Source organism: Zosterops lateralis (assembly GCF_965231275.1).
Source record: "Zosterops lateralis genome assembly, chromosome: Z".
Lineage (NCBI taxonomy): Eukaryota > Metazoa > Chordata > Aves > Passeriformes > Zosteropidae > Zosterops > Zosterops lateralis.
Window position 1 is genome coordinate 66,263,860 of NC_139800.1, and position 288,358 is coordinate 66,552,217.

The window sequence follows — 288,358 nt, forward strand, 5'->3', positions numbered from 1 at the left end:
ATGTAAATGTGATTGTCCAGCTGTGCCCTGCACTGGTGCAGTCACCTTAGATATTGTGTGCAGTTTGGGGCACCACAACACAAGAAACGTATTAAACTATTAGAGAATGTCCAAAGGAGGGCAGTGGTGAAGGGCCTTGAGGGGAAGCCATGTGAGAAACAGTTGAGGCAGTTGATCTATTCAGCCTGAAGGAGACTGAGGGGAGACCTCACTGGGGACTGCAATTTCCTCATGAGGGGAAGAGGAGGGGCAGACACTGATCTCTTCTTTTGGGTGACCAGTGACAGGACTGGAGGGAATGGCCTGTCAGGGGAGCTTTAGCTTGGACATCAGGAAAATGTTCTTTCCCCTGAGGGTGTTTGGGCACTGAACAGGTTCCCTGGGGCAGCCGTCACAGTACGAAGTCTGATAGAGCTCAAGAAGCTTTTGGACAATACTCTCATGGTGTGACTCCTGGGAATGGTGCTGTGCAGGGCTTGGAGTTGGACCTCGATGATCCTCATGGGTCCCTTCCAGCTCAGCTTACTCTGTGATTCTGTAATTTGCATCCACAGTAATAAGAAATTCTTTATTGTAGTTACAGTGTATCCATGGATAACCTATGTATACAGATCCAGTGATTTGTGCAAGTCAACAACTGTTATTTGTAAACTCCAAAGATGATAAGGTGTTTTGGTTCAATCCCAGCCAGCAACTAAATACTGCACAGCTGCTGGCTCATTCTCACCCCTGGCAAGACTGGGAGGAGAATCACAAAAAAACATATGGCTTGAGAAAAGAACAGATTAATAGCTGAAATAAAGAAAATCAATAGTAATACAATAGTAGTGAGAGGTGAGAAAGAGAACTAAAACACAAGGGAGACAAGTGATGTACCATAGAGTTGCTCACCACACACTCACTGATGCTCAGTCTGCCCAGGCAGCAATCATTCCCTGCCAGCCAACTCCCCCAGTTTACATACTGGGCATGACATTCTATGGTATGGAATAACCCTTTGGCACACTGGGTTACCTGTCCCAATGCTCCTTCCTAGTTCCTTGCCACAGCTTCTTACTGGCAGAGCGTGAGGCACTGCAAAGGTTTTGATTTAAGATAAGCACTGCTCAGCAACAACAAAAACATCAGTGTGTTATCAGTATTATTCCCACACTGAATCCAAAATACAGCACTAACAGCTGCTGGAAAGAAAATTCTCTCTATTCCAGCTGAAACTAGGACAGCAGGCACCCCTTATTCCATATAATTTCTATAATGCCAGGTCCCACTTCCCAAAACCCCATCACTTTCCTCTCTTTTGGTACATATTCAAAAAGATAATGTTCCCTTAAATTATGGACCATTCCTATAAAAGTCCATTGAGTACACTGAATTCATGACCCTGGGCTCCATCTGTCAGAACCAGTTTTCAGGCAGGAAAGAAGGTGTGTGGTGTTGGACTGTTGCATGTGGAAAGCAGTTCTGAATCCATCATTGCTGGGCTCATGGTTCCATCAAAGTTCATTCTTCATTAATGTGTGATCAAAAGGGAGTTGGGGTCAGAGCCCCAAATCCAGCACAGACAAGTGAAAGCAAACTGTGGCCTGCACTCTGCTTTTGAAATGACTGACAAAAATGCTTCAGTGATACCCACTGTAGTACCACAGGCTGCCTCTGACTCCAGTTCATACTGAACTTCCAGTATGTCTAGTACAGCAGCACTCAGTGATGGTGTTACTTCATTCAGGCAGTAGCCTATTGCTAGTCTCCATTCTTCCTCAAATCTTCACACTGGCCATATGGGACTGATAAAGGGTGAACAGGTCCTGCTGATCCCTTGTTTCCCCAGGCGACAAATCACCTAGTGGATGGGTATCAGGGAATCATCCACATCAGTTGTAGAAGTGATTGGCAGCTGTTGGTCTTTGACCTTCAGCAACTCCACAACAGAAGGGTCCTCTGAGAGACCAGGCAAAGTAGACAGCTGCTTCATTTCCTCTGTCTCCAAGGCAGAACTGAAAGCCCACCGGCTTTGCATCTTTGAAATACCTTCTCCACAAGGGTAACTTGTTATCTTCTGACCAGCCTTCCACATGAGGTGGAGAGAGATGTAGCAGAGCATGTATGCTTCTGACAAAATTGCATCTTTTTGGTAAAAAGTGTCAAGTCTTCTAGAATTAAGCTGGAGGACAGAAATGGATGTCCTGAATAACCAGAAATAATTACATTAAGAAGCTCCCAAACATTGAATACCAGACAAAAAGGGGAAAGTGGTGACTGATTAGGGAAGAATGTGGTTTTAAAGTGATTCAAAAGGAAAATGTATAGGTCGGTCATGTAGTGCCAGTGTTAAAACAGAAATACCTAGTAGAAACATTAGTGTATGGGCAACTTTACAAATGGGAACCCATATTCTGCACTAGTTACAGAGAATTAAAATACGCTGGGATAGTTTTTAATCTGAATTAAGCATTCATTGTTTGAAGGTTTCACATCATCTTTTCTCTCCATTTTTTTTGCCTTCCACTCTCTTTTACTATCATATCAATTTATAACGGTAACTCCAAATCAGTCTCCCCACATCCCCCTTGCAAAGGACTCTTGGGCTCCTTCTCCAGAGGCTGAATTGCTGCCTCCTCCACTAAGGCACTACAGGGTAAATTTGTGTGAATGGCCAAGATACCTGGGAGGTCTTGCATCAATAGCAGCAATTGCCCCATCTCTAAATGAGGGCTGACAACACGAAGAAATGTACAGAACTGCATGGCAACTTTTACACTGTAGGGAGTAAAAGGTCCAAGCTGCACTAGCCCTTGGAACCGACCAAGTGGCATGTCATAAAGAAGCTGAGAGGATCACTAGCATTTTCAGAGAGAATACCTAGTCTTGAGTTAGGAAGGATGCACCAGTTTAGAATTACTCAGAAGGTGTCAGTATTGTCCAAGGTGATGGATTACACAACTTTGTGACCACAGCAAGAGCTCCTGTTGCAAAAGAATTATTTAATCTTCAGTGTAAAAGCTAAATGAATAATCAGGGTTAAACCAGGTCATCATATTTAACATCAAGCATAATGTTACTGTTGTCCTTATCTTGGGCAGGAGGGGAAAAAAAGTAGACCAAAAATTCCCCAGGAATTTAGTGAAATGGCTGCAGTATGACTGAGCAAGAAGATTTTTAATGGACAGCAGTAAAACTCACCAAGCACCTTTTTTTTTTTTTTTTTTCTGTTCTTACTCAAAACCACACAAAATCATTGAGAAATAATGAAATATCATTTACCCTATGCCAGCACAAAATACTCCTCCATGTTAGGCAAAGAAAACACCATCTGTCATCTTTTCAAGTTATAGAATAAAGAACTGACTAAAACATTTTGGGGCATAGTAGCAGCGGGGCTAGATGGTGAGGTGCTGCTACCTTCCTGAAAGCATCTCCACAGGAAGGCGTTTGGGCTGGTACACAAATAGTCACACAGTCCAAGCACAGGCATGCCATGGATAGCTCAACAAACAAGAGACAGGAAGAGTCTTCTGTATGGAGATCCAACGGGGTTTATTGAGGCCACACGCCAAAGGGGTCCAGGGATAAAAGAACAAGAATGAAGGAGGGTCCAGGCTTAAGTATGGGGATAGAGGGGCTGGAGCAGAGCATCAGGGACCACTGATCTGAGAACCCCAGGGTGGTACATAGGTGAGGCAAAGGATAGGAACCAATGGGAAAACAGGGAAAAGAGAACATTCTGGGGAATGTACATACACAGCAAAAAGGGGCTGAACAGCTTATATCAACCAAACAAGCGAATGGAATTACAGAACCTAGGAGATATTATCATGGTGTTGTAAAGCATTGTGGGGGAAGCCTTTTTCCTCACCCTATGCTGTGGGGTATTCCCAGAGCCTACAGTACATACACCTTTCTAGGGCATGACTACTCACCTCTCCCCAGCAGGCTTGTGGGCCTCCACAATGAGTAACCAGTGGCACAGAACCAATACCTCTAGCTCTGGAAAGGGTCTCTGAGCAGCTCCTGGCTGAACAGAACTAGTCAATGAGTAAACCCCGCTCTCCGTAAATCAGCAGTCAAATTCTAGCAAGATCTAATACACACAGATGTTAGCCTGGTTTCACCTAATACACAAATCTTAAGACACCTGAAACATGGCAAGATATATGATCCATTTATCTAGCAGATGTAGATGTAATCTAAATAAATTTCTCTATTTTTTTTTCCCAAGAGTTAGAAGCATTAGTCCATGCAGAGGCACTGGCATATTTTATGTAGGTCTGACTGAGAGGACACAGAACTGCAACAGGGTAAAAGAAAAGCAAAGAATATGGCCCAGGTGTCTGCAATTCCTTCTGCACAACAAATATTTATGTGAAGACGCTTCAATGAAGATTCTGAAGTGAGGAGTCTTCAGTCCAAAAAAAGAGAGACAACTGAATGAGGTCTGTAACAGATGTCAGTAAAGCCCAAGTATATGGAGAGATTGAATGGGGATTAACTGATCACTGTGTTCCAGCACAAGAGCTGGGGAGGGCATCACATAAAAGTAACAGAAGGCAGATAGAAAACAAGCAAAAGGAGGCGGTTTTCCTTGCAGCATATGGCAAATTTTTGTATAGTATTATTTTACAGAGGCTTGAAAAGTGAGTAGGCAATTTCATAGGAGAAAAGTCCATAAGCAGTCTTTGCTTTAATCAAATCCTATTAAAAATATCTATCTGGAAATAATCAAAAGATAAGAGAGTGTCTGTAAGAAAATTAATTTGTGATTAACTTGTTATATTCTTCTAAAGGAAGCTGCCCTTGGCCACTGCAAGAGACATTCTTATGTTTTTTGCAGTGTATTATGAAACTCTGAAAATCATTATGGATGTCTTAAATGCTATTATAAATGTTTTACAGAAGCAGACCATATACTGCTTTAGCAATTTAAGGAACTTAATGCCATAAATGGCAAAATTTCTTTATGGCATGAGTTATCTACTTCTTTTCACTTTCTCCTAAAGATAATAGGAATTTATGCAGAAGGTGAAATAACATTCTATGCAGTCTCCTGTTCTGGTTGCTTAGACTATTTCAAAAAGAATGCAAACATCATTCTTAAACTTCAACATGTTTCTACATGTGTGATTAGATCTAAGGAAGATTCATACTGATGTTGCATTTTTTCATGACTTTCAATCTTGAGCTGAAATCAGTCTCTCAAATATTCTAGATCTGGTCTAACAGTAACTTCTACTTCCTGAAAAAAAAGCCAAAACACAGAAATTCAAAAATATTGTGGAAGATTAGTGAATAAGTAATGATAATTTTTCTTCCATTAAGCAGCACCAGAAAAAAACCCAATAGAAAAACCCCAAAATCGACCTAAAGCCAAAGGAAAAAAACCCAGAACAAATGCCAGAAATAAAATGAGGAAAAAAGAAATAATTGAAGAAAAGGGTCATGGCAGTATAGGAAAAAAAAAAAAAAAGGTTAAAAATTCACTTACCAATATTTCTCAGATATTTCCTGTTAAAATGAACAGCTAAAATTTCATCTACTGGTCTGTGTGAAGTGTTAATTTAATTCTTGAAAGGTGAAATAATGTGAAATAATGTATAGCAGTAAACTCTAGTTCTAGGGATAGTAAACTCAATTTGTTGGGTGCTTTTAAATGCTAAACCCCCTTCCATTTCTCTGTAACTAACTTAAAATGGCATCTGTCATGTTGCCAGACACTTTCTGCAGAAATCAAGAGCTTCAAAACTTCTCTACTGTGACATGGCTGGAGGTGTCTTTAAATGACATATAAAACCAATCCAGGGATGACCAAGATCTCAGAGCCAGAAATGCATGACACGTGCGCAGGTAATCACAGCCTGCTGCTCGGCGGGCACAGGCACACAGAGCACTCACATAAACACAGCACAAACAGCATCATCCTGCTCCCTCCTCTGGCTGAGCAGGACAGCGAGGATGTGGATACAGCAGCTGTCCCTTGAATCCTCCCCAGTTGCTGGCACTGGATGTAGGAGCACCTGAGGTACAGGACCTCTCACACAACACCGAGACAACCACTTTGTGGTCTCATAGACACAGCACTGCCTTTGCCCCAGACCCTGCTACCTCTCCAGCAGCTGGGACTCCTCTGGGCCCCCAGAAGAGAGCTCCTCCCTACACCCAGGGAAGAAAAACAGTTAGGAATTAATGTGATAAGAAGGTAGGTCAGACTCTGCTAACTGGGCATATGGCAAAGGCAGACAAGTGTACTTACTTAAAAACAACCAGCCCTTTCTTGTCATATTATTGCTCTGTTTTCCTCCACTTGTTTCTCCCCAAATCATCTAAATTCCTTTCATTTCCCATCTTTTTTCCCTAAACAGCCCATTATAAATCCTCTGCAATCCTAAAATGCTCTTCCCCTAACACATCCTATACCTCTAAGAAGAAAGCCCTTCAGTTCAAAAGCTGCTCCGAACTTGACTTCTTATTATAATTGGTGTCACAGCTGGGCCATGGGCAGTGGGTCCCTTGGGAGAGTCCTGGAAAGAGCCTGCAACAGGGCACAGTTCCCATCTGGCTTTGGGCTCCTGTGCTTCTCTATGTTGAGATGGGCTTTGATGGGCTGGTGGCTCCTTGGGTGTTCCCAGGCCCTTCTATGAGCCAGTGGCTCCCTGTGCTCCACTGGGGGGTAAAGAAGGGAACATTTTAACATGACAGACATGGCCATGGAAGCCATGGATCTCTTTGAGTCCCTTTCTGTCTGGGGCCTGTCCCAGGTTCTCAAAATACAACTGATTATGTAACCAAAGCTGTCTGCATATCTGGAGAAGGTGTCAGCACAAACCTAACTCTTGCCCCGAGCTACTTGCCCTGTTCACCTCCCTGAGATGCCTGTTTCATTCAGCTGCCAAACAATACAGCTGGAAATAGGGAATGAGATGCTGGAAAGCAGCACCACAGGGAGAGACTTGGTGGTCCTGGGTCAGTGGCAAGTTAAGTCTGAGTCAAGTGCCCTGGATGCCAGGAGGGCAACCCTGTTCTGGGGGACATCAGGCACAGCTGACATCACCAGTGGGGCAAGGGAGGGGATTGTCCTGGTCTGCTCTGGGCTGGGGTGGCCTCACCTTGAGTGCTGGGGGCAGTTTTGGGCACCGCAAAATAACAGAGACATTGAGCTATCATCAGAGGGTGTCCAAAGGAGGCCATGAAGATGGTGAAGGGCCTTAAGAAGAAGCCATATGAGGAGTGGCTAGGCCACTTGGTCTGTTCAGTCTGCTGAAAAGGAGACTGCGAAGAGACCTCATTGGAGTCTGCAGCTTCCCCCTGAGGAGAAATGGAGGGGCAGGCAGTGATCTCTTCTTTGTGGCGCCCAGTGGCTCAGAAACAGGCATCAACAGGACCAGAGGGAGCGGCCTGAAGCTGTGTCAGGGGTATCAGGAAAAGATTCTTCCCCCACTTCAGGGGGAAGATTAATGCTAAAACGAAAATGTCTCAAATTGTTTGGATTTTATTCTGAACTGCTGCTTAAAAAGTTGGTTTAGTAACGTTAAATTTGAAAGTACTAGAAAAGCCACACATGCCTCGGCGGTGACACGTGCCCAGAGAGAGCGGGCACCCGTGGATCGGCAGGAGGAGGAGGAGGTCAGAGAGGCTCTGTCGCTAGGATGACTTACCCCCCCGAGCATCCCCCTTCCAGCAACCCTCCAGGCGGCGGGGGCGGGGAGGCTCCGTCGCTTAGGACCAACTCCTCCACGCGACCCAATGATTCCCCCGGACGGTCGTCCTGTGGGAGGGGCCACACCGTATATAAGGCATTATGAACCGCACGGCAGCGCCCAGCCCCTAGCCTGGAGCCCTGAGTACTACCTCAGCTCGCCGCTGCCCCGCCGCTGCCCGCGCTGCTGCCCCGCCGGTGTCCCGCCCGCTGCTGTCCCGCTGCTGTCCCGCTGCCGCCGCTGCCGCTGCTGCTGCTGCTGCCCCGCCTCGAGGCGCGATGGTCCCAACGCTGGCTCTCTCCGCCCGGCACATGCTGCGATTCTCTCAGCAAGCACAGAGCTTCCATGCGGACAAGCTGTGGGATGAAGGGAAGAGCAGAAGGGGAAAGAGGAGGAACCGGAGGCTGCCCCGATCCAGAAGATGCAGAGGGAAGAAGATGTGTGAAAATCAAAGGAGGAATACAGGACGGTTGTCGTGTTATCCGTGCTTATTGTACTTTGTTAAAATAAAAAAAGAAATATGTAAATTCTTTATCCATTAGTAAGACTTTCCAGAATTCCAAACAGAACCCAACAGGCTTTTGTCATGATCTTGATTAATTTTAACCTAAATAACAAAAGCTAATATCCTCCAGGTACAGATAACGTTGTAAAAGTTTTCCAACTCTAAGTGCCCAGTTATACATTTCAACAAATAAAACTTCTGGTGTTGTTTCCTAGGAAAGTTGTTTTGTTTGTTTTAGATTGTTAGAATTGTTATTGTTTTGTTGTTTTTCCCTTTAAATAAACTATCTTATTTTCTTTGTCATCACTCCACAGCTGTAGTCACAGAAAATTTAAACTGGTTATTACCTTAATCTACTTAACGCCATCAAAAACTTTGTCAGTCACTAGTGGGTGCATAAATGTCCAATGTTACCCCAAAATAAATGACAATAAATAATAAATATTTTCCCAATAAAGTAAATGAGTTTATTTTGTTTAAAATAAATACACCTCTGGCTTGTATTTAAGAAAGTTTTATAGACAACTTTAAAAATTCTCTGATACAGCAAGATGAAGCCACTGAGCTATATGATACTCAGCCACTGGGAAAGATTTATCATTAAAAGAGAATATATGTTCCACACAGAATATATGTATCACATTTATGGTATATCGAGAGTCAATGAATCCACCTACCTCCTCCCACTTTAATCAGAATTAATTGAGAAGCAAACTATGGTGAATTGCTTCTCCCAAGGCTATCAGACAATTTTGTACCATAGAAATACAGCAGAGATATTTTCTATGAAAAACATGCATTAACACAAGTTTATTTTCCTGAACCTCTTAGGCAGAGAAGAGGTCACTCAGGCCTTCTTATGCATCTTGCAATTTAAAATATTGTGCTGTAAAGAATATTGCTCTCTTGACCCAATTTCACCCTCTGATTTCCAGAGCACTGCATAAAAGCTTGTGTCAGAACATCCTTCAAACACATTAGAGCTCCTTTAACTCTGAGTAGTGCTTTATTCAAGTTCCTTCTTGCTGTACACACAGGCAGTTGATGTGACTGAAGCCCCTTAAAAGTTTTGCTGGTATTTGAAACCACAGTCCCTCTCTGACCCCTGTTACTACCCAACCTTTGTGCAACCTTTGTTACTACCCAACAGAATTATATCCTTTTATCAGCCTAACTACCCTCCCCAAATCATAAGCATCTTACTTCTAGCTGGCTGTATGCATGTTTTCCTTGAACTCTAACCTTGTTTTGCCTCTACATAAACCTGGTAATTTGCATACTTTCCTCATCAATTCTCTGCTATCTCTTAGCAGAGTTCCCTAGCCACTAGAGAAGGGTGGGTTGGTGTTTTTTTGGTGTTTTTTTTGTTTGTTTGTTTGTTTGTTTGTTTTTTGTTTTTTTTTTTGGTTTTGTTTTTTTTTTTTGTGCACTTTCAGGACCCCACCCTATGACAAAGGTGTTCTTTGTCCAGGAAATTAATTCTTTCCTAAAAATGTTCTATTAGTCATCTTTGTCTCATCTAAGGCTGCCTCAAGGAGTCCCTCCATATTGAAAAACATCCTGACAGCAACTGCATGCAACGAGTTAAGCTGTATTCTGAATTTCGTTATCCACACTGTTATTCTCCTCACACATCAAACCCTGGAGCACACTGTAAAATAAGAATAATCTGAAAAGACAAAGACATGCCTCTGTAGTACAAAGAACTGTTTTATTTATACCACTAGTTCTCACCAAAGCTAAGAAAACAAGAGGTCATAGGGCTAAAGGAGGCTTTTAAGATAATCAGGTTTAGTCTTCTGCCACTGTCACATGCAAAAAATTCTTTAGGTTTCCTGTCTGTGACTGCAAGCCCCAACCAGAACTATGCTGCCCTGTGTTAGTCTACTTCCCTAATATTCCCAATATTACATTTATAACGAGGATGAGAGATAATCCAAGATACCAAGTCTGTTTTGGACTGGCTGAGAAAATGGAGGTATTTATTATGTCCATATAATTAACTGATTGAGACAGAATGTGTGTTAAAACAATGATGTCACGTTCTGTTCATTAGTCAAAAAGGCTTATTTTGCAACTCCGAATGCCATTTTCTGAAAGGAAATAGCTTAGACATCCAAGATAAATGTATCATACTTCACTGAAAAGTTGCCAAACATACTTCAAGATCTTAAAAGCTCCAAGTTGTTACTCTGGAAGTATTCTAAGTAGCTTCTATTTTGTATGGATGACAAGGAGGGTACTTTTCTAAGAAAAAATGTAATCTAGGAGGATTGTATCCCATAATGTTCTGCCACCACTCAGAAAAAAATAATGAAAAAAACCCCATATCCACCTACTAAATAATTTCTATGAAGTGACTGTGAAGGAGTTATTTCAGAGAATATATGGTACAAAAGGCAATTACTAAGCTTAAGCATTTTCATCATCCCTGGAAATCATAGAGGTCAAAAGAGGTCATGTTTTTCTTGACAGTGACTGTGACTCACACAAAATATTTTGGTGATGATGACAGTTCTATACCTATGTACACTTAAAATGGTAAAAGGGTCAGAAAATTTTGCATGCTCAAATTGACTTACAAAATAATATAAGCAGTGTAGCAGCAAATGTTTCAGGAACATAGTTTTGAGATCTAATGTCAGGACAATACCAAAACAGAGCAATGTGTGGCCACAGGGGTCTTCAGCACATATTTACAGGAAAATGGCACAAAAGCCTACAGTGCTGCCAAGGGCTTGGCAGCATGGTAAATTAAATAATTAAAAGAAAAACCCACAGGAAAAGTGGATCTTGTGTCTGGGTTTTTTTGGATTTCTTTTTGTGCTATGATTTCCTCAAAACTAGAGCAGTTGAAGTAGTGAACAGCTTGAGTGGGAAGAGTGAGACTGGCACACCTCTGCTACTTGTGTAAGACCACTAGGAGTAAATTCATCTTCACTGTTTGTCTGCAGCAACCAGCTCCATAAAACCTGTTGTCTATCTTTGAGTGAAGGGAGAAAAAAGGAAATACAGCAGAGACTAAGACTTTAAAATTGTGGTTGCAGAAATCACAACACACTATATTACTGCAACAATTCCAAAGCTGGAAATCAATGGATAGGTGGCAACAAGTTTTCAGTGCTGCACATTTCTAAAAACCTGCTAAACATTAGCCTCCTAAACAAAAAATGCTGTAGTTAATTATTGCTGTAGGTTCTCCCAGGCAAAGTACAACATCATGGCACCTTAATATGCAATATAGAGCCCTTACTTTGATCCAACATCCACCTTTCAAAGATCTGTAATCTCAACTTTCTATTTTTGTTTTCTCATTGCTGTAATAAAAGATCTGGTTTCCTAAACCTGAATGACATCTTTTGTCTGTGACCTAAGCAATATGTCTTTTCAAAGAACATTTGAAAACTTGTCAGATTTTATGATTGACACAAAGAAGTCACTTTTGGTACTTATGACTTCAAATTGGGAATTTCTCACAATGACTGAGATAATGAGTTAGGTCAAATATATATCCAACAGCCACACCTTGCTGATATTCTGCCTCACAGGAGCACAAGCATGGACAATTCACAGAAAAGACAATGAAATGACTGCTTTAAATGAAAACATTGCTTTAAGGTTGCTGCCTGAGTCTCTCAGGGATCAAAACTGCTTTAGGGACAGCTATGAATTTATCATAAACCAACACTTCAATACCAGAAAACGTGGGATCAGTAGTTCTCACAATTAAGTGTGTCGTATGTAGAAACCAGAAGTTGCCAACATGGTAATTTTTCAGTTACACTCTTTTTCTTTTTATTAGCAGGCCAATTATGTATGGACAGACGAACTGTGACTAGTTAACTTCATGGCAAAGCCACGAACTACTCCTCATTTCCTGTCAGTGATAAAGTTCTGTACAGTGCCTGATGGCAGTGACCCTTGGCCAAGGCACACCATTGCAGAATGGCACCCTCCTTGACCAGCTCAGCAGAAACCCGCTCTGTCATGGGCACATCCCCAGGGCTGCCTCTTGGAGAAGAAAAAGGTGCCCTTGTTAGAAACAGTAAATGACAACAGTAGGGATGGAAAGAGGTAGTAAGTTCTCAAAACAGATGAAACTACAGAAAGCCTGTGGTGGTGGGTTTTTGATAAGTTATCGTGAAGCTATTCTTCCAATGGTTGGTTCCTGTTACCCCCCCGATGGTTTGGTTCTACCCCAGGTTTTCCCCTCCCTCTCTCTGTTGTCCATCACTCCCCAGACCCACCTGCTATCTCATTTACATGATGTCAATCCTTCCTAGTCCCTTCCCTTATTTCCAGAGGTTTCTCTGTCAATCTTAAGCTCCATCTTGGTTTTCCCCTTTTCCACGACACCGCGTTGGTGCACATGACCCTTTCCATGCCCCTTGCCTTCCTGTCAGACTGTGGGTCCCTCCTCACACCGCTCCCCATTGTGTCCCTGATTGGCTGGAAAACTGTACCTTCCCCCTGTTCCCCCCTGTATAAAAATACACTGTAAGTGTGAGATATTTGGCTTTTTCAGTGGCATCGTTTGGGGGAATTAAGCCTCTGAGATGGACTCAAGGGACCCTTTCTCTGTTCTTTGCCTCGACCCATGGCGCAGCACAGTCCACTGCCCTTTGAGAGCAGCCTGGCGCTCTCACCGCTGCCCGAGCCCGAAGTGGTGCCCCGTGTGCCAGGGGAGTCTGAGTTAGCTGGGCTATCTCCAGCACTTATACCAAAAGCCCTTGAGGGTGTCATTGAAGCCTGTCCAAAACAAGTTCAACAAATTTTTTAGAGATAAGCAGTGCTACTTATAAAGCGATTTTGGTGAACAGCTTCCTGGTCCACTATGATGCAATGACTAGAGAGGCCACAGACAAGTATATCCAGGAATTCAGATCAGGCAGGAGGTTAAAACTCTATCATTGGACAGGTCTTTTACTGCACTCAGCTTGCTATAGTCAGGAAAACATTTTAAGTCTCCCTAGACATAATTAGTTACAGTAGACAACATATTCTCTGGTTTGCAATCAGCACCACAGGACTTTTAAGAGTGTTTGTAGGACAACACTATTGAAACAACTGAGAATTACTCGTAAGAGTCCATGTACACCAGTCTTACAGACACTATTGCCATACTGCTACTGTGCACTATTGCTACTTATGCAATACCAACAATGACATTGTGACCACTGCTTTTGAAAAAGGAGCTAAGGTATTTTAGAAGTCGCTCTCTTTAAAATTCCACTGACAGAGTATGGCATAAGGGAAACAGAATCCAGTCATTTGAAGTTCCTTCACAGAAAAAGTTACAGTACTTTTTAAATATCAGATGACACAGGCAGATAAAGCACAGAGATGATTTTAAGGCATTATGCCTTTTACTCTTCAAATCAAGAAAAATCAACTCATCACTTGAATCTCCTACCTGGCTTTGCAGTCTGCTTTGAGAATAATGTGAAGGTAGATTTTTTTTTTTTTTTTTTGCAAAGGCAGAATGAGAGGTTATACTATGTAAGACAGAGAAACCAAGGATTAATCACCGTTCAGGGAAATAATGGTTTTCCTTCCAGATACAAGGAAACTTATATTTTTAATTTAATTTTGTTACATACCATATTACACTGGGAACCAGAACTGAAATAAGCAGGGCTAGCTTTTTTACTTCCTGCCTATACGCAAAAAAACAGACATTTGTCCAGATCCATAAAACAGCAGATAACAGAAAGATGGATTAGCGTAAATCACAGTCAGAAAACATTAATTAAAGAGATACCTAACATATTTTAAAACTTTATAAGACTTAAGCAACACTTTCATAAGGAAAATCTGTCCCCTTCTTGATTGTATTTAGTTTTAGATGTAACTTCATGCTTCATAAAATATTTATTTTGTTTTCCTGCCATCTCGTGGCTTAACCACAAAATGCACTTTAAAAAAAGAGGTACAATTGCTGGTCTGTGAACTGATTGCTTCTGGAATACTATTTGGCCTAAGCTGTGCTCCAGACCATCACCCCCTCTTCCCTAAACAACATTTCAGTTTTCAACAGCATGGACCTGCAGTCCAATGAATTCCTACAACAACTTGATACCATGGAAAGAAATTGTGCCAGCTAGCTCAGGCCTCACCAGAGGGGTGATGGCCCATTCTCTATTCCAGACTGTTCCCTTGACCCAGATCTGCCTAAGCCAGTGAATTCTTACTGCACTCCTGTTTCTTAATTAAATACATTAGTTTGAATAACTATGTGAGAAGTGAGTTGAATTCTAGTCTGGGTCACTCACAAACTGAGACAAACCCTACCAGTGCTACATAAGTGAAACATGCAATATTATTAGTTACACTTCTCACCATCTAGAAAGTTTCATTTGGCAATAATATGTATGAGTGCTAAGAATCCTAATGTAGACTTTCAGATTCTTTGGCATTTACAGGGAATGGTCAAGCTAGCTGATTTAATACAGCTCATGCATGCTGCAAACAAATATGAAATCCTAATGCCATTTCTGTCATGTGGGCCAACTGCAGAAAATAAAGACTGGCTTTCTATCACACTCTGATTAAAAGGCATCACATTGCACATTTACCTGACCCAGCCAAAGTTAAATAAATGGTTGAAGATCAGACATTAAAAATACTAGAGGTTTGCTACAAAGTTTAGAGGCTTTTTTGTTTGTTTTGTTCTTGTTGTGGCTCCTTTTTTAACTGTCTAATGGAAAAACAAAGGTTGTTTGTTTTTGGTTTTTTTGTGCCTGTGACATATTTGTATGAAAAAAAAAAATTGCCCATGCTGGATTTGAAAAAGCCTCCTACCAAAATATAGTATATAGTGGCTCATGTGACAGTTTGTGGGTGAACAATACATGTGCATATTTTTAGTAAGAAACAGCCTCTTAAGATTTCACTGGCTGAATTTTCTAGAAAGTCAGACTCCTCCAGCAGTCATCCTGCCAGTTGAAATGCTATGCTAGTCTGACTGAATACACCAAGAAGGGCTAAAAGGACAACACTTTTGCCAGTCTATGATTAAGCAGGAAATTTTCTGGGCCATTTAATTTCAGGTGAGCCAGTAGAAAGTTTCAAAACAAAATTGTTTTAGTTAAATATCAGTCCTCCTGTGCCACTTGCAGAATGCTCTTTCCAGGATATTCCAAGACTCTGGTTTTCCAGGGCAGGTTTTTCTTTACGTTCAACTTTCAACTGTTCTACCTACATCTCAGTTGCAAACCTGGATACTTGTATTTTATTTTCTTGAGAGAACATAAATTGGGTAGTTAGAAAGGTGGGAAAAAATCTTAGAAATGAGCTGCAGAAGAAAAGTAATTGCAGGATTTCTCACAAGATCCTCATAAAGAAGTTGTTGGCACACCAGCTGGATGACCATATAGTGAGGGAGGTGGTGGTCAGTGGCATGAAGTCTGATTGGAGCAGTGTGACCAGGGGTCAATACTGGGTCTGAACCTCTTTCACACCTTCATTAACGCTCTGGATGATGGGGCATCTGCACCCTCAGCAAATATGCTGATAGCACCAAACTGTGAGGAGGATACACAAGATAGTCGTGTGCTGTCCAGAGGGACCTGGACAAGCTGGAGAAAGGGGCTGACTGGAACCTCATCCAGATGAGGTGATACTCAGATCCCTGCCAACTTCAACCATCCAGTCATGAGTCTGCACTGAAGAATAGCTTTAAAGTGCTACACAGCCCATGTGTTTTGTGCAACACAGAAGGCGTGGGTCTAGATAGCCTGAATTTTACCACACAACTTGATGCCTTTGTGGAGGCCCAGGGACCTGCCACCAGGGCAGCTACACCTCAGCGCTGGAGGGGCCGATGCAAACAGGCAGAAATACCCCTCTAGGTTATGGTGAGAAAAGCCCCCCTCCCACGGGCCTTTGCAGCCCCATGATAATATCTTTTAAGTTCTGTTACATTATTGGTTAGTTAGTTGATGTTACCCCTGTTCATCGTGTATGTACCCTTTCCAGAGTATTCTTCCCTTCCTTAACCCCCACTGGTTTATTTTGCTGCAGTACTCCACCCCTGTTACCTTGTTGATTTCCCCCTGTTCCTATTTACCCCTTGTACTACTTCCCTTTCTTCCCTATTGGCCCTTTACCCTCAGATCAGCCCCTTTTGTCTTGTATATAACCCTGTGCCCTCAGCCCAGCCTGATTCTCATCCCTGATTCTGTCTGAAGCTGTTCTCATCCCTGGAGCCTTTTGCTATTCCTGTTTGTGTTCCTGAATAAACAGTCTTCAGATACTCGAATGAGAACCCGTCCCCTCGCCTTATCTCAGTGCCCTCACAGTCCTGCACTCCAGGCTAGAGATGCGAGTTGCTTTTTAGGACCCTGTGCCAGCACACGTGCAGTAACAGCCTGTGCGAAGGACCCAGACTTGCCAAAGTCTGACCTGCGTGAAGGGCTTTTTACCTTTCACAATTAAAAGCAATTTAAGTTAATGCCTGAAAAAACCCCAAAAACTCAACAATGTTTTGAACTTATTCTCAGTTATGAATATTTTTCACTGCTTGAAATTGCTCAGATCTGCACCAGTGGACAGATTCAAGTTGATTTGCATGCAATGTCCTGGTAACAGTGAGCACAATAACCAGCTAAGGAAAACTAAGCAGTCAGAATAGAGTAATGATAAACACACTGCTCATGATCAAATTAAGCACAGCTCTAGGAATGGATCAATAGGTCAATCAACCAATCATATCACTCTCCTACAGAATAACAAATCTAGAAAAAAACATCCAAATTTATTAGTGATATGTTAAATAGAACTGTACTGTAATAAATCACTGACCAGTCACTATTGAACAGATTTAACTGGTTTAATAAACATCCAATCACTAAAATCCGGGGAGCTAGGAGAGGGGAGTAGCCCTTCTCCTCTTCACTGAGGCAATCCAGGGGGCAGCTGTTTGGCACAGCTGCTCTACAGGACAGATGGTTTGCATAGAAGGCAGGGACAAGGAACAGGGAACGGCCTTCTGTGTGATTTCCAAAGGTGTTTATTCTCCAGAGGGTCAGGGACAGAAAAAAGGCACAGAACTTGGGCTTGCAGAGGCTTATAAGCCGGGGAGGTCTTGGGAGAGGATATAGTTTCCAACCAATAAGGGTTACATGGGAGAGGAACATAAAGTGGGGACTGCAACAAATAGACCAATGAAAGAACACAAGGGGAGGGAACAGTTTAGACTAACCATTATGGCATCAAGGATTGAGGGAACAGTCTGGAAGGAGGGGAAGGGTTAGGGAAGGATTGACAATTCTGTCGGAGCATGAGGGAAGGGCATGTCTAGGGAAGACAGACAACCAGGGCAAAACCAAAAATACAGGGGCAAAGGAACAATCCATTAGGGATGAGGAACGAAGCACCTCAACACCTGGTAACACAGGTCTTGGATTTGATTTTTCATTTCCAAAATTCAGATTTGATTCTGAAGAGCTGTATTAATTTAATTCTAAATGGAGATACTGTATCTCTACATGGTCAAGCCAGCTCAACTGCAAAGAGCAGTCTTGGCAGGACAAAATATGGTGGGTTTTTTAGAGTTCTTTGTGTGACACAAGTTCACATTGTATTTAACTTTGAGAATATCAAATACATTTATTATTAATGACAATCTGCTCAGCTTTAGAATCATATACTTGTCAGGAACATCAAGGATATTTTTTTATCTGGAAAGGGCACTAAATACATTTAAATCTGAGAGAAATAAATTGGTCACAATAACTTTAATGAGGTAACCGTGTACCATTTGCTCTTTTTCCAACAGCTGGAGTTAAGGTTTCATACAGTTAAATACTTTGAGTATTGTTCTGGATTGGAACCAACCTGCTGAGTGTCACATACAGGTGACACATTATGTATTAGTGGTTCTATTCCCTTTGCTACAAAAGCAGGATATAGTCCAATATGTTTGGTAAACTACAGATGTTTTGTTGACTTGCAAGACATTAGGATTAAATGTCTAACAGTTCCTCATGTCTGAATACCAGGCAAGATTGTTACACATTCTACAGAGGAACACCTTCAGTGATCAAAGCCATTGCCAGGCATTGGTAAACTAAAATAGTTAGTCTCCCACTTTTCCAAACAACAAGATTTTGAATCAGGCATTCTAAGACAAGCATTTTTCTTCATGGAGGTGAATGCAGATGTTTCCTGAAAGAAAATTAATTTATCTAGTTATGGTTCCAGTTGGGGGACAGAGGTACTTTGGGCTTTTTGACAGTGTTTGTGGGTCTGACCCATTATGATAATAAAAATTAACCTGTGCAAGGTGTTATGTAACAAGAAGACCAGATGTTCTTTCACAGGAATACTGCATACCTCAGGCATGACACAGCTGTGTGTAATTTGGGAGTGGTTCAGGAGTTACTGTGCAGAGATGGGCCAGACAGACCAGCAGGAAGGAGCAGTAAAAGCTCAGCTGGCGTATTGTTAGCAATATTTAACACTCACGTCCTTACAGTGCTTTTCTCACATAGGCAAAAGCTGCTGGCATTGTAGGTATTGCTGTAACTTGTGAAGGAACTTAACAGAGGAAGCATATTCAGGATCTGTCACGGTCAGTGTTGTTGGAGTATCCTCCCAACCTGCCTAGAGCTGGTTTGACCCTTGTTCTCCTCTCCTACACCTCCCTGTCAATTTACCCTTGTACCTACCCCTTACCCCCACCCATCAAGTGTCAATCCTTCCCTGACCCTACCCCTGAGTCCAGAAGCTTCTGTCCTATTCAATGCTTCATTGGTCAAGTTATAATTGTACTGTCAATTGTATAATTGTGTAATTGGTCCTCCCTGGTTGGTTCAAGTCTTGTCACCCCACACTGAACTCCACCCTGATTCCTTTGTTATTGGCTCCTGACCCCAAAACTCCTCCCTTGCCCCTTCCCCTTAAAAACCACAGCACAACCGCTGTTAGGGGTCCTCGCCCCTGCTCTTGGTTTGAGTTGTACCACCTCCAATAAACTATTCACAGACGTGCAGGCAAGGCCCACTCCATTGCTATAACACGCCAATCCTTTGGTGACTCCTCGGGAACCCCAGGGCTCCGGGGTTAGTGTCATGCCCCGAAAGGGAGCTCACACACCATCAGAGCTCCCATGGCACGCTGTTTTGCCACCAAGAAAGCAGGATGTGACATATGGCCACTGTAAAGAAGCCCTGTTGTCCCCAAATATGTTCTTCCACCTGGTGTGCAGGACGCCATCCACGCACAGATTGGAGATACTGATTTATTTATAGACCTGTGCAGCGATGGGGTCTTAGTGGCAAATCCACAAAGCCAGCACCACAACTACCACAACTTTTTACTATTTATACATATTAGCAAAAATAGGAATTAATGTTCATTGGCTACAAGTTGCATAGTTCTTTTATCAATTAGTAGTCTATCTTTTATAGCTTGAGTCCTTCACTTCTTATGTTAATTAGTCTGCATGCTCAGTCTTTCTTTTCCTTTGGGTTGGTGGTTGCATCTCCTGCTGCCAGAATTACTTTTTACCCAGTCATACCTGATTCAGCACAGTTGCTGAGTTCCTTTGTTAGTCTCTTCCTTTTCTTGGGCATTCTGCCAGATGTCCTTCTGGCATGTAAATTCTGCATCTTTGTGTCCACCATCAATGGTACATCCTTCTTCCAAAGCTTTCCAAACCTCCCCTAGATGTGAGATCATTGAAGCCTGCCAAGCCCTAAACCTTAATAAGGCAATTCTGCTCAAAAGCAGTTTGTTTTTCTGACACCTGGACATAACTTACAGCTTGTTGGCTGCTTTCTGAGATTAAATCTTTCTTGCTCTAATACATTAAAGAATATCCTTTCTTTACTTTTTTTTACATTTGCCAGATTTTGCAGCAGTACTTTCTTCTTCCAGGCTTTGTCAACCTCCCCCTATGTCTGAGCATTGAACCTCCCCTTAAGTCCTGACAGTGAAGCCCTAAACCTTAACAAGGCCATACTACTTAGAAGAAAATGTTCTTTTGAACACCTGGATAAACATGCCATATGATGAGTGAGCAACTGGCTCACAGGTCAGGCACAAAGGGTTACAGTGACTGGGGTGTCATCATGCTGGTGACCTGTGACTAGCAGGGCTCCATCCTCAGCCCTGTGCTCTTCAACATCTTCATAAACATATCTGCACGTAGGAGTGGAAGGCAGACTCAGCAAATATGCAGGTGATACCAGACAGGGAGGAGCTATTGACTCCCTCAAAGGCAGGGAGGCCCTGCAGAGAGACCTCGATGAATCAAAGGGCTGGGCGATCATCAGCTGTGTGGAGCTCAGCAAGGCAAAGTGCCGGACTCTGCACCTGGGATGGGGCAGCCCTGGATGTATGGACAGACCAGGGAACTAGAGGGTGGAGAGCATCACTGTGGAAAGGGACCTGGAGGTCCTGGTCAGTGGTAAGCTGGACATCAGTCAACAGTGGCCTGGCAACCTGGAGGGCCAACCGTGTCCTGGGGGGCATCAAGCTCAGCATCACCAGCTGGGAAAGGGAGGGGATTGTCCCGCTCTGCTTTGGGCTGGGGTGGCCTCACCTCCAGTGCTGGGGGCAGTTTGGGAGACCACAATGTAAAAAAAGATCTAAAGCTACCAGAAGTGTCCAAAGAAAGGACACAGAGATGGTGAAGGGCCTTGAGGTGAAGCCCTATGAGGAGTGGCTGAGGACCCTTGGTCTGTTCAGCCTCCAGGATACTGAGGGGAGACCTCACTGGAGTCTGCAACTTCCTCATTGGAAGGAGAAGATGAGGGGCAGACACTGATCTCTTCTCTGTGGTACCCAATGACAGGACCCAAGAGCGTGGCCAGAAATTGTGTCAGGGGAGTTTTAGGTTGGGTAAAGGTTCTTGCCCCAGAAGGCAGTTGGGCACTGAACAGGTTCCCCCAGGGCAGTGGTCACTGCACCAGCCTGACAGAGTGCAAGAAGCGTTTGGACAACGCCCTCAGGCTTTCTGTGACTCTTGGGCTATCCTGGGCAGGACCAGGAGCTGGGGTGCAAAGATCCTGATGTGTCCCTTTCAATTCAGCTGATTTCTGTGACTCTCTGCAATCAGCAGAGTCACAGCTGTCAGACACGCGTGAAGAGAGCAGCCCTGGCGCTGTCCCAGGGAGGCGGCCCCGCGGTGTCCCCGCGGTGTCCCCGCAGTGCCGGGGCGGTCCCGGCTCCCCGCCCTCACTCACGCCACCCGCCATTCCCAATCCGGGCCGTCGCCCCGCCCCAGGGTAATGACGTCACACCCGCGACATGTCGCAAGGTCGCGTGACGCGAGGGGGCGGTGACCTCCCCGCCCCCGCGCCCGGTGGGCTGCGTCGCCATTGGCCGCGCCGGCAGGACGGTCGCGCTGTGATTGGCTGTGGGCATCGCGCGCTGTGGGGCGGGCCGCGGGTGAGCGGGGTGACGGGGCGGCCGTGAGGGGAGCGCCCCGTCCCGCCTTCCCGGCGGATCCCGGCGGGCTCAGCCCTGCGGGGGCGGCGACTGGCCCCGGCCTGAGCCCTCGACCCTCGGCCTGAGCCCCTGGCAGCCACTAGCCGAACCCGGCTGGGAGATGTGCGTGTGTGCGCGCTTCGATGTCTCCCCCATCCTCCGCTCGGGTTTGGAAGACCCGCGCAGTTGTTGGTATCGCTGACTCCGTGCCTTGTTCCGCTGTGTGTCTGTGTGATTAGGCATCTTCGCGCCGGAGGGAAACAGATGGATCCCCTGCCCAATGCCGCGCCGCTGGCCTCGAAGCTGCGGAACACGCTGGTCCGGTACCACAGCATCGCCGACGGCGAGTGGCGGGTCGCCAAGAAAACCGTGAGTGCTCCGGGAGGCCTCCCGGGTCGTGCTCCGCAGGAGGCTGTGCGCCCCCGGTGCGGCGGAAAGAGCCCGCCGTGCCGTGTCTCACGGCTGAGAAACACTTGGCCGGGCCCTGCAGGGCTTTAGTCAGACAGGCGTGTGAAACTGTGCCTCTAGAACATCTTTAGGATGTGTTTTTCGTGTTCTCGGGAATGACAGAATATTCTGTCATTCCTTCTACCATTTTCAGGGGACTATCTCACGGAAGAATCTTACCAGTGTAGGATGATAGGCTTGATTTACAGCAAAATGTGAAGTACTTAGTATTAATAGTGTTGCAAGAGGCTCACGTGTACTTTCAACAAAGCAGGACACAGCCTGCCGGCCTCTGGAATCTTTTGTCAATAAATAGTTCACGATGCTTCAGTTTCCAAAAGTCTTCCTCTATAAAAATGAGATAATTCTCGAGGCTTCTCCTTATACTGTTTCACTTTTCTGTTGTTCTTTAGAGACTGCACTTTGTCCTAAGTTTTCTTCCATGAAAAGGAATACAGTTCCTGCTTTCTCCAAGCTGTTTGCCATCCTCTTCTTTTGAGCTGTCATAGTTTTTTGAGTTTTTTTCAAGCTAAATAGCCTTTGCTTGTGCATCAGTTCCCGGCTGGGTGAACACTTTTTAGTGCTGTCCTCCACAGAAAGTAGAAGTGTAGCAATTTGGTAGGACTAGTGTGGTAAATTTCTTTGCCTTCTTGTTACAGTGGTTTGAGTAGGGCTTTTATCCTTTCTTCCATCATGAGCAAGCATTGATAAGACAGAGACAAGTGATCCAAATGTAACTTGATTATTTGCAAAACTAACAAATTTGCTGTCTGGAGAGGGAGGAACAGAGCATCCAAGCTTTCACTCTTGCAGTACATCTCTACCACCTCTGCTCTATTAAATGTCCATTCCTGTTTCAGTATTACTCTGTTATATTAAGTACTACTATATTCCTTTAAAAATAACCTGCATCCTTGTGTTTCAAATCCTCAGATTTAATCCCTCCCTTCAGCCTTTCATTTCTCTCTCCTTTCCTTCCTCCCTCCTTTCTTTCCATTTTGGTATTGTGCCATGTAAAAGACTCTCAGGGCTTTACCTTACACAGGGAGATGTGCTGTGCCCCAAAATATCTTAAATGATTCTGCATGTGGTACTCAACAGTACTGTGCTTTAGGGCATTTGCTCCTGTGTGCTTATATATTATTTTTTGGACTCTTATCATGATTTCAAATAAAGTGGTGCCGTATGGTGATCTTTTCAATACCAAAAATTCAGAGATTTTGTACAGAGGTTCTATTTCATAGTTACATAAAAATCAGAAGATACTGGTTTCTCTATTTTCTTTGCCTAACTTTAAAATAAATAGACTACTACTTGCAGGACTCTTCTAGTCTGGCATCTAGGAAGGAAAGGTAATTGAACTTTCTTATCTGCAGCAGCACCTCCTGCATGCTTCTGTGACTTGTGCTACAGGAGTGAACAGCTTTCGTGTTGTCTTCCTGCCTGAGCAGCATCCGGCTGTTGGCTTTCCAGTGGCCTTGCAATTGAAAGGCTTTCCCTGCTAATGTTATTCCATTATTCTGTGTGTTTTCACAGTAAACTGATTTGGCCTGTGTCTGCACAGACTTCTAGCATTTGACTCTGAGAAAGGCAATTTTCAGAGTTTTTAAAGTAATAAAAATTTACAAGTGAAAGCTATCTGAAAATTCTGAAGAAAAGTGTACAGTGGTGCCCAGGTGAACCATGACTAATGATAAAGTTGGCTGCTTCAAGAAAATTGAGGCATTTTCTGGACTTCCTGTAATTGTATGCAAGTGACAGTTAACGTTGCATCTTTATTTTTTTTTATTTTTAGAAAGACGCAACTGTGTGGCGTAAACCATCAGAGGAATTCAGTGGATACCTGTAAGTTTGCCTGCACAAGAGATACATTTTTAACGTTCCAGAGATGTGTTCTGTAGAATTTGGAAATTAAGGCTGTGAATTCTACAGCTGTCAGCTACCCCCAGAGGGGGAGCTAAATGGATTACCTGTTGTGGCTGTATGATTCCTTTCTGGCTTTTCAGTTTGATACTTTAGCATTGCATGGTGTCTAGAGCAACACTGAAGTCTGTGGAACACACCACAGGAATCCTGTTGGCTGAAGTGGGCAGCAGCATCTGCTCAGAAATTATGACCTATAAAGCTCAGAATCCAGCCTGGGTTCAGTAGTCCTGAAGGGTCTATTGGGATACAGCTCAGTCAGTCCTTGGACTCTTGCAGTGACTGTGGGACTTCAAAATACCAGGCGTGGGGTTGTGAGAGGGTTGTGTGGGGTTGTTTGTGTGACATGAAGGCCCTTCCTGTGTGAGTTTCTGCTACTAGGTTCTGTTGGTATCTATAGGTTTAGGTGCAGAAACAGTTACTAGAAAACAGCATGCTGAAGAAACAAAGTCTTGTGAAAAGTCATGTTTTTAAAATTATCTCAAAGACTGACACATCCAACAGGAATTTAAGTCCTGTTGAATCTGCAGGGGCTGATAGCCCCAGACACAAAGAGTTCCACGGGCCCACTGGCACCAGCAGGCTGTGTAGTTAAGCCATTGCCTGGAGTACAGTGACTGCTGTGTGCGGGTGAAGACCCCATGGTTGTTTTTGCACCTGGTGAGCTGGAGGACACACACACACACTTGGAAGAGCTTTCCAGACACCTACCTGGAAGCCACTGACATATTCACCTGGTCCTCCAGTTCAAGTATACAGCTGAGATGGGCTCCATGCAGAGGATTATGACTGAGTATGAGTGAACTGCAGAAGTGAAGAGGTGAATCTGTTGCTTGATTGTTTGCTAGCAATAGGAACATCTTAAGGAAAATAAAGTATTTTGAAAATAATGATTTTAATGGATTCTTCCCCTTCAGGATTTGGAGGTCCAGTAAATCAAGAAAAGAAAATCTCTGGTATCTACTAAAATATCTAATTACATATGGATTTTCTGTAATGTCATGTACCAGATTATTTTATTTGGTAATCATATGCCACTAAAGCAGAATGTAGTTTCTCATTAGGTTGCTTCTACTCCTGTGTTAAGATCTGCTCTAATCACAGAGAAGTAAAGAGCATTAACTCTCTGTGAATAAAGCAGAATGAACCCAGAAACATTTAATATTTGCCAAGACTTAATTAAAACCAAGCAAGGCTAGATGTTGACACAGGAATATTAATAAGTTTTATTTAATGATAAGAGGCAAGGAAAAAGAAATAGAAAAAGGGAGGTATATTTGGGAGGACCTGTGAGAGGCAGGTTAAGTAGTAACATACTCGCCTTCTGTGGGTCCCAATGATGTCTCATTGGGACATCAATCTAGTCTTCTTGATGGTGAGGGTCTCCCATCCAAAAGTATAGAATCCCATGGAATAATGTATGTTTGGGCAGGTGGGAAAGCCCAGGTGCCTCCCCTAAGGGGGACAGGTTTGACAGTATCCCTTGCATGACTTCGGATGTGTTGCATCATTTTGTATCATGTGCAGCTCTGGTGCAGGGTCTGGGGACCCCTTTGGAGGGGTCTTTTGATGGGCCATGACCCCCCCTCTGCAGTCTCTCATGTGGATGTCCCTTAGATGTGACCTTGCGGGGGTGAAGAGGCCCCACAGCTGAGCTGGTGTGCAGAGCAGAGGATGGGCTTCCACTGCCTCTGAGCAGAGGCTTTTTCACCTCACACCCAAAATTCTTCTCCCCCGGCTTGGTGTGAGAGTCTGTTCCTCACAGCAGATAAACCTGGGGCTGTGGCCTCCGCCCTGAAGATGCTGGCCTTAATCCTGTAAAAGTATTTTTCTCCTCCAGCCCAGACCCGAGTCACTTTATCTTGCCTCAAATCAACTTACAGTCCAGGGCCTCATTTAGGAGGCCCATTTAAGGTGCTTCTGTGCAGCTTTTGTTACACAGTTTTACAGTAATAGGCAAAAATCCTTCATAAAACTGTTTGAGCCATAAACCACAGCATTTCAGTCTCTAACATCTTGTTACTTCTGCTTTATGAAAAATGTTTTTCCCATTATTTCCCTGATCTCCTTGTTACTTTAGGTTTACTTATCTCTGGTGAACTCCCTTGCTATCCCAGCAATAGGAGTAAAATAACAAGCTGTTACAGATGTTAAGGAAATAAACAGGATATTTTTCTATCCAGGGAAGGAATTTGCAATTTGTAAAATATTAACTGTATAAAAAAGGACAAATTTTCTCAGAAGAAAATCTCTTATGAGGAAGAATAGATGTTCCTATAGGTCTTTTCCTGTACTGTTTCTCTGATGCAATTGTCCACCAACAATACTTCTGGTACCAAGGTGTTGATAAAAGCGTACTGTTGAAAATTAATGGAATATAAAGCATTTCTTACTAAATGTAAACACGTTTTTCTAGCTACAAAGCTCAAGGAGTGGTGGAAGATGTTACTAACAGAATAGTGGATCATATTCGCCCTGGACCTTACAGGCTAGACTGGGACAGCCTAATGACTTCAATGGACATCATGGAGACATTTGACGAGGTGAAGACTTGTTTAGATTCTTGAGGGAAATCTGTATTGATGACTACATGAATTTAACATTCATTAATTTAACATTCAAGTTGAGCAGAGCGATTCCAACAGATATGAACCTTTTTCAGCCTTCTTTTTTGCATGCACAAGCAGCATTGTGCATACATGCTCTGTATGACCACAGATCCGGCTCTCTGGCAGCACAGTCCTGCTCTGAAGCTGAAGTTCATCTTTCCATTAATGCTAAAAATAAAGGAGTCACAATTCTCTTTTACCTGGGAGCTCTGGTAGAGTCTGATAAAATCCACCTACAGGGGGCTACAGTGTGATACTGTGTATGTCAAAGCCAGTTCATACAGCTTGCTTTCTTCCCTTCCACAACAAACAATAGTAATAGTCCACACATATGGAAGCTGCAACCTCCCCCTCTTCCTGAAGGGCTGACTTGAGTGGCATAGCTTTGTCCTGAGATACAAAGTAGTTCATACTGAGGGTCAGGACTTGATAAAAGAAAGATAGGTTTGAAGCTGGTTACAGAACAGCTTGTAGCCTTCCTTTGGTTAATGCAGACATTCAGTATGAATTCAAAACGCTCATCTGGACACCTGGCTTGATTGTCTTTTGCTCTGTCTCTGAAGGAAGATTTATATGACAAGGTATTTTGTCTGTATAAAGTTTATACAGAGTCTTCTGTATTATAAGAAAGCCTGTTTTGAAGAATTGTTCACATTCAGTTCTATTTTTCACTTAGTGGATTAAAAGTATTTGATATAGTATCTTCAAGAGATTCCTCATGGTCCTTTTAGACTTCCCAAGTGCTCCTTGGTGACTTAAGAGCCACATCACTTTCAGTTCTCAGGCATGCCAGTGTTGTCTAGCTTTAGATCTTTAAACCTTTATGGTGTCAGGTATTCTCTGCTCCCACAGTCCTTATAACTTCCAGCTTTTAGGCTGAGAATGGCACAGCCATTCAGACCTCACTGAATTTGCAGTATAGTTGGCAGAGGCTGTGACCTTCTAGGTTAGCTGCCTGCAATCATTACGTTTCCTTGTATACGTTATACTAAGATACATTTCTTTTCTTGCCCTTATAATTCTGTCACTCAACAAGAACTGCTGTGTGATGCGCTATACGACTGCTGGCCAGCTCTGGAACATTATAGCACCAAGGGAGTTTGTGGATTTCTCTTACACTACAAGCTATGAAGATGGGCTCCTAACATGTGGTAAGCCACCACCTGCCTCTGCTAAATTCTTACTTTGCAACAGTTGCTTGGCTTGAGATTTGATTCAGATTTAGTAGTAGTAGATATTCCAAAAATGGTCTAAGATGGTCTTCAATAAATAAATTCAAAGTGTTTTGACAAATTTAGATGTGTTTTAAATTTTACATATTTAAAGACATATACAAGCTACTGGTTTACTCATGAAACCTTTGTGCCAGGTTTCGCTTATGCCAGCTTGTGAGGCAGGAGTGTTAGAGACAAGTTGAGTCCTCCAGTTCAGGTCTTAAAGCAAACTGGGATGAGTAACAACTTGCTTCTAGTAAATGGGAGGAATGTCCTCTTAACATTTGAATTTTTGCTTATCATGCTCTCTTGTCTGTTGCAGTTTGGATGAACAGCAAATTCCATGCATGAAAATACTTAGAAACCTGTAGTGTGTCTGTCACTACTACTAAATTCCCAACCAGAAGCTTATATATTTCAAATTCACTGCACATTAATTTTTTTTTAATCCTTCTCAAATTAATACCCTTTTTGTTTGTTTTATTTTCCTTTATAGGTATAAGCCTGGACTATGGAGAGGTGAGACCAAACTTTGTCCGTGGATTCAATCACCCTTGCGGCTGGTTCTGCATCCCCCTCAAGGACTCTCCTGGCCACAGTCTTTTGACAGGCTACATCCAGACTGAACTGCGAGGGATGCTCCCGCAGTCTGCAGTGGACACTGCCATGTCTAGTACCCTGGCCAATTTCTACTCTGACCTCAAAAAGGCACTCAAAACGTAGACAAACAGTGACTTAAAAGCCAGTGCATTCCTTGCAATCAGATTATGTTGTTTATCTTAGCATAGGTTACCTACTAAATTGAGGTGAGTAACACTTCCTGAATGACACCCAAACCTTTGTGTTGAGAATCCAAACAACTTTAGGAAATGCTTTTTCATGTGATAATTGGCATACATTCCCAGTGCACAGGTCAGAATGCTTTTTGCTGCTCAGCACTCTGCAGCTTGAATCTCCAAACCCCTAGTTTCCTCAGCAGAAAGCACAAGATGTGTGTCTGGGCTTGAAAAATGCATCTCAGCTCTCTTCAGCAGTTTTGTGAGCCAGGTGCTCAGGATTTTGATGGTGCAGGTTGTTGTACAAGCAGCATCTCATGGAAGATGTAATTTTGTAATATAAATATATATTTATATTTACCTTTTTTATTTTTCTTTTTTGAGTTTGTTCAGCTGTGTCTGTAATTTGTTTTTAAAATTTGCTTTGATTTATGATATGGATATTATATGGCTAGGTTGTTAAATGATATTATTCATAAGAAACCTGTTCATACTTGAGAGTGAAAATAAGTTTTCATTATTGGCATTTCTTCGATGTTGTAACTTATTTACTATTGTATATAACAGTCTCAGTGCATAAAGAAATGCCGTTACAGCTGATCCAAAGCTCATTTAGGTCATCAGGAATCTTTCCATAGGTTTTTTTTGGTGGGCATTTAATCACATAATTGTTAAAATAGGAAACCTGCAGTAGATCTTCAGTGATACCCTGTACTTCTAAGGAGTTTTTTACTTAAATTTGCATGTAATAGTGTGTGGGGGGATTTCATTTGGTTGGATTTTTGGGGGGTTTTTTCTTGCTCCTTTAACTGCAAACCTTGGAATTACAAAAGCAACAGAAAGAGCCACTTATTTGCTTTGGTGTTGCTGTAGCCACAACAGCACAGACTTGCCAGTGTTATGGTGCTGCAAAGTGTTCTGTGGTACTGCCCCTAGATTGATCTTTGCAATAAATTAACATCTTAAAACATGAACAACTGAAGGCCAAAGCTCAAGCTACAGAATTTCTCAGATCTGCTGTAGAGATACAGGGTCTTTTTTTTAAGATGCAAATTTCAAGGATATTCAGCAATCTAGTGATTCTGACAGATACATAACAAGGGCATTTAAAAAATAACTCTCTCCCTGCTAAGAGCACGACTTCTCTTTAAAATCTTTAAAATGTTAAGCTTTTAATGTTGGTATGTGTCATTTGCGCAGGTGACATTGTAGTTATCCACATGCTTTGCCAGTGCTCACAGTGGCAAATTTAACTGTGTAGGAGTTAGGGAAAGTACCTTGGATCTCTAATATTGTGGAGCCAGTTGTATACATACAATCCAGGGACAGGTAACAGACTTTCAGAAGAACAAAAATTCAGATGAACGTCACCTGCAATATTGGCTTTTTTGACACTGCCCACTGTAGCTGACCTCTGAATATCGAGGACTTCCCTTTCTCAGTCAGAGAGGTAGCAAAAACATAATATCAAATATAGTATTTTGGGGCTTTTTGAACCTTCTTCATGTTTTAGGGTATTTAGTACTGTTTCAAACTGTTGAAAACAATGCGTCAAACAGCCTTTGGTGTCTTCCTGGGCAGAAAATATTAACTCCTAGTTAGATTTTGTATATGCTGCCTTTCCCTTTAAACCCGTTGGTTAGTCTTCCCAATTTTTTCTACCTTCCTTGTGTCTGCCAAGGTACTGCAAGCTCATGTGGTGATCATCTACCTCCAAGGACACCAAGGAATTGCTGCCAAAATCCTCCTTTCTAGTACTGGTACGGAGGCAATTACAAAATCTCTGGCAGTGCTGCTCTGTGGGATGAATGATGACATGATTGTAGAGAAAACTCTTTGAAGTGTAGCCTATTTTTTCTTCCCAGTTACAAAGATTACATATGCAGTGAATCTGCATATTCATGTCTTCTCTTTTTAGAGCTGCTGGGACTGACTAATGGAGGGGTTGTGATGGAGATGTACAAAGAGAAAAATACTGCCTCTCTATATAAGAAGTCCAGTGTAAATCTGCACAGAGGCACTTCAGTGCTGGAGAAATGGGTCAGATGGAGCACAAGACACTTACAGGAGGATGTTTGCACAACACCAGGCACTGCAGAAGTTATTGTTCAAAACATTCATTTTAGGAGCTCTGACACATATACATATCTAAATGGCTTTTTCTGCTTTCAGTAAAGACAAGTTGGTGAAGCACAGAGCAGCTGAAAAAAAGTAGAACTTGAGCTAAAATAAGAAAATTGCTAGTGTATTTTTGTATACTGATACTTCTGATAAAAATTTCAGCTATAGTCTGATACAGAACTAGAAGAAAGATGTCCAATTTCAAATGTATTTATTTGAACCTGAAATTTACATTATTTTTATATAGCTATATATGGAGAGGGAAGAAGAACTGTTCTTTAACCAGACTACATCAGAACCAAGAAATCCACAATATCAGAGCCTCTTCTCCCACTGTTGCATTCTTCTTCTCTTGAGTTAATGGACAATCTTGGTGGAGCCAAGAGGTTTAAAACAGGAAAGCAGTGTCAGGGACAAAGTGCAGGAACCCATGTTTTGCTTATGCAGGAGAAACAGGAGACAAAATAAATGCTTTGTATAGATTTCTGTCACTTAGGAATATAGTTATCCAGAAGTGACTTCTGAACAAATTGCCCAAGAATAGCAGAGATATGGTTTTGCTAGACAAATAGCATGTATATAGACACATCAAAATTATTTTTATATGGCTAATATTTTTTTTTTAAAGACTTAGTTTTTAGAGGCTTGGGCAATGTGACACTTCACTCTTTGGCACTTTAATTAGGTGCTTTGTATGTGTGTAGGAAAGGTGACTGAAGATAAGACAGTTTCCATGTTTGAGTTCTTTCCTCATCTAAAATCTCCAGAATCAGGTTTGTAGATGTGCCTGTAGATGTGCAGAAGTTGCAGAGATGGGGTTAAGCTCAGTTTAGAGGCAGTCAAAGTACTCTACCACAGCTGGCTGGGAGGTGGACAAATACTTCAGAGAGATACTCTGTGCACAGGCTGTGATGTCAAATTTGATGAATTTATAAATGTGAAACATGATGAGCTTATAAAACACAGAGCATACAATTCCTCCAGTAATCATAAGTAACCAGAACAGTTTTGGTGTGAACTGGTGGTTCAACCTAGGAGGTTCAGTGCTGTAAAAATAGCCCTAATTCTAGTGAAACCAGTCAACTTGTGCCTGTCTATGGGAAGTCAAAGTCCGTTTTAACAATGCGTTTAATTTACTGTGTTCAGCATTTAAGTGATTGTGTTTGTATTTTGAGTGCAACTGCAGAATAAATTAAAATAATGGATTCCAACAGGCTCGTGATGTAGCTTCTTGGGGAGTTATGCCTGGTGATGTAGTTAATCTTTAGCTGCACGGTGATCTCTAATGATACCAGTTTGTCTCCTTAAATCTGAAATCCATAAAGCCTGCCTTCACTTTAGAAACTTGATTTGGACTGAGGAAAATGCCCAACTGAAATGACCTGAAAGCTGTACAAGTAGGATTTTCTCAAGGCTTCAGTTCTAAAGATGTATATACAAGAGTTTTTTTATGATGACCTCAGGATTATTGCAGAAGAACTTAATTTAATTTTGGCTTAGTATTGTTTACTTTTTTGTATGTTTAAGAAGTGACCGATTAACCATAAACATTAAATTAATCTGAAACACACGAGCATATAGCACCTGGCAGAAGGCATATACATGTATATTAGGTGTATAAAATAAGCTGCAGCATGTATATTGACATGTATTTAATTAGCACCTATAGAAACAAAAAAAATCCCTATATCTTCTCTAGAGCCTTCCCTTGTTTCTCTTGCAAAACTGGCATAAAGGTAGTAGATTTCTGTAGCATTTGACTTCAGTGGAAAGGGTTGCAGCCTTCTGCTGCTGCTGAGAAAAGGAACTATCATCTCTGAGATACAGCACACTCTTGTAGGGCATGTATCATGTCACTTTCTGCAAAGTGTGGTAGGGATTCAGTATAGAGGCCACTTGGGATCTTTGGAAAATCTTTAAGGACATTAATTACTAGAATTGTTAAAAGAAAACATTGGTGTTCAAACCCATTTCCTGGTGAAAGATAATAGAAAGATGGGAGAGATTTCAAACCTACACTAATTATTAGAAAATTATATATCCTGAAGTCCTAAACCACAATTTAAACTTTGTAACATATTCTGCTTTTTCCAGTCCTCGTCGGGCTGTGCTGGTGACTCAGTTTTACAGTTCAGATAGGGACTGCTTATCATGGAGTTAACCTTCCTTGGAACTGTGCCACTCGCAGGGAGACAGCAGACACAGGTGGTAGCAGCACATGGCAGGAGATACCTGTGCATATTTCCTAGCTGACACACAGGATAAGAAATGCAACATCTGCATTAGGCAGCCTCAGATACCAACACATAACCCAGAACTGCCTTCTCCAGAGTTATTTTTCTTTAAAACATTTCTTTCAGTGTTCCAAGATACTAGGACGACCTAATAATCCTCAGAAGTTTTTCTTTGGTACAGGTAACCTAAGTGGAACTCTTAGAAGATCAGTTACTCCCCAAGGTATAATCAGAAACTGACCTTGTTCAAGCCCTCACTGGACCAGTTTGGCCCTGCCCTGGGATGCACAGGGGTAGAAAGCATTTTGTGAGCTCTGTATCTGGGCCTTGCTGGCCTACCTGCCAGGCAGTTTATAACTCTTAAAAAGAAAATTTTTATACGAAGATTCCCTTACTGTTGTCAGCATGTCAGTCTGAGTGTTACCTGCAGTAAATTTTAGGAAGAGGGAAGAGACCCTTCATGCACGTTTTTTTAATGTCAAATGAAAGTACAGAGAATTCACCATGGATGTAGAAATTCTGAATCACTTCCCAAAACCACCTGCATCGCTGGATATTTGAGACAAAGTTTCTGGGATATGTAGAATGTTGAAGGAAACAGGTGCTTGAACTGCTGAGAAAGACATAACTACAAAAGCCCAGGGCTTTTTAAAGAAGAAGACTGCGCCAGGCATCAACAGAAATGTAGAAATTTGGTGGTTATGAGGCAAGATCATTATTTTTAACTCCCTGGCTATCCTATCTCATGAAAAGTTTCTCTGACTTGTTAGGTCTTTGTTATTTCCCATTTCCTTATTGGTCTCAAGCTTACTGTAAAACCAGTGTACTGTTCTGCTGTATCATGAGCTCCATCCCAGCTATTTGATGTGCTATTTTTGACGTCAGCCAAAAGCAAACAACCCTTGAGCTCCAGGGGGAGCTCAAAGCCAGCTCGATACTTGTCCTCTTCTTTCCTTCGGTTTTTTGACTGCCGTTTTCCACTCTGTTATGGAGGCGTGATCAAGATGATTTAATGAAACTGCAGTAAAAATGTATGCCTTGCATTTGTTTGGGAAAAGATTCAGCAACATCAGTGGAAATGCCAAATTAGACTATTTTTTTTTTTTCTGGAGCACTGTTGCCGTGCAAAATGTTCTGTAGAGTTCATAATAATTTATTTCTTACATTGCTCCAGGATGGAGAGATTTTGTAAAATCATCTCCCACAAAAGGGTATGAAGGGACTTTACATTCAAGCAGTTTGCAAGACTGAGGTGGCAAGAATAACAAGATGCACCAGTACCAGGCAAGAGGGAACACCACTGAGGGTGACAAATATGAGAACAGAGCAGAGAAATAAAAAATAAAAAGTCCTGTCAACACATCAGTCTTACAATGTTCTCCATTCAGGTACCATGTGCAGCACAAGTAGTCTACCTTTTCTAAAGGCAGAAAATCCATATTCAAGCAAGAAGAGGTGTGTAAGACCTCTGGGATAAAGGTTTGATTTGCGCTGCTGAAAGAGGAGGATGCTGAATGAAGAAGCACATTAATAACCTTTGGATTAGGTTGCAGAAAACAAATCATTGTGATAGACAAACTGTTAATGGTAATAAAAAGACTTAGGACTTTGTAAAATACTTCCCAGTTGAAGAAGCAGCAGAACTAGAGTGCACAAGAAGGTGGTAATTTCTTCATCGCTGGAAATAATTAACAAAATGGGACACAAGCATCTATCTCACGTAACCCACCCTGGGCCACAGGGGAAGCCTGGCCAGCCCCTATTTCTGTACTCCACCACTAATAACAGATTTAGTTTGTTATTCAGCTGCTAACTTTTGAGAGAGGAGTGGGAAATGCTGTGCCAAGCTGGAATTCAGTCTAGACTTTGCAAAATAAACAGTTAATACCCATGATGACTCGTCTGTATAACGATGACTATTGTTCCTTGCTCTACATTGAGCCTTAGCCGTCAGCAAATAATAGATGTAATCTTTTCTAGATTTACTGGTTTATTTAGCATTAGATCAGTCATGAAAGCCACTTACTAAAAATAGACATCCCAGCATCAAAGCATTTTCTCATGGCTTATCAGCATTCCCATGCAGACACATAAGGAGGTACACTGGTCCCACATACAATACATGGAAATAACAAAATGGTAATTTTTTTCTGGTTCAAATTTCTCTCTGGTTCACTTGCACAGTATCAGGAAAGTTACTACACAAACAGGCTTAATCAGAAGCAAAAGGGTACAGTTAAACAAGCAGACTATAAACTGCTATTTAGTTGCTTACATCTTTGCTAGTAGAAGAAAGCTGTGTTTTCTTCTGACAGTACAGGATTTCTTACACATTAAGCAGTAAAATAAGGAGTCAGGAACAAGGACATGAAGTTATTTTGAGAGTCTGCTATATATATTTACAATATTCTTCACAGTTATTAGTAAGAGTCCAGCCTCCACTGCTCTGAGATCAATGAACTTCTGTAACAGGCTTATAAAATACTTTGTGTTACTAGTCAAAGGCACCATTTCTCTGTCTGTCTTGGAAACATCAGCACATACCCTAACCATCTAGCATACAGTATTCTTCAGTAAGCAAAAGCACACAATTCCTTTCTTATGGTCCTTATCCAGCCAGGAGCCTCCAAGGGCAAGCCAGACATGGGCCCTTCATGTATTGCATTTCTTCAGGTTAAAACCAGTTTTAGCTGATGAGCTCCTTACTCTGAGTGTGGAGCAGCCAGGCAGCCTCTGCTTGGTACACCTTGGTCTGGAAAGGGTGTGGTGGTATAACTCCTGGGGACTAACAAACTTCTTCCCCCAGGCCAGACAGCCTCAATGGCTCTTCCCTCCTGCTCTCTGACAAGCTGAACCAGCCACCACTGCTCTTTTGCAGGAACATCCTGTTCATGGTGCACTTGGCAGTGCAGAATCTTTCCTAAGCAATCTCTTCCAAAGGTCTTCCCTAACCTGAATGGTTCTAGGGCTCACCCTTCACTTCTCCATCTTTCCTTCTCCCTGAGCAACTAACCATTTCAGAGGTAATTTTCTCACAAGCCTTCAACATCATCTATTCCAAAATAAAGCCAAGAAAACCCCCAAAAACAACCAGACCCCAAAACAATGTCCTCTTATGGAACATTAAGTAAAATTTCTGCTATTTAATCAGAAGTGCTAGTGTGACATCTCATGAGGATGTGGTGTGAACAAGGAAGTGTTTCTTGTGCTCAGTAGCACAGAGAAACTGTTTGGGTTAGATCTCAGCAGTTAATAGTTGTAAATGTCTTTGTTTCTAATTACTTTCAGTAAAAAGTATCTTAGTTTGCAATTATTGTCTCCTGCAGGGAGTATAATGGTAATGATTTGAGCAGAGCAAACAAGGCACATGTCATAACACTGAAGGTAGTACACTGATGATGGCACCAGCCTTGGATGCTCTGCAGGGTCCTTGTCATTCCCAAGGAAAATACTTCTCAGGGAGGGCACTGCTGCAGCAGAGTTTAGGAGATATTTCAAAGATTTTTTTGTCTAAATATACATACAGTCCATTTGCTTAGTTTCATGAAATGCTTCTTGACAAATTTCAGTTTTCTGTAAAAGACTAATGCGGGCCCCATAGCAAGCTGAGGGAGAAATGACTGGGGGACATATTAATAGTACAAATACAACTCTGATGTCTTACAAATGAAGAGTAGGGTCAGTGGTGAAGCTTTTCCATCTGAAGGAGGCTGCACTGGACAGATATGTTTGCACTACTTCCATAAACATGGCTGGTGGGATGTCAGGAAAATAACAGAAATCAAGAAACTTGAAACCTTGGAATGTTTTCTCTGGTGTGTTTGTTGTGGGTGGTTATTGTTCAGTTTCATTTGGGGATTTGTGCAGTTGTGCTCATTCATGGCAAATTTCACATTTGTAAGGAACATCATCATGCTTTGGCATCTGAGGGCTGATAGGATAGTGCAGACCCCTATGCACAGTTCTGTGGATGAATAAATATGACTCAGTGGCTCCTAGAACATACTGTCTCTAGAACAGATCTCATGCCATTTGCAGCTGTAAATCAAACCCAATGGTTTGTTCTCAGCTTTCAAGTGACCAAAATAGCTGCTTTGAGTGGTTCAACATAATAATTTCAATCAGAAGAGCCACCCCAGACTCACCCCACATGTATTTTCTTGTTGACAGACTTTCCCTGCAGTACTTACACAGATAAAATGATTGGCAGAGTTTTGTATTACAAAGCAGATCATAATTTACAGTACCAGGCAACAAATGGGACCAAGTGTTTCAAACTGACTTTGCAGTTTTTCGTGCCAACACTGTAAATGTCAGTGCTCCATAAAATATGATTCTAAGTATATCAACTCATATTGTATAAACACTATTAAGAAGGTCACTGATCATAGCACACATGATATTTTTCAGAGTTTCTAAGCCTGACTTGTCTCTTTGGACTGACCTAAACAATGTCTTCCACAGAAGGAAAATGGTGCTGTTGACAAAGGAGCTTCCTGGTGCTGAGGAGCAGAACCTGGCATGGTGCTGTTTTTGTGCTTCTTTGCTCTGAACCTCTCAACCTGGACCTGCAGCAGCCCAGGTGCCTTCATTTCCTTTTCGGAAAATAACCTAAGAAGCTCAATTATCTTCTGTGTCTGTCTGGCATTTGTTGCACACCACTGAGCTATTGCTGTCAGCCAGGTATAGGCTCTTAAGAAAGGAATCTGAAGGCACCAGGAAACAGTATGAGTCTGGGAAATGGAGAGGGAAAGTAGAAATACCTCTCCCTGTGTACTAACTGGCAGTGACAAATCACACCAGAGGTGGTACACAGAGAAATACATGTATACTTGACTGATGAAATCCAGACTCCTTTGGGAGCACAAAAACAGGAGTGAAACCATCTGATGGAACCAAAGGCAACAGCAGATATGTCAGGGCAGAAAAGCTGAAACCTGCCAGGAGTCAGATGGCTCTTTACCCACTGACTGGCAGCTGACAGCTGTCCCTGGATGCCCCTGGGCCAGGAAAAAAACAAGATGAAGCACAAAGGGGAATAATAACAACAAGCCATTTAGCCATCAATGTTAACACTTGTTCTTGAAGACAGAGTTACGAATTGAAAAAAAAAATGTCCCTTTCTTTAAGATTTGCTCTTTATCTTCCTATAGGAGGAGTTCTGTGTTACTTCATAGGGACAAACATGTGCTGTTTAATATACCTTGCCCTGCCTTAAACATCTTCCTGATATACAAATAAAGGATCAGACTGTTCTTAGTCACACGTGCTGTGGACGGAGCATCACTGGCAGAGCCTCTGTACAGTTTGGGGCAGCTCCAACTTATCATGAAATGCTGTGCTTGTGTTATCACTCCTCTTTGACCCCTGTACTGAGCACATGAAAGGAGACACTGAAATAATCTTTCCCCCAGCTGTGTCTTGGAAGGAGACAGAGCTGGGCAAAACTCTGTACTACTGTATTTGTTATCTTTCATACCTTGATATGCATTACTGAATTTCATCCAGCAATGATCTATGCATACTGGACTGTTAATCATTATAGTTTCAGGTCCAGCTGAGTAATGCTGGCAAGGGACAAAAAATGGTTTAAAAGATTGCTGCAACTTCTAATACAGACTTGGCTCTCAAATTGTTCAGCAGTCTCCGCTTCTTATTTGATAAATTTATATATTTATGTGTTCACGTATATATTCAGATTTTAATATATAATTTTACTGCTAAATTCATAATTGGACCACTTCAAGTATTCCACTGTATTCCTGCTTCTGTATTATGCCTATTCCCACAATATTTGAATGCCTTCCAATAATAACTAAATTAATGACTGCATTTATGTTCTCTTTTCCCCTCTGGAGGGGTAGAAGATTATGTAAGTATTTGCTGAATTTTTAGTTATATGCATGTGTATCATCCTATCCTTGTATTAGTTAGAGGATTCATAGTCCAAGGGATGCTCTTCACTGCCCCTCCAGCAATGTTCTGAATTACTCTGGCCAGAAATTTTACTTCCAGATATAAAGAATCTGCAGACTTGCCAGTAAGAATTTATATAACTTCTGGAACTAAGATCATAAAATCACAGAATGGGTAAGGCTGGAAGTGACTATCAGCATGGTCATCTGGTCCAATCTCTCTTTTCAAGCCAGGTTTCCTAAAGCAGATTCCACAGGATTGTGTCCAGGTTCTGGAATATCTTCAGTGAAGGAGATTCCACAGCCTCTCTGGGCAATCTGTCCCTCTGTGTGGATACCTGCACAGCAAACAAGTTCTACTCATGTTCAGGGGGAACATCCTGGACATCAATTTCTGCCTATTTCCTCTTGTCCTATTGCTCAGCATTATGGAGCAGAGCCTGGTCCATCCTCTTGGCACCCTTCTTTCAGGTATTACCATATATTAGTGAGGTCCCCTCTCAGTCACCCTTTCTTAAGACTGAACAGGGCAAGCTCCCTCAGCCTTTCCTCCTAAGAGAACTACTCCTGTCCTGTCATCATCTTTGTAACCCTCTGCAAGTCTTGCTTTAGAGCTCTGTGTCTAGTCTAGGCAAATATTTCACTCCTATTTTTTTCCCTTTTTCCTTCCTTATTTTATTCTTATTCTGCAATTCAGCTCATGGTTTTTGTTCAACAGAACATGGTATTGTGCAGGGGCTTATCAGGGTATTTTATATGAACTTCTTTTTACAAAAGAAGAATGAACTCCTAATTTATGTTCCAGCTGAATTAACTCTGATAGGGAGTAAAAGATATTCTTTGAGCTGTTATTGTTTTATAAAGTACCTTTACGGATGTTCTGCCTGTCTCTTTGTTACCTTTGTATCTTCAGGATTTGTGTGTATCCCTACCACTGGTCTCTAGATTTAACTGTGCATCTTTCTTAGTCAGCCTCTGATATTTTTTGTTACATGCATGCCATGCCTCCATAAGCTATGCATTCAGCAGCAACAAGGTTGGCTCAGCCACACAAAAATGAGTTCTTCTCCAGGAGAAATAGCCTCTGCACAAGCCTGGGGTCAAGGCACTGTGCTGACTCTTGTTTCTGTCATTCTGTAAGCAGGCAATGTGCAGGATGCTGTGCAAGGATCTGGACGGAGTCCTCCACCCCACACTTTCATATGCTGCTCTTAAAACCCCAGAGATGACCCAGCACGTGTGGAGGAGATGAGAGACGTTTATCTAGAAACAAGGGTTTATTTTCCAGAGTCCTGCTGCATTTGCTGCTAGTCAGATATTGCTTTCCTTCTGCTGAGTTGGACTCAAAATGATACTGGGAAACTAACTATCAAAATGATACTGAGAGACTAACTCCCAGTATCATTTTCCCTTTCCCTGCTGCTGGGCAGCAGAAAATGTGGTGTTGTCTTCACTTCTCTCGTGGCTGCCAGCTGTGTGTGTGTTCCATTTGCAGTGTGAGTTGTAGGAGAAGGTGATTAATTTGAAAATGTGGAGGCCTAGCCACAGCCTCCTGCAGCCTAGGAATCCCTGCTGGTCTGAGCCACTTCAAAAAAACTTTTTGGTGGATGCTTTTATCCTGCTCTGCTACCACACAGCTTTTCAGAGCATGTTGCACTATTCACCAAGGCAAAGGGACTGGTGGGCAGTTTTTGTCACTCTATGTGGCCAACAGCCTGCTCATCTGTGGGGACAAAGTCCTTAGCAGGCTTCTTCTGAAGAACCTGCTGTATCAAAAACTTTTGCCTTGATGGTCTTCTGCATTCAGAAGTTTGATCACAGTTTGTCTGCCTCTTTATAGCACGTTTGCACACTGCAAAGTACAAACTTCAGCCAACAAACCAGCACCAGGCTCACATAGTGCAATCTACCGTGTCATCCACAAAATTACAAGCAAATGTGTTTGAAACTACAGGAAATCTGTTCTATTTTGGAAGGAATCTTTCTGAACCCAGGGAAACCCCTGCTGTGGTGCAAAGGCAGGACTTCCTTAGCCATTTAAGAGCCATCTGAACATCATCTTAGCTCTAAAATATTAGACTCCAATTGGCTAGTGCTGCAATCTGCTTTAAAAGGAGAAGTTTTGCTAAGTCCAAATATTTCAAAAAGATTGGAAGGTTTCTCCGTTGTACTTAAGAACCTTGGTAATATGTTAAATATTCTAAAAAATTAAATCTTAGGATTTCAATAAGAAAGGGCACAAGTAACTTTCTACTTAGCTTATAATCACAGATTTGGAAACATCTGGTCCATCTCCAGTAGTATTCAAGTGTGTTCACATTTTTCAGCCACAATAAGACACTGATGTTGCACATCCCAGTCTGCACAACAGCAGATGCGACCGGGATGTGATTTTTTAGACAAAGCCAATGCAAGTAACATTCCTGTCTTCCAGTGCAGGCATACACACAAGTGCTGTCATACATCAAATACATCAGCTTTACTGAGTCACACACTGGTAACCATAAACTCAGCACAGACATACTAATTGCTTAATGTTGAGTATCGCAAAAGAAAACGAAGCAAAATAACAACTGAAGCCCCAGAGCCTTTATACACAAAACTAAGTTGCCTCTGAAGATCATGCTGTCATAGAGAGGTCTCCAGCTGGATGGCATCAGTTCATAATTATGATATGCTGTGGTATAATTTAGCAAAAACCACCACTGGGAATCAGCTGGGACCCCTTTTCAGTTCAACAAACTGTGCGTCAGATGAAGGAACTTATGCTCAAACTCTCACAGATGTGCAGTTACTGCACAGCCAACTCTACTTCTGCAGGTTTGAAGCAATTATTCCAAATGAAGGATGAAATGTTACAGAAACCCAGCCCCTCCCATCAAACTTCCCTACTGAGTGAACTTGGATGACTTCAACACAGTATAAGAGGGTGGAATAAAGTAGCTGAGAACTGCATTTTTCCTGCATTTTACCTCAAAGGAGGTAAGACAGGTAGTAAAATGTGAGACAGGTGGATGTACCTAAGACCTTCTCCAAAGTTATTCATCTTGCTCTACTTGTTTCCAAGAGAAAAATTTGTAGAAGTGTCATGTTGGCTTGCATACAGCTCCTATGCCCCCACCAGATGTTTCAGCTGACGTCAAAGTGTGTTCTTGAAAACTGAATGGATGCATGTACTTTAAATTTCAACCCTTCTTAGTTAGCAAAACTTTTTGTACAAGTTTAAAGAGCTCTAATAAATAAATAAAAACCCTCAAGTATAATAAATTCATTAGCATGCATTTTCACCCCATAAAGACAGGATCTTTAATCCTCCTTTATATATTAATTTAGAGCATATTTTATTTATTAAATATGAATAACATCGTATTATTACCCTTTAATTTCATCAGGAAATGTAGTTACTGAATGTTTTAATAAAGTCTTGTTTTTTTCAGTTGCTGCTGTAGTTTTTCAGGGCAAGTTGTGCAAGGCATAACAACATAAAAACATTAAAGCAAAAGAGGAATGACGATTGTATTAGGATGTTAGGTAACTATAAGTATTAAAAAGTTTAATAAGCACAAATGACATTTTTGTACTTCAGGTTGTTTTGCTATTTTTATAATATATCAGTACAATAGTCACATGCTGTCAAATAGATAACAAACAAGTGTAAGTGGTCATACACACTGATGCACATTAGTTTTTCAGTTCTTATCAATCACATTCAACAAAAATATCAAGATAGCTGAAAAGCCTGACCCTACTTTTGCAAGCCGATTGATGCACACAGCTGCTAACTCAAGACACAGCTCTGGGTGGGTGCAAGATCCGTGCTGGTGGATGACTTTACAGGAGGGGTCCTTTATTAGGAAAATGTGGGCTAATTACAAGTGGAAACTGCTCACTCATGAGGCTAAACTACCCAGGAACCAACTACATTGTACTACTTGCTCCCAGACCTTGCACTGGAGTGTTTCCCCAAAGCAAAATCAGTAAGTTGTGGAAGAGCTTCCTTCAAGCATTTACAACTTACTTAAATGCCAATTATTTCCTTAGGGCCTATAACATATCTTCTAGCTGCAGATTAAAATTTTAACAAATAAATGTAATGGTATGCCAAAAATTTGCAGGTACTCTAATCCTTGTTTAGTCTATGGTTTTGTTTCACTAACACTTTATTGTGGAATGAAATGGCAGACATCTGAGTAATTTTAGTTGCTATTAAAATACTGTATATAAACAGGAAAAGTCAGGATAAGGCATTCTCAATGCAAGCTTGAACAATGTATGTTTTCATGCCCAGTGGAACTACCATTTCAATTTCTTCTCAGAAGTAGTGGAATGTTTTTTGGTTTTTTTGTCTGTTTTTTGTTGGTTTTTTTTGCATGTAAATCCCCAAATACGTTTTCACTTTTACAGATAAAAAAAATGTTTCATACATCAGTTTTAAAAGCATCAATTTGGTATTTCCTTCCATTTTGTCTGCTGAAGGACTATGAACTTGGAAGGAAACAGTTCAAAGAAACTCACAACATAGATAAGACACCTACTGCCATAAAACCAAACAAAATAGCATTTTGTTTCAAATGCCACCTAGGAACACTAGAGAGATGAAGTATACACATTGTGGTAGGTAGTTAATAATCCCCATGTTTTCACCTGCCGGTATTACTGCAAATTACACTGTTTCCATGACATGCCTAATGGAACAGTTGACTATTTTCATAAGCAGTCACATGCACTGAAGGTAGGATCACCAGGCGGGGCCGGCGGCGCCCAAGAGAAGAACCAGAGAGGCCAAGCTTACTAATCCATCTCGCTGGATGACAAGGTAGCTGGTGTATGAAATGACACATCTCTGCCGACGCGAGCGAGGAACATCGACCTAAAGCATTTCTTCTGGAGCCGCCGCTGCCGCCGCTTCCTGAGTGGGTTTCTCCGTGGTCTGGGTGTCGTGGGTGGGGGCCGGGCTGTGGCCGGGCTTGTGGCTGTCATGGGCGCCGTGACCGCTGGCGCTGCCGAGGCGCGTGGAGGCCACCACGGCTTTCACGGCCGCCTGGGAGAGAGAGGAGCAGGCATTAAACATTCCTTAGGGGGCACGACCCGTCAGCACTGTGGACCCAGCACCGCCTCAGTAGGGAATGCGACTGTGGCTGCCTGGGAATGTCACCTTTGGGGCCCAGGAGGATTCAGAAGGCCACCTGGAATATTGGATTGAGGTTTAAAACTGCTGCCTTCACAAAGTTATGAGTTGGGTGACATGAACACAACTTTTTTTTCAGCTATACCTGGTTTTTTTGGTTTTTTTTTAGGGATTACATCCCGTGTCCCGTGCTGAAGCTGGGTGGCAAAAAAGAAAGTCATCACCTTCTGTCATAATAATAACAACAGTATTATCACTGATTATTCCCTGAAAATTTCACGCGGGAATACAATATTTATCACTATTCCACTGTTGCATATTCCAAGCACAATATTCTAGAGCGCATAGACAACTTCCTAAGTATAGACATATAAAAATACACACTGGGAGTAGGCTTTCATATCACATGAAATATCACAAAATTAAGACAAACATGAAGACAGTTATATTAGCCCTTGCCTTGAAGAGTTTTATTGCCTGAAAAAAACAGACACAAAGAGGTGAGGAAAATACATGCCAATTTCTGTGTGTGACAACTCAAGCTATTTTTGCTTAGGCATCAAAGAAGTGGGTTGCAGGAAGAGATGAAGAACATAGCAAGTTTTGTGGATTCTTTGGAGAGGTAATCACACATACACAAAAAGGCTCCCCCTCCAAAAAAAAAAGAAATGACCCCAAACTTCCACAAAGAAATAAAAAGGAAAGAAGGAAGATGTTAATGAAAAAGATAACATAAACATTGTCATCAAAAAAGAATCAGCTACAACAGATTATGAAGAAATACTATAAGGCACAAACCAAAGAAGGTGGCAAGAAATTTTGAGACCTCTTAAAGGAAAAATCACAGACATCCACATTAGTGGTGAGAGGACTTTGGAAAACTGATTACAAAGAGAACAAGCCACTAAATACTATAAAGTGTCTAAAGGCACTTCCAATGTAAATTACTCTCAGAAGCAGTGTTGGATGTTTATGAAACATATTCAACACAGCCTATGAGCAACCAAATCCTGACTGACACCTTTAGAGTTACTCTTTAAAATTTGTCTTTACATAAAGAAAGCCTGCTGATGGACTTTATGTTGGGAAAGAGGAGATAATTGCGTATTATTCTTACTAACAAAACAACAGCCAAAATGTGTACTCACTACTTTGATGTCTGCTTTGGTTTTAGTTTTTTGACCAGGAAGTAATTGTCTATAAATTTACTGGGTTTTTTACAGATATATTTGTGGAAACTTTTTAACTCTACAAGAACTGCTAACTTCAATCAATCCTCTTAATAATTGGAGTTTGGTAATTTAATCTTTAACGGAGAAGCACTGAATAAATAAACTTATAAAAAGTGATAGTTTGTAGTCACAAAAGATTAAATTGATTTAATGTAGAGGTCTAAATAAAATGAGCTTCAAAAAATATCTCTGATGTAAAAACATAACGAAAAACAAAACCAAAATGTTAATATGAATTATATCTACCATCTCTGAGAACTTTGTAAATGACAAAATTAATTTCTTTGCCCTGTAGAGATTTTCTGTTACAGTTTTCTACTGAAAAAAATAGTGAAGCCAAACTTAAGGCTCAGGTTTTTGTGAATTTCTTTTTTCTGTGGAATTTACTAAATCTCTCAGTTAAGTTGCTTTTTACTCTTATTCCCCAGGCCTAGAAGGGCAGCTTCACTGTAGGTATTGCAAATGATTTCTGTGCTGAAGTATCCTTGGAATTATCTCCTGAGCAGATGAAAATCTTTAAAAACTGAAGAATGGATTAGGGGAGAAAAAAGTTTCCTGATACTATGTCAGTCAGACGCCCAGTTGCCTGCTATTTGCATCTAAAGATGTTTCCCTGCTTCTTCCCATGGTAGATATGTAGACTGGATGGTAAAGGAGCATCCTGGGGACATTTTATAAACCTATATATCTGAAATGCTGACTCTAGTTCATACAGAAGGATGGCTTAAACCTCCTGCTTTGTACTGATAGGTTTGAGTAACTCAGGGTGGGTTAAGAATCAAAATATGCTTTAATAGACTAATTTTCTTCTAGTTTTATGGATGCTCATTAATAAATTACCCAGTATGTTGTTCTTTCTGGTCAGTATTCTAAGGATGCATCAGCAATACAGGACAGACTGATGGACAGAAGCAAGAAAGGAAGAAAGGAAGAAAAGATGGAAAGCAAAGACTTTGTGAAAGCCATGTACATCCTTAGCAGTCTTGTGTGTGTAGGTAGAGATTTCAATCAACTTCACACATTTTTATTTGTTTGGCTTCAGTCATTGACTAAATCAGCTTCAAACTTCAGACATCTTAAATAAAAATCTTCCATAATACCATGGAATATTATTCTCAAAAATGTGCAAGGTTTCTGCAAGGCTACTAATTTAATTGCGTGCTTTCATAGCCAAAAACAGAGACTATGAGCAGCGACTTGCCTTAAGTTTACGCCGGGCATTGAATTCTTGAAGTTTCTTTTGTGCGTTGTCCATATGTGCAAAGTTTATTGCCTTCCCTGTGACCCATGGGTGCTGCAAAGCCTGTAGAGTGGTGAGGCGTTTCTTGGGGTCTAAAACAATCAACTTTTTAACCTGCATCACAAATAAGAAATACAAAAGACTGTCAACCTTATTCTTCGTTCAAATTTACCTAATTTTGCATTTGGGGGCTCTGGTCTTGGTTTGGGAAGCATCTTAGGTGAGACATTCTAAGAAACCAACAAGAATTTTCATTTGTGTCTTTGCAAGTATTCAGCTTCTGGCAATTCTTGGTCCTCCATAAATAACATCTGATTAAAACAGCTGCTAAAGGGGAAGAGATCAGAGAAAGAATCAACTGGTTACCAACATATTAAGGATATGTACCAATGCAGTTGACCTGTATCTATCATAGGCTCTTTCATGTCTGAATTGCCACAAAAACCCTAAGAAATTCTCAAAATTTCTGAGCAGTATCTCTACTTCTGGATTTGGACAAGTTTTAAACTGGATTAGAAGGTTTAAATTATGCATATGCAGCTCATGCAGACTTGTACCCCACAGTCCCTGTCAGGTATATCACAAAGGAAATGTTTCTTTCAGCCACTGTAAAACCTCATGTACACATTAAAAAAAGCATTGTACAAGGGTTTCTTTCTTAGCCCACTCTGAAACTAATGCTGTTTACACCATTCCTTCTATCACCAAAGCCAGCAAACCCGGACTTCTACAAACATGAGAGTAGAATATTTTTGAGAAAAAAATATTCACTGCAAACATACCCCTGGGACTGGAAATGGTCCTGCTGGATAAAAAGTGTGTCCAGTCAAGTGACATTCCATGGGTTTTATTGTACCTCTGGACAAGTGGTGTTTTAGAAAAACAAGAAAGGTGAGGATGGAGTAACAAAGTACATAGATGGCTTTGCAGAGCCACACTTACCTAGCTCTCCTGACTGCAGACCCTTTTTAGCAGAGTACAAGTGATGGCACAGGGCTCCAATGCTCCTATGTGCCCAAGGGTGAGGGAAAATTTGCTTAAGGGTTCTCTGAAATCTCCCTACAAAGAGCTTTTAAAGAAAGTTGCTGCCCTGAAGTGCGTGCAGGAGAACAGGCACTGTGGTGAATGCTGGTTGTGTCTCCAAGGAAGACCTTGAGTTAGGCAAATCACTTCAGCTGAACACTGAACTGCCCACAGCATGGGTTTTGAGAGTCATGGTCATCATCACCTACAATTTGCTATGCAACATTCAAACCTGAAAGTTTGAGCTTTACTTTACTAAAACAGTATGAAGCAGTTTGGACAAAAGCTTTACCTGAAGACTGCTGTTTAACTGGAAGTATTTTTTTTTTTTTTTTTTGGAAAAACTTCACATCTCATAAAACAACAAAAAAGTACTTTAAACTTCGATAGTCCTTCCATTTAAAATATCCTGAAGTATTTTCACTAACATCAATGATGTAGTATTTTGGGACATAGTTTGTATAAATATATATGGAACAGAGCACTTGTGTTTTCAGTGCTAGTGAAATAACTGAATTATGCAAGTTATTATTCACAAAGCATACCTATCTTTGCAGATCAGTGTCTCTTGAATCCAAATTACTTTAACTGGTAATAAAAGAATACGGTGCAGATAGCATGCTAGCCCTTGCATTTTCCAAGGAGAATATTTAAAAGTAGTAAAGGAGAATGGAGAATATTTAAAAGTAGTCAATCTTTCCTCACCTACTGGAAAAAAAAAAAACAAAAAACAACTTTGACAGAAAAAGTATGTCAGAAGAAGCTGTGGGAGGAAAATTTAATTCCTTTTTATATTCTTCCCCAAAATTCACGCTTGAAAACTTCACAAAAAAACAGGGCTTGTTTCTACATTCCCCTGAAGGTGTTTGCTCAGAAAAAAGGAATGGTGAAACACTTCAGAGCTGGAAGGAAAGGCAGGCATACATGAACACTGTGACAGCTGCCAACAATCTATTGCTTACTTCACAGAGGAACCTGAATATCTATATTCAGAGTGCATAATTACAGCATTGGACTAACAGGGATATTAACAGCACCATAATCTAGCAAAGACAAGAGGAAACAATTATGAACAATTAATTAACCAATTATTCTGCTCCCACCCCAAAATGGACTCTTTCTCAGTGGCAGAAATACTAAATACTCCAGTCTCATTTTTGCTTTACTTACTAAATCCTTGGCATTCAGAGACACATCATCCCACCAGGGGGACACAAAGTCATATTCACAGCTCAGGATTCTCTTAAACATATACTGATCTCCCCTTTCATCATAAAATGGTTCAAAGCCACAAAGTCTGAAAGGATAAAAAAGAAATTACTTAGTCTTGTGTTGTTAGAAACAGTTCATGGTAGTATTTTTCCCTGCTTTGTGTTCTGTAGATCACTTTGGGAAACCACATCTGGATGAACTCATGAACTCGTAATTCTACAGAGCAGAGAGAAATGTCATTGTAAGTATTCTTAAGCACTGGGAAAGGCTTTTCTAAAAGTAATTTTTCTATTTTCACATGTGTTTATTTGGAACTATTAAAACAGGATCAAAGGGCATTTATCAGAATCCCTGTAACTCTTGCCAGAGGAATAGTAATTAGGTGAGGAAACCCATCTTACACATGAAATTAGAAGATTTTATATATCCAGTTAGGACTGATTTTTAGTCATGTTCATCCGTGCACATTTTTTCATCCGATCAGCCACAATATGTAAGAACCTTTGGTAAGTTTTCATGATCAGCCCTCATCTTTACTTAGGTAACCTACAAATCAGAAGTCTTGTGATCTCACTAATGACTGCATTTATAAATATATTGAATAATAGAGATCCCAGCAGAGATACACACTACTGGCCCCAGGGAAAGCAGACTCATAGATGTGGCTTCCATTTGTATAATGTCCTTTTTTATCGCTTCACTGCATTTTAATCACGCCTGCACATATAATCAGATTTTTTAAAGTGAATTTCCTTTTCAGCCAGTATGTGATCTGAGCTTAACAGAGGAAGTCTATCTGCTCCTCTCCCTCCAGAAAATACAAAAAGCAGTAAGATGATGAGAGGAAAACAACAGCAGAGCATAAAGATTAAGACAGCAACAAATCTAGAAAAGCCTTATATTTTAACTTGTTTTTGTATTTTTAAACACAATGTGCTTACTGTTCTGAAAAAGGAGGTTGAGGTTCATGGAAGAAATGTGGTTTTGGGAGTGGTGCATAGCTGTGGGTGGAACAGCTGCATCACATTCCACTGCTGAAGAGGAGAAACACCTCATTGCAAGCACATTCTATGCACATTATTTTTCCAAGTCTGGAAGAGTTGTATTAAAACACAAGGATCCAGCCTCCAAACCTTGTGCTTCAGTAGGTGGTGGCCAGCCAGATCCCCTCTGCTGCTCCCTCTCCTGTTTGCTGCCTCTCCCATCAACATTTCTGGGCTTGCAGCAGGTCCCTGCTGTCCCTGAGCATGGCCCCTCACTGGCTCAGCCCAAACTGCCTTTTGGATCTGGGTAACGGATGACAGTAAGAACCTGCTTAATCCTTGCTGTGACTCTGCTGGAAGCCTCCTAAGTGAACTCTCTGTTTTCACTGTAATTTACTGCTATCACCTATTGTTTTTCTATTAACAATTACAATAGATATTCTTCTACTTAAAAATCCATTTCAGCAGATAGATTTTATTTTTTTTTTTGCTACATGCCAAAATAGATGAGTAAATCTAGAGATTTCAAATTAGATTAATTAAATCAGTGCAAGACTACTGTGGCTGCTCTTGATTTCATTTTATTTTGAAATAACATTTTATTATTGTGATTCATTTTAAATCAGTACCTACAAATAAAGGAACAGTCAATGTAAACACCTTAAAAATGACTAAAAATGACCAGATGGTGTTTTGTGTCCTTTTAAGTAACTAGGTAAAATAAGAACTTTAATTAAATCCATACAGTTTCAACTACAGGCGACGTCTTTGTATTTGTTGACCACTGTCTGCATCTCACACATGCAGAAGGATTTCTAAGCTGCTTTAGGGATACAAAAGGACTGCTTCTCTTGGCTTTTAAGACTATTCATGTGGCTTCCCTCAAATTATGACAGTTATCACCAATAGGTCTTAATATAATTTGCCTCAGGAAAAACTGTTCTGTCAGAATTATGTGTCAAAGTTTTTCTTTAATCAAATGGTAAGTCTACTTTGATTAATGGTAAGATACAGTTTTATGCAGATCCCCTGTAACGTGGTTGCTAACTCTTACACCCACCCCATTTTGGGGGGGCATACAAGAATGTTTTGGTTTTTTCTGACTCTGTGTAAGTGGGTTTCCTTTACTGCACTATGAGACTGAGACATGCAACACTGTCCTCTGGACTCCAGGGTTAATGACTTAAAATTACTATTTTATATGTACCTTTCTGGTCTCAGTTTCTAATCCATCAGACATTGATCCACAAAGCATTACACACAATAGAAGAGTTTTAAATGTGGAGTACTGTTAAAGCTAAATGGAAGAGACAGGTAGATTTTTGCTTGTCTTGTTCCTGTAGATCAAACTGGATTTTGAGGTGGGAGTAGGACAGGATTAGAAGCAGGAAGAATAGAAGAGGATCTATAGTCATGCAGCCCCATCCAGGACAGGAACTCACACACTTGGTATTTACAAACTTGCAGAGGTTTAGTGTGGCTTGGGAGCATCCCCTGAACAGTTGGAAGGTTTTGAGAGGCTGCATATAGAAAATGTTACTCCAGATATTCAGATAGGAATTGTTTGGAGTTTGGTTGGAGCTTGCTTACAGTTGAAAACAAGTTTTGCTTAAAAAAGGCTCTTAGTTTGAAATGCAACAAATTCATTAAACCTTGAGCAAAAGAGAGGCCATAACTTAAACTAGGTGGCTTTGTAAAGGGACAACAAAAGTCACTTCTCCAGTCTTAGAGACCGCCTGGCTTGCAAATTTCACATCTCTCTGTCATGAGCAGAAATCTTAGAAATGACAAGAAATGAGCACCTGGCAGACAATATCTGCGATGTGATCTTCAACACAAGGTCTGGATCTTAACCCAGACCTTGACACAAAGATACACACATTTAAAAAGCAACAAATAACAGAATGGCAAATAGGAATATTGTAGCATATTATTTACAGGTACCCAGAAGGAGACCTATGAACTATTTGAGACTTATGTACAGAACAAAAGGTGAATGTTTTCTGACATTACCATTTTAGTGTTTATATATCCTTACATGTACTTCTGGTAAAAACTCTAGAGAATATAATTCTTTCTTTGCAAGAGAGGAAAATATTACGCTACTGCACACTGTACTTGCTGGACATAGCAAGTAGTAGAGGAGGGATGATGGCCCACATGCATAAAATCCTCCATGTCTACATGTGTAAAGTCTTGTTTTCTTCCCATAAAAGACACCCCAGAAGTATTGTATATAACTACACAAGCTGTCTTAGCACTGTCATTGCCAAGAGTCTAAGTCTCATATTTATTCTCCCATAAAGAAGAGGGTCAATACATCATATGCTATTTTCCCTTCTCAATAATCTTCCTTTGAAAGATTCAATCAATACAATCAAGTAATTACAATTCTTACCAATTGAATCATGACTAGACACAATAAGACTTAGACACAAATGCCTATTTAAACGCAAACGTTTGGAACTTTTGGTCTATACTTGTTCACATTATTATCATAATTCTGCACAGATCTTGCTGCTGTGCAGGAAGAAGTGTTATATTTATCAAATATTTAAACTGAGTGTTTTGCCCTGCTCCTCTAGGATTTGACTTACTTCAGTAAGGTTAGGAATATAATAATTTAGGTTCAGGATCTTGTCTTTTTCAACGGCACAGCTCATAGTGTCAGGAAATTCTGTGGGTGCTAAAAAGTGAAGCTCTCTGTAGCACTGTCTGCACTTACAGGATGTAGGTGATAATCCCCAAGGACCACATGTCCACCTCAGGGCCATAGGCACATCCCCGTAGTATCTCTGGTGCTGCAGAGGACAGAATACTTGTCAGTAACACAAAAGTTGAGTGAAGAAGTAACAGTAACAAAATCAATTGAAGTCCATGCACAGTCGTGTATTTTATAAAAAGTTAGGACTGCCCATTTAAGCCCTTATGTAGGCAGATGATTCCCTTCACTTAATATAAAACAAGAGAAGTCATGACCAAGCAGTGCCAGAATAAAATGAGAAGTGTACTTTGGTTTCAAATTGTTCTTTATGTTTGTGAAAGGAACGACAGAAAGCTACAGCTGCACTGCAACTACAGTGTGACCAAGGAGGTGGGGCTTTAACTTCAGTATTTTACTTAGTGTTTTTATAAATACATTAACAACAAAAATGTGGCCAATGAAAAGCTCCATCCTTTTCTGGATGCAAACACTGGAACCAAGGATGAGGAACAGGCTGAGGTACTTAATGCCCTCTTTGCCTCAGTCCTCAACAGTAAGGCCTGTTTATCCTCAGGGAACCAGCCCCTGAGATGTCACACAGGGACAGACAGAACAGACCCTGTTCAATCCAGGAGGAGGGAGGCAGTGACCTGCTGAGGCACTTAGGCACTCACAAGTCCATGGGACCAGGTGGGATTCATCCAAGGGTGCTGAGGGGGCTGGCAAAGGAGCTTGCCAAACTGCTCTGCATCACTGATCAGCAGTTCTATCTAATTGGGAAGGTCCCAGATGATTTGGAGGTTGGCTAATGTGATGTCCATCCACAAGAAGGACAGGAAAATGAATGCAGGGAAGTACAGGCCTGTGAGCCAGACCTTGGTGCCAGGGAAGATCATGGAGATCATATTCAATAGGATGACATGGCACATACAGGACAGTAGAGGGGATCAGGCACAGCCAGCAGGGGTTCAGGAATGGCATGTCCTGCCTGACCCACCTGATCTCCTTTCATGAGCAGGTGACCTGCCTAGTGAATGCATGAAAGGCTGTGGATGTTGTCTATGGGGACTCTATTAAAATCTTTGGCACTGTCTCCCATGGTGTTCTCTTGGAAAAACTGGCTGCTTATAGTGTGGACAGTTGTGGTTTCACTGGGTGAAAAACTGTCTGGACATCCGGACCCTGGGATTGGTGGTGAATGGAGTTACATCCAGCTGGTGGCTGGGCACCAGTTGGGTGCCCCAGGGCTCAGTGTTGGGACCAGTCCTGTTTTACGTCTTTATCCTGGTCTGGATGAGGAGATCAAGGGCGGTCTCGGTCAGTTTGCAGATGACACCAAGTAAGATGGGGACTAGGAAAGCTCTACAGAGGAATGTGGACAGGCTGGATCCATGAGACAAGGCCGATGGGATGAAGTTAAATGAGATGTCATTTAACATTTAATGAGATGAGGTATCAGTCCTGCCTTGGGCCACAATAACTCCCTGCAGTGCAACAGGCTGGCGACAGAGTGGCTGGAAAACTGCTCTTTAGGAAAGGACCTGGGTGTGTTGGTTGACTGGCTGAACACCAGCCAGCTGTGCCCAGGTGGTCAAGAAGGCCAAGGGCATCCTGGCCTGTGTCAGCAACAATTGGGCAATGATCATCCCCTGGCCTGTGCTGGGCACTGGTGAGGTCACACCTCAAATATTGCATCCAGTTTGAGGCCCTTTACAACCAGGAGGACCTTGAGGAGCTGGAGCACATCCAGAGAAGGGCAATGAAATTGATATAAGTATAGAGAATATATCCTAAAAGAAGCAGCTGAAGGAGGTGTGAGTGTTCAGCCTGGAGTAAAGGAGGCTCAGGGAGTCTCTGGAATTACCTGGATGGAGGTCATAGTGGAGTGGGGGTTGGCTTCTTCTCCCATGTAACAATGATAGGTCTGGAGAAAATGGCTCAAGCTTCACCAGGGGAGGTTCAGGTTGGACATTAGGAAGGATTTTCTCACAGAAAGGGCAGTTAAGCATTGAAACAGGTTGCCCAGAGAGATGGTGGAGTCATCATCCTTGGAGGTGTTCAAGAAACAACCGGACATGGCCCTTAGTGCCATGGTTCAGTGAGCATGGTGTTCAGTCACAAGTTGGACTTAACAATCTTGGAGGTCTTTTCCAACCCTAATGGTTTTATGAGTCTATTTACTTGGCACTTTATTTAGGCTTTATTTTTGATATTCTGTTTTATTTGGAAGGAAAGACAGGCCATTTCAGGCAGTTGCTTCTGCTGCAGTGAGGAGCAGACAGAAAGACCATGCAGTTTTAGGGGACTCCAGCTCTGCAACAGTAAAGAGGAATCAATGTGTATCCAAGCAGCTTGATAGGCACAGCTTGAGGACCCTGGTCCCACTGGATCTGTGATGCACATGGGATGACTGCCCCATTTCTGGAGCACAGTGGGTTGGCTGTACCTACGAGCATCAATGCAATCTCTTCCCCTTCCCACATTATGCACGACCATGAACAGAAGGGCTTTTAGTATATTTTAAGATTTCCAGAAGTTTGCTTTTGGTGAATGGATTTGTCCAACACATTGCTGTTAGTTTAGATGTTGCCTGTAACAGACTGATTATGAATCACCGCTTTGCATGGGCTTGATTTTTTTGAACTACTCTCAGAAATCACTTTGCTCTTCTTGTTAAGTTCGCTGAAAGCACAACATTGCAGCAAACTAAGTTCTCTGTGACCATCTTGCCTTTCAGTCCTCTGCATCAATCTGCACATCCCAAGGATTGTCAAGTCTTGATGCCAAAGTATTCAGACTCCAGTATGCGTTTTTGTTGCAGTGTCCTTTCTGGAGAAGCTGCTGATAGATGGGTGGGCAGGATGTGGGAGCTGGCAGCCCGGAACCATCAATTATTCATAGTTTAATTTGGCATTTAAACAGTATTTCTGCTGGGTTTCCTCCAATTTTGGAAAGTAATGCTTGAATATTTTCTGGGCACTAGGACTTCTGCACAGTCAGTTAGCTTGAGTTGTAAATCAAGGATTGTGATAGGGACATGACTATTGGCATAAAACTCCTTTCTTCCCTTCTCTGCAGTAATATTCAGCCTCAATCCTTCCCACCAAATTAACATAACTCTGAGGGCTCTTCTATTAGAATAAGCCTTATTCTGTTTTATAGTATATGAAGACGGGCATAAAAAAGGGCTAAGCACTAACTGTGGATGTGTGGCATTGGTAGTATAACTGTCACAAGAGAAGACAACCAGAACATTATTAGCTAATATGTGAAATAAACTTTTGTGAAGCTAACTGGACTGGAATTAGGTGCTGCTCTAAAGGAGACTTGGCATGTGTGTGTGCTTTGCAGACAATGTCATACAAGGTGTTGGACAATGACAATGTCACCTGAATTGTGTTATCAGCTGTTCTACGAGGTAACATAGTGATCTCATGGTCTTCTCCAGTGTCCTCTTTCCTTTGACTCTACAGTTATAAAAGCAAATGTAAGTAACAAAAGAACATACCACAGTACCCTGGAGTTCCACAAATTGTCTTCATGGTCACATGATCTTCCACAATCTTGGAAAGTCCAAAGTCAGCTGTTAAGATGATTTGGGAATATTAGTATTCTTACTCCCTGTAATAATGTAGAGTTTTATGCTGTATATGCAATTAAACAAACATTTATACATTAAATTAATGGTTTTGATATTTCCAGAGATAATCATTGATTTAATGAATCTACCCATGCTGCAATCTGGAAGCAAAATTTGCTGTACAAATGAGTATTCCTGGCTCTTGCTTGACAGAAACGTAGCTTTTATTTTATTCTGGAAACTGCAGAAAGCCAGTACAGTGGGAGGCCAAAGGGCATACAAGCAGAGATCCAGAAATATATTTTAGGTATATATTCAGTTTCCACTCTTTGAGTAATCCAATAAAATTATCATTACTATTTTGGGTTGCTTTTTTAGTCAAGGGTCAGAGTATGTAGTCTCTTCAAGAACAAAATCCCAGCACTATTTTGATAGAAGGCTTCTAGGGACATAAAGATGGTGACAGAAGAAGTACTGATCCTTCTTTCTCCAATGTTTGCATCCTGAATTACTATTCACAGAGCAAGGGCCTTTGTGACGATATACACTGTAATTGTATGACTCCTTTACAAAAGTCAGAAAAATGGAAATGTTCACAACTCTTTTTTTAGAGTTAAAATAATATATATTTTATATTAAAAAAATATAACGAGAATAAACTGAGCTTATTAAAATTCCAGTTTAGGTGATGAAAATCACCTTTGCCTTAAAAGTGCGAAATAAAAGTACTTGATTTTGTTTTGTTAGACCAAATATAAAAGGGAATGTTGTGACTCAAGATCAGGATAAAAATAGGTAACTTGTTCCTAAATGGCTATCCTTCTTGCATTATCATTTATCCAATTAGAAACAGTTTACTTTTATAAACACAGAGGCTCGTTGTAAACTGGATTTCAGTTTAAACAAGGCAATGACCTTACCAGGAAGATGAAGAACCATGGCATTTAGGAAATGCTTCAAAAGCCCTACACACTCTGGATGCCAAACCAAAGCCACTGGTGCTGTGTTAAGTTATCAACTTTAGAGCCTTTCCAGGAAAGATAAGAAATAGGATGAGATATAAATTATGATACCATCACCCTGAGAACCAGGACATTCCTAGAAATTTATACAAAATTACTTGAGGGCAGTTAATGGAAATTTGGCTCCAGAAACCCATGATGAACACCAGCCTGATAAACGTGGGAACACTCACTCCTAATGGAGCAGCAGGTGATATTTTCAAACTCAAAAGGGTTGCACAGATGTTCCTTGTTTCTCAAACAAAAACTAGGCATGCCCAAAATTTTTGAAGGTCATACCCTTTTTTTAAGTGTCTGCCATCTCCAACAGAACTGTCACAATACATTCATGATCAGGAGAGCCTGGTCCCTCCTCACCCCCTCTATGGTGCTAACTACACTTCAGAGAGTTTCCCTGTGCTCTGTCCAAGGACCTCTCCATGTCCCTCAAATCTGCCTTCCAAACAGAAGCCAGCTGTACTCAGTTTGCATTCTACCACTTATCTGCACGCTTTTATTTTTACACCAACGTACTTTTCCTATTAAGGTACTAGTTTAACAGAATAAAACGGGCATAGAAGTGGTGCACAGAACTTTATGCTGTTCTCATGATCCTTCTTGTTCCCAGTGCTTTAATCTCTGCTATGTTCTGCACGATTTTGGCTATAAATTCTCTAAGTAAGCATCGAGTTTTGCATTGGTTTTAAAACCACCGTGTACAGCTGTGCTGCTGAAGTAACATGCTGTTCATTCAGCACTGGCTTCAAATAGGGTGATTGTGAGATGCATATACTCCAAACATCAGTTAGCACATTTACTGATGCAAAGGCATCAGGGAAGCACACATTAAATGTTGCTCACCAATTTTTAATGGTGCATCTGGTGCTGGTGTTGCATAGAGTAGATTTTCTGGCTTCAAGTCTCGATGCACAATCCCATTTGCATGCAGATACTAAAAAAGAGAAAGTCAAAGCATGTAAGTGAGAATGGTCAATCATGAGTTGATGTATTTCTAATTCTTGACAGCAGCAGATAAATATTTGCTCTGTGTGTGACACAGAGTGACTTCACTATTTTTCGGTAGTTCATTTTTCTGCAAACTTGCTCAGTGTAGGATCCTTGGATTTATACTGTAATCTGAATAGGAAAATAAAATTTGGTAAAGCAAAGATAACATCATGTTCATTTTGGAAGAAAAACATCTCAGAAAGTATCCTTAAATTTTAATACAGCAGTAGCTCGTAAAAAGCAATCTAATAGATTATGAGATGCCAAAGTCTGACTCGGAGGAAGGTTGTTTCTGCACACTATAGCATTCTGAGGGATAGGAAAATGGTCATATAACTATTAAACAATTAAGTAGACATATTTGAGTAGAAAAGATGCAGTAAGTGTCCAGGGTAAACTCCAAAATGGTTGGGGTCTCTTGGTACAGACTTCTTACAAGTTTTAAAAACACTCAATTGCAAAGTCCCAAAAATCCATCTGTCTTGCCAAGTACATGCAGTATATGTACATTCACTCACCACCACTGAATTCCTGCTTTGCACTAATGGAAAGAAAAATTTCTAAAACATATGGCTGCCATTTACACTGCTATGGACAGAAATAGAAAAAAAATATAATATACAATATACTGATAGACAAAAAAAAAATAAACTAGTGAGAGAAATTCTGTATTTCTTATTGATAAAATATTCACACAAAACTCTGAAGTCTTAGAAGAGAAATGCTTAAGGGTAGAATCACATTATCTTACTCAAAAGTCTCATGTTCTACATTTTAGTAGCATCTCTCTCAGCTGTGTTTTCACTACCAAAAAAACCCACAGTCTCTGTATAAATTTATGCAGGAAATGACAAATGGTTTGAATATTCACCTAGACAACACTATAGTGTGCACTTGAGTTAGCATCTGAGGTGAATTCTTAACTGTTATCTCACTGGAATTTTAGTTCCTATAAATTGCCAGTGATTAAATAATATTAAGGAGGAATACATTGCTCTGTCCTTGGACACTGTTTTAGTGACACTGTGTGCTTTTCACATGTGTTTTTCTCACAGTGCAGTAAGTGTTCTTTATTGACTTTTTCTGCAATCCTAAAGTCACAGGATTTGTCATGACATGGCTTTTAGAGATCAGCCAAAGACTCTCGCCTCTTCACAGTGAAATTTAAGTGTTTGTTCCAGCTGTTTTCTACAGTGAGATAACTAATCAATTATCCAGGTAAAAACAGCCAACAGCATATGGAAACTGATGGACTGTACACTGCTACATCATTTAATGCAGCCACATCTGCATGGCTGCAAACAACCATGTCCACCCCGCATAAAAATGTATCTTCATCATGCCAGACATAACTGTAGCAAAGGTGCTCCCACAGCATAGTAGTGATGTGTTTGACATGCAGAGGTAATAGTGGCACCGAGGGAGTGGACCAAAAGCCATCACACTGGGGTGGACAGAAAAAGATGTCTGAACTGATTTGTGTTCATGTGCTGCAAATTAGTTTAGCTGCCTCTGTAGGAGTGAGAAGGATCAGACATTTCACGATCACTCAATAGAAAACTGACACTTCCAATTCATCTGCACAAAAAATCCTTGACCAAATTTGTGCAGAGGAATGTTCCAGCCAAGTTTGCAGTCTTTTAGCAGGTCCTTTTTAACACATGCCTATAATCTCAAAAACATTTTGTGCTGTGAGGCTGAAAACATAGAAATCTTCTTCTCTTTCCAGAAACACATTTTTGTGGGAGGGAATTTTGGGAAAAACTTTAGGGTTCAACTTTTCCTCCCTTTTAAGTCATAAAATGCAACTGGCTTGTGGGGCTCCTTCTCAGATGCAGCAAGAACCATAACTGAGAACATCTACTAACCACGCTTGTGCCTCATGACTGACTGACTTTTTAACCAATTTTTGTTGAACTTGGAGTGTGAGCTGTTTTTTTATGTTACAAACTCACAAAACCCCAAGCAGGAAAATTTCCCTTCTCTTCCCTTCATTATCTGCATAAAACTCACGCGTGGGGGTGCCCAACAAATGAAAACTGCCTCAGTAACTTAACCCATGCCTTTCAAAACTGTCACTGCAATAATCTGTTCTCTCTCTCATGTGCCTTCATCACATCACCTGCACCTACTCCCTCTTCACCACACCTCCCCTTATTTTCCCAGCATGTAATCCAGAATTCTTGCCCAGACAAAGTAATTCCTCCAACATCTCTCTGCAGCCCACAGAGGTCCTGCCATGGTCACACCCTAAAATCAGTCTTTCCTGTTCTTTCCTCTCTCTTCTGTTGTTTTTCCTGCTTCCTTCCTATTTGGGCTGGGACAAGACATGCATATGGCCAAGGATGCCTCATGCTGCCAGGTCCTGGGTTTAGCAGACCTACTGTTGGAAGCTTATACTTTCATATGTCAAGTTTTTTGAGTTTTGCCAATAGGGTCAATAGTTTTGTTGTGAACTAGCAGACAAAGGGCAACATGGATTATAAAAACCCCAAAACCAACCCAACAAAAACCTCAATGATTTTATGGATATGGGTACCCCATTCTTCATGGAAGTACCAGCTAGGCTCATAGATCCCCTGAGGGGATGGAGAGCTGGCCGGACATCTGTAAAAGGTATCTGCATCCAAACAGTCTTGTTAATAAATGTCTCTAGCAGATGCAGTGACCTGTCCTCCAGCCTGAGCCACCTGTCACTTACTGAAAGAGTTTCCTGCTCCACAACCCCCTTGCAACACTCCTTTTCAGCATGGCTCCCTTATTTAGTAGATACTTTGAGACTGTTTCCAAATTTTCATCTGTCCCAATAGCTCTGCTCCCCACGCAGCATTAAAGCTCTCGGTATTGACAGGATACTACTTGTTGTTGTATAAATATGAACAGTATTCTGAGCTAAAATACCTTGGCTTAGAAACAAGTTTAGTTAAATTAGCACAATCTACTTTGTATAACACATCTCAATTTATATCTGCTATATTTTGATTGCTCTTGCTTTATTTCTCATCTACCGATTTTTAATAAAAGTTATGTTCCTTTGCATAGTTTCGAAGACTTTCCCAGTTTGTAGTACAGACTTGGGCATTGTGCACTTCCATTATAAGACAGGTAGTCTGTGCTCTACTCCTTACAAGCTATGTCTCTTAATGACTAAGTTATGTGATCAAATGAGAGGATCTGGGCCCAGGTACCATGCCAGAGCTTGCTGTATGAACTTAGGCATTACTGAATTACATAATTTCTTCCCACATAAAAGGTATGGATAAGACTTGGAAAACACTTCATTTCTATGGTTGGATGTAGAGTTTGTAAATGCATAGCACTGCAGAACATTTTAACATAGCACGCACATTAAAATGTGATCATGATGTGGTACTCTGACTGTAGCTAAAATACTCAGTTTTCACTTTCTTCAGGTTTTCAATAGAGAATGCCAGCCAATAAAAAACCACAAAGACTTCTCAGGTAATCTGAGGGGAAAGTTTTGTAACAAAATTGAGTAGCACAGTCTTATTACTCTTTGATAAACTTTGAGGTCAGACTCATCATGACACTAGGCCCTTCTCTGCAGGACTGGCTTAAAATGAAGGCAGCCTCCATCTTGGCCTTTACACCTGGGGTACACAACAGCAATTCATGACTGAACTATTTCCATTACTTTAACTATGACTGCAACAGAAAGATGAATTATTCTTTTTTTTTTTTCTTTCCCTCTAAGCTTTTTTCCCCAAAAAGCTCTCACTTTGCCGCACGAAAGTTTCTTTCGTTCTTTGTTTTTGCTATTTAATAATTCAGGTATCTATCTAACTTGAAAGATTTTATGACAAAAGAACAAATGTAAACTGCTTAAAAGTCAGGCCCTATATCTTTAATTTTATTTATGGTACCCCTTTCACTGAACTGTAGAAAAGTACAATGTAATGAACCTGAATCATGCATTCCTCTCTATGCTCCTTGGCAGCATCAATTACACCTACAACAGTTGTTTGTTCAATTTATTCCTGCACATCTCCGCTATTAGAGACTACAATTTCCCCAAGCAATTTATTACAGGGCTGTGCTTTCCTGACTTTTACAAAGTACTTCCCTGCAATTCACCTGGATTTTGACAAGAGCAGATGAAGCCCACTGCTTTGTTTCCTATATACGGAAGACACGGAAAGTAGATTATCTCCTTCTTTTGCAAGAGCCTTTTGAATACTTCTTACCATGTGCACAATCATTCTTCTCTCTAAGACTGCAGGACATTTGTTTGGTCAGTCTTTTCTAGACTTTTGGTCATTCTTGTTTTCTCCTACAAGAAAGTCTCAACTTGCACTAATGTGTTGAAAATGCAAAAATGCATTCCAGTAGTTATGAGCTGGCAAATGTATGTATTAGTGTGTATTTATGTATCAATAAGTGTATTTGCCTTTTTTTCCAACATATACCACTCCTGTCTACCTTTTGATCCAGTGTAACCTTCAGGTCCTTTCTTCTTTTTTTTCTACTGTCCTTGACTGTACATAGAGAACATTGAATTTTAGCAAAGTTATTTTATTCCTAATCCTACTCTGCAACATACTTGCAGCTTTCTCCAATTTTTGGTGTCCAGAATTTTTGTAAGTCGACCTTCTATTCCATCATATGAGATTACCAACAAAATACACTAAAACAGCAGAGCAGGCAAGACTTCTCTTAAACCTCCACTTTGATCTTCAAATGCACTGATACACATTCTCTCAGTAGAGAAAACTAGTGCTGTCTACAACCAGTAGAGACAACCAGACAATTAGCTTAAAATCACATAACCTTGACAGTATTTTGCTAATTTATTGTAAAACTGTCAGATGACTCAAATACTGAAAACTCTACTTATGTCAAGTAAGTACAGTATCTTCTGCTTCTCCCCCACTAACAATATCTCTTACTGTGCTTGAGAAAAAGTCAGACTGATTTGGCATGGCCTGATCTGGACAAAATCCTGCCTTGTTGGTGACCTCCATGCCTTGTTATTCCCCATGTGCCCCATATTCTTTTCTTCATTATTTACTTCAAACTTTTGTGGGGAGTGAAGTTAATTTCTTATTTGTTCCTCTTGAAGTGAGTACCACATATATCATCTGCTCTGCTGCCCCGCCTCCATCAGAAGCGAATGTTGTCTATTAAATCCATTTTAGACTTTAAAAGCTTGCTCTCTAAAGATTGTACTATGCAGGTCATTGGGTGCAAACAATTTTAAAAATATCTAAATTTGCATACACTCTGAAGCTAATTTTTAGTTAATTTTTTCTTATTCTAGGCTCAACTTTTGCAGCTCAGTCACTGCTGTTAAATGTGCTAGCCGTCTGGGTATACCTGAACATATAATGGAAACTAGCAGAAAAAAAAGAGACAAGAACAGTGCTTCCTTCTTCTAGACATGTTTCAATAGGTCTCCTTCACCTGCAGCTCTTCTTATGAGGATGATAGAGTTTGCTACCCTTGCCTCATGCTAGATGTATTCTCATTTTCTGCCTTGGCCTTTCTGGCTTCAGCCTTTGAATTCCTCAAACCCAGGCATGAAGACCCTGACTTGTTCTCTGCTTCTGCATGTGTCTGTGTTTAACTCCAGGATGGGCTCTTCTTGAGCACTGGCCTTCATTCAAGGACTGATGATGGCAGTTTTCTGTGTGCATTAGCAGTGGGGAGAAGTATGTTGTCTGATGTGGCTGGTGCAGTGGCTTCATTACAGCAATTTCTGTCTAGGATGCGGATAATGTGACAGCCACGACCATGACTACCAGAATCACTCATGTTTTCAAAAGGAAAATTTCCACTGGTTTCATTGCTTGATAGAATATATTTAGGACTTGCATGTTGAATTTTTCACAAAACCAGGACTGCAGGGTTTTGAACCAAAGCTAACAATGGACATCTTCTGCTGTAAGTGCAGTCATTACATGCATAAGGAGTTGAAAACAGGGAGGTTTTTCGCTCCCTTTTCAGGAATGTCTAGACTTGTAATTAAGCTCTGTCTGTAGCCTTCACAAAAGCTGCACAAAAGAGGGTCATTGCATAATGAAAGCTATTGCACAGTAATTTGGTATGATTACAGCCATATACTGTATGAATAGGCATGGTTAATTGATACAGATTTTGCATCAGTTAAGGGGAAGTTTAAAGAAACTTTTAATAAACTAGAAGGATATTGGAAAAAAAAATTCTCCATTTTCTAGGCCTAGGAAGGTGAGTGAGTTCACCTTACACAAGTAGAATGGGAAAGCCAGTCTCCTGTAAGTGGTGTCTAAAATCATCATTCAACAGAGATCTTACAGAGTACAGAGAAACATTCAAAATGCATCACTGAAAATGTACCTGGATCCCACATTCCAAGTTGGTGTAGACTTCGTAAAACAAGGCACATGCGGCTTGGGGGAATTGAGAGATATCTAAAATGTTATAGTTAGTGAGCATTTCTGCAAAGTTACAATCCTACACATGTATTAGCCAATTTGCACTTCACAAGTCCAACAGCTGCACAGAAATTACAGATTGGTAAGAGGATATGGTAGGTACCTGGAGCTACTGTAGGCTTATCCTAGAGGAAACCAGGCAGTTCTTCTGCATCTCAGAATTCCACATTTTTGAAACTTTCCAGGCATATAAGCTACACAGATGTCAGAGTGACAAGTGCAAAGGAAAGTGGGGACACATAATAATTTGTTTTTGAAACAGTGCTGTCACCACTGAAATCCATGTAAAATTCCTTTACTTCAAATTTGTCTGACTTTATTTAAAATATGTATAGTAATATGACAGCTTGTTCCTGTGCTTCCATTTATCCCTTAGGCAGCACATAACTTTAAATGCAGAACAGGACCTGAAATCCTATATGCTTTGGCTTTGGAAATTGGATCGTTTTATTTGTGCTGATTCTGGAAAAGTGCATTTATCTGTTGCTTATATGGAAAAAATATTATTAAGGGTTAATTTTTTTTTCTCTACAATATAGAACACAAGAATGGAAATGATTTTGAATATATAGGGGTTGTTTTAAGAGGTCTTGCAGAAGTATGTTAGAATTCCTGCTTAAGGAGCTTTTAAAAAAAAAGAAACCAAATAAAAAAACACCATTAATGGTAATGCCAGAACCCAGCTCCACAGGCATGCACAAGGCTTCAGTAATAAAAGTGTGTGAGACCAGGTTATATTTATATACACATCCTTATCTCCCCTTTGCTGCCATTCCTTTACAGTAGTCACATTGTTTTTAGGTGTTCACTCATTGTTTGAATGAACAGAGAACCACTTTATAGCCATAGAAGACAAAACCAATATCAATTTATTTTGTAGACTTATTATTTCAGCAAGTTTTGGAATTCAGCATCTGAATAACAACAAAACAGACTTAGAAAAGCCACAAATAATGAAAGCTCCTCCAAACATCTTGCAGAAATCTGACTCTTTGCACTTGTCTTGCTTTTACTCGTTGCTCTGGGAAATATGATTATGCCATTATGTTTGCTACTTGAGAAACCAACTTCCAAGTATTTTCATAAAATGTCAATTAACCTAGTCAGATTAATTGAACTGAACATTGTTTTAGTGGAACAAAGAATATCTGCCTTTGTACTTAGCATAAGTATGCATTAACACAGCTAATTTGATTTATAATTTCAGATAATAAATCTTTGTATTATGAAAAAGAATGAAGAAATGCATCAGCATAGATGAATAAATCTAAATCTCATTATTTTCTTTGCTGATCTATGATGTTCAGAGTTATGAGATAGATCAGAAAGGAGGTTTTAAATTATGCAATTGGGTTATATAAAGTTTCAACTGTATTCCCCACAGTTAGTTTTCTTTTACATTTGGAAGCATTTTTATCTTTTTGAGTGTTCCAGCTTTTAGGAGAATGAAGCAGCCTTAAGGATGATGACACTCCACCAGGTGTGGTGAAAGTAAATCACGTACAGTAATTTCTGTACAATCTGACATATGTAGGAGATGGTAACACACACAATTCCCACACAATTCCCAAACGAGTGTGCTTTGTGCAGAGAGCTGTCTGCAGTGACATGAAATTCTCCTCCTTAACTGTAAGTAGGCCACAGCATCAGAGTAGCTAGAAGAGCTTTGATATAGTGGATCTTTTCTTAAATCCATCCAGAACAGCCACCCACTTGCAGACTATCTGAATTCAGAGAAGAATTAACATACATTTACCATGTTGCTCATGCTACTACTCTGCTTAATTTTGTTGTTGTTGTTGGTGGTGGTTGGTTGGTTTTGGGGTTTTTATTGTTTGGTTAGAATGTTGATGTTTTGGCACTTTTCGAGATTTTTTTTTGTTCTGCATGTGTGGGGCACAGAAGACAAAGATGATGCATCTACTCCTGCAATTGTCCAGACCCCTCATGCAGGGAAATTTTCCCACTGCACTGTCCACACAGACTGGGCACCTTTTCCAGTTGCATATGGAAAAGGTGACAAATATATTTTGTTTTGGGAAAACTCAGTAATTTATGGTGAAATTCAAAAGAATCATTGTCATAGATGCAGGGTAATGCCACAAAATTGGAGTGGACAGAGCTTACTGAACAGGTGTGACTTGATCTGTCAGTACTGCTGAGGTGGAGTACACTCCTCTGTGAGGTGCAAAAAAAGCCCAGGAGAGATAAACTACCCCAAAACCACCACCCTTCTTAAAGCAAAAGCCAAAACCTAGCAGTGGAGTTCTTCCTTGGTAAAAGCACTCATTTCCTCTACAGTTCTGTTCAACTCACAGAACCTCTCTGCTCAACCTACTTCACTTAGCAAAGCTCTTAAAACAAACCCTTGCAATGTGCTGAGGTTTTATGGTTTGTACAGAGGTCAGAAGACAAAAAGCATCTCAATCATATTACATTCTACTACTTTGTTATACTCACTGTCTTCACCATCTTTTACTTTACTGACCACAGGCACACTCTAAACAAAGAAACAAATCACTAATAGGCAGGAGTTTTTAATTAACCTCAAGGCATGAAAAATATTTAAATTGCATTAGAGATGTAATTACTTTAAGACCAACCTACAAAAAAACAATTTCAAAAGCTTTCTAAATACACTAATGTATCTTTGCAAAGTAATGCAACTACAGCAAATTTGAAAGGAAGCAGGGAGGAATTTTAGCCAATGTCATAAATCTACAGAAAGGCTTTTATCAAACTGCTATCCCTATATAGAGCACAAAATTCAGCCAGATGACTGCAAGTCTAGCAAATTTTAAAATTAACTAGATTCTCTATTCTGAGCAGGTTACTGAAAAGCAAATACTGTTTTTGCAAGCCAGTAATGTCTTTGGTTTTGCCATTGGGAATTTGAAAAGATAAAAATGAAAACCAATCTAGAATAGGTCTAAAGATGTTGTCAATGATATCTGGTGCTAGCTCAGGTCCCAGTAACTTTCGTCATCAGAGAGATATTTAACTAATGGAAAACTATTTCAGGCAGCATTAGGTTTCACTGACCACAGGGATTCACTAGCCACAGCTCTCAGATACCTGTAACAGGGCTGTATTACAATGCCCTAATTAGCCACAGGTGCACATCTGCTCATTCTGCACCAACATATTTTATTTTTCTTGCAAGAAATTGCTCTTTTGTATTCTAATAAAGCACTAAATTTCATTTTGATTAATTTGTCTCCTTTTTTTAAGAGGGATATTTCATAAAGTAATTTAGCTCTTAAATGGGTAATTTACAGTCTTTATTATGTGCTCTTGAACAAGCAGATTTCATTCTGCCTGTACTGTACACTACAAAATTAAGCCATGTCATGAAGTGCTCCCGAGTGCCAATACTCAATTTCTACACTGTTCAAATGTTTAGAAAAGTCCTAATTAGCACCGATCAAAACAACGCCCTGTTTCTCCAGCAAAAGGGCATTCCCATCAAGCAATTTGAATCTGGCCTTTTTTTTAAAAGGTTGGGACAATTTAATGGTATAGGTACTGTCTGTAACAAGCCAGCTGGCACTGCTGACAATGAATGAGTGTTTTGGTAGGGTCAGACTGTAAATTGTTTCATAGGTGAGATTTCAGGTTAATAAACCAAGGAGGATGAAACTTCTCTTGTCCATCCATGAAACTCTCATTGCAAGCTACGCATTTTTAATGCATCATTTTATCTATGGGATGTTTATAATCCTGCATTTGAATTCTTCTTTATGCATAAACAACACACAGCTGTTGTTTTGCGTTAATTATACTGCTTTTTTTGAATGGTCAAGTTTGGCCTACATTGGCATCACTTGTTAAGCCTAATATCGACCACACATTTAAGCTGCATAAATCATATTATTAAAAAAAAAAAAAAAAAACCAATCTTTTTAAACTTCTGTTACAGACTTTTTTACAAAATGTAGTTTGAAAACAGCTTAGCCCTCAAAAAGCATGGAAGAGTCTCTACTTATTCATTTGCTACATGTGATCCCTCAGCCCATGCAATACAAAAGCCAACCTCAGTCTTCTAGAAGCCATTACATGAAACCACAGGGGTGGGGTGGCAAACTTAGACTGATCTCAGCCTCACAGAAGTGTGACACATGCACTCTCCTATTCTGAAATCAGGAAGGAAAACGAAATATCATTTCTGTCTGCAGCACGGAACCTCAGGCATCTCCTTGCTCGAGGAGGCTTGCAGGCTAGACCTGCCAACCATCTCCAACTTTCATATTTTTGCAACACAAAATTTATGCTTAAAATGAGAAAAGAAGTCTGTTATGCTTTATCATGGTTATCGGTGACTGAGAGACAGGGACATTCTGAGTTCTGATCAGAAGCCAAATTTATTGAACATACAAAGTGTTTATATAGGGTTTTTCTTGTATGGCACTTATATAAGGTTCTATTTTTGGTAACCATTTCTCATTGGTTATACATTCTTTAAGACATCAGTTACTTGGTAATCATTACTAAGCTTCACAACATGTTTCTTGGTCATTTCTACCCCAGGGATCAGTTATCCGTGTCTGCCTTTCCCACTGTTTCTGCTCAATCAGGCCTAAGGTATCAGGCTCCTTTATCAGTTCCATTGTACTCTCTGTTTTATTCCCCATACTTCTCCCTTCCTGTTCAATTAAAAATACACTCTTAAGTGACTTGTCTATGAAGTTTTTCACACATTGCAGAGCCTGCTGAGCTTGTAAAGTAAGTTGTCTAGGTGATAAAAGGTCTCAGTCTCCTTTTAGTAGTTCAAACAAAGGACTTAGCTCTGCATCTGAAATCCCTGACAGGGACTGCATCCAGTTAATTGCTCCCAGAAGTTTTTGCGCATCATATAAAGTGCGAAAATTTGTCTGAATTTTCAGAGCTTGGGGGAAATTGAATGGATTCCAATGTGCCACTCCAAATACCTCCAGGGAGGGTGTTTTTGTACCTTTTGAGGAGCTATGCAAAGCCTTGCCTGATTTACAGCTTTAATGACAAGGCCTAAGGCTTTCTCCACGACTTCCTGTTGTTGAGCTGCTACAACAATATCTTCCATATAATGGTACAAAAGAACATTGGGCATTTGGTGAGGAGCAGGATTGAAGACCTTAGCAACACACCACTGGCAGAGTGCAGAGGAGTTTTTCATACCCTGAGGTGAGACAACCCAGTGATACTGCTGCAAGGGCACCTGCATGTTTGTGCTAGGAACTGAAAAGGAAAATTTGGGAGCATCATCAGGATGTAAAGGAATATGAAAATTGTATTCCCAATGCAAATAAGCCAACCTTTCCCAAACTACAACTTCCAGAGCTGTGACAAACTCGTATAATACAAGTGATTTCCAGGGTGAATAGTGATAAAATATGTCTGAGAACCTGCTGTCACCTCCAGCATCTGCCTCAGGATCCGTGGTCAGAAAAGAGGAGCCTGGGGTGCAAAGCATCTCAGGTGTTTGTCTTACAAACCACTGGTAATCTTCAGTTAGGACTTAGAGCTAGAAAAAGGATCAGCCACACATGACAAGTGGCAAATAATCTCATTAAATCAGTGTAAACGTTTCTGTTATCTTCAAAGAAACCAGAGTGTGTGTGTTAGTTTAGTGTTTTGCACTGCACTACCACCATAATTCAAACATTCCTATACCCTTGATCAGCAGACAGTCACTGCTGTGGCTCTCAAAGAAGGTTGAGATCTTCTGGTTCAAAACTGTGGAATTAAATGTAATAACCAACACTCAGTCACATGTTATCACTGTGCTCTGAGGGCTGGAGATAGGGTGGCAGTATGCTTTTCTTTCTGTATTTTATTCTATGTTTGTGGTTTTGTATCAAGTACAAGAGACTTAAAGATTAGCATTAAAATTATTCCCACACTTAAAGGACACAACAGGATAATTAATAATCTCATCCACACATTCTTGCTGTCCACAGATTTTTATTGATTAACCTAGCAATCAGTATAAGAGATAAAATATGTTTATTGTTTTAGAGTAACTTTCAAATTGAGAGGATGATTGCATTAAAAATTTGTGTATAGAAAGTCTTTTCTCAAAATATCAGTAAATAAATCTAAAACATGTAATGAAAAACAGGAATGCCAGCTGGGATGAAAAACTTTTTATCTCACACATCTCAATCTAAATATAAATCCATATAAACAGGAAAAAGCTATTTTGACCTCATTCAAGTAAACAGCTAAATTCCTATTAATCAGGATGAGAAAACAACCTGACTGAAAACTTGTGAAGAGATGACTGAAAATTATATCCCTTCTTAACACCCTGGCTTTCATCATATCAATGTTTATAATGCCATCATTTATGTTTTTTTGTTTTTAAATAACGGAAGTTTCTGGCTTGTTATAACCTTGTTTATAAATGTGAAATATTATGAAGAAACACAAAAGTAAAAATTCAAAGCCTTTCACAGTTTTGCATGGTATAATTGTGTAAGAGGAACCCGAGCCTCCTCAGCCTTTGCAGGCTGTAGTTGAACAATTTCATTAAACTAAAAAGTGCTAAGAGAAGATAAATCAATGCTAATTTTAACATTTTCAGAACATGGGGTGCCACTCTGTGACAGCTATAGCTGGTCTGTAGCTGCACAAATAATTTGGCCATGATTGACACTTACTTGATGAGCCTAGCTCATTAGGGAACTGAACAAGTCCCAGGTATAAACGTGATTGGCTGAATTCAACATCACACAGGGGACCCCAGGTTCAATCCCTTTGAACAAAGGATGCCCCCACATCATTGGCCAGTGAGATGGGCGGAGTTGAGACCCTTACCCAATCAGGTGTTTAAGAGCAGGAAACCCAAAGCCCCTATAAAAAGGGGTGCTCCACAAGACAATCCAGCTGTTGCTGCCTGAGCTTTGGTGTGTGCATGTCAGTGACACCACTCCTATCCCAGAACGTCCTCTCATCAAACCACACCTGGACTAGGCTTAATGGCAAATGTGAGTATAAACACCAGTGCTGGAGAAAACAACAGCCTGCCTTTGCACTGTTTACAGGGGGAAAAAAAAAATCGTCCTCTCCAGAAGTTCTGATCAGTGGACTTCATGCAACAATCACAGATGTGAATATGTTTTGATTTCAGTGAAATAACTAACACTACCTCAGGTGTCTTATTGGTCTTGCTGAGGGTTGCACTGACAGAAATAGAGATCAGTAGGAGAAATGCAAAGTAGATAGGAGCACAAAGCAAGCACTTGATGTTGAGAAACCTGTTCTGAAAAATGAGGGACCAATGTATGAGTGGAGAGGTTGTTGTTTGATGAGACAATGCCAAATTTGCCCTGTTCAGCCATGCGAAGTAGAGGTTTCAAGGTGGATTCATCCTCTACAAGTACATAACAATAAACACCAGGCAGGATGGAAGGAACAGGCTCAAACTAAGGTATTCAACATTTTTAGGTAAGATATGAGAAAAAGGCTCCTCACCATGAAAATTACAAATATTCAGAGCAACCTTCCAGCAGATGAGTGTGTGGGTCAAGCCATGAACTGCTTCTAAGGTGCTGTTCAGCACAAGTACAAAGACTACATGCTGTGGTGTTTTTTTTCTTTCCCTTTTACACTAAAAGGTGCTGGGTTTGTGTGGCAAGGTTTTGGAAACAAGGGGGCTATAGGGGTGGCTTCTGTGACAAGTTACCAAAAGCTTCCTCCCAGTCCAATGGAACCAATTCCAGCTGGCTCCAAGACATACCCAAGGCTGACCATCAGCAACAGGGGCAGAAACTCTGGGATAATGTATCTAAGAAGGGGAAAATTTTCCCTCACCACAGTTACAGCAGTTCAAGGAGAAGTGAGAATATTTTCTCGTTATCACACTGTGATTTAATTGGTAATAAATTGAACTGATTTCCTGAAGTTGAGTCTGCTTTGCCTGTGATGGAAGTTTCTGTGTGATCTCTTCCTGGCCTTATCTTGACTCATGACCTTTTTGTTGTTTTTTCCTCCCCTGCCCATCTGAGGAAGGGAGGGATAGAGCAGCTTAGGTGGACATCTGTCATCCAGCCAGGCTCAAGCCCCACATAGTGCTTTTTGAATGGTTATTAGCTGCAGAAGCCACCACTTTTCTGGTGGCATCTGTGTGTTGTGCTAATTAGCAGAAATAGGATTTGATACATAGGCAATCTGACTCCATGCATCAAATCCTATTTCTTGGGTAAGAGCTGGCTGCAAGCACTTGTGCAGCTGGGCTGAAGCAGGACACAAGCTGAAAGTAAAAAGGCCAAAAGAGAAACAATGAACCAGGAGTTTCATTGTTATTTCATTGATGAACTGGAAATGACAAATACATCCCTAAGTCTTGATCTCAACTCAGTGCTTGCCAGGGTGAGCATCACACTGAGAGTGATCCCTGCTCAGCCAAAGCCAAAGTCCCAGAACACAAACTATTGCAAACAAATGAGGGGAGATGACTTTTCTGCCTGCTCAGTGATGCACTGGAAGAAGTTTAGATGAGGAATGTCTTCTGTCAGGTAAGAAAAACTCAAGCTAACATGTCAAAGGGGAATGATTTAATAGGCTGCTTAGCTCCAGTTCAAGGGATAATGTGGTGCAGAGAGATCTTGTAGCTCTGAAATAGTGATGGAAAGGAAAGGCATTGCTGAAAATTACATCTTTCAATCTTTGAGGCTCAGATAAAATTGGCAAACATATGTTTCACTGAGACTTTTGTCAAACACCAAAGATAGCACTGCAGACTATGAGGCTGAGCTTCTACACAGTTGCCTGTGATGAGGTCTCCTGTTTATGTGCATTCTTTTGCTTAGGTTTTTAATGTTTACTCATGTTGATTTTTAGATAATTATCATCCTTCAACTTAGCCCACATAATCCTGCTAATAGATTGCCTATAACCCATCTTTGCTTCTGTTGCTGCTCTTTTTTTTTTTTTTTTTTCTTTTTTCAAACTAGTTTCAAAGTACCTTATATTTTTTCTCTCTCCAGTCTTCATTCCACAGGGCTAAACAGTCAAACTACTGGTATCTTCATGCTCATTTCAAGGTCTGTCCCTCTTTTCTATTATCATCAAAACATGCTTTGTTTTAGCCTTTTGTCCTCCTTCTGCTTAAGTCTCTCACACCCCCTTGCACTGCTTCTCTTATCCAGATACTCCAAGATGTGTTTTAAGTACCAGCCTTTATCCACATTTATGCATCTTCCAGCATCCTGGCAGCATGTCCTGTAGTACACACAGCTCTGCTGTTTTCCTCACACAGCAAATAGAACCAGTTTCATAAGACCACCCTGGAGATGACCACATTCAGTGTTGGCAGGTCCACAGTAATCTGTAAGATGAAAACTTCCCTCAGCAGTTAGTAATCATTCCTGCTGCTGAACACCTATATAGAGTTGTTAAGTTCACAGGTGAGGAAGTTACCAGCTGGAAATGCAAGAGGAAGATAGACACTTAGGTGTATATATACACCACAAGATGCCCTATCAATACATCCTAGATGCACAGGGTGAACCCTTGGAGTGATGCCATTTTTGCAACAGACAAATGCAGGCCTCCAATGCCACAGGGGAGATATTGTCATGGAGAGAGGTGCTGCTGCACAAGACTGGCTTGGACCAGGTGCAAAAACAGGCTGGTGATGCTACCATACACTGTAACATTTAAGTTAAATAGTGAGACTTTTCTGGACTGAAAAACAAGCAGGGAATTTTGGAGAACATGAAAATTCTTATTTTGCAAAGGAAGATTAATAAGTGAGATGCAATATTTTACATATATAAGATGATACATGTAAAGAAAGATAAGGTCTATCTGAGTGATCAGGAGAATTTGTTTAATTTTGAATTATTTTACCTTGAGCATAGGTGCCTGAAATATGAGACTCAAGTTTTCCCAGACCAGTTTGCAATTAGGTTCAAACCTACCAATAAGAAATGTATTAAGCTGAAGTCCATGTTCTTATGAGCAGAGATTAAACATATGGCTTTATTTGGCTTATCAATAGTTGTAGGCTGTGAGAGGAAACAAATGCTGTTTGTCATAACAAGAATGGACAAGATGGAAAGAGGAATGACAACTCAGAGCTGTTCCTTAAACACTGAGATCAAAAGAGGTTTCCAACAGGAATGCAGTAGCAAATCATGGTCTCATGATCATGGCTCTCTGAGAAGATATATCTACAATGGCAACACCAAAAACCCTAGGACTTATGGAGACAATGGAAAAAGGTTGAATTTCAGATTCGAGCACCCTTCCAAGGGTCCAAAAGTGAGCATACCTGTGAAGTCAGGAATGCTTTTTCCAAACTGTGGAGTTAAGAGAACGAAATTTAATGGCTGTGTTTACTCCACTGGCTTCAGTGCAGCATTTATGATCTCCATGGATGGAGGATTTAATCACAGTAAAATCTGTACTTTTATATATAGTTATACCTATATATACCTATACATACCAATACATACCTATTTTTCAGTACAGTATGCATTTTCTTTTCACTGCTAAGTCAGTGAACAAAAGCTTTGGGACTTCAGCTGCCGCAGCCATCATTCAGCTTTTTTGAATTTGCAGAGATGACAGTAACTGTTTAGACAAATATTATTATAAAAAGTCACAACAGTTTCATACAAAGCAATGTTGTTTCCAAGCAAGGAAACAGTAACTCTCAAGCACATCATCAAACATATGATTTAGCAGGAATAGATCAAAAATATTATGAAAACTTATGAAAATGCCAACATTTTCCGCCATAAAAAATGAATTTACTGCACCTACCTCTTTGACAAACCTAATTATCTTAACTGTCACTGTGCTTAAGCTATCTCATCCCAGGTTTTGGAAGATTTTATCACAGAATTTTAACAGTATGCATGTGAATTATAAGCAAAACCTGGTATTTTTCACACAAAAAGATTACCACAGAGCCTACTGAGAGGCAACATTGTTACAGACTATCACATTACATGGATGACTGTATGCATACCAAATGTACACCAGCACATTGTACAAGAAGTGAACCAAACCAGGCACATTTTCTTTAGAAGAAAGCAAGTGCATTTAACCTGTAAGACTCTGGTGCAAAATTAAGAATCTGCATTTCAGTAACATCACTTCCATGTGGAACTGCTCTTTTGTACCTGCACATCAATCCTTACTAAACTTGAGGCACAACATCCTTCACTAGGATTTTAAGGCCCAGTTTGGTGAGCTGTGACCATCCTGGAAGGAGGCAGCAGGCAGCTGGCTACCCACCACCTGGCTGGGGCAGAGGTATGAAAGCAAAGGGAAAGGTCATGCAATAATAAATACTGTGACTGCCAGGAAAGTGTTACCTTATAGCTGCTTTCTGCTGGAATGCCTGTTATTTAAAAAGCTCTAAAAAAGAGAAGTAATAGGATTTCAGCTGAGGTTTTATTTGCTTTGATATTGCTGGTGAAAGGGCATATAAGTTTGTAGTTCCCTATTCAGAGCATATTCCTTCCCTTTGCCTAGCCTCCGTTAAAATAAGACAGATTAATTCTGGAGGCATGATTACTCAATGTGATCTAAACATGCAAAAATGAGTTAATAAAATCCCTAGAAAAAAGTGTGGGTTTTTTGGGACAGTTCTACCTGCTTCAGTCAAAGCCTAGCAGTGCATAACACTTGAGGCTATACATACCACATCTTTGAATATACTTCTCTGTAGTGAACATTTAAATATGTGAGTCTGTGACATCTCAATTCTTTCCTTCAGTCAAGCCACTTCTTTTCAAGAGAAAAGCCAAAAATTCTGAACCCTAAGAACCTAAAAAAACAATTACTAAAAAGAGACATTGATTTTGGCAACCAAGAAAACTGTATTTTTGTAAATGGCTGAAGGCCACTATTTATTTTTCCCAGCCACACCTGAAGGCACCATTTCCTTTGCTTTGAGAACTCCTTCTTCTCAAGGCAAATCCTGGATAAAAAAACCTGCTGTTGCAATGGTGGCTGAAGGCAGAAATACACAGTTTTCTCTTCTCATTTTCCATCAATCAACAAGGCACAACTGAGGCCCCAAGCAACCCTCTCTGCCCCAAGCTAGGCAGCACACATGGCTGCTGCTTCCAGTGCCTGGACCCTCCTTCTGGAGGGGGCTAAGCTAGCCCAGTCAGACCCAGAAGATGGCACTGGGATGCTGTAAAGCACATGCTTCGCGACACCTCATCTTTGCAACAAGGGTGTGCAAACTGTTTTTGTAAACTGGTGTATTTTCCAGTCTCAGAAAGTGTAACTCAGCACAGTCTCAGCTTTTTTTACCCAGATTTGGTGCTGGGTTTATTCCAGTGTGTCCATGTTACATCTCACGGTACACCATTTTTCCAACAGTCTTCTCCTCTTTATGTTGAAATCAGGTAAGGAAGCTTAATAAAAGCCAAATAAACAATGTTTTATATATTTATTTCTAAAATTCTATTTTAGTTGGGTGCATTTATTTTACATGCAGAATGCTTTGGTCTGAGCAGACTTGTTAGAAATACAAACCACAGCTGCACTGCTAAATTGCATTGAAGGGTTTTCTAAGTTAATTAAAACCTAAGTTCTTTACTTTCAAAGTAAGTGTTGATTCCTCAAGAACAGAACAAGCCCGCAAGAGTTATCAACAATATCTGCAGATAAGTTCATCTACACAGATGAACAACAGTATCTGCAGATAATTTGAACTGAATACACTACATATTAGAATGAGCACTCACCTATTGTTTGTTAGCCATGTTTCCCGCTTAGACACCTCCAAAATTAACACAAAATGCAGAGGAAACACAGAAAAGGAAGATTTATGACAGATCACAAGGATGAATGTCCATGCCAAATTCAAAATGACTTTCCAAATGGTTGATATACAATGTGCTTCTGAGTGGAAATGCAATGGCACTCAGAAATACCTTTCTGCCTAAGTGTAGTGCCTATCATGTTTACCACTTTGTTTAAAGAAACTGACTCTTTAAAACTTCTATGGCATGAACTGGACACTTAAATGATTCTCAGGAGTGAGACTCTCCATTCAAAGCAAATATCAATAGGGCCAGAAGTCAACCAGGGATTGAACCTCCTTAAACTGAATAAAACCTATGCGAATCAGTAAAGAAAGGCAAAAATATTTCACTTTACAAAACATAACCTTCCCCCTAAGTTAGGAAGGATGTAAACTATATTTTCCTGGCACAGGTATTAAGAAAAGAGGATTTCAGAACTGTCTTACCACATTCTCTGTCATTCTCTGGTCACTGTACATTACTAAATCATTACTTAGAGGAATCAGCTGCTCATAATGATAAGGTCCCATATGTCCATACCATTACAGAAACAGCAGTCCTTTAATCTAATTATCATGAAATGTTATGTACTATTATCTCTATGGCAAAATACTGCACAAATCTTACTTGAAAATGTCACTCTTTTGTATTTGAAAGACATTTTACACATTTAGGTTTGAAATTCAGAGTAAATCAAAATGGATAGCAGATGAAGAAATTACAGCATGCCAGATGCTACAGCTTATTCGCAAATCTCATGTGACCAGTTGCTGTGCAAATAGAAATAACCTTAGGCGCCTATGCTTGCAGTGGAAGGGAAGGACTACAAGCATAAAGCTATACTCAATTTTGTTTCAGCAGAAAATGTTGCATCCAGGGAGGGGCTCAGAGCTGGATTCTTGACCTCCCAACACCACAGACTTGTTTCTATGCTGGGCATTGTGAGGAAGGGACCAGACTTAAGAACTGGAGAGGATTTGTGGCCTCCCACCCTTCATTCTTTTGCATTTATTGATCAACCCAAAAGCATGGATGCATCTGTCACTAGACAGAATTACAGAAGGAATGGCTCAAGAGATCCCTGTGGTCTCTGACACCCCCAAAAGCATAGTGAAAGAATTCTATCTCCTTGTCCCTTAGGGAAACAACCTCCTTCCCTACATGCAATTTAGAGCTCTGAATACTGACAAAATACAAACTACTTTTTCTAATCAGGAAAAACTGTGGACCCCTCTGAGCGCTGCAATGGTAACAAACCAAGATTATGCTGCAGCAGCAGAACGAGTTAAGAAGGCTAGTGCTGAACATGTCTGCAGCCTCTGCTGGAAGGGACACACACCACACTGGGTACACAGTACTTTTCATTCAACATTTTTGATGAGTAAGGTCTTGTGGGGTCTTAAGGGTCTTATGTTTGAAGGGTCTTTTCATCACTTCTGGCTGCAGATGAGAATTTTTAAAGGGGCTGTGTCAGAGATCATTTTAGAGGGTCCTTAAGGAAGGGCTGATGAAAGGGTTTGTTGTTGTGGTAACCAGCGAGCGGTCCAAAGGGGAAGCCTAATGACCAACCTTATTTTTCTGGTGTCATACCTTCTTATGTCCAAAGTTGCATGAAAGCATTTCAGCCAAAGGCCCTTGTAAAGCTTACAACACATTGGACACAGTTCTGAAACAAAACTCAGCCCTCCAAGGTAGATTGTTAGCGTTGGAAAACAATAGTCTAGTGGATTACTTCTTTTCTTTTGGTTAGCTGTGCCTTACCATATATCTTAGGTTGCAATGCAAGATGTAACCAAAAGTATGTATTATATTACCATCTGGGGCAGTTCTTTCTCTCTTCCCTGACCCATTCCTCCTAACTCCTCATAACTATCTTCTGTTAATGCGCCAGCTGTTGAAACCAGGTGGGGCAGCGTTCTTTATCTCTTCCATGACCCATCCTCCCTCCAGGGGGATATTTTCTTTAATGGACCATTGAATCTCACTGCATGACTGATAAAATTATATCATCCCATTGGGAGATGCTCCATCCAGAGGGAGGAGCCAAGTATTCCTACCTGGATAAAAATCTGACATTTAGAACACTACAGCCTGTTTCCACTGGATTCACAGAGGAAGACTGGATGCATTTACACTACCACTGGACCTTCAGAGGGAAACTACACCCTTCTACAGGGTCATCTCTGCTCCAACAGAACCACATCTGTCACTCCAGGAAGACTGCAGGCATGATTTAATTAGACTGCTACCAACACCCTGACCAACAAGGTGTCAGGTTGTATTCTAACTCTGTCAGTGGTTTGGGTTTTTTTGTACTACTGCATTATTATTTTAATTTTCCTAGTAAAGAACTGTTATTCCTATTCCCATATCTTTGCATGAGAGCTCTTTAACTTCAAAACTATAATAATTTGGAGGGAGGAGGTTTATATTTCCCATTTCAAGAGAGGCTCTTGCCTTCCTTAGCAGACACCTGTCTTTCCAAACCAAGACACCATATTAAATAATTTAATCATCTTTGCCTAGATGACAGACATCAGCTCTATGATTTTAAGCATATCAATCAAATTGAAAACTGGCAGAAAACTATGAACTGGTCCATGACTTTTCATTATTTAGATACATTGGTCTGTATTTCATGGAGAAAGCAAACAATTCTAAGAAACAATAAAGAGAAAAAGGTCATGGAAAATAAAGTCCAGGAAGAACAGTAAATAAAATCGTAATATAGTAAGGGATGAATAATTTATTCTCAAAGAGCCACATGCCCTTTATAACATCATATTGATTCCATCAAACCCGCAGAGTGAAATTCAGCATTTCATGAAACTTTGCTTTCAACACATTAAATGCTTTCTGGGGAAGAGAGTGTCATCTGAGTTGCAGCTCTAAATCCAGCCAACTCTGGCATTTGTTTTTTGGGGAATCTGGCACAGGCTGGAGCATGGGAAGCTGTGCAGCCCAGGACTATCTCTTGTGCATCTATGTGGTAATAGGGACATGGGAGTAGAGGCCACCCTGCCAATGCCAGGCTCTCCTCATCACCTCCAAAGCCTCCAAAGTGTGATGTGAGCCACAGAGCACAGCTGCACCATGGAACAGTCCCAATGTGTGATCTTGAACTCAGATTACTAGGTTATCTGCAACAGACCTCAAAAAACCCTGCAAAATAGAGGTGCTTTGCTGATTATTTCAATTTCTATTTACCAAACAGTTCTCTTGCAGCAATGTTAACCCAACTATATTTCTCTTCTGCTTATCTTATCCAATACTGTGGAAAGTATCTTTATAATGTTATTTAAACAGTCATTTCTTCATTATCACTGAGATACAACTATAAAAATCTTTTGTGCATTCCTGAAACACTTGCTCAAAGATCTGCTAAGACATAACTGCTTCTATCTGCTGCTTGCTTAGCAGAGATGGAGAAAATGCAGCAAGTGTGGAAGGGGAGAAGGTCTGTACCTGACTAAATAGGGGATTCTTCACAGACCCTTACTTTGAAATTAGGCTTAGGAAAGTGGCAGCTGGAACACTTCCACTGATAACACTAGTGACAACCCAGCACAGGAGCCATCCTGCAGTGTCACGTGGAAACAACTGCAAAAACATGTAGGGCTGGAAATCGTTATTTTATATTCAAGTGACATACCGGATCTTATCCTTACTGCAAATTTCAGTGACCACACAGGTATTTAAAAGCAAAGTATATAATATTTTTTCTTTGAGTTGGTTTCTCTATATGTTGCCAGATTTTTCTTCACACTATCTGATTAGAGAATTTAAAGCTTACTAGAGTGTCCTGGGTTGCAGTGTAGGATGTACACAAAGTATTTATTCTATCACCATCTTCATGAACTGTTGAAACCAAGTGGGGCAGTGCTCTAGTGTTGGGCTGTCTTCTGCTAATGGCCCATCAATGCCTTGCCCATGAGTCACAGGTAACTCCCTCCAGGGGTTATCTCTGTTTAATGGGCCATCAAGGACCCACTTCACACTCATCATCCCAATGTGAGATGCTCTGCCCAGGGGGAGGAGCCAAGCATTCTCACCTGGATATCAGCTGGGATTTGGGACAGTACAAGCAGCCCTTACCTACTGGATTCCCAGAGGACCAGAGCTACCAGACCTTTTTCTACAGGATCACTGCTTCAAGGAAGAGCACCTCATCTGGACTGTTTCCACCATCCTGCTCAGGTTGTATTCTGACTCTGTCAGTGATCCTTTGTGTTATTGCATTTATTTTATTTTATTTTTACCTTTTTACCTTTCTTCTTATTAAATTATATTTCTGATTTGGAGCCTCTCACTTGTTTTGCTTTTCAAACCATGACATAGAGACTGAAGCTTCAAATTTTATTTGTGGATTTATCAATTTAATTTTTGACAGGTTTGCCCTTCTAGACAGCCATATCTTCAAAATTATTGCAAGGATTTATGCATTCACAGATAACAAGATGAATCCTTCAAAATAATGAGATAACTTCTGATTTGTTAAGAGTATTTTGTCAGAAACTATGTTGTTCTTATTAAAAAAACCTGGCTTAGGTTCATCTGTTTGATTTACCAATAGGCATGTATACAGCAGTATATTTAATTTACAAAATAAATATACCAAATCTGGTATAGAGTAAATGGCACTACCCTACTGCACCATTTGAAGGAGGGAAGTAATGGAAAGCACTCAGGATGAAGGGGAACTACCCCTCCATCAGTCCCTGCACAGGAAGCAAAGATACTGACAGACCCTGGCTTGTGCACTCCTGTACTAGCATCTGCACTGGCAGGAGCAGGGCAGGAACCTCCCTCTGTTCCTGCACATGGTGGTGGGAGCCCTGTAAACCTGAAGAAGAAGCAGCCACTGAGAGGTGGAAGGCGACCCTGTCTGAGGAGAAGGTGGCTTTGCACCAAGCAATTCTCATTTCTCTCTAGGCAGGGAACTGAGGCACCCCGTGGTACCTCGTCTGCTGGCAGCAGTAAATCACCACTTGCTTGCTTGTTGATCCTACCTACTTTGGATTTCCAATGAGGAACAAAATCAGAGGGAGGGTCTAAGGAGCAAAAACTAGGGTTAAGATGAATAAAATACAGGAGGTAAACCCTGGTTGCAGAGATCTCCTCTTCAGGACATCTGCTGCATTGTTTTTGTCTTCTAACCTTTCTTTCTTTTAGGAAGAAGATGTAGGGAGTCAGTCCACTCTCTCCAACTAATAATTTTTCAGACTATGGAATAATTTCAATATATTTTACAAGAAACTAACATGTTACCAACCATCTCTCTCACTAGGTGGAAAAAATTAAGCAGCCAGCAGAAGAGATCTTTTTAGTTCCGTCATCAAGGAAAATGCTGCGAGACAAGATGCTCATTCTGTATACATCTGAATGTTCATGTGGTGCACAGACTAAAGACACTTTAATGAAGCACCCTCTCACAACTCAGGAAGAAAGAACTCTTATTTATGAGAGACATGGAGCTATCAAATTTATCTTTTCTGAGTTTGTTCAATTATTCATCCTTCCAGACAGCCACAAGCACAAACTTATTCCAGGGTGGTTGTATTTGCACAGAAAGCCATGTTGAATTTTTTGTTGGCAACGATGTTCCATACCAAAATGACGTTCCAAGTTCCTTATAAAACGAATCCATCATTGTGTCACACAGAAAGATATAAGAATCCCAGTGAAGCAGGCACAGTCAGATGCAAAGAAAAAGACCAATTTGCAGCCCTGATAATTTATTATACCAGGCTCTACAGTTGTTAGATTTTGCTCACTAAAATATAACTCAGAATTATCATATTTTATTGCCATAAATTATGATAATAATTACAAAATATGGTAATATTTTATAGACAGGAAACCACAACAGTTAAACAAAGCAACTTTAAAATGCAAAAAATAAAAGATTCATATGCTTACTTCCTGACAGACAGCATGCTGAATTTCTCCTGTTGCTGCTCATCAGATGGAGTTGGCTGAACAGAGTATTTGGGAAAGCACATTTCAATAATGAAATATACTGTTTGTTACACTCTAGGTGCTGCCCATCCTTACTATCACATAATAACTTATGTCAGAAGATACAACAAAATCCTCACATCCAGCACTGTTCACCAAACAGTCAAATTTGTCAATGTCCAAAAATCAAACTATCATTGACTGTGTGTATCATTTGGGCACTCTCTAATATAGCTCCTGAAAAAGGCCCTGATCATCCACTACCTGAACCAAGGAGACACCCTCTTTCTTATAAATACCTTATCTCATTATTTCTAGCTCATGAAGTAAAATCATACGCTCAAACCTAATTAAGTGGTAAGTATGGGGTGGTGCTTGTTGCTGAAACCATTGGCTTCAATGTGCACCTCTGCCAGGGTTTGGTTCTTTCAACATGGAAGTCTGTGTAAAGCTCAATTGAAAAGAAGGAGTGTATGAAATAAAGTCTAGACAATCCCTGGATTTGTTGATAGAAACAATAGAAGTGGAGGAAAAAGGTTTCAGAAAGCATTCTTCACATGCCAGCAAGTAAGTGTGACAACGTTATGTAAACCACTCACTCAGAGACATAAAAATCATCAGTAAACAGTAAATGAAAAAGGAGAAAACCAGATTCCTTACAAGTTCCAAAGTATCCACAGTTGCTGACATTTCAAGGGATCAGTTTGGGAACTTGAGAGATTAAATGAGGAGTCTTGATTCACTTATACTATCAGGGCCACAGAAATGGAGCCACCGAACTGAAACGATGACTGATACATTTTTACATAGCTATTTAAGAGGGCTCAGTATCAGTCAATCAGTTGTTAGGGACAACTCCTTGGCATGTCAGTAATCTCCCCTAAAGAGGGCAGAAATTCTCTTACCATTTTTTCAAATCATGGCATGTGCATTCATTCCCATGTTAAGTTCCTATACTATCTAATGAAAAAAATGCAATTTTCCAAACAGTTGTTTTGCTGAGAGGCTATCGTCTTAGTCAGTCTAGTAGTATGAAATTGGAGATGCAAAATTGCATAAGGCTGTAATAATACTACTGAGTAATTTTTTGGCAATTGTCTTTCTTTTTACAGGTTCCCTTGCAATTTACTCCTGAAATCAATGTCTCTTTATTCCTTACCATCATTACTGATGCACGAACAGCAAGACACAAGGAGACAAGCCTGTCCTTGCTTAGTCCTATAGGCACAGTTGGCTGAGGAAACAAAAAACCACAGTCCTGGACATCTGGATAAAAGGGTTTCCTTACGTTTTAGTAAATCTTTTTGGGGATAAAGCAGTCACTTCTACAAAGGTGCTTCTATTTTAATGTAACATTTAACCAGATGCCTTTCAGTCCTTGGTGAAATACTGCAATGTGTGTCCACACCACTATCACTTAATCAAGGCTGCACAGTTTGCATGAAGGGGAGCAGTTACTGGTGGCACTCCTGCAGTGTCAGTTAACAATTCTCCTCTATCTTTTCATGCAGAACTGAGTGGCTATCTACTTTGGTATTTCCTTTAGGATAATTCCTGATACCTCCTCGGTCTTTATCAATTTTTCTTGACTCTTTCTGTAGCATCCAGCTGCTAATCTTTTACGGTTTCTACACAGTATATGAGGATCTCAGGATACTTGAGGAGGTTCAAGTCTGTCTCAGAAGCCTTCAGAGGCCTGTCAAGCTCATATAACAACATGTACTTTTTGGAGATGCAGAGTGTACAGTATGTCCAATAGGAAAAGGTACTTGAGTGCCCTATCCTTGCATTACAGTTTGCAATATGCATGCAATAAAAATTATTTTAATAAAAGGATTATTAGCAGTTTAAGGTCTAAGATAAATGCAGTCTTTCTACTTCGCTTGTGCTTATTAATTGCTAATGTTGTGCTGGCTAACATACAGAAGAGCAATGTTTGGCTGTCTAAAGACAAGACTCAGACTCTCACAGAGCTGGTTTCCTATGCTATTCCCCTTCTAAAGGAGATGGCCAGGCCATCACCAAACAATGCCTCAAGAATCAGTGAATCAGGCAGACAGACCCAGCCTTCAGATGGGGTCAGCACCCTCTTCACACAGTATTTTCAACAATTCATCTTATAAATGAAGGTGCAGGAAAATTGTCCATCTCCCTGAGATGAATTGGGAAAAGGTCAAATCCTTGAGTCCCCAGTCAGTTCTTAGACAACAATTTCCCTGCAAATGTCTGTCTATTGGACTAAGTACCAGCTACTGACTCAAACACAGCATCATTTGGCATTGTATTTGTGTTGTGCTGAGAGCTAAAACAAGTGCTAATTAGTCACTTTCATTGTTAGTTCCAAATATTTTCCAAAGTTAATACTGTAGTGATGTGTTTCCAAAACAAGAGAAGGACAGCTTACTTAGATGAAAGCATAATATCTAACAGTAACAATTAGGCAAATATGACCCTGACTTCTTGCTGCACTGGACATTAACTGTAATACAGTAAATCTGCTTGCTCCATTTCCTCATTAGTGATAATAGGAAATACAATACCCTCATTTCCTCATTGCTGATGGCAGCATTGCTGGGCTTTTTCGACTGTAACTCTTCTTCAATGTGTGTGCTGCAAGAGGAACCTTATACTCAGCTGAAAACAGATCTCAAAAAATGTTTTTGAAAAAATAATTCTGAAGAAAGGTACTGATAAATCAGGTTAGTGTAATAATAAATCCCACTTTGTTACCCTCCCCACAATTAAAGTATATCAATAACAATAAAAAATAGTTTAAATCTGTTTACAACAAACATGAAAAGCAATCAAATGTAAACTTGCAAAATTATGAACCTACTCATTAAGGATGCCTTCACCCTCTAAGCCCGTGTATGGAACCATTATTGAACATGGCTTCAGAGACATTCGAAACACAAATGCATTTCTCTCCCAGGCAGGGGCAGCACTTAAATTGATTTCTTACATAACTTGACAGTTTACCTACTTGCTTATTTGTTCTTAACAGCAGTGTGACAGAACAGCCTCCCAGGGCACTGATGAAGCCCCTGTTAAAATGTTGTCACCAAATGGAAGAAAAAGCCAAGACAATTTCCCAGTTTCAACGGAGTCATCTCTGTACATGATGTGTTAAAACACCCATCTCCAAGAGGATTCACCTTCCAGCCTCACAAACAAATCTTGAAGAAAGAATCATTTGTGCCTAGACTAGATCAAATACAAATTATTTTTTATTTCATAAAAATCCAACAACAAAGCCATAGGATGGATAGATGTTGTTATTTCTTACTAGAAATCATTAAGTAGTATTCCATGCCTATATCAATGCAGTTCAGGTAAGAATGAATGTAAGTGACCTGCAAAACACATCCTGATATCAATCCAACCATCAGTCCTTGCCTGCCTTCACTGTATTATGAGATACATTGCAAGGAAACAATACATTCTCCCTTTATTTCATTCCTCCTCCATGTCTGACACTCTGCCTTGACATACAGGGTTTATTGTGCATGTGAGGCATTTTTTTATTATGAAAGTTCATTTTAGAAATATTACTAGAACCTCTATATTCTGCAGTCTAATACAACCACTACTAAAGTAGTGTTTACACTATTTCAAGAGGCTACAAGTCTGTAAAAAGGGGAATGGTAAAAGGGGACCACACTCTTAGGAAATATAGTACAACATCATAATCCTTAGCAAATTCCTTGTCTTACAGTATCAAGCATTGGTCTTTAGCAACAGCCACATTGAATCTGGCCTAAACTTGCAAGCTTCTGAAAGTCCACTTTCAATCAAACACACAGAAAACTTTACAGAAGGGTTTTACATTTCCACTTCTTTCCCCATCAGAACAGCAGGGATTGGTGGATAGTCTTAGGTCAGAACAGCGGCTGTTTCTTAACTTCCTCCTTATGGATAAAAACTTATGCCAGGAGAAGACTCAGAAAGCTACTCTTTACTGCCAGAGGGAGGATGGAAAACACTCATCATCAATGGATTCATCCAGTGAATGGGAAAAAATCTGAAGGTACTTCTTCTATTGAAACGAAAATCCTTTGCAAAATCTTCTAAAGGGAAGTTGTCAATGTTCTTCAATATCTTCAAGCAAGCATAAGATTTTTCTTCCTACATAGAGTATTCCCAGATTTTGCTAGAAATTTATTTCCCAAATTTTAGACAAGTCCTTATCCTGTGTTGTAATACTTAGGAATCCCTGCCATTCTCTTCTGTGCATTTTGACTTCATTTTCTACAGAACTGAGCTCCAGGTTTCTTTCCAATTCTTATCCTTTTTTATGGTGTGCCTTTTTAGGCTTTGCTAAGTATGTATTGGTAATATCACACATTTCTCTTTTTCAAAATTTCAGAAACCTGTGCTAATTACACCTCGATTAAGTTCACCTTGTAGCTGGTGGTTAAAACTGAAATACATTTGTTGTCTCTATCTCCAGCAAGAACTAATTCAGTGACTGCATCAAAAAGAAACCTCTACACTTGTACACTTTTCTTTGAATGCCAAACTCCTCAAATATCTAAATCAATTCTCTTGATTCTCATCCTGTCTTTGGAAGTCTGACTACCTCATTTGGCCTAAGCTCTAATTGTCAGACACACCAATGCCTCAGAGTTTGTAAATGTGCTTGCAAGCTGCATATTCATAAGTAGGTTCCTACCTACTAACACACAGTTCATTACTGGACAGATCAAAGTTCTCTGAAATGAATAGAAGCCTCTAATCTAGATTTTATCTCTCAAACCTGCAAGTTGCTTCAGTGCCCTCAGGCTTTGCTACCATATCTGACAGTTCAGCATGCTCCTTGTGAATTTAAGATGACAAGGAACTGAACAGAAGTGCAGATCTATAATGAAGCTTGAAGCAAAAAAAAAAAATTAAATTAAAAAATAGAAACCGAGGGAGCCCCACATATAACTTTAGGAAAATGTTCCTATCTAGACAAGATAATGGGCAGTCTAAGAAAACAAATTATTGTAAAATTTGATGGGAAATTAATTTAGAGACCAATGGATGAGTTCAAAAGTACATATAGTGTGCACGCTAGTAGCTACCCTAAATACAAAAACCTAAGCTATTACACTAAATTTCAAATTTTAATATAATAAAAAGACTAATTTAACCCCTGAGCAGCAAGTCATCCCTTTGACACTAATGCAAAACAGGTAAGAAGGAACAACATTTATTTTTAGTGACAAATATAAGATTTTAAAAGTGCACATTAAAAAATCAGTGTAATATTATAAAGTTTGACCAGCTAAAAAAAAGATACGTGTTCTTCTCTTTAAAAAGAGTGCAATGTTCCTTTTGTGACCAATCTTTCAAGGACTACTTGGATACCAAAACATCAATAACTCATTCTGCAAGAAAGCAAGTGAAGATCTCACCTCAGAACATCTGCATGCAGGAATTCATTCATTACAAAAAAATGAGAAAATCTGCTACTAGAATGAGTATGCAAGAAGACCACAGGGAATGCAACTCATTCCCTGAGAGGAGAGAAATGACAATAGTGTGCCAAGAAATACTGCCCTCAAATGCCTCCTCTTTAGGCATGAAACTCATTCATGGAATCATGGGATTCCCTCTCATCTCCCTGTGCTGTCAGATAGCAACAAAACCTCTCTACCTGCTTTGAGCTGCACAGCAGAAGAGCTAAAGGGATGAACATTGGTTTGAACTAGTCTTGTACTTATGACTTAAGCTATGTCACAGCTTGAAGAACAATGTAAAAACAATGGAAAAGACAAAAATGCAGAAGAGAGGAAAAAACCATAATGTGTTCCCACTAAGGACAAATACAGTCACTGGCTGGGAACTCCAGATCAGATGCAAACAGCAGAAAGGAAAATCATGAAAAAAGGCAAAATGAATGTGGAGGTCTACAAAATAGTACTGGTTTTGTTATTTTCTCTGATCTTGGGATGACAGATGTCTGATATATTTATGATGGTTTGTGACATGAAGATTCAGATTAATCTTCTGTGTGCTACTGTGGTTGCTTGATTAATTCTTGGTAAGCCAGTTAGAGCTGGGCTTACAGGTATTCAGGTATTACAAAAAACAGACAGACTTAGAAGCTTTTTCAATTAGTCTGTTATGTCCATTTGCACTGACAATTTCAAAGGGAATTAAATAAAAAAGGCTTATGTGCTTTTAAAATTCCACTCCTCATTAAATTCTTTAGAAGTGTCTCATAAAAACCTTCGCTCTATGAAGACATACTATTTCCTCAAGTTAATGATCCACTGCAAGGACAGATCCATGACTACAGCAACAGCCCTGAACAGCGGCCTTATAAAACATTCAGTTCAAGAGAGATCAGCAAAAGGAAGGGTGGATGCTGGTTTTTCAAAGAGCAATTTATAAAAATCACATGGGTCAAAAAGCCTATGTGGTGCCAGAAGGGTATTCACTGGCATTGCCTATTGTACAAACAGTACAAGTATTTGGTTTTAAGAAGGATCTATGGATAGATTTCCTTTTATTTTGAAAAGCTTATTCTGCTGCAGCAGCATTTTCCAGTTTCTAACAATAACTTGTCTCCTGCTCACAAACACTGTCCTATCAACTTCATAGCCCCAATCTATCAGAGTACTTCAGCAGGGCTACAAAGATCCCAAGCTGGGAACTGCCACTTCCACAGCTTTTCCAGCTTTGGCCTAGATGTTCAGTGTCAGCTGTAAGAGCAGAAGTCAACACAGTTCATCCTAGTTAGGGATCTAGTACAACAAACCATAGAATCCTAATTATTTCTTATATAAAAATCAGCTTTTCAATTTTCATACATCACTGTTCTGTTGATTTCAGCCAAGCTATTACAACTCATAGAAGCTCAAAGTTTTTCTCTTGTTTCTGGCTTTAAAATAAAGAGCTTAAACACCCTCTGAAATACATTTCAGCAGAACTTATTAATAATTTTTTTTGTAAAAGAATGTTAAATAATGTAGAACACTCTTAACTGGGGCACTTCAACTGAAAGAAAAAATTAGTAATAAAATAATAATCTGAGCCAATTTAAAAAGTTTATATAAATGCATTATGATGTGCTGTAAAATAGATAGTTTAGATTTCTTTGGATGTGAGTGACACAGTAGACATCAGATCATTCAGAAGGGACCATGAAGTGAACATGCATGGTCCAGCAGTAGGCACAGTTAGTGTTGTAAACACCAGTTCTCACACCTTATTTAGTGTGAACAGGCTCACAAATAATACCCAATAGGGACTTTCCACATTTAGGTCCTTTGTTATCATCCCAGGTAAACATGCCCAGATTGCCCTGCTCCTTCTGATGAACAGAATTACGGCTGTAACCAATAATATCCTCATTTCTAGATACCTTCTGCAGGGGCCAGTCATCACCACCCGTCCTTTTTGGAGGACAGCTCCTCTGACACTGAATCTCCATGGATGGCTTGTACAGAACCTGCCTCACCACAAACATCCTTCAAATGAGCCCTGCAGGCTGACCTCTCTTTTCCCTTGTCCAACACGTCCCCTTGCTTCTGTACTGGAAGTGAACAGAACTAACACATACCCTGGACATCAGACAAATTAATTTCCTAAGTATTCCCCCAGCATCTGATTGCTGGTATTTGGTGTGAAATCAGATGAAGAGCTACAAGTGGCTAAGCACAGAAAATGTACAGAAATACTGTATGTAGACACTAGAAGGCTTCCACAAGAATCTGTACACCTTTCTCTAAGTGACAGGATGTGAAACTGTATAAAAAATTCCAATGTTTGAAAAACACAAAACATATAGAGGAAAAAAATATATTAGAAACTGTACAAGCTACTGACAACATTTATTATTCTGCTCTCTCTCAACAGTACTGTCATTCTGATTGAAGTGCAATTCTTCAAAGTGTCACTGATTACCTTAAAAATTATCAATATGGAATTAATTGTCAGAGGAAACTTGTGCACACTGCCTCTTTCACACACAAGTATTTACTGAACCATTGTGGATGCCAGATCAGGTGCTGAGCATGACATGCCAGATAATACTCACAGACACGGCCTCCAGGATTTGTTTGACAGCATCAGCAGCATCTCGTTCACTGTAGTACCCCTTTTCCACAATCCTACAGAAAAAAGCAACACAATTAAGCATTGAGGTGAATAAACAGTGAAGGTAGATGCTTCTTTTCAAAAATGAGATAGCAAGTAATCAATTTTAAATATGACCAGGACAGTGGAGTGTCCCGAAGAGACTAGAAAACAATCCATTTGCAATTTAAGTTACCTTTGATTTCCAGTTAAATGAAAGACAGGAGGTAAAATATCAACTGGATAAGATGCTCATAATATAGTTACACATTCAGTCCAAAGTTTTTGAAACTATCTGACACTCAAGAAATCTGAATTACTGAAAGACAAAACTATTCAACATTTAAGAACTGATTTTTAACTTTTATATTTAACTTAATCCCCTCCTCTCCAGTTAGTTAGATAGATAGTAAGATATAAAACTAAACCACTATGCTATGTGCACATAGATCTGAATTATGCAAGAGAAAAGGCTTTAAAGGTGTAAAAGTTTACTACTTTCAAATTGTCCCTCAAGTGTGATGGGCTGAACTACTGCCTTTTTCCCTTCATCAGTAGAAAACTATTTGCAAAGAAACACAGCTTTTTTACAACTAAAGCTGTTTTTTCTTTCAGAAGTTACTATTTCTTACAGAGTCAGCAGAAGACATAGATTTGCACAATGACATACAAGCACTTAATAAAAGAAGGACCTATAATTAAGATATCCTAATACTCTATTTAAGACACTGAACAGTCTTTGCACTAATGTTTCAACTGATCATAGTATTTATGAACTACAATAATTCTCCCTCAGAGAATGACCTTAAAGGTCAGATTTTTGATCTGAAGTCTTGATATTTTTACTGTATTAATTTTTCAAAGTCTAAGAAAACAGAGGCAGATGTTGTCTAGAAACAGAACCTGCTTACAAGACATTTTATAATTTGATGTTCTGCAAGCAGACAACTCAGTTTTGTAAAACAATATCCTAAAATCCCCTTGAAGCAGTAGAGGAGCCTTTAATGTCTGAAGTCACTGCAAAGACCTTCTGCCCCAAGGTCCATAAAAAGGCTCTGCTGGTGGCAAGAAGGCTATCCTTCTTTCTCCCCACTGCTCCTGTTTTGCAAGAACTTCTTATTACTTCCTTTTACTGAAATAACAGATTTATGTTGAGTTACCATCAATGCAGCTCCTCACAACTTCACAAAACTGACAGGAAAGGTGTGACTAATGTATATATGAAAAGCATTACTTTATACTCATTAGAGGATCAAATGATTAGAAGTAAGAAACAATGCCAAGATAACACTCCACCAGAAACAGAGGCAACAAGCATGGTGCTGTGGAAAGCAGTCTACATAGGGATATTCCCAGTAAGCTGCAATTACTTTACACTCATTGTGTTCACAGAGAACTTAGTCTATTCATGTGGCAGCAAGTAATCCCTCTCAAGCAGCTCTTCTATTTCATCTTTATGTCTTTGATGCGTAATTGCTTGGGATTATTTCGACAGGGTTGCTTGGTTTGGGTTCTTTGAGTTTTTTGACAACCCTTTAGCTGTCATGCCATGTGCACTGCTTTAACTCCTTTGCTTTTTTTTGTGCCTTCAGCCCCTTCTCTTGTTTTGGTCATCTGTTTACAACATGAGGGAGAGCTTTACTGGAACTTATCACCCTAACGGGAAAACAAAGCAAATCTCACTCCTGGAGACATTTTATTAGGCTTTTAGCCTGAAGTATAGGAAAGAGGTTACAAAACCCTAAAAATTACACAATAAAATGCTACATTTTGCTTGAAGGCTGGGTTACACCTTAGCCATTTCAGGGTGAATTATCCTCTTCTGTTGGATTACATAGTGAGACCTGAGCCCCAGCGATACTCTTACTTAGTTATTCATTCCCCCAAATACACTGGCTTTACTTCGTCCTCCTTTTTAATTCAAATGAAGTATTTAGTTTCAGCCAGATGTACCTGTCTGTAGTATCCACCCTGCCCCACGGCACTGAGTCCACCAGGTGCAGGATAACCTTGTGCACCTGACCTCAGAAATGTGCAAGGCAGACTCTAAGGCTTAAAGAGTATTGATAATACTCTGATTTTTCAACATACCTGAGACTATGATCAGAGAAATATGAACTAATGCAGTTACAATTCAATTTACATTTCTCCCTTAATTGAAAAAAATTCTCCTTTTTCAGGGTGGTCACTCAGTCTTTGTTCTATCTTTCTGAAACACATAAACCAGGGAAATGAAAAAAAACCCCAAACCCACAAGACCCTTAAGGCAGCCTATGGGTATATTTTCCTCTACTCAACAAAATCAAAGAAAAGAGGAGCTTCTTGTAAATGTCCAGCCAATACTAATTACCTGACCACTGGAAAAAAGGGAAGAATCAAGGAGAAACACTCAAGACTGCTCTCTTAATCTCAAGATGAGTCCACACTAACTTAGACAATATATGCTGGTAAGGATAGCATGCTGCTCTCATTATTTATATTAAACACATAGCAGAAGAAACACAGATCTTGTAGATGAAACTTTGTAATTTACACTTTAAAATAAATAAATGTAATGAAATATGAATATGGGCCCATGTTTCTGGAGAGAAATTAAAAAACCCCAACAAAACTGTAGAAATATTGTGCAATGCACTGGACCCATCTGCTAATGCTACATATGTGACTAACATGCACTGGCAAGCCAATAACAGATTATGTCATATAGAGTAAACTCTCCAGTTTTGCAGAAGTCTAGAATTCAGACTTATTGAGAATAGAAAACTTAACTCTTAATCAATAATCTAGCAAATAGAAGGCCTAGTATTCTGTGACTGAAATAAATGAAAAGAGATGTATCCCTTTCTAAAGATGAATATTTATTTCTAAGAGTGCTTTAGCACTAAAACCTGGCTATTAGGCAGTAAGGAGGTGTATTGAAAGAAGATTTTCCTGTAGTTTAGGTCATATAGTAATGCTGGGGGATCATTTGCATATTTATTTTTTTGCATCCTCCCTGTGATGGGGAGTTTACAAGACAAATGGTAGGTGTGCCAGCAAGGCTCCTACCTGAGACCAAGCAGTATTCTTTAAAAGCATTTTTCAAATTCAGCCTGCACATTAACAATGACTCATTGCTCTTTTTTCTATAATAGGGAGAAAACTTGCAGGAATATCTTATTTCACTGTTATTGAAGCAAACCCCAGCTATTTATATCTAGTTTACAGGATGATCTTTGACAAAAGCATGGGTGAAGGACGATTAAGCCTTTGCTGAGAGGATAGAAAGATAGGAACAGCAGCAATAAGGAACTAATTAAATATTCTCTTTGATATGCAAATGGATGAGCAAGGTAGGCCAAGAGAGTGCTGGAGAGAAAAACTGTGAGGATGACAGCAGGGAATCCAGAACTGTTTGAAACCAGAAAAAAAGCTTGGAAAAACACTTAATTTGGTGCTGCAAGCATCCAGGAAATTTAAGATGCAACTTCAAAATGAAGACATTCTAGACCGAGCAAAAATGCAATGCGATTTGTGTAGGATCCCTTTTTCATGGTTATGCATACACATTTATTGAAATATCCTGATCCAATTGTTTACACTTCTATGTGTCAAGACACACATTTAGCAGAATATCTACTAGATGGACAGCAAGCCAGAGCTCTCCTAAAGCACCACCTGACTCAATCTTGTCTTTCCAAGCACATGCCATCATGTTTGAGACAAATCTGCCCCCTTCTATATAGAGGAGCAAGGAAATACTTCCCAAGCCCCTACTCACTGCCCTCTCCCAGTGCCAGCAGAGATGGAGATACCCTTTGGGAGCAGCCTCAGTCCCATGGTGCTGAGACACACCCCTGCCTGCCTGCAGGGCTCAGGCACCCTGCAGAAATCTGTGTTATCATGCTCCCTCAGCTGCTGCTGCTGCCCAGAGGTAGAAGAGCCTTGCCACGTAATGGGGCTATAACAGATTCAGCAGTGAGCAAAACCACCCTTAGCATTACACTGCCCAGAAAACATGTGGAAATGGCATAATATGTTTCTGGGGATACATGCTCTCCTACAGTTGATATTTTGGCAGCTTCCATCACCAAACACATACATGTGTTCAGCTGTTTCCTAACTTCCAGTAATCCTTGCCAGATTCCAACTGGCCTTTCCAGTGTTCCTGTTCCTTGTGAGCACTCGAAGTTTTCTTGCAGTATAAATTCTTTAGTTTTGCAGGTGGTTTTCGGTGCAGCCTCTGTACTGCAGAATTGCAGCTCTTGCTACTTTTTAAATAATATTTCCATGTTGCATGTCTTCATCAGTCTACATCTGCAGATGCATAACTCTTACCAGCAGTCACTGCACCCCTGCAGCCTCCAGTGTAATTTGGAAAGACCATGTAATGGATTTTACTCCTTTTGGGGCTTTCTTCCTGCTATTATGCTTTAATTCACTGTATTTGTGTAAAGCCATGGAAAGCAGTGGGCCATCTCAATAAGTGGAGGAAGGTGGTGACCTGCTCTGCAGAAGTTTTATTACTGGTAGAGGAAAAAAAGATGAGTACAGTCCAGCTAAGCTAAACACATGGAACCTGAAAATCAATGAAGAAAGAGATGGGGAATCCCAATGCATCATTTTAGAATCAATTTTCAGAGGAGTAATAAAATTATATTCATATACAATTTCACACTTGACTAGAACACGTTTCTGGGCATTAACAACAAGCACATCAGACAAGTGAAAATAATCAGTCTCCTACAAGAACAAACAAGTGAACATTTCATCAGAGAAGGCAAGGACTAGGGTTTGGGGTTTGATTTTTCAAAGAGTTACAAAACAGGAGCCCAGATCTTTCCAAGTCCAGCAAGAGAAACAGAGCTTGCACAGCTGCACTGGTAGAAAAAGAAATCAAAACCAGCCAGGAACCTGCTTTGAGCAAGGAGAGGACTCATCCAATGCCAGAGAATGCTAGAGTGGGCTAGTCACTGATAGCACACACCTCTTTGTGCAAGGTTGGCAGCGCCTTAAATTCCCAGCCAGCATTTGCTGCTGCTGTTACAGTGACACCTCTCAGCTAAGAGTACAGAAGGGTGAACATCCTTCCATCCTCCACAAAACCACTCTGAGCCTCTCACTGTGGCAATGCCTGAAACTTTCAGTTGAGACCACTGACCCTGAGAGCAAAGCCTCTCTTTTATCTTTCATTGCTACTGAAATCAGTACCAGTACAATGAATATTCCTGTATTTCTAAATTCAATGTGTACTCTAAATTCAATGTGTACTCTAAATTCAATGCTGATCAAGAAAATTTGAAATCTTACCACTTTAACAAACTTACTTTTTCCTCCCCCATGCTTTACATGCATTAGTTCTTCTATTCTTATCTTTTCTTCCCTGCTTCCCTCCCACGTGGGCCACTCTACCCATCCTCCAGTCTTGCCTGAAATGTGAGCAGGTAAAGTCTGTTGCTTTCCTGCCTTCACTCATATTAGCAAATGCACTTAGTCTAAACAGTTACTCTAAAATTTGCAATATTTAGCCATCATTTAATGTTGCTGCTATAAATACTATTTCTCCACAATCTGAAGTTGGTAGCATTTGAGTATTAGCTGAATTTAGAAACATATCGTGTGGCTTGCAAAGTCCTGCAAAATCAACATGGCCATGTAAGACAGTAAAATTATTATACTTTATCAGTGCCCTACATTGTTATGCTTTCTTTAAGCACTGTCTGTATTTACTATGCAGACCATTCTTTATAACTATTGTGACATTAAAAAAAAAAAAAATCACTCTTTTTAGGGTCATTTTCATTCTGCCTCTAGCTGGCTTTTACCTGAAACCTTTGCACCACATCTTAGCTGTGGACAGTGTCATGCTATTTCATGTACAGGCAAGACACTGGCCAAGATACATAGAAGTTCTGTTCCAATGCCAGTATGTGCTACCAATTTTAAAACTCTTTAGTTCTATATAATAAATGTTAATTTATCTGAAATGCTTTGGTTGTCATGGAGATTTTTTCTGAAGCTACTCACTTAATTCTTATGCAAATTTTTGTATTCAATTAAAATGAAATTAGAAGACTTCTACAAGCTAAAGTGAGACTAAAAACTAGCAGAAACAGGAAAAGAAAATGACATCGCTCTATTCAATAGCAAAACGGTTTCCACAAGGGACACTTTCTCAATGAATGATTCACAGATCTATTGGTTCTTGTCTGTATTGTGATTGCAATTCCTGCTTTCTCTGATGCATCTGCTTAGTTAAAAAAAAGTTTCCCACATAAATAAGTATGCATTTTCCATACTACAGAATTGAAGGATAATAAATATTTTTAAAAGTAGCTCTGATTCAGAATCTCCCTTATTCCTCAACCATTTTCATATTCCAGAGCAGGCTAGCTGTAAATCACTCTGTAGAGTCCCTTGAATAGCTTACACGTAAGACTACAGAGGTATTTAAGAAACAAAAGCCAAAACCATGGATGCCCAAGGATAGTGGAAAGATCCTACCTGAGTTCATGTGACCCACCTGCCCACTCCACCCCTCCATACCAAGCCAGTGCAGTTCTAGCTGCCCTGACTTTTTAACTTCCTAGCAAGAGTGAACAACTGACCATCAAATGCTGGAAATGGGCACAGCTTGCATAACTCAGATTGCACTTATATTCCTCTATGTCACAATTTCCAAAAGCATTCACATTATCATTATTTGATTCAGGATTATTTCAGGTTCATCTCTTCCAGACCTTTTTTTGTGGCCTTGGCACCTCTTACAGTGCATACGTCTGTGACACAATCCTTACGACGTGACTAAAGGTTAACATTGAACTGAGAAATACATTACCTAAAATATATTTGCTTTCCAGGCTTTCATTAAAAAAAAAATCTCATTAATTATCATCTAGGAAAAGCATTTCAGTATTCTGAATATTTAGGAAAACTGTACTTCCTGAAACATTCTGACTTCACTTTACACTCTTGTCATGATGAACATAGCAAAAAAGCAATTAAATCCAAAATGTACAAAGCATGCATGTCCTAAGTGACTTTATAATTTCAGGAGAGGTGTTGAATCAATGCACAGAAGACACATCATTAGCACTTGGGTCAGTTACAGAATTTCTGTATGTACATATATATGTAGAGTACAGTTATATAGGCTGTAGGTATATATATTTCAACAGCTGTCAAAACCTCTCTGCATTTCAATAAAAGAAATTAAAATTTGTTAATAATTAAAGAATTGGGCTAAGTTTTAATCAACCTTCTAATTAATTTAACAGGGTAATTTTGTCTAGTTTGTCTGCCATACAGACTACGTATATCTATATTACAATGCTGAGGCTGTGGTAGAAAACTGAGAATACATCTGTCAGAGGAGCTATAATCACAAGAACCTGTTGTATTATATCTAATATAATAATATCTAATAAACTAAAGAGCTTCACAGGCACTGATGTGTACAATTTACAAAAGGTTTTCCCATTTCCCAGAGTGACAGAAAATTAGGCACTGATCACTAAAAAAAAAAATATGTAAAGGCACTATAACAACTCCGTATGAGAATGAACTACCAAATTACATTGCAAAGACTACAAATGAGCATTAATGCACATTTTTATTCTGAAATTACATGGCTTTATCAGTATGGAAGCTAAATTCAAGAAAAACCAAATGAGCCACTAAGATATCAAAGAGCACTTTTATCAGAGCTCTTCCAACTTCAGAGAACAGGCAGAGTTGGTGCAGTCAAGTCACCAACCTCTTTTTATTTTTGCTGGTCCTGAGTGTGGGATCTGTAACATGGTTTCATGAAGCAGCACATCCAAAGGACTTCTCTGATCCCTCTTCAGAAGATAGACAGATTGCCATGACATAATGAGACCAGGGCACAAAAGCAAACAGAAGGTGCTATTCTGATACTACCTCCCAGTTTAGTGACTGTTTCCTTGACTATTTTTGATGTCCCTGAGGAATTTTTAATTTCCAAAAGCACGAAAAAAAAGGTGTTCCTAAAGCCTGGGAAAGCTTCACTATATTTTGTGCTTAAGAAGCCATCATTCCCACACCTCTTAAAAAGGCAAGTTCTTTAGAACAATTAATATTTTGTTAATGTATACTATATAAAAGAAGAGAATATGAGTTTGAACCTAGAGTTCAGAGGAAATTACATGAAATTTGAAATGGAAGTGAGTCAAGAGACTATCAGCTGTAAACGCTATTTTTAGACATTGTTTGGTGCACTTAATAATAAGATGAAAGAAGAAACAGAAGATCCTGTGGTCAAGATGCCAAAGTGAAAACAAGAAGAATGTATGGATTGACATTTTTATCTGAAGTGGAAAAAAGAAAAACTATTCTTAGCAATCCGTAGGTATTCTGACTAAAAAGAAGTTAAAGTAAAGTTGAATTTTTTTGGTGAAATTAATATTTGAAAAGGAGATATACTGGTGATTCAGCTGAAAGACAAGAGATATGAATAAAATTTGAATTGAAAAAAACAACTTCAACAAAAGGTAGCCCATAAAAGACAAGATATCAGATTGTGCTTTGGGGCTCACCATTGCTAGAACACTCGGAGTCATATCAGAAGATTGTCCCTTGGGGCTCTGTCAAAACAGTGCCAGTTTAAATGCACTTCAGCCATGCCTGTCTGTTTTAAACATGCAGAAGTGAAAGAGGAGGGCCAAGCAAATGTCAGAAGTGTGTCTCAGCACCAGGCTGGAGATGCAGCACCCATAAAGAATTTTAATACCAGTTAATTTAGACCTGCTGCATTTTTCTCTCTGTCCTGGTAAATTCCTCCACTGGTCTGCCACTCTCTTTGTCATTCTTTGCCACAAGCTCTTGGTCACTCCTCACTTGCTGGATTGGCAAAAATCATCATGTACATTGGCAATAAATATTCTAATTTACACAAACTTCTCCAGTTTCGAGTAGTTATATTTATTGCATTTGGACTGGTATGTAGGGTCTACATACAATGATCTATAATGTGATTTATAAAGTCTGAGAAACAGTTTTCTTTCTAAAAATACAGACAATATCAATCTGATTTGAGCTGTGTTAACTCAGGTGTCAAACTGATACATTAATTTGAATTTATCTCCCTTTAGGTAATACAATTGAAAAATTGTCATCATGAGAGTTCATTTTAGCAATAATGTGGATGATTTGACATTAATGTTAAATATGGTGAAGGAAGTGAATAATTTTATTATCCAGAACTTTTAGTTAGAATGGCATGAAACCAGAAGTTTATCAACAATAGGATTCTAGAAGACTAATTGGATGTTGGGTACTTATAAAATCATCCTCATGATGAGAGGGATGTTTACACGGAAGAACTTACTCTGCTGCAGCTCAAATACTATTCAGAAGAAGAATGGACATCTGGGAAGGGAGAAAACTGAAGCAATAAAACAGTTGATATAAAAACTAGCTGCATATTACAAGATGTAGGAGTAACAGCAATGAAGAAGTTTGCAACCAGGAGAGCAGGACAGCTTGTGTAACAGGCCCAGTTGTGTCATCTGCTGATAGCTAATTAGAAAAAGGGATAAGAGTAACTCCTCCAGAGAACAAAAGTTGCTTTGCTGTCTCTGTATGGGTGGTGGTTTATAAATAAGGCACATAAGGTATTCCAAACCCTGGAGGTGGGTTTGGCCACGCTAGGGTCCTGCTTGCCCACACAGGGTCTCACCTTGAGGACAACCATGGGGTGGATCTCAAGACCTGGTCACACCTCTTCCTCCACATGTGACACAGCTCCTCTGGTCAAGAGGAGACATTTCAGGGTCATTATCTTTCTCCTGTGATGGGAATTATACAAGTACAGAAAAAAGGTATGCACAGGGTCTCTCTGTCGTCTCCTTCATGCATGATAAAAAGATGTAAGGACTGAAAAGATTAAACATGAGATGGGAATCTGCTCTAAGGCAGAAAGCTAAATTTATCCTCCCTAAAACTCAGAGGGCAGTCATTGTGCAGCACAATACAAGTGCTAATCCTTTGGCCCAGCTTAAAAAAGGGAGACAGCAAATGTTTAATTGGAGTCGCTAGTGCAAAACATCTTGGCTGAATATTTCTGTTTAATTATTTTTAGTTCATTAATTATTTAGTTTATTTTAGTTGAAGAGTGAAGTAATACTCCTATTCATAGCTTAGAAGCTGAAAATAATTTAATATGGTTTCTTGTTTGTTTGTTGGGGTTTTTTCCAAATTACAGAGGTCTGTATTGACAAAGCTTCCAGTTCTGTTGTACATGGAGCAAAAGAGGATACAGAGTTCAGATCTCCAAAGTATTGGTGCTCATCTATAGCATCACAAGGGGACCCTGCAATTCTACTGAGTGACTTGGCTTCTAGTCAGAATGCAAGACAGCAGGTCCTAGCTGTCCAAACTATTGGATCAAGCATCTAATCTTTTTGAAAAGATCAGTCTCTGACAGTTCAAATCTCATAGTCACTACTGAGTATAGATTATATTTTGAAACTGTCAAAATATTAAATCCTTAATATTTAAGGATTTAATATTTAATCATCAAATAATGTAATTCCCTATCTTGGATCCTACGAAGTCTTTTCTCTTCAGTTCTTCTACCACACAGATGGTTGCTGCTCAGGAATCAATTGTTTCACTGCATCATTTGTGTTTTGCCTTCGCAAAATCTCATCAAAGACTCCTGTAGAGTATCCAGCCCTCCTGAAAATGGCCTAATCTGAAACCCAGTGGATATATAAAGGGCAACATGAAAGATAAGGCATTCTGACCAAGGCCCTCTCCAGCTCAGGACTGGGCCCTCACTGGTTCTTCAACTTGCAGCATGTCTCTTCTCATTCCTTTGGCTGAGTACTGAGAGAGTAATCACCTTTCTTCTGTTGAATTTAGGATGTTACAGGAGCAGTTGTTCAGAAATAGTTCTTGTCAAGGTTGAAGGTATGACCGTGGCATAAAAAAAAAAGCTTTTGTTTTTTCAAGTGAAAGATACTTTCAGACTGAATATTTGACACCTATTTTTGTAATATTCCTCTATGATAGTAAACTTTAATTACAGAACACAGAAAATCAAATAACTTGTCCTTATGTGAGCTGGAAATCACTAACTCCAGTAAGTTAATTTACTCAAGCCAGTATCAAAGTTTTTTCTTATCATCTCTTGCTCTCAAAAACCCAAATCTTTACCAATAATATATCATCTCAACACTATTACAGAATCATCTCAGTTTATGCGTATGCACTTACTCCAGAAGCATGTGCAGCTGCATGAGCAAAACCTTCAGAATCAACAGCTGTCTTGAAGAACCTTTGTAGCAAAACCAGATGTTTTGTAAACACAGTGAATACCAAAAGAGAATTTCATTGTTGTTTGTCTGCTTACAAAATTTTTATTTGACATAACACTATCATCCTGGCAGGCTGATTGCCACCTATTATGTTTTATGATGACCTGTCAATGAGATTTTGACAGTTTTTCCCATCTTTTGTTGGCTGTAACACACTCAATATTATGTGCCTGTTGAACACCTTTCTTCAACACTTACTGGCTAATTCCTCCATTTTCAACTCAGTTTTTTTCCCCCAAAAGTCTCTTGATAATTACATTTCCAAAGGCACTTTTAAGCTATTTGCTGCAGATATTTATTCATGTGAATAAATCATATGCTGGTAAAATAATTCCAGTAATTACTAATACAGGGTTTACACACAGAGAAGAAATTTGAATGCTAACATCCTTGGGGAAGGAAGGTACTGGGAAAGGTGTGTACAGGTAACTTACCTGTCAAATAGTTCTCCACCAGTGACCAGTTCCAGAACAAGACTGATTTCTGTAGGAGTCTCAAATATCTCCTTCAGTTTTATCTGGTAAAAGGTAACAAAAAGTATTTCTTTTGCTTATTTGTCTTCTTCTGAGCACATCTAAAGGTCAACAGTAGAACACAGACCACAGTTGGGAAGGTTACCTTGTCTTCTCCCAATTTTTTTGCTAGCTTTTTTTATTTTTTTTTTTTTTTTTGTACTCTTTCGGTTATTCTCATGCCTCAGTAACCTCTGTGAAATATGGGAGTTTAAGAGGCTGTCTGCCAGTCTCTCAGAGAAACCAAAAAGTAGGACCTTTCCTACCCTCCCAGGACTGAAAACACCAACTCCTACTTTCATTTGCAGAACTTCTTTCACACAATTTCTCACTCTGTAAGAGTGTTTTATCTTTAAATGGAAGTATAACTCAACAGATGTTCATGCCCACAAAGAGAATCCAGAGCTTTAATCCAGATCTGTACAGGTGAACCACAGCAGTCTTCTCTCACAAACAGTATTAAAAAGCAAGGAAATAAATGTGGAATGAAAGAACGTGGCTAAACTTACAATGTTGGGATGGGAGAGGCGAAGAAGAACTCCAATTTCAGTGCGGACAATTTTCTTGTCTACCTGGTTAAAAGTGAGGAGGCAAAAGAAAAAAATTATTTCCATGTTCAGCATAGAAACTTCTGGATGAATCACAGGATGCTATGTATGAATAGCACTTCTAGATCTCCCAGAAGAGTAGGGTAATGTGAGACACACAAATCAAACATACTGTAAAGAGAAATTTTCCATTAACACAAGGTGGATACTGTAACAGAGAAATGTCCACATCCAGCGAAATTATTACAAATATACATGTGAGTCACACAAGAAGTACAATACAGATAAGGTATCTGAAAAAGGCGGGAAAATATCCATTTTTACTCAAGTTCTGACTTTGTCTATTGCTACTTCTGTTTGTTGAATTTATGGTAAGATAGCTTTTCTTTTGACACACAGTTCAACAGCTGTGCTGGAAAAGGTTTTTGCATGTAGGATGTGCTCATCAAAGCAGTGTAACTTACTGCTTAGAACAAAAAAATGATGCAAAGGTCAAATACCTCCAGTCACAGAGTATAAGGTTTAACTTAAATTTCCTCCAATTATCTGTGACAGAATGATCTATTAATTCAAATTATTGGTTAAATTTCTGAGAAGAATACCCCTTCCCTTTTCAAACTGCACTCTTCAACAATCCAGGCACAATTTATGTTCTTGGGGGACATCAGTCATTTCTCACAAGAAATACAGAGATAAGGAGTTATTTCATTCAGGAAAGAAAATTGCAGCTCTCCTGGAACTAGAATGCTTAAGCAAGCAAGAATGGGAAATGTTTGTAAGCAAATTATGAATCCTTTTATGTTTCTAAGGCAATTTGATACACTTATGAGGAAATTTCCTGGCTTGCAAATATTCTCCCAAAGCCTAGAGAACTCCTACACTGATGAATCAGGGGGTTCGGAAATGAATGAGAGTCAACAAGTCACTGTGTGGTTCAACACTGATGACATACAAGACATTTTGAAAGGGACTTGTGCTGGTTATTTTGGGTTTTGGTTTTTGTTTTGGTTTGGTTTGGTTTTTTTAGTGGAGTTTTTTATCAATGGCAAGTTTTAGTTTTGGTTTTTTACATCAGATGGGAAATGAATGCTAGTCATAAGATATAAACCTTTAAAGGGGACATAAAATTACCTTCAAATTCTTAGTGAAGAATACACATGGGAGTTTTTTATCACCTAAAAGAAGAGAGCTACTTCTCAGTAATTTATTTTTTTCTAGCATCAACAAAATCCAAGTATCCATTACATTCAGAACTAACAGATAGGCAGAATTTGATTCTCCCCTTGTGTCAATCAGGGACGATTTCAGCTTAGTAATACTGCAGTGCTCTGACAGTGGTGTAAATGAGTAGAGAACTAGAGCCCTCAGGGCTTTCTTAAAACCTACTGACATTCAATCTCTTCTAATGGCTCTGCCAGGAAGCAAAATGAAGCAAGAAAAACCAACTTTAGACAAATTCAGTGCATGTAAGAAGGAGGAAAAATCAAACATTGAAGAGGAATGACATATTCCATTATTTGAACATCTAATTGAAGGTAAAGGATATAGCCAATAACAAAAATCTTCATAGATAAATATTTGCTCTGGGATCAAACCCAGGACCCTTTAAGCTTATGACCAATGCATGTTTTATAAATATTTTTGCTTTCTACTCGAAATGCAACTAACAAATGCTTTTTCTTGCTACATAAACACTGAGCAGCAGGTTTGAAAACAGGATGCTGTGAACTTTTCCTAAACTGCTGCTAGCACCAGCCTGTGGTCTTGTTCAGTTTTAACATCTCCTTGGCATATTTTGGGTTAGTGAGTGCAAACATGGAGCAAAGGCCTCCAAAGTTTAGTGTTGGGCAGCAAAGGGCTTTTGATGATTCACACAGTAATACACATTGTGACTGTTTTCACACACTTTGCACCTCAGTCAGGATCAGAAAAAATAATGTACAATTGTGCATGGACAGTGACATTCCCAGGAGAGCAGTTTAGACTGAAAAATTTACCTTATCCAAAAGTACTGCTATAGACTGAACAACCCACAGTTTGTTTCCTACAGTTTTGAAAATGTCTGGGCACCAAGTACACGTGGGAGCAAGCAAAGAAAAGGTTGCCCAAAACCTAAAGATGACTTATTTTGGCACTGAGTAGTTGCAAGTGAGGAACTACAGAGGCCTCCTCTCACCTTGTAGGTAGCAAGTAATTAAGTGAAAGCAGGGACTAAGACTCAGTTTTAGGTTCTTGGTTCCACAGACATTTACTCTCAGGCTGAGAGTGAGGTGAGTTCCTCTGTGATCAAGTTTGTGACCTGACACACAACAGTAGACTTTCACATGTTCTCAGATGATGGTATGAGAAAAAGATACCTCAAAATTCAAGATGATAAGATGCAATGGCAAACATGCTGCAAAGAAACACTTAGGAGTGTTACACATTTATATGTAATGGCTATTTGGATAGATTTTACTACAGAATGGGCAGGCATAGGTGATACGAATTTTTGATAGTAAAAACAGGGACATATTTAGTCATGACATTTCATTACAGACAACCTGTTTTATCACTTGTATTATCTTAATTTCTCCTATGCTAAGTACAGATAGAGGTATGTGAACACTTACCTTCTTTCAGCTCCTACCAAAAAAAAAGATACTTACTTATATTAGGGCCAAACTTGGCCTATTTTTAGTTTGGGCAGGAATATCAGCAATTCAACTACTTATATTAAATTTTCCTATCATCATCCTATCAAATAATTTCCTGACAAAAATTATTTGCTAAGATGAGAGTCAGGCATCTCACTCTAGAGTGTATGTTGCTATAGTAACAATTTCTAAAACTCGGATAATTAAATCAAAATATGCCATTTACCACTAATGTTTGGGCAAATTAAATATGTTAGGCTAGATCAAATACAGTGGTCTAATTTGTGTGTATGTAGTAACTGATCAAAACGAGGTTGCAAAACTCTTTACTTTGTCTCTTCCTCTTTGGATGCAATTTACATAGGCAGTACAGTGCTTGAAAACTATCTCAGCTTTCCTTTAATTAGCATTAATCACAGGACCATTAGTGAGCTATGTGTGAGTATATTACAGTCAAGAATAATGGGATCAGCAGAACCAGTTCTGTTTGTGAAATGAAAAAACAATCAAACGTTAACTTTGAGAGCCTTCACAGTTCCACTAGTTTAGCAATTATCCTTCTATCCTTTATTCTTTGCTTTTAATCTATGCTAAATGGACTAGAGTATGCTTTTGGTCAAATATTTCATCAGTATAATTTGATTTCTACTTAAATGATTACTCTGTATGAAAAACATTACTTCTGGGCCAAGTCGTGTAAATATCTGGTCAGGTGATTTAAACACTGGTGCAATTTCACTGAGCTGTATTTTCTGAATTTGAAAACTTTAAATTGCAAGTAACCCAGAGGCATTTGCTGTGATAGGCCTGCAGAGCAACAGCCTGCTGAGGAACACCCATGCCAATTAGAGAAGTAATTTGACAGGTAAAGCCAAAACAGTTATTTGTCATCCTTTCACTGCTGGCTCTGGGCTTGAAGACTTCCCTGTCATAGGCCAAAAAAGTCCCAAACAAAGTTGTTAGATAGCCTGTGATTATTAAAACCCACAACACATACATGATTCCACAGCTTACCTCTGGAAGCACATGGAATGCTGAAAGGCAGCAAATCTGCAAGAACTTCTTTGTAGGTGCTACACAGCCACTGCCTGGTGCTGTGGCTTCCAGTGCTCCTCAGTAAACTCTAGCAAGCAAACCAGGAGCTGTGACTGTACCACAGATAAGCACCTGCATTCTGGCTTTAATCTAACTAGAAAAAGTACCTGCAGCAGCAAAGATCTAAAAGCCTGAACCTGGGAGCAAGAGGCAATCTAGGAATGCTGCTCCCTTAATTTATAATAAAGCATTTACTTTAAAAGGGTGATCATTCCTGGATTATTCCTAGTAATTGCCTCTCCAGTTATTTCACTTCAGTAGAATTAGGTATTTATCTCTTTTATAGATATGTCTGCAATTACCCTGTCTTTGAAACTTAATACTGGTCATGCAGAAAAGGAGTAGTAGATTTATATTCAGTGTATTTCTTATTTTTGAATTCCAGATTATTTTGACAAGAGAAAGGAATGGAAAATTCCTTAATGAAAGCTGAGATTCTTCCATGTTTCATGTCCCAAGATGGTGAGATGGAGTAATACTAAAAGCCATTGAGATGTAAAAGTGTTGTTTCTGTGTGAATTAAATGAAACAAGATAAAATTAATCACTGCTTTACACAGATTAATCCAGCTGCTGCTTTGCAATACAGAGCCACCCTAAAAACAGGTGGCCAATGGATGTTCTCTGTACCCTCAAACTTAGTAGAGAGCAACAGGAAGAGCACATTCCTCATCCTGCAAGTTCAACCTCTGCTGTTCTCCTTTCCCTGGGCACTGTGGAGGCAAAAGGGTGCATTTGCTCAGGTGTGACCACTGTGCACAGATGACAACACTGTGCCCAGGCAATGGGTATGAAGAAACCAATGCAAAATATTTCTTGAGAAGCTTCACAGCAGTGCCCACCTCGGAGAGCCTGTTCACACCAGCTCTGCACAGCTCCTTAATTAATATCCCACTTCTTGACTCACATGAACACCTCTAATGTGAGCAATAAACTCTTTATTGAACCAGCAAGTCAGGCTCTCACTATGTGCTTCTCTGCACTTAGAGGGATAATGGTGCAAGGCACTATTAACTTGACACCACAATATTAAAAGTGCTTCCAAGAAACAAAGTTTTGTTTGTTCATACAGTAACTGCTCTGAAGCCTAAACTTTTCTGTATTTTATAGCATCAATTGCTAAATGCCATTTGTAATTTTGCCATTATTTTGCCTTCTCACAGTTAAGCTGAAATATTAAAACCTGTGCAGACATAGACTACACACAAGCAGAGCTGTCAGCTCCCTCACAGTCTAAAAGGTCTGTTCCCAATGGTCACAACTAAACACAGGAGTGATGGGTTACCCAGGCTCTCTTGAGAGGTTTGAAGAAAAAAAGAAATAGGCTTGAATTTAAAGACTGAATTTAAATAAATCTTCACAAGAAGAAGGTTCAAAGAAGATATTTTCTATGCAGTTTAAGGTCTTGCTTTTCAATTTTAGAATGTTCTGAATGACAGGAATTCCAGTTTCTGCCCAGTTTATACATAGAATATTTTCTCACTAAGTCTTTCAGTCAAGACTTCAAGGAACACTTTAAAGAAGACTTCTGAATGTGTTTTTACATCTTTATAAAGATGGATACTACTGGAATCATCTGATCTCATCTATGTATCAATGCAAGACACTGATGTCAGTCTTCAGCATAAGTGGTAAAGAATCACAGAGGTTACAAAAAGTGGTATGAGAGAAAAATCCCAGAACAAATGAAAATAGAGACTTATATGAAACTCAGCCCACTTCTCTGAATTACTCTGATATAATTGAGTAATCAGTATGGCAGTGGACAGGAGGTAAAGCAGGATTTTAAAAAGCTGACCCTTCTGAATGAAAGGATACATCATTGTTCCAACTAGGACATTTATTTAACAGCTGCTTCAGATGATTTGATTCATTGAATGACCTTTTTTGAATGAAAATAACAGTTTCTCAAGTAAAGAATTCCTCCTAGTTTTAGTTGCTGTTTTTGGTGGGACACTGCTTGACCTTCTTAGCAAGGTCTGCAGCTCTCTATTGTGTGGGAACAACCTTTCAACTCCTAATGGACTAATATTATTTTAAAAACCAAACTGTTTGAAATAATCTTTTTTGTATTTTAAGCTGGCCAGACTATTCTGGCTCTATGTGCACTCAAACTTAACATGGGCTCCTCCCTGCAGAGCACAATAAAGAACTCAGTAAAACACAACAGCAACTGCACAGCCCTGCAGTATCTTCCCTAAACTCAGCCTGGAGTTCTCACTGTGCAGGTGTGCTGGTTAGGCTAGAATAGGGTTTATTTTCTTCACAGTGGCTAGCATAGGGCTTTGACTGGTGCTAGAAACAGTGTGGGTAATTCAGGGATGTTTTCATTATTGCTGAGCAGGGCTTGCACTGAGCCAAGGCCTTTTCTGCCTCTCATTCCAACACAGCAGGGAGCAGGCTAGGGGTGCACAAGGAATTGTGAGGGGAGACAGGTAACTCCAGAAGACCAAAGTGACAATCTAGACCATTTGACATCATGCTCAGGACATAAAGGTGGAGGACAAGAAGGAAAGGAGTGGGGGGATAATTCAGAGTCCTCCCAAGTTCTGTGGGATGGAGTCTTGTTTTCCTGGAGATGGCTGACCAAGCAACACAGTGAATAACTTTCTTACTTTGCTTTGCTTATGTGCATAGCTTTTGCTTTGCCTGTTTAACTGTCTACCTCAACCCACAAGTCTTCTCACTTTTACTCTTCTGATTTTCTCCTTATCCTGCTTGGGATGAGAGAGTGAGCAGCTCCATGGGGCTTAGTAGCCAGCTGGGGTTAAACAACAACAGCAGATTACTGAGGATTTTTATTTTTACCCTACAAAGTAATTTTGTATTATTAATGAAAAAATAACAAGTTATTCATTACTGGAGTAATTATTTTCTGCACGCACATCCATGCTTTCAGTCTGCAACTGTAGCCCTTCAAGTGATGCATATTCCTCAGACTGAACACTGCATGAGAATACTGTTGATTACATCAATGTGTCTGCATTTGTCTTGTCAGGTGATTAAAAGTTGGCTGTTGGCTGCAAATGCCTGAGTTTGTAGAAGCTGAAAGACACTTACCTATCAGCATGGGATAGGGCTGTTTATCTGTTAAGAGTAAATCATTCCATCAAAGAATCAACACTACTATTTCTGAAGAAAAGCACAGTACATTTGCAGGGAAACCATCAGATGGATACAGAAAATTCATGTGACCCTATAAACTTCAGCACAGCAAACCACACCCTGACATATCAGATTAACAGGCCCTGTATCTTAAAATACATGGTTTCAGTAGTAAAAGTGACCAGATTCAGGAAAGTTTCCCCAAAGACACACAGTCCACTGTGAATAGGTTCAGTTACTCACCCAGTTTAACTTGGTGGCATCACCACAGGGTGAATGGATGGGTTCAAAGCCACTTATAGCTTGTACAACACTGGTCATGTGCAACAACGTATTTTATGTAAGAGTACAAAACAAGTTATATGTTCATTAGAATTAGCCTCATTATAGGCTATGGTCTAACTATATGACTAATTTGGTTGTTTTTTCTTTCCCTGTCTCATTAATACACAGATTTTTGCAAATATGCTGGATAATTGTTGAGCAGTTTATGCAAACAAATGTAAGCCTATTAGGTATTCATTAATTGCTCACTTCAGCTATTCACTATTTATAGTGTGTTACTGCCATTGTTACTGTTCCCAAAGCTGGGTGGAGGAGGACACTATTAAGATGCAAGAACAATGTGTAAATCAATGGTAAGCAAAACAGATGCATTTATAGTTCTATTTATTAATTTGCACTTGCCATCTTCTTGTATATTCTCACTTTTCACCTATAACTTGCAAATTCAAACATTTTCTCTGTTCTCAGTGAAAATTAATTAATCCAGCTTTTATTGTCAATGATGCATCCAGTATTAAATATCTTTGCTTCACATCCACACCACCCCTCTGAATAAACAAATCACCACATAAAAATTAGAAATAGAGAGCTGCTAGTGATAGGACGTTTCCTGTCATAATGTACAATATTTTATCTTAGAATCACTCAGAATTCTCAGGAGCCTTGAGCTGCATGATAAAGATCTGGAATACATTATATCTGCTTATATCATTAGCCAGGTGCCATGATTGCTGCAAATTAAGAAATTTCACATGAATAATAGCTGGTGGACCCATTCTTTTCTCAATTCAACTTGTATGAGTTCAGTGTCACCCAGTGAAGGTTTGGTGCATCAAGGCTACCATTAATATTATAATCTCAATCACAGATATCACATAATTCCACATGATCAATGAATCAATTTTGCCTGGGCGGGACCTAATTTTCTTCATAGTAACCTGTATGGGGCTACATGCTGCATCACTCCATTTACAAGCAGTTACACAGATGAGATGTAGGGAAGGCTCAGTTGGGGTGATGATGCTCAAATGAGGTTGTTTTATGCAAAATATTTCAGGTGGGATATAAGCATGATAATGTCAGGTGCCACTTAAGTCATGCACATTTCCTCTTCTGAACCATGCTGAACCTCTCAGCCTGCTGCTCAAATGACCCCTAGGAGACTTGCAAAGTCAATTCTTCTGGTAGGTCAGCCCCAAACACTCATAACAATTTCTGTGTTGCTTGATAGTATCCAGAACCTGTAATTCTACGCTTACAGGACTCATACACAGGGACCCCCAAACTGCTTCAGATTTACAGGTTATATGCCTTATAATCTGAATAACTAAAAAACTCCCAAAAAAACAGTGGAGGCTGAAAGGAAAACAGAGGAGGAACCCCTTGCAGAAGATTTTCAGGGACTGAAAATGAGAAATATTTTATATAATTGGAAATGATATAGAGAAGCATGTAGAAATGGTGAGATGGTAAAGAAAGCTAGGCAGACGTGAAAGCAAGCCTTTGTAACTAATTTAGAGAGCTTGCTTTTTAGATTAGAAACTGTGAGCTGAGATTCTCTTGTCAGCACTACATGTCAACAAATAACACTATAATTCACAGGACTACTTTTGTTCCTACATCTCTCCAATCACAACGGAGGATCTCCCAGCTACATTAATGGCAGCATGTTAACTTGCCTCCTCTGCCAGGAACTATGAGTTGTGCTGGGAAAAAAAAGGATTGAGCAGGCTGAGAGCAGAATGAATGTGCAGTGACTTCCCTCCCCAACAGGTCACCTCAACCCATGAATTCAGTGCACAAAGAGCTACAGGATTCCTTTCATATTTAATCCTGTGTTCCTTGATGCTTTGTACAATTTGAGAGTAAATGGAGGAGATGTTGAAAAGGAACAATTGTAAGCTATATGAACCTGAATGAGAACAGGTGAATATTTGAATTTCAGGAGATTTTATGTCTCCCTTTATGGCCAGTGAAGTCACATGCAGATTCAGCAAATCACACAATACCTGACCTAAAACCTAACTCTGGTGTGATTTGGGTGCAATTTTTGTATTTAAAAAAGAAAAACAAACAAACAAACAAACAAACAAACAAAACAAAAAACAAAAAACAAAAAACAAAAAAAAAAAAAAAAAAAAAAAAAAAAAAAAAAAAAAAAAAAAAAAAAAAAAAAAAAAAAAACCCCCAGAACTGCAGTCCCTGAAGACCCTATAGGTGTGGAGATGAGAAGACAGATTTTACCTGTGAAGTAAAGAATGCAGGGGGTAGTGGTTGATGTGCTATGAACTGTGGTACCAACTGCTTGGATACAAATACTTTACAGCTCTAGCTCCTGTGGTCCTCATCCATAAAACATGGAAATGCTAATGTGTGTTCTCACTGTGGTGTTGCAGCTGTAACAGTAATGGCCCAAAAAGAATGATTTCAGAATAACTGAAATCAATTATGATGGTGAAATGAATAATTTTCCTAGACTTCTGATTAACAGATTTATGGCTTCTTATTTCTGGGAATTAGGGCTTTCATCTTGAGGAATTATGACTTTTCCCACAAATTCTTGAAAGCCATATAATGGAGCTACTTTTATTTGTATTTTCCTATATTTTTACATTCAAACCCTATATTCTTTTGACTTTGCATTTTCTTGTATTTTTTCATTCAAATCCTATATCTACTATATCTATAGTAGATATATCCTATATCTACTGTGTTTACTACTCAGTCCAGAAACCTACAATAATTATCATGCTATTTCCTCTTTTAGGCTATTATTTTATCACTTTACAAAGAGATGAAACTTATATGAGTGTTATGTATTTTGCAGACAAAAATATAAATTTCTGCAGGTTGATATTAGTGAAGAGTGCTGATTAGAAGCCCTCACAAGTCAGCACATCATATAATAGTTGCAATTCTAGCAAAAATTTGAAATCAGAATTGTCTCCAACAAATTGTAAAAGAAAGTGACTTGGATATCACAGGACTGAGATACAAAATAATCATCCTATTAATGCTATTTCTTGTTACTTATGGAAATGCTTCCAGATATTTTTAACTTTATCTGCTGAAGATATGCCCAGATGGAGTTCGAAACATTTGCTTGTTAAATATATGCAAAGTGTAATGTAATAGCTTGTTGGAAATGAACACTAGTATTTGAAGACTGCGTAAAATGAAGGGGGAAGAATAACAGTGGAAGCGGCATGTGTTTTTTACATTTGTACAAAAACAAGTTTATTAATCATTTTTTATGTATTCAGAGTTTGGGTTTAGCTGATATATTGTTGGTTGGGGGGAATGGTTCTTTTGGGGTTGTTTTGTTTGGGGCTTTTCCATAAGAAAACCGTTTTTTAGTACTTGATTAGAGAGCAAGTTTGGTTTGACAAAAACTTGTCACGAACCTCACTCACACACACTAGTGCTGCAGCTGCCAACCGTCACAACGTTTGGCTTAGAAATTTGTATTGAATCTTAATTCTGCTCTTGAGAGATTCTCTGGTCAGGTGAGGTATTGCAAGGAAATAAACCAGACAGAAGTGCTGCCTTCCTGATCTCTCAAAGAAGCATCTGTAACAGAGCCCTCAGACTGTGCTGCTTTTACAGCTGTGATGTTAATTTCCACCTTTGCTTTTCCATTCCTCCCTACATGTCGTTGATCTTTCTCTTAAAAGACATAAATAAATGAAGACCACCTCAACCAAAGAGCATATATTTTATCTGGAAATAAGCCAGTTTGTCAAGTAAGAACATGCTGATTACAGAATTCTTGGTAAAATAAATCCTCTCTTCCACATATCTCAGTTAGATTTGCCTCTCTGAGCAGATACAAAGAACTCATCTTCAGAATAAAAAGCACAGGATGACACAATTTAAGTCATAAAATGTTCATGATTTATTTCAACACCTGAACTATAAGCACTGGAGAAAGCCCTACCATTTCTTATCTTCTGCCCTCTTCATATTTTAGTGTGTACAGACAGCTTTCCTTTAGTTCATTACTCTATAGCTTAGAATCTCTCTTCCCCCAAAAGAATAGCTGTAACACCTGTGATGATGGCATCACACCATACACATTGAAAAACAAAAACTCCCTAAAATACAGAGGAGGAAATTTCTTCAACAGGCTGTAAATAATGAAAGGTTTCCAAAGAGAAGGGGTATAATCTCAGGATAGCCTAATATTTACCTCTGCACCACTATTCAGAAATGCCATCCCTTTGGAGGGTTGTGTGGCATTAAATACTACAGCCTCACAGAGCAAGAGTTTCTGGTCCTACTCCTCATCTTGTCCCTCAATATAGATATGTGCACCCCAGGCACAGAGCTCCTCCAGGCTTGCTCAAAACCACAGAGAAGATAAATCACTGCAACAGGAAAGGAGCAAAATGTGAGTGGATAGGTTGGTGGAAGAATACCTGTGGCTGAGATAATTTCACAAAGATTAAGCAATTCAAAGCTTAATATGCCTAATTTTTGGGACCTGCGTTTTTTGACTGAATTTATCACTTAGAGGATATTATCACTCAGAACTACTTGTTCAACAGTGCAGTAGGTTGAGTTTCCTTGCACAGCATAACAAAGACTTGAGCTTTGTATTTTTTTCTTTTTATTAGATGATCTTTGTATTTCTGAAAAATGTGCTGTAAGGACCAGAAATGACTGTTTCTTCATACCTATAAATTAGGTAAGGAAGAAAGAAATATAATATGTACTGTCAATTCTTAAAATCTTAAACCAAACTTCTGACTTGCTCAGGAATAACACAGCAATTCAATCCAAATGGTAACAGAAAAAATTTTATTCTATATTAAGTGATTTTTACACAATGCCTGCACTACACAATATAATACAATACAATGTACTGCAGGTTTTAAATAACTTCATGCACATAGGGCAGGCTTTTGTAATGACAGAAAGATTTTTTTTCCCTTTTCTAAAAATTGTCCTAACACAACCATTTTTTGTTGCTTGTTTCTTTGCAAGGACTAAAACATCTAACAAATTTACTTTTCAGTTAAATTTCCACTTTCATCTGAGTTCATATCTCCTCAAAATATCTACTGGTAAGTTAGTGCAGAAAATAAATATTTTTGTTCTCTCTTATTTTGTAAAGAATTTAAGCAAATTGAATTTCTTTGTTCTTCTTTAAATACTATGCATTTGATGGACTTCTACTCAAAAGCCATTTCTTTTGGATTGTAGTGAATCAGAAAATGAAAGCCAGACTTCTCTCACATGAGGGAAAGCTGAAAATAAGCAGTGGAAAACTCAAAGTTTTACTGCCTTATTTCTTTATTCAAAGTCATTTTGACCGGACTTTTTTTTTGTCCCTCAGTAATAACATAAGAGTGTGAACTGCATAGGTATTGAGATGATGACATGGATGAAAATGAGAAAGCCAGGAAAAATAACATGTAGTACTGCAGGTGGAGTAGCAATTAAGTGCTAGTTAGGAAATTACTGTTTCCCTTTAATTACAAAGCTGTGGCCTCTGTGGTGTGCATGTGTATGTGTGTTTATGTAAAGAAATAACTGAAGAGAATGTGTGAGTAGTTGACAAAAATAGTGCTATTTACTGTGTACTGATGTACAGTGATGTGCAGCTGACTGTTTTCATGTAGGGTTAAATGTGACACAATTCTTTCTCTTTTTTTGAAAGATCTGAAAAAAATCAGAACATTACACATTAATACAATATGAGGGGAAAAATTACCTTAAATAAACATAGGAATGTGAATATATACACACACATATTTCTAATCTGAAAAAAAAAAGGACACTGCCTTAGCATGTCATACAAACTGGTGTATTATATCAGACTTGCTTTTTTGTCTGCTACTGCACCAATGTTACTGCACCAGTGGAGTTGGATAGATTAAATATAGATATAGATAAATATAGATAGATATAGCTATACAAATATAGATATATACACATAGATGTGTGTGTGTGTATATATATATACACATTAATATATAAAATTTATAGAGAAACAGGCATATGGAGGCAGGAGGCACTTAAAATATAAATCATGTAAGACCACGCGGCCATAAATAGAAGGTTTATTTTATAGCTACAAACATCCATAATTTTCTCCTGAAGTCAATAAAGGAACAATTTACTAATTCTGATTATGCTAACTGTGATACACAAGTCTCTACCCATTCCTCCCCTACCCCCTCCATGCTGACACTTGTCTTTCTAATCAGTTGGGAAGCCTCAACCAAAAGCAGTGTTCCTTCAAGAGACAAGACCAAACATTTGCATGAGCCTTTTGATAACCAATTAATACCACCAATTCACTGCAACAGAAAATGAAAAACCCAGCTAGCAATGTTCCCTGTAGCATTGGGAATATATAGGGTTTTAAACATATATTATATTAATACATAATCTTCTAGGGTGTGTATATATGTGTTTGTATATGTGTGTCTTTAAAGCATACATGCCTAGATACATATATCACAGAATCACTTGGGTTGAAAAGACCTCCAGGATGCTGATGATTGATCCTTTGACCAATTGCCACCTTGTCAAAGAGATAGGAGCACTGAGTGCCACATTGTCATTTCTTCAATACAGCTCCAGGGATGGTGCTTCCACCATACTCCTGGGCAGCCCATTCCAACAACTAATCACTCTTCTGCGAAGAAATTCCTCCCAGTGTCCAACTGGAACCTCCCCAGCTGCAGTTTGAGGCCATTTACTTTCACCCTGTCCTTTGTTACCTGGGAGAAGAGGATGACCTTCATCCCACTACAACCACCATTCAGTCAATTATAAAGAGCAATAAGGTCACCTAACTCTCTTTTTCTCCAGGCTAAATGCACCCAGACTCCTCACCTCCTCCTCAAAGGACTTACTCTCCTTCCCCAGCTCGGTTCCCTTCTCTGACACTTCAATGTCTCTCTTGCCATGAGGGAACCAGAACTGGACAGAGGATCTGAGATACAGCCCCACCAGTGCCAGGACAGAGGGATGGTCACTGTCCTGGTCCTGCTGCCACACTACTGCTCATTCCAACCAGATGTCATAGGCCTTCTTGGCCACCTGGAGCACAACTGGTTCATGTTCAGCTGCTGCTGACCATCACCCCCAGGTCCTTTTCCACCAGGCAGCTCCCCAGACACTTTTCTCCTAGCCTGTAGCACTGCAGGGGGTTATTGTGACTCAAGAGCAGGACCTGGCACTTGGCCTTGTTGAACCTCAAACAAGTGGTCTTGGCCTATCAATCCAGCCTGTCCAGATCCCTCTGCAGAGCCTTCCTGCCCTCCAGCAGATCAACACTAATCTAACTTAGTCTCATCCATGACCTTATGGGGGGTGCAATAGATGTACTCATCCAGATCTTAAATGAAGATATTAAACAAAACTGGGTCCAACACTGATCCTGGAGGGACACCATCAGTGACCAGAGGCCAGTTGGATCCAGCACTGTTCAAACACCAGGCCATCCAAACAGTTTTTAACCCAGCCAAGAGTGCACCTGCCCAAGGCATGGGCTTCTGGCTTTTCTAGGAGAGTGCTGTGGGAGACAGTGCCAAGGGCTTTGCTGAAGCTGAGGTAGACACATCCACAGCCTTTCATGCATTCACTAGGCAGGTCACCTGCTCATGAAAGGAGAACAGGTGGGTCAGGCAGGACATGCCATTCCTGAACCCCTGCTGGCTGTGCCTGATCCCCTCTACTGTCCTGTATGTGCCATGTCATCCTATTGAAGATGATCTCCATGATCTCCCCTGGCACCAAGGTCTGGCTCACAGGCCTCTACTTCCCTGCATTCATGTTCCTGCCCTTCTTGTGGATGGACATCACATTAGCCAACCTCCAAATCATCTGGGACCTTCCCAATTAGATAGAACTGCTGATCAGTGATGCAGAGCAGCTTGGCAAGCTCCTTTGCCAGCCCCCTCAGCACCCTTGGATGAATCCCACCTGGTCCCATGGACTTGTGAGTGTCTAAGTGCCTCAGCAGGTCACTGCCTCCCTCCTCCTGGATTGCACAGGGTCTGTTCTGTCTGTCCCTGTGTGACATCTCAGGGGCTGGTTCCCTGAGGATAAACAGGCCTTACTGTTGAGGACTGAGGCAAAGAGGGCATTAAGTACCTCAGCCTGTTCCTCATCCTTGGTTCCAGTGTTTGCATCCAAAAAAGGAAGGAGCTTTTCATTGCCCCGTTTTTGTTGTTGATATATTTATATAAACACTTTCCATTATCTTTCACAGCAGTGGCCAGATTGAGTTCCAGGTGAGCTTTCACATTTGTCATTTTCTCTCTACATGACCCGCAACATCCTTGTACTCTTCCTGAGTTGCCTGTCCCTTCTTCCCAGTCTGTGTGTGTTTACATATATATATATAGATATATCTCCACACACACATACATATATACATATACATACATATATGTGTGTGTGTCTACATGTATATGTGCAAACATGAATGCAATTTAGACTTTTTAGATATGCCTCATAGACCATTATAATCTCCTTCAGACCCTAACTCCAGATATGCAACTCCAATTATCCACGAAGTAAGCCTATAACCTTTACATTTGGTCATTCTCCTTTCTGATCCACCAACATATGGTATCTTTGTCCACAAATTGTCTAACTTATTTGTACAATTGGGTTAATCCCAGCCCAACTATTTCCAGAGTATGTATTGCTTGAAAGCTGTTGCTCTGTTTCAGATCTGAGAAAAAATTAATAGGCCTGAATGTTGTCTGATTTTTGATATCAACCAGTCTGCAAGAAGAATGCTCCTTCATATATAATTATTTTAATAAAACTGCTGCAGAAGTATTATTTCAGCATCACAAACTGTGTGGGGAAGGATGCCCACACATAAAAAAGAAGGAAATCAAAATGAAAATTCTCCAAACCATCTCTATACTTGTATATCTCATTGATGGAGACAGACAGGGTCTAATATTTCATAATACTTAAGGGCTCTTAGGGGACAGCACCTATCAGTTAGAACCTAGAAATATTAACAAGGCTATCCTTCAAAACATTGCTGAGAAGAAAATCAAATAAATATTACCTCATTTTTATGGATGAAAAAGTTGAAACCAAAAGAAATACTGGGAATACGCCAGGACCCAGGCTACAGACAACTCAGCTCAGAACCCTATTCTCCTTTCAGCAGAGCATGTTGCTTTATTGCAATGGCGGCTCCAAAATTACTTCAGTTGCAATAGTTAGCATTTGGTAGACCTATGATGTAGGCAGGCACTTGGTGTCTTAGTTTAGAAACCATGTAACAGAGCCCATCTGTTCTCATCACTATTTTTAAAGCAACTTGTTCAGACTCAGGTAGGAAAGTTAAAACGGAGGTGGATCTAATTTCTTGGAAGGCATTCACATACCCAGATTCTGAGATAACCTCCAGGCTGCTTAGCTTCCTCAAAATACACCAAAAGGTAGAAAAGCAGATGAGAGACTTCATATTAAAAATACTACATATATATGCTTACTTCCTTAGAGTACTGCATTCTTCCAGTATGATCCACATGCTATATGCTTTTTGCAGCAACAACCATTCCAGAATGACTGGTTGTAAATATCACATAATTTTCAAGTCTCAGTTTAAGAGCAGTAAGAATAGTTTTTGTAAAGTGTATCCTAAAGATACTTCACTTTTCTGTAGCACTGAGTCAAGGAGAGGTAAAATGCATAGTGAATAGCAAACAATCTCATATTTGCAATTTCAAGTGTAAAAGTTCATCACAGTACTCTGCTCATTTGATGACTTTTCCTGAAGTGCTATGTGATCTGCTTTTGCTTCTTTCTTGCTTCATAAAATAGATTTCCCCCCACAGAAATTACATGGTTCCTATTTTTATACTTACTACCTGTATGGAATTTAAGAGACCTGCTAAACATAGAAAATGAGCATGCAATACATTTCAGTTATGCTCAGGAACTTCTCACAAAGGTTGGATAGGGAATCACAGCCAGCATTTTTGCATGCTTATTCATCTAACCCATAGATGTTGGGTTTTAAACTTTGGTTTTTTTGGTAGCTCTTAAGAACTACTACAATTTTTATTTCTTCTACACTATTGGAGTGTGCATCTCCTGCCAATTCAAAATTAATTTTTCTCAGGGCATCTTTAACCCTTCTGACAGCTATACTTTAGTAGTTCTAGAAGTTAAAGTTCTAACTTGCCTCTTAGCTTCCTAACTTGGACATTAAGACACTCCAGGTGTAAGAAGTAGAGGTGTTCTTTGAACTGAATTTTATTCACCATAAGTGTAATTAAAGGATTTGAAACTACTCCTAAACTTGGGCTGAATTTGACAAAACTAAAATCAACAGGAAATGGAAGCATTCTGCTTCAATAATTTTGAAGCAGAAAACACATTTTTCCTCCTCCCTTTGGAATTTCAGAAAATTTGTATTACTGGTTAAGAATTATTAAACCTCTCAACTGAAATATAGTATTATGAACACTTTATTTTATTTTAGTCACACAGAAAGGTCTATATAAATATGTTTTGTTCTGTTACTCTTCAATGGTTTAACTAGCAATAAAAAACCCCTAAATCACAGATGAAACCACCCACACCCCCAGGCCCCCTCAGAAATTAGCATATAATCTACTGCTATTTTATTAAACAAGACGGTAAAAACGTATTAATTGCAGAACCTTCTAGAAACTCAAACCCCTATACAAGCATGTATTCTCAGAATTGGATGACAGGCCTTGCCCAAAATTTTATTTGCTCTTAAATGAGAACGCATTAATCATACAAAATGAAAAATTACTCATTCCATTTAAATGAAAAGAACACAGCTATTTTATTTCTTGCAGCCTGTTCCTAGCGGACTACTTCAATCCTAAAGCATCATATGTTCTTACCTAAGCTGTTCCCATGGGACAAAAGTAATCATTTCTAATGCTTTACTTCAAATTACAGCACTTCAGTGATCTTAACTCAGAAATCTGGAGCTGCCCATTCAGCCACCAGCCTCCTAATCACACATCACTTGTTATCGCTTCCAGAGCAATCTGGACCACCCTATCCCTGTCCCTCACCCTGTTTTTACAGACCTCTTCCTCAGAGAGTCAGTCTTGTTCAGAGCAGCAGACTACTTCCATTCAGTCAGTCAGTTTGAATGGAAGAATCAGGATTATTTGCTCCTTTGTCATCTTCCTTCCATGTCCTCCCATTCCTTAAATTCCCAAGAAGGGAATTATCTACCAAAACCAATCCCAGGCTCTTCTTTTCCTCCCATCCCTTTTCCTCCACTATTGAACCGCCATCTTTTCTTCTAATTGTTTTCAAAAAGCCAATAGGACACTTAAGCTGATCAGCATTTTAGTACATGACTTGGCCCACACATGGTTATTTTTATACTGAGATACTCAGAGCAAAGGTCAGACGTCCTGCTGTAGGAGCACTCTAGCCAGGATAGTTCAGTCCTTGTGATAATAATTACATCTCCAAATTGAACAGACACAAGCAGTGCCACATCCTTAAAGCATTGTCTCCCATGTTCTCATTTATACAGAAAAGCTCACTTGCTTAAGAGGATTATTTGTTTATATAGCAAAACATCCCAAAGTGCATCAATTACAGCAGGAACGACTCAGCTCTGTGAACAGCTTAACCACACTGCTAATATAACCAAAGCTACATTAAGCCAAGCTACTCCTGATGTGAAAACAACTTACTATACAACTATAGTCTTTTCCTTCACTGCCATTAAAAAAAAAAAAAATCAAACCTATGCTTGTTAGTCAACCAAAGTCTAAACTAACTAGTTTCAGACACAAATGAATAGATTCAGAATAATTGCATAATTGTGACAATTGTAAACATGAATTAATTTCCATGAAGGCAAGAAATCAAAAGGCAGAGAAATACTTTTTAAGAATTATAATTCTTCCAAGTGCATTTCCGAATGAGAATTATAGGACAGTATATTCCTAAAACATTATGGGAATCACTGGCTGTCTCAGTTTGAAAAGGCAGATGTCTGCTAAGGAAGGCAGGAGCCTCCCTTGGAATGGGAAATGCAAACTTCCTCCCTCCAAATTATTATGGTTTTGAAATTAAGGGGCTCTTAGGCAAAGATATGGGAATAGGAGTAACAGTTCTTTACTAGGAAAATGAAAATGTAGTAGTACAAAAAAACCCAAAAACCAACCAACAAAAAAAACCCCAAACAAAATATTGACAGAGTCAGAACACAACCTGACACCCTGTTGGTCCAATAGCAGTATAATTAAATGGTGGCTGCAGTCCTCCTGCAGTGACAGATGTGGTTCTGTTGAAGCAACAATTCTGTAGAAGGGTGCAGTTTTCCTCTGAAGGTCCAGTGGTGGGGAGATGGGTCTGGTCTTCCCCTGGGAATCCAGGGTGCCTCTGGTATTCTAAATCTCAGATTGTATCCAGGCAGGAATGCTTGGCTCCTCCCACAGGAGGAGGAGCATCTCACAGTGGGATGATGTAATTTTATCAGTCATGCAGTGAGACTCAATGGCCCATTAACAGAAGGTATCTCCCTGGGCAGAGGATGGGTCATGGAAGAGATAAAGAACACTACCTCACCTGGTTTTAACAGCTGGTAATAGAATACATACTTTTGGTTACATCTTGCATTGCAACCCAAGACATAGCATAATGAACTGATGACACCTCAAAAATTCTCTGCCTTCTAAAGGAACAGCAGACCCTAAGGTGCCCCAATGCACATGCTCTGCTTCTTTCAGTGAACCAGATGCAAACTGAAAAGCAGCACACACAACTGAACCTTTGTTCCAGTTTAAACCTTGTTTTACGGTAAAAGATGACAAATTATTTCCAACATTTTGCTCATGTGAAACCCACCCATTACATCTTGCACTGAGACCACCAGTGAAGTCACCATTTGGACATGTTCATGCCTACCCAACCATCCTTATGTTTTTACATGTGAACATTCTGAACATTATGGAATAATCAATGTTCTAACAACGGAATAAACTGAATCAAAACCATTCATCAAGCAATCTCATAGCTTGCTTTCTCTCAGACTTATCTTCCCATCCTAGGAATGTGAACTGCTTTATCCCATGCCCCATATAGTCTTTCAGCCTGAAGTATCTGTTCATAACTTGCCTTTCCTCTCTTAATCTCTCTTCTTGCTTTCCACCATCTATTTTTCAGAACACATAAAAATAGCTGTAGTGTAAGTGTAATATATGTGGAGCTCTAAAAATAAATTTTCATCTCAACTGGTTCTCTAGCAATTTTGTAGTGGTAAAAAAGACTCTACAAAATGTTTAATTTTACTTGAGTTTGAGTTGGTGTTACCATCAGTTTCTAAAAAAAGATTAATTGTGTCATGGCTTTTTTTGAGCAAAAACAATGTATTAAATCAAAGAAAAAAACACTGAATATTTAAATTATTCAAGGTGTCCTTTTTGCTTTTTTATTTTCAGAGAAAGAAAACCACATATTTTTTCTAAAAGTTTTTGCCAAATCCAAGTGTATACAAATACCAGCTGAAGGTAGAAGCCCGATTTGTGGGGATAAGGCATTCCCACTACAGTACTGTTACCTCTAACAGCTGTTTTAATGATGAGGACCAAAGCTCACTCATGGAAAATATAAATTTAGCAGCTTATAATCCTAAATCTAGCACATTTTCCCCATATGAATAAACTGCACCAAAAAAAAAAAAAAAAAAAAAAAAAAAAAAAAAAAATTAAAAAAAAAAAAAAAGGAAAAAAAGAAAAAAAAAAAAAAAAGAAAAAAAAAAAGCCCAGAGAAAATCCCAAACATATTCCAAAGCAAAGTGAACGAAACAAAAATGACTTACTGTCTTCTTCAACATTTTGACGGCGTAAGGTTTCTGGGTCCCTTTCTGCCTGCATCTGTAGACAATGGATGTAGCCCCACTAAATTTAAAATAATAAAAAAAAAAAAAGAAAAAAAAAAAAAAAAAAAAAAAGAAAAAAAAAGGAAGAATAGTTGGGTTGTACATACAACTCTTCATATCTGTCAATAAACAGAGTTGCCTATATTTCTACTCCTCTCAGTTTGGGGAAAACTATCTCATTTTCCCCCACAGATGCAATAAACCCTAGCCCCCCGCCAAACCCAAGAACTGTCAAAAACTCTCTGTGTTAACCAGTGAGCTTCAGCCAACAGAAGTTGCACGAGTTTAATATCCTGCTTGGTGACACCTTGTCTGTCTCATGGCAATTCCTGGATGTCTCCTTTGATAATCAAGTGAACACATCTTGTCTTTGTTAAGGCAACACATTTGCAACACGGTTGGGTATTTTTCTAATTAATTAATTGTTGATGACAGCAATGGTGAGATAAAAAATTTTTGCACTGCTCTTTGCCCAGACAAATTTAGCACTGTGGGAATACAGCTAGAACTGACAGCCCTGCTCAGCTCATGACAGAAGTGGACACGTTGGCTTTGGTAGGCCCAGAAGAAAGAAGCAGAGATAACAAGTGTGCTTGGGTGTACTTTGGCATGCAAGTCCCTACCTGTCTGTGCAGGTCTCTGCTAGCTTATGTTAAGCAACGTTATTAAGAAACATAGATATGGTTGCTATGGTTGTTATTGCTTAAGCAAGGAGTTATTTTTACCTACAACTGAAAACGTATAAATACTGAGCTCTGGAATCAATAAAATGGCTTCATGCATCAAACCATGGAGTCCACATCTCTTTATCAATCACCATCAGGCACCAAATGGAGGAAGCAGCACCTCAGGTTAATTCAGTGGAAACTGGTGGGACTTGTTCACAGCAAAAGTGGACTGGGCTTATGTCTTCTGTTTGCCTTCAAGGTAGTTACTTGAATGTGTAAAGTCTGAGCATTCCTAACATAAAATTATGTCTCTGCTGGATGGCAAGCACTTCTCTGAGTGGGTAGTTGGGCTAGATGGTCTCCAGAGGGGGGTTCAACTTGCTGTGCTTTAAATGTTACATTCAGATACCTTTGTATTCTACCCAAAATGGATGCACCAAAGCCCGTCACTGAACTTAAGGCATCCTTGGAAGCTTCCTGCCCTCAGATCCACTCCAAGACTCAGCACTTCTAAGTAGCTGCATATTTTTAAGGTAGAGGGGACTGCAGTTATCATCTATGACTTCCTGAACAACCATTGCAGAACTGCACACAGCAGCTCTGCAGTGAGTGAATTCTCATGCATACCAGATGCCAAATTGCACTGCAGATCCTTCTGACCCAAGAGAAACCCATCTCAGTATGTCTAGGGGAGACAACCAGAAGCTACACAATGACAGGAGCAGCTGAGCAGCTTTTTTATTAAATAGCAGAATGGCATAGCCATGCTTGACTATAGGAAGCTGTGGTGCAAGGTTCATTTTGTAGGTGCTGTACAAAACTGCCATGGGTGTCCGGCACTTCCCCCTCCTCAGCATGGGCCAGACAGGTGCCAGACAAGGCTCTGAATAGGCACATCCCTATTTTCATAAGTACGTGAGTGAGCACAGGAACTGGCATTTGATTGAGAAGATACACTTCAGAAAGACTACTTCATAAGGAAAGGTCACCTGTGGCAAGGGTTATGCAGCTCAGTCATCTGTGGGCTTCTCTGTACCACATATAAATTAATCTTCACTTCATCTCAAATGCTAAAACTATTTGTCTCTCTTTAAAATACATTGATAAACGTGTGGGAGTATTGAGAGCTTCAGTGACTCCCAGAATCATTACATGAATTTAATTAGCTCTCCTCTCCTTGGCCAAGTCTCCAAAGATTCTATTTAGCAAGAAGAAAAAACATACCACATAAAAAACCCCCTCACGTCTTTTGAATACAAGAAAAGCTGTTGAAAGATAGAATTCTAAGAACGTGTAATAAGGTTTATATCTCCAGTATTTCACTGCAGGATTGCAATGGGGAAGGCAGTGCATAAACTGCAAATCATTCCTGTACCCTGCTTCACTCACAGAGAGTGCAATATAAACATTAAACTCACTAGATTACATAAATACTTACAAACTAGGCAGCAAACTTTCTAGAAATTATTGTATTTGGGTGAGGGCAGAATTAGATAAGCTATCCAGCTGACGATCCAAATAAACAGATGATCATTCCTGAGCAAATTTCATGGTGTTCACTGCTGCTGTGGCAATGGAGGGCAGTCTCTGTCTCTCAGTAAACCTAGTGTCAGTATTTGCACTGGTTTGCAACATGGTGCTGCAAAGTCTTTAATGTAAATAAGAGCCTAGCCACTAGAACATCCCAGATTATTTAACTGGCTTAGCAATGAGATGGACCAGCAAGGATAGATAGCATCACTGTTATTTAACAGTTCATTTGACTGTACCCAAACCTGGAAGACAGGCAGCATAATGCCTGAAAAAGGTGTAAGACAGCCCAGAGAAAGAATCCAGCTCAGCGGTTTGGCATCAGGCTCATTAGTCAATATCCAAAACACGAACTTTTGAAATGATTCTCAATTGTAGTTTTCTGCATATCCCTGGAGTTCTAATTTGGTGTAAAAATGGTAACAAGGTATTGCAAGACTTGGGAACCTTTTGAAAGATTTTGCTTTTGGTTTACATGGCTATGCCCAGCTCTGACAGACATGCTCCCACCAGCCAGGAGAGAAAACACCTAATATTAGCTAACAACCAACACTGCTTTCCTCTTCCATGCCAGAAACCAGTACAGGAAATCAGGAACTGGCTGGCAACCTGCTTACACCTTACACCATCCCTAGTGCTAAACATGGCAAAGAGCTATTATTATGGACCTGATTTTTTTTTTTTTTTTTTTTTTTTTTTTTTTTTTTTTTTCCTGGTAATGGGATATCTTTGCTTTTTCACAGTTAAAAAAAAATGCAGGGAGTGTGGTGGGGGGAGGGGGGGCATGGTACGAGTAGAAATCAGCCTATGGATCTTAATGTAAATGTGCAAACAGAACTGCCTCATGTAAATCACAGTGGTTTGCTTTGCTTCTTATTTTGGCTTCCTGCTGGAGCTTGCTGCTGAAGCTTTCTGCTGAATCAGCACATCCAGCTTTCCTAGGACTGTGTGACTTGGAAGGTCACCAGCTGGAGCAATTCAGGTTTTCATCACCAAAGAGCAGTAGGAAGATTCAGCTCCAAGGCTCTCATGTGAAGCTGAAACACTCAGAGAGCTGCTAATTGTGACCTCTTGCCCCTACCCTAAGTTTTTGCAACATCAAACCTTGACTGCCATGATACGGTCTCAGAACCTCCTCTTGAATTTGCATCAACTGAAAACTTCATTGATACATTTGAATACACAAATATACAGAAACCAGGAATCCTTGTGGCAACATGCCACTTCCCTCCATGGCCAGACATGTAAACCACCAGCCTCTCAATGTCCCATTCTCTGCAAGGGATGTTTCACTTTGTCTGAATGATAAGTATAAGTAGTCCTATAGAAAGAGATCACCAATACTCAATGGTTAAGGCAGTTACTTGATAAGCAGCAGACAACAAGATTCAAGAGAATATTTAATCCTACCCTACTAACATTTTAAATGGGAGAAATTGAGAGGGCCCTGAGCCCAAACAGCTGATAATCACTTGCAGAATTGCATTGCAGTGTATGACTGACAAGTGACCCATTACCAATTCAGGCTAGAAACCAGAAAACCTGTCTCCCATATTCCACAAAATTACTTACTATATTGTGTTTGCCTATTTAGAATTGATTCTGTCAGCTTTTTCCTCTTTGTATTTAGTGAATATATACAAACATATATATCTTTTCATATATATATATACATATTTATAAGAGATATTTATTACATATATTTGCGCATGTAAATGTGAATTTATTTATTTATTTCCAATTAAAATTAGGTTTAAAGAAGCATCTAGCTGCTGGGGATTTTCATCTTTGCCTGGAAACAGTTTACCTGAATTCAAAACATAAATTATTTGAAGATGACTGGAACAAGAAAAATAGGAAAAAAAAAAGAAAAAAAAAAGGCATATTATTGAAAATATTACCATTCTCCTTCCCTGACATAGGTGTTTCAATCTGGAAAGCTGCCTAATGATTCTATTAAAGATTTACTTTTCAAAGCCCAGGTATAACTGTGATCATGCTAAAGAAGAAAAGCCACAAGAACAACAAGAGATCATTTTACTGTGAAGATGCCAAATGCTTTGCTACAAAAATATGTTTCTATATACACATATGTGTTGAACTTAGAAAAAACCTGAAAATAATGTATACATTAACTACTCTGTCATAATGAACAACAAAAACACTCACGTTTCTGATGCCACCTACAAAGAAGACAATGACAACACATAAGAAAGCTCATGATGTCTTATGCATAGAATGTATCACAGCTGAGGCACACACAACCCAGTATTAGCACAGAAATAGTTTTCCTGAAGTACAAATATTTAAGTGACACAATAAATTCACTCACCCATCAGTGAAGCAACGTAAGTATGTACCACTAAATACATCAAAACAGACTAAAATTCAATAACTGACTTCTGCATGTGTGTTGTCTAACACACAAATTTGAAAAATGCTTTTAAAATACTTAAAATGTGCAAAGCCTTCTGCCCCCTCCTCACCCACCTCTCAATGTACAATTGGTTGAGCATTCTAGGTTATTTTTCTTATCATTATTCTCAGGTGTTACTAAGTTTCCAATCATTTCAGAAGGACTGTTTTAAAGGTTGGGCAGTAGCACCACAGTGCCCTGCCTGTGCTAAGGACTCCAGACTGTATGACTGAGAGAAAAGGCATGGCCACAACTTCAAATATATGCAGTCAAAAATAGTGGTGTCAGCACAGATGGAAGGAAGGCAGGGATGCCCAGGAGGGGCATTAAGGAGGTGGAAGTGATCAACAGAATTTGCACACAAAGGAGAAAATGGAATTTGCAGGATTCTGCAGTGAAGCCTGGCAGAGAGAGAAAATACAAAGAAAAGACAGAATTTGACCCAGTTTGGAAAAAGCATTTCTTCCCTTAAACCCGCAAAAAGCTTCTGCCTCTGAAACAGGAAAGGCAACCAAAATGAAATGCGGCCATATGTTTATTTGGCCACAGATAGGTAGTAAAAGTAAATTCCTCAAGCTGCAGCTTTTAAAATAAAATAACACTGAAGGAAATTTGGTCTTTTCAAAAGTAGGTCAGCATGCCCACTCATGCCTACTCATCCTGGTTTTTTATATTGCCTTTGAATCAACTCATTACAAATACAGTCCTCAATGTAATCTCCTGTAAATTTAATTTGGATTAAATTCCTTAAGTTCTGAATTGATTTTTTAAAAATAAATTAGTTTGTGCTTTGTGCAGTCAAACAATAATTACACAATCAAGTTTGTCCAATAAAAACAGGTGAAAGAATGATCGGTCCCAAGAAAACTGTACCTGGTACAAAGCCATGGAAATCTGTGCTGCCAAAACTGTAGTAAGAGACCAAAGTCCATTACAGGTTTCCACAAAGAATACTGATTTCTTTGTACAGTTTACAGAAGTATAAAGTTAAAGCACATTTATTTGCTTTTTCTTAGATATACACTAAAAGGTCAAAAATGAATTTATAGAAATGAAATTACTATTCCTAGACTTCAAAATTAAGCATCCTGTTTGAAGCTAAAAGACTGGACAGAATAAAAAATAAAAAATAAATTAAAAAAAAAAAAAAAAAAAAAAAAAAAAAAAAAAAAAAAAAAAAACAAAAACAAAAAAAAAAAAAAAAACACCAAGAACGAGAGAGAGAAAATCTATTAACAGTAAGAGGATTTAAAATTAGTTTAAAAGTGCATATTCCATGGCATTAATAATATTGCCTTCACTTTAAAAAGTACATACATGTAAATTTGGAAATTCTCACAACTTGTATTTCATGTAGAAGTATTATACAAACTCTTTCTACAGTAATCTGACAAACAATTCTTTAATTTTTCAAATCTAATCTCAAAGCTTCTTCTAAATATCAGTACCTATATTTACAGGGCTTGCAGGCAATTGCAAGCAACTGCAGCCCTCTCTTTCCCCTCATTATTTCATGACTTGCATATAGAATGGAAAATTTCACAAAACATATATATAATTTAGGAGCAGCAAAAAGCCTTGGATTCCCACATTCTATCAGGAATGAAACAAATCTTTAAAGAAGGCAAGGTTAATGGAAAAAATGTACATGGTTCTGAAAACGAAATCTAATTCCATTGCATTCCAGGGTCTGGACAGTCTGATTTTTAGAATGAAAACATCCATGCATTTTCAGGGTTTTGGGTTTGTTTTTTTATTTTACTTTTAGCTGCTGACTAGATTTTCTAATATTTGAGGTGAAAGGACTTTTTAGAAATGGTTCAGGCTGGCCTGCAAAGGCAATGCAATAGTCTACCAAGGTATTTTTTATACTCAGCCTTCCCTGCATTCAGCGGATAAAAGGAGCCTTACAAAAGCACAACAAAAGACACACACCATTAAAAAAACCCCAAAACTGTAATCAAACTAGTGCTTGCCAATATTCTTGAACCTGTAACTGCCACAGATAACAATTTGTATAACTGTAATTCTTTAGACATGGGGTAGGTTGGCTGGTGAAACACTAATTAAAATGCAGCAGTTCGAGCCACTCCTGCTGTGGTGGCTGGACCAGCAGCTGGTAATTCCTGCTGGGACTGCAGCAACATATTCCTAACTTGCTTCCAATGGGGCTCCTCCCCCCACTATTGCAGGAAATTTATAGAAAAAGACCTCTATCCCACAGAGAGGCTAAACACACTGTTACACTTGGCACTAGTGTCTTTTTAAACCACAGGAATTCAGTTAGGAGTCACATTACTGCTTTCTTTCATATCCATATTAACATTAGATAATTTCCCCGACATCAAATGCTACTTTTTAAATTTCAGTTTAGCTGAAAATTGGGGACAAGAAAGAGACCATCAGCACTGAGTCCAGCTTCCCTGCCTTTCATTGAGTGGAAATAGCTGACCCAAACATACTAAAAGAGCATGAATCATTATCTCTAGCGTTAATTTGAAAGCATGGAAGCAAAACTCAAACTACACTTAATTCCAGAGGTTGCTGCTGTACTGTGTGTACATTGCTACCTTGGAGTAACCAAACTTTCTGAAATTTAGGCTCTTCAACAAAACTTCAGATATGATTGCTGAAATGCATATATGAGGTAAAGATTAGAGCACTTCCTACAGCACTATGTTAGAAAAATGTACAGGAAATACATTCACCATTTCTTCTTTTTCCTTTAGCCCCTCTAATATGTTGGGTCGGACCGCACACTGGAATAGCTGTATCTCTAAAGCAGCATGGGAATTCTCAGTAGGAAACCAAATTTCTTTCCTACCAAGTCAGAAAAAACATGTCACAAACTTGGCTGAAACTGAAGTTATAATAGTAGGGAGCTGACTTTTCAACATGAAGTTCCTGCAGTCCAACAGACGCAGAAACCAATCTTCAATATTTTATTTAGAAATTAGTTTTCCTTGAGAAATGCTCTTCTCTTTTCAGGGACTGGAGAGTCATGGGAGACTTAGCTACCCATGTTTAAGCAATTCAGTGAAATGAGAACAAAGAAAAGAAGGTAGAAGAGTGGACCACGAGAAACCATGCATGTTTTTGTCCTTGGTACTGAACTTTGGACACGGTGGGGCAAATTTTTCAACACATGTGCTTACACTGCATGTGCAAGATGCAGACCCAGATCTTTAGACTGGCAGCCTCAAGCATTTTCTCAAAACCACAGATGCTGTGCACAGGTATAGCCTGACTGGCCCTTCCTAAGTCCCACACAAAGCCTGACAACTGAAACTATCCAGTGAACTCACCCCTCCTGAGAATACATATGCCTTATTTAAAGCACCATTTCAACTCCCATCTCGTAAGTAGCACTTTGCCCCCACCCTCCTCTTAAAAGATACTAATGAAGAATAAAGATTATTTATTTAAAGTTAATGAAGAATGCATGTGAGGAGAAAAGAGTCCTGAGAGTAAAAACTGTAAAACCTTCTGTGTTGCAAACCCTTCCTTCCTGGGCCCTTCCTGCGCAGAATTACCTACCTGGCTTTTTTTCCTGATAACATATTCCTTCATCAGGCAGAGAGATTCTTTACCAATTAATAACATGGGCAAAACTTACTTGGCTTGGTGAAGTTAATTTTAATTATTGCAAATAACAACTGAGTGGAAACTGGAAAGAAAAGTCTTACATCAGAACATATTTTAATCATATATTCAGGCTTCGATGGGAATGCTGTGCCTTTCTGGTATAATTATTTATGTGACTTTTACTTTACACTGTTGTGTACAGCACAGGTGTAAGAACACTAATGCTGCACAAAGCATTGTGTGACAGAAGAGATGGTCTCTCTATCCACTAGAACCCCCAGAAACATGGATAAAGCAGGCAGTGTGTGGGTGGGTTTAGCCCATGTGCTCTGAAGACAGAAGGTCAAATGGGATATCCCAAATGTGTCTCAGGGAAAGAGAAATACCAACAACAAAGCCACTACCACCAAAAAAAACCCGACCAACCAAAGCCCCTCATAGCCTGTGCATTCAGTTCCAGAAGTTCTGTATTTTGGCTGGTGAACAGTACTTCTGCTCATTTGTTTTTCCTGCTGTGTTGCTGCTCTTTCTGGTTTTGGTGCTTTATAACTGTAAGTCTGAGCTTACAGTTTGCAGCTCTGACTGACTTCCCCATATTCCCTCCTGAAAAGCATTATATATTTGGCAATTTAGTGTGGTCACATCTTCTCCAGAACTTCCTGTAATATAAAGACAGAAGTTTTGGCATCCACAGCTAAATGAAGCCCCCAGCCCTTTCTGTATCAAATACAACATCAATTTCCAAACCTGAAGCTCTTTCTTGCCTGCATCAGCTGTCACCTGGAGCAATAAACTATATAAAAACCCCCATTTGTTCTAGGAAAGACTTGCTGTGTCTCAGTCCAGTGGACTCCACCAAGTCCCTACTCACATGCCCATAGTCAGTCTGAGTGACTGGAGCTGAAAACTATGATATTGCTCCCAGAAGTTTCCTTCTTCAGCACTCTGTGATGAACACTGCAACTCACCAGTGACATCAGCACTTTGACTCAAATATTCTCACACCTGCTGTAACTGGGCATTTAACATTCTATTAACATTTTAGAGACTCAGCTTTCCCCACACAATGTTTTCTTTGGTACTATTCCCTATTAATTAAAGAACTTAACTTTTTTATTCTTTTGCCTTCCTTACCCAGCACATTTTCAAAGCATGTTCTTTGGTAAATTTAATCAATAATACAACTTCAGCTTCCTCCTTTCTGCTTTTCCTGAAATTCCAATTTTCACCATTCTATCATTTGGCAGCTCCCAGTGCAGCTAAACCTATGAAAACTTCATAAGGATGTTAAGAAGCCCTTTTCAATAACCATGATCACAGACCGTCCTGCTGATTAATCACACACATCTGCAGGCAAGTGCACGTACACTGAATTGTTTTCATGAAAGTGTCACCACTACTCAATGCTTGAAATAAATGAAATTATTGCTTTCGAGGAGAAGATTCTAGAACTTCTAGTCCATTAACATCTTTTATCTTTTCTTTAGGTTCTCTACACCAGTCACTGACCAAGCCAGTATTTAACTGGTGATGCTAGAAAAAGGCTGCAGTTTCCATTTTTAAAGGACTGAGGCTTTTTAGCTGTCAGAGCTGCTCTGTAATCCAGAAGAATGAATCTCATCTAATCTGTGTCAGTCTTTATTCCTCTGCATAAAGAACTCAGCACAGTGGTGTATTAGATGTTTGGAAAGAAATTACTTCTTTCATGTACTCCCCATCATACTGAAACTTCAAGCACAGCATTCTCCAATGACATACCTTAAGGTTGTCATTTTCAAACTCCACTGGAATGTAAAATAGAATTGCAGTTAGGCAATATTTGTGAGATAGTCTGTACAGGATTTACAGATTCACATTTTTAAAACATGTTTTTTAAAAGGTTCTGTGTGTGTACCTTCAGAGTGACTTTTAAAAAAAGCATGCAGTCGATTATGCCCATGCACCCATTCATGTTCTTGTAAAATCTAAGTGGGTGACAGCCATGCAGATCAGCTGTCCATGCCAGCAAGTGGCTGTTGTGTGCCCTGCACAGCAGAAGTCCCCTGCAGGCACAGCTCCAGCATCAACATCAGCCACAGCCTGGGAAAAGGGTTGTGGTGCACCAGCAGCAAGGAAGGTTTGGATATGGAACTTCAAAGGTCTTCTGTTGTCAGACCAGCAGGTTCTTCTGTGTTCCTCAACACCACTTTGTGTGCCCACATCTCTCTTTGTGTCCTCTGGAACCACCTTTGTGTCCCTGCACTCTCCTTTCTGTCCTCACACATCACTTTTTGTCCCTGAACACCCCTTTGTGTCCCTGCACACTACTCTGTGTCCCTGGAAACTGCTCTGTGTCCCTGCACACCCCTCTGTGCCCCTGCACATTATTTTGTGTTTCTGCAAAACCCTCTGTGTCTCTGCATATCTCTGTGTCCCTGCACATCCCTCTGTGCCCTGCAGACTGAGTGTCATATTGACATGCAGAACATTCTCCTCTGAATAAGAACCAAGCTGTGTATATCATGTACTTCTGCCACCCCTTCCCACAATTTCCTTTCTCGATATTTGGAGAGGAAATACCCTTAATGAGATTCATGTGAAGTCCAACTCTGCAAATTTAGCTTCACAGGTGTCAAAATGCTGCTTCTGGGCTTAAATCTGATTTGGGGAAATTTATCCAAAATCAAGGAATTCTTTTTTGAAGAGTTAATTGAAGATGCACAAGACTCATAGTGAGCAATACACCATCCCTCTAGATGCTTAGTTTTGCTTTAACAATATTTTATGTCCTGGTATCTAGTTAATGTTTTTATCTGGCAAAATGTATGGCACAAAGTTTTAGCCTATATCAATGCCATAAAGAATTTTAGTAATTTTGGGCTCTCTAAAGCTTTGGTTCTAAAAATAAGGTCAAAATATAATATAATTTTAAATTATTTGACACATCCTGAAAAAAAATTTTTTTGATGTTCACTATATTGCTGAGAAGTTTATCCATATTTTTATCCAGAAGAAATGTTTCCTTATTCCTCCATCTGAACCTTTGAAAATAAAAGTTTTTTCCCCCGCTGACTTAACAAACCTATTGGCAATGGCAGTTTGTGAATTCTGTTAGGAAACAAATGCTTTTGAAGAAACAACACTAATGCTTGTTAAACTTTGAATACACTCACAAGCTTGAGAAACCATTGCAAGCACATGGGTAACAGCAATCTGTGCAGGACTATGTCCTGTCCTGACAAAAAAACAAGTAGTTATGTCTGACAAAATACCAATCATTGTGGCTAAACAGTCCTTGCCCTTTAGAGAGAGCTTTTTGTATTGCATTTTCTATAAGTGCTCAAGGATCCAAATTTTTTGTGCATGATGCGGACTGTAGCCTCAATCCCACTCTGTCCCTTTCCTCCTGCAGCTTTCTGTTTTTTCCATTCACCCACTGGAGCTATCAGCAGTTCTGTAACTTCTTACTCACGCTCCATGTTGCTCTTCCCTTAGCACTTCTGCATTTTGAGAAGGTTGTGCACTATTTCAGCAACTCTCACCGTCCTGTTTGGGGTCAATTAACAAATCAGGTAGGCAGAACAAAAACTAAAATACCTCATATTCAAAATATTACAGAGTTAGACTGTAAAATATTACAACCTTAAACAGTCTACCTTTTCCCTGGTTATGTAAACAATGTGGTTCAGACAGATAGAAGCTGCACTATAAACTGACTCAGGCACAGAATGTATTTAGCTGTAGGAAGCAAGAACAATGAAAATAACCTCAGGAAGATTTGAGGGACTGCATAAACAGTCATGTGGTTTGATTTTAATCACAGGACACTGGAACATGAACAACATACATGCTTTGGTGCTAAGGAGGGTTTAAACCCACTTCCCTCATCTTTCTTCCCCTGCTGAACACATATTGTAAGAAGAAAACAAATAAAGAGATAATATGTCTAACAGCTCACCACAATGAAAACAGTAACACTGACAAAACCTCGAGGTTTTTGTTTTCCTAGGGAATGACATTATGCAAATGAAAACAGTAAACATAACAATCTGAAGGGCTTTTAAGATGTTTTTCTAGTACTTATAGGGAAGTTTTCAATACAAGCACTACTCTTGCAAACCATTTTCCCAGTGAAGGATAAGTTTAGCACTCTTTAGAGTTTGACAGACAGCCTCAAATGCACTCAGCTGGTGCTTGAGACACTTAGAAAACCTCTGTATCTCCTTGCAAAGACAGAAGAAAGTTGAGGTAGGACATAAAGAGTGTAGAGTGGCTTTCAACTATGGATGTCTAATCTAGGTCTGAAGAAGAGTTTAGGTCAGAAGTGGGATGTGGTGATGTCATGTAGTTGTATTTGTGGACAATGACTGCACAAGGTAGAAAAATATGTCAGTTAAAGAACAAAGCACACTCAAAGCAACTTAAAGAACCAGAGCTGCCATTCCAGGGTACAGAAAAACTGTGTAACACCTGTATAGCTGCATCTATCTATGATTCAGATATATAAGCAATAAATTAACTCCAAAGAAGGTGGTACTGAGATGTTTCCACCTGTTATATATTCCTGTTCTTACATGACGTTAATTATAGGCATTACAAGCCACTTAGATGCTTTAGGTCATATATTTCAAATTAATGGCTTCATTTCTCCATATTCTTATTTTTGAGGAGACTCTTCAAAGCCACCATCAGTCCCCTCAGGAAAGAAAACCTGTTACCTGAATAACACACTGCTATCATGCACTTACTGGATTTACCCTTATGGCTGCAATTAGCTAATTAGAGTGCTTTTTTTACATCCCTTTTCTTTGGTAAGCCTTTCTATAGCTGCATAAATGCAAAATTTATCTACAGGGCAAATTTGCCAGCAACAAAGAAGTAGGACTGGGTCCTAATTGCAGGGTGCTGAAGTGTAATGTCTGTGAAGAGGAGTAATTAAAAGTCTTAAATTTCTGCCTCCATTTCTCTAAAAGTAAAAAGCAAAATACACCTTCCTTTGGCACCATCATTTTTCTAACACAAAATTACTACGGCCTTGAAAAACACCTCCCCCCCACACAGAAAAAACCCTACACAAGCTGCCACCCTCCCACCAACCAACCAACCAACAACAAAGAAAATCTGGAAGAGGGAAGTGAAAAAGAAATGAGATATGTACTTCATATACCTCTTAGGTTTTACCAAAGGGCAAAGACGATAGACCTCACAAATATCTTTGCTAAGACCTCAGTTTAGTGTGGGAGTCGTTTTGCAGTGTAGAGCTACAATAGCAGAAAATTAAGTACATTTCTTGAATTATCGCCCCAGGGCAAAACCTCTCCATTTTGAAATAGAGGGTTTGCATTTTGTGTCAGGGATCTTATTACATGAGAAACTGACTTCCAAGTGTGGCATTAGTCTTCCATTTTTGTTCTCTCTGGGGAAGTCAAATTAAGACAGAGTTCTTAAGAAGTGGTGTATTTGCCTTCTCGAAAGGTAGACTCTAGGTATTTAAACATACACATGCTGCAACTCCAGTGAGAATTTCTAATTTCTGACATAGTCCATCTGCTAATCTTTCAGCAGGGTGGGCCTGGCTACAGGCAGAGAAATCAGAAACTGCTGCTGTTGCTGCAGAGATGCTGAGAAGGCCTGGCCATATGGTGAGCTCTGGAGAGAGAGGGAGAGAGAGAGAAAATTCTTAAAAAGGTCACCCTGACTCTAAAGACCCACGTTGTTCTGGTTGATTCATCTGGGTCGTGAAACAGCTCCCAGGTGTAGTCATAAGGTAAGTCTCAAGAGGTAGGAGAACAGGACAAATATTATGAAGTTACAGTCAGCAAATACTTCCATATGTCATAATTCCAAACAACATTCTTATTATTTACTGCAAATCCTCCCTCTCCTCTCAAAATAAAGAAAGGAAACAGGACAGATGGAGTTAGGATATTTCTAGTGTGTTTATCAGCAGGAAAACTGATGTACATTTACAAATATCCCTCTTGCCAGCCACATAAGGGAAGACAAACTGTATTATTTGTACTAAGTCAGACAATATCCTTTTGCTGATCTGACACCATATTGCCCCTGCTTGGGAACCCACTCTGGATCCACTGAGTGGATCCCACCCAGTGACTCACTGCCCACAAATTCAAATGGGTTCCCTCCACTGCACAGTAGCACAGTCAAGAGCAGAGAACTCAACCATGAGCTCCAAACACTGTCAGGAGCTGAATCCATTCTTCACAGCAGCATGGAGCGCAAAACATCTCATTAACACACAAGGACTGAACTTAGTACTTTAAAATCTAGGTGTGTGATTTTTAGCCATAGATTTTTCAATCCTGCATTTACAAAGATCAGTGCAATCATTGCTATTATCAGACTACACAGGAACAAAAATACTATTGTGGGGCACAAGAGAGTGAGGGAACTGTGCAACATTCCTGGTCAAAGTGCATTTTTGCCCTTATTTCATTTGAACTTTTAAATACTGAACTATTCCCCCCAAATGGTAATCTAAAGAAAACCTCCCATTGTTTAGTGATAGTGTTTTTCTTCCATCACATAGTTTGTAGAAATCTGCTTGATTTCCCAGATGTTGGTATTTACTGCAGCCTTCTGCCTCCTAGAAAGCATACATGACCTTCTGATAGACAATGTCTCTCTTTACAGAAGTTAGAATCTAGCATTGCAATACTTAATAGCTTATTTCTCAACCCCTGGTAATTTTTTTATGCCACAGTATTAAAGTTTTTTGAAAACTGCAGAACATATAATGCATAAAAGAATGCTCTGCATTAAGTTTATAATCAGTTGTATTATTTCTTGGGAAGGTAAACCAGAATTATCAGCCATGTCACATCTTTTACTTGTATTTGCCCAGTATTCAAAATTCAGAGGAATAAACTCCCAAACCTAGGCGACCTACAGGAAGAGAGGGCATGGCACAGTGATGCTGAAGTGCCCTCTGATGAACAGAGTATCCCTGAGACCGTAGGAAAAATGAAAAACTGAAAAATGAAAACAGAGGATTCCCAATTCAAATCTGAAGATATATTTGCTGTACCATCATAAAGATAAATGTTAAGAGTAATCAATCTTTGAAAAAGATGCTAAAGCTATTCAGGACTTAAATGAGGTCCCGGTTTGTACTTCAGACTATGATTTCATCATATATTTGATACATTTTATATGCAGTTACATAAAATTAAAAGTAATTACAGAAGTTATCCTGGATTAGTACACCATGGCATAATGCATGTGTTACTCAAATGTATTCATTCACCGCAGTCATACTACAATGATGCAGGCAGCAAAAGTAATTCCCAGTTATGAGACTTATGGGGTCATTTGTTGATTTCTGTGAAATAACACAGATTTTGTGAGATAGAACCCAGAAGACTTAATAATTCTAATTTTTTTTCCTAATTCATTTTTTAAAGCAAATTATAATTGGAAAATACTCTGATTTCCAATGTCTCAACAAATGGGCTTAGCTTCCTCCTGAAATTAGCAATTATTGCAAACCTACTGCTTAACATAGTTTAGTAACTATTTATAAAACATAAAATCAGCAAACTTCTCATTTATCATACCACACAATAAAGCATCCTGTTTTCATCTTCATTCCCCTTCTCTCACCAAAGAGCCCATGAAATTTTGTAAGCACACCAATTATTTTTTCCTAATGGAGGAACACTGCATGCACTGATACTTTCTAGTCATCAGGAAGATCTAGTGCCAGTATTGTTCACAAAATGAAGAGGTAGATTGTTTTCTCCCAGTTTGTGCAAATAACCTCCCTGACTATAATTTAAAGATGTGAAATTATTTTCCAGAGTTTCAAATCTACTCCTATCAACTGCAATGGTAGAAAGTCAGAGTTTCATAGTTTGTCCATCAGAGTGGATTTTATTTGCAAAGAGTTAACAGTAATTGCCTATAAAGAGAGATTTAAGGGTAATTATTTGGCTGCCTGGTTTATAGCACTGTAGTTTGATAATAAAACACACTGACCATGATAAATGAAAGTCCCTTGCCTCTAGTAAAGTAAAAGAAATGAGGACATTACTTTAAAAAAAAAAAAAAAAAAAAAAAAGAATCCTGGCTTTGTAATTTAATTAGTCCCTGATCAGAAAGATGTATCCCATTAGTCTGAGACAGGAGTGCTGCCCCAAGAAGCATCCTCCAAAGAGAGGGGAGAGTTCATGTGAGAAGCGTGGTCTGCTCCCAGTGCAGGGAAGAGGAGGGGGCACCATAGCAGGGACCAGTCACAGCCCCAGGGAGGTGGAAGGCACAGAATCAGTTTTTCAACCTGGGACTTTCTTGGACTTACTGAAACTTCAGTATTATATGGACCACTTGTAAACAGAATGACTTAAGTTAAAGGAACTGCAGAAAATACAGTTATTTACTACATGGTTGCCTATAGCAGGCTCAAGTCTTTCAGCATTTTCCTTTTTCTTTTTTCTGGGTTTGGGGTTGCTTTTGAACATTTGTTTTAGAGGTTTGTTGTGGTGAATTTTTTTTTTTGTTTGTTTGTTTTTGGGGGCTTTTTGGGTGGTTTTTGTTTGCTTTTGTTTTTGTTTTTTTAATCTATCCTCAAAACCTTATATTTGTAAGGGCTATTAATAATGAACATGCAAGGTTATTTTTGTACTATACAGTACTAGAAATGGGCAGAAGACAGCAGTAAGGTGAAATTACTCCCATTCTCAAACAGTGCAGCAGGGCTACACAACTCTATAATGAAAACTGCTGCTCTGGTTGTGTTTCATAAATTTATGCATGAGTTAAAAAAAAACCCTTGCAGTTATTTCAAGTAATCTTCATATAATAAAGTGAACACCATACTTCACACAGTAATTGTTAGTGGTGTAACATTATTTCAGCCATGATACTCTAAAAGGGCAAATTGCATGAGGAGGTAATATGTTATTAAATATATTGACACTGTGGAAAAAGCAGACATCTTTTAGTTCTGTCTTCAGATACTACTTCAGTAACATGAGTTGATTATATGGTGAAAATGCCTAAGATCTTCTTGTAGAGATCATTTCACTGAGCACTAGAAAATGTTTACCAAATGGCAACATTTCCAAAATTGTCTGTCCTACTGATTTTTTAAAATTTATACCTCTGTAGCATATGTTAATCTTACAAAGAACTAGTTCTTCATCTTAGTGTTGAGTTAAAGTGATTGAAGAGGTTACAAAAATCAGGAAGAATTTGGCCGAAGCACATAAGATGTCAGCAACCAGTACAATGTATTCTAACAGAACAGTTAAAACCTCCACAAGCATCAACAGAATAGCCTAAACCCAAGCTTGGCTCTTTTCAGATAGATTTTGTTCCCTTGGCCATTCTCAGGTGTAACCAAGGAATTATTTCTTTTCAGAGAGGAAAAAAAGTGTAAAAACTCCAATGTCAGCTAAGGGAGTTTGGAAAGATGTGATAGTTAAGACCAGGACCTGACACATTAAGTTTTAAACACCTCTGGCTAATTTTAGCTCTGCACAGTATTTACATCAGCTTTTGGTACAACACAGGACTTTGAGTAATCCTTCCTTATTAGCAGACTCATCAGATGTCTCATTGGCACAGCCTTGCTCTACTTTGGCTTTACCTCCCCATTTGTCTGACAGTTTGTGATGCGAAAGGCAGTGCTGAACAGTTCTGAACCATCAACTTGCTTGTCTGACTCAATACAATTCTTTTCTTTCCATCTGTACAGAAACAGTGAGCAAAACTGATATAATCAAATGTCAGTGTGTGCCTCTCTGATAATTATATGAATTCCCTTTGCAGGTAACAGAGAGCAATTGGCAGTTTTGGAACACGGCTCATTCCATCCTAAGGGCATTTTGAACAGGTTGGGTATAACATGACCTGAAAGGGTTTTAACTCTGAGCACCGATGAAGCTTTTTATAGGTACCTATAAAAGTAACTGTCTTTGATAAGGGGAAATTGCTCCCACTCTTTCTAAGTACAGCAGCCCATAGAGAAATGAGTTTTTGAATGCAGGTCATGGCAACCTCTTCTCAAGACTCTCAAGAGCAGCAAAAAAACATCACCATGATACCCATCTCTCATGATCCAGAGCCCTTCCAATGTCTTGGTCAGTGAACAGCATTTGATATTCTCTTGATTTAGTCAAAACTAAACGGATCTCTCAATCCTCTGCCTCCCCATGTTCCCCCAAACCAGTCCACACTAACACGTGTGATGAAACCATTCTGAGAAAGCAGCTATGCTGTGTCATGGGGGCATGCACGAAGTTCCCCACAGCACACCATCACTTGAAGCAGGAGAAAGAGCACAGGAAAGAAAAACCTTTGGGAGAAATAGAAAAGCCATCTTAGAGGGAGAAGTGGAGAAGGACATGTACATATGTATCTATATTTATCTAGATATCTGGAGATGAGATAGGCAGATATGGCGAGACACTGAGGGAGGCTGAGGAGGGATGGATGCTGAAGTGAGAAGACAGGCACAAGAAGATAAGGTGGTGAGAAAAGGAGGTGGTGGGAGTGTGCAGAGTGGGTCAGGAGACATGCCAAGTGAAGAGCTGCATAGTTAAGAAAAGGAGTGAGAAAAACTAATTCAGAACAGAAGCAGCACCAAATAGAAAATACCCAGGTAGGCCCATAGTTTCAGAGTCTGGGGACACAGAGAATGCAACGACAAAAAAACCCCAAAAAAATACAGTGGAGAACAAGAGCAAGAGGAAACTTCAAGTTTGAGGAGAACAACTGTACTGCTTTTCAAGCCAGGCAATGAGTAATGGTACAGAGAAGCATAAAATGGAGTGAAGAATATGTAATAGCTCAGGTCTTTATTTTTTTCTTCTTTAACACCTTAATTTAATCATGAGTATCTTAGAGAAGATGCAACACTTGCTGAACATAATTAAATGTGATACCAATTTTTTAAGGCTCAATGCAGCATCAAAAGTGGCATGAAACACAGCTCTGTAGAGTTGCTACACCTAATGTCATTTCAAATATTACACATTCAGGAATTGAGAGCAAAAAGAAATTTAACTGTGGCAACCTGCATCAAGCTGCAGTATCAAGCCTCATGCTTGCATGTGGGCATAACTCATGCCTCACTAAAATACAGTCTAAAAAGGCCTGTGCCCTTTCTGCACACCTTGTGTAACTGAGCAGTCTGTGCTCTGACAGATGCTACTGAGACTGATTTATAGTATTCAAATTTCAACTCTGAGAAACAACCATCTCTAAAGATTGTCTGTCTGTCTGTTCTTCATATGAAAGTAAACTCATTCTGTAAACTGAAAAACCCCCAGCTTTTAAAGAAAAATACATAAATTAACCATATAAATCCACCTTTAATAGGCTGCCAATAATCTTCCCCCTCAAGCTCACCTTCTCTTGTAAAAGCACTGAAATTCCTTTATGCTCCTATGCGTAAATGTGAGAAAAAATATAAACCATTTTTACTTGATCTTTTACTATTACAATAGATTAAGTAGGCACATTTTGCCTTCTTGCAATGTCTTTACCTTCCTACCGCTGTTCTGTAAATGTGAGGTTATTTAAGTCAACCATATAATGTAGTTTGAAGTGCTCCTGCAGCATATCATTTCAATAAGTATGTAACTGCTTCTATTATTGCTGCTATTGATCAGCTACAGTTTTTCTGCCATGGAAATGAAAGAATACATCTTACAGCAGCTATCAGTCACTCATGGGATGACAGGATCTATTAGCCCTAGGCAAATCCTATGTGCACACAATGGGCTTTACAGGCAACAGAGGGGAAAAAGCCATATACTCTTCAAATCTTATTACTTTAAGGAAAAACAAACCAACAAACAACTACTGAAGAGTGCTGGGAACATCTTATCCACAGATCAGTGACAGGGAAAGTACACTGTAACTTCTACCACTGGATTTGAAAAGAGCTATCTGTGCCAGTTTGTTCATCCCTCTTATTCTGTGGGTTATGCAAAATTGCAAGCTTCTATTAAATGTACTTTCTTTTTTTAAGGTTGTCATTTCAAGAAGTTCATTATGTAAGGGACCAGTGGCTACAGCAAGAGTGTCACAGCTGATTTCGAAAAAGCCAGCATCTGCCCCTAACACTGACATGAAAAACAGTACTTTCTAAAAAGGAAGAAAAAAAACCCCTAGACATTCCAGAAAAGCAATGTGAAAAATACTTTTTAAAAACCCACAAAGGTGCTGTGTAAGTTTAGAACCACAAAGAGTCAAAACATTGATATATTCTCTTTCCAGTTAATTCATTAATGCAGTGTGATGACAAGTATGGTCTTTATAGAAAAAATATGTCTATTTGTATTGTTTTCCCTTACAATTGTGTTTCCAAGGACATCACCTTTGTGGGAAAGGGGTATGACCCAATTTCCTTTCTGACAAACAATCTACTTCTTTTTTTTTCACTCTAGTTATCCCACAAGTGTTTCAAGACAAAGCTCTTTCTACTTCAGCAACCCACCCTTTTCCCCAAGCTAGACATGGACAAAAATACTAGAATTCTTTAAACTACTTGCAATTTCACCAGGTATTTATGAATCAACTAATACATGCTATCACTATTGTTTGGGGGTTTATACTCTGCTTTTGCCAGCCACGTAATTATTTTCTGTAACTGAATTCACAGACTCAAATCAAGTCCTCAGTCCTTTCCATATACCACTTGAAGGCAAAAAGCACTGTATTTTTTAGCAACCTTCTCTTTTCTAAGCCACTTTCTCTTAGATAAAAATATACTTTCAACAAGTTTTTGTTGTTACATTGATGTGTGAGAAAGGCTACAGAAAATATTTTGGTACAGGGAACACTTTTTCTTCTTACCAAATTCCTCAAGATAACCATGGCAATGCATGTTCCTTCCCTCAGTAAATCATCAGGACTGAAGAGGTTAAGCTGTCAGCCAAAACTACACCAGCTACCATTTCAGAAAGTTTCTTTTATAACAGTTCTCTTATATTTGAGAGCAGAAGCAAACCAGACTATCAGAAAGCACATTTTAAATTAATGTTGCTCACCACTAATTAGGTGACTGATTAGTTTCTGCAACCTTTTATCTGCCATGTTCTAAATTTTGTGCATGACAGATATGGGGTCTAGGTGAAAATTCCAGCAGGAACATAACTTTTGTGTGTTGGCAGAACACCACAAAAATTTGGATAGATGAACTCCCCAGTCTCACACCACATTTCTGCTTCAGTCAAGAAACTGCAAAACAATTGGAAAATGTATCTGAAATGGTAAGAAATAAATTAACAAGTTTATGACTTGTGGCATGTATTTTCCATTTTTCTCTTCACTGTGCTGACTGAGAGGAGAAAAATGAGAATCTGGCACTTGGCTCTACATTTCTACATGAAATCCAAGCATATGTTTCTGATAATTTTTCAGTCACAAGGATCCTGAGACTCCAAAATAAATAACTTTATTTTAATCATGTTGAGGGGATAACAAAAATGAACACCCTTCCAATGCAGCATTAACATTCCAGGACAGTATCTACTGTTATGTTGGTTTTTTTGGTTTTTGCTTTTTTTTTTTTTTTTTTTTTTTTTTTTTTTTTAAAGTATCCAAAGTCCTCTCATCTTTCACTGTACTGTATTTAATTTATTATGACAATTTCTTGTTCATGTCATCAAGCAGTCATGAAACAAAGGGTTAATTCTTTAATTCAGTCGATTATAAGAATCATTAACTTTGTTTCAAACATAAATCCATAAAATAGTAGAATGGATCCTTATTTAGATTGCTTACACTTCTTATGACTGGGACAAGTTTCTAACTGTGCAGCAATTCATAAGATGATGCCTGAGTTCTGCTGTGTTTTCAGGCAAAAGCCAAATATTTCTTTTGTTTATATATATGCTGCAATACTCAAAACTTTTTTCTAGGTCAATAACAAAGGAAATTAAATTTTTTGACATCGGTAGAAAGCTGCCATTTATTTTCAGGCTCTCTTCCTTTTAATAGTGCTATCTAACAAAGAAGAAAAACATGTCTTTTGTTGCCTAAAGTCTGTGCCTTGCAGTAATTTTCATTCACTGGAAATACAGCACACCTTCAACTTTGTTAGGCTCAGTCATTTCAGTAACACCTCTTTTTTGCACCTATATTTTGCAGTATTTTCATAATGACTATTTACTATTAGCACTTGAAAGTTTGATTCAAATTATTTATGTAGGCTTTGTTAATTCCATGTATGTCATCAAAAGGAGTTTATCATCCAACGTTTCAAACATAAAGTTTCAAGATTTTTTATTGATATGCTACACAGAACTTGCTGTCTATGTTTTTGTAGTTCGGAAATTCAAAACATTTCTCCAAGTACTTTTTCCAGCAACAAAACAGAAGCAACAGAAGTTCTTGTTTGGTTGGTTTGGTTTTGTTTCGATGAAGACTTTCTTTATTATTTTTCTTCATTTTGCCTCACAGCAGGAGACACCTGCCCAGAAACTATTTTAATCAGCCTGTTCCTGAAGGACTGCACTCCATGGAAAAGGACCAACACTGAAACAGTCAGTAAAGAATTGCAGCCCACGGGAATAACCCACGTTGGAGAAGGCTGGGAAGGACAGTCTCCCGGGGTATGGGCCCCATCTCAGAACAGGGGAAGAGCATCAGGAGGGAGAAGCACCAGGGACAAAGTGCTGTGAATTGACTGTAGTCCTTCAAGTTGAGTCTTGTAAGGTGTGTGTGTGTGTGTGAAAAGCAGTTTTAGACTTGCTCTCATTTCTCCCCATCCGAGTCTGATACTAATTGGCATTAATTAAAATCAATTTCCCCAAGATCATCTTGTTTTGCCTGTGATGGTAAATGGTAAGAAATCTCCCTGTCCCTATCCTGACCCAAACCTTTTCACTGTGTGGTAAAGCACCTTGATGGGGATGCGTCCCTCAGCCAAGCTCAATTAACCCCATCAGGCAGATTCAATCACCAGAGAAACCAGGTCATGATAAAGCTTTCAGCAGAAACAAATGCTATGAAATACTAAGCCCATTTTAAAACATAACATGAATGACATGAAAGTGCTATAAAATCAAGATTGAAACAAAAAGGGTGGACTTAAGAGATACAGGGATGAGAGAAAGAATGCTGGACTGACACAGGATCTGTTCTTTCCTAATTTTTTTTAAATGTAGTTTATATCTACATTAGGTGACAGCTTTTATAGGAAAGATTAAGCTTCAGGTTTGGAAATTGATCTTGTATTTGATGCTGAAAGGGCTGGGAGCTTCATTTAGCTCTGGAAGCCAAAACTTCTGTCTTTATATCCAGGAAGTTCTGGAGAAGATGTGACCACACTAAATTGCCAAATACATAAATGCTTTTCAGGAGGGAATGTGGGGAAGTCAGTCAGAGCTGCAAACTGTAAGCTCAGACTTGTTAACCTTCATAGCTCTAGAAATGAGAGTCCCTGCTGACATTAACACTTCTAAAGATGGAGCTGGAAGAAAGAGACTTTCCTTTAATTTGGAGGGGGAAGGGGAAGGGGAAGGGAAATTTGGATTGTGGGTGATAAAATGCTATTGGCTAAGAAGAATACTGAACTCACTGTTAAGAGGCACTATGAAATTGTAGTGCCATGTCACATCTTATTTTGAAACAAAGAAATATTCAAGACTAGGTTAAATGAAGCAAGATTCCCATATTCACATTAATAAACCCTAGCCATAAAAGACAGAACGAGCTCAAATGTCTACTTGTTATTGTTTTGCTAACTGGTAGGGTTGTTTCTCTGTTCCTCCATGGGGCCACTCATTTCAGATTAAATCTTCCAATAGAATTCCTACTTTATTTCCCATGAGTTTTTCAGCATGCAGCACATAGTGTGCACCACTAAAGGAAAGCTGTGGCTACACAAGGCTTTTGTTTGGGCAAAACATCTTGAATTTATAAATATGTGTGGCACAACCATCTGTAACAAAACAAGCAGCAACAAACACATTTTCTTGCCATAACGTATCCCCAAAACAAGTTATAAACTTATTCCCTGAATCAGTAATAACTAATGATTAACAACATTTGACCCTCGTTTTTCTGCCATAAAGATATGAACTTTTAAATATGCTAGCTTGTTGTTTTGTCATTTATCATTCAAGATAAATTTTACATTTTAAATTTATCTTGCCCAAGAAAACTAACTGCTATTTCACAGGACTATATAGAGGATTCTGATTCAGTCAAGTGTTCAGTAGATTAGTTTAACTGCAGTGAAACAGTTTCAAATATGAGTGAGAAATAAACACTATAAAAACATAAAAACTCAAACTAACAATAACAATAATTCCGGGGAAGATACAAAGCCTAACAAGGCTTTGGAGGGTGGTTAGGAGGAAGAACCAGGCATCTTGGGCTGCATTAGGGAAGCACTGCCAGCAAGACAAGAACATATGTATGGTTGCACATCAGTCACCAATGATAGTATACGGAAAATATAGAATAACTGATTTCTGAGACACTAGAGGCTTTTGTGTTCTTTCATCACTATCATCCAAGTTCACATCACTATTCCACAAGTTCATACACTCATGTAGTTTTAAAGGTTCTACTCTGAAAATGCAGATTTTTTTCTGACTTCTTCTCATGTGATGACATACAACAATGTGTAACAGAAAGTTAGTACATATTTTAGCAATCAGAGAGATTCAGCTTAGGAACCATGCAAGGCACAGAAAACATGGTCCCGGTCAGGATTAAAATGTTATTAACTCACTGTTTAGGTTCAAGTTTACCAATTGTCAACCTACACTTCATCAGATCACATATCTGTGATATAGTATTTACAAAAAGAAGAGCTGCATCTATAGATAAACTTGATAGTTCTATACAGCAGAAAGCAAGTCAATATATTAACTCATGGGGTTAATTATCATAAAGGTTGAAAAGGTTGAAAAGTTCTAAACAGCAATATTTTACAAGTACCTAAACTGCCATGAAAAAACAATCAGCAAAAGCCAAAAGTGTGAAAAATCATCACAGTAAAAATAAAATCTTAAAATATAACTTTATTCATAAAATGTGATTTTTTTTTTTTAAAGTACATCATCAGGTAGTCACAAAAATAAGAATGGCAAGGGTATGGCACTTCCCACCACTAGGATGTGGTGTAACTAAACTTTCTCTCAAGACTATTTGATTCAGTGAGAATGTTTGAGAAGGAAGAGATTTGACAATGGACTGCTTAATTTCTGAATAACCTATTTTAACTATGAAAACACAGAAATAGTAATAAACAATGCCAACTAAAACCACTGAGGAAATTAACAAATCAGATATACTTTGGCTTTTAATACAAGCCAGTAACATGCCTCAGATTTTCTTTCAGCCTTATGCAAATACAAAAGGGCTGGCATTAGAAGTAGTCACATCAACTTTGCAGCTGGTAAGTTACAGAAGAGAGATTAGAAGAAAATATATAGATACCCTAAAATGGAAAGAATGTAAACTATTTGAATGCATAGAAGGGTATTAAGTGAAAATGACACTGCAAGATGTCAGTGTGACTGAATAAAATAAGCTTTCCAGGAAGGTGCAAATACCAGATGTGTCAGATATAAAGTATACTTGAAAAAGAACAGGAGTTACCTCAATTTCAGAGTCATACATTAAGTCAACACAGGAATGGCCATGTTTTCCCCACAATATAAATGGAAGAAATACAAATTATGATCATAACAATGAAGTTCATTTCCTCTCTTGACAGCTGTCCTAGCTTGTCAATAAAAGTTGTTGCTTAGTTTACAATACAGATACTCAGATCACAAAGCTTCTGCCACATAAATGCTGTAAACAACTGTTTTAGAATAACATTAAAAACTTTGAAGATTAAATTTCTCTGTCAACACTCCGCAATTTTTCTCTCTGCATCTTCTGCATATGCAAAAGCAAGAAGCATTTATTCTTTATTCTATGGGTACTTGAAGTATTTCACACTTCTAGGATGATTTTCCCCCTTTTACTGCTAGCAAAAGGCAAAATGAGACATAGTTCAATGTACAAAACTGTATTTCTTAAGAGAAGGTGCTTTTAATTTTGCAGTATCCAGTGTATTTGATCTGGAAATCATAACTGACTTCTCTGCTGCCAGAGGAAACTGAACATTTGCACATTAGCAAAGTTTGAAATCAGGTAAGCATCAGAGAAAGCATCAGAGAAGATTTATTCCAGTGAGTGTCCTGAAAATGTTAGCTCTTAGTGATAATGAGGAGAGGTAAGGAAATCCAGTGGGACAAAAAAGAGCTCCAAAGCCATTCTCACACTGCTGCCATTTGTGTGAGAACGCCCTGTTACAATTCGCTTACCATTAAGAATAACATGTGAAAAATTTGTCCCTAGCTTCAAGCCCACTCAAGCTGACCTTGGATTTAAGATGCAAGATGGTGTGTGAAGTTGGAAGGAAGAATGACACAGCTGATAAACCATTCTGGAACTCTGCTTCTCAGCTGGTGTCCTGTCCCCCCTTTCAGATTTCTTTGTCTAAACAAGCTGCAATTTCGAAATGAACTTCAGGGATGGTAGATTCAGTCCTCCCTTTGACATCACATCAGAAATTTCTTTTCTGTCATTTTATTTCAGATACAAAACCACCAGAGCAACTGATTACATGCCAAACAAGAAGTCTGGCATCACAAGACAATCAGAAGAAGAAGCTGACAGACTTCTAGGTAAGACTGTGCAACAAAGGTTCTTAAAAGTGAAAACAAACCAGCAAAACAAGGCAGAAAAGAAGGGTAACATGACCACCTATTTGACTGTAAAATAACATTCTGTACAGAAATAAGAAAGGCAAAACTACATTGTCAAGTTCAAAGAAATATGCCAAGAGAAGAGAAGAATGTGTGACTAGACAGAGACTCATACATAAAAACCCAAACAAAAACCTGAAACAAAATGACCACCTCCCACTCCCGCCTTCAGAAAAGTTTAAAAGTTACATAGAACACAGACCTGATGTGATCAGGAAAGGAGTAATGGATAAAACCTGGAAATGTTATTAGAATTATTAGTTATTTTAGCATACACAGAGGGAACTCCAGAACAACTGGCGTTATTTATACCACAAGCACCTGCATCTTTTCTAAGTAGTTACAAACTCTTGTTTCCATAGAAAGCAAAACCACTCAATTTGTACATTTGCATGTTCTGTTGCAAGTGAAAATGTTAAATCATTTCCCATTGGAGAAGTATGTGGTACTGTGGAAAGTATATATTCCAACAGAATATAAACTGAAGGCTGAAGGCTGCAAAAGTGGCTATCAAAAAATAATGTTGACTACCAACTTAATAATGTGTGAGAATTTCAGAGCAGGCATGGGAAAATGCAGAAGACTGTTAGAGGAGGTTCTTCCAAAATATATAGACTTGTCATTTCCATCAAGCACATTCGGATGCAATGCAATGGGACTTCTGCAAATGCAGCACACCATGCAGAAACTTGAGTTTTAAAATCAGTTTTCTCAGGCTGAGAGGGTGAAGACACCAGTAAAAATAATTTCTGTTCTGTTGAAGGAAAAAAGGATTGCTTATCATTGGCATAATTGTCACTAATATTGCAAAGGGATAAAGAAATCAGCCTGTGATTTACAAATGGAGCAGGTCAGCATATAGAACTTCAAATGTTTCTGAAAGGCTGAAAGGGGAAAAATGGCCTAGATATACTATTTTGCTATTTAACTTGGACAAAGTGTAGAAAAACGGTTCTTTCACTTAAAACTAAAAGCAAGAACAAAGCCAGACACTGAGTTTTCTTCTTTGCTCCTACTCCTTATAACCTCCAATTCCAACCAAATTTTTCTGCCACAACTAGCCACACAGTTCATAGCTTAAATGATCATAGAAGCAATTCTGCAATAAGTCTGATCAAAAGAATGCTTAAATACAATTAAAGCCAATTATACAGAAGTTTGACAAAGTTCTCACAGTCTCTTGAACTCTTCCGCGCAGCAGTGCCATCCTTACAAGGAAAATAAAACGTGGCAATCTTTATGTTCTCAGCTTCTCTGCTAGAAACACCAGTCCCTTTCTCTTTCTCGTCTAGCAACACCTGTGACTTTTCTTGTGCTCCAGTGTAAGGGTTCCACGCCTTCCACACCCTGCTCTGGGCTGCCCTGTCCCGGCTCCCAGCGCTCAGCACCATGGCCAGCGCCACGGCTGATGGGGAGTGACGTCCAGCCCGAAACATCCAACAGAAACCACTTATCTCTGCCCTCTCTTTTCCTAGGTGGTAGGTCACACACACTAGTTGTAACATATGGCTGCCCTGATGCTGTTTCAAAGCTGCTGTTATTCAATGACACTGAATAGCATTGAATGGGGAAAAAAAAAGTTCAAGGTAAATGTATGCAACAAGGAAAGGGTTTTATAATTTCACTGTAATGGTGGGAAAAAGACAAGCATCAGTAAACGACCTGTGTGTTGTGGTGTTGGGATGATGTGATTTTGGCTTTGGATAGGAAGTCTGTTTGTTGATAAAAGTGAAGTTTGTGAGGACTGTGTGAGGAACATGAACTTCAATGAAAATTCTGGTTTACTCTGGCAATAATAGTAAGTTTTTTTAAAAATGATGCTTCAGACAAGCAACTACTGACCTGGATTGTACAGAGCTGTCACTCACTATCTCTGTTTCTCCAGTTTATGTCTAAATTTCATTATGCTCCAAACAGTGCCCTTGGGAAAAGCATCTCAGGAGTTCAGAACAAATTTGTTAAAGATATGCTATATAAATGTATATACAGTGTTATATAAACACACAATGCTGTAGAAATAAGAGTGACTAATCTCACACTTTGCTTCAAATAAAATTTTCTGACATGTCTTTTTATGTAGGGGAGCCTCACTTCTAAAAATGATAAAACTAGCTTTTTTTTTTTTACCTAGCTTGAATTAGGAATTAGGAAAGCCTCATCAACACATCTTACTCACTCTCCTTTTAATATAAAGAAACACATAGGCAAACTCAGCAGATAAATTTGATTCCATATCCAAATTTGGTGGAATTATAAGGTTTCAGAATGACAGGTATGTAAACGCTGCTGTGTTTCACATCACACATTTTCTAGACCTCTACTGCTACTCCGCCTCCACCCCTCCTCCATGCAGCTTTCTGCCAGTTACTGAGAGAAAACACATCTGCAGATACTCTGACTTTTAAATTTTCCTGCCTATTTAAAGATCTTGCATTTGAGTTCATAAATCATTGAAATTATCTTTCCCCTTAGAAAAAAATAATAATGCAGAAAAGCAAACAGTTAAATTTCATATCAGCAGAATCACAAGCTAAAAAGCTCCAGATGACACTGGATATTTAAAAGATATCCATGCAAAATTAAAAATAACTGACTTCTGGAATAAACTATGCTCTAGGTTACTTGAAAGTACCTTATCCATAGCAAAGGCCTGGGATCTACAAACTTCCCTGCCTGATCCTATAACTACATTAGCAACTTCAGTGGTACCATGATCTGCAGGAATTGTGCACAAGTCACCTGAGCTGCATTTGCCCTCAGTAAAATGCAAATATTTGTACTGCAGTATACCATTGGGAAAGGCAGGCCTAATTCACTTCATTTCATCAACTGTTACAGCACCTTATAGACTAAAATTAAGTACACAACACCAGACAACTGTGGCCACGTATCCTCCAAAGTTCCATTTTACTCAACACATCCAGGCGCTGATGTTGGACATTTTGTTTCTTCTATGGACTCGGAGAGAGTGTGGCAGATTTCTACACATCTCCTCTGCAATGCAAGAGTGAACAGAAGGGAGAGTGAGCTCATACTGTTTTATTTGAATATCCTCTGCTGAACTGTTTTCTGTGACCATGACCTATTACAGCTTTTAAACACATCCTTTATTTTAACTGTAAGAATTATATCACTGTCTTCAGTTTTCAAGCTCTCTTCAGCATTCACAAGTTCAGTCTTCAGTTAAGACTGAAGAATCACTACTGTTGGCCAAGTACTATTAGAAGGAGTAGGAAAAAATAAATTCTCTTTTATAAAAATCAGAGATTTAATCCAGGACTTAAAGTACAAAAAGATCTTTTATCTGTCTATACAACGCTATTCACAGTATTGCTCTTCAGAGCAGAACCACATATTTTTGTTCTCTTTTTCTTGAAAGTTTCTATTTTTATACTATCCTGCTATCAAGGAAGCCTTTCACTCTTAAAAGTAAGCTTATTTTGTCATTTAAATCCCTGAATCTCCCTAATTTCACAAAATCACAGAATAGTTAAGGTTGAAAGGGATCTCTGGATATCATTTTGTCCAACTCCCTACCAAGATATAGTGACCTGGAAGAGGTGACACAGGAATGGCCCCAGCTGGTTTTGAATGTCTTCAGAGGGGGAGACCCACACTCTCCCTGGGCAGCTCTTCCAGTGCTCAGCCTTCCTCAATGGGAAGAAGTTCTTCCTCAAGTTGAGATGGAACTTCTTGTGTTCTCGTTTATGGCCATTGCTCCTTGTTCTGTCACTGAGCACGACTGAAGGGATTCTGGCACCATCCTCCTGGCACCTGCCTTGGAGGTATTTATTTGTATTAGTGAGATCCCCTCTCGGTCTTCTCCAGAGTAAATAGGCCCAGCTTCCACCTCTCCCCATCAGAGAGATGTTCCAATCCCTTCATTGCCCTCCTCTGTCCTCTGCTGGACCCACTCCAAGACCCCCATGTCTGTTGCACCAGGGAATCCAGAAATGGATACACCACTGCAGATGTGCCTCACTAGGGCCAAGAAGTGGAGCAGGATCACCTCCCTGACCTGCTGGCCACACTCTTCCTGATACATCCCAGGATTCCAATGTCTCCTGACCCCCAGGGTTGGTGGTGAACCTGTCACCCACCAGCACCTCAATATCCTTCCCAGAAGAGCTTCTCTCCGGTGGATCAGCTGCAGCCTGTGGTACTGAGGGTTATCCCTCCCCAGGTGCAGGATCCTACACTTGCCCTTGATCAGTTTCATTAGGTTTCTCTCTGCCTAATTCTTCAGCCTGTCAATGTCCCACTGAATGGCAGTGCAGCCTTCAGGTATAATTCAAGTGTAATTTCCTCAAGTAATTTTTTCAAGAAGAGCAAGCCAATTGCTTGGTTCACAACAAGCCAGTTATTTTCACAACTAGGATCAATCTGAAAAATTTTCTTTTTGTTGCAAATTTAGTGCAGGTAAGTACACTTATATAAACTTCTAATAAATAAAATAGGTTTTAAAGGAAAACAGAAAAAAAAAGATTGAAATACAGAAGTATTTTTGAGTCTGCTCCAAAGCTTAATTCCATGAGTGTCCATATAACAGAAAAAGAAAGGGAAGAGATGCACTTTCTACAATGTTTTTTCTTGGTATCACTGTAACATGCAGAGCCTTGGAGTGCTATGATCCATCCCTTTTAAGCTTAAGTACAAAATTTCTTTGAAAGTAAAATTGGACAACTTGGACAGCATGAACGTGAATGGCCTCAGGCTGTAAGCATATTCCTAATTAATCTTTTGCCATCTGGGGGTTATTCTTCTCCATGCATTTTTAGAACCTCCGTCAGCATTTCAAGAATTGTGAAGAAAGAATCAGCTGAGGACACCTACAATCTAACTAAAAATATGTTCAGTGTAACAGGTCAAAGAAAGAAATCTATTCTGAGAGCAGACATTTGACTTTCGCTACATCACATATTTGCTGTCTGTACTTTCTCAAGCGTTTCTATTTGTCCTTTCCTGTACTTTAATATTAAAAGACTATATGTCTCCTTCTCACAGTTAAAATCATCTGTCTGCTCTTCATGCCAACAGACTGGACAGATACTTGGTGACTACTCTCAAGTTTTTGTTTATAATCTGAATGAATGAGCTCTTTCATTTCACTATCTATTCTCTTGAAATGTTAAAAATATGCATCTCATCTTGATGCTATACTTTTATAAAACTATATGAATAGCCTAATCTGTTGTTATAAACACGCCTCTGTGTTTTTCACTGCACATTATACCTTTCTCTTTACTTCATGCATGTGAAATCTCCGTCATAACAATGGCCAGCACAGATCAGATAATAGGGAAGAGAAGAAGGCAACTTCTTCAGCTAGTCATTGGTGCCATTATTTACTTTTTTGCATTCCTAAGTAAAGAAGTTCGTTTCTTGAGTAAAATGACAAAAACCTATACAGTTTGACGTATACTACCTCACAAGACACCATACCAGTTTATGAAACTGCAACTTAAAATAAACAATAAGTTTACTCTATTTGAGGTCACAGTTTAAAAACAGATTTAGACAGTTGTTCGGATCTACACAATACAACTAAAAATGAAGTTTATATTATGAGCCACTCAGCAGTTATGTCTGAAAGTAAAAGTTGGTATCAAGGAAGGGTTCAGCAATTTTTGTAAAACACCAATGGTACAGTTGTGTTTCATACTAAATGTGTGAATTTGGCTGTAGTAACATGAGATCTCCTATGGAGCTGAACTGAGGTGCCTACGTAAAAAAGACTCCCAAATCTTGAAATTGACAAATTTTTAACGATATAAATGGCAAGCTGAACCATTTTTTTGAAAGATCAGAAGTACAAACAAAAGCACTAGCAGTTTTATAAGGATCAAAAAATGTAGTACTCAGAAACATCAGGCAAAATATAACATTTTAATGTAACTAGTGCTACAACTACTCAGATTTTGAGGGTTTTGGATTTTCTTCCCAAGTGTTTTGTTGCTATTAGATGTTGATACTAGCACCATTTCACCCTTGGGTTTTCTTGCCTTTCACAGATGAAACAAGCACAGCTGGTTATATGAATTATTAAGAATTTACGACATCTCACAGGACATGGAATTCTTCCTGTGAAGTGAAAAATACTAAGTCTGTACTACTCAATGAATTATTTTCTTAGCAACCACATAAACATATTACCTCTCTGCATCTCCCCATTCACAGAAGGAATACTACTGCACTCAGTACCTCATGGAAAAGAAACTTAGGCTGTTAAGTCTGAAAAAACCTGACAGCATGCTCTCTGCAAAAAATACAATGTGTTTGACTTTCTCACATTTGAATACACATAATCTAAGTTTCTTTTTAGGGAAACTAGTTCCCTGGATAAATTTGGAGAACTCATATGAATGAATGTAGGTATACAAGATACTTAGAATAATTAATAACAGACGACTTAGGAAAGTGGAAAATCTCCACATTTGTGGATGGTGTATTCTGCCATTTATGAGTAAATACATCCAAAAAGTGTCCATTTCTTATGTCCGAAAAAACCTCAAAGTAACTCTTCACTAGACATCCCATGTAACTACAAATGTACAATCCAATGTAACTAACAATGACTACATTTACCTAAATACCTAATATTTACTCTCTTTGCAGTTGACAGCTCTGTTTGGAAGGCAAATTTATAGAAAATCAACTTTCTAGCTTCAGAGGGAAGATACTGATTGGTATATCACTAAATTGAAGCCTTTTCAATGTTCCATGGGAATGGCTTTATTTCTGTTCCTCAGTGTCTCTTGAAAATAATAAATATGAGTGATGTCAAATATAATTCAGTACAAAAACTTTGGCAGCTATGCATATGTGCTATATGACTTAAATACTATTGCATGCAATGTTTAAGACGTGAATGCTGTACAAGAGGTTAAAGATATGGCTTCAATGAAGAGCAATGCAAATGAATAAAATAAAAAAGAAAGCAACACAGAAAAAACAGAACTGTTTTCTATAACCTACATTTGTTCAGTGCTGAATATTAATGGTTTTGAAAAATCACAGGAAACAGTTATGTAGCTATAGGGCACAGGGTGTAATAGATAAGTAACTGAGTATTGTATTTGCAGTTTTGAAATCAAACTCAGAACAGGAGTCTGGATCAAAGAGAGGCAGGTTTAAGGCAAGGGCACCTTGGAAAGCACACAGAAAACACAGCAACAAGCAGCAGTGCAAACTAACTCAATGCAAGTCAGGGAGAGATAAGTATAATAAAAGATCAACGCAGCAAACTGGACTTTTCCCTCAAACACAATGAGGAAAAAGCAGAATAGAAAAAAAACCCAATCAAAACAACAAAGAAACAGATACCCCACCTCACCAAAACAAAACTGGTCATGTCACTAATGACAATTGTAAAAGAAAACAAAGGCTTGTATAGGACATCTCTGAAAAACAAGGGCAAGCATTAAAGCTCAAAGGCCAGGGAGAGTTACAAGAAAGACCAGGAGTATTGTTAACCAGCTTTTTGGTCCAGAGGTGAAAAAAACCCATCATAAAATCTCTGCAAAGCTCAAGTTTAATCCTTGTCTTCCACTAAAGGGTCAGATTTTTTCAGGTGAGCAGAAGAATCATAACATCTTTGTAACAGCTTAACACTGGGGAGAGATAAATTACACCATCAAAATTACTCACCTTCATTAGCTTTATCTCAGAATATTAAAAGCATGATCTGAAGATATTTCAAAGCCACAAGTGGCTGTTTTTTAACTCAGGGGAAATGAGTGAGAAACTATTAGATGACTGAGAAAATTGTGAGAAAGCCAAACTGCCACTCCCTCTAAAAGAAAAAATGAGCACTGGTGCAATACTGGGGGCAAAAAAAAAAAATCACCAACATTAGGGAAAGTATTTGTCAGCATCAGAGAATAAGAAGATGACTGGCAAGAAATTTTCATTTTTCAAGAGAAATTCATTATCAAACATATCTTTTTTTCTCCACTGTAATAGGCCTCATTATGAGCAGAGGTAGCAGATGCCAAACACTTTCACCCCATGCAGCTTATGAAATTGTCTCACATAGCCTTCATAGAAATAATACAGGGAGACAGTCTAGGACAATACACCATAGGGTCAGTGAAACACTGGGTAAACACATTGAAATAATAGTTATAAATTATCTGAGAGTTAAAAATAGTTGCAATTTGTTCAAATGGACAGATGTGTCAACAGCCCTGTGTCTGCTACTGTGTTTGATGCAGCTTGGTGTTTTCATTATTATCGTAAGAGGTCATTAATAAACAGGCCATGATTGCTTTAGCAAGTCAAAAATAAGTGAGATTTTTCAATACAGATACTCCAAATGTGTGAATGTATGACTGAGACCACACAAGAATTAAAACAGATCTGGACAATTTAAAGAACTAATCAGGAAGACCCCTCCCCAACTAATTTTGAAGAGACAAATACCTCCCTCAGGGAAGATAACTTTCCAGATTAAGTTAATTCATACAATAAAGCCTCTCTATATTCTCATGCTCTATTCAACATGGAAATGAATCTTGGTAAGTCTGCAGACAGCTGAACACATCTTCTCTTATTCCATACAAATATATATATACATATAAAATTTACCTTTGTCTCAACAGTTTTCCTGCAAAATACTGATGCATTTGATGCTATATGCTAGGGTACTTTGAGTTAGCCCTGGCACTCTGGAGTGCTCTCAATTACTTTCCATCTTTTAGAAACTGTATTTTTTTAGTCTTTCCAGGATAGATCAATGGGCTTTTGCTGCTTTTCATGCAAGCATTTGGTAAGGGTAGAAAAGAAGACTGCTGGACATAGTTTCATAATGCTGTCCAAAATTCATTCTGAAAAGAAAATTCAAGACTCCAATATAAACTAAAAAGAAAGTCTTTCCTCCCTAAAGATGAAGAGACAGGTTGTTTGTATTTTCAAAGAATAGAGCTTAGCCATGGTCACAGCACAAGCTTTTGTAAAAAGAGACTGGTGAGCAAGGGGAGTCACAGCACAGAAGAATTTAACACACTAGCAAAAATCATGGTCCTTAATTATATGCAAGAAAGTATGGCTTCAAGCAGTCAGTCATGACCTCCATTTGATGAAATCCAAATGCTTTTTCTTCTGCAAAACCCCTGCCTCCAAACAGACCTGTATGCATGTCTGCTGACACAGTTTATTATTTTGGCTTTTGCTCATAAGTACCTATAAATTGATGTTGGCATCTGCTAGAAAATATTGCAAAAGTGCTAAGGGACAATGTCATAAAGATCTGAGTATATGCAAACACCACCTTAGAGACAGCAATCGCACAAAGGAAGTACCCTGTGGAAACATCTGGAACTACTTCCAATATTGGAACACAACTTCTAGGAAGAAATCAAAATAATAGCATAAAAAGCAGCAGAGAGAAATGAACTACACGTTTCAGAACTACCTTTAAAAATCTTGCAGTTTTTTGAACAAAACCTATATGAGCATTGTCTCACACTGAAAGCTACCTTAAGATGGCAAGGTAGCCCAATCTTATGGGTCTGAAGTACTACAGGAAAGATAACCACATCTAAATACAACATGAAATGGTTCTTTAACCCACAGGAGTTTAAACAATAACTTAAATAATAACATTAACAATCGCATGAACCACTCTTTACATATTAGGCTTTTAATATTTTATCACAGAGCATGCCCATATGCATTTGCAGTTTCCCTCAAAAGGAATTATTCAGGTCAATGTAATTACAAATTACAATTAATGTATTACCAAGAAAAATCCCCAAACCTGCTATTCTTCAGCATAACAGATTTGACTGCCAGCATTCCACCTGAAGCTGCTGATTTTATGTCAAGATGGATAGCCATTGCTTTTAAATCCCCCGATTTACTCAAGGGCCTTAAAAAAGTCCCAGCCTTGGCTGATCAACCTAATTACTTGTTGTGAAAACTAAGTAGACAGACATACACAGGAAGTTGGTGTCTCTTAATGCATGTGTTGCATATGAAGCTCTCAGGCATCCTGCAGTCAGATCTGCACTTCAGCATGGTGCTGACAGAGGAAATAAGAGTCTCTCTCTTTGCCAGCCTATGCAAAACATCAGTAGACCTCAGAAACTCTCCACTGAGTAACTCATTAAAAGTCACATGGTGAAGCAGAGGAACATTTCATCCTTGGCACTACTGAAATTTTAGATCTGTAACCACTTCAGTCTCGGTAAAACTAAAATAATCAAAACTCAGAAGTGCCTTTCAGAATATTAATTTAAAAAATGAGTTTGCAATAGTATATGTACCACTTGTAATGGTATATTCTCATATCCAGCCCATTCATTTCCAAGAGGTGAGGCACAGCATCATCCTGGATACAGTTCCAAGTGGAAGAGACACCCATCACGTCTCTTTTGGTTGTGAGTGCAGACTGCATGATGGGGCCAGAACTGCTGCAAGGACACAGAAAGCACCTCTGAAAAGAGGCAGAAACACCTCCTACTGAGAGCCCTGTTTCCTCAGCCATCCAGGGCTCCTGAGCCCATAGCTGAAGGGAACAGACACAGAAGCACATCCAAAAACCAAAGGTGCCTGACAAATCTCCAAACACCTCTCAAAACCATCGTCTGGGCTTCCCACATAACTCACTTGGTGTTGAATAGCAGAAACAAACAACATTCCCCTAAAGGAAATGTGCTAAGTAGAAGGAAGAGAATGATAGGACCACTACACAGGAAGAATCATCACCATTTTTGAGGCATTCACCATCACATAAGCACGCAGATGGTACAACAAAGTTCTTACTGGCAGAAGTGGTGAGCAAAGGATTTATTGCAGAGTAGCAGGCAGATGCAGTCTGTTTTCCAAGTACTCTCGGTTCCACTTAAGTATCTGCATTTAACAAGAACAATTGTGCCTACCCAAGCAATCACATGAATGAAGATAGCTTTCAAACTAACAACTCCTTTCTCACCATCAGTCAGCGAAGTAAAAAGCCCAGGCTACAGACAGTTTTTAAAGCTGAATTTATGGAATTTTAGGGAAATTTATGTTATATGAAATTGTATTTTCCATTATTTTTGCTGTGTACTAAGATTTGCTCATGCTATTATGGGCAAAATTTCTTAAATGTTAACAAAAAAATATGTTCTACAGTGAAAAGTTCCCTTTTGTCAAATCAGGTTTTATATTATATATATTTTAGATGGAAGACAAATCAGCTTTGTTTCATAATGATTGTAACGACAGTTTAATTTTAAAAGCACTCTGTAGGGCAATGAAAGAACACTGACCTATCTGCAGCTTTTCAGACTTGAACATCAGAAAATACTGGTTTCAGTAGTAGATTTGGCTCGTAATTGGAAATGGGGAAAGACGGGGTGGTGCCTGTGTAAAATCAGTGAACAACCATCCCATTAGTCATCCCAGTCATATCAGAGTCTAATCCTATGAAACCCAGAGGCAAAAGTCTTGATGGCCAACTGATAATTTTCATACTTCATTTTATCTTTCAAGGTATTTTATACTACTTCAGTAGAGAGTCTGGCACCTGAGAATTTTATGAAAGAAAGGTATGCTCAAAGCACGTATTTTGTATTGGAGTTTGAATAGAAATCATTGCCAGGATGACACATCTTAATCTCAACATGGCAAGGCAAATTCCCATGGGACTCCCAGTTCAAGGCAGAGCCCTAAAAGAAGTCTGACACTCCACAATAAATCAACAGTTTCTGAGCATCATAATGCTCATTTCATTTTCCAGTCTTCAATTTTTTGAGGCCAGTTCATTTGAGATTAATAACTCTTCTTTTGGAGTCCATGAAAATATTAATTCTTGAATGACTGAGGGATCAGGTTAAACTTTGTTACTTCCCAGAACTAGAAAGTTCTAACACAAATCAAAGCTGCGGAAAAGGCCAAATCAGGGATAACAGCCTTCTCCATTTTATTTGAAAAACCTAAAAGCAAGGAAGAATATTCTCACTTGGCTTTCCTCTTTCCACTACTCACAGAAGCACAGCGTGGCAACAGAGGAAGAAAGGAGCATTTTTATCCTGTGTCATGCTATCAGAAGGGTGACCCCCAGATGCACAAAAAGAGAGTTTAGCTGGAGAAAAAGAGAAATTGACAAGCAACCTGTACCTACAACTAGGCATGTGGGACCCACAATGGATGGCAGCTGTTGGCAGAAGTTTGACCATCTGAGAATAAGAGCTATGGACCCAGCATGAAGGAGGGGGCAGATTCAAAGCATCTCTTCTGAGCACCTCTGTGGGAAATGACACCATCAGTTGGGGTGCTGACAATGCCTCAGAAATTTCTGATGCTTGGAGCATCTCAGGTGTGGGGAAGCACAGAAGAGAAAGGCTACCCTGCACAACTGCTGGAGCGTAACACACTTTCAGACTCCTTCACCTGATAAGGTGCAGAAGAAACCTCTGCAGCCACTGTGCCCCTGTGGCCAAGAGCACTTGCACCACACAAGATGAGTTACCTTGGGGCACCCAGACTCCTGAGCTGGAATACAGAGATAATAAGCAGAATGAATTCCCCAGAATCCAAGGGGAAATGGTCAGCAATACACTGTTTCAAAGACATTGAGAGACGATCCTTGAGGTCATGGTTTGGCGGTGTTGCAGCTTTAGGTTTATGGTTGGATCGCATGACCTTAAGGTTTTTTCCCACCCTAAATAATTCCATTATTTGACCCAGGCATTTTATCATCTCTACTGGGCCCCAAGAACTATTATGACCAACAGCTTCCAACCATCTTTAGAGAGATTTTTTTACATAACTTCAGACTGCTGTGTTGACCATCATTGATAGAAGATGGAACAAACACTTGCAAAAAAAAAAAAAAAAAAAGGTTTACAATAGGTTTCTAAATACCTACCACTCATTTCATCTCCATCAGTGCACTCTCTTTTGGTGGTTCCCATTCACCTGACCTCAAAAGTAATCACAAAAGTCACTATACGTTAAAAGCTTATGCCTTACCTTCTCATCCATCTGAGGTTGCACCTATACATGTGTGCACACATGAATTCATGGCAGCTACATGAACTATAGAGCATTCACAACAGCATCTGATTACTTCAGGGACAATGATAAACATAATTTGTTTTAGTCAATTGTTTTACATCCCAGCAGTTAAACAAAATGGAGTTTTTCTACAACAAAACTGATGCTGTAATGTAAGGTCACAGATGAATGCAGAGGCAATGGAAGCTGACAGAAAGGACGAAACAGCCAAGGAGCCATCAAGCCATCATTCAGATTCTTGATTAGTAGATATTGAAACACCCTTATATAGCTTTGTCAAGCTAAATGGCAGTCATTTAGGCACATATTTCATGTCCAGTAAGGACAATATATTTTCCAGGCTATTCCAGCCACATGTATTTCTCTTACAAGCTATTTTTAAAAAAAAAAAGTTACATAAATAACTTCCAGAACCACTGAAAAACAGTAATTTGATGCAAGACTTGTAATATTCATTCACAATTTCTATATCAAAAACTGTGCTATAACGGAAAATAAATTTTCTCTATCTGCCTATTAGTCTGGAATTCAACTTCTATCCCCCAACTTCCCAAAATGATCTGTCCCTTGCATAGTTCATCAAAAAGAAAAATGAACTGATTTGGCACTGCATGGGGATTTAAAATAATTTAACAAAATTTTTCCTTATCTTTAGTAATGCACATTTCTCATTTGCTGGACTTAAAGGGGCTAACACCATATGGACAGAAATAAAAAATGGTTAAAAAATGTGAAGACCTTCACCTTACCCAATCTTTACTAAGGCACAGCAAAAGTAAGGTGTAGGATGAAACCTTGCAGGGATGAAGAGCAGCTTCTGCAGCTTCACTCTTCCCTAAGATCTACTGTTAATGGGCTTTTGCACCAAATGACAGGAGAGTAGCATCTTACCTGTTTTTCATCAAATGGAAAACATTCTGTGTTGAAGGTGATCTCTTCAGCACAGAATGGCCATAATACACTGAGAAGTGATCGCAACATCATTATACAATTTTAATTCTGTAAAGATTTTGTGTCTACTGAACAGCCTGTGATAAATCTGACATTTCCCAATGCTAGAATCTTTCTTTACTCAGAACACAGATGGAAAAAATAAAAGTCTTCAAAGCTCACACACACACAGAGAGTGAAGAGGCGAAAAACATTATGGGAAAAACATAAAATTACCAATAGCACATTATGGGTGTGAGACCCAGTTAATTTATTAACTTGAACTCATAGATGAAATAGCTTAAATTAAAGTGATATCTAAGCTTTTGTACAACATTGACTTAGCCTTTTCAGACTGAAAGAAAACAAATGTGACAATTTTTAAAATATTTATCAGCGGAATTGAAGGACTGTACTATTGCTCTGTATTGCTGAAGTCATTTAAAGCTCTAAGAATATGAACCGTGGATATATATGGATACAGACATGAGCCTGAGGAAGAGTTAATGTCGCCTCTGTAAAGAGAAGCTATGTGTCAAAACCACAGAACTTTTTTGAAAGATTCAGCAAGCATTTGAATATAAAGTAGGTTTGATTGATTTTTATACTTGGGTTTTCAGAAGTTACTTGACAAGATCCCTCAAAACAGGTGCCTGAAGAAACCATAGAAGGCACTGATGAATTAGTAGTTGTTTAAGAGGGAGAAAACAGGGAAGGAATAAAAGTTTAGTTTTCACAGTGCAGAGAGGTCAGTAAGTCTAACTGACTAGAGCTGGTGTCTGCTACCCAAGGAGCTAAGATGAGAAATGAGGTGAAAATAGCTAGTTGAGATTTTTTTTAAATAATCCAATTTCTCCATAATAAGTTTATGCCCAGCTGCAACAGGTGTGTACTGACATTCAGTTATGGGGTATTAAATAGCAGAGAAAATTCCCTGTAAATAAATACTAAATTATAAATATTGAACACAATCCTTATTTCTTACATTAAACAATGTAATTGACCTATTATCACAAAAAAAACACATCTTGAAATATATACAAAAATTACAGAAATCAAGCCTTTGAGTAGAAGAAAAAAAAAGGCAACCCAAAACCCAACAACTGTTAAGAGGTAGTAAGTATTAGCCCATATATAATTTCACTGGGTGAGTGTCTCCCCTGGTTTATCTCCATCTATTCAAAGCTTTGCTGGACACACTGCTGGGAAAACTTCTGTAACTAACTTTTTTAAGCAGGGAGGTTGGACTGGATGATCTTAATTCTCTGCCAATTCCATTAGTTCTGTGATTCTTTGTTACCTCTCAAGCACTGCATGGAAAATTGACATCACTATTCTATTATGAGGAACAGAGTTGAAGGTTCAGATTTAGCTTCAGATGACCACTTCATTTTAAATTGTATTGCAAACATATATGTATGTTTGTATTAGTCAGTAGATTCTGAAATGGCTGAAAGTTCTGGAAACAAATATTGAGTGTTTCCAAACAGATGTCTCCATAAGCAAAACCAAAATACACATTCATGGTATCATTAGAGTGGATTCTTTCTGGAAGAAAAAATTGTTTCCTTTAAACACTAAAACACACATACCCAGTGTACATGCCCATCTCTGAGACCAACAACTCCATTTAGGTGTATTTTCCACTAGCCAGGCATTAAGGATGCAGTAGAGTACATTGGCCCCCAAAGACCTTTTGATTTCAATTTGAAATAAGTATGTGCCTAGGAGAATTTGGTGGAGAATTAGGTGCCTTTGGTGGTGTCAACAGATCAATACTGAACTTACTGCTACCAACAAGAGGACACTGAAAATCAATGCAATTATTCTGAAGATAACTGAGAAGAACTCTCCTGAGTCATCGAGACAGCTCCTGGTAACATGGGCAACCATGTCGTACAGTCTCTTCCCCAAAATTATCACATACCGATTTTAGGCACAATCCTCGTCTGTCTTGCTCATATTTAAAAGGCTATTACAGAAGTACAGATGGTCACAGACTTTCTTCTAAATTACAATTTTTATTGTAATCATGGTCAAGGTAGTTCTCTTTTCCCTTGAATGCACAAGGTGTCCTTAAATTTAAGTGAATTAGTCTAACTCATAGATGTGGTCCTGTGCTGAAGAACTACTATAACCAACCATCTGGGAGTAAAGAAACCAAATTCCTCCACAGTATATTTTCAGATAAAAGAGATTCTACATAACACATATGAAGGCAAGTATTTTACATCAATGTTCCCATCACTTTTCACAACTGCAACTTTCATGCTGGATGGATAAAAAATTAGGACCTATCAGGTCCCAGATAACTCACAGACTCACATAATTTTCAAATGCCATGTAAAAACATTCTTTTTTGTTTGACAGACTTACTGGAGATGAGTCCTTCCACATTCAGGACTCAATAAATTTACACACACTTAATCCACATTTCAAAAAAAGGAGAAGGAATATAACTATCTGCATATTAAAGCCTGATCTACTAAAACATCAAGATTTCTGTCAACTTCCTGACTAGCACATTAATTATATTATTTGGCACCTATCACAAGAAGACAGGTGTAGAATGATCAATTTTGCAGCTTCTGAAGTTATGCCTATTACATACATGGAGATTATTTCTTCTTCTTTGCGTAAAGATGACTGAGAGTGCATTTAAGCGCTTCCTCTCTCTAGAGAAAGCACTGGGAGCTGGGGTGAGGGAAGGTGAGAATAGACTCCCTCAGCTAAAGGAGCTAGGAATCACCAAAGGAATAAAAAAGAAGAGATTCATCCTTGATATGGGTAGCACTGCAAGAATTCTGATTTGTTTCAGTTTCAGTTGGAGTGGAATAATGGTATAGAGGGGAACAATTTTATTAGACATTTGCTTTTAGGATTTTTTTTCTCAGTCTCACAAAAAATTACCTTTGCATTTAACCTTCATCAAAACTTGCCAGAAACACAGTGCACACTACTTCAGTTTTTCGCTCTTATCTGACATGCATGTTTGAGCACTATGTCTTTGGCTGGTTCCACATCCTATTTAATATTTGAATTATCTCCTTTGGAATAAACTTTGGAGAATGCTGAATTAGTTTGCTGATGATAAAGGTGGGGAGGCATTGGCAGTGCATCAGAGAGCTATAATACCAGAAAGAAAAGGTGTAGGATCAAGAGAAAAAGGATAAAATTTAGCTGCATTAACTGCCCAGTCACAAAGTACAGACAAATAACAAGAACTCCACTATAAAATCTCACCAGTTGCAAACACAAAAGGAAAATGGAAAACATACAGTTCAGGCAACAACCAACCAGACAGCTGTAAGCCACCAAGACAGCAGCTGTAAAAAAGGCAAATGTGACCCCATTCAATAATGTTTATTGTTCTTATTAGAAAAGTCTGAGAATTTTGTAACTGGAGGCAGTAGACAAACACAGCTTCTGAAACCTCCATATGTTCCAGCAGGGAAATAAATCATATGGAAGCTGCACCACTTTTCGTATGGCTTGTAGAACACAGTCCAATCAAAGACAGAAGACAAAAACACAAGAGGGACCTGAATCCGAACTTCCACAAGGCACCATCACACAGGATATTAACTCACTTCATACTTGCAATCTGGTTACTCTGAGTGAAGAATGTCTTTAATGAACACAAAATATAAAATGCAAAAAGGTTTGTAAATTTTAATTCAAAGTTGTTGAATAATTCTATGGTGTGAAACCATCCCTTATCCACAATGCGTAAGTACTTCAATTACTCATTCTAACTCAAAAAGAACAAAGAGAAATGCCAAAATATTGAAATTTATCATGGGATGAAAATTCCAGAGTTCTCAAATATGACAATTAACTATTGCAAAGAAAAGAATATGTGCATAAAACAAGCTTTAACAGGTATGGCTCTAAAGAATTACATATGGTCTTCTAATGGCCACATGCCATTGTGGATGACTAACACATCTTGCTAATCATTATTATTCTATCTTAGCTATGACTAGAGCAAAACACAGTAAAAGGGTATTACTAGGTATTCAACATAGTTAAGACACGTGGTTCATAAGAAACACCAGGACAAATTACCTGAACAGGTTATCTGGCTATTTATTATGTTAATTCACAAATAGCAACATAATCAGTTCACGAGATAGAGACTGACAAGAGAAAAAAAGTAAGATTCGGAGGGCTATTTATGTGAAGAATAAATTTCCCCAGTCATAATTTGGACAGTCATTTCTAATAGAAATTTATCTAATATGATTTTTTTCATCAAAAATGACAGTTCATTTTGTCTAAAGTCATGCAGGAAAAGAATGTGAAGAGGTCAAAATATTTTCGTTTTTTCTTCTACTACGTAAGTGTAGCATAAACAATAAAAATAGCCTAGTATGGATCAAACCATTTGAAATCACTGTACACTAACATGAGCTAATGTACTTTAACAAGACAACCTGAATATTCAAATGGTCAAAATGACACCATTGTGCTGAGGAGAAGGTGATCAAGATTTTTTTTCTCATTTGAAATTAATGATTCTCTGAAAAGAAAAAAATGTTCTCTGTATCTACTGCCAATCAAATTGATTCTATGAACAACTTTTATAGTAATGAATAAAACTGCCTTTTTCACTCAATTTTATTCCTGCTCTGCCTATTTTTGAATAGTTATAATACAAATTATGAAGAGAGATGGGATTTGAATTTAAAGTAAAAAAATAATTTATGCATATATTTATTATAGAGATAATACAGAGATGGAGATGGGTTTCACCCCTACAGGTGTCAGAGGAAAAAAACATGCTGATAAATTTTAGGGTCTCTTTCATTGGAGATTTTCCATTACATATTAACTCTGTTTGGAACTGATTACTGATCTTACTTAGAATTTATCAGTTGCTAATTTTAACTACTAAACTCTGTTCATGTTTACAGTTAGTTAAGATATCCTTGAATTAAAATGTTGTGAAGGGAGAATAAGATACAATTAATTTACCAGTCTTCCTCCCCCCTGCACCAAAGAAAATCAATTTATTATTGCCTTTTCAGTGTCATACATGCTGCCACACTATTAACAGTTACTTGTTGTTCTAGTAGCATTTTTAAGACTAGAATTTGCCTTCCCCTTTCAACTCAATCCTCTGCCAGTTAGCTAGCAGACTAGTGAACAATGTGCTGCACAAGCATTTGTAGCTCCCATCGAAAAGGCTGCAAAGAATCCCCAGAATACAAAAGGTGAGAGGGAGAAAATGCCCACCTTTATTAGGTTTCTTCTTCTGATCACTTGGACCCTGAAGTCATTAAGCAATGTCATTAGTCATTTCCTTAAGCGGTCAGCAGTATCTACACCATAAAGTATTGCTTCCCATTACAAAATCAGCTTTCAACCCTTTCATTTTTAACTTTACTAGTCAGCCAGAAAATCATGAGGGTTTGAAGAGAATGTAGAGAGAAGGATCACTTGCTGCACCCACAGCATCAGGCAGGGCTTGGGGACATCTATTGAAGCAGTCAGGTAAAAACATTCATGTACATGTGTCCTACAGCTTCCTGAGCATAGATTATGATAATGATGTTGGAGTTCTCAGCATGTCTTGCATTCAGTTTTAACAAATCATTATTGCACAACACAGGAAGCTGACAAACACATTCTCCATCAGGAAGACAAAAACCCAAATGTCTGTAAAGCATTGGACATCAGATGAGAGCCGTGGTTCATTACTCTAGAAGATATGTCAATAGGTTAAAAAAAAAATTTAAAAAATATGCACTCATCCATGGCAGATTCTCTCAGGGCCTTTTAAGTCTTACCAAAACATCAATTTTCTCTCCGAAAGTCTAAAATTATGAAATACCACGACATTAATATAAAATAAACAAAATGTGTCAGAAGCGTTGAATTTTTTTGTTCCAACGCATGCTCTTAAAATACTCTTGTTGATCCACAACATTAGGCTGGTGCAGGACACCTAATAAGTCAGAAAACAGCAAACAATGCCTTGTCTAGAGAGAATCTGAAAGAGATATGTCCTCAAGTTTGAATGAAAATCAAACAACTAATCACCAAAAAACATTATAGCTAAAGATCTCATTAACAAGTGAAAACTTGGCACAATTTATGGCCAGCCTTCCACAGAAGGGTACAGAAGTCCAATCATTTCAACATGGTATGCTTAATTTTTTTTCAGCTAAGTACAAAATAAAATCACATGTGACATTCTTTGGCACTGTCAGTGTGACTCTGTTAACAAGGACTATTTAGAGAAAATCAATATGAACATTATTTCAGAAGTACTTGAAGATAATATCAGTTGCAGCTGATCTGGTTGACTGTCCCTTCCAGCCACCTCAGTACAAAAAGATAAAAGCAAGACATTTGTTGAAAATTTTTATTTGTATTCCATTCTGCTGAAGTCTATGGTGCAAATATTAAAGAAATCACACTAAATTGAGTATATTAAGATGCAGTATCAGTGTCCAAAGCCAGTGAAACTGGTAGACATGGATATGCTTTAAAGATCAAAAGACTGAAAATAAGTAAACATACTGGTCTGTTCATAATCATCTCAATTGAGAAGAATATGAATATTTGCGAGAAGTAAAACTTACAACAGGGAAAGGTATGGAGGGAAACACATACATGACCCTGTTTTAGAATTGATAGCTATTCCTTAAATCCAAGCAAGCTGGTTTTGGTTTTTCTTCACAAAGCCTGGAGACAAGCCAGAGGAGAGAAGTTTCTGGTGAGGAAGGTCTTGGGGAAAAGGACTGTGAAGATGACATCAGTTCTGAGATAAAGTTAGAGCCCTGGCATCTTATCTGCAGCATATGGACGCTCACAGCAAGGTATGCATTGGAACACAGATGATACATTTGTTGAAGGGCATATAATTTAGTATTTTGTTTTTAAGGCTGTGAATTATGACTCTTGGACTTGCTTTTATGTTATCCTACCAGAGTATATAGAAAGTAAACTGTCTGTTTTATAATTATTTTTGTTCCTCAAGAGGGCTCCCACCTCCTTCTCTTTTACATTTTATGCTTCTTTATCTGTAGCACAGATAACCCCATAAATTAAAGGAGGTAAACTTATAATCAACAGCACTATGGGAAAAAAAATGGGGGACAAAACAGAGAGCACAATGGAGCTTAATAATATCCTCCTAGCCTTGGTGGGATAAAGGCCCTGGGATAAGTGACCACAGATATGAGAAGAACTAGGAAAGTACAGCATAAGCAGAAATCAAGGTTTTTGAAACCATGCAGTTTGGTAAGGCTGCCAAGTAATGCAAACAATAGGGTGATTCTGTAACTAGTGAGAAATTCTTGCTTAAGGATGTGACTGTTTAGAGCTGCAACAGTATATAAGACTGAACTGAGAGGAAAATACATTACTTTGACCCCTCCCTTTTTGCTTGGACTTCAATGGCTTCAATTCCAACTTCTTTTTGCTTAGGCCTTTGATTTCTTTTTGCTTAGGCTTCTTGCTTGGACTATTATTTGCACCCCTCATTGAAGTCCCATCTCTCAGCGGCACAGCAATTGGTGCTCCTGTGCAAGGAAGCTAATATCCACCTGAGCTGTGTGGCAGCCAGCAACCCCCAGAACTGAAGTGCTGCTGAAAGCAGCAGCATTGGGCCCAACACAATCCCTCTGGAGGATCAGGTGAGCCAGGGAAAGGAAACATGGGTCAGAGAACATCTTCCCAGCAGAAAGACGTTCTTCTGCTTATGCTTGAGCAGCTTAAGAAACATAGCAAGTCCTTGCCCTCTCATGACTTAAAACTTGTACTGAAGTAGGCAGCTGCTGAGGGAAAAAAATGCCACTCCGTCTACTATCTTTACAAAAGACTTGTGGGACAGTACATGTGTTAAACTATGGGACTGTGGCATGAAGGGGAATAAGGCAGCAGCTGAGGGGCTTCCCTCTTGGAGGATGATTTATAAGAATATAAGATGATATATAAGAAGGGAAAAACAAGAACAGTCTCAAGCTGTGGGTAAGGATCAGGTATGACCGGCAGACCCACCAAAGGCTATAAATCCTTTCCTGCAGCCATCCACTCCTCCTCCCCCACTGGAGGCGAAAGAAGGATACTGGGCACTGTGATTTGCTGCTGGCCACTGCCCCAGGAATGAGGAAGAGGGGGAAGATGAAGAAGACCCCTTTGATCTTGGTCCCACAGACTCTGATGATCAGCCAGATCTGTTTCCCCCAGACCCACAAGAGAACTGGGTTTGTTTAAAAAGAGAAAACCTTACTTGTGGGAGACTTGGAAATGGCTGATAAGATTGTAGCTCCTGTCATATATCAGGTAGTCATATATCCTGTCATATATCAGTAGTAGTCAGTGTAATCCTCACTGGGCTAAGCTGTCTTTTCAGGAGGGAAGCTGAGCTGGAGCGCAGGATGGCGATGCGCTCAGACACAAATGCCCCAGCCGACACAACAGCCACTGCAGGAGATGCCACAGCAGGGTCACTGCAAGTCTTCACCCAGCAACTCATGGCAGCGCCAGACTAGACCTGGCAACCTCGACACAGTAATGTTACTTGACTCTTCTGTGCATTTACTCCCTACAGGAATTTTTGGACTACCAGCTCACCAGAAAATGCTCTGTTAATAGGGAGACATTGTGGATAGCACAAGATCACAGAAGAATTGTTCAGGTTTACTTCAACAAAGCTGGCTCACTTTGTTGCACTTTAAACAAAATAAGGGCGAGGAATGACTATTTTTGAAAATTTCCTTATTGAGCTTTTCAGACAATTCAGGAAAATAAAACTTCTTTGATCTGAGTGACTGAAGAGGTTAGTTAGCCCCTTCTAGCAAGAACCTGAACTTCCACAAATGGGGCATAGGCTACCAAAAACTGTGGAGTATTTTTTCACTGACCACCACACATAACTGGTGCTCTTTTTAAATGTGGCTATTTACTATGTGAACAAGCATTTAAACATCTTTTGCTGGAAGAATTCTGCCTATGAAACTCTGTCCATTTTAATTCCTTCCACAACAGTGTGCACACTTGGACACACAAAAAAAGACATAGGAGAATGAACACATAATAGGTTTCTGATGCCACAGAACTTCAGTAAATTTAGCTGCTCTCCACCCAAAATCACACAGGCTTATTCCACAATCACTCTCTGTCAACTGCTCTTGAAAATACTTATTTGATTTCAGATTTTCTCTCTCAGCAAGACTTGGACTTTGATAATCCTGGTAGGTCCCTTCTAATTCAAGATATTCTATGATTCTCCCTGCAATATGCTAAAATAATGACTTTATTACATTTTAACTCTTGCAGTCTAATACAATGTTTTTCAAGCATGACAATTCTTGTATTAACATGAATTATATGAGTATCACTCCTAAAACCAATCTGTGAAAAAAACTTTTTCAGTATTCTTAAGAGTGCTTACTTCAAGAGCTATTCATTTCCTCCACTAGAAATATAATTTTTCAAATTAGAAAACACTATCTAAACCAGTGACATAAATGCATTGTGGCTGACAGAAAAAAAAATTTGAAAGTCAAGAAAAAACTATTCTCTATCATAATTTTCATTATTAATAGCTCTTTTTTAAAGTATGAGAAAGCTGTTAAATTTACACAGAATTGATCACCTATTTATTTCAGATATTATTTACAGAATGGTAAATTTTCTTTTATTGCTTTTTCAACACAGTTTTTACTTCTGAATCAACCAGACAAAACTGAACCAGGCAAAACTGAGAAAAAAACAATCACTTCCTGCACTGAAGTAAAGAATTTCAGTTGTCAAAGCCTGGGCTATTCACCACAAGTTCTGGTTTCTGGTACCAAGTGAGAAACTTCACCCTGCCCACTCCATCTCCTATCTTTCTACCTCAAAGCAAGGTCCAACCACAACATTACCAAATGAGGCCTCAGACCCACCTCTTCAACAACCTTCTGTATGGGCAGGAACTGCCTGAGGGAAAATGCTTCCTGCTTGTCTGAAGGTTCAAGGGTAACAAGCAAGTTACAGTCTGTGGAAAAGGCAAATCTACACTGGCAGTTTCTGCTCAAAGGTAATTCTCATCATGATTCCTAAAAGGATCCACACTCTCACATTCAGATAGCTAGCACCATGTGGTGTCTGTCAGTTGCATGCCTGCATCACTTTGGGAAATCCTCAGGTCCACTAAAAAAAAAAAAAAATCACAAGCAAGTGAGCAAAAGTGTTATTGAAGGAGGGACAGACCTACTTTAAATGCACCCTAAAGCATACTGCGCAAGTGATTTTCAAAATAAGCAGGGCAAAGAGGATGCAAAACAAATTACTCTTGAGGTGAACAGAAAATAGAACCTTTTCTTAATGAAGGGATGGCGGGTAAAATAATTGGCATGTTTTCAAAGCAAAAACTGTTTGAACTTCAAAGCATCAGGTGCAAAACCAATCCATTTCTATAAAATAATCCTTTTATCAGCTTGACAAAGAAGTTTTAGGTTTGTTAAGTTAAATCATCTAACAAAGAAGCTGATTTCATCTACTACTGCCATCACAAAAGTAGAGGTTAGGATGACAGTTTTCATAAACAGGATTGACAGAGTAAGAAGTCATTCTGCACACTGAAATCTTGAGTTCAAACTGTACATTCGATTTCAACTTTGCCTGCGCTAAGGGACATAAACCACCTATGATTCAGCTCACAGTGTCAGTCCAAGCTAAGTTGCCAAGTATTGAGAGCCTTCCAGACTCAGTCTTCAGAAAGATCATACAACTGAAAGACTGCCCATGAAGGAAAAGGTAATCTTTGAAAAAAAGAAAGCCTAAAGGATTTGATTGGAAATACTTTCATCTGTTTTTGACCATTTGACAGATTTGCAATCTGCCTACAATAGTAATATTGTAGTTTCAACTCAGACACTTATGTAGTTAGTTATAGGCAAAGATGGTGTCTGTCAAATAAAGTTCCAACAATGAAAATTTCTATTTTTTGTAATATTGCTGAGTATCAAAAAAATTATTACTGAATTTATTCTTCACTCAAATACCATAGTTAGACCAACCCTGAACTCAGAAACTCTGTACCGAAAGATACTGCAAGGGTTATATAAGGCTAACAAAAGGTTTTAGCCCTTAAGGAAATATAAGTTTAGAGTACAATATTTTCAACATCTTCTTCCAGAGCAGTGTGGAAAATAAGCTTTTAGATTAAATACACTCGGAACAAAATTCAAAACTCTATATCAACAATTGCAACCTGTAAAACAAAAACATTTTGTAAAACAAACCACAAAATTTCACATTTACAGTATTTTGAGCTCCATTTATACACAAAAACCCTTGTAAAAATTGACTGAGCAGAAGGTGAACTAATCAAAGCCTCAGTGGAACATAAAAATAGAATAAAATAATAAGAATAAAGGCCTATTTAATGCAGAGTACGAACAGTGGCCAAACACAGATGCCTCAAGAATGCAAGAATAGAGCAAATGCCTATCAACACTCTCAGAGAATACCCTCAAAACTCTCAACAACTTAGAGTTAAATAGTTAGTATCTTCATGTTTAATCAGTCTTAGTGGATTTCCTGCATGTAAACTTGCCTAGTTGCCCATTAAATCCATGTAACCCTTTAGCATCCACAGTATCCAGTGGCCAGGACTTCCAGTACACTGCACTGAAGTGGCCTTACCTCCTGTTGCTGATTTTTGACTAGCTACCCCATTTTTTTAACAGATACGTCAAAGAGCTTGCATGAAAAAAACAGCCAATGAGCACCTCTAGTGAGATGCTCCATCCATGCCATATGCGCCTCCAGACATAACCTCACTACAGGTTTTACTAGGGACAGAAGAAAATGAAGTGGTTTCTTAATGGTTTCTCGTCCACACCCATTTTATTTATCTAAACTAAATGTCATCTGTCATTTAAATGCCCCAACAGTAGAGTAAGGTCTTTCTGTAATTCTTCACAGGCAACACAACCTTTAAATCCCTGACAATTTACAAAGACCAGCAAGTATTTCTGTTCAGCCCCTTTATCTATGAACATGTTGAGCAGCACGGACATGTGAACTGATCCCTGTGGAACTCCACTGTTTAAAAACAACTGCTGACTCCCACCTAAGCTTATAAGCATTTATCCTTCTTCCTAAAAGGATCGTCTCCCTCTTCCTCCAGGAGTCCTTAGGTAGTTATGTAAGCAAGAGTTATAGAGTAAGACATCTTCAGGATATATCAGACATACTTTGCACAAGGAGCACTCCTTCCAAAGGGAAACTCCCATATTTGGGCACAGCTGTCCAAATGCAGGTCTTTGGAGTCTGCCAAGAGACATCTTTCAATCCCTGTATTTGCTAAGGATAATTTAGGATGTTTTCCATTGGTTATTTCAGTATATTACTTTATTTACTGCATCTAAAGGGATCACATAGCAGCCTCACCTGACATATTTTCCCCACCACTAACCTAACTAAATGATGAACAGTTTTGTTTCTTGTAGACATACTCAAAACCATATCCAAAACTAGAAGTTTGGAGACAGGGTTACCAAGAGAAAACCATACACTTTTATATTACACTTCAAGGGAGCCAAGAGGGATTGTTGGATCTTCCTGACCGATTTGCCAAGATAGACCTACCACAGTGGTTCTGAGACAACCATCAGCACTCTGGATGCTGGTTCTGAAAATATCTCAAAGCTGGCCTAAGGACCAAGATCTCATTGCCATACCCATCAGAGAAATTTTGTCTCAAAATATGTATCCCTCCAAGTCCTTCTTTCCCTTCTCTACCTCTTAATCTTTGATTAAGATGGTTGTTTTCTCCTGCATTGTTTTTGCTTTTGTTTCAAATCTTACTTCCTAGCTCTACCCACGAGCAGTGCAGACCTAATGGCTCACATCTCTACATTACTTGGGTGTGCTTATCTTCCATATTCAAACCATTTGTTGGTGTTTCAGCATTTTTCTCACCTTGCAAGGTAGAAAAATCCATTGCATATCATCTTTAATACTTTTACAGGCATTAACTCTTCCTACCAAAAACTGGAGATTTCACACGTTAAAAACTCTTCCTTATGCAATAAACCCAAGATGTATCACCATCACAGATTACACTTCAGCAAAGCCTACAGCCACTATCACAAACAGTAGGAGGATTCTAGACAGACCTCAGAGAAGAGTACCAATCCAGGTAACAGGGATTGTTACCTGGATTGTGTACCTCAACTGCTGTAATTCACCAGCATTCTGTTTTGTTTCCTTTTTTTTTTTTTTTTTTTTTTTTTTTGTCAACTCTAGACACAAAACCAACACAGCAATATTTCCTGCTCAATACTTTTATGCTTCTGCACAAAAGGGGTACAGTGAAGTCAAGTATAAATGTGATAAGAATACATAAAACGATACTTATTTAAATCTGGTTAAGAACAGTAGCAATAGTGGGGGGGGGGGAAAGTAGCAGGAGATGCACAAGACCTAGGCAGAAAGCCAAGAATTATACTACATTGCATTTCTGTCACCTTTCCTGCCCCTATCAGTTACGATGCAGGAAGCACAGGTATGCTTTGTAGCAATAACTTTCATTGCAGGTTTTTTTCTGAAAAAAGCATTCTGCCGAGGCAACCATGTCATTATCCACAAATTTCCCACATTTATTCAGGAGTTTTAATACTCTGTCATTGGCAAAACTAACAATTGCTATTTGCTACCGACTGACTTACACATTTAAGTGATGTACTATGAACCCTTAAAAGAACCCTGTAATTGTCCACTTTTTTTCTTTGCAATATTATGAACTAACAAATGCATTAGGAGGGCAAAAATTGCACGTCAGATACAGCGTTTTACACCCGACTCCAGTTTTAAAGAACATGAAGACATGAGACCTTTAAGTTTCTGGGCAGGACCATCACCAAGGCAGTAGTGCAAAATTAATGAATGAAGATGCAGCAGCTCCCTCTCCTACCCTGCACCCCGATGGGCAGGACCCTGCCTGCAGAGGCCTATCCAGGGAATCCTGTCTCGGGTGGGAGTTTTGTCAGGGCAGGGTTCCGGCAACTGAGAGAACCAGGGGGTCTGGTGTGGAGGGATGCCCTGGATGAGGTGGCGTTTCGGTGTGTCCCGAAGTGATGCCCACCCTGACAGCGCACGGGTCCCTGGCTAAAACCCGCCCGCTCGGGCCAGCGTCCGCCCAGCGGAGAGATGCCACCTCCTGAAAACCATTCCCTTCGCCCGGGGATTTCTCGCCTTGGCTCCCCGGGAGCTGAGGTTTTTTCCTCTAAAAGCCTGCCCCTCGTGAAAGCCGCCCGCTCTCCCGCCGCCGCTCACGCACACCAAAGTTTTGCCGCTCTGGCCAAAATAGCGGCGTGGGCAGGGACACAGGGATACAGGGGCACAGGGATACAGGGGCACAGGGACACGGGGACACAGGGACACCCAGCCCCGCCCGCCCACCCGGCCCTCACCGTCCCAGCTCGGACTCCAGCTCGAAGTAGTGAGCCAGGGTGTCCTTGTTGGAGCCATCGATCCAGTAGTCGGGCGCGGCGGAGCCTGGGTGGCTGGCGGCCGAGGAGCCGGAGGAGGAGGATGATGAGGAGGACGAGGAGGAAGAGGGCATGGTGACTTTCAGCATGCCGGGACGCTGCCGGGGGCTGTCCTCTCCTCCCCTCCCCTCCGCGCCGGCGGCGGAACGCACGGCGATGAGGCGGCGGCTACACCTCGCCTCCCTCCCTCTTTCTCTCCTTCCTTACTTATTTCCTTCCCTCCCTCGCTTTCCCCTCCCTCTCCCCTCCTCCTCCTTCCCCCCCTGCGCCGCTGGCGAGGCGGTGGCGGGTCTCCAGCCCGGCGGGGCGGGGCGGGGCCGGGGGATCCACCTCCATCGCCCCCCGCCCCGCTCCCTCCGCCCGCTCCGTCCCCGCCGAGCCCGGCGCCGGCTCCGCGCCCGCAGCCAGAGACCCCCGGGGCCGGCCCGGGGCGGAGGGAGCGCGGCGAGTTCCGCGGGAGCGGGACACGGGCCGGGGGGGGACAGAGAACCGCGCGGGAGGAGAACCCGCATCCCCATCGCGGGCGGGGCGGGCGGGATGCGCACCCGGAGCCGAGTGGGCGCCGGCCTGCCGTGCCGCAGCGCTTTGCCGGCTCCCGAGCGGGAGTTCAGGAATTCTGCCGTGGATTTGGCGAGGAGGGTGTGGGGGCTGAGGCTGAACAAGGCAAACAGCAGTGGGAAAGAAAGAGACTGACAAATTCTCGAACATTACTATAAAAATCCCCAAAACGCATCTTCCCTTCCCACCAGAGAACTAAAAGAAGCCATAGAGAAATAAAATTGCTGTGCTGCAATGCCACTCTTTTAACAGGTTATGAAATCTGCAGGTTATAAAATGGATACGAATTATACTGAAGCATGCTACATCCCCAACTGCAAAACCCTTAGCCAGAAACATCTATAGAAGGGTCGTTCCTGTTGGTGTAGTGGCAAAATAAAACAGCAGCAGTTGTGTGTGCCTCGCATGCATAGTGTGCCAGATCAATCCCACTCACATCTCTGTGCTGCTACACCCACTCACACTGCCATGCCAGCACAGGCAGGAGGTAAAATGGACCATGTGCAAACCTGTGCAGCAGAAGGGACAAAGTATTGTCCTCCAATTTTCAACCACAATTCACCGGCCTGTTTTTTAAGCATCGTATTTCTTGCCCAAATAAAGCACAGTATCCTGTTCAGCATTGTGCTAATTCAGGTGTATTGATGTTTTCCAAAATTATTTGTTTCCCCTCATAAACAAGTCTGTCTCTTACTGTTCTTTAAGTTCCCTACTGTAACCAGGCGGGAGATCTTAATTCTGAACCTCTTAATTTCTCAAAGATCTTAAGAAAGAAATGCTTCTCTCTGAGTAAGCAGATAATAGAAGTATTTCCTAAATTAATCGTTGTTAGTAGTGGGAAAGGATAAGAAAAAAAAAATGAGATAGATAAAAGAGAGATAAAACCTTTTTGCCTCAAGTTTACTTATTGCCATTAAAAAATTAAAATGGAGATTCCCACTGCAATTTGAGATTTTAAAATTTTCAAATCCGTATTTAAAAGTCAGGAAAAAGTAACCCAAAGTCCTGATTAGAAAACCAAATTCCATCCAATACAGTTGGAAAGCAACTCCAAATTTCCTTTGAGATGAACATCATGCCTAGAGCACCCACAGTTACAGGGCTGAGATCAGCAGGCAGGCAACCTTTTCACTGCTGCTCATGCCCTCTTTCAACCACCCAGGTCGCTGTTTCTCTGCTGGTGCTTGCAGAACTTTTCTTCATAAGTCTTTGCTGATAGATGACATTTTTTCATCTTATTTGTTAACAGCATCTTCTGGGAGAAGAAATGGTCACTGATGAAGACAATCACACGCACAAAATGGCAAATCAGCGCACTTAGAAGACTGTGGTTTTCCACATCATATTTTTAGTCAAATATCTAACATATTCTGCAAGCCACAGGGCACATATAATTCTGTTCTGGTGGGGTTTTTGAAGAAATTACTTTAGTAGCACTATATTTATCGAGGTACCTGCAGTCAGGTTCCTATCTCTAACAATCTGGATGTAGTTATCATGAGTTTTCAGCTACTCCTTGCTAAATGACATAGCACCAGTGCATTTCCTTTTATGATTTTTTTTTTAAACTGGGGTATCTCTAGAAAAGGCATTTTACTTTCCTTGAAACTCTGACTCAAAAAGGAGCTGCATTGCAGCATGCTGACAACCTTGCACTTGAAAAGTGACTGGACATTGTTGTTCAGAAGATCCACATCCTGCAAAAATTAGGATCATGATGTCCAAATGTGTCCGTGTGGAATTAAAGGAACTCTTCAGGTTGCACATTGTATCTAACCAGCAGAAAAATGCCTCTCAGTCTCATTGAGACCAAAAACAGTGTTTGAAATGTGCAGTGCTCCAACTCAGGTCTATGTTAACCATGTGAAGATTCGCACCAACTTTATTGGACATGAAACTAAAACATAAAAAAATCTTTATTTATCAATTTGTGACACACTATGTACAAAATTTTATTACGAAGATATAAAGATCATAATTTTCCTGCCAACAAACTCAGGTTACAAGCTCAAACAAAAAAGACAGGTCAAGGAGGAAGCAATTTATATGAACAAAACATACATTCAAGAGATGTCCAGTCTTCTGCCTCTCTCCTGTCACTCATAAATTTAAACTCCAAAGCTGGAATGTTATCTGGTGTCTTGGTGGAGGTGTTGGATCAGTAATCTTTCTGCACTCCTGCTTGCTGTGGCTCTGTTTTGTGCTCTTGTCCTATGTACACACATCACTGCATCAGGTATAAGCAGAACATATTTTAGAAGGCTAAATTGAAAAGTAAATTGAAAGGATAGGAACTTTTTAAACTTGGCTTCTGAAATTTTCATACAATTCTAGCAGTTAGGCCTTGTGTAGGAAGTCAAGAAAAAACAAATTCTGCCCTGAGTTTTGAATAAGCAGTTTCCAGTTTGTGGGCATCATTTGAAAGAAGACTATTAGTCCCCTCAAACTTATGTCAGTATTTCTTCCTGGCAAACTGCAGCAGCTTCTTACTGAAGATACCATGTGTCCACACCTATTTTAGTAAAGGTAGTGTTATCTATGAAAAGCAAATTGTCAGATATAGTCCACATTAAGGAATATTTCTCTCAAAATGGTTTTCGTGTACTAGAGCTTCCTTCTTTACAAAGATGATCCACTATGGATTCCACATTTCCACCTGTGCTAGACCAGATGCTTATCTGCTGTAATTGTAATGCAGATTAGGTCTTCTGACACAGAAGTTGCTCAAATTGTGTCACATACCAGTCAAAGAAGTGCAGATCAGGATAAATCCCCAAAAGTTTCACTTCCCTTCCCTGTCATTGATTTTCCCTGCTGAACACAAAGCCTTGCATTACATTTTATTTTCTGCAACATCTTTCATCTCCCACTCAACTTCCAGTACCTCTGGATCACTATGTAAGCTTCCATGGATGTCTGTTGGGAATGCTAAAAACTTCTGCCAATTTCTTTGTTTTTATTTACGTATAGGAAGCGTTATTACTTGTATTGAACAAGTTCATCACAGCCTCTTAATTTATTATCCTCTTTCATTCTGTTTTATGTGTAAATCTAAGTCTACTTGAAGATTTATAGAGCTGCTGGGTAAAGATGGGCTCTTGCATCAGCTGTGTTTGTGAAGAGTTTAAATCAGGTGAGAATGAATGCAGTGATGGGAGAGGTCAGCAAACTAGTGATGTTGGGGAGGAGATGTCTTTATGCAAGAAAACAAAGAGGAGGAACAGACTGACCCTTTGTAGAGTGATAATAGAGGTGAAGGACAGTAACAACGTGCCCTTTACCTCAAACCTTACTCACAGGTTTTAAGTCAAGACTTTTTTTTTTTTCCACCAGTGACTGGGAAAAGCAGACTTATAAATGGGGATAAAAGAAGTGATTGCCTGAGGATAAACTGTTAGAAAACAGTGTGATTCATCCATCTCTGAACCACATCATGTGGGCTGAAGGTATCAATAGGGTCATTTTATAGTCATTGTGGGAAGACACACAGAACAGTTATTCTTGCACTATAGTCACTTATCTTTCCTGTCCCTCTTAAAGTGATTCAATAAATCATTTGATTTCTAGAATGTTAGAGGATACTTGAAGCATTCCCTTTCATTTTGCAGGATCAAACAGTATTGGTTCACAAGAAATATAGATAAAGCTGGTCCACAAGTCTATGAGTCATTAAGCCCAAATAAACCACCCCTTTGAGGACAAGCTTTACGAATCAGAAGTTGTCTAGTAAGACCCCCCAGAAGTTACACATAGCTCATCCTGAGTTAAGCTCACTTAGCTGTTGCTGGCTCTCTAATCCTTGCTCAAACAAAGTCCAGCTGGAGGTCCTCTGCCATTATTACCAGCTCAAGAAATTTCTCAGGGATATAGTGGTTCCTTGTTTCTAAGGCAGAACTTTCTCTTCCCCCTCAGATGCTATTATGTAATTTAAATATGTAGTTTAAACTCCCTCCATCACGTGGGAAAAGAACACCCTCCTCACACCACTCCCTGCACCCCCCAAAAAGGTAACCCATGAAGTGAACTCTAAAGTGTACAAGTAAGAATACAAACTTTGTGCCGGGTTTAAGGTGATGTCAGACTTACAACACTTTCAACAGAAAGTTGAAAACACATTTTAGGAAAACAAATATAAAGAATCCTAGTCATGGGCAAGCACTCTTAAAATAAAAGTTGACAATGTTAGTATTGTTTCCTTCACTCTCAAGAAAGAAAAGAAAATTTCATCCCTGCTTTGGTATTTGAAAAAAGAAATCTGCATACAGGAAATTATATGAAGAGGAAGACAAAGTTAGCGGTGTCTGAGAAATGGTCATTTATGTGAAGAGAATTCACTTTCCCAGGGTAAGCCGGAGTCCAACCTGAACGCAGTGGTAAATGGGTCATTTTGGGGGAAGGTTAGAGGGAGATTTAAGCATTAGCAGCCTGTGTGGATTTGCAATTAATTGAAGAAATAACACCCCCCCATAATTAAAACACCTTTTTCGTATTTCCTAAAATGTATGTTTTGGCCACTGCAAAAGAAAACATTAAGGAATCATGTGAAAGGGAACAACTGCTACTCACTTCATTTTAAAAGTTAGTCAGTGGTTGTGCATGTCCCTTTGTTGATTTGTGAGCAAAACCCTAAAAAATCAGCAGGTCCCTCTGTGTTATATTGCCCAGGAGAGAGAGGCAGTCTAAACTGTTTGCTTGGTTTTCCCATATGAATACATGCAGATTCAGCAATGCAAGATTTCTTACTACAGGTGTAAAGCTAACTCTCCATTGCCAGCACCTCAATATCTTATCTAGCAGTAAAATGAGTTCTGACTAAAATGAGTAGCTGATCCATTACTAGTAACTTAATAGCCACATTTAAAATCAAAGAGAATTCAAGGTCTATCCCAACTGCTGTTCCAAAAGGCAGCTAAGTTACTAGCTAGACCAGCTAGTAATCTTGCCTTTCCAGTTGTCTGATTCTGTGAACTCCCCTTACCCTAAACAAAATAAATCAACCCCTGCGGTGTTGTGAAAAACAATTAAAGCCATCAGTTCTGACTGCTGCAATCCATTATGGAACAGACCTTCTTTGTTTCACTCCTTTGCCTCATATTTGAGTGGCTATGAATTGAGAGGGCTGTTAACTATAGTGTAGTTGTGACTGGGTTTCTTGCGATTTGAGTGCCAGTGACAACAGTGGGAAATACAAACAGTTTGTACCCAGGGCATGGTACAGAAGAGAAAAAATAGCTATCCTAATTTACTTATGATTTCTGATCTAATTGCTTCCAGTTCTGCAAATTCAGGAAAATTGCAGCTTTTATGAGACAGGAAATGGCTGTAGTTTGTTGATATTGTTTTTGATTAAGCATCCAGATATGGTCTTGTTCAATTGCAATCTAATCTGTTTGAGCACCCTGGCTGATATTGATGATAACAAGCTTGCCAGGTTAGCTGAAGAGGTTCTAGAAAAGATCTAACTCTGGAAAAAAAAAAAGTCCAGATATTACAACAACATCCAATTCAAAAGTAAAGGCTAACTATTAAGTTTTGTGTTTAGGTCCAGTACTAGACTGCACCTTTGGTCTCCATGAGGGCAATCATTTCAAGATACAGACCTGATGGTTTTGTTGAGGGATCTCAAAATGAGACAGCAGCCATGGGGAAATGTTTATCCAGAAATTCCAAAGGAGCTTGAAAATGCCTGCAGTTGAGTATTTCAGAGAATAATTACTCCATTTACTCCCCTCTAGACTGAATGCCTATCATTTGGGGTTTTTATTCTTTTACAGGGCCCTTGAGTCTTTGGATTCATATGGCCCTACCACTAGTAACAATATTTCTCTGATGACCACAGACATAGCAGAAGGGCATCTGTGCCCCAGGAAGTAATATTTATAAGCTTATCTGTGGACAAATGTAGGAAAACACAAATTCAAACCCACTTTGTCTCACCTAAATGTGGTGCCTATTTCAGGCCTGCATGAATTTGCCTCCACTCAGACATAAAGCTCTTACCTAACAGCTTCACTCTTCAACAGTTCATGTATAAAAGTCCTGGAGCTCCAATTTTCCTCACTGTGCTCAACTTTCTCCATGTGACTCCTGGATTTTTCCATTTTGATTCTCGAAAATTCACTGCACCTAATCTAACTTTGAAGGACAAGAAGAGTTTACTGTCAGGTAAAAGGAAGCCTTTCAGCAGCTGTTCTGCTCTCTGATAAGCATCCACATAAAGATTTTTACTCTGTATTTATTACAGTTCAAAAGTAGTTACTGTAATGGAAGGGTGTACACAGGGATATCTTACACTAAGCTACTGCTGAAATGCAAGGTCCTACCAATTATTCAGCAATTCAATATCATTAAACTCACTGATAGAAGTGCAGGCATATGTACATATAGCATAGATAATTTCTGCAGTTTTTGTAAAATCTCAGAAACATTGGAAATACCTAATAAATTCATCAATGACTCAAGATCATATGAGATTATCTTTTCATACAAGATATAAAACATCTTGTAAAACAAAAAAATCTGAATCCCTCCAAGGCAAAACAGAAGTTAGTATTTCCAAGTCACAGCACTGCAATTTCTTCTCTACACAATATACATATATATTCAAACACATTACACCAATAAAATTGTGCATTTTCAAGCACAAGATATGAGTTTTATTTGCACTTTAAGAAAATCAGTTGCAGTTCACTTTGTTTAAATTCTTGCTTGGCTAAATTTTTAAAATACGTATACTCATTAAGTACCGTGTATTGGGAATTAACAATGACGATCACATTTGCAGACTGAACAAATGTATTATTTTATATATACTAATTATTTTATATATACTAATCCTTTCAACTACTGTTTTCCAACTAAAACTGAACAAGATTAGATGAAAAATATAAGGCACTCAGGTAGAATTCCCAGTAAAGTGAGTTGGATACCATATGTAGAGATGACATTTGAGTGTCTCTCCCTGAGTGTTCCATTGTGACCTCAGCCAGTGTGGTGGGTTGGTCCTGGCTGGTGCCTATCCAAGCTGCTCTATCACCATCTTCCTCAGCTGGGCAGGGGAAAGAAAATACAAGCAAAAACTCTTGAGGTGAGACAAGGGCAGGGAGAGGTCACTCAGCAGTTCCCATCACAGGAAAAATAGATTCAACTTAAAGCACCTTCCCTCCACCTTCTCCCTTCTTAATTTTACCCCATATTTCTTTATCTCCTCCCCAGCAGTGCTGCGGGAGGGTGAGAAGTGGGGGCTGTGGTCAGTTCATGACATGTCTCTGCCACTCCTCCCTCCTCAGGGGGAGGACTCCCCACACTCCCTGCTCCAGCATGGGATCCATTCACATGTGAGAGTCCTTCATGAACTTCTCCAACATGAGTCCTTTCCATGGACTGCAGTTCTTCACCAACTGCTCCAGTCTGAATCTCTTTCTTGGAGTGCAATCCTTCAGAAATTCACTGCCCCTGTGTAGGGCCCCCAGGAGGTCATGAAAGCCTGCCAGGAGCTTGCTATAGCACAGACTTCCCATGGAATCACAGCCTCTTTTGGGCACATCCACCTGCTCCAGTGTGAGGTCTCCATGGGCTGCAGGTGGGTCTCTGATCCACCATGGATGTCCATGGGCTGCAAGGGCTCACCATGGGCTGTACCACGGGGCTGCAGGGGAATCTGCTTCTGTGCCTGGAGCAGCTCCTGCCCCTCCTTCCCCACTGACAGTGGTCCCTGTAGGGCTGTTTATCTCACATATCCTTGCTCCTCTCCTTGGACTCCTGTCTTTGTTGTGCAGGGTTGTTTTTTTTTTCTCTGTTCTTAACAATGCTGCCCCAGAGGTGTTACTTCTCACTCAGCCAGCAGCAAGTCTGTCTTTGAACAGGGTGGAATTGATTCCATCCCCTTCCTCTCCACCAAAAACCTGCCAAGAAAACTCAATTCAGTAAATCTGAAGGAAAGCAAAATGTAGAACAGTTTCATTGCTTTTGTAAACAATTCCTCTTGTTTATTTCTCACACAGTAGTTTGGTACTGTAAATACTCTTTACCATTGTTTAGAGCCCTGATTTATGAAGTGTTCCTAAAACACAACATCTGACTCATATAAATCACTTTGCAAAGACTCATAAATTCTTCTTGTTGCTAGTAAAAGCTTACATGTTTAAGGATATCCTGATTTTTTTAAGTAGTATTACATATCTATTTTTAAAAAATCTGAACAGAAATGAAATCAATGAAGTATTGAACGTGGATTTCAGTGAAAAATTCCTCACTAAATCAAATCCTATGATCATAACTCAGTATAGTGTTCAAATGGGTCTGTCAATTTTTTGCTTATATTCAAAATATATTTGAAAAATTCTACCCTGCATTGGACCAGTCTTCACAGTAAAGCTAACTTCACTAAGAGGATATAAATAATCTTTCAGCCTTCAGAAGAGTAAATGACAAAATGAAAAAACAAGTATTATTTGAATGCTGGTATACCTTGCTGAACAAGGTATAGGTAAAAAAACAAGTATAATTTGAATGCTGATCTGCAGATAATTACTGTAGATGTACAGAAAGGTTTTTGCACTTGAAGAAAATACTTCCTGCTTCCATAGAACTCTTGCGTAGGAAGGCAACAGTGAAATCACTAATCAGTATATGGAAACAAACAAACTAAAACATTAAGCACTCTTCAAGCTATTCTTGCTGTATGTTCCTCACACCTTCTGTCTCTTAGATAGAGGCTTTTGACTTTTTTTTTTTTTTTTTTTTTGGTCAGTTAAAGGTTGAACAATTATTTGAAAAATTATTTTAAAAATAGATCAGAAATAAACGTTGGTTTACATTTATGCAGTGTCAATGATCTCTAGGCCTATTAGCAACTGGAAGTGAAAGAAATATCTGGTCAGACACCTTGTAGAAAGTTTGTCAACAGTTCCTCTTCAGGGCCAACAGTTTGACTCTGATTTGGGAAATGATGAGGTTTTTACACCAACAGATGAAAGTGCTATGTCTGGCTGTTAGCCAGCTAATCCTGCCTTCTTCTACACAAAGATTTCCAGAAAATAATCACACAAGATGCTTCCATTTTACTTGCCTCTTTCATATTTCCCTAGAATTTTTAGCAGATACTGGTACAAAATGTCAGCAGTTACATAGTAAGCATCTTAACTCACACGAGGAAGGAAATGTGAGCTATCAAAGTGAACTGAGGAATGGCAGAGCTCCTTATGTTTCTCTGACTGCATTTGGAAAGAACCTTCTATCTGAAATGAGAGAAAACAAGAAAGAGTCTCTTTGCTCCTAACTGGAATGAAGACTTACTTTGTGTGTTTCATCTTTGGCTCTGCAGGATACTCCCTGGTTGGTGGGCCAAAACCTACACTAACTTATTATCAGTATTTTTGGATCTTGCAGTAAAAGGCAAATGACTTATTTCAAGTAAACAAAATACTTCATCAGACTCAGTTTGAGTTAACTTTTTCAATAGCCCAAATTGAGTTTAAAAAAGTTCTTTTTCAATATAACTTTTAAAACAATAAAAAGCAGTTTTTAAGTACAATATTTAACTTCAAAAGTACCTGTAGAAAATATTTGATTTCTTCCAGTTTTGGGGGTTCTTTAATACAAAACTATTTACTGACCCTAGCTCTGAGTACACTGGGTTCTATTGAGCTTTTCTTTTTTTTTTCTTTTGAGAAGGTAGCCCCCAGTTCTATGACAGAGAAGCAGCAGCAGCACAGGCAACAACAAAAACAAACAAACAAACAAACAAACAAACAGGCCACGCAAACAAAGAGAAAAAAAAACCCAAACAAAACCAAAATCCCAAACTCCTTAGCTGCTAAGAATATAAAGCCTAAAAGACAGGAAAGTGAAGAACCATCTGTTTGGTATATTTACCTTGGCTATGGTTTTTCACATTTTTCATAGTTTAACATAAAAAAACACACCATGCTTTTGCACTCGAAGCCATTTCTTGGGCAATTCTTTGCTGCTGGGGTATCAGCAGGAAAACCATTTAGCAGGTCATGACAAGAGAGACCAAGAAAGCCTGCATCAGCCATTGCAACATTCAAATAAGTGGAAATAATAAAAAGCAGGAGTGTAAGTGCTCTGAAGGTGTGAAGATTTTCCAGAAGTGATGACATCAATTTAGCACCTTGTGCTAATCACAGAATAGTCATGAGAAAAGCTGAGTGAAGCGAATGCTGTAGCATTGAAGCCTTAAGTGTTAGCTTTCATATTTTTTCAGATTCTGTACTGCTTTAATGTATACTCTGAATTTCATATTTAGTGTTATTAAGTTCTCTTCACAGCTTAGTTAGACAAAACAATCTTTTTCCAGCCCGAGAACCAAGGACAACTGTTACAGCCTCAGGCCCAAAAAGTATAAACAATGGCAAATTGAAGAGAGCAAAACAGGAAGGTGGAACTTCATAACCTGAAGCTGTAACTGAACAGTTAACCCCAATATGTAAATGGCCCAAAACTTATGAAAGTGTGAAAACTCGTGACTCATTGTCCATCTTGCATCCATCTTGGGCAGAGCCCCAGCTAAGCTCTTGTGCTGCCCAAGGTGTATCCTTTCAAGGCCTTCTAATAAATACCTATTTTATTCCTTTAACTCTATCTAGTTTCTGTTCCAAGTCAGTCCCTCTAGGCATCAGCATCACCATAAATACCAAATCCCCAAATATTATTTTTCTCTTTCAGCTATTAAGTAGGAGACTGATAAAATACTCTGGAAACTACATGGGTCATGTATATCTCTACTCTGTTACTCTGCCCCTAAAACTGTACAGTATTTTCGAGCCAAACTTTGAAGTTACTAGAGAAAGGCCTGAGTTCCTCTGACCCCAACGAGGGCCACTGCTCTCAGAAAGCAACATTTAAGTTGTATATTTCTCCTTATACTAAACTTCAGCAGTCTCACCTGTGACTGATGCTCTACCAGAGGAAAAACAGTTTCCTGGTTAAAAAATTTGTAAATAAAAGCAAGACAGAAGTTCAAGGTTTGGCCATATCTACAATTTTCAGGCACAGTAACTGCTAGTATAACTATTCCAAATAACTTCTGCCTGTATCCTTATGTATTGTGTGCAATTTTTTCATCAAAATAATTTCTTCAGTACCCTGCATGCATTTTGACTAACCACATGACATGGAATAGGGGTTCTAGAAAAATAACAAAATTAAGTTAACTTGGAGGCCACATGAGTCATCCTGTTGTTAGAGGAGAAAACCAGGCAAATAAAATACTGAAATTCAGGGTACCTTGATTTTACAACAATTCACTCTATACAGGATGCTTTTCTCAAATCTCAAACTTCGGTCTAAGCTACCAAACTCAGAAATTTTATAAGAGAGGCCTTGTGATGTGTGCGAAATATTTAAGACAAACAATGAAACCAGGTCTGATGAAAAACACATCACTGAGACAGGTAAGATTGTCTTTATTCTATATATAACTGGTATGTATAACTGTCAATAAGCAAATTTCAGATAAGGTTTTTAAATGCATGTTGCATTTAATATCAGCTTCTTTTAAAGAATCTAATCTTCCTGCTGTTTCAGTTTGGATTAGTGAATCACCAGTGACTTGATCAAGAAACAATATTTCTGTAGAACAACATGCTGGTGTACACACCTACAATGACACACTTCTGCAGAATTCTAATATTGTTATTAGATTTTGATAAACCCAAATAATTTCAAAAATTTCAAATAATTTCAAAATTCCAAACTTTTTTCTCAATTAAAAAAATGAACCAAAACACCAAGGCCAGCTCTTGATTTAAGACCACTTAAGGGAGTGCTTTTATTCTAGAAATCAACTCTCCACAACATATGTATACAGGATACAGGTTATACCACTGATACTAAACTAGTGATCGATTTTTCAGAGAAAAATCCTTCTCTTTTTCTCCCACTGAACCAGAGAATCACTCCTGCAGCAACAGCATAAATTTTCTACTAAAATGATGAATCTAGAAATAGACTGCCAAAGGCTACAAATGAGAAAAGCAGAATGAAGGTATGACAGCCAGACTAGCAACACAGAACAGAGACAAAGAGCTTTAAACAGCTTTAAACATGCAATATTCAACATATTCCTGTGACAAATTAGAGGCAGGCAAGCAGGAGGCTGAATGCATGGTCCCACTCACATCAGTGGGATTGGTTGCCATGGACTTATGCCAAAGTGACATGTGTAGATGGTGTACACATAGGCCATGCACAGACTCATAAACACAGGCACATGTGACCAGCTCTTGTAAACAGGCTTATCTGCTTTCAGCCTGGCCAGGGCAGCACAGGAGGCTGTGCTGATCTGCTCAAACAACAAGAATTCGTTTCTGGTGAATTTGGACCGTGACCCATTATATGGGACTCTGGGAGTGCACCCTGGGCTGTCAGAGCCCCTCCCTTGAGGTCACAGATAATTTTGTCACGAACTGTTCTTCCCATAAATGTGTCTTTAGAGTCTTTAGTGCAGGAGCAGGCAATCAGGTACTTCAGTTCCTCCTGGCTGATTACAGCTGTCTAATCAGCAGGTACCACACCAAGAATAGGGCAAGTTCTCCTCTTTTCAGCTCCAGCTCACATTGCATCCCCATCCTGAAAAAGAAGATCTTATTCTAGATCTAAGCATCTTTATTCAGCAAGGCATAAAGGATGGGTTTCAATTCATGTCATAGATTTTACTGGAAATTAAGCCCACATGTACATCTTGCTGAACTAAATAAAAGTCTAAGTGGATTGGTGAATAAAAGCTTAAATTTTGAAGAAACAGCCTTAGTTCCATGCCACTGGACCATCTGAACTTTCCTGCCAATTCCTAAAAAATGCAGATTGTTTAAAATTGCAACTACACAAACTGCAAAATTTTCTTTTAGACTACAGAAAGTGCCATCCCCAGCCAGCAGACTCTACCATCTTTTCCTAGGTTGAAAGAAATGGCAAAGGATCAGATATGTAAATATTTTTTTAAAAATCCCCAGAGCCAAGAAAAGAAGGCCCTCTGCCTAAGTAATCTGTAGGTACTACCATTTTCTGCCACTATCATGTTTGCATACTGAATTATTTAAAAATGCTGATTTTAAACTGAAAGCACTGTCAACCATTAAACAGGATTGCAACAGCAAGAGCTCATACAAATTTCAAAGAAGAAAGACTCCAAGGACTGGCTCTGCAACTTACAGTATGTTTGCTAGAGACATGTTCCTACTGACAAGAATTAATTATGTCATAGTAGTTTAATGTATTAAAATGCATCTATGAACTATCAGCATAGTTCACACCCTTGGAAGTACAGGGAGGTTTGATTTTTCCATGAAAAGAATAACCAGGTGGCAAATAAAAAGCTGCTTCTGAGGCTGAATCATCTCTATTTCTATTGAAAATAAGGATCCCTGTGCAACAATACCTAATTTAGTGTGGTGTATCCAGAACATGCTGACTAAATTTTAATTTAGGAGGCTACTGCCCTGCAGAATAAATAGGTACAAATTGGAAATCGGCTGGGGAGGCACAAGAAACAGACCATTACAAGTGTGGAAAGCAACTAATGCTGCCAGAGAGAACTTTTCTGGTGGAAGATGGAGAAGCTGTGTATGGACACAGGTGCTGAGACTGCTGTGATGATTCATAGGATAGGAGGGAAATATTAACCAGGGACCTCATTTGTGAAACCAAACAGACACTATGACAGACCAAATTTAAACCTCGTGGGCGTTGGTGGCTCCAGACAACTTCCAGTGGCTCAAAATATGTTTCCCATGCCAGTCTCCCCCACTTGCTCTCTAAGTTCTTACAATATAACCAAAACTTTTATAACCACAATGCAAACTAGGAGATGAAAGCAGAAGGATACTAAGGAATATATGTGTTGTGGTTTGAAATCAAAACGAGTGAGAGGCTCCAAGTCAGAGATACAATTTAATAGGAAGAAAGATAAAAAGGTAAAAATAAAATAAATGCAATAACACAAAGGACCACTGGCAGAGTCAGAATACAACCTGAGCAGGATGGTGGAAGCAGTCCAGGTGAGGAGCTCTTCCTGAAGCAGTGATCCTGTAGAAAGGTCTGGGAGCTCTAGTCCTCTGAGAATCCAGTAGGTAAGGGCTGCTTGCCCTGTCCCAAATCCCTGATTATATCCAGGTGAGAATGCTTGGCTCCTCCCCCTGGGCAGAGCATCTCACAATGGGATGATGAGCTGTGAAGCAGGTCCTTGATGGCCCATTAAACAGAGATAACTCCTGGAGGGAGTTACCTGTGAGTCATGGGCAAAGTGTTGATGGGCCATTAGCAGAAGACAGCCCAACACTAGAGCACTGCCCCACTTGGTTTCAACAGTTCATGAAGATGGTGATAGAATAAATACTTTGTGTACATCCCACACTACAACCCAGGACAATATGTGAGTTACAAAATTATACTCTAGTGGCATCTCATTTTCTCATTAAATGGTAGGTCAACATTATCTGTTGCTTTCTGGCAGCATAAGGAGAATATCACCAGTGAGATGCTATCAACATGTGCTTTCCCTGCCCCCCATTCCTCCATCCAGAATCTCATGATTAAATTATCACATATGTTTTATCATAAAAATATGGAAATCTTCAGTGAATTTACATTTTTGCATCTCAAGCCTTCTTAACGTCCTGAAAAACTGTTGCACTCACAGTTAGTGCTCACATCATTGCTATTACCATGCTCATGCTCTTTCTGTAACAGCATTAGCTACCATGGAATTTTATTCCCAGCAGGCATCAAATAATTTACCATGTGAAAAAAAAAAAAAAAAAAAATTAAGACCATGAGATAGCCAAATTGCTGAAAATGTTTCCTAGCCTAAAGAAGATAAAGGCAGAGGACAGTGTGAGTTAACACAACTGCATATCTTCGCTGTCTTGCAGCTGGTGAAGTCTCTTCATTTGAAGATACAAAGTAAAATCTTAAAAGTGATGCTTCTCCTTCAAAACTATCCTGGACAGATTTAAATCTGTAAACACATAACAAGAATTAGCTAACATAATGCAGACAGCATATAGAGCATTTGTGGTTTAAAAAAGAGGAAAAGATAGTATTTTGAATGCAAAAATGAAGAAAAAAATCAATATTTGTTTTATAAATCTGAAGAGCCTTCAGTTGCTGAAGTGTGCTGACCTCTCCTCCCTCTGCTATCTCCTATTGTAATGAATGCATTCCATATCAGAGATGAAACCTGTTGTCCAGGTCAACTTCCACTAAAGCCTACAGATTTTCTCTCCCTTCCTTCCTTCCTTCCTTCCTTCCTTCCTTCCTTCCTTCCTTCCTTCCTTCCTTCCTTCCTTCCTTCCTTCCTTCCTTCCTTCCTTCCTTCCTTCCTTCCTTCCTTCCTTCCTTCCTTCCTTCCTTCCTTCCTTCCTTCCTTCCTTCCTTCCTTCCTTCCTTCCTTCCTTCCTTCCTTCCTTCCTTCCTTCCTTCCTTCCTTCCTTCCTTCCTTCCTTCCTGCCTGCCTTCCTGCCTGCCTTCCTGCCTGCCTTCCTGCCTGCCTTCCTGCCTGCCTTCCTGCCTGCCTTCCTGCCTTCCTGCCTTCCTGCCTTCCTTCCTGCCTTCCTGCCTTCCTGCCTTCCTTCCTGCCTTCCTTCCTTCCTTCCTGCCTCCCTCCCTCCCTTCCTTCCTGCCTGCCTGCCTGCCTCCCTCCCTCTCTTCCTGCCTCCCTCCCTCCCTCCCTCCCTCCCTTCCTCTCTTCCTCTCTTCCTCTCTTCCTCTCTTCCTCTCTTCCTCTCTTCCTCAGACAGTATCTCAGCAATGGTGAATTCATTAGCTTTTACAAAGAAATCCAATTCTTCACATAGCTAGAAAGTGTAATAAAAATATCATTATTAAAACGTGTTGATGCTTACCACAGAGGAAGGATGTCTGGACATTTTCAAGATTAAGTAATTACTCCTAAACAGACTCGACCAAAATGCAGGAATTTTGCCCATGAGGCTTTTCTGGGCTGGAGGTAGTAAAGTTAAGGACAGTGCAGAGGGATAGAGTGCTGCAAGCATTCAAAAACTTGTTTTTTCAAGTCATCACCAAACATCAAAAATACTGTTTCTGCCTTTGAATCCATTCAGAGTCCATGACCACACTCATCACACACCTCACTCAGCACAAGGATGAAAGTGCCCAGTTCAATAGAAGGGGCTGACCACCAACACATTGTTACACCTTTGTAGAATTTCAGCATTCTTTAAAGTTCTTCCCACATGCATGGGATAGATGGCAGTCTTTTAACCATCTGCCATCAGAAGATTATTTCCCTGTCCATAATTCAGAAGGCCAAACACAGAAATTGTTCAGGAATCTCAGTATGACTAAACTTGACACTTATGATCAAGAGCTGCCAATATAAATTTGCAACAAACCGTATTCTTGTCTGGTTTGAGTCAGGTCCTGTGATGTTTCCACCAGTTCCTGTAACAGACATTGCTGGGGAATATTTTTTTCACTCTAACACACTTGATCTTCAACAATCTAGGTTACTGGGAAAAGAATGAGCCTTGGAAGGCATCCAAAGTACTCAATCATTCTGACAGTTATGGAAGTCCAGCTGCTGGAAAGGTTTTGCAAGAGCTAAATGTAACTGTTCTAACAAGACGTATAGGCATGGTATGACACTCTAGCACAGAACATGCCACAACCTTTATGTGCTTAAGTATTACTTGCATATCGAGAAAGATATTTCCTTCTAGTCTACCACTCTGTTCTGCTCATTAAAAAAAAAAAAAAAAAAAAAAAAAAAATTTCTTGAATTCCTGGTAACACTGACACACTGAGCACTGATTCATTGATGAAGGAACTCAGGAATACATTACAGTTTTATTTAAGGCACTGAAAGATGGTGACAGATCTGAGAAAAGAACTGACATCTTTCTGTTCTAGTTTTGCATGGAACACAAAAAAACTCTGCTTTTCCACAACCCCGGTATTAACTGCAAGTTTTGCCTTTTTTCAACTTTGTGCCTTCTTGTTGTCAGGAAAATCCACAAACACCATAGGTGTTAAAAATGGGCGGAGATAATATTTTTCTCCTTAAAATGCCTTTATTAATCAGCTCTTACAAGGGTAGCTCAAGGGGCCAGCAGCCGGGTTCGCCCTTGAGGAGGAGGGTCTTGGTCAGCTTTGCAGCCGGAAGTTCCTGCAGAGCTGGAGAACTCTTTCCTCGCTGGGGGTCTCCAAGGAGTTCTGATTTCCATTGGGTTGCCTTGGGGTCTTGCCTTTTTTTTGGGTATTTTTAGGTTACAGCGAGTTACAAAAAATTGTCTATTAATACTCTAGGGTATACACGGTTTAGTACTGTCTTTTGTGGGTCTAAATCTTACATGGATTTATTTTTATAGGGGTTCTTTGGTGTTAAAAAGAGTCCCAGAGTGCACTGGGATTCTTAATTTACATGTACTACAGGGTCGCCCCAGGGGGGTTATTTCACAATCAGCGCTGCAGCAGCCTCATGGCAGGAGCGGGTCGGGGTTTGGCAGCAGCGAGATGGCCACACTACATGGGGAGCGGGCGCCTCGGGGGTCTCGCGGTTTTGATGGGGGGGGTGTGTGTATGCTTTTGGCTGCTCCGCGGCAGGAGCAGTGTGGGAGCGGGATGGCCGTGGGGGGAGCACGGGGGCGGGACGTTCTGGCCGTGCTGCAGCGTGGGAGCCTGGAGCAGCAGCGGGCCACCCCCATCGGCCGTGCCATGCCGGAACGGTGGCGGGAGCCCGCAGTGGCGGTGAGCAGGGGTTGGGGCCGGGGCAGCCTGCTCCAGTGTCTGTGGGGGGTTGCAGGCTCTTCCGACGGTGGGTTGCCCGCTCCGGCGTCGGGGGGGGGGGCTGCGGGTGGCCTCCAGCGATCAAGCAGCCCCCCCCCCCCCCACTGCCCCCACCCAAGGGGACCACAGAGGTGGCTCCTTACTGTTATATTACAATTCAAAATTATTAATATTTAAAATATTAATACACTTATTACATAACAATCAAGGGTTTCAACTCTTCAAATCTCCAACATATATTTAAAAGCTTTCTAATTTTCACTCCTTTCAACAGGTTTATGTCCAAAACGGAGACAGAGGAGTCCTTCAACTTTATTTGAATAAAGGGAGAGAGTCCACTGGGGCACACACTCTGCAGAGTTTTCTCTCCTGGCGTTTTGAAGGGTGCATTCTCCTTTTATCCTAAACTCCCGGCCACATGTTTCTCACTTCCTTTCCCCACTGGCTAAGGCACTGGGAAGGTACAGCCTGCCTGAACCGTCTACCCCATATTCCCCCTTGAACCTCCTGTTTTACCCCAAAGTCCTGAAGTTCAGGCTTGTGCAGACCCCTGTCTCTCCCAGGAGCCAAGCTGGGCCCGGTAACAAACCTACTGCCCAAAGTTAGTAGACACATGAAGACCTATTTGCAAGTCGTTAATACCCACACCTTCACCCATCCAATTATTTGTAAAAACATTAGCACACATCTTTCCTTTCATTGTGATCCTCCTCCTGTATTTGTCCTTACAGAAGTGGAACTGATCATGGGAATTAGAAAGACTTCAGGCAGCTCAAGCCACTAAACAAATAAATAGGTAAGATGAGCAGCCCAAACTCACTCAGACACTGAGAACAAGTACTCTTAATGGGAACAAATACGGGCAAAAATACTCTGTAATTTCCATTAGCTTTGGGTCAGCACAGAATGTAGCAAAACAAATGTCACATATAATTTATCAGTGCCTTGCATTCGCTTTACAGTACTTGAACATTAACATTGAATATGCTTTTTAAAGTTTATACAGAGCCTCAGAGAAGTTACAGAGTCTGCAAACAATGCAAGAGATCCCATTAAATTACATAAACATTTAAATGTGTGCGCAAAATAGAGAACGCAATAAACTACTCATATTCTCATCAAATTTTTTGCCTCTTTAAGTGTTACACACATGCTTTTGCAACAGAGATGCTCTGCAATGACCACCTCACCAGCTGCCAGTTTACCCTATACAATGAGGAGGAGGGAGGGAAAGAATGCTTTGGTCATTACATCATAAATGAGGCTGTTCATTTAATGCTAATGGCTCCATATATTGAAAAGAACCTGCAAAAGCAGTTTCTGCATTTCAGAGGGTCAGCACAACCTGAAGACCTATCCTCTTGTGCCCAGATCTCATCCAAAGCTCTGTTTAACATAAAATTTCCAGAGGAAAACAGTGTTATTTTGAAAAGGTTTCCCTGCAATGAAAAGGGATTGAGATTTTGGAGTCTGACAATGAAGGGCGTATTACTGACAAAAGGGTGACATACTCTGAATAAGCTTTTGTTTTTAATCCAGAAGCGGAAATTGTTAGTTCATGTAGTACCTGAAAACAACAATTTAAGTTAGTTACCTTTGCTTTGCTATTTTGTGAATTTTATGTTTGTTTGCTTGTTTGTGGGTTTTGTTTTGTTTTGCTTGGTTTTTTTAAGATATTCTTAAAAACTAGGATACGATTCCAGGAGGTTTGCCTGTGTTTTCTTCCCAGATTAATAGTTAGCTTGCTAACTAAGAGGATGATGGAGCCAGCAACTTACTCTCTGATGTGTGCAGTTATCCCAAGCTGCCTACAACTCAAGAAATAACCTTCAAGAAAGAACCTTCATGGTTCTCCATGAAAGCATTCAAAACATAAAGTAATTGTAAATATTTTTAATTTCATGAAAAAGATTACCTACACTGTTCAGTGTTTATACTGTTCAGTGTTTATATATGCATATCTACTTTGGATAGGTAGAAAATTTTCCTTTCCTATATGAGGTCATCTTTTCAATTGTTTCTGTTTTAATTTTACCCATACTGAAGAACTAGAAAATCAAAAGGAGGGGGCAAGGGAGGAGGGAACCCGGTTCGATAAGGAATAATTGTGAGGAGGTGGAGAAGATGGGTTGAGTCATTTGCAATTCCTGGGTAAAATGCTTGAGCAGCAATCTTCACAAAAATACAGTTGCTCACACTATGGAAACTAAAAGATAGTTTTATCCCTAGTCCAGCTTACAATGAATGCAGAAATCATTAATTTTATTACTCTTTTTCTTACAGTTCCAGTTTTCTCAAGACAGGACCAATTCTGAGTGGTAACTCTTGGAGCTAAGAGTTGGAATTCCTCTGTACTATTTCTGGTCATTCTGCTGACTTGCTAGAGGACAGTCAGCAACAATGGCTGTATCAAGACTGCGTGATGAGAAAAGCAAGAGATAGTGAGCTAGCACCAAGTTTTTTAGGCCTGGAAACCATGTCTGGGAACTGAATCTCTGGGTAACACTCCCAATGACAATAAATGACAATAGAGATATTTCTACATGGCTTTATGCTAGATGGTCTATATTCCTACAAGCCACAGAGTTCTACAACACTTACCTATTCATGGTTTGCTGTCCAGTTAAATTTATCCAAGTCAAGCACTTTCCATCTTTGAATCTCACACTAAGGAAGTGGAAATTATTACCAACATCATAAAATGAGTGGGTGCTGCTTAGATTGAGAATTAACTCCTCAGAAACTGGTTGCCAACAAAACAAAAATGGAAAAAGAAGCACCTGCCTTTCAAGTCAGTCTCTAATAGGAATAGAAACAGTTTGTAACAAAGGATAATTGTTACAGTTTGAATCCTAGAATGGAAATTAAAAAGATAAATGGAACAAGTAAGATTTTTCCTTTATCTTAGTACAATCTGAGTAACAATCCTGTCATTTTAGTAAGACACCCTCCCTTTTAGTCAAAGGAGAAAAGCATAACTAAACAATGCAAAGAAAGAATCTTGCTTAGAACTATGGAACACAGACAAAGAAATGCTGAATTGACCAGATGTATCCACAGTATTTGATTCACCTCTTCAAATTTCTGTAGATGATATATGGAAGCAGTGGGGTGAATACTGCAAGGACAATTGCACATAAACTGAGAGAAGATTGACAAATACAGTCGGCAACTTAATCAATTAATGCTAGTAAACTGCTTTACTGCTTTTGGGGTATAAGAGTCATAGTTAAGAGGAAATCTGAGTGTCTTTTGACTGATTGGAAAAGGAGGAAAGTTACATAATTCTCTTAATCATGATACTTTCAATTTTATTGTATTTAAAATAATTTTAAATGATTTTCATTTGTCTGCTGCCTTTTCAAATATGTGTTTTCAGTATCTAGTGAGGTTAGTATTTGTGGGAGGTGAAGTCTGTGGCAAGGTAGACTAATTACAATAGAACAACAGAGGCTAGAATATAATTTGAAACTACCAGTTGTCCTTTTCTGTTTAAAGACAGTGAATTATTTTGTTTAATGTTCTCAAGGCACATAAAAAGAGTTACTGAGCTTTTCCAAATGTAGTTTTCAATCATGATTAAGTAAAATTCAAAAACTTATTTAGCAATCTCGTCTTTGTAGGTTTTACAAAAGTCCCATTTAAAGCTTTTACCCCAGTCTCTTTCCTAAAATAACATACTATTTTATTGTGGAAAGACAGTAGAAAGTTAATTTATGTCCTATTATAAAAAATACTTTTCCTGTTATTACAGCAGGCTGTCTTGTAGCATAGGAGCCTGTTTCTTGTCACTGACTAGAGATTCACTGTAGATATCTCTAATCAACAGGAATCTGTCATTTTAATTGACAGTTCACTTAGGACTGACAGTTATTAAAAGCAGACAGCTAAAACAGCTTAATGGTTACCTAGACCACAGCATCTCTTTTAGAACTGTAACCAGTATTTTAAAAAGTATTTAAATCAGAATAACAAACAAATCTGGAGTAGCACATCAAGCTGAACTTCAGGGAGGCTACTGTAACCATTCTTTTACTGATGGAACACACTGAGATGGCAAGAATACTCTACCATTATGGTTTGGGTTTGATTTCTTCTCCAGCATCAGCTTTCAGCTTAAAATTGACACTCCACTCCTGGGCAGGAGCCCACAGCTCTCGATAGATCAAATAAAATGGGTTTAGATTCATCTTATTATTGGAACATCTTCATCTGATGCCTCAGTCAGTACATTATGTCTCTGTTTAGGCTGTCCAGTCCTATCAAGGAGCTCATGGTCCATGTTGAAGTTGAGTAACAACCCACAGGGCCAACTCCTGCTAATCCCAGAGCTCTGTCTTTCTTAGTCCAGAGACTTAAGTGGAGTTGGGGTCATAAGGGCGGGTTATGTAAAGATTAATGGTCATGTCTGTAATGATCCTTGGCTCCAGAATGACAAATAAGATGATAAATAAGCTGAGGAATGAGTATGTTCTATGGTTCTGCTTGAAAAAAATATACCATATTTTCAAAGCCTTTCCTAAGAGCATGAAAGGAAAAGGCATTCAATGAAGAACAGCACCTCCTCAGTTATGTCAAAATAGTCTACTTACATATGTATGATATAAACAAGAGTTATTCTTTAAATACCAGGTACTGGGTTCAGTTAAAAAACATTCCCATATGCATGAAGCAGAGAATCTAACATGGTATGCCTTCATTAGCACATAATGTTTTCAGTATCATTATCCCTTAGTATTAAAATTTACGTCACTATTTCACTCCTAGTATTTTACTGATTTTTTTTCCTTTCATTTTGACAATTTCAGTACTTTATTTCTTTACAAAGTAGATTATTATATAGTTATAAATTAGGTTTAAAAATTGCCCAAGCCCACAGAAACAGATATTTTCATGAAAAAATAATTTGTACCTTAACCTTCTGTTTAGAAAGACAAATCTGTTCAGGTCTTGACAACTCCTAGAAACATTCAGTATATCTCATTAATTGGATTCTGTTGAGAAAAAATCAGTACACTTTTCACATAGTTTTATCAAGTTAGTTCTTTGCCAACATATTTTCATTTTTCCAGTACATAATTTCTTTCTGTTGCCCTTTAAGGTCTCAGCACTGGCAATCACAATAGACAGACTTGAATCCAAATTAATATAGGAAACCAAGTCCGTTCTCAGAAAGGCAGAATTCCACATTTGGGCCCTCTGTTTATACAGAAATCATTCTGTTTGGTCCTGCAAAGAAGGCCAGGATTGCAACTTGCATGTGATATCCTCAATGTTTAATGTTAGCCAGCTGGGACCACTTTTGGACCCTGCGACTCTTGTCTAAGCAGAAGGCCCTTAGGAATAATCTAAAGCATAAAAATCTTGTAGTCAATTCACTGTAAGGGCAAAGAGTGTTTCTATAGCACAGCCACAATGGTCCCACAGCTAAGCAGGGAAGAGAAGATATGTGAATATTTGTCTTTACTCATTATGGGCTTTCAGCAATCAGAACCTTGCTTCCCTGCAGGAACACTGCTATTACTTCATTATCTACAAGTCCTCTTGTGTAAAATGATGCTGTGTTTTTCTCCTCCAAGCAGTTTTTGTTGCTGTTGTTGTAGCTCCTGTGATATTCAGGCATTTTTTCATTAATTATCGAGAGAGATACTGCAATGAGAGCAGCATCTCTTAAGAGGACTTTCTCTCCTGGGTCAAGTATCACTGTACTGGTGCCCCTTCTCTTCCTGAGGACAGACAACCTTTCCTACTTCTGATTGCACAGATGCTTTAAATCACTTCATGCATTTTCCTGACTGAAAAATGAGATTTAATTGCAGTAAGCACCCAGCTCCTGAAGATACATCACAGTCTGTTTCTTGTACAATTTGCTTTCTCCAAGCCCAAGCACCAGAGTCTTGTTCCAGAAATACATTTCTAGGCACCACCTTCATGCTAAGAAAACTGCACTTTGCACCTCTTTCTCAGCTGGCTATGTGGTTTTGCAGTCTCTTTTAACAGTGTTTCTTGGACCTCCCACCATTCCCAGAGTAAGCGCCTTGTATCCCAGGAAGAGTCTTTGCTCAAGCATAAATTGTGTTACCAAATGGTTATGAAATAGTCAGGCTGAAGAAGCTATTGTAAAAAGAAGAAAGATCTATAGCTGCAGCAGGAGACATGATCCAGTGGTGATACACAAAATTGAAACCTCCATGGGTAAAAGGCAAGAACTTGTAAAACAGCCAAGTGTGTTGTGGCACACATCAATTTTAGAATAATTTTTTATCAGCCATTCACTTGAAATACTCTCAAGTCGTTTGCCAGTCTAATTCTTCTATGCCTCAGTGCAAATCTCTTGAATGCCATTAGCATTATTCAACATTCTGCATCTAATTTATTGAGCTTCTTTGCTATGGGATATTAAACAAAATAATCATTCATTAGGCATAATTAGAACGTGACTAAATTAATTTCTGCAATGCTGATTATAACAGATAACTGCAAAAGAAATTCACACCTCTGTGCTGCAGAACCAATATGATGCTTAAGTCAGCTTGCAGTATAAAAGGTGCATGGTACATAGACTGCCATGAACAAGCACCATAATTTGCAAAATGTTAACTGAAAGCATGCCTGTTGACTTTCAGAGTAGCAATTTAGAGTGTTTCATAATAGACTATGATAATGTAATCACAGACTGCTGTAATTGCACTAAATTTTGTAATTAAATTCATGGCTCTTCCTTTGTGCACCCAACCAGCCATTTCATCCTAGAAGGCAAACACCTTGGGCAAGCATGAATTGCCCTCATGACTCTCTGCTGGTTATTCATCATAATCTTTCCCTTTGTGTGCTAGAGATGGATTCCAAAAGCACATGCAGCACATGCTCCATGATTGTTCTGGAGAATGTGGGAACTTTGATGAACCCGCATCCTCCACCTCTGTGAAAACTGGGCTCAACGGCCTCAACCCAGTTGTCAGGGACCTGCTCGATGCCAGTGCTGTGACAGGCAGTGGTAGGCAATGCTGTCACATTGTCCCGTGCAGCCCCATGGTTATAAGGTGACTTCAGAGCTCTGCATTCTGAAGTTTCAAACCCCTTTCTCCTCCATTGCTGGCAACTCTCTCAGAGAGGATGCTGGTACAGACTGAAAACGGAAGCAGGCTTTGCCTGTGGAGACTGAAGAAAAAAAAGTATCAAGTATTTCTGCCCTTTCCATATGCACAAGTGGGTTGTCATCCTCACCCACCAACACAAAGAGAGCTGCAGGGATTTCTGTACAGATGGTGCTGTTTACTCTAGCACCATGAATAAACCAACTCAATTAAGCACTGATGTAAGCACTGCTGAAATAGCTTACATTTGTCTTGATTCTGTTGAAATGTAATTCTTCAAAGAGAACTGGGCAGTCATCCCTCACCCTTTCATCAACCCAAAGCAGTGGGCAAACACAAAGGTTAATCACAAATGTGAAGAAAAAACAGCTGCACAACCCTGTGTGATCAAACATGATGTTCAACAAAATACATAACCTGACACACTCTGAAAACACATTTACCTGGGCTTTAACCTTTGCTCCACAGGACAGGAAAGGACATGTTGCATTACAACAGGCTAGTGACTTTTCAGTTCCCACCATGCCAAACAGATGGAACACTTCCAGAGCAGCAGGAATATCACTGGTTGTAAGAAAAGAATGTCATGGATATGTTTTTCAGTGAGCTATACTTACAAAATCCTTCTGAGGCATGTGAATCCGAACAACCCTCAAAAAGTGTTTGGAGTGCTAATAGATGGGATGAGTTGCTAAATTCATGTCAATTCATGTCTCATTCTGAGACCAGCATTGGGCAACTTGAGCAACAGCAAGTTATAGATCTTCAGTTGTATATCTGTAAGGCAAGTATTAGCTTGGCTACAGGCTAACAAAAAAGGGTGAAGGAATCCTCTAAACTTAAGTATGGAGTTTCTTTTTATTTCCATAGTCTTTGCAAAAATAGGAACTGAGTGAGGATTCCACAGGTATTTTATTCTACCTTATTCTGACTTATTCTATGGGTGATTTCAGGTAACTGCAAAACACCAAGGTGGTCTGATCCTTCAGGGTGACGATCCTTAAAACACTCGTAATCTAACAATCATAGAGCCAATGTATCTTTTAGCACACTGGATAGTCAGGGAAGTAGTATGTAATTCCACTTAGCCACATAAACTGTTTCACAAACTAGCAGTGCACACATCAGTGGAGGAAAGTAATTTTTCAGAGACTGCTACTAAACAGCAAAGCTCTGTGATGTGCAACAAGCATCAGAGAGCTCATTTAATCCTTTTGGGGAAGGCATAATCATAGAGTAGAACACATAACAACCAGGGTAGGAATATCTTAGTTATTTTATCTTTTATTTTGCTTTCCTGAACTCACCACTGCTTCACAAAAAGAAAAGCACAGAGGGTTAAGGACATTTAATAACAGCATTTTGGTCTCCTCTAACACATATTGCATATCAAAAAATAAAGGATGCCAGTCTTTGCATCAAATAAGACACTGATTGGATTCCTCATCTCTAAAATGGTAAATTGTTTTTATTAAAAGATAATTTTTTAATAAAACAAATAGTTCTTACGATACAAATGATCATGTGCTGAGAAGATTAACATACAATACTTGGGGAACATCAGCTGATGGCAACAGACAACCTGGCAAACTACTTATGTAACAGTGACCCTTAAACAATGCCAAAGTCCTTCAACACAGCCCATTAATAGAGTTCAAATATAACAAATACCCTGCCTTTTCTAATTCACAGAATGCAAATGAGTATCTTCCAGTTTCCTTACTCTAGGACTACAACACTTGCAGTATAACAATTTGCACAGATGTGAGATCTTTCTAATATTTTTCTTGAAGTAAGTTAAATTTGAAATGTACAAAATGTTGGAGCGCTTCAAGTCAGAGGTCTACACTGGCTACTGAACATTGTAGCCAATGTAAAGATTGGTATCCTTTTAATCTCTCTTCATGTATGCATGCATCTTCTCATAACACCTCTATTTTTACTTGAATGAAAAAGTAAAATAAAGACTTTTAAGATTGAAGGCTTCTTAGAGTTCAGAGAAGAGCAAAGTTCACTGTGCAGCATCTGAATCCACTCAGTAGCAAATTCAGGTGGCAAGGTCCAACTATCAGGCTTAGAGTCAAAACAACCATGAGTACCAAATCTGTTTGGAAAAAAGAGAGTAAAAAAAAAAAAAAATAATAAAAAAAAAAATACTGGAAGTACAGAGACCTAACTTGACAGGACTGCAGTGTGCAGGAGTTGCTAAGAGCAGCAGCTGCACTCAGGAACCAAAAGAGCTGAGAAAATCATGGTGAAAAGGAAGCGTAGGAACAGAGGCAGGCACAGGCTTGAGAAGAAGCTGGAAGGAATGCTGTGACACACAATAACATGGAGAATTTTAACAGCAAGCTGCTGCTCAGAGCTAGCTTAAGATGGGCTTGGCATTGTGTAAGAATGGCAAAATCCCCAGTAGCTGCCCTGCTTGGAAGAATACCTAGAATTAATGACTATACCCCTTCATCCATGTAGAATTTTTTTCCATATCCTATTGCACATGCCATTACAAAAGCACCATGCTGAAGTGAGTTCTTGTGGGCAAGCCCAAATTATCAAATCCAGTTTTCATGTGTGTTACCACTTGTAATCAACAATTTTTGACTAATATCACAAAAAAGTGTTCCTGACATCTCAGGTGAAGGAGTAATATAGGAAATGGCAGATGAAATACCTACTTTCATGCATTAGCAGGAGGAAAATATTTTATTTTCTGAAAAAGTTTTTTATTAATGGCAAGCTGTTCATCATTTTGATGATAATAACTTGATGATGGTCGTTCTGATGGGGTAAAAAGGTATAAAAGACCAAGAACACTAAGCAGTCAGAACTACTGGTGGAAGACTCTACAGCTCTAATAAGAGTAAAACACCCCTGAAATAGCAGTGATGAGAAGAAATGTTGAGAAAAACACATAAGAATAAAGGTGAGATCTCACTTACATCTACATACTATATTCTGAAGTTATTGAAGTGTTCCAGGTGGACTTCAAACATGTATGTGTATGATATAAGAGACTGCATTAAACACATTTAATGAGGTCATACAGACTGTAAACATCATGTCAACTGTGCTCTACATACATTATTTGCAAAAATTACTCTGATGTTTGTGTTTTAAGAATACAGCCTGTTTGGCAGAGGTTTTATGATTACATGAAGCAGACCGTGAAAACAGAAGGGGAAAAAAAACTCCCTACTCTACAATCCTTAAAGGTTTTGTAGACAAATCTTGTGCATACAGATGTAAATATCTGTGCCCAGAAAGGGTAATTGGATGTCAGTGAAAAAGCAGACATGTGCACTCAGCAAAAGTATGTCCTTCATGATTAGAAACCCTTTCACCACTGCTCTAAAGAAAAGTCTGTGAAACATGAAGACTAGAGCACAACTGATATTGCTCACATTCAAGGAGGGGCACACATTAGAAGATAGCAGGTCTGGAGGATATAAACAGGAATACATTATTCCCGTTAATTAAATTGTAGGCTCCATTACTACAGGATGTTTGTGAAGGATAAATGGGTTCTAAAAGAGATTAGATGAACTCACAGAGAACAAAAGGTCTGTCACAGAACATTAAACACAACTGTCAGGCTACAGCTGGGTCACAGAGTATCTAATTGCTGTCTGCTGAAAGGTGCTGTGATATGGTTGAGAAAGGATCACTTTATACACAACCAGGCTGCTATACTACATCTCTTCCTTCCTCCAGCTGGAGACAGAATAATGGGCTTGAAAGACCCTTCCTCTGATCCAAGATGAAAACTCTTTGTCTACTCTTCCTTCTTCCACTGAGGCAGGTCTGCAAATACTGCCTTATTAATCTTTGACCATTTTGTCTTTATTCAGAAAATTATTCTGTAAGATCCTCTAAAGAAGTTACAGTAACACCTGCAAGCCGAGAAGTTCACTATATATTACACTGACATTTAAGGGATTTTGGACAATTTCAATCAATCCAATAAATTAGGAACAATGGGTTGTCAAGAATCCTATCACCAGAAACAAATAATTCTGTAGTACAAAGGATTTTCTTAAATCTCAGTAGCTAACTCTGTAAGAAACCTTGTGTGTATGTGACAGCTTTAGACTCAAGGACAGTAGATTCAGACTGGATATAAACATGAAATTCCTCCCTGTGACAATGGTGAGACAGTGACAGGTTACCAAGAAAAGCTGTGGATGTCCCATCCCTGAAGTATCCAGTCAGGTTGGTGGGGCGCTGAGCAACCTGGTCTAGTGAAAGGTGTTCCTGCCAACCCAAGCCCTTCTACTGTTGTGTGATTCTATATTTGCAGATAATTTGCTCCAATCACATGACTAAAGGGGGTTCTACAATGTTATGACATTTAAAAAAACCCAGCTGACCTAGCTATTGCTTCAATTTTCTGTCAAGTGCAATTAATCACCTTTCAAGTTTACTAATTGTAATTGCATATATTTGTATTAGTTACGCTGTTGCTCTGTGTACATAGCTTGAGCATGTGAAATAGAGCAAAGGCCTTGTTCAGGAGATTCTTCAAATGGCGAAGTTCAAGACAATTTCACTCATGAGGTCACAAACAATGCCCAAACCTTATGGTTTGAAACCTAAATATGAAATTGTAAAAAAACCCTGATTTAATTAAAAATTCCTCAAAACAACTTTTTTTTTGCCAGCCATCTTTCCTCCTTAAGAAAAGAAACAATTTTCATATGAAAATGGGCCTTCCAAAAGTCTGTTTTTGTTTGTTTAGTTTTGTGCTTGGGTTTTTAGAGTTTTTTTTGAAGTTCATCCATTTTTAGTGCAGCTGGAAATCTTTGCATTCAGGTGTCTGCAAAAGTGAGAAGATAACTGATTTTTACAAACATCATAAGAAAAGTCCTCTAATTGCAGAGGAGCACATTTTTTAGATTAATTTACTTTGAAATAACGTTAATAAAGTGTTAACAATTCAGACATTTTTGTTTTATTTTTACATCAATAATGACTTTATTAAGAAAAATACAGGTTTTGGTTTCCTGTATGGAAGTTACATTCACCCTTCTTTTTTTTTTTTCCTCACATGCAATTTTTTCATTGTGAACTACATTTTATGTAGCCATAGAACGAGAGAGTCATTGAATGGCTTCGGTTAGAAAGAACTTTAAAGATTATCCCCCATAGGCAGTGGCACTTTCCACAAGGTCAGGGTGCTCAGAGCCTTGAATCCAAATGTCTGTGCATTGACAGCACAGACCAACACAACAAACACCTTAGCTGCATGCAGTAGTTTTTTCTCCAACTGAAGTGAACAAAAATAGGCAGTTATGCATGTTCTAAAAACTCTGCCAGTATGTTGATGTACAAAATACAGCACCAGAAGAACTGGAACAGGATGGTGGAATCACCATCCCTGAAAAATCAGGGATTTCATTCAAAAAAATGAATAGTCTGGCACTTAGTGATATGGCTTAGTGGACAGGGTGGTATCCAGCAGAAGGTTGGACTTGATGTCTTGGAGGTGTTTTCCAACCTTAATGATTCTACGATTCCAAGACCCAGTATGATTTTTGGAATCCAGTATTTTTGGTAATAAATTGTACTGTTATGCTGAGGGAAATCTTACACAGACAAAACCCTGAAATATTTTACAGCAAAGCACTTTTCATGTATGTTAAAACACACAGACTTTGATTGAAGAGAGCCCGCAAATGAATCCAAGTTTCTTCAAGTTGCACCGACAATTTGGATAATTCTTCCAAGAGTTTTGGCTCCAATGAGAGAATCTTAATATGCAACTGAAAATGAAAACAAGCAGTTAGTCAAACAACTACAGACAAAAAATTTTAAATACTGTTTTTCCCAGTCAATTCCAATACTTTGCTTTCAGAAAATGTTCAGAAATTTCTTCTATTTAATACTGCTTCCCCTTTGCTAGTTTTTACAAGACATTTTTCATGCACTAGATGGGATAAGGCAGCAATATGTCCTAAATCTGCTATATTTTTACTTGATCATCTTCTGGCAAGGCTGCTGAATCTTATTCTCATCACATATTTCCCTAGAGAGTTAAATTTCTCCACTTTTTGACCTGCATCATAAATTCCTCTGTAGGCTAGAAAGGCCAGACAGATGTGCTAAGGTCAATCAGGATTATTATTTTAATTATCCATGTTGCACACATCAAGGAGAATGATGCCAGCACACACTACAGTGATAGAGATGGATGAGGTCTCCTTATGCGACGAACGGCAACCTTGTTAAAGCAGAAGGAAGATAAACCTTCTGATCTTCCAGCAATTATTACTGCTTAATGGAGGAATATTTATTTTCCAAGCTGCAATTTAAATCAAGGAGCCTTGATATTGAGCTTTAGTCTGAAAAGCAGTAGGTTCACTCTGGATATTAGACAAAATTCTTTACTGTGAATGTGGTGAGGCACTGGAACAGGTTACCCAGAGAAGCTGTGGATGCCCTGGTATTACATGTATATGAATGTTTATAACAATGTTTTCCAAGTAAACCATTATTAATTGTTTTCACAGGATTTCATAAATCAGAGTATTTTAAGCACTTGTACATCAGAAGGGTTTCAACCTTCTGCAGAACCACAGTGTCTCTAAGAGTAACTGTTACTGTGCTCCAGTAAAGTGACTGACACACACCCTGGAATCATTTCATTGCTCTGTGATACTCAACAGATAACACAAGAAAGGCAGCCCACTGACATGGAAAGTAGATCAGGCTTGCAATGTCTAGTGATAAATCCATCAAAATGTCTCATTTACTTCCCAACCATGGTGTATTAAATTCTTTGCTTATTTAAGACATAGCATAACTTAGTTTAACAATTAACAACCACTAAGAAGTTAAGCATGTTACAAAAAAAAAAATAAAATCAATTCTAAGTAAGGAATACTAGAACAAAACCTGTCTGGCAGGGGCCACTTCACAACATCTTTTGCTTTGCAAGTTTTTCTCAACTGTCACCAAAGGAGTTACCAAATCACCCAATACATTCAAATTAAACATTTTAAAACCATCTCAAAATCCCTCCAGACAGTTTGAGCAGACATTTTATACCTTTTTACTGCATAATCACCATTTTAAATAGGACTAACATAAATTTTGTAAGAAAATTATTACCTTTAAAAATAGTGCCAGGTATGCCTGAGCGAGTTCAAAGTTGTACTTCTTGTTCAGCATCACCCCAATCATCCTCAGAAAGCTCAGCATCACCTCCACTGAGCCACCACCTTCAGGGGCCAAACCTCGTAGTTCTAACTCAATATTAGATGGCCCTAAACTTTTTAGTAAGTCAAGTGGAGCTTTATCTGTGTGAGAACATTGAGGACACATTATCAGTAACATCTGCAAAACAGAATGATCCTTCATAGGACAGACTCATTCTAAAATTCTTAAGCAGTAACTATGAATTTCAAGCTTTTACTGTTTCCTTACTTTTTGTTTTCAACAAAAATGTCTCTGTCTTTAATTTACTGTCCCATCAAATACTAGAAGTACAGTTGCATCTTATTGGTAATTGAAAAATACAAGTAACATTTTGATATTTGTTTCACTTTTTCCCCTCTTCTATCTTTTAAGTTAAACAAAATTTCTAATTAACCACATAACATTGTCATTTCACATCTCTTGGCAGAAATAACATACTTGAGATTCTGAATCATTAACTGTGAATGTACTCTGAAAGACAGCACTACTTTTGCTAGGTATCTTTACTCTACTTGACATTAAGCAAAACTAGAGATCTTTTGGTGCATTTAACCCAATTGTTACTTTTGTTAATTGAATGCCTTATGGTGGAGGGTGTTAGGGGAAAATCTTCTCCATGGTAGAAATACATGCCATTTACAAACTTTCTTCCTCTTCATAATTGTTCCTTCTTAGGATTTCTACCATCCTACCTGATGACCTATGAGGATTGCATCCATTTGCTTTACAAATGAAGCAGCAAAAATATGTTTGGCTGCAAATGCAACTGATAGTTTTAACATTTTTGAAATGTATCTGATTAATATTTCTTTTGCTAAGAAGACCAATTTCATGGTAGCTAATGGTATTAGGAATTGGTTAATGTTCCTCAGGTGGTACAAATCAGAATTTTATTCTTACAAAAATCTTTTGCTAGTTTTAAATACAACTGATTTCAACAGCACTAACCAGATGCATTAAATATCTTTTTTTATGACATTAAATAAACAAAGTATGGAACATGTTGTGAAGTTGATACACACACACAACATGGAAAAGGTTGCAGCTCAATCTGTGTTCCACAGTCCTGACCGGAGATGTGAAACCCTGTTTCCATCCCTGCAGTAAACCAGGATGGTTTCCAGCAGGACTCTCTTAATTTGCATGGTCCAGTCACCTTTAGAAGAGATGGCTGTAATCTAGCAAGCAAAGGGCCACGTTCCCCATCAGCAGCTTGCCCAGCCAGGATCATGGGGCTCCCAGGATTGTGGCTGTGGCACAGACCCTGGAGCACACCTGCCTTACAGAAGGGGTGGCCTGAGGCAGCTCCACATGTCCATTACCACAATGTATCAGACTGCACTTGCTCCCTGGTACAGCCAGCCTACACAAGATTTTTAAACATTCACCTCTTCTGAGTGGCTCTGAGGCACTTTAATAGAACACTGTCAATCAAAATACTAAAATTAAGGCATAAAAACATACCCTGTTTGTGACAGATAGTAAAGTTCTGCACACAAAATGTTTTAAGCGCACTTGAGTAAGCTGGTCATCTCAAGAGAATTTAAGGAAAAGAATTCCCAACAGAACTACTTTGTGGACAAGCTACTGTCCATTACATTTCCAAGTCAGCTATATTAGCAATCATTTCAAAAAATATGATTTTCAGTGATTCTGTAGCATCACAAGATAAACGTGAAAAACAGCTGGTCCATTCCCCAGGTCATTCAAGTAATCAAATTTCAAAACAAATTGAATGTTCAAAGAAATCCAACACCTTATTTTTGTACAATTTATTTCTTCTTAAGCTTTAAATTATAGGTCAATGAATTAACACTAAGTTCACTGAATGTCTGGTGAAGTAGCTCTTGAAAGGAGAACTTGCTAGACATATTATGCTTTTCACGTTTCAGTGAATCAATCACCAGACTATTCTTTATCAAATCAATCCCTTTCCTCTTTCCTTCCTTTCCATAGAAATAATACATAGGACCTTTTCTGGATGATATCAACACAGTTTTCAAAAAAGTTTAATATCTCAGGAACACAACCTTCCTTCTCCATAAGGGTTTTTGTGGGATATGGGATTATATTTATTAAAGCTATTAATGGTTATATTCACCAGAAGGCCCTGTAGAGGAGGGACAGGTGCAGGCTCTGGATGGCTGGAAGCAGCTGAGCTGGGGGGTGAGAGGCAGTGCTGAGGAGGAACACGTGGACAGCACGTGAGTGGGAAGGTGACAGGGTGACAGAATGTGTGGACAGCAGCACTGCAGTTGAGCAGCCAATGGGTGCTCTTCTGATAAGTTCTGGTTCTGTCAGTGGGAACTACTAGTATAAAAGGGGGATGATTTCTACAATAACAAGATCTCCTTTGGATGCGTAAGGGGATGCATGTCTCTTTGTTCCCCATTGCTACAAATGGCTGGCCCGAATCGAGACCTACAAAGGTGGGGCAATATGGGAGGTGGAATATCCCTGGAACAAAGGAAGAGCTTGGATCAAGTACGGCAGCTCTTACATCAGGAGACTATTAATATTGTTGATGTGAAACTGATGAGCAGCGTGCTAGACTGGGTGTTCAATCACATTAAAGATTTTCCCTTTAATGGCCCTCTTCAAGTAGAAGCCAGGCAAACGGTAGGGGAGAGACTATTTGATATCACCAGAAATGGCAATGCTGAGGCTTGTGAGCATCTTGCCACATGGGGGATGATAATGGTGGCCATTAAAGAAAGCTGTGTCGAAGTCAGCCAGCCATATTGCAGCTTCAGAAGCTAATTCCTCTGAGCCCTGAGCACCACCAAAACCTGTATCTGACCCTGAGATTAGCCCACGCTTTGCAGAATTGCCTTACTCCAATGAAAATCCCTCTGCGATTGGTCCCTTTGGCACAAAATTCCCACACCACAAGCAAGTGGTGGACACGCTTCTTGTCCAAAACAGCAGCATTATAATCCAGCATTGGTGAAAAAGCAAGAAAACTGTGATAAAGGAAGGCAACCTAGCAGTTGCCAGTTGATGCACTGAGCCAGTGTTCAACTTACAGAGAACTGTACTACAATCACAGCCCAGGGCCCTCTTGTGCTTCAGTACCAATGGATCTTTGTTCTAGTCTGGCTATCTGTGCGCATGATGTAATTTTCTCTGTCTTTTATACTGTACTATCTATATTTTTTCCACATCTGTTACAATTCTGACATTAGAAATCACATACGCATCAAAATAAAAGCAGCATCAACCTTTTTAGTGAAATATTTTGTTAACTTACATTCATTGGTGCTCAGGGCTTCTTCAAGATGAATGTAGAAATCAGATTTCTGCGCCAGCACCCCAAGGTTTACCACCTTTGACTAGATCACAAAAGCATAACAGTGTGTCCATGAATATGCAAACACATTTTTACAACTCAATTACATTATTTTTCTACTGAGAGAATAAGACTGAGAAATAAAGCAATTATGTAGTGAGTTAAAACTGGTACTTTAAAGTCTAGTGATTTAACACAACACTAAAAAGCATTTGAGAGTTCTTTTAAAATACACTACATGTAAACACAATTACATTGATTCTTGTTTTTACCTGTGTATCATCTTCCTCCTCTGGTGGAATGAATCGGGGTATAAGACCAGGAAGTGTTGGGATGAAGAAAGGTGCTGACTTTGGAACTTTTGGTGGCTCTTTTGGTTTATTTTTTTTCTGTTAATTAGATATTTGAATTAAAACCATTATCATCATAGTAAGAGCATGTGGGAATATTTTGTTTGTCAAGAGTTTCATTTTTTAAATACTGTGAAAACTCTAAAGACTAACTGAAAAGCATATACACAATTAAAATCTTCTACCACTAATTATGAAGCTACTATTCAGCAGAAAAACAGCCCCTCTCCCAAATCCTGGGAACTCTGAAAAACACCACATAGACTTCTACTGCAAAATCTTAAAAAATACCTGAAAAGCAGGATCAAGTTTCATGAACAGGTAATGCATTTCATAGAAATAGGCAAATATATGGATGTATGCTATTTTCTGCACAGTTTCAGTACCTTGATAATATCAAGGTTGAGGAGATTTTTCCACCTTGATTCCGGTAACAAGGAAAGGGTCACCAGCTGTTCTCCCAGTTGCTCAGGTGAGACATATTCTATCATTTCATCACATGGCTCTTCATCTCCTGACACATCCATATCTTGCAGAAACAGATATCTTTTATGAACATTCATACTCCAAATTAATTTCTTAAAAAATCAACCGCAACACTTTTGTTTATTTTTCAGTTTTTGAATAACAAATGCCTATTAGTTACAGGCATAAGTGCTAACATAACATAGAGCTGAAAATCTACAGAAACAACCTGTATTAGCCTTATGAAATACTAAATGATTTTAAAATATTATAGCTAAGATGCAGAATTTAATAACCAAAATTTTAAAGACTGATAAGATCTCTATTTTAACTGAAGTTATATAAAAGCAGTTTACGGAGTTACTAAAGAAAACAAAATTTTGGCAATAATTCATTGTTCTAACTCTATAAATACGGACACAGTAATTTTAATTCTACGTTATAAAGCTGTGAAGTCCTTGCATCATATTCACTACCTCATCACAACCTCTTCATAGGTATGACTGAAGGGGCAAATAAAAATGAAGAAGATCTCAGTATTAAAGCACAACATCCCATAAGAAAAGTTAAAATGTCAGTCACTCGATTTTCTCTTGATTTCCTGTGTGGTTGTGACCAAACATGTCTACTTTCCTTTCTTTTTGTAAAATATTACTTGGCTAATACAATGAATTTAATAGACAAGCCTGAAATAAGAAAGGAATACAACCATTAAGAGCCCTTAGCCTCTAAACAGGAACTTTACATTTGCTGAAGACACAAGGTGGGTTAAAGCTTTCAGCCAGAATCAGGAGAAAAACATTTAGGGTTCTCAGAAAAATTCCCATCTCCCTAATTTAAGTATGTAAAGCAAGTATGTGCTTGCTAAAGCAGCCACCATCATCATGATGTTCTAGTGGCCAACAGCTAGGTGTGCTTCTTCTCCAAATGGAAATACAAATGCAGGCTCTCCAAACTTGGGCAGACAAGGTCTCCATCTAGAGGACTTCTGAAGCACAATCACGTCTATTAATTTAGCAAAAAAATCCACTTAGGCCTTTATTTCACTGGGCATAGGCACATGCCAGGTCAGCTGAACCCAATTCTCCTGCCAACAAAGCAACTGTATGGCATACAAGCTGGGGAACAAACTGCAAGGGAAAAACAAGATACACTTTAGCCTGAGGATTACCTTGCATAGGGCAGGTGCTGGGGAGTGTCACCAAAGATGGTTCATAATCTGCAGGAAGGGGCCGTAATGACACAAGTGAATACAAAGAACGGTTTGACCTGAAAAATTAAGACAGGCATTTTAAAAGCCATCTGCAGATGAATGGGAACAAGTACTTCAGACATAATTTATACCACAGCATAATACTGCTGCAGCATGGCAATTCACCAGGCTCTATTCAAGATTAGCTCTCTTCATCTACCAGGTATGCAGGAAATGAAGTGAGGCAATAGACCCACCTGAACATCAGAAATATAAATGTTACGTTCAAGTATTATTTCCAAGAACATAATAATAATAGGCTGTAGACCTCAATGTTCTTCTTGAAGTGAGGGGCTCAGAACTAAACACAGAATTTGAAGTGTGACCTCATCAGTGTCCAGGACAGGGGCAATAACTGCCCTGGTTCTAATGGCCAAAAAACCCCAACTTACCTGTGCCAGTGTTCCACCACCCTCACAGTTTCTTTCCAATGTGTATTCTAAACCTATCTTCTTCAGTTTGAAGCCATTCCCCCTTTTCTTGTCACTCTGGGCCTTTATCCAAAGCCCCTTCCCAGCCCTCCTGGAGCCTCTTTAGGCACTGGAAGGGGCTCTAAGGTCTCCCTGGAGCCTTCTGCAGACTGAATACATTATGCAAACCTAAATGATTCATCCTGCTTTCACAGGAATTTAAGTTAATACTCTTAGCAAATTTTCTTCAGGTTTGAAACATGAAAACAAATAATCTGGCAAATTGCTTCTTTTGTCAATATACACTAAGGCTAGGTAAAAACATCTGTTGTGATTCACAAGGAAGCATTCTTACTTAACCACAGGAAGACCTAACGACTGAACACTCCTCAGGCAAAACTACAGCCAACACATATAACCTGAAATAATCTGTCAACTGAATGGGAAAAAGACCCAAGCAATTTTAACAGTGTGTTACTTCAGTACTAGACCTGAAGAGTCATTTGCTTTAAAGCTGTATCTGGAGGAAACTGAACTAAACCACATTTTACTTCCACACTCACTTATAACTAATAAAGGGAAAAAATCACAACTTTCGTACACTGCTCAGAAGTCTCAGATTACACTGTACAGCAAGACAAGAAAAGCACTTCAGAAAGAAGCACTATTTGAACAAAGACATTTCAAAGTGATGGGGAAAATGGACAAATGTCCTAACAGGAATTCTTAAGAGTAAGAAACATTTCGAAAAAAGAGATAATTTAAACTATCTGAATAAGTAATAACTGTGGAAATTTCATGACTTACGAATCAGAGCAATACAGAACACTTGTCCTAATTAGAATCAGAGAACACAAAACACTGGAGATGACAGTCACAGGGCAATTTTCTATTTGCAATAAAGGTGATTAAAAGAACTCTGCCCCATCCTAAATTCTGCGTGTAGAAACAGATTACATACTCACCACAAATAAATTCCAAGATCATCCACATGTGCTGAAGCCAGAAAATCTCCTGTAGGTGACATAGTAAGGCTCACAGCTGCAGAGTCTACCAAAAAACAATCTATGAGACTGTGGAGAAAAAGACACAACAGAGGAATTATCAGCAAGATAAACTTGTTTTATCGGCACACATTTGAATTACAGCTGATTGCAAACAGGCCACTAGAAGTATGGACACAAACCAGGGTAGCGGAAATATCCAAATCTATTATATAAACACAGCAAGTGAACAGCACTGTGCAACAAATCCCCCCTGTCTCTACAAAATGCTCTAAAGCTGGATAAAGCTGGCACCTCCTTAGATATCCACACCCTGGAGAATATGTGATGAAACATTCAACTCCCAATGCCTAACACAAACCTTTTACTGGCCATAAATTCTGTATTTCCAGTCAGCCCTGGTTGCTCAGACAGACAGTTCCCTCTCTCGGCATACTTCATATACATTTGGTTAATGCTAGCACCTAATGTTTCTAAAAGAAAATACAAATTGTACAATATGTATTCAGCCTGATAAACCATTCCTTGACCATTTATTTCATGATTGCAGAAAACTGAAAAAATACCATGTAAAAACAAAGCTAAAATGCAACTATTCTAACAACATAATAACGTAATATTATGCAACTATTTTAACAATGAGACATTTAAGTTATGTATGATGCACTCCCTAGCAGACTCAAGCCCACGCTGACAGCATTGCTTGTCACTTGCTGAAATACAAATTTCAGTTACTTCCAATTTTAAATAAAACTTGAATTTGAAAAGTAGTTCACAAAGAGAAACAAAAAGAACAAATGAAGTGTGTGAATACTTTGGTCTTGTTACAGCTCTACAGCCCTGTTCTTTTCGCTAATCACAGAAAAAATATTGATGTAACATAGCAGTTTGAAATGTAAAATCTTGTATTTTCTTAGATAGAACAGAGAGAATTCCTGTGATGGTTTGAGAGAACATGTCAAAAATAAAAGACTTTTTCCTGAATGGAGTGTTTTACTCTCTATGCATGTTCTTAGACACATGTTGCGAATCTCAGGTAAGAGAAAAATCATTCATCACTTGCAATATAAAATATATTAACACTAAACCCATAAATCCCATATATAATATCAGACACATTTTGCAAACAGTGCATAATGATGAGAAATTTACCCTCAATACTTTTTCTTAGTTTCAAATCCATCTTTTTATGACAATCCTTACTTGAGACTGAGAAAGTCTGTTCAATAAATCAACCACAAAGAACTCCAAGACAGATTTTAACAAGAAATTAAGCTTTTCTACTTTCTGAACTTAAATCATGATTAAAATTACCAGCTTGGGGGAAGGAGGGATAAATTTACTACAGGAAATAAAACACTTTTAATTTTTACACTAAAAGCTAAATTAATCCTGCCTTGGGGCTGAAGGCATCTACCTTTATGCTTCCTGCCTATGGAAATGACAGGAAATGGACTGACAATGGAAAGTACAATGTTGAGCTCACATTTAAGAGGTCTCTTATGCTGTTTTTCCTCAAGTGCTCCATCCAAACTATGAACAGTCAGCGCATACCTCTGATTCCTCAATTTGTCTGTGCAAGCTGCACAGCAGAAAGAAACATCTGCATAATGCCAGGACTCCTGCTTGTAACTTTCTTTATACAAATTTGTAACTTTTTTCCCAGTTTTAAAAAAAGCCCTGCGTTAAAAACACGCACTAGGAAGACCTGCATTACATTATATAAGGACAGTTAAGCACCAGTCCCAAGGAAAAACAGATGTCCAGTTAATAGATACCACCATTATAGATAGATACAGACCATTTATTAAAGTCAGTTGGTAATTTTTGTAATGATGGATTCTAGAAACATGTTTTCAATCTTTTTATAAGAACAATATCAAAGCTGACACTTTAGAACACACAGTTCATGAGATGTTTTTTCTATTTATGAGCCACAAAGATAAAGCAAACATGAGGCCTTTAATTAAAAGCTGTTCCCCCTTTACAATACATTCCTCTGCCTATATTTATGGGAAAACCTTGCCTTTCCACACTGGAAGAATAATTTAACTGAATTACATTTAAAACCAGGGTTTGTAATTTACCTGCCTAGATTTCAGCTGGACCCAAATTGCAGAGATAAGAGACAAAATATTTAACTTTTTACATGTAAAAGAGAACTACTGTCAGACTGCTTTTAAAAACATTATTAATAGATTCTTACCGCAAAGTATTGTGTTACTGAAGAAATGAAAACTAGAAGAAACTGATATTAATTAATGCTGCAATTTTTTGTATGCATATTACTTTGCAAGGGAAAGAGTGTTAGAAAACGAAGACCAGAGTGCTAATTTCCTCCCCATTTATACCAGAAAGAAGACACTTAGTGCCCATTTTGTCCTATTTTAGACTAGTGGCTGTCATCATGAAAGAACAAGCCAATTGTTTGTTGAGATGCAATGCACTTCTGGTAGCAAAATGAGAACTTTCACAGTATACAAAATTTTTACCATACCATGTCAACAAAAATAATCAACCCAAATGAAACCTTTCAGTTGCAGGCATAACCAGCAGAGCTGCACACTGCACAACACTACCTTAGAGTACCAAAAAAAAGCCAAACAAAAAACCCCAAACCAAACCACACACACAAAAAACAAAAACAAACAAAAAAACCCCACCAAACCAAACCAAAAAAACCCACCAAAAAAACCAAACCAAAAAAACCCCTATCTGATGTGCTGCTGAAAGAATGCACTGGCAGAACGCAAAGTTACTTCTCAACTTGTTTTTTTCCTGGGCTCCTGAACTTCTTGTGTGTACTTGCCTACTTCTCAGCCAAACTTTATTCTGGGAGAAGACTACTCAGAGTAGATCACAAGAGAGTATTTTTAGCAGTTGCCAGTACAAACAAATTAAAAATGTAACTGATGTAAAGCCATATTGTGTTGTTAAAATGAATGTAAGTGAAAACAGGCTTCTCTTTACAAAACCAGCTGGAGTACTGGATCCAACTCTGGGGCCCCCAGCACAAGACACACATCAAGTCAGAGCAGCTCCAGGAAAATGAGTCAAGGCCTAGAACACATTTCCTATGAGGAAAATGAGAGAGCTGTGGGGTTCTGCACCCTGGAGAATAGAAGGCTCTGAGGGAGACAACCTTGTCACCTTTCAATAGTTAAAGGGAGCTTACAAGAAAGATTGAGAGAGGCTCTTTAACAGGGCCTATGCTGACAGGACAAGGGGCAGCAGGTTTAAACTGAAAGGCTGTGGGTTTAGATAGGATGTAGGGTAGAATTTTTTATGAGGAGAGTGGTGAGCACTGGAATAGGTTGCATAAACAAGTAGTGCATGGCCCAGCCCTGGAGGTGCTCAAGGCCAAGCTCGGGCTCTGAGTAACCTGAACTAGTGAAAAAAGTTCCTTTCCACATCAAGAGAGTTGGACTAGGTCTTTGCTTCCAACTCCAATCACTCTGTGATCCTATGAACACTTCAGCATACCACAGTGCAATTCACTTTAAGCAATCTTTCCCTTTAGATTATAGTGCTGTTTCCAGACTAAGAACAAATTCACACTTATTCACACTACATGGAAATTCCAGGTGTCATCAACAGATCTTCAGACAGTGTTATTCTGTAGACCCAGAAAATCATACCCATTGCTAGCACTGGACACAATTAAAATAGTGGGCAAAGTTGTTATAGCATGTGCAACTTTGAATATCACATCTGGTGACAGATAAACAAGCCAGAAGGCTTTCTGCCATTTATCAAGACAGGGGATTATTTCTTCTGCTGTATGTTTTCAAACTGACTCACCATCCAGAGGGAAGGTCCCAAGTCTTAATGGAACAGTCCATTGACGAAGTTATCAGCCAACGACCATCAGGACTGAAAGTCTAAAATAAAATAGTCAATTTAATTGCACAACCAATAAGCCAGTCCCCACAGGAGGCCCTGCCAAGATTAGACTGCTCCCGAAAATCCGGGTGAAATGGTATAGCCATAAACCAAAACCGACAATACGCTCCTGAAAGTGAGGAAAGAACAAAACCAGAAGCTTTTTAAGAACAGGTTCAAACATAAAACACAGGACAGATCTCGCTGTTTGTCAAAGCACTTCAGGACTCACTTTTATGTTCATGGTGGAAACCTGTTTCTAAGCATGAAGGTGAATAAGTCAAGTAAATACTTTTTTAGTAGCATTCATAAATAAATCTGAAGCTAAAAACTATTTCAATGAGCACTACAATGAACTATTACATAAGATGTAAATAAGGAATCATTAATGTGCTGCATAATCTCAGATCTGTTTTCAGCTTGCTCATCTTTTCTATAGACACAGCTGAAACTTCTGCACAATTTTGCTCCTCAACATGGTTTTCATTATTCCCAGTGCTTTGTTTTGTTTGACCCCCCAATTCAGCTTGTTGCAAAGTAATAGTTAAATCAAAAAGCACATTAAAAAGTAGATGGCAATTTGAACACTACATTTCCAAGCTAATATAGCTAGAAGTGCTGTGGAGCTGAACCACAGCTTTACTGTTCACAGGTGAACATAATACTCAACAATTTAACACATGCAGAGAATTCCACCATCTGCAAAATCTGTTAGGTATCTGTGTATGTCACCTGTTACAGAAAATGAGTTAACAATTACCATATCATTAATCCGTCCATGGTGTCCTGAGAATGTCCTGACAATCTTCCTGGTTTCTATATCCAAAACACTAATAGTGAAGTCGTCAAAGGCAATTCCCAGAATCCCACTGCCAAGAAACATCAACACACATGATAGGGAATACTCAAGAGATGAAAAATAAAAATATTCTGACATTGCTCCAAATATCTTTTATACTAAAAATAACAAGTGTTACATTCCTTCAGTTTAATAAAATGTCTTGTCATCCTCTGTCTACTAGTCAGTTGTATTTCAAAGCATTAGAAATATAAATTCTAATATATTCTAATTAAGAATACTGGTTGCCTTTCTAGATAAGTATGTTCACCAACCAATATATACATGAAATAACTTCAGTTTCTTACCTGTCTCTATGAAGCAGAATTCCACTTGGAGAAGAAGGAAGTTCAGTGGAATAAACCAGATCTTTCATTTTGAATTTCCAAATTTTAATTAATCCTTCACTTCCAGCTGTTATTACCAGCTGGTTCAATCCATCCACTGCTACCCCTCTAATGGCCCCTTCATGCGCTGCAAATCAAGAGAAAAGAGAGTATTATTCCAGAATTTAAACCTAGCACAGAAATCAGTTGAATGCCAAACACTATTTTGTTTATCTTTGCCTGACTACAATGAATGATCAGCAAGCATATGACAATTTCAAAGCCATTTGACAAGATGCTCCAGCTTTCTAAGTTTTTATCTCTACAGAAACCAAGCTGATTTCAAGTGAACACCTAGAATACAAGAAAGAAGTGCAATTGAAGCTGAGTGTTAGCTTTTACTGCTGCTTTCAGTTTGTGGAACGTTTTGTGATTGTGAGATTTGAGGAACTTCTTGAATCACTTAAGGAATGCCTCCAAGAGGACCTACCACTCCACACAAAATTTACAGCCTCAGCTCAGGCACCAAGTCTGGGAGTTTTCCAAAGTCACTTCACACTGCAGTGTAAAGACAAGACATAGCTTCTCTGGTTTTGGATCAATTTTATTTCTTAATCTATACCTGAAGCCACTGGCCAGTAAGCAAAATTAGAAAATTCATCCCACTATCAACCAATGATTTTATAAAGAGACCACTTCATGTTTGCTGAGCTGGACGGCTTTTAGAAATCCAGTAAGTCTTAAAGGCTCATCAGAACTCTTTCGTTGCTTCTACAACAAAAAATTCAGACCATGAGTGCCAAAAAAACATGCATGAGTGTACATGATGTAAAATATACATGTGTGTAACTTTAAAAAGAAATGTCAGAGCACTGTCACATTGCATCCTAAATTTGCATCTGGGTAATTAAAAATAACACCATATGCAAAGAACTGGACTTTTTTAGGACTTCAATTTTCCACTCATGTGAAACATTGTTTAATTTCTAAGCAGGGGGCACAAAATTGATGGGAAAATTTATCTAAGAGATAGAACTCCATAAAACAAGAAGCTAAGTACTAGAAATGTGACTATCTCAAAAAGAGCGGAGGCCAGAGCATCTAATTTCAGTGCTAACCATTGTGGTAACTGACAATTTTGTGCTAAATAAAACCAAGGATATGCTAACATCAGAACTGTTAAAATTATCATGGATCCTGTCCTTCAAGTCAGGTTTCTGAATTGCAAGATAGAATGGTGCAGCGTAATTAGAAAAGTTGAAATACATCCTAAATTCAACTCCTCAGAACCTACATTAAATTTTCATCATGACAGAACATCGGGTGATTGGTGTTTTGTTAAGCACCAGTATTTTGGAAGTTTGGGTCTCTTACCTGTTTCTTTGCCATAACGCCCTCTGTGAATGCCGGACTGCATGTTATACACATCTACCTGTCCAGTTGACATCCCAATTACACAAAAGTTACCACACGAGGTAATGTCAACTGCCTTTCAAGGAAATAAATTAAAAAAAAAAATTAATCAACAAAATAAAGCACCTATGGAAACCATTCTTTAGGTGTCTACCAATTAGCAAAGTTGTTAGAAGCTACACAGCATATTGGGAATACAAAATACTAACAAGTTCCTTCAGGAAACCTGCATGGAACAAACAAATTACATCTCAAGAAGGCAGAGGGAGAAGCTCTTTAGATGAGCAAATAGTCAACATGTAATAAATATGGCAATGCATAGTTATGAAAGATAATGAATCCTAGCTTAGTGGCATTCATCAGAAGCCATAGGTAATAATACCAGTACTGTAAATTAAACAATAAAGATATCCACAAGTTCAGTCCCTAAGACAAAGTGTAAACATAGCAACTGCATGCCTCTTTCAATGCCCATGTTATCAATACCCTCTTGAATTAGGGAAAGGCCACACCAAACTTAAATAGGAAGAAACAAAGAAACAGTGGTCTAGATGCCTTTGGAAAGATATGGTTCAAAAATTCAAGCAGTCAAAAGAAAACTGTGTATTTACAATTTAATTTATCTAACACCTAACTACTAAGCATAATGTCAAAAAATCATGTACCATGAGACACAGGAGTTGCATGAACCTCTAGCAAATGAGGTGTGCCACAGTAATTCCTCCTTTAAAAAGCTGGTAAACATCAGCAAACATTTGTATCTCCATCACTGTGTGTTTGACACAGTGTCATTGTGTCCAGCTCATGTTGTAAAGTATTTTTGAGGTAATATCCCTCTTGCAATTTGGAAATACACTTCCCTGTACTGCCAAAAAAAGCACAGTCTTCAGCAATCTGCATTCTCAGAATAAGTTAATCATCACAGGCATACAGACAACTCTACATTGCTGTAAAAAGACTAAAGTTAAACACCAACCACCTCTCTGAGCCAGAAAGTTAGTGCACTTAACCTGAATGTTTAGGGAAAAGGAAAAATTTTTCACAAGACCATAAGCATTACAAACCAACTCACTGGATACACTGAGCTGCCAGAAAGCACTCTGCAAGCAACTAAAACACATCTAGACTGTGCTTTTTCTTTCTATGCATTATTTCTGTACCAACAGGAATCAAAATAGCATTCAGTGTGAACCTGAAGAAATCTTCCCCTAAATACACTTACTGTTGCATATATGTCAACAGGTTTGTGTTTGCTGAATTCTTCTGGCTTCAGTTTGTGAGCTCCCATGGAGGTTTTCTGATAGTTCCAGGTTGTACAGGTTATATACCCTTGATGGCAGGCAACAATACCATCCCAGTCACTCTGATGTGCCACTTCTGCAAGGTAACATAGAGTCCTTTTATAAACAGTAATTCTAAAGTCAAACTTAAGCTCCCCCGATATTTTAAAGTACCTTTAGACAGAACAGCTCATTCTTGTTGCACACTGGAAGGGCTACCACTCAAAAACTGCTGGGCAAACAGCTGTGTGTATGTAGCGTAACTAAAATGTTAACAACAAAGCCTCAAGCATTGTTTTATATGTTATGCTTTGTATCTTTGCATATTTTAGCTTCTGCACATTTCAATGTAAATGCATATTTCAATGTAAATGTTTTTAGTTAGTTTGAATGGTTTAGATTGCCCAATCTGTATGTATTTCCAGCTGAGTGTCTTTAACTTTTTCTTCAGCTGTTGAAGCAGCAGAAGACACCAGATAAAGTCAGGTCTAAGAGCTAAATCTGCTTTACATAGCAAAACACTTCTTTGGCATTTCCAGGAAAATTGCTTATCAAAAGCTCAGTATCCAAACTTTGTAGTCAAATATTATATATGGGGATCTAAATAATGAGCAAGTTTGATTTTTTTCTGGAAATTTAAAAAAAGTGAGAGCTTGAAACTGCGTATTTCTAGAACTTCAAAGATTAAAACAAGATACAAACTGCTTCACTTAACCAAACAAAGAGAAAAAAGAAACAACTCTAAAATGTACTAAAATAAATGTTTTATGTCTTCAAATTCAGGCAGCTCTAATATTCTTTTTAAGATTAAGTGATTTTGAATATATGATTTAAAAATATACACAAGTACTTGTAACAAGTGTTTACAGACAGTCTGTATCACAGAAGTCAAATGATTCCACAGATTGTAAATCCAGATCTTTCAACATGGCAAACAATAAATCATCCTCAGAAGAGAAAATAGCTACACTTTTGACAAAACAGATTTCAAATTTGAAGAGGAGGTCATTAAATTAAAGAAGCAAATTTCGATGAAGCAAAGATAATTGTAATTCTACTTAAAGAAGACAGATTCATTATTTGCATAGTGAATTACAAATGAATGGATTACTTGAAATTCAGCTTTAAAAAGTGACTCATAAGCATATTGAGGACTCAAAATCCACTCTAACTGTAACTAAGATTTCCTCAGCTGAGAAAGATCTTCATCCTCCACGCAGCTGATGGTTCTCCAGGCTGAAATAATATGTACATCTGTAGATTTTGGCTCCTGTGCAGATTTTCAAGCCAAGAGCCAGATAAGGACATTATAATACAAAATGCTCTTTTTGAAATATTGGAACAGTTTACCAAGTCAAATACAATTTTAAACTGTCACTCAGTAGCTCATGAAAGGCCACGGAATAATCTAGATACGACATGTGCTTCCAAATCAATTGTGTTTTGAAGGTTAAAAAATGAAATGAATACATTTAGATAATGTAACCACATTCAGTCTGTAACCTATGTGAAAGACCACTTACCTGAAGCAAAGGATGTAATTGGTGGAAGTGCCATCGTATCCAGCTTAAGGCCTTTCTTTTTTGATTTCTTTTTATTAATTGAACCTTAAAAATAGACATTAATGGTCTCAGTCTCATTGTCAGAACTGAGAGTAATGGTTTAAAAAGAACTGCAAACAAAATGCAAAGTGCCTTTGAAATTTAGAAACATATGGCTTAAATAAACACATCACTGTTCCCTAGGTTTGTAGAGATAAGAACACTAATAGAGTTTCTGGAAAAAAACATGTAATGCTGAGCAAATCACCAGCCTTTTACATTCACAGCTGTGAACTCACTACTCAATCTACTTGTTCCAAGACCCTGTGTAGAAATCCTGAGGCAGAGGTTTCCCCCATCCCACCTAAAAACATGGTCCTATGGACATGACTATGTAAAGCAACAAACAGCATCCAGCCCTTTCAAAAACCAAAGAATCTTGAATTTCAAATTTATGTCCAAATTAATTTTTATGCATCTATTCAAACAGGTCCAAATACATATATAACAACATAGACAGATACTTAAAACTAAGAATTATTTTAGTCTTTCTGATCCTTGCTCTCCCAAATAAAAGTGTTCCTTAACCATGGCATGATATGCAAGATGTGTTTAAGTCAAACTCTAGACGAAATCAAAGGAAATCAAGACAAGAAAGATGAATTGGTTAATAATTTAATCCATTGAACAAAATGGAAATAGGGTGAAAAGATGCAATTACATATGCTGCAATGTCAGCTACTTTTTAAAATGATTTTATGTAAAAATGATTTTACAAAACATTATTTTATACATATTATTTTACAAAAATCATGCACAGCGTTTCATGCAGTGAAGTAACATACACTGCTATGATCAGAAATCACTTTTTTAAAGTGCAAACAAATTGGAGAGTACACTCACTGCAGGAAGGACCGAGTTTGCAAAATAACTGAGGTGATTAGCTTTTATAGAGCCATTTAAGTGAAAATAAGGCCTGTCAAATGTTCACATAAATGCTTTCTGTGACTTCTTTTCACTTGTGTTTGTACTTTGACTGAAACACTTACCACGTCCTAAGCTTTTATTGAACTTTTCATGAACTGTGGAAAAAGACTGCAATGTTCCATCTTGACCTAAGAAAGTATTAGCACAGAGCAGTGAAGAGCAAAAATCAACTTACTCATAAGCTATTTGAGTAAGAAAAATAAAAAATAAACATAAGCAACTTAAACCACCATAATAAGGTAGTCACTAAAAATTCTAGTCCAAGAATAAATACAGATACACTCTAAGTAACAGAATTAACGGAGCCTAATTTTCCATGGACTATATCCCATTCCTACAACTCTGCCTCACACATGATCAGAATGACCCCTGTTCACAGACATCTTTTGCATGTTTAATTCCTCTGATTCTGTAATGTCCGTAATATTTATGAAATTTCATTAAGTTAATTTGAGGAGATGCTTTTTCTAAGGAAACCAGTACCCCATGAAAGGCAACCCTAATTCATTTCTGCTGCACGAAGTTTTACCACTGTTTCAGAAAGGAGTGTAGAGAGTTAATCTCTCTACACTGCAGATGCATCAGATATGAAACGTTAAGACCCTTTTCCTTGTAAAGGTTGCCTCTGTGCCCTCTCCACTGCAAAAGCAAATGTGAAAATTTGTGAAGCAATACTTGATTGATACTGTGGTTTGTCTGGTGTGAGCTGAAATATGGACAATAACTCAATCCATGAATGCAAGTCCCTAGCTGGATGACCAACTAGCCAAGAGATTTTAGTACAGGTATGTAATGTTTTCAAAAGTAGCCCACACAGACAATTAATTACTTAAGGGTAATTAGAGACTAGGTGGTGAATCTCTATTATCCCATCACCTAAGTGGTCTGGGGTAGTGCTGTGATCTAGCACTTGCCCTTCCTAAGGGGTCTTTTTAAATATGCTAGTTTCTAAGCAAGGGTAGTCACTTACACATTTTAATACTTTTAGATTAATAGCTCAGTAAAAAGCAACCCTGAAAATATGTATTACAGATAGAATTAAGCTGTAATAAATTACAAAGTTTGATCAAAGTTTTTGTAATCAAAGCCACAAAGCTTGATTAAACTAGTAGAAAAAGTAGGTACTAAAAATTAGTTACTAAATGCATTATGCTGCTTATTTTCCCCCTGCCACAAACAAATTTCCTGAGTTGTTACAGGTTTCATTCTGATCAGTTAATACTTGCTCAGAAGATAATAAAACCATTTTTATTCATCAAATACATAAATATGGATCATAAGAGCAGCTCCTTTGCTATTCTGCTTTCAAATACTCTTCAGCTTACTACCTGATACGTTTGTTACTCTAGGGAAACTATTTTCCTACTAGAGTAGGAGAACTCTAGTGAAACACTTTGTTACAGTAACAAATTACACTGTTTATGTTAACTACTTACTATGTTTCATGAATATATTATACAATACTTGAAATATACATAATCTAGTGTATTAACAAAACAAAGACACTTAGCTCTGTATGTTTTATTTATCACAGCAAGAAATCAAACTGAAAAAGAATGGAGATTCATACCTGCACTAAGGATTTGCTTTCCATCTTGCCCATGATATCTGATTCTTGTTGGCGGTGCACTATGTCCCATTCGGCTTCTCAATACACGACCTGTACCACCAGGTCCATCAAAAATCCAAACCTGCACCCCAAAATAAGCAGAAAATCCAGGCTGATAAACACTGCCATGTCAGTCAGCAGCCTCTTGTCAGCAGAACATGTTTATCTGGGAGCTGGTGCAGCCAACTTCACACACTGGCTTTCAGCCTTAACCCTAAAACTTTGGAAGTTTCCATCACATCACCTGATTTGTTTCTTGCTCTCTCCAAACCTAGTGGCATGAGAGGACATGCAGCACAAGGCACTTCTGTCAACAGCAACATCTTATGATCAAAAACATTATCAAAATGGATCAAGATTTAAAGAGAATACTGGGATATAAAGAGTGGTTCTGGAAAAGTGGATCTAAATCTTTGCTCTTCAATGGTACTACAAAGCAGTAAGTCAAGAAGGAATGACAACACAGCAGCAAATCTTTGAACCATAGTCCGCTACAGTCCAACTGAGACCAGCAACTTGAGTTTTGTTTTAGGGAGCAGCAACTTTAGAATTGTTTTTAGAGAGCAGAAGCAATTGTAACTCACCCGTAGAGCATTATCAGCACCATTAGTAATAAGAAGTGGCTCTCCAGGGACAAATGTCATGCCAGCTATTGCTGTGGAATGGGCATCTTGCATCTGACACATCAGTTTCTTCTCTTCTAGATCCCACAAAGCAATGTGTCCAACTGGGCTACCTGCTGCCATTACTGGGTGTCCATCTAAAATTTCAAATGGTTTGCTTATTGACATTCAGCTCATCCCTACTGACTTGCCACATCTTAAAAAAATTATGCTAGAAAAGTCTATAATCACAAGGAAAAAGAAATCTCAAGCTGATGCTAGAAATATAGGTTTTAACAGAAATATTGTAGTATGTCAATCAGAAAAGAAACAAAACTCACTGATAATAAAACCAGGAGTTTTTCATATCAGGTAACAATAAAATCTCTAAATCCAGCAATCAGAGCTAGAGGTTTTGCTTGAAAGCACAATAGATATTGGTACAAAAAGGCTCTCTTCCTACTTCTCACAAGTCTTTCCTCAGTTTTCTTCACTAGCATTCTCCCTCAACAGGGTCTGCACCCAATCTATATTCTATTAAGATTTGCAAGATTATTCAAATGAGAGATTAGATTCAGGATCAACAGCTCTGTAGGCAGGATCAACATTAAAGTAACTAGCTTTAATAATCAGGACATGTTTGTTAGAATATAAGTTAAGATTCCCCCATAACATTCATTCAGTATTCACCCAACTATTAACATTCTAAGATTGTTTGAGGGGGAAAGACACTGCTGAGAAGTAGGTTTGGACACTAAAGCAAGATGTACTGATTACAATACCTCTGCCAACTGTCTACTGTTTTAACTCTTGGCACGTTGTAAACAAACTTTTATTTTCAAGTATGCTTCCTTGTGCACTAAGAACACAAGAAAATGCTGTAAAAACAGCTAGCATGATGAAAATGTATGATAACCCTTACTTATTGCTACCTTTTCTAGATCACCTTCAGCTTTGAAAACTAAAACTCTCAGCACAAATTTGATTCTGAAATGTTTTATTACAAACTATTTTCCTCTGTCCCACTTAGTGTTAGTGCTTTCACACATACTTCCACTAAAAAACACTAGGACTTACCTGTACGAAAAGATATTGCTGTGATGGGACCCCAGTCCTGCTGGAATTTCATCAGAGTTTCATCATATTTAATATTATGTACAATAATATGACCAGATACAAGGCCAACAGCAATAACATCCACTGCTGGAGCCTGCAAGAAATGAAAAAGAAACTGTTTCCAGGAGCTGGGACTCCTTCAAAAAACAGATCACTTGAAGTGTCCAGCAGCTCTGGAAGACCATTATATACCCTGCCACACTCCTCCACTTATTCACAAGTTTTATCCTGGACAACTGCTGGCCATTTTCACAGCTGTCATCAATGGTACCAGTAAGTTTTACCCTACTTTTATATCGAAAAAAAAAAAAAATATAGCAAATACCACAACAAAATCTTTTACTGAATCAATAGAATCTACATTTTATCAAACTCCAAAGCAAAACGGATTTGGCAAAAAACTACCAGTGTAACGAAACTTCATGATACACATGCATCTTAAAAACTCTGTGAGCTCATGACATCATTCAGTGAAAACTATAGATGTGATGAACACAAAACAGGCAAGATGCTAAATGCAACAGAACTAGGCATAGAGGAAAAGCAGATAATAAACCTCTAGTTATGAGAGGGTTACTGCAATTACCTGAGAGAATACATCTTTACTGCTGTAAGTTTAAACAATATTTTGCCTGCTGTTCTTGACCACTTACATACAAAAACAAAAAATAACAAAAAATACTTACTTGTTCAAGAGTTGTGACTGCTGAGCCCCATCCTGGAAATGAGTGCAAGAGTTTGCTGTAAAAAAATATAAAAAATCCATAAATCAATTAACCCTTGGGGATTTTCCATGACACAATGGTTGCTTTTTATGTACTTAAACAAAAAAGTCTATCTGTTTTAGCTTTCTGTTCTTGTAAGTCAGATAAAAGGAAACAAAAGCCTGTGATACAAAGAAGTAAGGTTAAAACATAAAACTTACGGCTAAGTTTTATTGAAAAGGCTAGTGTTGTGCATTAATACCACGATGGTGACATAACTACATGCCATGAACATACGAAACAAAAGAAATATCAGCGATATCATGGCAAACTGAGTTAGGAGAATGAAACACTGATTTATGCAAGCTGACTTAAAACATGTTTGCAGTATGAACATTAACACGCAGCAAAACTCACTTACCTGTAACTTTCATGATTTAAAAAAGCAGCTACTCATGGCAGGAATGAAATACTGACATTATGGATGATGATCTACTGGGACATGCTCAGAGACAACTGCATGTCTACACATCTCTTACCTAAGGCTCAAATACTAGTAATCATCTCCTGCCCACCTGCCAGCACTTCCTTGGACCCACAACAACCAAAAAAGTCAAGCCTGGAAGATGGGATGCAGGAGGCCTGAACATGCTTTTACTATTATTTCAATAGCTTTCATGGGAAAGCTATGTGATTCCGAGAAATTAAAAAAAAAAAAAAAAAAAAAAAAAAAAAAAAAAAAAAATTCCTGAACAATCTCTGACATTTTTCAAGGAGAGTAAACAACACGCAACCTGAAAGGCATCAGCATTCAGGGAGCAGCAACATTCTTTATTCCTGGAAATACACCAACTGAAAACCTGTGCCAATACTCAGTATCAATTATCAAAAATCTTACTTTGATCTTATATTCCATAGTTGCAAAGTTCCTTGTTCACTCCCAAGGAGAATTTTATTCAGATAGGTGCTGGGGTGCAGAAGTGCAGAAACTGCAAAAGTAGCTTTATCAAAATCTATTTGAAGATATTCTTCTGCAAAAACAGTAAGAAACAGTGTTACTGTGGCTACATCAACAAATGTGCAGGTTTGTTGCAAATGTAAACTTGCATTTACTGTAACTGTACATTACTTTGCAAATGTAAAACCGGGTAGATGTTTAACTCTTCAAACCCTGCGACTGGTGTTCCTTACATTAAAGGATTAACTAATGTGTTATAGAAGACGCTAAACTTCTTTACCTTGTAACATCTGTTCGTTTGAAGGCGTATTTTTCCCAATCAGTCTATCCACTACAACAATACTGGATATACCATAGCGATTTTTATCTTTCTGAGGGATTCCTGCTCCCGCCTGTGTAAAACACCTCATCTGATTAGCATGTCTTTTGTTTGTTACAGCGATTCTAAATCTCTCAAGCCCGGTTAAAGACACTTTTGATAACAAGCATGCAGAGAATAACACTGGTCACGCTAATGAATGCTTTCTAAAGAAAAATGTTTGGGGCACTGGAGAACAATTTCACAAAGCACTTGACAATGGCCTGAAACAATGCTGATGCAAACAAAAAGATTATTCATCAGAATTCAGTCGGACCCAGTCTGGTAAATATCAAAGAATTACAGGAATTCAGAAATAATGCCAAAGATGCTCTACCACAGCCTTTACAAGAAAATGAAACACTAAAATGTAATTTTCATATAACCATTCTCTTTTACATCTACACAGAATCCTACTGGGCCTCTGCATATGATATGGTATCCATTTATGAAGCATTACTGCAGGATTAGGGCTTCAGATCACCTGAACTAAGTAGCACAATTATTTATGAATTTTCTTTTTTAAGAATAAACTACTTCTGAACATGTGCATTTAAAAAAAAACCCTTCTTAAATTACTGAATGTCCAACAGTGCTATGCTATATAGCAGCAATTAAAAAAAATCTCACCTTCTGACTGTATATTCCAAACAATAAGAACATTATCAACATCTACAGAGATGACATGATCACCAAAAGGCTGTAGAAGGTGTATCTTTGCCTTATGGCCTTCATAGGTATGAACCACCTATAATTTCAAAATAGAAATGCTTTCAATAAGCTGTTAATGTAGAATATCATGTTAACATAATACTAAAGGACAGCTAACAGATGCCAGCAACAAGTTTAAATAAAATTCATGTAAAGGCCACACAACAAAAATGCAAGACATAATTGATATTTAAAACTATTTGCAAAAAACATGTTACCTAAGTATTTTTAATTATTTATTTTCGATTAATTTAGCTTACATGAATTGATGATTTTAAAAAAATCTTTAAATAGCTACCTTATTACTGCAATTGATATGCAAAACACAGTTCAGCATTATGGAATTTGCTCTTACATTCTCTCAGTTTAAGCTTTTTACTCCTTATTCTACAGTTTGTTTCCCTAAAACCAAAAGTACCAAACAGCTACAGAAATAGGCATTTGTAGAAAATTAACTGCCTTGATACCACAAACACTATACAACTGCTTTGTACTACTGAGTAATAGGTAAGTTACCTCTTTGTTCCTGGCAAAAGCATGAAGAATATTGTCGTATGAAGCAAATATCAACATGCGATCTGCTGCCAAGCATGTGATGTCTTCTGGCAAAGTATTACCTGTTCATCAAACAAAAGAAAAGTTAAACAAGTTTCAGGCTGCTAGCAAGAGAAAAAGCATCATAGTGTATTTCTTTTGCATGGTGACCCACGAAGAAAGTCCTCTGGCTGAATATTAAATTGAATTTTAGAGAAATGTATGCACACATTTCAGAAGATTATTACTACAGAAATATTACTACAGAACATTACACCAGTAACAATATGATAAGTAACATAAGATTGGTAGATCACAAGGTTGTTCCTTTGAAAAACACTTAACAATAAATAAGACAGTCAGTTTTGTGAGGCCTGGAAACACAGATGATAAATCAAAGTCTCAGCATTAAGCAATGCCTATTAGGTTAAGTTATTCTGCAGACCTGGGAGTTCGTGACTCACTCCTGTACCTATCTCCTGATCACACTGAGAATTTAATGTTCTAAGAATACATCTTATTCCTTACCTCATGGTATGAACCTCTGGTTCAGAAAGAATATCTAATACTAGGAAATTTACTTTATTAGCCCCAAAACTAAAAGAGTCTAAGTTCCCAAATGGTAGAAAAATGAAAAAAAAAAACCCCAGAACTACAGGGAACAATACTCTCAATCCAAGGCAATATAAAAATGTAAATTACAGCACTTTACACTTCTGCATAGAAACACCAGCTCAAAAATCACTGTGGGAGTGTACCTATGATACAAACTAGCATGGTCACACAGCAGCCTTTCCCACGAAGGTGCTTTGTACTGTGAATTACTAGCAGACACAAAGAAAACTGCACCCTCTGCTGCACTGCAGCACAATTTCAAAGGAGGAACTAAAATAAGAACATAAAAGAAGGTTGCACTCTATGAGCTTCATTTGTTTGAACATATCTTCCCACAGCACCAAGCCCAAGAGAGAGGTTTACAACCAGGTTACAGACACCTGGTACCCAACAGGAGGTGTATGCAAGGCTGCTTAGGCTAAGATAGTTCCAGGCAGACCCAAATTAAAAAGTTCAGAGCATCAACCACACAACATCAACAAACCAACAGCACTGTAAAAAGAGAGACATAGCATTCATTTTTTTCAATCACAATTTTGTATGTCAACTCTCGATTTCTCATAAAGTTCAGATGATCAGATGTAAGATGTAGCCCACTGTAGAACAGAATATGCAATGTTTTTATGATTTTGCAAGATGAAAACAAAGTTAATGTGTTCACAGCTTTAAAAATGCATAGCTGATATTCTGAATCTAGTCCTGATTGTGTGACATTTATTTTCAAGTTTACAGATGCTCTGTTAATAAAAAATATTTTATATATGACACCTCTGTAAAAATTTTGTGGTACACAGAAGTAGAGCCTGCACTTTTCAAGACAGAGTGCATCCCTTTGAATCATCCAAGTGTCAAGTAAAAGGGACCTTTGGAAATCAACTGATTCAACATCCCATCAGCTCTTCACAAAGTTTATCACCAGTACTAGACTAGGTTAGCTGCAGCTGTGCCCAGCTGAGTCTTGAAAACTTCGGAGGAAGGAGTCCTGCTCAAGGTCTACACTGTACCAAGTTACCTCTGAGGGCCATTTTTCCTATCCTCCACTGTGACTCTCTCAAGCTGCAATCTGTGGGTGTTACCCCTTGCTGCTCTGTCTAGCATTACCACCACCAGGACAAATCCAGCCCTGCCATCCTTGCCCTTCCTAGCACTAAGCAGATCCAGTTACTCCAGTGTCTCTTTCCATACTGCTTGCTGAAGGCCCTGACACTGTCCTGCTTCTCAGCATGCCTCCTGCAGGAGAAAGGAGAGCTGTGGAAGGGATGGAACCATACCAACAGGGTGCTGCAGTCCAGGCATGGCCTCACCAGTGTGAGGTGTAGGAGAAGAACAGTTTTGCCTGATCTGCTGGATGCATTCCCAATGAGCTCAATACACAGCCTGCCTTCCTCCCAAGTTAGTGTGCTGCTGGTCCACATTCAGCCTGGCAGCAGCACAGCCCCAGCACCTTTCCAGCAGGGTGCTGAAGCCAGTCGGTTCCCAGCTTGCTCTGTCCCAGGTGCAGCAGGGTTCTGCACTCATCCTCACTGAACTTGGAAAGGCTCCTCTTGTTCCAGGCTCTAGTTTTGCAACAGCTCCCTGGTCTCTTCTGGGTGTCAGCTGCTACTCCTCCTAAAACAGCATCTTCTGCAAGTTTATCCCAGGAGTGCACGTTGCCTCAGCACCCAGGCTGCTGGTGATGGTGCTGAAGACTGTGGGCCCTGCTGCTGACACCCAGAGTGCTTTGTCACCAAAGGCCAAATAAATCAAAGGTCAAGCCACCAATTCATATTTTTTGTATCCACCAGTACAACTAACTCTTAACACTCCCTGAAAGCATCCGCATCTATTTTCTTAATGTAATTATTTTCCTCCTATAACAGTCCTCTAATAATCAAAAGAACAACAACAAAAAAGGGATCTGAAATTAATTCAATAAATTAATAACTGAGCTTTATTCACTGTGCAATCCTTATGGCTTAGAGGTGATTTTAGAAGAATGAGATGGCAAGAACAGAAGGTTCTTCAAAAGATATGTCTCTAAGAAAACTAAATTTCAGCTTCAACAGCAGTCTTATTTCCAAACTGGTATTTTAGATTCCTGAGGCTCCTTTTAATATATTTCAGTGTAAATATTAGCAAGTACAATTTATTTTCTTGTTTTTGACTTGAAAATGAATGTCAGACAGGCAGATGTCAGACATGTTTTAAAAAAACCCCAACAAAATAAAAAGAATGAACAATTTGTGAATACTTACTCACAGCAACAATACCAAGCTTCTTCACCTGCAATGAAAATGTTAAAAAGGCATCTTTAATGATTGGTTGCAATGAATATGGTATAAACAGAGATTAAAAATTCCAGGAATTAACCTAGATTAAGCAATGAATTTGATATCTCACAAACCAGAAAAATTATTCATTCTAGTTTAGAGCACTGTCTACTGAAAAACACACAGACAGCAGGTCAGAGAGAACGGGACAATGACAAAAGACTCATCAACAGTAAGTAGTGCTTCCTGATGTATTCTACCCTGATGTACAGGGAACTAAGGACATGCTAAGACACCCTGAGGAGCTTGGATACCTTAGTTTCCACATCATCTGTGCTTCTACCTTGTTTTCACTACAACCACACTGTATTCTAATTTTATCTCTGTTCACAGAGGATTTTCTTTAGTTGCAAACATCTATGCATCTCTGCCCGGTGATGATCACCACTCTGCTTCAGAGGCCGTGCAGACTGACAGGAGCCAACGCTAAAAGGCGCCAGGGAAGCACAGGAAGATCCCTGATGTCTGCACTCTGGTGTTCACTGCACTCAGCTCAATTTCGTGTGCTGTTTCTTATAGAGTGAAAGTGCTTTTGAGGCATTGATTTAGAAGAATTAAAGACTGTAGTCAAAATAGACAGTGCAGAGATAATGTAGCTAGGACTTCCCTTTTGTTAACAGAAGCCAGACTGAAGGAACTGATAAATCATGGAAGGAACTGATAAATCAGGGAACCTGTCAAACTAGGCTTTTGCATCCTGAATAATCAATAGACCCCATGAACACAATACAATCATAAATCAAACAGTCCTGGGAAAAACAGGATTTAGCTGTCACGAACACTAAAGGTTAAAAAGTCAAGGGAGGAAGACCCATCTTACTTCATCATTTTGGGACCCCACCCTATAAAAAAGGACCACCGACCCATTTCAAAGAACAAACTACGCATGCTTGGTGGCTTTTTGGGCTAATTACCATACGAAGCGGGGAATGGGAGGTACCAGAGTCATGAATATGCATTTGTAGCTTGTGTATTCAATACTCCTGTACATAAAAGGCCCTGTGATGATCTGTAAATTGCGCGTGTGTTTCTGGGAGCTATCCCGCACGCTGCCCGGCGTCGTAATAAACATACACTTTCTAACTTTAAACTGTTAGAGAGTCTTTGTCCGTCATAGTTGGATATTGGTATTAGATCAATATCCATAGTTTTTTAATAAATCACTTTGACTGAGCCCGGGGAAGTCACGGAGCCTCTTTTGAGGCATTCCAAACCCACCCAGGCACGTTCCTCTCTAGGAACCTGCTCCAGGTGACCCTGACTTGGCAGGGGGGTTGGTCTGGGTGATCTCCAGAGGCTCCTTCCAACCTTAAGAGGTTTTTGACTCCACACTGCAAAAAACGAGTCCTTATCCCCGGCTTTCATCTTGCTCATCCGTCTTCACACGGGAGCTTTAATAAATTCTGAATGCCTCTAAACCGCAGCCCTCAAAAGCCGCCCAGAGCGGGTGAGCTTTGGTTCATCTTGTAACGAAGGAAAAGCTTCAGCACCCGGGCGCTCCCGACGGATGGGCCGTGCCGTACGGGATAGCGCTGCCCACACGGCTGGACAAGCCCATTCCCGGCCGGCAGCCTCCCACTTTCCCTTCTCCTTCCCCCCGGGGTCCCTGCACACGCTCCCGCACCGTGCGGCCGGGGCGGACGGGGGAGGAGGAGGGAAGGAAGAGGCGGATCTCCCCGCACGGCCCCGGCCTCCCCACGGCCGGTGGGAGCGGGGGAGGAGGCCGGGAAAAAGGAGCGGGGACCAGCACGCCGCTTACTCACATTGTAGGTGTGGACGCTGCGCCCGACGGCGAGGGCCAGGTAGAACTCGCGGTGGCGGCCGTGGTAGCGCAGAACGTGCGGGACGTGCCCGCTGAAGCGGCCGAGCACCCGGAACGCGGCGAAAAGCCCCGCGCCCTCCCGCGCCATCTCTCCGCACGTGTCCCGGTCCGTGTCCGTGTCCACATCCGCCCTCTCGCAGGAAGCGCCGGCCCGCTTCCGCCGCCCCGCCGTGCGCCGCCGAAACCGGCCCGGCCCGCCCCGCTCCGCTGTGCGCCGCCGAAACCGGCCCGGCCCGCCCCGCGCCCTCCCCGCCCGCCGCGCAGCGAGAGCCTCGGCCGCAAACACTCCACACAGCCGCGGCTGCTGCGCGGATATTTTCCTTTTATTCTTAGTTGGTTTTATTTTTTGTATCCCCGTTTATTCTTCGTTTCGTTATCCCCTTTGCCCTCACAAAGCACCAGGCCCGGTTGCGGTGGCCCCTCCACAGAGGAGAGCCCACCTCTCGTGGGATGCCCGCCTTGGGGGCCTCTGAACGCCCCCAGGTGTCTGTTTTGATTTTTTTTTTTTTTTTTTTTTTTTTTTTTTTTTTTTTTTTTTTTTGTGGTGGTGGTAGTGTTGGTTTTGTATGTGGATTTGGGCGGTTTTTTAAATAAATTATGGATATTAAAAAAGAAAAAAAACAACAACCAAACCCCCTGGCAGGACGGCTCCGTTGCCATGGCTGCACGGCGGGCAGTGCAAGTGCAGTCCGGCGGAGGAGGCACAATGAAAACCCGCGCCCCCGCCGGGCCGCCTATCTCAGATTGTTGTAGCTCCTCCACACGGCCATCAGCTCCCGGGCTCTGCTGCTGTCGCAGGGGGCCGGGCGGGTCCCGGCGCTGTCCCCGGGGCCGTGTCCCGGCGCTGTCCCGGTGTCCCGCCGGGGCACGCAGAGCCCGGGGCAGTGGCGCTGCAGGACGGCCCGGGTGAGGCCCCACAGCTCCGGGCGCTCCCCGCAGCCCCAGGCCCGCTCCAGGAGGCATTCCAGCAGCCGCCCCGCTCTCTCCGCCTGCCTGGCGTCCTGCGAGCACACAGCTGGTCATCACCTGAGCTCCTTTTCCCTTCAGCGCCTCTCCGCGCATCCTTAAAGACAGGCTGCCCATCCACCACCTCCCGCTCCTCATCCTTGCCCCCTTCTCCCCGCTTTCCCTTCTTTTCCTGCCTTCCCCTCTCCCTCATTCCCTCATTTTCCTACCCCTCCTCTCTTCTCCCCTCCTCCCCTCCTCCTCCATACTTTCCCCCCATTCCCTCATATCCTTTCTCCCCTCCTTGCCTCCTCTCCCCCTCTTCCTTTTTTTTTTTTTTTTTTTTTTTTTTCCCTGGAGCGGGAATGCCCCCTAGCCGCCGGGAAGTGCACGGACCGGTGCGAACCTCGGAGCGCTGCTCGCCCGCCGGCGGCTCGGGGGGTGCGTCCTCGCAGGTGTGAAAATCCAGTCGTAGCTCCTGGAGGGAAACAACAGGGGGTGGGTGGTTAAAGCCACGTCCCACGGGGTCGCCTTCGCCGGCTGCCGGCCAGCCCCGGGCCCCCCGCCATGGGCATCCCTCCTCCTGCCTCGGTGGGGCGGCTGCCGGCGGCCGTGCGGGGCAGCCGTGCTGGGATAGCCGAGCTGGGATAGCCGGGCGGCTCCGGGCTGTGTGCGATGCCCGAGCCCCCGGCAGGGCTGCCTGACCCGAAAACACGCCGCCTGGTCTTTGCGCTAAGGGCCGGCTGCACGTGTGAACCCTCCGCGGAGCTTCTAAACCGTTTATCACCTTTGCAACCGTGACACCGTCTTCAGGGTCGGTCAGGCATTATACAAGCGACTGTCAGTCCTACGGGTCTGCAAGGCGCTGGGTAGGGTCGGGTAGAGCTCTGGCAGCGGCCGCCCGGGCTCCTGCTCTCCTTCCCTGCCAGTCCCAGCTTCAGCGAAGCGCATTTTAGGAAGGTCGCCGGAGGAGAGCTGGACATAACTTCAAGGTCCTGTTTCACAGGTACCGGTTTACTAAACTAGCCAACTCCCGTCTTGCTAACCGAGATTTTCAGAAAGGAGCTGCCGGCGGTCAAGAGTAAAAAAGGTGAAGGCAGTGCCGTCCCGACAGTTTCCCTCCGATGCCACCAGAGAAAGCACCAACCTCTTGTGTAAAGGTTTTGTCTGCATCCAAAACGTTTAGCAGATCCTCTTGTATCTTGCCGTGGTTACAGAGGCTGAAATTGTAGGTGGATCCCCACGGTAAGAAGGTGATCTGAAGAAAGATGATGAAGCTACAAAGGACTGTGTAAGAAAAAGCCAAAGGTTAATTATCCTGCACCGCTAAGTGACCCGACAAGGCACAGAAGACAGCTGAAGAGAGGGATGCCCGTGCTTCAGAAGCACTGGGGAAACTGGTTGGTTACCGTTGAAATTATCCATGGTGTCTTTACACGTAGTTTTTCTCCTCCCGGGCTTCAGATCATTGCTGCCTTCATATATGTACCTGTACGCCTACGGAAATAAAGGTTTCCAATTCCATAACCGGGGCTCATTTGGACGTGTCTTGCACCTCTTTCCAGAACTGTAAATAATTATTACTCAGCCATGAAGTTGTGTCACTGATTCGAAAATAAAACTGGGATAACGAATAATAATCAAAAGCATCGTCCAAAGCCCAACTAAAACAACAGAAACACAAAAACTTGCAACAGACAATCTTACTTGAAACAAGTGTGAGTAGCCCTCCCCATAAGCACGTGGGGTGCAACTTCAGCGGGAACTGTTGTAGTAAAACCCGATTTTCTCTTAAAAACCTGGCACCTGCAGAGAGTCTGCCCGGGGGTGGGCGTGCATACCCTCCACACTGAGGGTGCAACACCTTCAGTGCAACTTTTTAACAAGCTAGCGCGGAAGGGAGTAGGGCATAGCCTTCGTTTCTCCATCCCCGTCTACAATTGCGGGTTTTTCCTCTCGAAGGTGAAGGTTTAATCTTACAAACCCCTTTCTCCGGGGATGCCCCTTGGCTTGCTGAAGCTGCGGGGAGCGCCTGCTCGGCCGTGGGGACAGCCTAGCTCAGGGGACAGTCGGGCACGGGGTACCGGGATGCTCAGGACGACAGGGGCTGCCCCGGGCACGGGGTGTCGGTGTGAGGGGGACTTTGGCGGTCAATCTGCCCCGGGTGCTGCAGCCCGGGGTGCCCGGGGTGCCGGGCACGGCCCCGCTCCCTCCCTCGCTCCCCGGAGCCTTTCTCCGGCCTCTGCCAGTTCGGCACCAGCTCTCCCCTGGTCCTACTGCAGTGTTTCACGGAAAGTGCCCTAGGAGCCTCCGCGGAAGCCCCGGCCGGGGGCGTGCTCGTTTTCGGGGAACGCTCCCTGCGGCGTGAGTCATGAGGGAAACCCTGGAATGCTGCCGCGGGACTGCGCGCCTCCCTGGCCCGCTGGGCCGGGGACCAGGCACAGCAAATTAGTCATCAGTGGGTGCCTGTCCGCTTGAGTGGGTTGCCGCCCTGCTCTCCTCTTGGATCGCTCCCTTTTCTCTGTTTCTTCTCGCCCTGCACCTCGCAGCCCAGCCAGGAGCTGGCTCTGGCTCCTCCCGGGCATCCCGAGCCGGGAGCTGCCTCCCAAACTCCCGGGCTCTGTTTCAAAGCGCGGTCCTGTGACTCCGTGAATACGTGCGTGTGTCTGGTGCTGCGTGTGTATACATCGAATTCTAGTCACAACTGACGTTTCAAAAGAGATGTCTTAATAGCTGTTGCATTAGTGGAGATGCATCTGCAGAGCACCTGCAAAGATGCAGCCGAGCTCGGGTGGCCCTCGAGAGCACTTGAGAGGGTGTTTACCTGCATTGCTCTCACGGCGTTGCCAAACACATTCCAGTTTCCTAAAGAATGTCTTGTTCTCATATTCTAAAAGGGGTTTTCTTAGCTTGCAAAGACATGCACTTTAGTCTTTCTCCAAAATTTTTCTTGTTTGAAGTTGCTAATGGGCTTCATGGAAGTTAAGTTGATAAAAATATGAATCTGTTAAATAGCTTTGTGTTTCTCTGCATAATTGGACGCGCACCATAGCACGAAGGTCACCTTAAGTAAGTTTTATTGTACACCTCAGAACCAGCATCATAACCAATGAAAAGCCTATTTGTGTCATGAATTCAGCCTAATATTAATTTAATGTCCAGGAACATGTTATCTTTTACTTTTCATTGTTCATTTGTCTTTACTGAGCAGCATGCAAACCCCTGTGAACAGCTAAATAAAAGCGTTTATTTGCCCCTACCAAACAGGACATAGTAAACTTGTGTGTGGATAAAGGGAACAAGTATGTTTTAATGCAAATGGTAATGGGTTGAAATTATTTTCCATCACTGGTAGTATGCAGATGCTTTTGTTTCTGAAGCTGTGTCTCCAAAGATAGAACAAAGTTGCAAAAGACACTGGCAATATACTCAGATTTGCAAATGAAAAAAATGTGATTTGTAAAGGGAGCAGAAATACATGTAGCTGTAAAAGACAATTTGGCATTGAGAACATGCTTGTAAGTAAGTTTAAATTAAAGTCTGTTAGGAAAAAGGGAATTAGCTTCTTCTTTAACCACTTTTTTTTGTGTGTGTGTGTGTGGAAAATTTCTGTAAATAAAGAAATAGTATCTCTCAAAAACTTTGCTAATCTCTTCGTTTGCATGCAGCACTAAACTCCAAAATGTCAAATTATGATGAATATGTGTTAAATTTGTTTTCTATTTTAAATTCTTCAGAGAGAAAATTCTATTACTGACATATGTACCAGAGATGCAGAAGAGGCAAAAGAGGACTTTAGAAAAATCTGTTCAGTTTTATTACTATAACAATTCAAACCTTTTACTTGCTTCAGCTAACAGTACTGCAGCCTCACTTCTGACAGCAGTTTTTGACCAGAGCAACTGGCCAAATTCAAGAGTTTTGGAAGTAGTTTCCGTTTAGAAAAATAAATGTCAAGAGGCATTTTTCTGATGGATCTGATTTTTCTGATGATTTTCTGATGGATCTTTATACTTACAATACACCTACTTTCCTCCTTAATCCCTGTTTCCTAGTTGAATTGAAGACCTCACATATGTGGTGGTGCTTGAGCAATGGGAAGATGGGATTGAGAAATAGCTGTTACTATTTTGCTGGTCGAGATGGTATCTGTGGGTGGGACTGCTGCAACCACTCATCAGGAGAAGGAGAAGAAGAAAGACTACACGAAGTCATTGACTTTGATAGACATTTCTAATCAATATTATTGTATTTATGGTATAATAATTTATTATTTTGGCTTGTATTTGCTAGCCAGTTCCGACTCTTACATCTTGTAGCTGGAAGGTAAACCTTATGCTTCTTTTCTTTTTCATAAACATAAGTAATAAATTCTTTCCTAAAACCTCTCACCTCTAAATGCCATTATATCCAGGGTGCCTAACGTGTTTATACTTTGGATATATAGAATTTGCAAATTTTTAAAATTCGGCACCCAACCAGCTAATCAAGAAATGCCCTGCCTTTTGCAGCTTGGGGCTTTGAATGCCACCATCAAGAAACCTCAGCAAACATGAAAATTATGTCAGAGATAACTTTCATGCACACATCATGGGGACAAAAGCTCAACGGCCTCACATTTTTTCATATGTTTTTGTTAAAAGAAATTTATTTCAGAAAATGACGCAAATCTTTTTCCTTTGAAGCATAATGATTTCCAACACAACGGAAATACAAAGTGGTGCCCATAAATTTTTTCCACATTCCTATACTATGCTTGGAATCTGCTCCTGGTTACAGACACACAAGAGTTGCTGGCTCTCCCTTAGGAGCTTACCTTCTTGAACATAAGCTGCAGGTAAATGCTGGTGATGACCTCCACATGCCACTTGGAAAAGGTGTGTATATCCCCATCAGGAGCCCCTGAGGGTAGCTGGTGGCTGGCAATGAATGAAACAATACTAAGAGAGTCTAGTAGCTCTTGCCTTTGCTTTTTCTCAGCTTCCACCTGAGATCAAAAGACATGTTGGCAAAACACAGGAGTATGTCCACATTACTGGATAAAAACCTAAACATTTTTTATCTAATATTGTCATGGTACATGATGGTAATTTTTGGGTAGCAGCTGTCTAGACCATCAGTAGATCTGCAGGACTTGGACATGTGAGTCCTAAGGTGAAACACAGAATACCTTTCTCACAATCCTCCTCATGCTGGTGGCTTCTACATGGCCACATAAGAACCCCCTAAGTTTGAACATTCAAGTTGTGTAAGTACCACAACATAAACTGCTGACACACACTCTCTTGTAAAAGCTTCATAGTCACATTTTTTTCAGTACTATTTGTTTCTAGCGTTAACTTTCTGTCTCTTTAGGAAATTGAGCACTCATCCAGAAGAGAAGTTTCAGCACTGGAGTCAGACCGATGACAACCTTGTTCTGGCTGTGCCCTTAGCTGAGATCCTTTCTAACCAGACTGACCAATCATGACAGTGGGGAGCTGTTATTCCATCTGCAGATCAGTTGCTAGAAGGCATAAAATGCATATTACCAAGGTGTGACAGGGATTTATTGCCAGAAGAAGCCTTCAAAGACTCATCACTCTTGTGGTTAATATTAGGGCCCTTGAGGGATTGAAGTCTGTGAGTTAAACAGAATTGTCTCTGCTGTCCTACCCACTGCAGTTCCCTGTTCTCTTGTCATCTTCATTTTATCTGTCCAAGCATCTTCTGCCACCACATCTCCAGTGTCTGAGTCTTTTACCTTTCTATTCTTATCCAGTCTGAGTAATTTTCCAAGTCCATTATTAAATAATTATTTTTAAACTATTACCTTTCTTGGACAGAGAAGAGTTTATCTGCCTTCAAACTCCTCCCTTGCATTTTCCACTCCTCATCTTTTGAAATCCCATGAGAAATTATTGAAAGAAATATTAGTTGCATCTATTCTGGTTCACAAATCCTGAAGTATCAGAACAGTAACCATGTCATGGTTCCAGGTATTCTTGGCTCATCTGAGCTAAGGCTGTTCAGATATTTTAGTCTTGTGTGATCATAACTTATTAACATGTTTAACTTTCTTTGAATTGTGCCTTGCATTTCCTGAGTTAATGAATATGCATTACAATAGTGCTGCCATTATTTGTATCCTTATTTTCAGTAGTACTCCAATAAAACTCAATGAAATACCATTCTTCTCCCTCAAATTTAATATACTTACACTGAAACTTATTGTTCTATGATTTGAAATGTAGAAATTGAAAGGAGCCTATGGAAGTTCTTTGATCATGTCCATTGTGTAAAATCTGAACAAAAGGAAGCCATCACTTCAGACTTTAAACAACTCTCAACATACTGCTGAAGTATAATGAACTTTGCATTAGAATTGGGTATCCACTGACTGTCATTGTAACTGGATATGCCTGACTGTATAAGAAATACCTTTTAAACCACTAAAGCAGGGTGAGGAAGCTCAACACAATAATTTTTCCTTCAGATCCTTTCTTTGAAGTCACCACATTTAACAAGGGAGGTCAAAAATCTTCCAGCTGGAAAAGATGAGGAAAAACCAGTTTCCTACATTTGAAATATTTCCCCAAATATGTGGGGTTTGTCTCATCCAAGAATTATTTCAGTGGAAATCCACTTGCACGATTTATGTGTTTTGTCAAGGGAGATACCCTGAGGCACTTACTCAGTAAGGTGAATTAAAAACTCTGAATTCTTGAGAAAGTCAATCTCCATGTTATTGAAAGGAGTGAAACTGAAAGGACATCCTTAACTTATCAACCACAGGATGCACCACTTCTGGAGAAGTGGAAGAATGATATCTATTTACAACTGGAGATGTCAACTGCTTAGTAACATTTCATTTTTCTGATAAGAAACTGGTAATTTTAAAAAATCAACAATTAGCCTGTCTCTTCTCTGTTTTGTCTTCTTAGCACTTTATTGCTTATTTTGACTTTGAGCAATGATGACTTTATAAAATGCTTTTGAATATTTCAGTTGCACACTGTTTAAAGAAATATGATTAGACTAATGCTGCTATGACTTTGACATTATCAATGTAATGAAAGGGTAGTGAAAAGCAAAAGATAAATTTGTATTTTTTTCTCACAAGTGTTAGCAAAATAATACATTATTTAATTGTCATGTGGCTGAATGAAAATATTAGATCTAAATCAAATGTTACCAATACTGAGATACCACATTTGCTAAGGAAAGAACCCAACCTTAATATTACAACTTGCTACCAAAGAGTTTCTTACCTTACCGTTTCTAGTTGAAGCTCAGTGTTGACAAACTTGTGCCTTTGTGCTGTTTCAGTAAAAATTTGAAGTGACAATACTAGACAATACTAGACAATACTAGAAAGATTAGATAAAAATGGGATTAAGGTGTTGTATTTCAGGGGTTGGAGAAACAATCAGAATTAAGCTTCTTCAAAATCACCAGATCCATTTAATCTCATCCAACTAAAATATACTTTATAATTGTTAAAGGAATATGGCAGTTAGCTGTGTTCTCTCTCTCTCTACTTTCAAAAAGAGCAATATCTTCTGCGTGTAAATAATGCTGAATTATATTTTGCCAAGAAAGTCTGCCAAGTAGACTAAGACATAGATGTAGTACAGCCCCAGGGAAAGCAAAAGGAATTTCCTGGTAACTAGAACAAAGAGGATGTCCAACTCTCACTGTACTCCTGATTTAAAGTATATTCACTCAGAACTGCAGTTCTCAATGCTGCTCCTCAGCTGTTGCATATCCCAGCAAGTCACTCCTTACAGGAAGCCCTCTACAGACTTGTCTTTTTAATAACATATCAACTAATTATAGCATCAAAGAATGGCTTGACTTGAAAGAGACTTTAAAGATCATCTGTTTTCAAACTCCCTGTCATGGACAGAGACACCTTCCACCAGACCAGGATGCTCCAAGCCCCATCCAGTTTGGCTTTGAACACTTCCAGGGATGCGGCATTCACAACTCCTCTGGGCAACCTCTGCCAGGGCCTCACTACTGTCACAGTAAAGAATTTCTTCCTAATATCTTATCTAAACCTACCTTCTTTCAATTTGAAGATATTCCCCCTTGAACCATCACTCAATGCTCTTGTAAAAAGTTCCTCTCCATCCTTCTTGCAAAGTTCCTTCAGGGACTGAAAGGCCACAATTAGATCACCTCAAAGACTTCTTTTCTCCAGGCTGAACAATCCCCATTCTCTCAGCCTTTCCTCATAGCAGAGGTGCTCCGTCCCTCTGATCACCTCGGTGTCCCTCCTCTGGCCTCTCCCCAACAGCTCCATGTCCCTGCAGTGCTGGGAGCCCAGGGCTGGAGGCAGCTCTGCAGGTGGGGTCTCACCAGAGCGGGGCAGAGGGGCAGAATCCCCTCCCTCCCCTGCTGCCCACGGGGCTTTGGATGCAGCCCAGGACACACTTGGCTTTCTGGGCTGGCAGTGCCCATGGCTGGCTCATGTCCAGCTCTCAGCCCCAGCACCCCCAAGTCCTTCTGGGCAGGGCTGCTCTGGCTCTGTCCATGCCCAGCCTGGGCTGGCACTGGGGGCTGCCCCGGCCCAGGTGCAGCACCAGCACTTGGCCTTGTTAAACCTCATGGGATTCCCATGGGCCACTGCTCATGTTTCTTCTGGATGACATCCTGTCCTTCAGGAGTGTCAGTTGCATTCTTCAGCTTGGTGTTATCTCCAGATTTGCTGAATGCACTCAATCCTTCAATCTGTGTCATTAGTGAAGATACTAAATAGCACCAGTCCCAAAAAGGGTATTTGAGGGACCCATCTCATAGTCTTGGATTTGCATCATTGCAAATGGGCCATGGTCTCAAGATAAGGGAAGGGGAAGGCTAAAGGCCAGAGAAGCCACAGCACATGGCAGCCCTCTACACATCACTGCTTTGATTGACCCTAGTTGTCAGTCCGAGACAATTGTACGAATATTTGCCTTGAAAGCACTGCAGTTGACTCTTTGTTATTGCATTCGTGGCTTCCTTGCTTGCCAGCCCAACAGCACAGACAGGCAGGCTGCCTGTCCTGCACGTGGAGAGGAAAGCAGCCTGTCCAAAGGAACTGCTTCTTTTGGAGGGGAGGCAGCAGCTCCTTGGCATCAGTTCTGGTGGGACTGGAGGCTGGGAATAGAGATTTTGTATTCTGCCAGAACTGCCCTCCATCCTGCTGGCAATTTTTTCACTAGCTGACCTGATGTGTGCTTCAAGATAAAACTCCAAAAGCCACTGGGTTACCCCACTGGATAAGGTAAACTGCAGAACGAGTAAAGCTAACAAAATTGGAATTCAGGTAAAATGTGCATATCTATTTAACTTTATTCACATATTATACTATAACTGTTCTGAATTTCAAGTCCTTTCCAAGCTCTGAGTACACACCACATGTATCCCTGTATAGTCCCTGCCTGCTGGCCCTGAGCTACATCTTGTGCCACAACCTGGCTGCAGGCAGCCACCTGCTCTCTCAGCCCTTCTCCCACTCCTGCTTGCTCTCTCCAGAAGTCTACTTCTAGATAACCCAAATGCTGCCCAGTTCTCTCTCTTTAACTTTCTTCTTGCATGTTCATGCCTAGCATATCTACTAGCAGCAGCAAGTCTGGGTAAAGGGCAGAAAAGTAGGGAGTGCTGTGTCTTTTGCACGTATTCCCAGCAGGAAGCACCAGTCTAGACCTGCTGCTGATGTTGGTTTGTTGCAGCCATAGTTTGACTGGAGCAAAACATTTTCCAGATCTGTGTGATGAGGAAATGTAGCATGTAGTAGAGGCATCAACACAGAGTGTGAACTCAAGACAAGTTTAATTTAGCAGAGAATTGAGCTCAGGGAATGAAGAGCTCAGTTTTGTGCAAAGTCTTTATAGCTGCAAGGTGGACATGTCTGATATTCAAAGTGAAGTAAATGGGGTGGAGAAGAAAATGAGACTTTGGATTTAGATAAGCAGTGCTAGGGAGGATGCTCTCCACTACAGAGAGGCAGAAACCTTATCCCTGGGGGCCCACATGAAGCACATGGCAGGAGCCACATGCCAGCATGGTGCTGACTGGCTGCACACAGCCTGACAGGTGGCCATATAACAAAAACATACCAATGAGTAAACCTACATCCTCTGATGTCACAGCAAGACACTCAAAAATTTAGCAGAAGAGGGGGAGGTCATAGGGAGGGGAAATGAAAATCATGGGGATTTTTAATGTGTTCTTCTCCTTGGCACAGAAGATGTGGGATGCCTTATTGGAAATTGTCCTTGGATAGTAAGGTCATGACCTGCAGGGGATTTAAAACCAAATATTTGTTCAGCTGCAGCTGCTCTGTATCCACTCAAAGGCAGTAGTGACTTAGAGGAAACAGGGAGCCAATCCCTGCTGCAAATGAAAGTGGGGTCTAGTAGGTTAAACTGAGCAGGGAGACAACAGCCTAGATGACCAGGTTCAAATGAGGCTGTGACTGGGAAATGCCTTCTTACTCACTCAAGTGTGTCTCCCTTTAATATCTCTTGATGAAAATTCTGAGCAGCTGGAGGTAACTCACTTTTGGCATTATGACTGTTTGTATGTTGGAAACTAATGTCTTAATCATACCTTTGAGGACTGTTGCACAAAAAATTAAAAGCCCTCTGGCACTGACTTTTATGTAAAACCATATATTTCAGTGGCCTATGAATTGAGAGGTTGCTAATCCATTTCCTGGCTTTTTGGGTCTTGATTCACTGAGAGTGATAAAAATAAAAGTTGTTGCTTCCAGCATTGTTTTAAGATGGCCACACTCTGACTTTCTAATTGTGGCAAGAAGATAGAAAAGCAGCAGAGCCATGATTTGTGAAACAGAGACCCTGCTGCCTAAGACTCCACATTAGCACGTTCTTCACATATGGTGTGCCAGTTTTCAGTATATGCCACACAAGCATTCACACAAAAATAGCTTGATTAAAGATTGACTGAGAACAGGTCGTTTGCTTTTTCAGTTCAAAATACAATTTTGGATGGTGTTTGTTTGTTGTGGCGTTTGTTTTTGTTTCTGTGGTTTTTTTTTTTTTTTTTTTTTTTTTTTTAAATAAGAGAACCTGGTAAAAATGAGAAATAAAAAAGGAAAAAATGAATTTTAAAAAAAAAGAAAGAAAAATCACAGAAACCTAAATTAAATTCACAATGGTCCTATTGTATTTTACATACACATGCGTGGCTTAAAATAGAGAAGTACTGAAAAAATTGGCAGAAATATTTGTGAAAATGGTCTTCAGAAAAATTAATGCTAAGTTTAGCATCATGTTATGTATGGTGAAATAACTGAAATTCATAAATGGAAGTACAGTACATAAATTAAATAAAATTACTTAAAAGCAAGAGAAATTAGAAATGTTAACAAATATTGTTCAGAAAATAACATATTTTGCTGGGAAGAATAGACTGCAGAATATAAATATAAGTACCCAATGATATATATAAGTTTGAGAAAAAACCCAAACAACTGGGATATATAAAGGAGTTTAGATGTAGCAACCTTTTCAGATGAATATGTCTTTCAAAAGGTTAAAATTTCTTTGAAAGACAAACCATCATTATCTGTGAGTATTTTCTAATTTATCAGTTTACTGGTTTTTATCTTTGTACTGGAGCTGAACAGTATATAGAATCATCATAGAATTATGGAACGGCCTGGGTTAGAAGAGACCTTAAAGATCATTTAGCTACCCCACTGCCATGGGCAGGGGCACATTTCACTAGCCCACGTTGCTCAGAGCTCCATCTAATTCCTCTTTGGATGAAAATATTTAGATGTTCATTGCCAAGAAATGTTTAAAGCAGATTTTTTGCATATTGAAATTCAATGCTTGTCATTTATATAGTAACAATTTCCTGAGTTGTTTCTCTTAGGAGAAGAAACACAGGTGGCATGAAAGATTTACTCCTTTTTTGCAGTTCTAGCTAGTTCCAAGGAATGCATGTGCAATATCTTTTGCCTGAGGCTATGAAAAGGTGGTGTGGAATGAAGGAAAGAAATGCTTGTGCCAGTGCTCTTATCGCATAATGGGGGTCAGAGTATAAGCCTAGTTTTCATTTGTTTCAGAACTTCCTTTTTTTCTCTTGAATCTCACAGAAAGGTGCTGAAGTAGATCTCCTTCTGATTTTGCACGAAAAATCAGCTCTGTGGTAGAAATTACTATGTATTATTTGAAATTTCATAGAATTATAGAAGCATTTGGTTGAAAAAGACCCTTAAGAACATTGAATCCAACCATAATAGTATCTAGTCCACCACTACACCGTGTCTCTATGTGCCACATCTGCCTGTCTTTTAAATACCTCTAGGGATGGTGATTGTACCATCTCCCTGGGAAGCCTGTTCCAATGCCTGATGACCCTTTCCATGAAGGAGTTTTCCTTCATCTCCAATTTAAACCTCCCTTGGTGTAACTTGAGATAATTTCCTCTCATCCTGTCACTTGTTACCTGGGAAAGGAGTCTGACCCCATCTGGATACAGGTTTGTTACCCCAGGCTTATCTCTATTGAGCATATTTTACTCCCCTTCCCCCTTCAAATCTCATTTAGAGCCGTTGCAATGAACCTGTTTAACTGCAACAGTTCTTTTTCCACTTAAGACAGGTGTACTCCATCTGCTGCCAGCAGGTCTGGTGTAATGTAGCCCAACCCACGGTAAAAAACCCTGAAATTGTGCTTGTGGCACCAGTAATGGATACAGGCATTGATCTGCTGGGTCTTCATGTTTCTTTCCTCATCATTTCCTCTAACTGGAAAGATGGAAGGGAACAGTGCTTGCACTCCTGATCCCTTAACCAGTCATTGCCAGTCAAGTCCTGGAACCTCTCTTGATTGCCCTTGGACTTCTTATTGTAACTTGTCACTGCCTGCACAGAAAATCAATAGTAATTATCCAATTATCCAATTATGGGTAATTATCCAAGGGCTGTGCCTGTTTACAGTGGTTAAAAATCTCCTTTGGTCTCTTCAAAGGACTCCTTAAGAGGCTATACCTTTCTGACAGAGCAAGTATTTGTTTGGTTTTGGCAAATGCTTTGTTAAATCTAATAGAACTTGACAAAACCACTCTAAGTGTATGCAGATTATTTTTAGACACTGAACACTAATTATTGTATCTGAAAAGATAGATAATTACACTATTTTTTTTGTGTATAACTGACCACAGTTATACAGTTTTAGTTTTAGTATTTAGTTTATCTAAATATTTTAGATAAACTGGGTAGGATGAAAAAATACTTTCCAGGACATATCATTACTTTGATTTTAGAAGTAAATGCAGTCAACAGAAGGTAAAATTTCTCAACCTTCCTATGGCTTTTAATTTTGAAGAAAAAAGTGTGTGCCTGAGAGACCACTGGCCTGAATGCATCTATTTGGGGCAGAAAGCACACAGAGAAAACTTTCATTCTCCCATTCTTACATTGGAACAGATATACAAATACATCATGCCAAACTCTAGAAATAAACAAGAAGTTTAAAAAGTCTAGACATTGCCTTTTACCCCTTTCCAGATATGGTTACTTTTATGAGAAATGAGATTATAAGTATCATAATTCTTGCATCTGAAGAAGATAGCTCACCTGTGAGTTTGGGAAGTCCATGACAAAATGTTGCTTCAAGCAGTTTTTCAAAGTAATTGAGATGAGAAGTTGGAACCTCGGCATCTAATGGACATATTCTGCATTCTATGTGTTGGGTTAACAGTTTCTGAAGAAGGCTTGTATTTTCTTTCTTGAAAGGATCAAATCTAATGGAGAATTAATCTACTTCAGTGAAGAGGACTTAATTACATTTTTACAGATAACTCCAGATAAGGTTTTCAGGACATTTTTACTTTGTAGTTGCACAGAAGGAGAAAGAAAACATTCACAGTGCCATACATAAAGAAATCACATGGTATTTCACAGCCCAGCCACTGAATCACTCAACAAATATGTTCAACTCCACTTGGTAACGCCACACAACAGATAAGTCAGTCTAGATAAGGCATCGCGAAAGAAAGACTGTAATTCCCAAGGTGTTATTTGTTAAGAACAGAAATAAAACCAACTCCTAATGAGTTTGGGTTCTGATACTCCGATTATAGATATTCCAAAACTTATTGCAGAGAAATTGGAAAAAACCCTACAAAGCAAGCCATTTGAACTCCATTATTTTTTAGGAGTGGGAACAAAATGGCTTCTAAAATAACTGAGATTACAAAATAGCTCGCATTGCCTGTCCTAAAGAGGAAGGTACCAAATGATTTCTTCAAAAAGTTGCTTTCACTTTCAACATAAGGAACATACACAATTAATTGAAAAGGTTCTGCATTTTATTATTTTCCTTTTTATCTTTAATTCTATGTGAATTTGCCATAACTTTCCAATTTTGAAAGAGCATATCCAATACATGGGCTAAAGCTATGGATATCCAGTATAGTCTCTTTTAAGTAAGAATTGAAAGAATGACATGGCTGGCAAATGCCCTGTTCCAATCCTAATAATAGGTATTATATTTTAGAAAGTGTCAGAATAAAGCTAATTTCTTATCCAGTGGAAATTGACAGAAGTAGTAGCATAAGGAAGTCTATACAAGTTGTTCCCAGTCCCTCATAACTGATTTCTTGTTTGCTGGGCTAAACATGCTAATTTTTAGCCATGTTTGACTAATCATCTGAGCAATACATTATTATATGCAGCATATATGGATGAATATGTACTCCATGAGGAGAGAATGGCTCAGATAGATGCAGCTTTACTACAGGGTGGCTTGGAAGGTAGAACCAGAGGGAAAGACACCACGGGTGTCCTTGATGGACTACCCTACCTAGAAGCAGCATTGGATGAAAACTTCCATAAACAGCTGGAAGCTTCAAATTTGCTTTGGTCCTCATGGAGAATTGAATTGTCATAACACCTTCCGGAAGACACTTGCCTGTGCCATATCTAATGTATGCCTATGCAACACTTCAGAGAGAGAATTTCTGGGTGATATAGTTCTCCATTATTTAACCACAGGGAAACTTCTGTACCAAAATTTTAGCCAGAAACAGAAATGTCATACAAGCTTGAGCCACACAGTATCAGATATTCTATTCTATTCTATTCTATTCTATTCTATTCTATTCTCCCAATATTTGATATAGTACTGGAGGAGGACAAAGAGGAGAGAAGACAGTCTACCCCACAAACCTCTGAGGTCATTATTCCTGACATGTTAAGAAAAGATGAGCAACAAAATGAAAATCACAAAACTTAATAGCACAGATCTTCCAGTAAACATCGTCTTATGTACCTCCTCAAGGCAACACCAGCTCACCAGGGGAGAATCCTGTTTTCTGGTGGGGGGGTGACCATGTTTGTGGGGAACAGAGGAGATCCATGGACGGGCCAAGAGCCAGAGCCATATATAACACAGCATCAACATGAGATATCTGTAAGTCTCTGATTAAACCAATGTGATCTTCATAATCTGGAAAAAAACCCCCAAAACCCCAAAAGCCAAACCTACCCCAAAAAGATATTAGACATAGTTGGCTCATGATATTCTCCCTCTGTAAATATTTATCCTATTAGAAGAGTGATTTTCAGGGAAATTCCTTGAGACTGCTGGGGACTGCTATCCTATTCTGAGAAAGTCTTTCATTCATTACTGAACACTGGTAGAGAATAAAAGATTTACCCAGAAAAAAGCCTTTTGTCAAGGAACATTTTAATGTAGGAGCTGAGATAGTATCTGTTTGGCTTGGTAGAGCCAATAGTGAGTAAAGACAGTACTGTGGTTGTCTTCCCTCTTTTGATGGTGATACTTACAGAGAGAGCTCTGCCTTGGTCTCTCTGAAGACAGTGATTATCATAACTAGGGGCAAGTATAAAGGAATAAGATTACTTAAAAAAATTAAATCATAGTGGGTAAGGTTCCAATTAAATTACAACTGGCAGGGATTATGACAGGCAAATATAGAGCTATTTTAAAAATATATTAGCAGTTAGTGAATGAGGGAAGGAAACAACTGATACTTCAGAAGGCCATTTAATACATTTTTGTTCATCAAAATACATAAAACTAGAACAGCTGTTGAGAGATGGTAATTTACACCATTTCTCAAGGCATAATCATATATATATATATACACTATTTATGACAGAGGGCCTTGTCAGCATGTGCTATTCTATTCAAATAATATTTTCTCCTATCTGTACGATACCATATCTTAAGATCATTGATCAATACCTTTCCTACTTGGTGGAAAATGAACACAACACTTTGCTCTTTGCATTTGTTTTCTTTACTCTTGAGAGTTGCTATCTTCCTTCAGAGTACTTGTATTCGAACTTGTATTGAACTTGTATTGAACCAAAACTTGTTCAAACTACTTTTAAAGGTCAGACTTCTCATAATTCATAGTCAACATTTCTTTTTCAAGAGAAACTAAACTCAGCTTTGCAGCTGAGGGGTTGAGTCTTGTTGAAAATGACATTGTAAGTTACAAATCGCATTATGAGGTTTGCTTTTTCTTGCCTTTTCCTTCTCTTAAACTGGTGAATCATGTTCAGTTTCAATAGCACTTTTTTCTTTAATCTTAGTAACAGAAAGTTAAACTGTGGCTAGATGTTTAATTTACAGGATTTTAAAACTAGGAGTATTAATCACTTTCCTTCCCCCCAGTGCCAAGGATGCTAGAGGAGAGCTGTTACAATTATTTAGGGGAAAAAAAAATAAATTTGTGGGTTTCACAAATTTCATAAACATTTTTCTCTTTGCTTTAGAAATTATCCACATCTTACCCATCTGAATCTTGGTTTACTTTTTGTTTTATTTTGCTCAGAAGCATATCCAGAGAGGGGAACAGAGCTGGAGAAGGGGCTGGAGCACAAGTCTGATGAGGAGCAGCTGAGGGAGCTGGGAGTGTTTATCTTGGAGAAAAAGAGGCTCAGGGGGGACCTTATTTCCCTTGACAGCTCTCTGAGAGGAGTCATAGCCAGGTAGGGATTGGCCTCTTCTCCCAGAAATAGGAGAGAAGAAGAAATAGGACAAGGGGAAATGGCCTCAAGTTGCACCAGGGGAGGTTTAGACTGGATATTAAGAAAAAATTCTGCCATGAAAGGGTTGTCAAGCACTGGAACAGGCTGCCCAAGGAAGTGCTGGAATCACCATCCATGGAATTATTCAAAAAGCATGTAGATGTGGTACTCAGGGACACAGTTTAGTAGTGGACTTGAAACTGTTAGGTTAATAGTTGGACTCAGAGATCCTAGAGGTCTTTTCCAAATTAAATTGTTCTTTGATTTTCAGACTAGGTTCTTGATTTGGTATTTTCATCTTCAAACTTAAAACAAATCCATCATTAAAGTGGAAGTTTAAGAAGAATTGACAAGACACATTTATAAATGTCCTCAAACCATCTGAGCAGAAAGATGTTTAGTATAGTGAGACCCAGACAGAAGGAGTGAGTGAAGTAGAATGTTCAAGAGAAATTCTGCATCAAGAGGATGCTGACACTCCTTGTCTAAGTTATGATTATACACTTTTCAATTATCCTATATAACATGCTTAGGGAATGGATTGAATTTATATGGCCATATCTGAATTTCTTACTCCCAAGGGGTGTCTTGCTTCTAACTTGGATTGACCCTTTTGTGTGCCCTTGTGCCTGTTGCTGCTTTGAGAGTTCATTTGGTGTAGCAGGGAAATCCCTCATTTCAGAATCCTTCCTTCTTGGGTTGTACGCCCTTCAGAGCATAGGGCCTGCAAGTTTTTGTGCTTCCTGGTGGAAAAGTCCTGAGATTCCTGGACACTTGGAGAGAGTGGGTGGCCTGATCCTGACTCAGCAGAACCATGTACGTGCCAAACTGAGGAAGATGGGGAGGGCAAATCCCAGTAATGAGAAGAGCTTCAGGAAGTTGTGGAGGTGAAAGCACAGCAATGAGACATGCAGAAATAACCTCACTACATCCATCATGAGCTAAACTATGGTCTTGGCAAAAAACTCACTACCAGAATCCCACATTCAATGAGTGACAGCAAGGAGGCCCAGACTAAAATAGTCTCTGCTTTTGGCCAGCATAAGACTGAAACAGACCTAGGACAACAGAAAATCAAGGTCGAGGCCCATAATGCTGCAACTATTCTATTATCCTGTCTCAAGGATAATACTCTTTTTCTTTGGAAAAGAGTACTAGAAGCAAGTTGTGTAGAAAATGGATGCTGCCTAGGTTTACTATCACAGTTTCTGACATCAGTTGTTCAAGGATTTCCTTGGCTGAAGGCAGCTTTCCGTCAGTGACATTCACTGGCCCTCCGTGGACGTACCCAGCATGAACTGGTGTAAGCCCTGCCTTATTTAATTCAACTATTTTGTTTCCATGTTCTCCCATGGTGATTTCTGCCACAGCTTAATGATGAGTTCTGTAGGAAAATGCCTCCATTGTCTGGTTTAAATCTCATGTCTAAGAGTTTCATGCGCCTTTTGCCCTAAGAAACAGTGCATATTCATTCTCTAGTCACTTCTTTTCCTGTCAATTGGAAATTTTACTGATCCCCATCCCCAAATATGTCTTGCTGGTAAAAGAGCTGCTAAGTCTCCTGTTGCAGAGATTCCTCCCTCTTTCCTTTTCCAATTTGTCTTTTTTGCCATATGAGAGAATCAGAACTTTATTTTTTATAAGGAAATATGTGAATCTACACAATTGCAGAATCATCTTTGTTTTCAGCTCTTTTCCAATTCATCTAACTGTAGGAATAATATTGCAGCCACAAGAGCAAAGAAAGCTTTAGATTAAAACCAAATGTTGTGTTGAAAGACATTATCCATAAATATTGCCTTCTTAATGGATTACATTAAATATAAAATAATAAAATTATTTTATTTACTTTTTTTTGCATATGGAATTAATGGCTTTAACATCTATGACTTGAGCAATTTTACCTGAGAAAACACAAGTAGGGCAGTTTCTTCACATATAAATTCACATTATGTTCATTCACATATTCTTCAAACTGTGTTTCATTTGTCACTATTGAATGCCATTTTAGCCCATACCGTGCAAATTTTAGAATAAGACTAGCTGCCAGAAGTTGCTCTGAAAAATGTCTATTATTTTATATAATTTTTTCCAAAAGTTGTCATCTCACTGTTCAACTCTCTTCTAGGTCACATACGAAAAGGTCAACATTAATTCTTGAGAGAACTTGCTGACAATGTTCTTTTCATGGTGAAACATCACAACTTATTCCTACCATTTATTTACCAACATTTAGCTGGTTGTTAGTCAACCCTACCCTCTCATGACAATTTAGTTTCTTTAAGAGACTTTCACAGGAGATCTTGTAAAAAGTTTTTTTTAATTCTGACTGTGATGTATGGCTGACTCACCTTACACATCTGATTGCCTTGAAGTAAATTAGCAATTCTGGTGATGCGCAGCCTCCTACAAAACCAGTGCTGTTTCTTCCTGAGTATGGTGTCTGTCTCTGCTATCTGCAGATTCTCTCTTTTATTGCTGTACTTGTACATTTATCTAGCACTGCAATCAGACAGTGGTAGTTAGATTTCTGGTCCACTCCTGGACATACACTGAGAATCTGGGGCCACACTTGACACCAGCCAGTCCTTCTCTGCCAGGGCATATTTAACCAGAAGTTCCACACCTCTGCTGTCATCTCAGCTATTTCACATCTTGTACTTTTCAGGCTCAACCGGAAGGCTTTTTGCTCTTCAACCTCTCATTCAAAGCAGTTTTCTGAGAAAACCAAGATTTTATTTTCAGCCAACTCTTCTGACTTTTCATGTGCCAAAAATGGAGTAATGCAATACTTTACAGCTATAGGTATTTTACTAGAGCATTCCTTTACTTTTTTTTTTTTTTTTTCTGTTAACTCCACAGCTTCCTTGGCATGGTGTCAGCTTCCAGAAGAAAGGAAAATACACTAATTATTTTGTTTTTATGCTTTTGGATAGTTCATCTCTTTGCGTGCCCTATAGTGGTTTTATGTCTAATTTCTTAAAAATTCGTTGGTGTCTCTACATTTCATTTGTGCTTGACTCTGTATTAAAAATTCCTGTCCTACAACTGGATAACATCACTGTGCTGTGGAACACAGTTGCTTTTTCTGTGTGTGTGTGCATGTATTATCTTTATAGTCCTCATTCACCTGCCATAAACATTTACTTGGTTTAGTAAATAACATGATCACAATACTTGCAAATGATTTATATTTTGACCTACTATTCCCAAGCTCTCTCTAAGAGGTTTCATTATTTTTATGTTGATCAGTGTACCCACACCCAACCCATTTAAATAAAATATTAATTCATCAGGGGTTTTCTTCCCCTTCTGTAAGAATACTGCTCTTGAGCACCTTCTGGCAAGTTTTACAGGTATCTGAGCTTATGGATTGAGCCAGGTTGCTTGGATTTTCTACAGCTAATCCAATATTGTTTTTCTTGCCAGTTCTCAGACAAGTTGATTCAAGACATAACAACTTAAAATGTCTAAAATTTCAGTCCCCACCTCATAATCCAATGTGATATTTTCACTGTTAATCAGGTGGCATGGGAACAACTGGAGTATCCCATTGCTAGGGTATTTTCTCAAAAATACGAAACTCCATGTGAAGTAAATCATCATTTATGTGGCCTGATATAGTCTTTTTTTATGTGGCCTGATATAGACTTTCTGCTTTGTTTACAACAAAATCTGTTAGCTTTCTTTTCAATGAATCAGTTTTAGAAGAGGATATAGGAAAAACTAGAATCTCAGAAACTCTGAGTAAGAAGTAGAGTCATCATGAAACCATTAAGAGAGGTCTCAGACTGCTCAGAGCTGGCAGACTGTGCAAATTCTTGGAGCAGTTACTCTCCATTGTGTTAAGAAACACACTAGAGAGAGGCATTTCATATTGATAATAGCAAATCCCAGTGGATTAAAATCCTATGCCTGAACAGGAAAGGACTAACATTAGGACAGTTGTACTGCCCACCCAATAAATGACAGAGGAACATGTTAAGAAAAAGCAGAGAGGCTGCTAATAAAAATGAAAAAAAGCAAAAAGATAAAAAAGCCTGTGTAAAGTAGAATAATGCAGGCAAACAAATTTTTATGCCGGTTAAACCATGAGAAAGCATTCTTAAAAAATGAAGTATTCTTGAGCTTCAGTAACACTCTGCTTGAAAGTTCAAAACAACCAAAGAACTCCTTGGCACTGTAGTATTTTTTTCAAATTTTGAACACTTCAACACTTGGCAGCTGTTGCCATTTAAATAAAATAGGAAGGAAATGAGTACTTTCAAAAAGAGTACCTCTGAAATGAGTACTTCATGAGGAGAACCACACTGCAATGGGTATGACTGTGTATTGCCAAGCATCTATGATTACACTGCTGCTTACATAGGTATTTGATGTGAAAGTCTCCAAGTTATTGGAGATGAAAGCCAGGAAGTCAATCTCATGTACAGCTGTGGGACTCCATGCAGACTTCTAGCAACCTTCTAGAAATGGCACTGCAATGTCATCTTTTGGGATGCTTACTAGGATAGGCACAATGCAAGGCTGAGACCATATTGTTTTTGACCAGGTAGTCATAGCATAGCCATACTTGATCAATAGGACATGATAAGAGGGTCCCCTTCAAGCCTTGGATGATTTATTTCCACTTACGTGAACTGATTATTCACTTTGTAATGTATTGGTCTTCTTTATCATTGACTTCTTCTGCTAAAATCACAGAAAGTTGGAAGGGACCTTAAAGATCATCTGGTCCCAACTCCCCTGCTGTGGACAGAGACACCTTCCACCAGACCAGGTTGCTCAGAGCTCTGTCCAGCCTGGCCTTGAGCACTTCCAGGGCTGCATCCACAGCTTCCCTGGACAATCTATGTCAGTGCCTCAATACTGTCACAAAAAATGTCATCTTAATATCCAATCTACTGTCTTTCAGTTTGAAGACATTCCCCCTTGAACTGTCACTCCATGCCATGTGAATAGTCCCTCTCCATCCCTGTGGAGTCCCTCCAGGGACTGGAAGACCACAATTAAGCCACCTCAAAGGTTTCTCTTCTCCAGGCTGAACAATCCCCCTTTTCTCAGCCTTTCCTTATAGCAGAGGTGCTCCATCCCTCTGATCACCTTGGTGTCCCTCCTCTGGCCTCTCCCCAACAGCTCCATGTCCCTGCAGTGCTGGGAGCCCAGGGCTGGAGGCAGCTCTGCAGGTGGGGTCTCACCAGAGTGGGGCAGAGGGGCAGAATCCCCTCCCTCCCCTGCTGCCCACGGGGCTGTGGATGCAGCCCAGGACACACTTGGCTTTCTGGGCTGCATCTGAATGATAGAGAGACATTCATAGCACTGCAGTAAAAATCTGTGTAGTAATGACAGTAATCCATCGTCACTGAAGGAGGGAATATTATATTATTGTTAATATTTCCTACTGTGACATTCTGCAAGTGTTTGTTGGCCACAAAAGACTATCTTTGATCACAGAAGTTAACACTATTTTCTACTGAGAACCTAGTGGCATTTAAATGCTAATTTGGAATAATGGTTATAGCTGGAACCACTTTTCAAACAGAGGCTAAGTGAGGCAAAGTTTAATATAAGCTTTGAAGCAAGAGCCGTTCTGAGCATAAATCTGCAGTTGGAGTTTGAAGCCTGTTTGATGACAGGACCAACAAGTTTAAAGTCTTGATTCGCTTGCTTTTTGTTTTTTTCTTCTTGGACACCCCAAATGAAGATGGATATTCCTGATCATTTGCTAATAGTACCTAGACAGTTGATTTTACAATTGTCTGGATTAGCAGACCATAGTTAATGTAGCTACTTGAGAAGTAGACAAATAGGGGTCCAAATTTCAAGAGGAGAAAGTGACATAACCCATTTTCCAAGTCATTCATCAACATCATGGTTACATGGGTGGAAAATAAACAGCAAAAGAGTTCTTACGGTATAAACCGCAGGAACAGATGATGCACATTTCATATCACAGAGAATAACAAAAATGTTAGAGAGAGTAACAGAAAAGTTATTGTAATGTATGATGTCATGCAGTCTGGAAAAGAGGAAGTCAGACAGAGAGCATGTTTTCTGAAACTGAGCAGGAGGAAGCAACCTATCCTATCCTGTGCAAGCCTGAACAATATTTCATTTGCATTATCTTTAAAAATTTATCCAGGACTACAAAAATAAAATTAAACTTTAATATTTTTATTACTTATTTCATAACAGTTTCTGAAGGTTGTTACTAATTGAAATACAGAGGCTAACGTAAGTGCCCTGATTTTACTCAGCACCTAATGGGGCATGTCTGCTTGAATAATCTTGAACGGGAGAAAGTCAGCTTCATAGAACTCCCATAGGAAAATCTGTGGAAATATGTGGGAAGAAGCTGGAAAAATTTTCACTTCAGGCAGAAACAAACAAATTACCTAAGAGATTCACTGGAGATCTCAAAATTATACTGGTAAAAAACCAACCAAACTAGAAAGCCCCAGACAAAACCAATGAAGAACATGACAAGCATACAAACATCTAAAGACATTTTTTGCAAGAGTGTTTATAGTGAAGTGATCAAGAATTTAATTTGGAGGAAGCTCTGTGAAAAATAATATGTCAAACTGGGGTTAGTTCTGTAAGTTGTGATTCCTCTCCCCATGCTGATTAACAGCTGGTAGAGTACAAGGGAGTGCAAATTGGGGTCTTCAAGATCTCTTAAGACATGTTCATGCAACATAACCCACATGCAACTGGGAGGTAATGCCACAATGACAAATTCAGGAAATGAAACAGTAGAGTAGAAACAAGTATTGATAGACTTGCATTGTTTTGCAGAAAGGCTATGAGACTGTCCTACTAAAAATAAGGAAAAAGGTCTGTTGACATTTTCATGTTGTGGATGTGAAAGTTCTTAATTCTTTGAGTCATAGAATCAGAGAATGGTTTGAGTTGGAAAGGACCTTACAGATCATCTCATTTCAACCCCCTGCCACAGGCAGGGACAACTTCCACTACACCAGGTTGCCCAAAGCCCCATCAGCCTGATCTTGAAACACTTATAGGGATGGGGCATCGACAACTTCTCTTGGTAATCTCTTCCACTGCCTCATTGCTCTCACAGTAAAGAATTTCTTCCTATTATGTGATCTAAGTCTACCTTCTGACAGTTTAAAGCCATTCCCCCTTGTTCTATAACTACATGCCCTTGTCAAAGGCCCTCTCAGACCTTTGTGTATCTCCCTTCAGCTACTGGAAGGTAACTGATACAATGTCTTGCTGGAGCATTCTTTCGCTCAGACTGAACAATCCCAACTCTCTCAGCCTGTCTTCATAATCAAAACTCAATACTCAACATCTCATCAAATTACCAACAAGTAAATCTGTAGGAAACACCAACAGGCACCTGGTGCAGCCGAGGTCACCATGACATTATTATCACTGGCTCAGGAGAATATAATGACAATGAACAATCACTTTCTTAGCAAGTTAAATCTCAGAGCAGTTTCAAAAAATATTTCAAATTGATTTGAACTCAATTTTCTTTATGCCAAATGTCATGCTCTGAAGCAAGCATTACAAGGTTCTAAATAAAGATTAGGAGGCAAAAATCTTAATACTTCACATCAAGGAATTGAATAATGTTTTTTAGTGACATGGCATCTTCAGACTTCTGTATGTTTGACAACGGAAACTCATATCAATCTATGAAGAGTGTGGACAGCTCTACCAAACCTAAATCTCCTCCAATGCAACCTTCTCTTCTGGTGTGATCTGTCTTAGTATCAGCACCAAGAGCAGGCTAGAGCCTGCTCTCTGAAGAAATCAAAGAATTTTGTGCTTTTCTTATCACACTGGGAAGCAAATGCATCATGTGAAGTGAAGAGGAGCAAAATGCTATTAGGCTCAGATAGTTTGGGTTCTGATACCTTTTTTCATATGTTGGTACAACCTTCTATAAATTTTGTCTGTACCATTTTTCATATGTTCTGCTAAACAAATTATTTATTATGCACTCCTATGAATAATAGAAAAATACTTCCATATTTTATACATAAGAAAATAATAACTATATTAACTGTAAGTTAATATAATAATATACTTAACTTTGTTTGGCAGCATCACAGAGGAGAGGAGATGAGATTGCAAGAGCAGTGTAGCCATGTAAATGTACCTGAAAATCTTCTGTCCCAAGTATATCGCCTTATTAAAATGCAGACTAGTCAATATACATCTTCATAAAAGAAGAAAAAGTGCTATCACTCCCTCAAATCTATAATAATTTGGTGGTAAACTTCTGTAGCATCTCTTGCTGACAAATGACACTTCTCATTGTCTTTCTCTAAAACAGAAAAGACATTAGTTATAGCACAACCTGTTCTGATAAGGAGAAAGAGTAAGGGTCTTACAGAATCCTGAACATTGCTTTAAGGTCCTCATAGAACAAGAAACTGTGTCCTTATGCTTTAATAAAGTATAAGAAGCTAAATTTTCTACTTTCAATTAGTTATGAAGATTTACAAGTAGGAACACCATATATTTTTTCATAGAATCACAGATGAGTTTGGATTGAAAGAGAACTCTAAAATTCATCTAATCCAACTCTTCTCAAATGAGTAGGGATAGTGAGTAGATCAGGTTGCTCAGAGCCCTGTCCAACAAGAACGTGGCATCTACAACCAAAAGGGAAGACTTTTCTTTCAGAGTGGACGGAGCTTAGTGTGGTACCTCTCAGTTCAAAAGTTGTAGGTTTTTGTGGAGTCATTTTTCACAGTGGATGTAAGCACCTTCTTATGTACCAAAAGGCTGGGCAGAAGCTCCACATGGGTTTCATTAGGCTGTTGCAGTGGTTAGGTATTTTTAAAAGTTCCAGCACCCTTTTTCAGCCCAGTGGTGACATGCTGTGAAGTCCTGGTAAGATGAATCACTGTGCTGCTTTCTCAGCATCATATCCAGAGATTGCTTTTAAATGTATCCTTACTGATGTGTGTGTACATAGACAAGAACATACTATACACACACTTACATGTATAAAGATCTCTTCTGGGGCAAAGGGTGCCCCAAGAACTGCCTCAGCAGTGTCTGTGCAGCAGAGAAGGTGAGGGAGGGCTCTGAGGAAGAGATGTCTTATGACAGCAGAAGGATCTAATAAAGTTTCATGACATAAAGATGGCATGAATTTAGACTTAAGACATGGATCTGTTATCCTGCATCACTGACTAAGATAATCAGGTGTTGAAGATGGAGAGACTCTGATATATAGAGGAGACTAATTTTTGAGAGCTATGGAGGATGTGAGGTTATGTGAAGGAGCAGCATTTCCCTCTTTCAGCAACTCTCCAACTGGCTGTTCTTCTGTCTCTTTTCCTTTTGGTGTGAAAGCATGGGGATAGGAAGAGATGGGTCTTATTCTACAATTGCACGGGAGACCAGAGACACCTGTCAGTTTTATATTATTTTGTTGTGAGAGAAGGCTGAAACGCCACTTTACTCCCCAGCTACATTTCCCCATCAGGAAGCCTGCCAAAACGTGGAGGGAGGAAGGACCCACAGAGCTGTTTGGCCATCACTGGTTAGGTTAGAGGGACAAGGACTTCACAGGCAGGCTTGGAAGGTGGGAAAGCAGAAAAGCTGGGGTGGTTACCAAGAAAGAAGCTGGCTGAGGAGGGAATGTGAGATAAGGAGGAAAGCAGAGTCAAGTTGTGTATGCCTGGGAAGGCACTGGTGATGTAGAGAGTTGACCTCCCTGCTGGCAAATAGACAGTTGCCAGTTGATGCCATGGATCTGTCATGGTTTTTTATCCCAGACATCAACAGGCCCCACACAGCCTTGCTCATATGGGATGGGAGAGGTAATCACAAGACTAAAAGTGACAAAACTCATGGCTTGTGATAAAGACAGCTGGTTAAAAAAAAAAAAAAAAAAAAAAAAAAAAAAAAAAAAAAAAGTTGCACATACAAGGAAAGCAAAGAAAGGAATTAAGTGGTTAGACAGTTGTTCAGCCATCCCCAGGAGAGCAGGAGCCCACATAATGGTGACCTGGGAGGGCAAAGTCTATCACTCCAAAACATCAACCCCCTTCCTCCTTCTTCTCCCTTTATATACTGAGCATGATGCCACAGAATCTGGAATATCCCTTTGATCATTTGGGGTCAACCTTCCCAGCTGCGTCCTCTCCCAGCTCTTTGTGCACACCCAGCCTCCTTGCTGGTGGACTGGGTGGAGTGAGAGACAGAAAAGACTTTGCCTGTCCCCAAGCCCTGCTCAGTAGTAATGAAAATATCACTGTGTTTTCAGCACAAATTCAAAACATAATTCCATACGAGCTAATGCAGGAAAAACAAACCGCTATCCAAATCAAAGCCAGCACAGACAAGCATATAATTACCCTTGAATTTTTAACTTGGGAGAAAATTGGAAGTTCCTCAGAAGCCTACTAACTCTAATTTTATGCAATTTGTTCAGAGCTCTGCTTTCCAGCAGGAGCTTCTGACTGATGGCAATCACCTTGGTCTTGCAACCTTGCTGCTTATCACCAACCTATCTCAAGTTATGCACACACATTTTGAGTGCACAGGATGTGCCCAGGATTCAGAAGGTATTCAGTCTTTCTTTTGTGTCTCACAGGTGTCCGTGGTAATTAACATAGAGTACAATTATGAAAGAAATGATTATTTGCCTTGAACCAAAGAGAAAAACTGCAGTGCAGGTAAAATTCCAGGTCAAAGAAATACAGCAGAAGTGCCAGCACATTCTGAGTTGATTCGGAGTAAACAATAGACACACATTTTACTCAGAAGATGCATGAATAGAAAAAAAAATTAATAGATCAAGAAAACTTTTGCTATTTGTCCAGCTGATGAGTCAGTATTAATATGTAAACTCTAACTCTATTAAAATAGCTGTGTGATGCATACTGCTTTCTCCTAGATCGTGAGTCAGTGAGAGAAACAGATAGACCAGAAAGTCACATCAGCAGAGAAGAATTCAACAAACACAAAAAACAAACACACCTGTGCCTATTCAAAGTGAAAATGCCAGCAAATGTCATGAATGAAAATGCCAGCAAATGTCATCAATATGCACTAAACTCCCATTAGGAAACCCATGGACACGGAGGTCTAAACGCTGCCGTCTCTTGCAGATCTGCTGTACCTCACAGTGGCACAGTCAAGCAGGAACCCCGATAGAGCTGGAGGGTGTGTTGCAGGACAGTGCAATAATATCCTTATATTGTCTTCCAAGAAAAATTGCATGTCACCATGGACAAGTTAATATTCTTTGTTGAACAATATAAAGCACTTCCTAAGGTATCTTTGTGTGTCATTGAGTTTTCTGTGGACGTGCCGCCTGGAATGAGAATTGAAGTTAATACAAAAAGGTATTTGTGTCATTTACAGCAAAAGGAGTTCTTGGAATTTCCTGTAAGTGTCATTTCTACGTAGGAGATTTTGAATGTCCTGACTCATGTTTGGCTAGTATATAGTGTGTCTAATATTTAGGAAGTATTTTTCATGACAGTGACCCCTACATAAATACTCCATAATCCAAGCCATTCCAATTTGATGATATATTCTTGCCAACTAAATATCTTCAATGCAATTTTTACTGGTAGTTCCACCCTTCAGAACATGGTGTGTAATTTTCTTTCTTGGATTGCCTTCCTTTGAATTCTCCCCAGTTTAACTATTTTTCTTGCATTTTACATGTGCATTTTACATTTTTACAGGGTATCACAATCTTCTCAATAGTGCCCAGGACATGGTGCACTGGGCAAAAATTAAAACATCGTATTTCATCTGAACACATAGACCCCACCTCTCTTCTCAGGTTTGCCCAGAAAGATTGTGCCATCTACATTCACAGAGGTATTCAAAACCCTACTGGACGTAATCACTGGCAACCTGCTCTAGGTGACCCTGCTGGACTGGGGAATTGGACTGTACAATATCAAGAAGTAACTTTCAGCCAAAACCATTTTGTGAATCCATGAGATTCCATCTGAAACCCTGCAACAATGTTATAATATACTGACTTTACACATACCACCACATCCTTAGTATTTCACAAGAGTGAAGAGCTTCTAGAGACATTTGTTGATATAATGTTGGGAAAGCTGTGTCTCTGGCTTTTACCCATATCTTTGGGTAGTTACCTTTGACTTTTTTACTCCATATCTGGGAGATCTGGAAGAGATAACTGATAATTCAAGTCCCACTGGTATCTAAGCTACTTGTTTATCATTAGATGTGTGGTAATCTTTGTTCAGGTCATCTACCAGAGGTTTTGCTTTTGGACCCTTGGGCATACCTACCTCTTTACCCCTTACTTTTAGTTAACATCTCGTAAGTTTTAATTGTAATTTATCAACTCTGAGAGTTTTTGTGCTTGATTTCTTCAGAGAAAGGCATACCCTGTTGCTGCTTAGGAATGTGAATATGGATATGTCTTCTCCCCTGTTCTTATTTTCTTCTTTACAGTTTTTTTGCATTTACCACCCTGCAGGAGCTGACTCATTGCTGGATATCTTTTGGTGAACAAGAGTTCACAGTGAGTGTTTATCTTAGGGCTTCTTCCTCCTCTCAAATTTATTTTTTCTCAAGCAGTTTTTGAAAGTTAAGTTCTTGCCATTCCTATGTCTTACTCTAGATATGACACTTTATTTTATGACTTGTAGTTTGGGGGTGGTATTTCGGCAGGGGGGTAGAGCAGAGGGGGTTGTGTGGGTGAGTTTATTTGTTTATTTTTCTAAAGTAATGACAAATGGCTAACGTATTTTTCCATTAATTCTATTTACTGTTCCACTTACCCAAAGACACTATTTCACTATTTTTTTGCTGTACCTCATGAGTATAATGCAAGTTTCTCAGCATGGGGCTACCTGAGCACTGGGCCACGTGGCCCAGACACTGCAAAACTGCTATCCCTGTCTAAATCCTGACCAGCCTGGTGTATTTTGCAAGTTAGCTAGACTACGTGGCATCCAGAGGTGCCTTTTAGTTTAGTCTTTCTCTGAATCTGTGCTTTCAAGCTGTTCTTTGTATTGTGAGCATCACTCCAACAGGGGAAGCCAAGTTTTAAAATTCCAGGATCTGCCTATTCAATTAAAAATACCCTAGCAAATATTATGGAAATTAAAAAATAATTAAAAAAAATCTGCAGATACTATCTACAATGTTTGTTCTGTGAGTGTTTTATCAGATAATATCAAGACAATAAACTTTTCTTAGACACTTCTATTTTTCTGTGTTTGATTTGCTCAGCAAATACCAGAATATTTAACAAAACTCTTAGTTTTGACTCCTTAGCTCATTTCAGTAGAAAAGTAATCATAGTATATCCAGTAGTATATCAATCACCGTTTGTTTAGATTCAGATTTTGTCTGGTCTTCATATTAGATAAGTTTCCCAGGAGCTCTTTGGCTCAGGTTTTTGTGTTTAAATCTCCTTAAATGAGCACTAACAGCTATAAAAAATAAGCCTGCAAAGAAGAGTTGTCTTTCAGAAAGAAACAAATATAACCTGTTTGTAAGACATAAGCCTAATGCTTCAGATTAATTTGTAAACTCTGCAAACTTTAAACAGTATTCACATATTGATAATTGTAGCACAAAATATTTTAACAAATGTTCCTTCAAAGACATTTCTGGAAGTTTGCAATATTTAAAATCATGGCTAAAGAGGGAGCTCAATTTCTCTTTATTGCAGCAGAAATTAGGACTGACACTGGAACATAAGATGTTGTCTAGCACAGCTGATACATAAATGGGACACAGGGAAAATTTAAATGCTGAATCAAGATTTTGAAAGAGAAAGCACCTGGCACTTTTACCCTGGAGGTACTTCAGTTCTGGTAGACCTTCACCTTAAGAGAAAACTCTCCCCAGGTGCTGGGAGTGGTGACTCTGTGCAGGTCTCCCTGCTGTCCCAGGCTTGGACATACTTGGCAGCTGCAGGTTGAACTCACGCCTAACTCACATCCTGATGCACAGAAGATGTTCCCTGATTAGAATACATATATCACACTTGACACACACTAAGAGTCTCACCTCCTTGCAGGTCATAGATGGCATGGCAATTTTTTAAAGCTGGAAGCATGATAATGGGAAATTTTTCCTCTAACCATTTTCATATAACGTGCCTACTATTGTTAACTAAAATTGGTCTGGGTAGCAAGTACCTCTCTCTCATTCTCTTCCAAATGAAACTGGTCTAAGTTAGACCCATGATTCTTCACTGCTATCTTTTGGGAGATGGATGAAAATTTCCTTCTTTGCACAGATGTATGGCTTCACCAAGGCACAGGAAGCAACATCTATCAAGTTCTCAAATTACTGAATGAATATTTTTCTGAAGAAGGGATTCTGCTTTCTACTGGAAGAGGGAGAGTCGAACTGTTGACCCTTGTAATAAATAACTGCATACAGATACTTAAATTTTAGTATTAATTTTTTCTAAATGGTTCTAACAGTCTCCTGAGCAATGTGTAATGCAGAGTAATGTTCCAAGCATCAGGGGGGTATAAGAGTGAGGATCAAGATACATGTATGACCAACGACCAAGAAAGTATCTTACAAATGAAAATAATGGAAGGTTCTCAGAGCAAATGTCCCTTGGGATTTAGGGACAATAAATTCTGCAACATAAATAAAACATAATTTAGAGTAAACTTCATCTGAGCAATATAGATGACTACATCAAGTAGTAAGAGCACAAAATAAAAAGTAGGTTGGAGGGACTGTTGTGACTGATTTTGCAGAGGATGAGAAAATAATTATTTATCCTCTCAGTATGTAAAAATTATATAGAGTGATGCAAAATAAACAAATTGTAGAGGAACTTGGACAACTGCAATTAAGACAGCAGGAAATTATCTTAGCAGGTAAAGTGAGATTTTGTGATCCTTCAGTTATTCCCTTCACTAACTACTAAATTCACACCAACAAACATGGTTTGTCATTTAGGATAATAATAACATAGACAGTTTGCTAGGAAGGTAATGCCTTCCTTACAAGGTCCTGCCTGTCTCAAATGCCCACTGTTGCCCTAAACTCCAGAGAAAGAAAAGCTTTTTACTCTGTGTTTATGGATAAGCACCAGTTAAGATGAGCCCTCTGCTTGCCTAGGTCAGGAGAGTACTCTCATAATACTAATCACAATTAAAAGCAACATGGAACTTAACAGACCTGAAGCAGACACTTTTCAACATACTTTTGGAAAAGCTTTCTTTTGAATATGCCAAAATCAGATAGAATTTTTTTTCTTCCCCTTTATAATTTCACATATTAATGTTGAGACATTTCTGAACTATTTTACAAGTGCTGAAAATACTTAATTGGTTACTGCATTTTTCTCTGCTACAGCCTATATTGGGAAGCTAAAATTATTGAGGATAGTTTGGGTAAAGACCATCAAAAAAAACATTTTATGAGACTCTGAGGGTTTGTAAAGTAGCCATTAATTTCCTGGTAAACTGCAAAATGCACTAAAACCAAATCTGAGTCCTCTTATTCCCTTCCTGTGGTCTTTAGTTTGCTCATGTAAACATAAAGGCCTATTCATTACTGTCTACAACTGACATTAAGTTATGATTATGCTTCCAGACACCTTATCAACGTCAGTACCCCACTGCTTTTAACAACAAAGAAATAAGCTATGATAAAAGAAACTCCACACATTGAAGAGCTTAGACTTGAATTGGTGCATCTGAAGACAGGAATGAATTCTGGTGCTCTGCAAATTTTCCCTTTTGTTTATAATGTTCTATATTTACATTTCAGTTGCTCATTTTTGAAATGGCCTACAAGTCTTTGACACCTTCTGACTCCCTGGCTAATTAACTTGGAAAAGTAATGAATCTGATATTATCTATACCGGCCCTTCACATGAAGTTATAACGCAAAATACGACCTGCTTGCTGTAATAACAGGATACACAAGCTTGGAAAAATGTTTGCAGATTTTACAGAAGAAGAAATGATAGCAAACACATCTATAGTAGCTGGACTATGTTTCAACTTGTCTTTGGTTAATTACGTTATATGCTGAAATCGAACAGTTTAGGATATTGCTTACAGGTCAACTTGTGAAAGAGTCAATATATGCAGAAGATTTCACACATCAGGCAGATGTTCATTAACTTCTAAAGCTTATCCTCACACTAAAAAATGTTGGGTAAACCCTGTTTTTAAAAGACAATGTGGAAACAAAAAAACAGATATACAAAACACTTTACAATGAAGTAAACCTCACCATGTACAATGAAAACCTAAAACTATTATAATGGCACTAGAGATACTTATTTCTCTGTTCTCAGATTATTGTAATATGAAGGATTTTTTCACCATTTTCGATAGAAATATATCTGGAATTTAAACCACTGTTACTTGGAAAGTTGGGGTGGTTTGGCCAGGAAGTGATTTTTTTCAGGAAGTTATAGTTTGACAAACCAGTTAGAAAGGGATGCATGTCTGTAGATATACAGGGTTAAATATCAGAAGATCCTGGGAAACTTTTCTTTTCTTCCCTGCCTTGGAAGAGGTAATTGACCCTGGCTCTTGGTCCCCAGGGCCTGGGCTGTTCATGGGAGGCGCGCCGGGCCCAGTGACTCCCGGGATGGGCGAGGGGGTGACGGTGTGCCCCTGTCCCGGCTGGGATTGGATTCCCAGCAGCTGTAACAACCCTGCAGCTTTGCTGGAGGGCTGAGCCTTCCCCCTCCCCACTCTGGTGACTCCTGGGTGAATTATTAAAAAACTATGGATATGGATCTAATACCAATATCCAACTATGACGGACAAAGACTCTCTAACAGTTTAAAGTTAGAAAGTGTATGTTTATTACGACGCTGGGCAGCGTGCGGGATAGCTCCCAAAGACACACGCGCAATTTACAGATCATCACAGGGTCTTTTATCTACAGGAGTATTGAATACCCAAAACACAAATGCATATTTATAACTCTGGTACATCCCGTTCCCCGCTTCCTATGGTAATTAGCCCAAAAAGCCATCAAGCATGCGTAGTTTGTTCTTTGAAATGGGTCGGTGGCCTTTTTTATGGGGTGGGGTCCAAAAATGATGAAGTAAGATGGGTCTCTGACTTTTTAACCTTTAGTGTTACGTGACAGCTGAATCCTGTTTTTCCAGGACTGTTTGATTTATGATTGTATTGTATTCATGGGGTCTATTGATTATTCAGGATGCCAAAACCTAGTTTGACAGGTTCCCTGATTTATCAGTTCCTTCCATGATTTATCAGTTCCTTCAGTCTGGCTTCTGTTAACAAAAGGGAAGTTTAGCTACCTTAAATCAATGCTTTATGGGCAGAGGAAGAAAAGCTGTGGGGAGGAGAGCCCGGGCTGCTCTGGAGATCACACAGCAGAGATGGAGGTTTACTCAGCACCCGGGCAGGTGGCCCCACAGCCGGGATGTGGCCCCAAAGCTGGGCAGGTGGCCCCACAGCAGCAGAGCCCAAAGACTGCCCAGCCAAGTGAGGCCTGACCCTGCCACCTTTGGTCACTGCCGGGAAGAACCATCTGCCCTTTTGGCAGACCTGAGCAAGATTTAACTCTTTTCTCCCACCAGATGGAACTTCCAGGGCACTGGCCTTTCCCTGAGTGATTGAACTATAAAGAAACACAGCTTGGACAGTCAGTGAAGAGAGAATGGAAAGACTACTGGGAGAAGGGATGGAGGAGTTGCTGGGTTTGGGCTAGACTTTTCTTGTGAGGCCGTGGAGACTGGACTGAAATATCCCTTTGAATCGTGGAAAAAATATACATTTTGAGGAGATGATGATTTAAATTCTAGAGATAAAGCAAAGGTATTTGTGATGGACTAAGTAAATACTGATGTAGTTGTGATCCCATGAGATGCTTGAACGAAGAGAGATGAGAAGCCCTCTCTGCACCAATGAAGAAGTGAGAAGACATCTCTGTTCTCTGAGATGAAGAATCCTTTGCCTTTGGAGTTGTTAACCTTTAAAAAGTGATGCCCCAGTATACATGAGTCCATGGCCCACATGCCATCATGGGAAACGCTACATGATATGGGAGTTCCACAACTGCAGAAGTTCCAAGGTGGGAACTGCTTTTGAGAGAGTTCAGACCCACAAGAGAACTGTTCTAGGTTGTCAGGGGAAATTCCATAGTAAACTAAGAGAGACTCCTCTCCCTAAAGAACTGATGAAGGATTATTTTTAAATTATGAAACTGACTGAAAATCACAAGTTTTGTCTCTATGTTGTTTATGGGAAAATGAATAGTTTGTGGGTGAGGGAGAGTGTTTTGAAAGTTCCATTTTTGATTACTATTTTCTTCTTTTTAGTGTACATTAATAAAACTGTCTGTTTACCTTTAAGTTTGGGTCTGCTTTGCTTCTCCTTATCCTATCTCACAGAGAGAAAAAGAGAGTAAGAACTCAAACCACTACACTAAATTTAGCAGACAGATAGGCAAATGTGAAACCACTACAAAAATCTAATAGGGTTTTTTTCCTAATTTTAAGTTATTAGAGATCGTGCAACACTTTGTCTCACTTGAAATTGCATATGCGGTAAATATACATACGTATGTGATATGCACAAAATTATTCATCCAACCACAGAAGTGTATAATAAACAGACATACAAGGCTAGCTGGATGAGGTCAAACAAAAGATCCATTTATCCCGATGCACAGTGTCTCTTGTTCGTAAGCGGAAACATAAAATCTTGCCAAGCGCATAAGAAACTCACTGCCACTATTTCCTGAATCAGAAGTTTCCCATGATTGAGCAATCCCCAACGCATTTTTGCTCCATGTACTTGTTTCATCTGCCCTTAAATCTCCAAAATTTTTTATTATTCATAGTATCCTTTGATTAAGAATGATATCACAGATAGCAGCCTCTACTGTATGAGGAACCACTTCCACTTAATTTGCTTTAAACCTCACTCTTAACCACTTCCTTTGATAACTCCCTGCCTTGGATAAGACCAGTCAGCAAGGTAATTTTATTTACTTTCTCCCTTCAAAGTACAATTCTCTGTCTCTCCTAAATTATCATTTCAGAACTGAAGAGTCAAAGTTTCTCCCCTCACCCATCTAACAAAAGTCTTTCCAGGGTTTTAATCATCTTGTCACCATTTATCAGTAAGTATTCCTGTTAGAATTGCAAACACAAGTCCTGGATGGTGATGTCTGCACACTTGGGTAAGATACAAATTAAACATTTCTGTCAGATTATCAATTAAAGGCTTCAAAAAATGCTAAGAATGGACAAGATGTGTTACATCAGTAATTAAGCACAGGTTGCACACTGATGCAACAGTAAGAGGAATGGAGAAATCAATATGAGTATGCAAATAAGGAAGGAGATGTACCAAAACCACATTGCATTTGGTTTTTGCCCCTATTAAGGGACATGAGAAGATGAAACCAGTCACGCCTTTAACAAAATTTCTCATTTTCTTTTCAAGGTCAATATAAATTTTGTTGTTACAATCACTGGGCAATACAATCTTTTTCCTAATTATTTCAGAATTATAGAGTATGTAAGGTTGTTGGGGAGCTTGGAGATCACGAATTCCCTGCTTAAAGTGGGTGCAGATACACCATGTAGGGCTCTCTTCACCTGAGTTTCTAATATCTCCAGGAATGGAGATGCTACAATCTCTGTAGATAACCTGTTTCAGTATTTGATCATTCTCACAGTAAAAAAGCTTTCTTGTAGGATCTTATGCACTTCTGAGCATTCTCACTGAAGAAAGTTATTAAAGACATCAAAGAGTCTATTCTGATATTGACTGCTTTATTTTGAACATGGGAAAAATCCCCTTATCTAGATGTGTTTTTATTAAATGTTCAGACCTCTTTTTTTACTTAATAATTTAATTATTAACTTAATTTAAAGAGATACTTCTACTTTTGGAATGGAACATGAACTTTTGATTCCTTTACTCGATCTTTTTTTTTCCCCTCTCCTTTTTCCTGAGGTACAACTTTTTTTTACTGATGATTAAACAGCAGTTTCCAATGCTCAGTTTCCTAGTAAGGAGGCAGGACTAGAGAGTTTTGATATGTTTGCTTTTAAATCTAGCTGTGCAAAAATGTAAAAGTTTTTGCATTATAGCTGTCGTACATGTACATTTATATGATACTCTTTACATTTCATACTCTGTGGCATTATATTTTTGGTAGAAAACTTGGGGGTATGATGGCTAGTTCTAGTCCTAACTAATTTTGTCCAAGATCTTAAATTTGGGTAAAGAACTTCAACATATTTTAAACTTGCATTTTTCATAACTTCTGCAGTAAAACAATGCTAAACCTCCTTAAACTCCTTGTGAATCTAAGGTCTACAAAGATTAAAATTAACAAAACAGGTCACTAGGTCCAAGCCATCCCATAAATAACTTTTTACATATCATCTAGATTGTAAAATGTCTGTTCTTGTAAACTAAATTTTGGGAATCAGAATACTCCTGATGAGGGCATTTATGCAAACAAAACTGAGGTCTTTCTATCTCTTCTGGATACAGCTATACTTTTCTTCCCAGTTACATAATAGAAAACAAAATAGAAACATTATAATAGCATATATTTTTTAATTTTAGCAACTCATCTTTGCATTAAAAAAAATAAAAATGATGGTGCTATGAGTTATTAAGAGTTTAAGGGTGACTTTTCTGTATAACTAAAAAAAAAAGTTCCCCTAAGGTCAAATACATTTGGTTTTTCCTGCTCACCTCATGTTTCACAGAGTACCTCACAATTCTTCAGCTTTTTTGATACTTGTGATAGAAGCCAGAATCAGAAGAGTAAAACCAATTAAGAGGAAGGTATCAGAATATGCTATTGAAATACACTACCAGAAGAAGTTACCAATTTCAGTTAGAGAAAGTTTGATTTTATTTAGACTTGAACTAAAAAATATGAACTAAACAAAAAAATCAACCAAAAAACCACATCCAAAGTTCCCTCAAAAGCAAATAAACAAAGCAATCAACCCCAAACCAACAAAAAAGCCAACATTAAAAAAAAAAAGCCAAATAAAACCCAAGCTCCAAACATTCAAAACTTATGTAAATTTGACTTAGAGAATTATCTCTGTTGAAAGAAGATTTTGATCCAGAATTTAATGTATAAATTGCTAGACTTATCATTTCAGGATACTGGATTCCTAAAAGGAATTTCTCATGCAATACTTCCCTCTTGCCACTAGAGCCTTTATTAAATGTTGGAGCCATGTACTTAATGGGCAACACAAATAACTATTTATGTCCTCATTTACAGGTAGATAAAAGATTATGAGTAGCTATCCAAACAGCAATACCCTCAAAGCCTGCAGTGCAACAAGAAGAATGATCAATCAAGTACATTGAAGTGAGCCTGAAATCCTATTTGCAGCTTGATTTGCTGAAGAGAAAAAAAAGAGGTAAGCGATTTCTTATGAAAGTTGTGCCAGTACATGCTCTATGTGCCATAATACTTCTCGTCTCCCTTCCCTCTCAGGTGTCCTTCTCTACATTATGTGATTCCAGGGCCCTGCCCTTCCCTTCCCTTCCCTTCCCTTCCCTTCCCTTCCCTTCCCTTCCCTTCCCTTCCCTTCCCTTCCCTTCCCTTCCCTTCCCTTCCCTTCCCTTCCCTTCCCTTCCCTTCCCTTCCCTTCCCTTCCCTGAACTTCCCTGAACTTCTCTGAACTTCCCTGAACTTCCCTGAACTTCCCTGAACTTCCCTTCCCTGAACTTCCCTGAACTTCCCTTCCCTGAACTTCCCTTCCCTGAACTTCCCTTCCCTGAACTTCCTTTTCCTTCCCTGAACTTCCTTTTCCTTCCCTGAACTTCCCTTCCCTGAACTTCCCTGAACTTCCCTGAACTTCCCTTCTTTTCTTTCCTTAATTGATAGTTGTATTAGGAGTCAGCAGAACCAGCAAAAGGCCCTGGACAGTTTTTCCATGCTCTGTAAAACTCACTGTAATGGTGTGTGGCTCTGGGTTAGACAAGTCAGGCCCATCAGACAGTTTGGACATCTAGCCTCTGGAAAGGATCCAGTCCTCAACCCTTTTGATCAAATTCAACTGATCTTGTTTCTTTATATATACTCTCTATTTAATGAAAAGCATGCAAAGACTAAATCAGTGAAGCATGATAATCTGTTCCAAAATGTATAGCCAATAAGACACATGCCTACCTTCTCACCTAGCAGCACTTTAGTTTGCACACTGGAGCCAGGAAGAGAGGGAGCTCTCCAGAGAGGTCTGTGCTGGTCTCCCTGAACAGGTTCTTATCCTGCAAGTTCATTTTTTATTCCCATGACCCTGCCTGACCCAGCTGTACTGTTCTGCAAATAATCTGTATGAGCTTTTGGTTGGCTAACTTATGCAAGTTAACGAAACACATTTTTTAAGGAACAGTTAATTTTTAAAAATGCTCAAGCTGTCTGAGGAAGAAATAGTATTCAAATGCTAAGAAGTCTAAGCAGGTCAATATCAACATCAGGTATGTATTTGAAGGGAAACCTTTTCACCCACCTGATTTAATGCAAACATTTAGTTCAAACATCTTACCTCCAGTCCAAGATGGGCTTCAGATACCTAAGTAGTGTTGCTGTTCAGAAATCTGCCAATGAACTTGAAAGCACACAAGCACTCCAGGCACAGGAGGTGCAGGTGCTCCAAATTTTGCTATAAAGGCATCTAAAACCTAATTTACATGTTGGATCAGGAACATCTTGGTCTCAGCCAAGAGAAAAGTACCTAACCCTCATCCGCAATCAGGAAAAATATAATCCTGCATAAGTTTCCTTGCGGGATTGGTCCTACAGTTTCCACCCCAGCAAACACTAAATCAAACTCCATCGAGCATATTGTGTAAAAGAGAGGGAAAATCACAGGGAAACAATTATGCTGTTTCCATCAGCTTCAGTTTAAATCTACCTTCCCTATTACTGTAGCAAGTACTGCAGCCAGCAGATCAGAATGCCTTGGTGGGCTGTACACTGAGACTCCTGCCCCACTCATTCCTTTAAGCCCAAAAGGACAGAGGGTCCCTGACTTTGAGAGGCTCTGGAAATGTGAGAGCTGCTCTAGTCTTGCAAAATCCCATAAGCTGAGGGAATGAAATCTGACTGACATCTAAAAATGTATCGCTCAGCTATGAAAGTAAAGGAAGAGGAAAACAGAACATATAACAAATCACCTGTGGAAAGGGAATGTCTTGACATATAAGGGAAGCTCCCTAGCACCTGGTGCTTTTGAAGCATTTTATTCCCCTTCCTGGGACAAGTCAGGCATTTGACTGACCTTGAAATCACGCAACTTCTGTCTAATCAGAGGGTCACTTTTCAGAAGCACAAACTTGAGGGAAAATGGCCCTGCTTTTCCTGACAACAAAAACAACTCCAAAACTTACACAATGACTTTGTAAAATGTCCAAACACATAAATATGATTTAGTCTAGTATTATTCTCCAGAGATGGTTTGAAAAGACAGGTTTTGGTGGGCCATTAGTTTGATTTTGAGGAAAATGAAGCTTGGAAGCACCAGAGCACTTGCTGCTTGCTTTAAGAGTTAAATGTTGGTAAATCTACCTTGAAACTCCAGCCAAGGAGTTATCATCACAGCAACATTAATAATTATTATCAGATGTGTGAAGAAATGTTTTCTAAGCTTTCTGTTTTTCTAATGTAAACCAAATGTTATTTTCCCTACCAGTGGGACAAATAATGTGATATTTTTCTTTTGTAACAGGACTATCAGCTGTATAGTTCATTAAATTTATTTTATTCTGCAGAAAAACTTTTTATGTTTTCTTCATGAAATCCATAAAAATGTATAACTGCAGAAATTGAACAGAACATCATAAAACACAAGAATTTCTTCTCCAGTGTAGCTGAGAGATGCACTACAACAAAAAAAACATAAAAATAAGTTATTTAGCACAACCGCTTACATAAGTTTTTCAAGCCAAAATCACTTTGGAAACCTGCTTTTAAACTTGGGTTTGGTAGCAGCCTGGAAAATAGCCAACATTTCTTATGCATTGATATGTCTAATTTCTCTTTTTCTCTCCAGACCTTGCACACCTTTGTAAATAAAGTGCCCCTCCTCTTTACTTCTGCCACTTAAACATGTTTAACCTGTTTGATGTTCTTTTGCTAAAAAATTATGAGTTACAGGTATTAACTACAAATTTTTGTAGGAGAAGATTTAAAAAGCACTGGGAGCAAAGGGACAATTATTCACATCCTTAGTAGAATGAGCATTATTCATTATTTGTATATGTTTGTTCATCACACAGTTCAGAGGCTATGAGCACACTCCTATGATTCACCCAAGTCCTAGAGCTGAGGAATTCTTTTTAAGGTACTGCCCACAACTAATTACTAAAGATTTTTGTATTTGAGATTATCTTAGTGTTACATGAACTTTCCAGCCATACCCCAGAGGATGCTACTGAGATGACTTCTAAAATCTCCAGCTTTCTTCTGCTCTGAAGTGCTTGGGCCTGCTGCCTGCAGCTTTGTGGCTGTCTGTATTAAAGACTGACCTGAGGGAGCTACCCAGACTGGCTGTGGGTGAAGGATGCGATGCTGCAACCCAAACATATGCCAATGTGTGGAACCCAAGACATGTGTTGTCTCATATTTGAGTCTTCCACAATGGAACACTGGAATCAACCACTTAAAGTTTCAAGGAAAATTGTGTTGTCCTCTCAGGCTCCCACAGAATCAGTTAGAACTGATGTTCCTGTCTTTCAGTGTTTGTCCCACTACAAAGAAAGACTATCTTGTCAGGTAATCTGTGCCAACCTCTCTTCCGTCTTCACTTACATCAAGGGGGAACCTTTCAGCACTTAAAAATTGCATCACCTGGTTGCCTGAAGCTCTCTTTACTGGGACCTATCTGAACATTCCTTTTCCTTATCTGAAAAATGAGATGTAGACATGCCTATATTTATGTGGTCCAATAGGCATTTGAAAGAGATAATAAAATACAATGCCTAAGCAATGCCTAAGCAGTCTTCTGATAAGATTGTTGATCAACAGCCTCCTTTTCCATATGGGAAAACTTACAGCCAGAAAAAAAAGGTGTGCATGCAGAAAACCCAAAACATACAGAAGAATTATAAGTGTCTCAACGTTGCTGCCAGATCTGAAGCAACTCTAAAATATTCTGTCAGTGCTGCTGACTTTCTCTTAATCTGACTGTAAAGGTTGTTTAAAATTCAACAACAGCTGAATTTCTGAATTTCTTGGATTAAAAAGTGTTGGTATTGACTGATTTTTGTTTGCATACTTTCTCTATGAAATTTAATTATCTGGTAATTCAATACTAGTATGAATCCAGTTATGTATTGACTCAATTGTAATCATCACTAGAATCTGAAAAACGTGGTGTGTCATTCCTGTTTTAGTAGGAGGTCACAGCAGCTGGTGCTAGCAGTAATTCTGACTAAGTCCAGACTTGTTTATTTTTTCAGTTTGCAATGAAACATGACATACAGTGGCATGGCTTTTTTCTCTCGGCTTCTTATCTCAGATGAAATTTCAGAAGTGAAAGTCTTTCAGCAAATATTTATACATACATACAGAATATTGTCTCTGGCCCTAATTTTAAACATAGATTCTCCCTTTTTTTTTGCCACAGACACTTTGTTTACTCTACACAATTTGTATTTTTGTCTTAATAATTACAAGAAGGGCAATGAACCATTGAACAGGAAAATGGCTTTTTTGATTTTGTTAAGAGAACTGGATAATGAGGTGATTTCCTCAGACCTATGACACATTCATATTTATCTTTAGTGAATCATGTTGTAGGCAATAATCTTTGTCCACAGAACTAGATAGGAGATCTCTAGTATACACATGAATAAGAAAAGAAAGGTCAACATATTGGTGCTATGACAAGAAGGCTGAATGACGACCTTTGTGGGAGAGATCCAGGCAGACAGCTTGCTGGAATAGCAGCTGTTCAGCTGAGCACTATTCAGCACTATAAGACACTGCTTAATACAAAATGGTTTTCAGCAGGTAAGAAAGAGACATTGATGAAGTTAAGGAGATACTGGATATTGGAGATACGTTAGGAACGTATCTTTGTTCACAACCTATATTCACAATAATCTACTGTGGAAACTGTACATGGAAGAAAAAAAAAAAGTGAAAAAAGAATCAATCAATTACATTCAAATTACATCATATCACAAGTGAAGGAGAGAGAGGAAATGGCCACTTGCCTTGGAGAAGCTATTTCCCAACACCAAAGCATGATATCTCTGATCTCCCAGTCCTGATTCTGAGGGGAAACTGGCAAGATACATCCAGACATGGAACCCTCAAGCTTGTGCTGGGCTTTTGTGGTAAGGTTTTGGCACCCTTGGGTGGGGAGGACATTAGGGTGGTTTCTGTGAGAAGCTGCCATCAGGCCATCACAGCCAGTGCCAGACAGCTCCATCATGGACTGGCCCCTGACCAGGGCTGAGCCCCCAGCAACAGCAGCAGCACCTTTGGGATATTGCATCAAAGAAAGGTTAAATTACAGGTGCACAGCAGCAGCCATGAGAGCCAAGTAAGAGTAGGTGAAAGAAAGATCTCTGCAGACCCACAGTCAGTGCAGAAGGCAGGGGGGATATGTTTCAGTGCCAGAGCAGCCCGTGGTGTAGCCTGTGGGTGTCCATGGTGGAGCAGAGATCCCCCTGCTGCCTTGAAGCAAGCTGTGACCCCAAGCTGGATGGAGCAGGCTCCTGGCAGGAGCTACAGTCCTTGGAGATGAGCCCACACAGGGTCAGGGCAGTGCCTAGACCCCATGGGGACTCAAGCTGGAGCAGTCTGTTCCTGAGGAACTGCACCCTATGGAGAGGACCTACATTGGAGGAGGATTGTTTCATGTGGTTGGGAACCCATGCTGGAGCAAGGGAAGATTATGAGGAAGAAGAAACAGCCCAGACATGTAAGAACTGATAGCAGCACTCAATTTCCCAATCTTCTTTGACATTCACGGGGAGGAGGTAAGGGATTTGGGAATGAAGTTCAGCAAAGAAGGAACAGAGGGGTGGGGCAAACAGGTTTTTTAATATTTGTTCTTATTTGTTGTTATCATAGCCCTTTAATTAGCAATATATTAATTTATCTAAGTCTGTTTTGCTTTGACAGTAATTAGGAAGATGTGTCCAAGTCCTTACCTTGACTCATGATATTTCTGTCACTTTTTCCCCCATTCCCTCAATCCTGTTGAGAAGCAGGAGTGAGAGAGCAGTTTGGTGACCATCTGGTGGCCAGTCAGGGTCAAGCCACATGATGCTAATATTTGTAACTTTACCTGATAATAAAAATGATTGAGTAAGATGGTGTTGGGGGAAAGGGTAGGCATTTGCCACGCAGCATTTTTTTTATTCCCTGGTGTAGACATTCAACATACAACTCTCCACTTACTCTAATCCTTGTTTTATTCTCATTTGCTAGATCCCACCCTACTTGTGAGAAATTCCTAGCCTTAATGTGTTTACTTGGAAAGGTTGTCTGCCAGCCCCTAAAAAGCTTGGGCATGCATTGAAGACCCACTTAACTACTCTGCAGCACCACTGGCCTCATTTTGGGGTTGGTTATGTCCCAAGACCTCCTCTAGCTGCAGTGAGGTCTGGCTTCCATATCATCTTCTAAACCAAGCCCTGAGCACAGAAGACAGCTCAGTTCCTGTGGCAGCAGCCATAAAAAATGCTTGATGCCAGTCATGTACCTATATTCTTGGCCCCCCTTTTGTGTCTGTGCTTTTGCATTGTTTTCAGAAGATCACAGATTGAAGGCTGGGTGCAAAGCAGGTCTCCTTGTAACATATTTTTACACACAGTCCTTGGGAGTGAGGTCTAACTGGTACATTCCTGTGGCTTTTCATCTTCCTGTTTGGCACGGTATGGGCAGGGAAAGCCTCTTATGGATTTCTAAATGTTTAGACTTGTAGGCAAGGTGAGATGACAAAATGTTAACATGTAAACAAAAAAATTAGTTTCTCTGTGATAAAATTCTTGTCTATCAAAAGCTCAAAATTGAAGTTTTGTAATTTATTCTATTCCTTTAAACATGTCAGCCTATTAACTTGCCAGAAACAAAAGTTTATAAGTTTCTAAATATGTAATTATATATTTATTTATTAATTAGTAATTAATTTAATGGGGTTTATATTCTTTATTTTTATAGATATTGTATTAGGCTTGTGTGTAGAAGCGTGAGGAGTCCTCCCCATGAGGAGGAAGGACCTGCAGACCACACGTGATGAAGTGATCATAACCCCCATTCTCCATCCCCCTGTGTCACTCTGGGGAGGAGGTGGAGAATTCAGGAGCAAAGTTAAGCCCAGGAAAAAGAGAGAGGTGAAGGAAGGGTGTTTTGAGTATGTAGTTTTTATTTCTCATTATCCTACTTTAATTTGATAGGTAATAAATTCACTTGATTTCCCCAACTCGAGTCTATTTCGCCCATGACAGTAACTGCTAGGTGATCTCTCTCTCCCTGCTCATATCTTGCCTCATGAGCCTTTCCTTATATTTTCTACCAGCTGTCCTATTGAGGAACAGAGAAACAGAGTGTGTGGATAGGCATCTGACATCCAGACAGGGTCAACTAACCACAGTGTATTTATTTATTCAAAATATACGTTTGTGGCAAAACTTTATTTTGCACAAAGTGTTAAATGAAGTTTAATTCAGTTTTTCATTATAAAAATTTTAAAGCTGATGCTCTAATAAAATCAGGAAAAATTCAAAAATGAATGGAAAAGATACATTCTAATCTAAGGAAATATACCCAAAGTACAATTTTTATTAGCTTTTATAGCAATTCTTTGAAAGGATCTCAGAAGTAACTCTGCTGATTCATCAGCAAACCAAATTTCAGCAAAACAGATTCTGTGTATACGAGAAAAAGCTATTCTCCCTTGAACTTCTCTTTCCATCTGGTGACAACATAGAGATCTAAACTTATGGGGAGAATTTCAGTCTGGGATGAGATTTATAATGAGACTCAGATGATACACAACTTCATGTGTACATAGAAGAGTCTTTTAAAAGTAATTTTGAGTAATTAATTTAAGTGATATTGAATTAGCACCAGCACTTTTTCATGATTAAAAATCTGAATAACCACCAAGAATAGAGTGGAATTCCGCATACTATTTTCTGAACAATTACATGAATTGCCCGCAAAAAATCTTTTCTTAAAGACATCATAAGCTGGACAAGTGCATGACTGTGTTTATATTTTTTCTATTTCAAGACAGAACAAATGCCTTTGCTTCATTTGGGAAATTCCTGGTTTCAATTCCTGGTTTCTTGCTTTTGAAGAACTCCAGCAGACACTTTGCAAGTTTACTTCCAGCACTTTTACCCTTGAAAAAACTTCTTCTCTGCAGTATTTAGTAAAATTACTTCTTTTGTCAAGTTTCATATTGACAGAAATTTTAACTGAACAAAGATAAATATTATTCTGTTTTAGTATTACTAAAAATATAAACTAGAATACAAAATTCTCTATATATCTCACCATCTCAGGTGTTTCTCTTTTCTTTTTTGA

The 288,358-nt window shown here is 39.3% G+C and overlaps 3 protein-coding genes across 4 annotated transcripts; 1 reads left to right on the top strand and 2 right to left on the bottom strand.

Moving 5' to 3' along the window:
* Positions 1–21,690: 21,690 nt before the first annotated feature.
* STARD4 (StAR related lipid transfer domain containing 4) lies at positions 21,691–31,339 on the top strand. The gene is made up of 6 exons (XM_083884585.1): positions 21,691–21,750; positions 21,867–21,996; positions 23,870–23,919; positions 26,414–26,540; positions 27,643–27,757; positions 28,317–31,339. Coding segments are annotated over exons 1-6 (651 nt in total). The 5' UTR covers positions 21,691–21,748; the 3' UTR covers positions 28,544–31,339.
* Positions 31,340–42,282: 10,943 nt separating this feature from the next.
* CAMK4 (calcium/calmodulin dependent protein kinase IV) lies at positions 42,283–180,142 on the bottom strand. The gene is made up of 11 exons (XM_083882926.1): positions 179,833–180,142; positions 124,500–124,578; positions 103,525–103,587; positions 102,938–103,020; positions 91,148–91,220; positions 57,831–57,921; positions 55,897–55,971; positions 52,410–52,485; positions 48,660–48,786; positions 46,428–46,580; positions 42,283–43,907 (listed from the first exon to the last, which is right to left on the bottom strand). Exons 1-11 carry the CDS (start codon positions 179,997–179,999, stop codon positions 43,737–43,739), a joined length of 1,158 nt encoding a protein of 385 aa, XP_083739052.1. The 5' UTR covers positions 180,000–180,142; the 3' UTR covers positions 42,283–43,736.
* Positions 180,143–210,345: 30,203 nt separating this feature from the next.
* WDR36 (WD repeat domain 36) lies at positions 210,346–241,056 on the bottom strand. 2 transcript variants are annotated; one of them, XM_083882872.1, is made up of 23 exons: positions 240,845–241,056; positions 239,007–239,034; positions 236,140–236,240; positions 235,543–235,660; positions 234,495–234,624; positions 233,579–233,633; positions 232,854–232,986; positions 231,759–231,934; positions 231,136–231,256; positions 229,628–229,693; positions 228,561–228,644; positions 226,980–227,134; positions 225,719–225,833; positions 224,327–224,492; positions 223,941–224,049; positions 223,100–223,179; positions 219,260–219,367; positions 217,804–217,901; positions 216,554–216,696; positions 216,090–216,206; positions 215,779–215,860; positions 212,442–212,629; positions 210,346–211,093 (listed from the first exon to the last, which is right to left on the bottom strand). In XM_083882872.1, exons 1-23 carry the CDS (start codon positions 240,989–240,991, stop codon positions 210,944–210,946), a joined length of 2,670 nt encoding a protein of 889 aa, XP_083738998.1. In that variant the 5' UTR covers positions 240,992–241,056; the 3' UTR covers positions 210,346–210,943. The 2 variants fall into 2 exon arrangements, with proteins under 2 accessions (XP_083738998.1, XP_083738997.1); XM_083882871.1 differs by having other exon boundaries at positions 234,495–234,627.
* Positions 241,057–288,358: the final 47,302 nt, after the last annotated feature.

What these genes read in the sequence shown, in the direction of transcription:
- STARD4 (XM_083884585.1), top strand. An exon ending in GAGGAATTCAGTGGATACCT is followed by an intron (nt 23,920 to 26,413) that starts GTAAGTTTGCCT and finishes ACGTTTTTCTAG; the next exon opens with CTACAAAGCTCAAGGAGTGG. An exon ending in AGATGGGCTCCTAACATGTG is followed by an intron (nt 27,758 to 28,316) that starts GTAAGCCACCAC and finishes TTTCCTTTATAG; the next exon opens with GTATAAGCCTGGACTATGGA.
- CAMK4 (XM_083882926.1), bottom strand. Translation starts at nt 179,999, where the DNA reads ATGCTGAAAGTCACCATGCCCTCTTCCTCCTCGTCCTCCTCATCATCC. An exon ending in GCCTCTCCCATCCCAACATT is followed by an intron (nt 103,021 to 103,524) that starts GTAAGTTTAGCC and finishes ACCTTTTACCAG; the next exon opens with ATAAAACTGAAGGAGATATT. An exon ending in AAATCCTGGAGGCCGTGTCT is followed by an intron (nt 57,922 to 91,147) that starts GTGAGTATTATC and finishes TCTCTTTTTTAG; the next exon opens with TATCTGCATGCAAATGGGAT.
- WDR36 (XM_083882871.1), bottom strand. Translation starts at nt 240,991, where the DNA reads ATGGCGCGGGAGGGCGCGGGGCTTTTCGCCGCGTTCCGGGTGCTCGGC. An exon ending in AATTACATCCTTTGCTTCAG is followed by an intron (nt 227,135 to 228,560) that starts GTAAGTGGTCTT and finishes GTTACCTTGCAG; the next exon opens with AAGTGGCACATCAGAGTGAC. An exon ending in ATGGACGGATTAATGATATG is followed by an intron (nt 223,180 to 223,940) that starts GTAATTGTTAAC and finishes ATTTTATTTTAG; the next exon opens with ACTTTCAGTCCTGATGGTCG.